This window comes from Melospiza melodia, chromosome 2 (genome assembly GCF_035770615.1).
Source record: "Melospiza melodia melodia isolate bMelMel2 chromosome 2, bMelMel2.pri, whole genome shotgun sequence".
NCBI classification, from domain to species: Eukaryota; Metazoa; Chordata; class Aves; order Passeriformes; family Passerellidae; genus Melospiza; species Melospiza melodia.
Window position 1 is genome coordinate 70420499 of NC_086195.1, and position 288358 is coordinate 70708856.

General features: G+C 43.4%; 4 protein-coding genes across 6 annotated transcripts; 2 read left to right on the forward strand and 2 right to left on the reverse strand.

Annotated features, from left to right (window-relative positions):
* Window positions 1-12125: 12125 nt before the first annotated feature.
* FAM181B (family with sequence similarity 181 member B) lies at window positions 12126-14218 on the forward strand (the record flags this gene model as incomplete). Its single annotated transcript, XM_063150320.1, is given in 2 exon segments — window positions 12126-12357; window positions 12360-14218. Coding segments are annotated over 2 exon segments (1338 nt in total), but the record flags the coding sequence as incomplete, so codon positions are not given.
* A 7579-nt stretch (window positions 14219-21797) lies between these two features.
* On the reverse strand, window positions 21798-140033 carry ME3 (malic enzyme 3). Its single transcript, XM_063148817.1, has 14 exons — window positions 139839-140033; window positions 75901-76034; window positions 74384-74533; window positions 57416-57491; window positions 53611-53772; window positions 50608-50711; window positions 39265-39374; window positions 28073-28170; window positions 26768-26881; window positions 25996-26101; window positions 25275-25417; window positions 23413-23586; window positions 22875-22973; window positions 21798-22062 (listed from the first exon to the last, which is right to left on the reverse strand). Exons 1-14 carry the CDS (start codon window positions 140031-140033, stop codon window positions 21901-21903), a joined length of 1827 nt encoding a protein of 608 aa, XP_063004887.1. The 3' UTR covers window positions 21798-21900.
* Window positions 140034-184886: 44853 nt separating this feature from the next.
* Window positions 184887-193012, forward strand: PRSS23 (serine protease 23). 3 transcript variants are annotated; one of them, XM_063148818.1, is made up of 2 exons: window positions 184887-184985; window positions 189845-193012. In XM_063148818.1, exon 2 carries the CDS (start codon window positions 189858-189860, stop codon window positions 190974-190976), a length of 1119 nt encoding a protein of 372 aa, XP_063004888.1. In that variant the 5' UTR covers window positions 184887-184985; window positions 189845-189857; the 3' UTR covers window positions 190977-193012. The 3 variants fall into 3 exon arrangements, with proteins under 3 accessions (XP_063004888.1, XP_063004890.1, XP_063004889.1); XM_063148820.1 differs by lacking the exon at window positions 184887-184985 and adding an exon at window positions 186739-186839; XM_063148819.1 differs by lacking the exon at window positions 184887-184985 and adding an exon at window positions 189625-189712.
* Window positions 193013-267608: 74596 nt separating this feature from the next.
* On the reverse strand, window positions 267609-273544 carry FZD4 (frizzled class receptor 4). The gene is made up of 2 exons (XM_063148822.1): window positions 273350-273544; window positions 267609-272155 (listed from the first exon to the last, which is right to left on the reverse strand). Exons 1-2 carry the CDS (start codon window positions 273479-273481, stop codon window positions 270827-270829), a joined length of 1461 nt encoding a protein of 486 aa, XP_063004892.1. The 5' UTR covers window positions 273482-273544; the 3' UTR covers window positions 267609-270826.
* Window positions 273545-288358: the final 14814 nt, after the last annotated feature.

Sequence of the window (288358 nt, forward strand, 5' to 3'; positions counted from 1 at the left end):
TTAAGGGGGTGCTTTAGATGTTGACAATGAAGTCTAGTTTTCATGGCCCTTGTTAACCTAAGCTGTGTTTGATCTAGTTCCTCCCTGAAGTATCAGGTGGGGAGAGACTTCTATGTGGGAGATCAGAGAATGCACAGAATTGTGAGGAAGAAGGCTCAAACCCTCTCCAATCTCTCTGGTGCAGCAAACAAGGAGGTGAATTCAGCTGGGTACCAGTTTGGTGGCTGCTGTTCTGGTGCTGGACCATCTCACAGTCAGGTATTGTTTGCAAAGATGGCATAAATTAAATTCCATGGAAAAAAATGAAACTGGATCTCTGGTGTCAGCAGCTCCTCTTATCATTTTTGTAGCCTGTTCACATTCCCTGGCAGATAATTGCCATGACTAACATTTATCTGACACAGCCAATTTTGCCACCAAAATCTGTTTTCTGACCTTAGCTGACTATTCACAAACATGACAACTCCCCCTACAATAGCATAAATGCTCACAAAGCTCTCCTAGAAAATATATCGGTTTTGTGGGCACTACAAAATCAAAACAAGATGTGATGAATGCCAGAGAGCTGGATGGAGGGGCTGAGTTCCTGTTATTTCTCTGTCTTAGTGGTGGTTTCCTTCATGTGATTTGTTTATTCTGCTGCTGTCTGTTGTATCTTCAGACACAGGGAGAATTTCTGCAGTTAGATGGCCATGCTGGAGGATGAGCTGCCTGCCATACTCTTCATGCCAACTTCACTTCTGGGCTTCCTTCCTTTGTGATTTTCTGTATTTCCAAGAGGTCTGTAAGGTAGGAAAAGGTGGTACAAGGGTTTGGCAATGCAGTGAAGGGCTTTGGGTGTTCAATCAGGGCTCAGGTGCGCCTGTCAAGATTGAAAAAGGACCAGTTTATCTTTTAGCAGCAGCTTGGGCTGTTCACCATGGGGCTGTGTGTGATGCTGGCCACAGACAGTGGTGGGAGCTGGGGCTGGGACAGGGAAAAAGGAAGGACCACAGCAGAAAGAAGTGCACAGGTCTGCCTGTGGCTCATTAGCAGGCTTCTAATCTAACAAGATTCTGCTGCCCTGACTAATTCCCTCTGAAAGGGACCCAAGTTTCTGTAGATCTCCACTCAAGTAATGTGCATTGTAAACCCACAGTTTGTCCTCTGGGACACAGACTGGGCAGGATCTCAAGGAGCCCTAGCTGGATAGATGTGGGAACATTTCATCCATGATGATTTTTGGAGCACCTGATAGTTAAGCTGTCTTTCTCAAGAACTAAATTCTGCAAGTGAATCTGCCCAGCCTTTCTAAAATTCTGTTAACTGTTCTTCTGCCCTCTTTCTCCTTCTGATTCTTCCTCCTTGAAGCCCATACTATCCCATGGACCAAAACCATGCTTCTAAGGAAAACCACCTTTAAACAGTGCATCTAGGCCATGAGTTAACTCTGCAGTGGTCCACACATGGTGGTTCCCACCTGGAGATCAGAGATGAAGACTCCAGTCTGCAGAGACGGCTCAAACATGGTATCTACAAAAAATATCACCAGATGTACTGAAAACAGATATACATAACTTCCTCTGGGCAAAATTGAGAGCACAGTATTTGTATTTCCATATCTCCATGTCTGGCTGGTTGTGTGAGGGTGACAGGCTCAGAACTGGCCTGAGTCATTGGCAAAAGGGCCCACCCTGTCTGTGTCTGAGGATGTAGTCTGAATCCTCTCATCCCTAAGGGTTTTCCAGTGGATTCTATTCTTCCTCCTTGTGTTGCCACTAGAAGACTGAATTTCGTCGATATTGGTGAGTCTCCCGATCCAAGCTGAATGATAGCTCCATATTCCCTTTCATATACTTCTTAAAAGTCTCTTTCATAGGCCCACAAGAAATAATTAAAAGTTGTTTGGAAACTAATGTCTTTCCTCACTTCCCTTTTCCTGAGCATCCAGTCACATGGACAAGGCATACTACATCTGGCAACTATTTTTTGTGGTGTCTGTCCATGCTTAGCATGAGGCTAATTATGGATAATTTGATATATTAATAGACTTTCTAAACCGACAAGTGGGAGTAAGGGGGATTAGATGACTTGGAGATTTTTGAGAGAGGTGCTCTGTGTTTTTTCCCTTTCCAGCTTTATTCCCAGTCCAGTTTAAACCTGCAGTGAACAAAAGTAGTTACTGGATGGGAGTATCCCCCTCAAGAAGGATCATGGTGACCTCTGAATTTCTAAAAACCATTTTCAGGACATTTTGGGCAACTGCCTGCACTGGTTTGGCACTTGTAGCTCCAATGGATGTTGGGACAAATCTGGCAGTTCTCCAGATCTGGTTGAGATTAGTTTGATTCGGTTGATAATGGGACCTTTTCATGGTCAGCAGGAAAACAAGGTCAGCAGCATCACTGAAATAGGACAGGGGAGTTACTCTGGAGCTGCCTGTTTCTCCCCATGAATAAGAGATTAGGGGTGAGATCACGCAGGGTCCTCTTTGACAGCCACAATCAATGGCTTCTGAGTATTTCTTGTTTGGTTGTCATGTGGCAATCTGGTGGGCAGGGCCTTGTGCTCCTCATCGAGGTCCTTGCTGAGCTGGATGAGGGCTGTGGCCATGGCTGCGCCCATCCAGGCTGGCACAGCCGGGCTCCTCTTGTGGCTCCATGGGGAGGGGATGACGAGAAACCCTTGCACAGCTCACCAAGGGAGGGTGGGTGTCCGAGGGTGATGTTATGATGCTTGTATCCCTGTTGGTGTGTTCTGTTTGTGCTGGATATCATGTTCTGTGCCTTCAAGACTGGCTCTGAAGAGTGAAAGTTTTGTTTTGGTTTTGTTATCAGCCTCTCCCCCACGGCTGGCGGGACACACAGATAGGGCGGTACATAGTGCTGCTTTTGCTTTTTGCTTTGCTCTTGCTCTTGCTTCTACTTTGCTCCTGCTTTGGTCTTGCTCTTTGCTTCTGCTCATTAGTTAGTTTAGCTAAGCAGTTAGAATTTTTCCCTGGACTGCTTATCCTTTCCCTCTTTTGGACCTACTTGAACCTGCTCCGGACTGGGACCTGGCAACACCAAGAGTTTTGCACCCTGTGGCTGCAGCAGCTGCCCCAGCACTGGAGGGACTCATAACAGAGCGATCATCCCTGAGAGAGACTTTCTGAATTGGTCATCTTTTTCAGAGCGGTGAGAGAGTGGTGTCATCTGGTATTGTTCATTTTCTGTGCTGGGGGGTGCTGTGCCTGTTAAATAAACAGATTCTTTCCATTTCTCCCCAAGAAATCCTTCCTGAACCAGTTGAGACGAAGGGTCATGTGGGTTTCCTTTCTGGAGGGGCCCCCTTTTGGAGGTTCTCTCCCATATTTGCCCTAAACCAGGACAGTGGGAAGCAAAGAAACCCTGCATCCTCCAGCTGGGAACCCTTGAGAGCACAGGGATGGAGACAAGAGCATCAACACACAGAAAGGGCAAGGCTTGAATGTGCTGAGGGAGGCCCCATGGAGGGGGGCATGGAGGATGGTGGATGGGGCATGGAGGATGGCAGCCATGGAGCTGGTGCTGCCAGGCCCCACGTGGCAGCGCCCCCAGCCCATCCCGCCTGGCGCTCCGGGCACGCCGGGCAGGAGCAGCACGTTCCCACCGCCGGGCGCGATATGACGGCGTGCCAAAGGATCTCTGCGAGCTGAACGGGGGGGAATATCCTGGCATAGAATTTAAAATGTGCTCTAACCTTTTCTGCAAACTGAAAGCAAGAAAAATGCTCATAAAACTAGTCTTTGTGCACAGAAAGAAGTCCGTTTTTATACTGTTGCTAAGTTCCTTATTGTTTTCTGGCTGTTTTTTGTGTTTCTGTGGCAGCCTTTTCTGTGGGCCTCTTTCAGTGACTTAGCTATATTGGCCTGCAGATAATTAGATCAGTGCTATCATTTTCACTGTCCTTTTTCCTCTGGAGCAATTTGCATGATAATGGCAGTTTGTGCGACTCTCTCCCTCCATCTCCCTCTCCCTTTTAACCAGACACCATTTCTAAACATGAAATAATTCAGGGAACAATCTGTGAGCGGCTCTGTTAAGAAAAGACTGAAAAATCTGGTTAAGAAAACATTTATGGTAACCAAGAATCCAATATTTATGTCAGTTGTAGGTTTAAAAAAGAGGTCTTTTCTTAACAGCATTTTTGGTCTATATTTTAGTCCATATACAGTATTGGCTGTATGCAAAGCTCCTAACCACAGTATACTCCCACCCTGGGTATATATGTCTTTATTATATGTCTATCTAGACAATTTATAGGAAAATAAAATATTAGAATCTAAACTCCTAATGAAACCTACGACAGGTACCATTTGAAAGGCAGCTGTGCCCCACAAACTTGTTCTGACCCCTCTTGCTGTGAGCAAAGCCTTTTGTCCCGCAGGATATGCCCAAATCTAAGCAGGAGAGCAAACCCACTGAGACCCAGAGCTTGGCCTGGGTGACTGACACTGGTGCTGTGGTGATTTAGGGTCTGGGCTTCCCATGGGACAACATATTGTGGGCCAGGGAAGCTCTTTGTGCAGGAGCAGAATCTGCTGCCGTGCCCAGGTCCTGCACCCCAGTGGCCATCTCAGCCTCCAGGCCGTGCTGCACCACTGAGAACATCATCTTTGCTGTAACAAAGGGGTCTTGGGACCAACTCCTTCTCCTGAAAAATACATAGTGGAAAAAAAATAGAGAGCTAATAAAATTGATCCCGGTGTCTGAAGACTGTGAAATTAATTTGAGACTCTGATTTCCCTGCGGCAGTTCAGACAAGGAACATCAGATGTCCTACACCTGCTAATTTTTCACATGGATCTTCATGTCACCTTGGCAAAAATGTACTCCTGGTCTGGCTTCAGATCTTGGAGGGCCCCTCAGAGCAGCCCAGTGCTGCAGTGGATGGGTAGCAAGGCTGGATATAAAAAAATCAAATTTGCCTGTTGAGTTACGCTTATTAAAGATGATTTGAAATTTCCTAAAAGACAATTTTTGATAGGCAAGACTGGACACAGTTTTGATAGCTTTCTAAGTTAAAAGCAAAACAATTAAAATTTCCACAGTTGTTTTTCTTTTTATGAGAACAAGGTTCTTGTAAAGAAATGGGGTTTAATGAGTTTTCATTTATGTGAGTTAATTAACTAATTATTTTTATTTAAGTACTGGAACATGTTGCTGAACATGAGAAAAAGATTCTTGTAAAGAAATGGGGTTTAACCAATTTTCATTTATGTGAGTTAGTTAACGAATTGTTTTTATTTAAATACTGGAGCATGTTGCTGAACAGTATTTTTACAGATGAACTTGTGCTGCAAATATGTCATAACAATTGTAACACACCAGAAAAAGCTTCCCGGTGGGTAAATATCTGTAAGGATTGGGCTCTCTTTTTGTCTGCCATGGGGTCACACAGAATCCCAGAATGGTTTGGGTTGGAAGGGACCTTGAAAATCTAATTCCAAACCCCTACCATGGGCAGGGACACATTTCACTAGACCAGATTGCTCAGAGCCCCATACAACCGGTCTTAGAACACTTCCAGGCTTGGGACATCCACAGCCTCTCCCGGCAATCTATTCCAGAGCCTCATCACTCTCTCAGGAAAGAATTTCTTTCTTACATCTAACCTAAACCTATCTTCTTTCACTCTAAAGCCATTTCCCTTGTCTTGTCTCTCCAGGCACTTGTGAAAAGCCCCTCTCTGTCTCTCTTGTCGCCTCTTTAGGTACTGGAAGGAGCTTGAAGATTTCCCCAGAGCCTTCTCCTCTGCAGGCTGATCTATCAGCTGAGCTGCACTGAGAGACACAGAGGAGTAGGAAAAGATATGATAACACTGCTGTGGTCAGAGGTACCTGAAAAATCACCTTCAATTCAGAGAGAAGTCACCTCCAAGTCAGCCTGGCTGAAGCATCATTTGAGAGCTGCCCAGAGAGGCAGAGAGCGCTGATCCCAGGCCACGGGGGAGCTGGAAGGACAAGCAGAGTCCAGCTCATTGCTACATGGAGCAAAGATGCCACAAATCATATGGAGATTTTGACATGGGGTTTCCTGGCTCAGGAAAATTGATTATTCCCAAACAGAATCAGGGACAGGGAGTGGCTTACCAGAGTCATGAGAATTGCAGATGCCCAGCAATTGTGAGCGTTAGATCCACCGAGCAGAGTTACTCATCCCCCAATGAAATCCAGTGGAAATGGCTTCACTGGGAATGGGACCAGGTCCTCAGCTCAGAGCATAAATGCTGACAGAGAAGGCTTCTTCCTGCAGCAGTGCTGCCGAGCAGTGTGTGACCATGAGCACAGGCTGCCCAGAGGGTGCCGGGCCCTCCCCTGCCCTCCCTGTGCCGGGGGTGCTGCATGGCCGGGCCCTGAGGGACACCCAGCACCTCTGGGACCAGGGCCCACGCTGACATACACGAAGGCTCTTCTGCAGCCTTTGTAAATCCTCACCCTTTGCATCAGGTAAGGTCTGGGGAGTTCCTGTCCCCCCCAAAGCCACACAGCCCCTTCTCAAAGCCATGTAGCGCCTCCTCAAAGCCTGCCAGGGACCAGGAGATCAAACAAGCTGGCTCCTGCCAAGCAGAAAAAAACATTACAGGGAAGATAGTCTGCAGCAAACAAGACAGTGCTTGACATTACTTGCTGTCTGATAGCATTTCACATTTCATCCAAGCAGCAACCTGCACTACTAGAGAAATAAAGGAAGGAATTTGATCCTAACTCCTGCACATTTACCTTCAGAAATGTCCCTGAGTGAAGATAAAACCCTGAAAATTTAAAGGAATACACAAGAGCTGAGGACAAAACAAATTCTCAATAGTGTGAAAAATGGTTTATTTTCTAATTCATTTTATGTATTTGTAGATGTATCCTCATAGAATATTTCTACCAGTTGCCAAGTGCCAGATTATGCACAGGACTTAATGAAAAACAAAATTACAATTCCAACCTCCAAAACTCTTTCCTGAAGATGCCAGTGGTGTTTTTTGCACAGCACTTGCAGTGGTAAGTCACCAGCACAAGAAGTGGCTTATCAGCCTATTAAATGCACTATTTTTTGATGGTGAAGTTCATGATTTTGCAGTTCTTGTGGGATTTTGATCTACTCCAGGTAATTTATAAGCAAACTTCAAATAATTATAGACAATTTAGGTGGAAGACTGACGTATTTCAGCTAATTTCAGCATTCTTCCTGAATGCTCCATGTTTTCAGAATATGAAAAAATATTAAGCCCATTGAAGGTAGCTTCAGTAAAGAGCTGAAAGCCTGCTGCCATCACTTTATATTTATATACAAGATTTGAACAAAAATCACAACAGTGTGAAGAAGATGAGGGTTTCTTCAATCAGAGAGTTTACATAAGGAAAAAATACCTACAACATTAAATGTGAAAGCAACACAAATTTTTTTAAGCTGGTGCTGAGGTTTCTTTTCAGATGAGCTGCCCCAGGAATTAGATTTGGACATGGTCCCTTCCCCATTGCACGTTTCTTCTGATGTTCTTGTCCTTAAGCTTTCAGTCTACATTCACACAGATAGATTCTCTTTACAACATTTCATATATAAAGTACAGAACACAGGTGAGAAACAGGATTTAAAACTGTCCAGATGAAGGAGACTGAGATGGCTGTGATGGAAGAGCTGATTCACTGCCCCAGGTTTCCACTGGAGTAACCTCACTGAAATAAGGAATTTCACCCCTTCAAAACCAAGAGGGTCAGGCTCAGCTGAATGATGGACTTTTGCATTCATTCAGAAGATTAAATGGAGACTCCCATGTGTGCCTGTTTTTCAGCTGAGTCCTGCACACCTCACATGGGCAAAACACCCCCTGCACTATGAGCAACGTGATGGCAGACCTGGCACTGAAGGACTGGACTGCCCAGCACCACAGAATTTCAGAAAATACTGGCAAACTGGAAATAAAGTGTCTCACTCATGACTTTATGAACTCAGCTCCAGTGTAAGCTTTGCCTATATAAAGTTGATGGGATGAGGGATTTACATACAAATATTAAATTCATGTTAAGGGGACTAAATTTGGCTTAAGTGGAAAATGCCTTTCATCTCTCCTGATTTTATTGAGTATTTTATTGCAATTCTTTCTTTATTAGTGGGAAAGCAAATCAGTGTGTTTTAAAATGGTTCCCACTGTTGTGAGTATAAACTTCCTGAAGATTTTAGCCTGTTTGCAAGACATTGAGTAAAATAAAGATTTTTTTTTTTTTAGGTCAACATTTTCTTCTGGCAGACTGAGCCTGAAGTGCACTTTATTTCCCTTTAATTTAACAGCTCCAGCAGCTTTTCCAGTTAAATCGACTGTTCATTATTGAGCCCATTTATGAAGGGCTGTGCAGTGCAGTTTAATGAATCCCTGGCACAAAGCTCCCTTTCAGTGTAGGGAAAGAATAGCAGCCTATTTAGGTCCTGTAGGGCTGTATGTCAAAGGCTGCCTATAATACTTGTCAGGGAAGGGCAGAAATTCCCACTGATATAAGAATGTGCAAGAAATCAACTTTCACAACCAAGTCGCCGATTAAGGCGCGATCAGGAAATGAGTCTGTAGGTTGGGAGCGGTGACACCTGTTTGGGCAGCCAGATTTTCCCAGAACTCGATAACCATATGGGCCATACAACCAGGAAGGGGGGAAAAAAAGAAAAAAAGAGCCCTCCCTCCCCTGTCTCAGAGATTTCCTTACTTTCACGCTGCCTCCCTGATGCCACGATGAAAGGAAAGTGGGTGCTGTGAATTGTGAGAGCCAGGCTCAGCACTGGATTTGGTTTGCCTTCCCCAGGAGAAGGTTTTGCTGGTGATCATAAAATCATGGAACAGTTTGGGTTCGAAGGAACTGCAAAGATCACCTGGTTCCAACCTCCCTGCAGTGAGTGGGGACATCTTCAACAAGACCAGCTTGCTCAAAGCCTCATCCAGCCTGGCCTTGAACACTTCCAGGGATGGGGAATCAGTCACCTCTCTGGGCAACTTGCACCAGCATTTCACAACTCTCATCATAAGACATTTCTTCCTTATATCAGCCTGAATCTTTTTCCTTTTAGTGATGAGGCACAACATGAGATATTTCTTTCAGGCTGAATCCCAGTGAGATCCTGCCCTGGCATGGCAGAGGATTTACCCTGGGACACTTGGACACTGAGGTGAGCAGCCCCAAGAGCTTTGGAGGGCAGACAGAGCTCCTGCAACTGGCTCCAGCGAGCAGCTGCTCCCCAGAAGTGCTGGCACTGTAACACAGCCCTCGACTATGCAATGCTTCCTTGCTTGTGGAAACTGCTCTCCTTTGTGTCCCGCCTGGGCTGCAAGGGTAACAAATTGTTCTTCTTGTGAAGGGCTCAGTCGTGTGGCCATGAGCTCAATCTGTGGCCAGAGCAAAGCATCAGTGATCAGGGCATGCTCCTACTCCCTTTGATTCTCAGTGATTCTGCCCTGGCTTTCTAAAAAAGCCAAGCTGGATGCCAAGGGCATTACTGTCAGAAGCCTTGGTCAACCCCCAGAGGTGGTTGAGATGCTGCTCCCTATAACAAGCATAGGAAAATGCACAAAGCCAGATAAATTTCCTATGCAAAAGTGAGAAAAAAAAAAAGCAGTATAACCCCTGGAGCCCATTAGTAAGCACTGAGTGCTTTCCTGTGGGATGAAGGTTTGGGATGGTGGAAGCAATTCTGCAGCCACTTCACTCACCCAAATCTGTTAGGGCTAAAGTGCAGGGAAAAGCACATCTGGTCCAAAATTCAAAATTTTGCCTGGGACTGGGGCTATTTTGTGGGTCTAAACCCAGCATTCCTGGACATTAGACCCTGCTAGTGAGCTGAGGTGGATAGCTGGCCCTGAGAGTCACCATGAGTGGACTCAGCATCAGCATCCTGAAAGGGCACAGGCAGAAGACAAGCAGTCTCATACAGCTGCTAGAAAAGAGATGTTTTTCAGAAATAACCAAACTGCTATTTCCTTGAAAAAAAATCAAGTTTCTTTACAAGTTGTTGACATCATGTGGCTTAGCAAATTTCCCTCCAGGCATTGCCCAACTCGGGGTAATCAGCTCTGCCTGAGAGAACACGGAGAATAAGCATGTTTAATGCAATTATGAAGGCTTTCTAAATCTCCAGATCTGGTTGAGAATATGTAAATTCAGCTGCTTAGCACAACTGAATGCAAACTTTCCTTTGCATGCCTGACAATTGTTTTAATACTCTCCAAGTTTTAGGAGGTAATAAAGTCTCCCGCTAAACCGTAGCTGAGCTCTCAAAGCTGTTTAATTGAATGAATTCAGCCTTACAGAAGCGAAGCTGGGGCTTTCAGCTCTTTTTTATCTGAGCCACCGGATATTTATCCACTCTGCATATAATGCCATCCAGACTCATTAACAAACCCTTTAGACAAGCCAGGGAATATTGCTGCTACAATGCTGAGGCGGATGCTAATTTGAGGGCAACTTCATTGCCGCTCTCTTTGAATAATTTCATGTTGCTCACATAAGAAATAATCCCAGACTGTCTGCACCTCCAATGAAGGATAGTGACCCCCGTTTTCTAGACCCTTGTGCAGCTCAAAGTGGCCTCACAGGGGATACAAAACTATCTAGTGGAGCACATGGGGGATGTATATGTTGTTCTTTACATTTTCCCATCAATAAGGGAGCTTGGAGCAGGCTGCAAAGCTTGACAGGGCTTGACAGGGCCTGAGGGTAACAGCTCGGATCGTTAATCCCTGTCAGTTGTATTCCAGCTAAGTCCTTTAAATCCACCTTCTATGTAGACATACTCATTCTGACATGGAGAGATACAGAAACTTCCCAGAGCCCTCTGCCTACCAGGGATCTTTTGCTTCAATCACACAGTTACACTCAGAGCAAGTCCCGAAATAACAGAGACTGGGAGCCTCCAGCTGAGCAGGTTTGGCAAAGGAGACCCAGTCCGGATGGGCCGGCAGCAGAACCCAGGCTGTGCCTGGGACTGTGAGGTTCTGCCTGCCACTGGGACCTTGCTGAGAGCTGCTGGCGACAGATAAAGAAAATCAGCAATCTTGTTTTGTAGAGGATATTGCGCCTTCTTTTCCTCCCACGAAATACATGCTTTCTCCTCTTTTCCCTTTGCAATACTTGCTTTGCATTCAACAAGTGTTTCAAACCGCAGTGAGGTGAATTTGGCTGGTTTTTCCATTTTACCACTAATTACAGTCCAAGGAGCCTGTCTCACTTTCCTTCTGCAGTTTTGCTTTCTGTTTTTTTCCTCCCAATATAAATCTGCTGCATTTCTAATGAACTGATGCAGACCATGAAAACTTTACTTAAATTCCAAATCGGATATGGATCTCCATTCAAATTTGGACATATAAAAGCATTGAACATTAATCTGGAGCTGGGTCGAGGGTTGTTCTGCATCAATATAAGAGTTTTCTGAAGGCAAATTGAAATACCTTTTCCCTATAAAAAAAGACAAGATAGTTCCTTCAGGAGTTGTTAACAGTACTTTAAGTGGCCACTTGACTAACTTTTTTCTTTTCTATGGAAGATTTATACTGCTGCTTCACTAAGTCCATGCAATACCACAAGAGAGGTGGTCTAGTGGAAGGTGTCTGTGCTCACTGTAGGGAAGTTGAACTAGATGATCTTTAAAGTCCCTACCAATCCAAACCATTACATAATTCTGTGACTTTAACTCCCTGCACCCCAGCCATTTGAAATCTCTACTGGATCACAGCTCTGAATTTTCTTAGGACTTGACTAGACAGAGAATACGCCATGCAATGTGCATATCAATGAGCTTGGAAAGAAGCATCCTTTACAAATCAATTTAAGTGTGTGTATCCTGGCAGCTGTCAGAGCGGGAGCATGTCCCGAGCCCTTGCACCCAGAGCCGTGCGAGCGCCGGGCCGGACCCCAGAGCGAGGAACACGATTTGTGCCAGCCGGGTAGCTGCAGGAGCGGGGACACGGCTGATGGGCTCTGAAGGATGCTGCGCACCTGCTCTGGGGTGCCTGCGAGTGTCTGGCCAGGTGATGCCTGTGCACCTGTCCTGGAGAGTGTGTGTGTGTGTGTGTGTGTGTGCGTGTGTGTGCGTGTGTGTGTGTGTGTGTACACCTGTCCCGGGGTGTGTGTGTGTGTGTGTGTACACCTGTCCCGGGGTGTGTACACCTGTCCCGCGGGGCTGTGTCTCCGTCCCAGGGCGGGCGTGTCCCAGTCCCGGGGCGATGCTCGTCCCTCCCCGCCGCTGCCGGTGTTCCCGCCCAGCTCGGTGGGTCGGCGGGTGCAGCCGGCCCGGCCCCCGGGCTCCCGGCGGGGAGGGCCGGGCCAGCCCCGCTCTGATCCCTCCTCCTCCTCCTCCTCCTCCTTCCCCGCCCGCCGCCTTTTCCCCGCTCCGCCGCCGCCGCCCGCCGGGCGCATCCCAGCGGACTCTGTCGGGACTCGGGGCGGCGGCGTTCGCCGCCGGCCATGGCCGTGCCCGCCGCGCTGCTCAGCCCGCACCACCTCCTCTCCTTCTGCTTCCCCGCCGCCGCCGGCGGGCTCCTGGGCTATGCCGACCTGGAGAAGGGCTACGAGGGCGGCGGCGGCGGCGACGCGGGGGACTTTAGAGAAGCCACCCGGGACCTGCTGAGCTTCATCGATTCGGCTTCCAGCAACATCAAGCTGGCGCTGGACCGGCCGGTGAAGTCCCGGCGGAAGGTGAACCACAGGAAGTACCTGCAGAAGCAGATCAAGCGCTGCACCGGCATCATCGCCGCCGCCGCCCCGCCGCCCGCCGCCTGCCCGCCCGCCGCCTGCCCCGCCCGGCCCCCGCCGCGCCGGGAGCCCGCGCCGGGCAGCAGCCTGCAGAGCAAGAGCCTGGCCGCCCTCTTCGGCTCCCTGCAGCGGGGCCGGGGCGCGGCGGGCGGCGCGGAGGCACGGGCGGGCGGCGCGGAGCGGGCGGCGGGCGGCCCGCGGAAGGTGCCGCTGCGGGACCGCAACCTGCCGCCCTCCTTCTTCACGGAGCCCGCGCTGCCCGGGCCCGCCGCCCGCGGGCCGCCCGCCAAGGAGCCGGAGAAGGGCGGCGGGGCCGGCGGCGCCGAGGCCACCGAGTTCCTGGAGCTGCTGTGCCCCGAGTACGGCGCGCTGCTGCCCGAGCACGCCGCCCCCAGCGACGCCTTCGGCGGCCGCCTGCCCGCCGAGCTGGGGCTGGAGCACGGGCTGTACGAGCTGCCGCTGCCCGCCGGGCCGCACCCGCTGCTGGGCGGGCTGCTGTACCCCGAGCCGCCCTGGAGCCCGGCCGCGCCCTGCAGCCCGCCCAGGAAGGCGCCGCCCGAGCCGCTGCGCCCCATCTACCCCGGCGGAGGCGGCGGCGCCGAGCCCGTGCCCGGCAGCGAGGAGCCCGGGGGACACCTGCCCGCGGGGTTCGCCCCCTTCTTCCCCGAGTGCCCGCTGCCCCCGCCGCAGCCGCCCTACGACTACGGCGGCGGGTACCACCGCGGGGCCTACCCCGGCCTCTAGGGCCGCTGGGGCAGCGCGGGGATCCGCACACTGCGCTGCATGCGAGAGCCCCGCAGCCGAAACCGCGGCCACGGCCCCCGCAGGATTCACCCTTGTGCACTGCCAGCCTCCTCCTCCTGCGGTTTGGGCGACGCTGCAAATAAAATGTGAAACTTTGGGTTTCTTCAGGTCTTTTTGTAGCGGCCGGTGCCCCCCTTTCATCCTCCTTCCTTAGGGGCCGGGGCTTGGCTGGCTGTAGGCAGACGCGTTGCTGAACCTGTGGGCGACCTGGGGACAGGGGCTGCGCTCCTCCGAGGCCGCGGGGACCACTCGTCAGTGATTTCAGTCTAATTCTAAAGCTCGTGTCAACACTTGAGGTGCGTTTAACATTTTTCCCAGGCTCACGTTTGTCACAAGTGCTGGCAGGTGTTCAGCTGAGGACACAAAGGCAAGAAAGTGAAGCAAAATTAAAAATGCTGCTACCAAAACTCAGTGTCCTGAAATTTTAACAGCGTCTTGCAGGATCTTGCAAAACGGCAATTTACAGCGATTCATAAGTTAATTGATGGTGTAAGTTCGGGACAAAAATGTACTGTAGCCACTGCGGCCATGTGATTCCTACAGACTGTTGGATTTCTTCCAGGAATGTGTCAAAGCTCAGAAAGCGATGCGGCTCCGTCTCATTGTGCACAGGAGATTATTTGATAATCATTTAAGTTATGTAAAAGAGTCTATGATAGGTCCTATAAAAATAAAGCTACACAATAGATCCGAGATGTGTGGTTGTTACTGCTGTTGGGACGCGGCGTTCAGGGGCTTTCACCGTGCCTCCATCCTCTGTAATGGTTTCTTGGCAGGAGTTAAGACAGGCAGCGGGTTTTGTCTTTTCCAAATCTTTTGAAATTGTGTATTTTATCCACAGCGACCCGTGCTTGTTTGGCCTTCATTTGTGCCGTCTGTTTCTGTAACTTGGTAGAAAGAAAGGAGCAATAATACGCTACAAAGTCAAGGGATGAAAATTGTTACAGTTATGAAAACAGATCAAAATACTCGGAGGTTTCCTATTGAGATGCAAGTTTTCAAAGGCAATCCTGCAGTCTGGCTCCCTGCCAGCCCCAAGTGGATTGTTTGTTTTTTAAACGGGATCCACATAGGGATCAGCCTGGGGTTTTACCCTCGGTGGTGGTGACAAATCCTTGTGCCTTCTGTGTTTTAAAAGATAGTGTGGAAGGTAAAGCAATTTTTTTTTCATTCTTCTACCCAGGTTTAACTTTTCAGAAATTTGGGGTCAGCATGCTGGGAAGTGTGGAGAGGTGAAACAAAATCTTTTGGAGATAAACTGAGATAATTGTTTTGGCAAATGTTTTAATTTTACTTTTATAAGCAAGAGCTGTAACTGCTGCCTCCTCTTTCCTCCCCACAAGCTGCCCAAGTGTCCACAAGCTGTATGGAAGGAACCACCGTGGATGAATGTCCACAACACTCCAGCGTTTGATAGCTGGGTGCTGTTGAGGAAATGCACTTTTCAAGAACAATTTTGCAGCAGTTTATTTCACTCAGCTTCTCCAGAGCGTGTATGAGGATCAATGGGCAGCCTGTCCAGCCGAGGTAGCTACAAATTAGGTTAATCCTGCCCTGCTGTTGGTTTTGATGATGGGACAGTGTTCTGCTCTGTGAGCTCTGTCCTGCCTTCCTCACTTTGGCAAACCTCCCAGCTTGCATTAGGAGCTGCACACTGCCAGCTCCCAGCAGAGCTTGCACCCAACTGCGTCTGACACTACCTGGGCAAGACCGGCTGGGGGTTATTGCGGGTGGAGATATGTTGGATTATTTTTTTGTTTGTTTAGCTCCTACTTCAAGCATGTGAGTTTGCAGTGTGTCTTGATAGCTGCTCAGAATTATTTCAGCTTAATGATGCTGTGCTAATAATCTGAGTGCCCATTTTTCTCCCCTGAGCTAAGATTTGCAAATGATGGGGGAGCTGATAATGCAGTGGTCCCAGGTAAGGAACAAACCCACCTGTTTTAGGATTTATTTATCTCATAAGCTCAGTAGGCAAATGTGTATTAACTGGGCATCTAATCCTGAAGACTTTATAGCCTATCGTGTCAGCTGTCTCACAGGTGTCAGTGAGATTTGCTCAGAAGTCAAAAAGAGGTTTTCAGGCATTGGTTCTGGGATAGACATTGCAAACCTGAATAGTCTGATTGCCCACAGACCTAATCTTCTTATTCCAACCAGCCCTGAAGGGCCACAAATCTGAGCAGCTGGTGGTTTTTGCTCATTTGGTGCTCTGCTGCCTTGTACCTGTGGTGCTCAGAAGCTGAGCATCAATCAGCCTTCTTGGGTTAGGCCTTGTCTAAAGCCAGTGGGAGAAGTAGCTCTGTGGGTGCCAGCAGAGCTGGGCTGATCCAAGGCTGGGCTGGCAGCTCATTCCCAGTGCTGCCAGCTTGGGAGGGTTCTTTGTGGGCTTGCAGGTACTTTGGGTCAGGCTCTGGGAATCAGGCTGACTGAGCAGCAGCTGCACAAGTCTCTTCAGCTTAGCCTCTAACCTGCTATAGTTCCTTAAGGGGGATGCTCAGATTATGGGAGCTTGCACTGAAAGGAAAAAAAAAAGAAATCTAGAAATCAGTGTTTTTCTAAGTATGGCTACATTGCTGCCAGAGGATGATGTACTTGTATCTGAGGAGTACCTGGCATGGTAGTTTGATAAGCCTGGAAAGGAGCTAACAGCAGCTTTTCCCAACACAGACCAAATAAAAACTTCAGTGTAACTCCTGAGGAGCAATGGAGCCCCTCTCCATGCTGTGGAGGTGGTGAGGGCACCTGGACAGCCCAGGGGTTGCCATCTAGTGAGGCTGCATCTCTGATCTCCTTTGTGCATGTGTGGGCTCTTTTTGTTAGGTTGTTTCCCCCACCTAGAACAGTACAGGCACTGAAAACATCACCTGACAGTCTCGCTCAGAAACACCCTTGGGAAATTGTTTTCCCCTCTGAAACACTGAAGATCATCGTCTTAAGCATCTGCAAGAATAAAAGCTTTTGTAATTGAACAAGATACTTTGGTTTTTTTTTGATGCACTTTTATAAGGAGTCTGTTCCTAAGGACTAAAGCTGATTCTTTTAAGCTTTTCTGTCTTAAAAGAAGTGTCTCCCTTTGAAAGGAAATGGGTTCTGTTTGGTTGGATTGAGGTCAGACTACCGTTTTACAAAGCCTGCACGGAGTTCCTCAGATACACTAAACTCCATTTTATTGCTGATGTATTTTACACATATTGCCTGATGTTACTGGAGATTTTGATGGGAAAGCATATGCGTGTTAATAATTTTTTATATATAGTCAAAGATGATAAAGGGGGATGACAAAACCCCTTGCTTCTCATTTTAAATGAGGGAGTCTTAACCTTTCCTTAATGGTGATTTACTGACAAGTAAGTAAGGGTTCACCATGAATAATTACTACTGTGTCTCAGTATTTTGTGACTTAAATAGTCTGGGTCTATTCCAAAGCCACTTTCAGAAAGCAGAAAGATTCCTTTTTTTAAAGTGTTTTGAAACAGGCTCATTAACTATTTCATGGCCTGAGCTTGGGAATGCTCTAGCACAGCCCAGCCATTGATGATGAGTTATTTTTGTTGAGCTTACATGCTTGATCAAAGTGTTAGTGAAAAAGATACAGAAGTTTATTCTAAACTCTTTTTGTCTTCTAACTTTCTAAATAAACTGCTTTTGGCTGCAGTGCAAAAACTGAAGGTCATTCTGCACTTGGCCACAGGAGGAAAAAGGTGGTGGAGCAATTCTGTAGAGATGTGCAAGAAATTCAGATGAGACTGTGAGAGTTTGAGCCTACAAGCCTGACTGTATGACCTGAGAGCTGGGAATGCTTTTAGGATAGCTTTGTGTCAGCCAAAGAGGCTGCTGAACACTTCCTTAAAATCCAGTGGTGTTTGTAACACATCTACAAAACCAGCCCAAAATAGTGAGTGATAACGGGTGCTCTCTCCCCAGTTCTGTGTGGGTAAATACTGCCAGGAGATTGCTGACAGGCAATGCTATGAATGATGAAGGTGTTTTATGATATATTTTTCAATACCTCACTGTAACCCTGATTATCCCCTCCCTTGCTGGCAAAGAACTACTTCACCAGCCTGCAGGTTTTCAGGCTTTAATGCTTTTTGGACCCCCTCCATATGAAATGGAAATAAATAAATGTGCTGTCAAACCTTATCTTTAGGGCTGTTATGATTGTAGTCCACAGACCTGCAGTTGTCCAGAGGTCACAGACTCAATGTCACTGCATTGCTGTCAGTGGAATATATTTTTAATTACTTGAATTGGCCAGTGAGGGATTTGAGGAATAAGCAACATTTCCCAAATGATCCTTCATCTTTCCTTCTCTGAAATGGGGGAATCACATCTTAGTTATACAGTCTGTGTCACCCTCCCAGAGGCAGCAGAACTGCACGATTTACCCTGTGCTCCCTCCAGGGATTCCCCAACAAAGTTGGACATATAAGAAAATGTGGACTGGTCTGCAGTGAACGAGGGAGGATTCAGGATCTGTAGTAAGGGGCTCTAGTGAGCCTGTTAGTGCATGTTTTGTGTGTTAGGATGTCTCCTGGTGGGCATTTTAGACTGCTTCAGCCTTAGCAGCTAATTGTAATTCAATCTCTGGGCTCTGCTGAACATTCTGGCAAATCCTGCTGTGCCAGATGAAGAGGTGGCTGTCTCCATTTCCTGCCCTCTTTGCCATAGGTGCCATCCCTGAGCTACGTGCTGAAGAGAACTGCACCTGTTCTGTTGCTACAGCCTGTGATGAGTGCCCAAGAGCATCCTCCAGGAGGGTCTGGAGTGAAGTGGGGGCAGCTTGGCTTAGCCCAGGAATGGCTGGAGCTCAGCTCAGCCATTTCAGCCACAGCTAAGTGAAGCCAATCTCCTGTCAGACTGAGAGTGAGTTAAACCTAAAACACTGTGTGACAAATCACTTTACTGGTGCCTGTAGATGAGGAGTACAGACTGCTCTCTCTTGGAGAAGTTGGCCATAATTGTTACTAACTTTATTTTTGTTGGGCTTCATGAAATACAGAGCCCACAGTTCCAACACTTTGTACCTCCACTCTGGTGAAAGATCACTGAAGGATTTTTAACTTGATGTTGCCACAATACTCTTCAATCAGAGGAATCCTGCCTGAGAAGCTGCTGGACCAAGGATGCTGTCACAGAAGTGGTGGCCTGGATTTTGTCCCTTTTTTAAATTGCAGAATGTGATACAGGCTTTTCTGTACCACTGGGTAAAGGAGAAATTTATAGGAACTAATCCCCATGTCTCATTTCAATGATGTAGCAGACATGACTCTGTCTTCCAAACCTCATAGCAAAGAGCTTGAGCTTGTGCCAGGTATGCTCAGGACTCTGCTCTGGAGTGACAGACAAACACTCCAGGGTGTCATTGAGAACTGTCCTGGACCCTCCCTTAGTATGACATTCTTATTTCATTCTCTTCCCATCTCTCTTTGATGTGTTCAGCTCCCAAGCTCACCAGAATGGTTTGTTTGGGTATTGAGGCTGAGCACCCTGAAAGGTGATGGAGGTTCATAGTCAGTCTGTGAGATCTCTGGACATCTCAGTGACTTTCCAGACCAATCTGCAGGAGTTACAGATTAAATAACATTTAGTGCTCTGACTGCTGACTGTATGAACACAGCCCTGGGTGACTGTGAGTTGAGCTGGACTCTGGCAGATCCTGTTTCAATAATACCAGCAGTGTTACAGTTCTGTGATCAAATCCCCATCCCATGCCAGCAGTCTCTTCCCTGCCAGTGGTTTGTCAGCTAGATTTGCTAGGTCTGGACTAAACAGCCCTGTTATTCTCAAGGTACAAAAAACAGAGATCAGAGGGGTAAAATTGAGTATGAAGTTTAAATGAGGAGAAATTCCATCCTTCTACCACCATTTTTCATCAGTGGGTAACTAATCATTTTTTTTTGCATAGAAACACCACACAGTAGAACTGGGCTTCAAATAACAGCTATAATTGCTTCTGTGTACTCCAATAATTGCATATAAATCAATTACCACCATTCTAGGTATTTGAACAGCTCGCTCTATGAAGAAAAACCTTTCTTTCCTGTTTAATAGCCAGACCTTTAGCTTCTTTGTTTGTCCACATATCTGGGACAAATGATTCAAGCTCAGTCATTAATTAGTGATTTTATCAAGATTTTCCTTTCAGGATGGAAAGGTCATCACACCCTTGAAGTGCCAGCAGAACAAATGTCTCCCATTTGCACATGAAGTCAGGGCTTGTGAGGAAGAAGCCTCAGAACATGACTTAAAGGGTAGAGGCTTAATTTGGGGTGGCTACTTGTAAAAACATGCCTGATGTTGCTAATACAAATGTGATAGTCAGACATCCTTTTTTTCCTAAAGTCTGTGATTAATTCTTTTTATGGCTTAGATGACCCTTAATGCCTAGTGCCAGCTGACAGAACACCAGGCACAGGGGCTGATGTAAAAACTCAGGCCAGAGAAGGATGGCCCTGACTTCAATATAATTTATTTTTATCGTATTGTCCAGAGCCCCTTGGGCTGTCAGAGCCACACACTGGTTCCTGGATGCTCCTGGAGAAAAGCCAGTGCTACAGCCTGTGGCAACTCCAAGCAATGTGCTGTCTTGGCCAACAGATGGGCCTTGCCAGGGGAAGAAGAACATATTTTACTACAGGACAAATGCTACCTGGCTAATCCAGACCAACTGGAATTATAAATAAGATGAAATTTTGTTAAATGAGAGGAGAGACATGAGTGATGAGGCAAAGAGAAGTGAAGGTTTTTCCTGGCAGAGGTAATTTAGGTATCAGGAAATTGCCAGGCCATCATGTTTGGATGAAACAATAATAGTTTGTGAGCTTGAAATAGGTAATAAATAGGTATTAAATTAATTGCTAAATTATTGTGTGTATTGATATATTTTTCTTGTGTTTATGCTAGTTATATCACCGGTTTCAAATTACCTCCTTTCTCAAAAGAAGGAAAAAAGAACAATTTAAGACTTTTCCTGCTGCTGAGAGAAAAACTGGGAACAGAGAAATCTTAAACGAGCTGCTAGAAATATCCTTGCTTTAAATTAGAAAACAAAACACAGCAGCTAAAGTTCAACACTCTTCAATTTGAGTTTTGCCTACACCTATTTAGCCTCTTTTACTAGTTGATGTTCCTTGTAGGGCAGGCACCCAGCAGCTCCAACTCCACTAAGTACTCCCTCTGCAGGAGACTTTTCCTGTGCAAGACTGGACAAGAAAAGAATATTCACTGCCACTGCTTAAGTCCCTGGTGAATGTAAGGTACTGCCGACGGGACCTTCTCTCCTGGGGAAAAGCTGCACATGGAAGTGCTCTGCAGCCCTCCAGTGGTTCCCTTTAAATCCTACACGGTGGGAACACAGGGCAGGGCAGGCATAGCCTTGCTGCCATAAAAGGCTCCCACCCAACTTGCTGTGCTCCCCCGGGCACACCTTCCCTTCAGTCCCACCTCCCTTCTGCCCCACCAGCACAAGGGAGTGTGTGCTGGAAGAGCTGCCAGCAATCCCTGTGCTCTTTCCCAGTTATGTTCAGGAGCACCCATCCTGCTGAGATAGTATTTGGTGAGGCATGACAATGTCACAAGGCTGGAGGAGACCTCCCTGGAACTTTGTGACACAGAGAGACTCCCAGCGAGCCCTTGGCTGGTGGCAGTGCTTCCTTAGCCGTATCTATCCATCAGGAGCTGTGATGCCTGTATGTGGTTTTGGGGATGTCCTGCTCTCTGGCTTGGCCATCCCCTCTGTGTCCCTTCACTCTTGGGGAGAGGTTCTGTTGTCCCCAAAGGGTTGTGGGAGGTTTTGGGGTTTGTTTCCATGGGGTGTGGCAGATGACAGTGCCAAGCTGTGTGACCCATGCACCAATTTGGGTTGGTTGAGACTCCCCAGCATCAGGGAGTTCAGAAGCAGAAAAGAGCAGTGCTTCCCAAGCATTGCTTCCCAGGGCAATGCACACACTCCCCATTACATCCAGAGAGCCACAGGCAAAGTGTGGCTCTCATGTGAGAGGGATGGCCACGTGCATTTGAGCTTCCTAAGGGCACTCCCAGTAGCAATGGGATTCTGTGCTTCTGAGGTGGCCCAGGTAGCTTGTCCCAAGGCAGCTGAGAGCAGGCAGCATGTTAAGCAATCAGCAATCAGCAGTGCTGACTGACTGGGATGGGCTGCAGCCAGGCTGTCTCTCTCCTTGGAGTACCCACTGCCCACCCTGGACTCCATTTTATTCCCTATTGACATGCTCCCCCAGACAAAAATCAGTGGCAAGTAAAAAACAACTTGGATTAATTTACTTTTATCTTTCTGCAAGCCTGGATTATATCAGCAATGACATGGGCCACAGGAACTGATGGCAGAAATGAGAGAACAATTCTCACAAACATTATATATATTGTGTTTCCATGGCTGTGGGGGGCCACCTGTATTCATCAAAAACAAAAGAATCGTAGTCAGAGCTGTACATGAGCTGTCTCACAAAGGTTTCCTTGTCTGCTGGCTCAGGGTACAAAGAAGCGAGGCCGTGCTTGTAGGCCCAGTCAACAATCTGCAAAAAGATAAACAAAATGAGCTGCTGAAACAATGCTGGCATGTTATGAAGCTGAAACCAACTGCAGTTTGGCCCTGTCTGTGTTTTCTCTCTTTCCTCCTCTCAGAATTGTGCAGTTTTTTGCTTTTTTCTCTTTGTGAGTCAGCTGCACTTCACCCTCAGTTGGGTGAAGGAATGTAAGCTGCCTGCAAGCAGTGGCTGGTAAGAAAAGCACTGCCTGCCCTGGCAGAATGGTTGGGGTGTGCAGGTGAAGGAGGAGAGCAACCCTTTGGCCAGCTCTGCTCACACCTGTAAGCTCTTCAGCCATGCTCTGCATCTATCAGGAGCTCTGAGCAGGCCAAGGAAATTCTCAGTGGGTGTCTCTGAATCACAGATCTGATGTATACAGAGCACCAAACCCATAATTAGACAAGTCCAGATCTGGAATAGTAGTTATGTACTGAAGTCCTTACCAAACATATGAGGAAAGGTTCCAAAATAGCAATTTGGAACCTAAAATCTTTTGGCAATTTGAGTCATGCTTGAATTTGACTCTAAACCTCATTTTTTGAAGTGCTGAAGACTCACAGCTTCAAGCAATAAAGCAGAGCTTTGTGAGCTGTGAGGCACCCAGAATCAGAATGTATTTTTCACATCTGGGTTTTAATGATGGAAGAAATCAAGGCAGCAATTATGGCCAGAATTCCTGAGAATGACTGTTTTAGACTATAGAATGAATTGAATTAAAAAAAAACACAACCAAAAATGATGCCAGGGCAATTCCTTCCCTTCCTACCAGGAAAAGTGGAAATAAGAAAGGAAATACTCACTTTCACAGCAATTTTGAGAGACACTTCTCTGATGTTGTCCAAGGGGGGATAGAGTCTTCCTTCTGCAAGATGCTGCTCTGTCACCTCAGCAGCAATAGTCTAGAAAGAAGAGGACGGTAGTTTTTAGGGATGGTCTCAAGCAAACACCACATTTCCTCACATTACATGGTATGTGGCTGAAACCTCAGCAGCATCAGGGCTGGGACTAGTCCTGAGTGGGAACTCATGACCTGTTCAAACACACATGTGTACACGTTTCATCACAGACTTCAGACTCCACTCTGTGTGCAGAGTGGGCCAGTGCCGTGTTAGGGCAGCAGGTGTGGAGAAGGAGAGGCCTGTCTTGGCTCCTGCACCTCTGCAGGTGTAATGGAAGCATGAGCTTTCCTGAGCCAGGAGAAGGCTGCAGCTTTTTGCTGAGGCTGAGCCATTTCCCCTCCACACATTGTCCTGGGCCGGGTTCTTTAAAACACCTGAAGTAGATACATGTGCCTCTTATCATCCTTTCTACAGTATCAGTGAAATGTCACTTGGAAACCTCTGCTGTGATGAGGAAGATTTCATCGGAGATGTGCCGGACCCCGCTGGCAATGACTCCCAGAGCCACTCCGGGGAAGACGTAGGCGTTGTTTCCTTGGCCAGGGAAGAAGGTCTGTCCATTGGGCAGCGTGACCTTTGGGAATGGACTCCCACTTGCAAATATCCCCCGGCCCTGATCAAAGAGAGAGAAAAAAGCATTCAGGTTCAGAAGAGAAGTCTTAGATTTCTGGTGCTCATCATGACCTGTGCTCAGGGGACACTGGTGACAAAGTTGCCAAAACTCAGTCAGCAGAGGCATCTCCACCACAGCCACGTCCAGCTGACACTTTGGGAGGACCCACACACCCAGAGGCAGGATCAGGGCCTCTGGAAAAGGCTACCATACACTGAACATGCGTTTGTACTGCAAGTGCTCTGATCTTGCTGAGGTCTTTCTACCTCTCTATCAACCTTCTATGGAGTATGAAGAGACTCGTGGGATAAAGGTCTGGGGCTGTGTGATTGCTCTGGCCGTAGGTAGGTGGTGGGGAAGGCAAAGGAAAGCGTGAGACAAGAGTGAGACAAGGGCTCCTCTCTCAAGCCAAGTCAATCCACATGACTGTAATTCTTCAGTGACATTGGGTCTAAGTTGGGTGATGAAATAGTTATATAAACAACTAGGTTGAGGTAACACAGGGGACAGAAACAGGAGAGGATGGGACATCTCAGACATGTGGGTGAAAGAGGCCAGCACTTTCTTTAGAGGGTCACAAAGTAATTCAGGCTGGTTGGGACCCAAATTCTTGCTCATAGGAAGGTCAGCTGTGAAACCAGACCAGGCTGCTCAGGGCTTTCCCCAGTCTGCTCTTGGAAAACTTGCAAGGACAGAGACTGCATGAGCAACCTTGGCCCTGCCCCCTGCTCCACCTCCTGACCCTCCTCACAGCATCAAAGTCTCTTTTACACCTAGCTCAACTGTCTCTTATTTCAATTTATGCAGGCTGTCACTTGTTTGCCAACATGCCCCACTGTAGTGTCCTGGGTCCAGCCAGACCCCGAGCTCCCCGTGCCAAGCTGCGGTACCAGGGTGAGGAACCATGGTGAGGCAGTACCAGGGTGAGGTGGTACCAGGACGAGGTGGTACCAGGGTGAGGTGGTACCAGGGTGAGGTGGTACCAGGGTGAGGTACCATGGTGAGGCAGTACCAGGGTGAGGCAGTACCAGGGTGAGGCAGTACCAGGGTGAGGCGGTACCAGGGTGAGGTGGTACCAGGGTGAGGTGGTACCAGGGTAAGGCAGTACCAGGGTGAAGTGGTACCAGGTTGAGGTGGTACCAGGGTGAGGCGGTACCAGGGTGAGGTACCATGGTGAGGCAGTACCAGGGTGAGGCGGTACCAGGGTGAGGCGGTACCAGGGTGAGGCAGTACCAGGGTAAGGCAGTACCAGGGTGAGGCAGTACCAGGGTGAGGTGGTACCAGGGTGAGGCGGTACCAGGGTGAGGCAGTACCAGGGTAAGGCAGTACCAGGGTGAGGCAGTACCAGGGTGAGGTGGTACCAGGGTGAGGTGGTACCATGGTGAGGCGGTACCAGGGTGAGGTGGTACCAGGGTAAGGCAGTACCAGGGTGAAGTGGTACCAGGTTGAGGTGGTACCATGGTGAGGCGGTACCAGGGTGAGGTGGTACCAGGGTAAGGCAGTACCAGGGTGAGGCAGTACCATGGTGAGGCAGTACCAGGGTGAGGTGGTACCTGGGTGAGGTTATACCAGGGTGAGGTGGTACCAGGGTGAGGCGGTACCAGGGTGAGGTACCAGGTGAGGCGGTACCTGGGTGAGGCAGTACCAGGTGAGGCGGTACCAGGGTGAGGTACAGGGTGAGGCAGTACCTGGGTGATGCGGTAGCACTGCTCCGCTGTGCACTCCGCTTTGCTGGTGGGGTTGCTCAGGGCGAACACGATGGGTCTCTCATTGAAGGCTGCCATGTCCTTCAGCAGCTTCTCGGTGAAAGCGCCTGCAACAGCGGCCACACCTGGAACAGCAACAGCAGAGTGAGTGGTGCCTTCTCACCGTGCGACTTCACAGCATCGCGCTGCTCCCTCTGGGACTGGTGAATGAACTGTGGCAGGGAAACAGCTTCATCTCTGGATGTGCAGTAACAGGCAATGTTACTTTCTCATTTGACAGTGAGAATTAAAGCCTGTCTCAAAATAAAGCCCTCTGCTCCTCCAGGCAGAGTGGGCTCCAGGGTTTTGGCCAGCCTGACTGCAGCGCTCTGACTCCCGAAGAGCTTCCTGAGGTGCCTGTTGTCATCCTCATCCTGCCCAGCCTGACAGGGCCAAGTTTGTTGCTTGACAGCCCCAGATCCTGCCTCCCCCAGCACGTCCCTCTACAGCCCTGTCTGAAAGAATTCTTACAGCTCCAAAAGTGAGGAAGCCTGTGCCCCATAGTTAACACAAAAAGGATATGGAGAACTCAACTGACAAAATGGGGGTGAAAAAAAGCTCACTTTGTTTTGACTAGGAGAACAAAAGGAGACTCTGGAGGAAAGACAGAAAACTTTCCTAAGAATTGAATTGACATGAAAAGGTCGTATTAAATGAACTCCACCTATAACTGCTGTAGGCTTCACTTTCTGCACAACCTCTTCCAGTGAGTCCACGTTGGGGTGGTCCTGGGCAAACATTTCTTTCTCGTGGTTCAGGTGGCTCCTGCCCTGTGAGGAAAAAGGAATCAAACTTTGGTCTGTTGGCAAACGATGGACACATAACATAATAACTCATCTTCAGATAATTTTGTCTCTCAGCCCTCTACCTAAAGCAGATTCCTCATAGCAGGACCTCAGCATCAGCCAGTCAGGCACTGAGCAGTTGGTGTAATGTCACACTGGGCTGGCCTCTGCTCCTCTCACCCACCGAAGCACATTGAGTGTGTGGAGGAAGGACCTGGCTGCTGTTCACTTGTACATAAAGCACAAGTCTCCTCCAGTCTGAGGAGGGACAAGGGCAGAGGCCCTGGGGACACAGGGAGTGCAGAATGGAGCTGGACCAGGCTGGGTCACCAAGCAGGGCAGAATTTTTCTCTGATAATGCCCCATATGATGTGCAAGACTTCCAGCACTGCTTGAGGCCATGGCCAGCAGGGTATCCTTCCACTTTAGAGACCCAGCCTGAAGCATTGCCTTTAGGGCAGCCAGTGCTGCTGGCACACTTGTCAGCATGAGACCTCCTCTGAAAGCAGGAGTGTCAGCAATGCTGACACCAATACAGCTGTAGCCTTCACTTCAGGGCTGAGCAGGGGACCAAGGTATCTGCCTGCTCTGGCCTCTCTAGCTGGCAATGGATGGCAGGTGAGTGGAGCTCAGCTCTGGAGACAAATTCACCTTCACAATCAGTCCCTTGGAGTCCACCATCCAAATTTTTTTGAGGGCATCTTCTCGTGAAACTCCTTCCTTTTCCATGGCCATGAGGATGAGATGACCTATGCCCATTGCAGCCTGGAACACAGTATATAAACACTTAATTGGGATATTGTCATCTTTTGGGGGAAGATTTTGAATGAGAGGTGGATCAGTGCAGTGCTGGGGTTGGATCATCCCCCAGCACTGCACAAAGCAGGGAGACTTTCTGTTGTACAGTGCCAAGGCATGGGGCTGATTTTAGCTTTGTAGGTGCTGCCATAAATCAAAACCCTCACAATCATTCAGCAGAGCAGGTTGCAGGTGAGGCTGAAGAAGCAGAGGTGGTACCTTGACAAGCAAGGGTGTCTCCATAATTAAAACCAGCTGCTGCAGGGGAGGAAGAGAGGCAGACACTTAAAAATGCTGGTGGCAATGCCAGTATGGAGGACCTCAAATCCAAGTGGGAGTGCTGCATCTGAAATACGGCCATGAGGAAAGTCTTCTCCCATTCCTGCCTGGGAAAGCAGTCCTGGATATTCTGTGTGTTTGTGGTCCTCTAGCCATGCCCCTTCTTCCCAGATGGGGACTAACAAGGCAGGAGGGACTTGGTACCACAGAGATGGTGACCAGCACAGACATATCTGGCAGCAGGGGTGGAGAGACAGAGAGAATCTTTGTCTCAGTGAGGGATAGACAAGTAATAACAGACCTTCCCAAAGTCTCACAGGTGGGTGAGAGCTGAGACAGGTCCATGGACTAAACACCTTTAGTCCATGGACCAGGCTTTGGAGGGTTCTTCTCTCTTTGAGCAAGGTGCCATACAGGCGCCCTGGCTTCTGCCATGGAGCACTATGACTGGCTCCAGATAGAAAGGTTGAGTTCTTACAGTTCTTTGAGTCTGAGTCTTTTGGATTCTGCTGCTAAAGAAATTCTGGTTTACCCTAGACATCAACCCTGAGAACTCAAACCAGCCTCCTTCATATTCCTGCCTCATAAGGAACTTCCCTAAAGGTACCTAAAGCCCCACTGACACATGGGCAGCCTCAGAGTATCCACAGAGTCTGGCCCACAGGAGTCGTGGGCCAAAAAATCACTGACAGATTGTTGGTAACTTCCACACAGCAGCAAAATCCACCTGTAGAGCCCAGTCCTGCCCAGTGACAAGGAACCTGCTTCTGTGCTTCAGCCTCATGAAGCCAAGCCTTGCAGGAAGTTTCAAAGGCGACTTTTCTCTCTCTAAATTTGAAGATGGAGCATATTAAGGTATAAGCTCAGGAACATTCCTACCTCTCCAGCTCCCTGGAAAACAAACTTATGGTCAGAGAGCTTGTTCTTTGTGATCCTTAAGGCTGCAATGAGGCCAGCGACTGCAACAGATGCTGTGCCTGAAAGAGAGAAACACCATGAGATGGACATCCTGGCAAATGCACTGTCTGCCCTGCAGAGGTACTGTCAGAAACCTTGTGGTAGGAATCATTCTCTTAGATTCTGTCACTGAAGGATCAGAGCGCCTTCCCTATGCTGAAATATAATATTGACATTCAAATTCTCCTGCAAGGCTGGAGAACACAAATTTTCCTCCATGTAGAGTCAAAGGGACACCAAATCCTAGAATGTCAGAGGAAGTTGATACCTAACTTGCAAGGGTTTAAGATGCACCTGACTTCCCTATGGTCACATAAGACCCCTGTAGCAGAGCAGTGGTTTCAACTTGGGTCCCCTTGCCAAAAAATCCTCTGTGATTATGGAATTACCATCCTCTTCTCCTGTTTACCTTCACAGCCCAGCATCACCATTTTTTTACCTCTCTAACACCCTGGTACCCTGACTCCCAGCCATCACATCCTGCTGCTAAACATTAAGAAATCATTGAGAACAGGATTTGGTCTCAGATTAGTGAGGAACAATGCAGTAAATGGAACAGAGTCCTGCTGTTACAGCCACTGTGATATCTACAGCTTGCCATGCATTAAGGGGGGCAAATGTCCAGACTGAATAACCTGCCTTTACCCCACATAGCTCACACAAATCCATGCAACATTCATCTAATGTCCTGTCCCAGGTGAAAAAATATGGTGGAAATAAATAAGGCACAAACCAATAAGGATTCAGGCACTGGCAGTATCTCAGCTCATCTGGGCAAGCACGATGCAACATTAAAGGGGACCTGGGAGTGAAGGTAGAAGTTTGATAACAGAATATGGAAAGTTGGAAGGACCCTTAAGGATCATAAAGTCGACTAATATTCTTCCTTAACATTTGAAAGAATATCAGTTTGGACATGCCCTGATCTATTCCCAGCTTTTCCCTAGAGTTTTAATCTGTTCCCAGCTCTAGTGGCGGTCTCTCCATTCTCATCTTTAGAAGCTTTGTGAGGAATCAGAGAGACTTGATAGTAACAAGTAATGAGTCTTGTGGGGGTGGTCATGGCTGGGGCAGGCAGTGACCACTTTTAGTCTAATACACCTGATTTCAGCAAATTTCCAGAATTTCCTATTTTGCTGCTCATGTAATCAGCCAGTGGTTCAGGGTTTTAAGTAGCCAGTGCTTCACTGAGGTTCTCTGCAGGGTCCTTAGGGCCTGGGGTGCTGCAAGGCATCAGGAACCAGCAGCTCCTGAGCAGACACGAGCACGAGCAGTGACACCAGCAGATGGAGCTGCCCCCTCTCTGAAGGACCCACAAAACAAATTCAGCTTTACCTGCTCCTTTTCTTTGGTGCAGAAGCCACAGACAAGCTAGGAATCTGCTGGTATATAACTGGGGAATTATTCACACTCTTATAATTTCCTAGCAAGCAGGAAATATAGTGGAAGCACAAGTACTCTGTCAAAGAAGTACTTTTATTGACACAACTTACCTTGTTTAGGGAACCTATATACACTACTCTGACAAAGGAAATCTTTATAGGCCAGACCAGAAGGATTTGTCAGTACAATGTGAAACATTTTGTGATTGCAACTCAGATGAATTTTGCTCTCCAAAAGCTAATAATCATCCTCTCTTAAGAGCTATTCTGGTTTAGCAGAGGTGACAGCAGCCACACTTCTGCAACAGACGTGGTGCCCACACTGGCACAGAATGGCAGCATCACTTCATAGAAGCACAGAGCAGTTTGGGTTGGAAGGGACCTCAAAAACCATCTACTTCCAACTCCCCTGACACAAGCAGGGACATCTTCCACTAGATCAGGTTGTTCCAAGCTCCATCCAACCTGTCCTTGAACACTTCCAGGGATGAGGCATCCATGACTTCATGAGGGCACTGCAAGCATTCACGCCTTAAACACGAAACAGACTAGACTGATGGTTGTTAACTTTGTATGCTTCTTTTTTGCAATGAATCACTTGAGACATGGATGAATTCCCTTCATCAGCTCAGAAAAGCTTTTACCATTACATTTCCAGACCCAGATCATCTGAGCTCAGTCAGTTTAAAAGGGAGTTGATAGGGAGGGAACCAGCCACTGAACACCTTGTTGCTTCAGTATTAACATGTCACACAACTGAAGGAAGTGCACAAAGGATTTCCTCTTGCTCCTCCTGCACTACATCTCTGCCTTCTAATGCTCTCTTTAGAGTAGTGTATTTGCCTGGTGAAATTCCACTGGACTGGGAAAATTACAGAGGAAGATAATGAACGTCCAGGAAATTTAAAAGAACACTGGGTAATTGCCTTGTTTTTAGATTTTGTGTTTTATGGGTGTCACATAACCAGTCCATGCTCATTCTCTGTGTTAGGGTGAGTCTGCAATCAGCAGAACTGCTTGGCTTGCCATGACAGACGCTGAGGATGGGACTCTGAACAAACATGTATGATCCTGCTTATGCTAAAGCAGCCACCTGAACTGGGTCAAACGAAATAAACCCTAGAAGAGCCACTACCACCACATGTTTTTTAGAGAGACAAGGTAACTGAAATACATGTAGGCACTTCTGCTACAGACATCTAATCTGTGCAGGAAGAGATTCTGCTCTGTAAGTCTGAGCTGCAAAGAAATGGGAAGAGACCAGGGTCCCCAGCTGTCAGCAATGCCAAGCTTGTGACATGCAGTAGAGTATGAACATCTGTGTGTACACTCACACATGTTCACACACTACCTCCAAGGCTTACTTTGCACAGAAATCCCCAAATCCCTGTGTGGGCAGGAGAGGGGAACGGATCAAAGTCAAAAACCAGAAGTGAAACCATTACAGTGTGGTGGTGTAAGTGTCAGGTCATAGCATTAGCAGTGATAGATGCCTGGAAAGTATTGAAAAGACTGAAATGTAACTGGAGAAATATCTTGTTTCTCTTGGTCCTGACCCAGGCAGAACTGCTTTATACCCTGCAATTGTCAAGAAGTCTGATGGGACAAATGCTGGTATTTGCAAACCCATTTAAGTGGGAAATGCTCTTGAGAGATTTCAACAGAGGGAGGTACTTGAGGTACTTTTAAAAGGTGTCACTAGCAAGAATTTGACAAGTGGTGTGTATGGAAAGAAAGGGGGCAGACTCAGTCTGCAGAGCAGAGACCTGTGGGACTGGGTGTGCCATTACTCATCCCCTGCACTTGCACTGCAGCTTTGACTAACAGCAGGGCTCTGTTCAGCTCTGCCACTCCTAATCCTCCTCTCTTGTTCCAATGTGTTTCTAATCCCTCCAGTCTCCCAAACTGCATCTCACCCCCATTACTCAAGTAATAAAGTTACTGTACCTTGGCCTTAGCTCAATATATTTATTTGATAATTACAGTTTCTGAGCACAGAACAACGGAGTATCTCTGTGGAGAAGGGTTCACAGCTGGTTCATGTAAAGAACTGGCTAATCATCATGCTTCAGTTCTAAAAGAATCACAAAGTCAGGCTGGGGCAAGGAACTCCTCAGCATGGCAAGAAAAAACCAGCCATCCTTCAACACGTTGGTCTATCTGTTTTCCAAAGAGAATGAGTGCTGCTATTGCAGATAACTCCTTCCTAAGTAATTAGCAAGAGCCAGCTTGGCTGGTCTGTATCTGAGGTGAGATATGGAGGGATACAGAGAGAAGAAAGGAAAGTTCTTGCAAACTGTCCTATCTATCCAAGACTTAAAGTGAGTGTTAAACTTGGAATCACAAAATAGCAGGCAGACCTCGGGACCTCTCTGGGAAGTCCACAGTGAGAGAACCAGTACATTTAGAACTAAGGCACAGTCAGAAACATGGCCATCGCTGCAGGAATCAATTTCTGACACTCAGGCACATTCAGAATATTGTAAAATATTAAGGAAAAACCCTGTGGGGTTGATGTTCCACTTATACTACTGCAAGTGAGAACAAGCCCCAGTAGGTGTCAGTGGAGATACACTGGAGCATAAGCTAAGAAAGGATCTGCTCCCCAGCATCGCATGGGAAAGGCTGCAGCAGAGAGGACCCCATTCCCGGGGACCTGACTCTTCCTCAGAGAGGGGAGAGGGGGCAGAGGGGGGAGCAGCTCTGCACTGGAGTGACAGGAAGCACTGCACGAGTCTCCGGGGAAAGTGCTGCCCAGTGCTGAGGACAAGGCTGTGCCTGGCTGCCAGCAGCCAGTGGCTAAGCAGGGAACATGGGGGAAAGCATGGACCATGGGGGTGCTTGGGGGCAGGAGTCCTCTCATGCTGATGGCTGGCACTGCCCTGTCACCTGTCCTGGAGGCCTGACTGAGCTGAGCATCACCACCATGCTGAGTCCTTCCAATAGCAGCAGCAATGGGAACGTGCAGCCACACCACCGCCAGTTTCTTCACACAACATCTGTATGAGTGATTCCTCCTTCTCCACAGTACACTGGTGGAAAAGATGACCAAATTCAACCTGAGCTTTTATTTTTTGCTCTTGACCTGCCTGCTTACATTTCGCCCTGTCAAAACCATGCCAATATGAGGGCCCGGGGAACAGCAAACTCTAGTTTAACAGCTCCAGCAAAGGGCAGCCAAGGAAATATATCTAAATTTATGGATGAGGAGGAAGCCTAGGGCTTTTCCAAATTCTGGTTCCCATTAACTCCCTGCAGCAGTTCCACCCATTACTGGAAAGCAGAGTGGAGCTTGTCCAGATCCACTCTAAATGCATACTCAAAAGTCAAACACAACAAAGCTGGAGCAGAAAACTGCCACAGTGTTTGCAGCTCAAGGTCTTCCCCTCCATGGCTGTGGGCTGGTGTTACCCTTCCCCAGAGGGTCTCTGTAAGACATTAAGAAAATAAACTTAGAAATGGTGCAGAGTTAGTCAACAAGAAGAGCAGTAAAATGCAAAGCATTGATGCACAGGGATGGAACTTGCTCTCTGAAGGGTGACCCAGAATTGCTGGTGGCATGGAGGAGAGCTGTCTGATGATGGAGAAGCCTAATGAAGCCATCTCTAGGTTCCTGCTTTTAATCTTTCCACTGTAAAGCGCTTGAACTGTACTGTGCATACCCTTAATAATGGGTTCTGACCATGGCAGCAGTGCCCTCCCTCCTGCCTGTAGGGTGCCAGCCTGCACCCACTATGCCCATGCAGGCTGAGCCCCCTCGTGCACCCACATGGCCAGAGGCTGTCAGGCAGCTGCCTGCACTCTGCAAGAATCTATCCCCATCCCCATCACAGCACTGGGCACTGCTGCACACCAACAAGCTGAACCAGGTCAGAGCACAGCCCTTTCTTCCGTCCCTTTTGCCTCCTTAGCCTGGACTTAAAAGATGACAGACAGCTTAACACAGAGGGGACCTGTGCTGTTCTTCACTGCAGAGGAGGACTTGGCAGTGGCATCCAGTGAATGAGATACACAGCAAACAAGAAAAGCAGGAAAAGAAAGGGAAACAAATGCCACAATTCCCAAAAGTGACAGAAGATGAGGGCCTGATCTTTAGAGTGCTGCACGGATAAGCCCAAGAAATTGAGGCCCGTTTACAGCCTGGAGTCCTGGCTTACAGGGTTTGTGTTGCATTCACACACTGTCCTGACCTGCCTTGTGAAGCAGTCAATGTGTGAATGCAACACAAACCCTGTAAGAGCTGGCCTTTACAGCCTCTTCTGCTGCGGAGCACAGCAGGTCCAGAGGGACTGTTAATAGTGCACCTCTGGAGGACTGAGAACACCTCCACATCTATCTCCAGGCTGGGTAAATCCCCAGGGAAAGCGTGCTGCTCAGGAGCTGCCTGGCAAGACATTGCCTGCTTTGTTCCACAGTACGGTCCCGTCCCGCACTCCCTTCCTATTGTGCTTCCCCCTCCTTAGCTTCCTGTGATAATTACCCATGCATTTGCCACGCCAGCTGAAACAACAAAGTAAGATACTGTACCATTTTAATCTGCTGAAATTAGTTACTGCTGAGCCAAGAACTCTCACTTTGCCTGCTTCTCACAGCACATGGAAACGTGCCTGTGAAACAGGCCTCCTTTGCACATGATTGATTTCCAGCTTGCCCAAGTGTTTGAAGCTGCTCAGATTTGTGACACTGGAGTCAGCCTGTTCCCAGCCTCAGCTGAGATCTGGAGCACTGTTGCTTCAGGCCAGGCACTGCTTCCTGAAGTGTCTTGGGAAGGTTATGGAAAGGTTATCTGCTAGGATAATGAGAAAAGGTGGCTGGTGGGTCAAGAGATATTTTGAGGATCATCAGCAGTCACACATCCTACAGCCAAGGGGAATCGTTGCTGTAATGACATGGAAAAGACTCAGAGGTGTTCTGTGAAAGGGGGGACCCTGAGCATTGCCCGCAGGCTACTTCAGATTACAGGCTCTCTGCTTTTGTGCACTGTTCTCTTTGCCCTGCCTGTATGTGTGGAAAACTTTTGAATGACATGATCCAGCACAATTAATTAAATAACACATTAAAGATTTATTCATTTTTTCTGGAATTCTGTCTAAACTTGCAGAACTACTTCTGCTGTTCAGTACTGAGCAAACACCTCAAGAGGCAGCTAAGTTGGTCAGGTATGATTTGCCTTGGGAGAGCCATACTGTTCTCATTCACCTTCATGTTCCTAGGTGTGCTTCCAGAAGACTTGCTTTGTCATCCCCAGACACTGTGGTTAGGCTAGCTGGGCTAAAATTCCTTGGATCTTTCTTTTTGCCTTTCCTGGAGATAGGTGTGACATTTGTCTTTCAGGAATTAGAATCTCCTCAATTACCATAACCTTTCAAAGAGTGACTTTGTAATGCTCTTGGCCACATATCTAAGATGAATTCTTAGATGCATCTCATCAGGTCTCACGGACTTTGTCTCTTGAACAATCCCTGCTAAATAGGCAGAAGTCCATGGAGATGCTGTAATTTTGCATGCCTGAAGTTCTCATCATGGAAATAGAACTCTGGATGTTTTCCTTGATCTGCATGAGGCCTTTGACATAATCTCCCAAAACATCCTTGTAGCCAAACTGGAGAGGTACAGACTGAAAAAGTGGGTGAAAAAGTGGTTGGGCTGGTAGGCTCAAATGTTTGTGGTCTGGTACAAAGAGGCCAATGCTATTTAAGTTCTCATAACAATCTGGATTATAAAACAGAGTGCACGTCCATAAAGTTCATGGATGATTACAAGCTGGGGATAGTGAATGACACAGTGGTGGTATGACAGTCATTCAGGGATCTCAGCAGGCTGGAGAAATGGGCTCAGGGATACCTCGTGAGGGTCAGCAAAGGCAAATGCTAAGTCCTAAAGCTTTGCAGAAGAAAACTTTGGGATCATGATGGACAGCAAGTGGAAGATGAGCCAGCAATAAGCCCTTGTGACACAGAAGGCCAACAGGCTGCTAGACTGTGTCAACAGTAGGTCAAAAAAAGTGATAATTTTTTCTATTTCAGTACTTTTGAGGTCATCCCTAGACAAGCACATCCCATTTGGGGCTTTCAGCACAATGACAAACTGGAGCAAGTCCAGAGGAGGGACACAAATATGACCAGGGTTTACAAAAAGGACTGAGGAGCTTGGGTTTGAAAGGGCTGGAGAAGACTAAGAGGATATCTAATTTCTGTTTACAAGCACTGGTTGGAGTGTTTGTAAAGCGGCCAGATTCTTCTCAGAGCTGTACAAAAAAACGATGAGGGGCAATGAACACAAATTGCATGTTACAAAATTCCAATTAGATATTAGGGAAAAGACACACAGGAAAGATGAGAAAACTTTGGAACAGGTAGTGAAAAGAGATTGGGAAACCTGTATATACTGCGAAGTATTTGGCTGGACAAGGCTCTGAGGAACCTGAAATAATATAAAACTTGGATCTAAGTTTAAAATCACCCTTTATTTGAGTGAGGACTAGCTGATGTCCAGAGGACCCTTCCAAACTAATGCCTTCAATGGCTTTATGTAATTTCTTGTATGAAGCAGGAATCCAGAGATGCCTGCTTCAAGGATTCACCAGACTTGACAACTTTGTGAGACTTTTAAGTTGTCTACTTTCTGTTTAACACTGTGAACAACTAAGTGGAGCAAAGTTAGAGGAGGAAGAGAAAGAGCAGGAGCTAAAGCCTTCTCATGTACCTCTAATCTTCTGTGCTTCAGAGCCTGCCCTTGTATTTTACTGGGAAAAAGGAAGAAGTGACAATCAATTTTCTCCCTCGGAGCTGTAATTGAAGCTGTTGCCCCTTGCATGAACCCAGACAGAGCTGGGAAAGGACTGATGTCATCACCCCCTTAGCGGAAGGAGAAGCACTCCCTCAATAGGAGCTCCCACACACGGGCACTGTGAGCCAGCTCCTGCCTAGACCCCAGGCTGATGGTTTTCAGAATAAGCAATCACCTCGTCCCAGTTGGTGGTACTTGGCAGGCATCCCACCCAGCATCAGCAGGCTGGCTCCAACTGGAAGGGTCTGAGTCACCTTCATTCTCTGGGGTTAGGATGGATTTGGAAATACAGTAATTTGTAGGACAAAAAAAAAAAGTTAAAAAATAGTAGGTATTAATATTTTAAACTGTTTTTCATTTTGTGTAGGCCCTGGGGCAGCAACAGGGAGGCCTAAAGGATCTTAAGGGAAGCAATTTATACCTTTTTTCCTCATCTCACCTGGGTGTGTATGTGTAGGCACACTGCATCCAGAGTCCCACAAACCAATGGTCAATGAGTTTAATACTATAGCTCAGGCCTCATCTACCTTGCACTGCTTGTGCCTAAGATGTGTTTTTAATTCAACATACTTAAAACATTGCCAGCTCAGAAGTTGGAATAATTCAGGTTTCAGAAGGTCTGTTCCTGTCTTGCTTGAGTAAAATTAATCAGGCCTGCATTAAGAAGGTCTTTGTATAATTCTCATTAATCATTTAAACACCACTTACATTGAAGTCTAACACTTTTTTAAGTAGGTGAGTTATGAAAGATCATCACATTAGAAAAGAGAGAGTCTAAGGTAAACCCAAAGAACAGGAGAGTGTAAGTGAGAAAATGCCACTTCCTACCTTTTCCATACCATCTGAGGACACAGAGGGATATATTAGAGTGGGTAAATCAGACTACTCATCCCAGATTCAACTCTTTTATCCCTGACATGATTCCAAGACAGAGTTAACTGAGTAGATCCACGTTACTTCAGCATTCCAAAGGTCCTCAAAACAGATTTCTGACTACAACCCTAGCTTGGATTTCCCTTTTCTTTCTGACAGCTCCATAAAAAAGCCTAAACAGGTGCTTGCTTACTTCGACTCATTGCTTGTTGTGCAAAAGTTCAGCAGGATTTCTTTATTATCTACTACTGAGAAACCAGTGCCAGCAAAATGCTTTATTTGAGAATATAACCATGTTTTATTACAAAGAGGTAAAATCCTACTCTTTCAAAACGCAGGAGTTCAAAGAATTTTTGGGGGACTTGACATCTCCTATGCACTGTGACATGCATCTAACTGGGCAGAATCAGATAAGGTCCATTTTATGACAATACTGTTTTACAGCATCCCCCTGGATTTGGTTTGCTGCTCTGGGGCAGTCATTACCAGGAATTGTCTGAGGTATTCAGCTATGACCTACGGCCAAAAGAAAACAATAAAAAATAGTCTGCTGCTTCCCACTCAGAATATGCAGTTTAGCTTTAATATTCTCTTTTTCTTCTGTTATTGAAGAAACCTTTCAAACTCACCAAGAAACCTTTGCCATTCACTCCAGTTCTGCCAAGAAAACCTACATCCAGGACCCTGATGTGGGATTTGCCACAGCACCTGGTCTCTTTTTGACTGCTGAGTCCCCTTCCACTTTCAGAGAGAGCAACTAATCCAAAAGAAATCTGTACAACATTGGCTTCTTATTATGGCCTTCACCTGCCCATCTTCATAAAAGTCTGAGTGCTCGGTTCCCCCTTTCAATACTTCAATTCAAAAATGTGCCTCCTGGGTTTTCTCTTCCTGTGCTTCTTTCTTCACTGGAAGAGAGAGGGGGTGGCAAGAACACCTGATGAGTCTCCTTGTACAGGAGTATCCCTGTGCCATTCCCTGAAATGCCTTTAGCTTGTGTGCTTCTAAACCCTCTTCATGAAAATGTCTTTGAGGAGGTCCATGCATCCCACTACAACAACCACATTTCCCCAAACCAGGATCTTACTCCTTGTGTCAGATAGGAAGAAGCTGCTATACACATTGCCAAATATTGTTAGATAAGCAGCAGATGCAGAAACAGCACTGGAAAGTTTGCTCACAAAAGAACCAGCATTGTGTGAAAAATAACACTGATGTTTCTTTCAGTCTCTTTCAAGTACAAGTGAGGATGAGCCCAACTGACTGCAAATAATTAAATCAAACATTGGAAATTTCTGCATGTTTCAAGCAGGACTAGACAAAAGAAAAGATGAAGGGACTCAGAGGAGAACTGGTTGTTTGTAGACACTTGGGAAGATCTTGTCCCTGTCAAATGGGCAAACAGCCCTTCCGAAGGTTTAAAGCAAAGTCAGCATCAGACTGGGATGCAGAGTGCATCCCTGTGGGCACTGAGCAATCCTGCTGACTGCTGAGCCTCTCGGGGCCTGGAGACCTGTTTGCTATAACCCCAGCTTTGCTGCTGTCACTTCTCTGTGACACTGGAAGAGTTATGTTAAGCACGCTAGGGGAGAACAGATCTGTTCTCAGATTACTGCAGAGTTAGCATCCACAGAGAGGAAAGAAGCTGTTTACCTTTATTTTTGTGCATGTAGTAAAGAGTTTAACAATAGAGGGAAAATGCCAGGATCAGCTAATCACCACCTGGCTCATGAAAACGGAAAGCCTTGCATAACTGTTGAAACGTCATCATTGTTTTAGCTAAATTATAGAAAATTAATGGAACTCTCTAAGTTACCTGCATAATCTAAAGCATATGATCCATTTTCTCCCTTGAATATTTCTTCAATGAACAGCTAAACTCCTAAAAAACAATGGAGACTCACTTCTCAACTCAGATGGCTGAGCTTTTGTTTATATTTTAAATGCTTCTGTATAAACTCTAAAATTTGTCAGACATCTGACTACTGTATAATAAACAGTCTTGTGATATTAACCACCGCCTCTCATGACAAGGTGAAGGTTAAATTTGATTTTCCTAGCAGTACTCACCCTGAATATCATCATTGAATGTACAGTATCTGTTGCGGTATTTATTGAGGAGACGAAAAGCATTAGCATTGGCAAAATCTTCAAACTGGATCAGACAATTCATGCCATACCTGCAAGTTAAAGGGCAATTTAAAATGGATAAATATATTTATACAACATAGGACAAGATACACACCTGTAACCAAGGCAATGTAGCTAGACACTGTAGTGCAGAAATAAAAGTATCACAACAGAAATGCAGCACAGCAACAGCAAACAGGATCACACCCATCCCAAGGTCCACACACTGAGAAATGTGGAGTCATCAGGACACCAGGATTAAATTGCATTCATAATTCAAGGGGCTTCTTAATATGTGTACTTATATACCTATATGTACATACATCTTTGGACTTTTGGTATGAGAAATTTTCAGTGGTGAATTTGCAGAGGAGCTTCTCAAAGCAAAAGATAACAGCTGCCACACTGCATCACAGCAAATCTGACTGCAAAGGGACAACAGTTAAAGGGACACCACCAGGGGCCCACTTCAACTGAAGGTGGCCAAGAAATGAGAAAAAAATCTGCTTGGAGGATCCCATGGAGTGAGTGTTTCACGGTGGGACTGAGTGGTTCAAGGTGTGATTTCACAGCCACACTTCTGTGCGTTAGAAATGTTTTTCTCCACTGAGTTGTTTAGCAGGAAACCAGCAGGCAATGACAGCTAGTGACCTGTAGAGTGAAAAGGCAGGAAATAATTGCAAACTTTCCATAATTGTCCAGTAATTTCAAGAAGTGTGCAGTTTATAAACTGGGTAATATTCAGACTGGTCCACATGTATACACATTCAGCAAGTTTGTATGACTCTTAAGCTGCATAAAAGCTTTGCAAATAAAATCTAAAAGGGCCATAATTACTTGTTTCTCATACATCAATGTGATAGGGCCGTGAGAGAAACTCAGGGAATGAGTAATGCAACTATTAGTAACCTCTGGGCTGCAGGCAGGTGAAGGAGCTCTAAATAGCTGCACTTTGTTAGACATAGCATCACCTTACATATCTTCTATTCAGATTTTCCTCCTTTGCCACTGAAATCTGAGGTAGAACACCCCCGCTTTAGTGTAGAAACGGATACTGGATAAAACATTCTCCATTTGAGAACTGAGGCTTCTGTCATGAAAAAGCCTTTTCATGGCACTCACAGTGTGGGCGGTCAGACTCTCCTAGAAAGGCCTTGAATTTATTATTATTATTATTTTCCATTTCAATGATATCTGTCAGTAAGGAGACAAGGATAAGCACATGCATTATGCTCCTTTATTTTTCCATCCTGAGAATCTCTCATTTGATAAACCCCTGGTCTCACAAAGGGACAAGTGTTGGCTCTAACACTTGCTTCCCGTTCTCTGTGTTTGCTTTTAGAAAAGGACCACAATGGGGACAGAGCTTTTAGTAGGGCCTGTAGCAACAGTTGGTAACAATTTAAAACTAAAAGAGGGTGAATTCAAACTTCAAACTAGATGTAAGGAAAATATTTTTTATAGCGAGAGTGTTTAAAGACTGACACAGTCAGTGAGAGAGGTGGTGGATGCCCCATCCCTGGTAACATTCAGGGTAAGGGTTAGATGGGGCTCTGAGCAACCTGGTCTGGTTGAAGATCAGCTTACTAATGGATGTTCCTCTTATTCATCATTTGGATGTGTAAGGAAAATACGGCTAAGAGGGAGGTGACACAGCATCCAGAACATCTGCCAAAATCTCACAGCAAATAATTGGCAAATTTTTATGCAACTTCAGTTGCTATAGAAACTATTTATCTAACACCAGTCTTATTTATTGGTATCACAAGGAAGTAACATTACTGACTTGCTTAACAAAAGCAGTGACCTCAGCCAGCATTAATGTACATGTGACCAGCTCTGTGAGCTCCTTCCTCACTTCCCATTTGTGGTCTGCAGCAGGGGACAGTGCACAAGTTACTTCTATTTTCATCTTTGATCTCTTTTTATTAAGCAGAGCACAAAAGAAGAATGGTAGCCCATGAACACTTCATTTCTCTTTCTGCCCCTCAGTATGACAGGACAGTGCTATAGAGCATGCTCCTCTCACTATTTTTTGAAGATGGTTTCTTTTTCACTGCCACACATTTACTGAGCTTTTTGAAGTATGAACTCCATTTTTGAGCTTATGTGGGCCTTTGAATAATGTGAAAACTAAAGTTTTCATTCATAAAGAACACAAATTGGTCATGGTAAGACCCAATGACTGGATGCTTTAAATGAAAGAACCAAGTATTTAGGATTCACAGCTAAAGATGGGAATCTCAGATCATGATCTTTGTCCTCAAGGGCTACTCACCTTACTGAAGTTTTGAGAGAAATTTAAAGAACTTGTGCTACCCAAAGTCACTGAAATTAGAAATCTGCCAGTTGATCTTGCTGCCCTTTTCTAGTGGTACTTTGGCAGCTGCGTGCTGTGCTCCATCCAAGGGTGACCAGAGCAGCTTAAGGATGAACTTAACAAGGAGTTTGAACAAACCAGCTGCTGGGGCCACGTGCAGTAAGATCTTTGTGAGCATCAACATTATGAGTCAGTTCTACTATCCCCTACAGCCAGCATCTCAATATTTGTGTAATTCTTTTCATCCCAAAGGAATTAAGAGCTTTCTACAAAGAATGTTTGGGTTGCACCCAAAAGTAAAATGTAGCCAACTTGGGACTGGAGCACAGAAGTCCTTTAATATGCAACAATGCTAAGAAAAGGTCCAGCTCAGGTAAGAAGGTGGAGAATACTTGGTACAGCAAAGGAAAAGGGTGTCCCGAGAGCTGCTACATGGATTGCAATCCAGCCAATAAAATGCAGTGCAGAATGGGATTTCTTTTACTGCCTTTACATAACTAAAAGGTGGTGTGTAATGCCCAGCTGTGTATTGCCCAGCTGGACAAGTCTGACTGCCCTCTCAGACCATGGAGAGAAAGGGCATATCCAGAGCAACTTCTTTCAACTAGTCTGAGTGAAAAATGGAAGTAGATAACATCTCTGGAGAGGCCTCTTTCTTCAGAGTGTCTATGAAGGCAGACTAAGATGAACAACCTAAATTTAGATATATAACTTTAGACATCTAAATTAGGAGAAGTAATCTAATATTATCTAATATTATCTAATTATCACAGTTGGGAAGATCTCATTGGGAGCATCTTAAATATATATGTCATGCAGCTTAGGTCACTGGCTTATCACCCTTTCACTGCAATACTATGCTGCCCTTCAATGTTTGCAATTTCTTTGTTGATGTCTGCAGAAACCAAGTGGTCCCCTGTCAGCAAGCACAGAAGTACTTGATGAAGTGAATTACACCGGCCAGTTTCCCCCCATCATAGTGTTTTAAAACGAAAACTGATTTTGCAAAATTGTGTTTAATTGGAAACACTGTATTTCCCGCTAAGAAATCAAAATTAATGAATTCCTTCAGAGGAGTAATTTTTAGTGAGGATTTTGTTGAACCTTCTGTTCTGTTTAATATGAGACATCTGATATGAATGCAGTCCCAGTTAGTACTCACATATTTGCTGTCTGCAGGTGCAGGATGCCTTTTAATAGAAAAAGTGTTCATAAAGTGAGTATTTGAACAAGGATTTCTGAAGATCCCTTCCAAGACATCTAAATATTCTTAAATTTGAAGCAAGAATTGCTGCTGGCCCTGCAGAGAGATATTCAAAACTGCTGTGATAGGAAGAGACTCTTGAGGTCAGCCTGCTTGGCTTGTTGTCAGTTCTCATAGATTCTTCCACTGGTCCATGTGACTCATCTCCTAACTTTCAGCTGAGAGCCCTGAAGGAGATTTGGAAGCAGATCAGCAGGTCACATCAGGACTGAATGTTTTCCAGTCCAGGAAAGGCACAGCCAGCTAAGGTTGGCTCTCTCCAGCAATCCCATCCTGACTGTCAATGATTCATCTTCTCTAGAGCATTCTATGATCTTCTTGGCATGGGACATGAGTAGTTAAACAGCCAGGATCTGACTGCCTTTATCTAAAAGGAAAGCTTAAATGTACACTATCTGGATTTCAGACCGACAAGGTACATAGAAACCGAGCAAGTGCCATGGCCAGTGTGGTTTCTCCCATTTCTCAGTTCTTTATCTCCCTTTCAAAAAAGGGAAAGTTGCATTTTTGAATGGTTTTGGGCTCAAAGTGTTGCCATTCCTCTTGAGCACACTGCAGTTTGCATGTTGTGGGATCTCTGCAGTTCTATGTCTCCTTGTGGAACTGGAGCTTTCCCCTCAGCATGAGTCATTCTTACATCTGTAGGCTGTCAAGAAGGATCCTTGGACAGAGGTGTTTTTGAAAAAATTCAGACATGCTGAAACTTGTAACTGGTTGCACTGCAGGAGGCATTATTTAATACTGTCACCATGTCTCCTGTTGGCTGCCAGACCACCATCTGGGGGATTCTGTTCTTTGCCACCTCTGGATTTAATTTACCCATTTTATAGAATTGGAAACAAAAAGATACACTTTGTCCATTCTTGCTCTTCCAAAAATATTCACCAGTCTTTCAGGCAAAGATTATATTGCTGTCTTATTAGTTTGCTTATTTCATGGTTTTGTGCCACAAATAATTATGACCCAAATTCTGGCTCTCATATCTTGCAAAAATCTTCCTGTGAAAATAGCCTCGCTGGGAAATGCTTTATAGAATGATCCCATACACTCATTTTAGTCCAATCTTCAGCCTTTGCCTAGCAAATCTTGTACAAACAGTACTTCCAATAAAACAGTACACTATTGATTAAAATAATAGTACAAACTGTCACCCTAATGAAGGATGACTCTAGATGATGTTAAATACATATAATAAGCCTTTTGTAAAAATTATCACCTGAAAATATGTATTAAGAATTGATCCCTTTTCCTGGGAAACCCACAAACATAGGATTCATGCTTTGTTTATGGCTGTATTGTTGCTCTGGTACTGTTACTCTTCACCTAGATCTACACAGAACCCCACGGCTGTGCCAAAAGAAAAGATGCTCTCAGCAAAGTCTGTATCCCCTGCAGAGAATGGTACACATTTCCCTTGGATGACCACCTGAACAGGTGGAGGAACAAAAATGTGGAACAAAAGACCATGAATCCCAGAAAAGCAGCAATGATTACATTGCTTTTAGATTCATTATTCAAGAGACTTCTCAGTTGCCTAAACAATCTCAATATGCAATTTTCTCTTTCATCCTCTTTTGTATGTACCTCTTTGAGTTCATTCAGACTCATTATAAGCCATGAGGTCAGAGAGGAAAAAATTAATGAGGCAGCAGTTACCATTTGAGAAGCATCTGACCAAAACTGCCCAAGTCAGAACTTCAAGGGTGGCCTGAGGACCTGTGCAGTGCCTTTGCTGACCAGTATCAAAAGGGTTTTTTTTTTTGACAATGAAGAGGGAATATAATACATTCTTACATGCATGCAAAAAAAAAAAAAAAAAAAAAAAAGTATTTGCAAAAAGATCCTGTTCCTTCATGGAAAGAATTGTAAGAAAGAAGTTCCAGTCCTTGTCTGAATTTAAAATTTTACAGCACTGTTTTCAGCCATTCATGATGCAAGGAATCCGCTTTGAGGAGCTGCAACTCCTTTCCTTAGTCTTAGATAAAACCAGGCAGAGAAGAAACAAATTGTCCTTGTCCTTGTCATCTTCCTATTGCTGCTTGAAACACCAGCAACCAAATTCTGATTTCCAAGAAAAATGTAGTTATCTGTAAAGAAGCCCATCATCAGAAAAATATCATGCTTGGCAAGTGCTCAGCATTTAAAATTGGAAAAACAAAGTCCACTCAAGCAAGTCAAACAAGACTAGAACCTGAGTCTCTCTGCGGTCCTGAAGCCAATCTTAGCATTCAATTGTTACTATGATACTTGTCAGGCTTCTCATCAGCCCAGCAGTACTCTGCCACACAATTCCTGGCCACAGGCCACAGTTTGGTCAGGCACCTCCTCAGAGCCAGCTGGGAGCAGCCCTGTAGAGAAGGACCTGGGGATATTGCTGGATGGAGAACTGAATGTTCTCCCATATTCAGAAAGCCAACTGTGTCCTGGGCTGCAGCCAAAGCAATGTGGGCAGCAGGGCAAGGGAGGGGATTCTGTCCCTCCTGAGACCCCACCTGGATCCAGCATCCAGCTCTGGGGACTCCAACACAAGAAGAATGTGGACCTGTTGGAGTGGGTCCAGAGGAGGCTGTGAAGATTATCAAAGGACTGGAGCATCTCTCCTACTGAAGACAGGCTGAGAGAGCTGGGGTTGTTCAGCCTGGAAGAGAGGAGGCTCCAGGGATACCTTGGAGCCAATACAAACTTAGGAACTCTGGGTCCTGGGTTAAGAAATCCCATGCCAGGGAGCTGCATCACAAACCCAATGTGACCCACTGCCTGCCTCACCATCATCTTAGGCTACAGATCATTTCTAACTTTGGGCAGGAGTCTCACTGGGCTTCTGCCAACATAAACATAGGCACCATGCTCTGAGGCACAGAGCCCGCTGTGGATTCAGGGGGTGCTGTGTCAATTAAAGCACCCCTTGAAGCACAAACATATCAGGAAAACCCAGAATTGTACATTTTGGAAACTGGGGGATGTGCTGAAGGATTGCTGTTCTTAGTCATATGCCAGGGCATCTGCTATGAGCTACTGTTAGAAACAGCATAAGGGGCAAAATGAAATTAAGATAGATTACCAAGTTCCTGGGGAAAAGAGAATCTTGAAAGTTCACAGTCAACTTTCATAGTATTCTGTTTAAGGAAAAACCTCCAAACAACTATCTTGCGCATCCAATCTCGTGACATTGAAGCACTAAGACCAGCACTAATGGCTGCTTTGAGCATTCTACTGCTTTTATGCAAAATGACACCATTCTGCTTGCAGTTGGCAAGAGGAAGCACTGCAGCTGGAGCTACAAGGCTTCTCAGGAGCAGGCCAAAAGCAGGAGATGCAACCATATTAGTGCTGCCCCTCAGATGTAGCCTTGAGCTACCCTCTAGCACACAGCAAGGAGCAGAGAGAACCTCACCCTGTACCTTCTGCACAAACAGAGCTTCTCCAGCTGCATCTTACTGAAACTGCTATGGTTCATCTGGCGTACGTGGAAAAGCCCAGATAAAAGCCCAGAGCAGAGGGCTTTGTGACATCTGTAACTAGGTTACCCAAAGGCTTTGAATTCATGGTAACAAAAGCCACAGCGATCCCTAGCAGCACATCTGGAGCTCAGTCATTCTTCAGTAGCAGAAAATCAAGCTAATGAAACCTAAATATTGTTCCTTGACTTAAAATATCATCCAACGTCTTAAAGCAGATTACAGATGCCAGCTGATGATCTTATCTCACATCAAGCCAGGACAGTGCACAGCTGGGGTGGCTCTTCCCATCTTTGTCCCTCATGAATGCTGTCAGAGTCCATCTGGCCATGGTAACTGGGACAGATGGGCAAGGAGAATATCCACCTTGTATTCCGTGAGGGATGGATCTGGTCTACATGATGCCCAGGCACCAGTGATGGTGTGCAGGCCTCCTAACAGACACACAGATGCTAGGGAGTGACTTTGAGTGTTAGCAGTACATGTGAAGGCTTTTTTGAAGCCCATCACTGCCTAGATACTGGTGCCTAGAAAATAAAGTCTAATCTTTCAGGATCAATTAGCCACGTTAACCAGAGCATGTGAAGAAATAAAATGGGGGTGTACCTGTACTGGTGATTTTGTTTTTGGAAAGTGCTGGCGAATTTGTGATCCATGATCCTCAAGAACTGCTGAAACAGAAGTGGGTTCTGATTGTTGAAGAGCACGTAAGACCCGACTTGGTGTGTTTGTGGGTAAAAGTACTGGGAAGGCATTAGGCAAAGAGAAATCAGGTATGCAACATTCACAAGGGAAAAGAAACCCAGCAGAGGTATCTTTCTTTTCCCGTCTGAGAAACTGAACACTTGATCTCCTGATGCCTCCTATGCTCTGCCTTATGACACAGAAAGCTTGTTCCCCTGGTCACTCTGTTAATAAGCACTGATGGGAAAGAAAAGGGGAGTGAAGTTATGACAGGTTAATGAGGCTTCTGTGACACGGTTTGCTGGCGTGGGGAACTGCATCTCGTAGAGTCTCAGGCTGCACATTCCACATCTGCCAGCCAGTGACTGAGGCTAGAGCTCTAAATGGAGGCTGGAGTTCTGGGACAGGTCTGGCCCCTTGGAGCATGATGAAAGCTACACAAGCATAATTTGATCAGATATACAAGCCCCAGAAGCTCTGTGGTTTATTCCGATTATAATCCTTGGAGACTTTAGGTGAATACTTATTTCAGCCTAGAGAGATGTACCAGGTTAAGAGCGAGACTGACTTTTTGCCACAGTAACTGAGCAGATGGAAAACTGAAGCACAGTGCATTTTTCCATGTGAAGCATATTGCTGCTCACTGTGAGAAAACAGCAATTTGTCAGGCTGCTTCATTCAGACACAGGTAGGCTCAATGGGCCAAATTTTGCATGTAGTTGCTTCCCAAGAGGTGCAAAAGGCATAGCTTAGAGCTGTTGTTAAAGAGCTGAGTCATTTTACATGTTTCACATGTTTTAGGTGAAAGAGTAATGAATGGTGGTTTAGGCAGCAGGAAAACACAAACATTTATCCAGCTGTTCCAGAAAAAGCTTTTCTTCCTAAAATTGCCCAGGGTGCCCACACTTTATTTCAAAATATTGGAACTGCTAATTCTGAAGCCTCTGGCACATGCCTTGTTTCACTACTAGGTGGGTACTATGAGACCAGGAGTCCTTTCTATGACTCTGTGGGTCTCCAGCAGCAGAAATTTGACATCTGGTTGATATTATTATTCCATTACAAGATTAAATCTTCACTCGCTTGGCTTTTTTGTGGGCTCCAACACATTCCACTTCAGTGACAAATGTCCCTTGAGCCAGCAGTGCTTTGACAGGGTGGGAGGTACCCCTGCAGAGGGACTGACAAATGGTTTCCATGAGAAGTTTAAGTACCCTCAGGGAGCAGACAGAATTTCTGCATGAATATCAAGATGAAAAGGAAACCCCCAAATTGCAAGGGATTTGTGGCAAAAAACCAAAAGGTTCCTCCCCAAGCAACTGAAATTGCATGTGACATTACAGACTTGTATAAGACATTGCAGCAGCTCAGACTCACAGGTTGCCTCAAAAGTGGAAGCAGGCTACAATAAAGCAGCATGTTCTTGACCTTCTGAACAATTTCTACTTCCTTTTGTAACAGAAGCAAGAGCTCCTACTGGGTTCAATCCACTCATTCCAGTGGAAATTTGAGACCAAATGAACCTGCTTCATATGAGTTTGCCAAACCCAGGCTAATAGCAGGATTATTCACTAGCCCAGAGTGCATAAGGATCACACCCCAACAATGCTTTAAAGTATGCTGGTGGTCAGGATGATAATATAGGGTAATGGCTCCTTTCACTTTAGGATCTCCAAATACTTTACAGATGTGAATGGAGAAGTGCAAAGCAGAATTTCCCAGCCCCACTTTGCTGAGAACTTTCAGGGGCATTACTGTGTTCAAGGAATTCATCCTGGTTAAGGGAAATAGAAAAGCAGGGACAGGGGCCCCAGGAACTTGATTACCAATACTTGGATGAAAGCATTAGACATGACTTCACAGCCTCCCAAGATAAGAGTTCATTGTTTCATGGTCTTCTCCCTTCAATGTGGAGATTAGCTCATGTAAACTAAACACAGGAAAATAACAGCCAATCCTTCCTTTCCAACAGCAAGCACAGAAAAGGCAAATTGTCTTTAGTGGGTGCAATGAGCTTTGCATTTAACACCACAAGCATAAATCTCAGAGCAAAATTTATGATGGCTGAGACCATAATCTGCTTTCTCATTCTATTGTTCCTATCCTATCATCAACACCAACACTGCAATACCCCCATGGTCTTCTGGCCAGAAAAAAAGCAGGATAGAGTTTCCCTGAAGGATTAATTAGTGACTAAAATGAAAATAAACAAAACCCCCACAAATCAACCCTGATGACTCTTAAATTGTTTCTACTTGTCTCTTGTGATTTCCTAGTTGTGTTTTACCAGCTTTCTAGCCTCTAAGAATTTTGTCCCACTAGATAATACACAAAGCACCTAACATAATACTACAATGTAATCAAATGACATTTATCAAATGTCTTTTGTCCTATCAAATAATTTACCTTCTTTATCAAATATAAAGAAGGTTCAGCTGTGACTGGATAGTCCTCTGCATTTCTGTCCCTATTTCCTCCACCACAGCCAGCAGGGCAGTCCCACCATGTGCAAATCCATCCTTGTCAGTGGATGGGCAGATGCTGTGTCAGACACTGCTCATGGTGCCTCCTGCCTCCAGGGAGACAGGGAACTGTGAGGTGGTGACACATGTACCACCTGCTCCCTCCCCTCTGTGCAGGAGCACACACACATACAGCTGCCTGGACACAGAGGGAGGGTCAAACATAGCTCCTTCTCTGGGAAGAGAAGACAGGCAGCAGCTTGGCAATCAGGCAGAGGCTGCAGCCCTCTACTGCTCCTTATCAGTATCATCTGTGGTTTTAGGAAAGGCAAAAAAAGTTTTCCAAATATGAGTCTTTTTCCCTTAACAACTGAGCTCACATTCCTTCTTATGATAATCTCTTTGGATAGTCATGGAGAGTTTAATACATTTTCTTTTATTTTTCAGAGAGAGGTGCACAGGGCTGAGGTGTAGTTCTGCTTTTCCCATATTAAACTTCCTGGTACATCAGAGACCCTCTATCCCAGTTAGTGAGTATGAAGGGAAGTATGCAGCTGGTCTGTCCCACACTTTACAGGACAGTGCTTATAATCCTGGCCTTCTCATTCCACAGACTTAAATGCCAGCAGGAAAATTCCTATTTTTGACAAAGCCATAGGGAGGCAGTCTGCATACTCCACTAAGTGTGAAGGAACATGCCATTTCCATTTAGATGATTTCCTTCACAATGGCAAGAGCTAGAAATTTCCTCTCTAAAGTGTAAACAAACCAAAGTTTAGGTTCTGACTATGCTGAATGAGGCTCATAAATACATGACAGAGGCCAGATCCAGCCCACAGGACATATGTTTGACACCTCCGGCCTATGTGGATAGGAAATGCTTATAAATAGTCAGTCCCAGTTCTCTGGAGACAAATATTTTTGACACAGAGTGTTCAAGCACAAAGAGTCATTTGCAGACCACCCAGGAGACTTGCATTGAAATGACCTTCCTTTGCTTGGATGATCAATTATACTGATGTTTATTTCAGGAGTTGCAACATTTGTTCTGAAATGGAAGCAGCCCGGAGGAGCCATGTATATAACCCCACTTACTTGTTGGTAACTGCCTGCATAAACTCATCCATCAGCTCGTCGTACTGCTTCCCACGAACCCTCTTGTGTTTCAGTCCAATATACAGTGGATCATTCAGGAGAGCCTAGGACACAAAGCAATTCTGTTGACATCTCTTCTGCAGACGGACAGAGATTTATGTCCCAGCCTACCAAAAATTTTTGTCTGATGAAGTCATATTACTTTTACTTACTATGCCAGCTCACACGTCTCCTCCCAAGCAGGAAGTGTTTCTGTAGGAAGCTGTGGCCTATCTTTTAGCATAAATAAAGTCAGAGGGATGCAACAGCTCTTGACTGCCATAGGAAATGGAGCTCTGCATCCCCAGAACATCTCTACCAAAGGCTCTCTGCCAAAGTGCCTACTCTCAGTGAATAAAACTGACCCTGTGTGGGGGTGTTCACTGTGCATTCAGTTCTTAATTTTTCATTGAGGGCAGGACAGCTGTTGACCACTAACAGTGCTTTGTGCAATGAAGACCATCTGATGTAACTTGAAATGATTTGCCATTTAGGCCTTCTGGGTGACAGCACAGACCACAATCACATGGAAGAATGTTCCCAAGCCCTGCACCTGCCTAGCACTCACCTCAATTATCTGGCAGGTATAAAGTCAAGGTATTTTCATACAACAGATTAATTTAGATTTTGGTTCTCAATAGGAACATAAATTCACGCCATTCCTCCAAGGTGTTAAGTCAACATCCACAACTCACCTAAAAAGGATTGGGTCAGCACGGAAATTACAGGACAAACACCGGCAGGAGGCAGGTAGGCCAACACTTCTGAGAGTCACTGCAAAGGAACTCCCCTTCCAATTTCAGGAACCAAACTATCCACATGAGGGGAGGATGACCCATCTCACATTTATTGTCCTGCAGCCATATAGTCCTAAATACTGGCAGGTATGCTATCAGATCTGTTTTTACAGCCACAGCTGTTTTCCCTTCGAAGGAAAGATGAAAGAGGTTTCCCTGTGAGTTTGATACATTAGGGCTCTGCAGGGCCACAAACAGAAAGGAGACCCATTTGCATAACTTCCCTGATTGCTCCTACAGCACTGTGTGCTCTGGGCCCTGTTCACAGAGCACAAAATTCTGCCACAGACAAGGTGAGAAATGCCAGGCTCTGAAAAGAGACTGATTTGCTGAAAGTGTACACAAAGTATTATGTGTACACAAAGATTGTCAGGAGGATAAGTTGGCAACTGATGCTAAAAATATAACACAATGGCTGTATTTACTGAGTTCTACCTGAGGTTCATGTATTAGCAACAGTCACACTTGGGTCACCAGAGTTGATGGGCAGAAATGAACAGGATGAATGCATATGAGAGGTATCTTATTAATGCACTGATAAACAAGTTTACTTGTGGGGCAGGATGCTCCTAGGATGTGCTTAGAGTTCAGTTAATCTGGGTTTATGTGCAAGAGAATGCCATTAAATAAATAAGCAAACAAATTACTTATATGGTGAGGAAATACATTGTTCATATTGCTGGAAAACAGCAGCTTCTATATGTTAACCCCAGATGTGGAAATTGCCATCACAGAGAAGTTCCTAAAGACATAAATTACATCTAATCTTGGGTGGAGGAAAAAGGGTCCAAGACTGATTCTCTAAATCCCTTCTTCTGATGCCATCTGACCCTTGCAGAGGCCTAAAAATCACTGGTGCCAGTTGGGATTTTAGTGCCCACTGTCAGCTGAGACAGAAGCAAGATGGACATGCCCGTCAGATGCTTTTCATGGGAAGAGCACTTTTACCCAGGTCCCTCTGGGAGAAGCTTCAGCTGGGAAGCTCAAAGCACTGGTGGTGTGCAGATCAGCACGGAGGACAAGGAAGAGATGAAGGATCCAAAATAAAGTACAATGCTCTATTGACTGGAGACTGCAGTAAGTGAGAGACTGAGACACAATTCCTGCTTTAGCCTCAGTGGGTCCAAACTCAGAGTTCTCCCTTTTCAGGAAAGACCATGAATCAGGCTGAGATGAGCACACCCTGTATTCCACAAGTCCATTACAGGCTGCTATGCTAAAGGGGTAACATAATCCTGGGGCCAGAGACCAAAGAGGTAATTGAGATTCTCAAATGTCAGTTATGGGCACTGATTTTGCATTCTTTCATTCTTTTCAAGGGTCCAATGTGAGAAGCTTGGGGCAGGACTGAAAGAGGTGTAGAAAATCTAGCTGTCCAGTGCGCATCAGCATGTCTGAAAATGTCAGCATTAATTCGTCTTTATACACAAACTCAAAGCTCTTATACCCCAGATTTTTCATGTCCCTCAAGAAATGTGTGTTTGGTTTGGGGTCATGTGAAGCACAAGTAAATTTTACAAAAATGGACAAGCCAAGGCATCATAAATCGCTATAGGATATTAACTTTAAAAAGACATCCTCACAGATGTCCATTCTGGCATTGCTGAAATGTTTCACTTTGGCCTTTCTGAGCCAGAGTCATAAGGCAAGAATCTGCAAACAGATGGAGTCCTCTTGCTTGGTTATCGTGTGCAGTAACATGTGTAATCTAACAAAACAGTGACATTAATCATTCCCAAACCACTCACCAGGGATTCTCCATTTCTGGAATATAGTCATCTCTACACAGACATGAATATCTGCCTGTTCCCTCACAATTACCAGAGGAACAATCATTCTGGGACCTCCTGTACGAAGCCTGTCAACTCACCTTGCCATGCTGAAAGGTGGAGCTGAGCTTTCAGCTCCAGCTGGTAACTCTGAGATTGAGTCTTTTCACCAGGGGACCATGAGTCTATTTAGTGCTTATTTCAGTTCCCCACAAGGAAAAAAGGTTCTCATGCATCAAACCAGAATTAAACCTTCCCATTTTTCTGCAGTGCTGGTCTAGCCATCCTCTCATTTTGGATGTCTCCAGTCTTGTCTCCACATTTAGGAAACTGGCACCAGTTAAGCACTAATCTTGATTCTTTATTCCCCATGTCAGATTAATGAAAAATTGTCTTACCTCGTTGTCTGTGCCAACGTCCAGCAGGACAGGGAGGCATTGTTGTGGGTTAACTCCACCACAAGCTGTGTACAAAGCGAGCTTTCCAACTGGGATGCCCATGCCATAACTTCCTAGGTCTCCTAAACCAAGAATCCTCTCTCCATCTGTCACCACAATAGCCTAGGAGGATCAAAAGACACTTGTTTGGGGTTACCAAGGCTCTAGAAGCAAAACCACTGTTTCCACACTGATGCCACTTTGCAGATGCACTGTGCAATGGATATTTGCTCCTTGTCCCTGACAGCATGTTAATTAGCTGTCAGCAACAGGAGGCTGCTCATTTTTCGGGGTAGAGAAAGTGTGGTTAACAGGAAGCAGCTCAGAGTGTGGGACAACAGCAGCTCTGCTGGAGAATACTTCAATTCACTGTAACAGAGCCCAAGCAGCATGGCTTTTTGTGCATCCCCAGCTGTACTACAAGAAGTATCACAAATGAGATCTGGCCTTGATTTTTTTCATCTTTGTTTCTGAAAGAATAAAGTGTGCTTAGGTACTGCATCTGTGGAAGAAACGTATTTCAGTGTCCTTTCTTATTCAACATAAACTATACACATATTAGAACTTTTTGCTATTTGTTTTTCCTTTTGAGTCAATGTGAAGTGTCAGCAATGAGAAAGTCTCTTTTTGGGTGGGCTCCATCTGGTTTTGGGTGTGTGCTCACTTCTTTACCACGCCCAGAGGATGCAGTTGGGATTGAAAGGCAGTAATGGGAATAGTGAAAGCAAAAAGCATATGCATTGCTACAGGTTTATCCTGAAATTAAATTGAGTTAATATTCCAACTATGCAGAGAATATTAAAACAAAATTAAGTTCTAATGAATCAAAATATTTCTCTGGAGCACTGATCCCCTTTCATCCAAATAAGTGTTCTCAGGCAAACCTAAAAACCTTTCAATAGCATTTAGATATCCATCAGAGAGAGAAAAATTCTTCAGCCTAGGATGTGCTGCAGCACTCTATAGTTACCATAGCTCCTGAAGGCAACACTGACAAATGAATCAGAACAGAAAATACAGCATGGGAGAAATGTATTGCTATTGGTAAGAGAGGAGGAACTGGATTCGCATTTGTTTGTGGCTCTTTGGATTTGAAAAACACCCCAAAAAAAGAGCACAGTTTCTGTGAGCACCTGATACACAAGGACGTTAAAGTAATGTTTTTATTTGCTCATGTTCATATGATCAGAACTCAATAAATAGGACATTAATCTCTTAATGAGCAGGGCAGATCCTTCTACCTGAAGGTAGGAGGCTACAGGTTTAACAGTTAGGAACCTGTTTTCTATTTTCATCTGTGATACAAATTTTCTTGATGACTCTAGTGAAGTCACTGAATAAAGGTTAGGTGTGCAGTTTATGACAGCCATCTAAATGGTTTCTAAACTCATTTGACATCTGATGGGGAGAGACAGAAACCTCCAGAGATCATCTCTTCTCTCCAGCAGCTGTTTGGGAACAGATGAATTTCTCTTTGAAAAGCTTAGCTCCCTCTTCACTGGCACTGCAGAAGTACTCACAATATGAGACTAGGCAGCTGATATTAACTAAGATGACTCTGGGACTCAGGCTGCACCCAGTTAACCAGTGCAGGTTTGCAGTGCCTTAGTAGCAGGCAGGTGGCCCAGCAGAGTGATCCAAAGTGCTACACTGATCTTCAAGCTGCCAAGTCAATGCAGAGAGGCAAGTGCTGCTGTTGGCATTCCCAGTTTTCTGCACTGATTGCACAAGGTCAGCCTTTACAGGGTGAACTGATACTCTACATTGAGTGAACCAGCAGAAAACACTCCATGGGAAGGATTTTGAGCAGCCCTGTACACCAGCAATCCTGGTGGGGATTCAAGATCCTGAGTGCACTTCAGGGCAGGCATCCCACAGAAAGAGGGAGGAATGAAGGGAGGCAAGGAAGGATGGAAGGCCAGTGCAGTAGCTTGCATGGCAGCACACTTGTCTTGGAATAAAATACATGTTTCTTCACAATCCTCACTTTGAGTGGCTTGAATTCATAGCTGCCATGATGACACCCATCCTGTATGATTGTTTGCATTCTTTTTGCTTTAGCTGGGCCATTGTGAAGAAAAGAGTACAAGATTAAGGAACCAGAGAGAAAATTGTCATGGGAAGGCACTCCTGAGGATGGCCAGCACTTCATCCAATATTTCTTCATGTCAGGATTCATTAGCCATCCTGGAAGAGACACAAAACCCCCACATTCCCATGTAAGTATGACCAGAAATGGTTTCTTCTCACTTGTTCTGCTTCTGGTACTATGGTTCTTTCAAGGCAGCCCAGCTTTGACAGGAGGGTTGAAGGTGGCTCATTAGAGCTTGGCTGAAGCTTTGCTAAGCTAAGCAGAGCAGCAGCACCCGTCCACACCTTCCAGGCAGAGGATTCAGGGTTTGGCCCAGATTTCCCATTTCTACGGTAAGCACTATTGCCATGAAGCCTTAATAAGCCAAATCCGATGAGCAAAATGTGGGCAGCATCTCCAGGTATTTCTGCACTGTCTTTAGTGGGTGGTGTTCAATAGTGGGGGGTGTTCAGCCTTTAAAAACAACCAACAAAACTGGGTCCCTCCAGAGACTTAGGCACAGTCCAGGTGCCTCCCTACTTATCTCAAAATCTTGAGTGTTCCAGTTCAGACATGAAGTCTGTGCACAAAGACGCAGGGAACCTGTGCTGCTGAAATGAGCTGCCTTTGTAGTCTGGCAAACCTGGAAAGTAGATAGTCTGAATCTCTTTCATGGACCATTGCCTCTCCTATGGTCTGTTTTGGGTGCCAGAGGGGCTGTTTCAGCAACAGCCTCTAATCTTCCTGTGCCAGTTTCCCCATCTGCAAAAACATTTCTATTAGCCATAATGAATTCTGCTCACAGTTCTGAGTTGGAAACAAATGGAAATACTGAGTTTGTTGGACAGAACAAGGACAAAATACCTAGCCTGCCTCTCTTCTCCATGGTTCCAAACACTAGTTTGTATGACTGTGATCACTTTTTCTGAAAATATGTTAAATTTCCATTTTTTTCCCCCTTAGAAATGGAAAATGCTTGCAAGATTTTCTCAGCTGCCAAACCTTTGTTCTGGGAAGAAGCAGATGATTGACAGGAAACCAAAACCCAGTCAACAGCCATGGAAATTCCCAGAAAGATGTACTTTCAGACTGATAGAATAAAGTGAGGTGACTGGCAAAACCTGTCTTAAGTGTTGACTTCATTTCATGCCAGGGACTTGCCCAGCCCCGAGCTCTAGTGAAAAACACTTCACAAGAACACTTTTTGGGTGGGGTGTCAGTAATATTTTCAGCTGCTGGATATCAAACATGATTTGCAGGGTTGCCAGAGTTCTTGATGCTGCATGACTCACTGGACTTGGGAAGGAGTCCTACAAGCATGTTAATTACAGAGATACTGTAAAGAGCTTTGGTACAAGTTAGCCACACAATTCTTCAATACACATATCTTACTTTTTCACTAGGGCCCCTATTCTGTACACTTTTATTAATATGCACATTTTTTTTTCACTGACCATGATCCTGCTACCTCTGAAAAAGTCGTTCTTGACTGCATACATACATGATAGAGTCTCTGAAGTCCCAGCTTGACTGGAAATTGAAACTGAAGTTCAGCCTGAAAATTGTCTGAGGAAGAAAAGCATTCTTTGCTTGTCCTTTTATACAGCCAGTTCTGTAAATGATGCCAAGCAGTTCCACTAAATTTTGCACCAAACTGCCTGTAATTTCCCAGTCCACAGAAGACATGCTACATACCTTAACATTTTCTTCAGGCCAAGAGTTTAGCATTGTTGCAATATGGCCTCTGTCATGGATGGTGATAAACAATCCCCTAAGAGAGGAAAAGAAAAGGAAAGAAAGAGAAGAAAAATAAGCCTTTAATAAAACTAGTAACTCCAAGATAAAAGAAAACAGGTGAGCTTGAAAATGGAGGGATGTAAGCTGCTGAGTACAAAACCAGGCAACTCACTGACACAAAAATGAGACCTCCAGAGACTGCTAATAGCAAGGAAAATTCTCATTTTCAAACCAAAAGGCTCAACATCCTTAATGGCAACTTCATTGAGCAGCCACCAGTGTTGAACATTTTACACCTGTGAAACATCTTTGCTTCAAGGAGCAAACTCTGCCTTAGTGCAGAAGAGTCTTCTAGTTAAAACAATTTTGATAAATGCAGTGGAGGCTGATGGTCTTACCATAAGCCTTGTTACTCATTCTTTCCTGAGGAGCTTATAGCTCCTGGCCATCCAGACAGTGAATGCATGAACCTTCTCACCCAGCTCCCAGGGTCAATGATGGGGATGGCTACTGCAGAGCTAGATGTTTTGGGTCATCTCTCTAGTCCACAGAACTCCAAACCAATTGGATCAATATCTGCCATGACATTTGCTTTGATCAAGCCAAACCTGCCCTTGTGACAGTGTTTCTTTTTTCCTCATTAATATCTGATCCCAGATTTTGACATGCACCAAGTGAAAATCATGAAAAATTATGAGAAGTGAAACAGAAAATCAAATGTTTGGGTGTAACTTCAGAGTGAATTGTTTATATAGAAAATAACATAGCTGATTGCAGTAAGGTTAATTACTTCTCAATGCAAAGGTCTTCAGGGTTTAAACAAAAATGTCTTCTTTTTAAATAAAATTAGGATCTGGAAGAGATTGTTTTTGAAACATGTTTTAGATTTGTGGCTTCTTTTTTTTTTTTTGCCTCTCTGCTGTTGTTATCAAAAAGAGTATCTATAGCAGGGATTCTTTCAATACCCAGGACAATATTATTTACATTGACTGATCTCTGCTCTGATACTCTGGGATTTTGCTGAAGTTCCTTTTAGGCTGTACTGACCTCAAAAGAAGCAACCTGTCCTCTATACCTATGTCAGGGAAAATTGCTTACATTGCTCACAGTGCCATCTAATCAGTGCAAATCAAAGGTTCTTACTTGAGGACTCCCCTTGGCAGAAGGATGCAGCCATTTTCCTTGCCTTGTTATCTGCTCACAAAAGCAGGAGTTGTGCCAGCAATTAGTAACAGTTGGAAAAATGGATTTTTGTTGCTTACATCTCTCAACTATTGCTCCGCCCCAGAAAGTTCAGATCCGGTCACGGTTTGAGCTTCTAATGTGAAACATTAGGGAGAAGAAGCTTGAAAACAACTTCCATTGTAAGGCCACATGAGTGATGGATAATCAAACGTAATTGGGCTACTCACTCTGGCAAGGGCTTATCTCACATGACTCTTCTAGGGGACAGATATCTTCCCACAGTCAGCTGTGGGATTCTTAATGAAAATGCCCTTTACTTCGAAAAGAAGAAAAATAAAAGTGCTGAGTTCAACACTGATCAAGTCACAATCACACAGACGGATCAGAAAGGCAAAAAGGAAAATAACATTTCATTTATTCAGTGTGATTCTTTAACACTGTGCCAATAACCAATGAACTAATCACATACACATGGCTTGCCTCAAAGGCAGTATTCACAGATGTCAATCTTCATAAAAAGGGAGTACTGTACTGCTGCCATCTATGTTTAGAAAGCAGTCATTAACTGGGAATTAAAAGTGCAAATTAGTAACATCCCTGTGTATATTTCAGGTTGTGATATGCTGCTAGGAAGAATGCTATTGTTTGAAGGTAACATTTTCCATACATAATGAAGACATCTATTAAGTGTTTAGCTGTGTGCCTCATACATTCGCATCTCTTCAGTACTGAAGGGAGTCCACCAGCTACTTAACCTTTGAAAAACATCTTGAGCTCACAGCAGAAGCTGAACCCAACTGTCTACCCACTGCAGGCCATGCAGCTCAATGGAACTGAGAGCTGTTTCACATGAAAGTGGAGAGGGCAGCTACGCAATGCCCCTTGATTCTGACTCTTGAATTGGGAGGGAAGTGGTCTGGTCTTCAATCCCTGCTCAGGATTTGCCAGCAGAGAGAGTTCAGCTCGGGTTTTCCATTTGATGACTACTTTCACTATGCTCCTTGGGAGTAGGACTCTCACAGCTGCCATCAGACTGCCTTGGCTTAGATAGCCTGGTTGGTGACTGAGAACTAAGCACGGAGAGACAGCCATCCAGAATTTGTGTTTCCTTCCTTAATATTATGTATTCGATGCTAATTGCTCCTTACTTTACTTCAGGCAAAATCACATGGTTTATTTTAGACTGACACCCTAATGGCACTACCAGCTTTGCAAGGGAAACCATCAGGAGGAGCAGAAATGAGGATCCATGGGGAAAAGTGGGGAAAGTGACCTCTCTCAGTGACACATCAGGAAGTGGGCATGTATCTAAGCAAGCCTCGTATTTTACTCATGCTGAATCTGAGAGCCAAGGGCCCAGGTTCAATAAAACACCTACATTTCCAATGCCTCTAGGCACCAGCTGAAGCAAGTCCCTGAATCTGGTTGAGGCTCTGTGGCCTCCCATTAGGTGTTCAAGCATTCAGAAGGGGATCCTGGTAGTAGTGAGTTGGAAATCCCTTTGCAGATGGAATATGCAATGACCAATTCTGACAGGCAGTTGAGCAAATTTATGCTATTTTTGAGACGCAAAGGGAAACAGACGCATCAGACTTCAGAGTCAGGGGTCACAGGTATGTGCTCATTTTGTATGACCCCCCAGGAGAGTTGTGCTCTCCCTCCTGACAGCACCTTACCCACAGAGATGAGCTGGCCAATTAGTTAAATAAACATGCTCCAAACTGGCAGAGGGTTTATCTGTCCAAAAATCCCTTCTGCAAGACAGGCAGAAGGAACAGACAAGCTCCACAAAACCAAACTCGGCAAAAGCTTTGCTGATGAGTGAACAAGGAGGAGTAGCAGCCAGGTTTGTCCCAAGGACACAGAAACACTTTACTATGAGGGTGGTGAGGCACTTGAACAGGTTGCCCAGAGAAACTGTGGACGCACCTTCCCTGGAGGTATTCAAGGCCAGGTTGGATAGCCTCAAGCACGTTGGGCTAGTGGAATGTGTCCCTGTCCATGGCAAGGGGGTGCTCTACATGATCTCTCATCATTTCCAACCCAAACCATTCTATGGTTCCATGATTATAGGAGAGGTAACAGGAGCAAAAGCTTATTTGTGCCTTTGAGAACAGCAAGGTAGAGCTCTGAATACTAAGAGGAACAGAATAGCCTATGTGGACCAGTAAGTAAGAAACATCCAAGGGGCAACAAAATGAATTAACTTAATTTTTCTGTGGAAAAGATGCAGCCTAAGCCTTCTAAAGGAGAAATGAAATCTCAGCAACCTTTAACATCTTTATTCTGCCTTTATCATCATGTCTGCTCCAACTCACTTGGGATTACAGTTGATAAATTGCTTCAGAGAAACAAGAAATGAAGCAGTTTTCCTTTAATCTCCTTGGCACTCAATAACAAGGATTCAATTAAAATGTAAAGCTAAAAATGTAATAATTTTGATCAAGTCACGTAACACGGGCATTCTGTGGGGCAGAGATACAATGTTTTTCCAGACCAGAAAACTCACCTGTGCCCAGGAACCTGCCATTCTACATGGGCTTAGTCATGCATGGGGACAAAATTACAAGAACTAGAGTTTAGTAAAAATTAACTACCTCAGCAATTTCAATCCAGAATGCAGATGCTGTACCATTACTTCTGGTTAAATAGTAACCTTCAGAGAGCTGTTAGCTCCGTGGGGGTAATTAAAAGCAGGGAGTGCTTCAGCCTGCATTCATTAGGGTTTCAGAGCTGCAGTCTCATATTCAGTCCATTAACATCACAGGTTTCACTACAGCTGCCTTTGGTTAAGGTGGAAGTCAGACTAGATTTTATTGTGCCACTGAGCACATCTGTAAGAGTCCAGGAAACTTCAAGGAGGGTTGCAGCTTCTTAATTTGTCACCGAGGCAGTATTTCTGTCTGGATGTCAGCAAGTCCAGTCAAACTGCCTGAACTGGACTGCAAGATCTAAAAAATTGCAGGTCACTGCAGAATCCATCAAAAGCCTTGAGTACATTCACCTACAAGGCCTTTTTTCATCCCTAAGCCAGGGCCATTATTTTTTCTTTTCTGATTTTATCCTGCCTGAGTTCATGACAGTACTCTGGGACTTACAAAGATACACAGTGTACCATGTGAACCATAAGAAGAATCCTGCTCTAAGCCCCAGTACTGGTTGGATCTTGGCCATTCTGAAGGCATTCCGGAAGTCCCACAATGGCAACAATCCCTTAACTACAAGGCACATTATAGAAAAATTCAGAGACAAAGAAATCATGGCACATTTGATACCTAGAGGAAGTGGTACTAGATATTAGTGATGGCTTTTTGGAATAACATTTATTATTTTTTACAAGGACTTGTAGTGATAGGACAAGAGATAATACCTCTTTCAAACTGGAACAGAGCAGGTTTAGATTAGCTATTAGAAAGAAATTGTTTACTGTGAGGATAGAGAGGCACTACAACATGTTGCCCAGAGAGTTTGGGGACTTGCCATCCCTAGAAGTGTTCAAGGCCAGGCTGGATGGAGCTTTGAGCAATCTGACCTAGTGGAAGGTGTCCCTGCCCATGGCAGGGAGGTTGAAACTAGGTAATCAATAAGGCCCCTTTTAACCCAAACCATTCCATGGTTCTATGATTCTTTTAGACATTTGGGAAGGAATTAGTTTTAACAGGTCTCAGATATTAGAAAAAAAGAAATATCCATTAATCCTTTCATTCAGTAAGAAGTTACTTCATCAAAAAGGCTAAGCAGTGTTCCCCTTTCTGACAGTCCTGGTTAGCAATGCTGACTTGGGAGCTATTTCCCATTAGAAACAGCAGTGGAGCCAGCAGTGCTATCTCTAAAGCGCTATTGTTTGTTTACAGAGAATGTTCACTCCCCAAGCACAGAGGGGAGTGAAAAACATTATGCAATCCATCCTCACAGCTCTAAATCTCTCCTCACTTCTCTCCTACCCAGAAGTCTCTCCCTTTCCTAATGGCTTTTCCTTGGCAATTACCAATGCTCCTGTGGCTATGCTGGCAACCCTCCTGGTGTAGTCTTGCCCCACTGCTGCCTCTGACATGAAATTGAACAGAAATCCACTGCAATCAAATGCAATCAATGCCTTTGCTTCATCAAGCTCCATGTAAAATCTCTTTGGCCATTGCTGTGCTCTTCTTCCAATCTTGTCCTGTGCTGTGGGTTTGGGCAGCATTCCTATGACTTCAGTTATCTGTTTACATCTATAAAATTAATGGCCTCTTTACACTTACCATATATGAGTAACATATATGTTACTCAGCAATTATATCCACCAGTATTCACTGGTAAAAAGCCACAGAAGAGCAGAACAAATGATGGCACTGATCACTGATGTCTATACTAGCATGAAGCAAAAGGACATCACTCTTTGATTCACCTGAACTTCCCGTACAGGCTGAGACTAAAGATGCTTGCATATTTATGATCTGTGGAGGAAAAGAGAAACCACCAGAAGGATGTCAAAAGCTCCTAAGTTGACAGGACTTGAAAAACAAAACCCCTCCCACTCAACTATTGCAGCTTCATCCTTCTTCTCCTTGCTCACTCCTCCAATGGACCTCTCTCTGAAGAATAAGATACTCAGTATTTGCACAGTGTGATCCAATATTTACTGACACTGCAATGGTCAGGCTTGCTCAGGGTTTGCAAATTCCACATGCTTCCTGCACAGAGATCAGGCCATCAGCCTTGTTTATTCACAAAAGAGGTGTCTTCTTTAATGGGCTACCAGGCTTTGCCTTATGTAACTCCTTGTTCCTGAGAAGAGGAACTGATGAAGGAAATTGGATTAAAATGGTAGCTAAGGTCCCTAATTCTCTAGATACTTCCAGCCAGCCAAGGGAGGGTCCTTCCAAGGAGTCTGGCTCCCTGTGTGTATGCTGCCATTGCCGTTCAGTGAATTGCAAGACTAAAGGCAGCAAAAATCAAGCTTTGTTTGATTTTCTTTGCATTTATGACCCTCTAGTCTGGTTGCTATGAGGGGAACTTGCTGCACAAGTGAGGAGATGATAAAAACTACCGTGTAAGTTAATGTTAAGAAAATGCACATACTCCCAATACTTATATCAGACAAGCAGGCATCATGAGCAAGTGCTTCTATCTGGATAGGAATGGCTCATTCTTGGAATACTAATAAAGGTTAAGCATCTCCACTTACAACCTGAGGGTGATGAAATTCTACTCACATAAAAGTCCTTGAGTGTTTTAACTTAATTTGGCCTGGTTTTCCCTTACAAGACATAGGAAGTGCATGGGAAATCATTACTTAAAAAAGCTACAAACAAAAGAGATGAGTCAGATCTTTGCCAGCATCCCAGCCTGCACCAGGCTGCCGTTGGACAGTCATGAGAAAGTTGTGAGACAGCAGCCAGAAACCTACAGTGAGCTATAAGGTTGGACAGAACACAGCTCTGACAGGCATGGCACAAGCTGACCTTCTGCAGTGATCACAGCCATTCCTTACACAAAGGCACGATGCTCTCAAAACCTGGAACAAGACTGTCTCAGAGCAACACTGAAATGCACATGTCAAAATTATTTTCACAGTGAAGAAATGAAAAACCAAGTTGGCTTGTCAGGGTGGAGGGCTGCTGACAGCCACTGCACGCCGCTCTGTGCTCTCTGCAGTCTGGCTGAATGATGCCCCAAACCTAGCTGACTGGTGGGTGTTTTGGCTGCCCAAGGCTGCAAAAGGGACACATGCAAGGGAGGGATCAGCTGATGGACTTGGCTTTTGTTGCATACTAACCACAGAAAGCTCTCACTACTTTGCCAGAGGAACAGGCTGCAGGAGCCACTCTGGATTTAAGGCCAGTCTGTGTTAGAGATGAAATAAAATGTGGTTACAGGAAGGGTCTACATTTGGTTTATTTTCACTTTCAAAACTCATCTACAAAACTGACAGATTGAGCAATATGAGCCTTTAGGGACATTTCCACCAACTGCACCCCCACTGTTGACTTTTTTTTTTATTCTGGTCTCTGCCAGAACAGGACAAAAGGCTTCAGAACAACAAAATAAACTTTGAAATTGCTTGGCTGTTTTAGGGAGCTTAAGATTACAAATGCCTGTGGGCTACAGACTTTGGAGAGAAACTTTGTGCTAGCATGCACTGATTTGTCTAAATACAGTACAATTAATCATCAGATCGGACAAAATCTCTGTGATGATTCATTAGCTTTTTTTTTTTTTCAGATTTTTTTATAAAGGCCAGGAAATTTTCATTGTTTTAGGTAATTTTCTTTGTAAATTGTAGGCTGCTGACCAGTACCCTGTGGTAATAATGAAAAAATAATAGAAACCAAGCACAATCAACTATTAGTGAAATCTATACAGAGACTTACAAGGCAATAAATCTATAATTTAAATACAGTAAGAGATTTCATTTCAAATTATCTGCAACATGAATAATTTCATTACTACTATAAATGTCCTTGCTGTTATCACCATATATTTTAGGTAGGAAACCCAAAATTCAGTGTGGAAGCCAGAAGATGCTGGCTTCAAGGTGCAACAATGAAAGATTCACTATCCACACTGGGAAATCTCCATGATCCCAAGAGATTGAGAGCTGCTAAGCTGTAGAAAACTGTCAAAGATCGGGCACAGGGAGATTAAAGTGAGCACATATGAGTGCAAGCTGTAGCTCTCCCCATGCTCTGGCACAGTCCACTCCCTGCCACAGCAGGAAGGTCCAGACCACAGCCTAAATCAAAGCTTTTGGATCCATCTCCTATCTGCCAAATTATTAACACCCACCACTATTTTTAGCAGGGCCTTTTTTCCCAGGAAACAGGCAATTATCCTGTGTCCTCTCATACCTGTTAGCCCATTTCAACAAATTTATCAGAAAGGCAAAGGCCTCCAAGATGTTTGTTCCCATACCCTTTAATGAAAATTACTGTTGAGATAAAGAGAAAAGATAAAGGGGTTCATGCCCTCACCACTCTGGGGAGGGGAACATAGACCTTACAATGACAATTTTCCTGACAGCTGCCCAAAAACACAATTTGCAGCTGCACACAACATGTGCTGCTTCCCACCTAGTGCCTACTTTAGTACCTACTCAGCCCTTGCTAACAAAGCCTTAGAGCTCTCCTGGGCTGCAGGAATAAACAGAAGGCAGAGAAAAGGAGGAAAAAGGTGACTGTAGAGGGAACCAAATGAAAAACCAGAATGGTTATGGGGCAGGATCAAAAAGGTACAGATAGGAAATCAGAGGGGACAGCAAACAAAGCACTGAAAGCTGTGCTCACTGCTCCCTAAGGAAGAGGTGAGGGAATGGGAGGAGCACAAGGTGCTGTGGGGGGCTATGGTGAAGCACAGGTGGATGTGAAAAAAGGATGAAGGGGATGTGGAAAGGAACAGAAGGTTTCACAGATATGAAATGTTAGGGGACAGTGGACAGAAACCAGGAGGAATCCCGGATTTATCAGTTCTGCTAGTCAGGCATCAGCCTAAAGAATGAATATCCATTCCTAGGGGGAAGCTGATGGAGAAAGACCAGCTCAGTACTTGTTGTTATTGGTCATTATGCAGCAATGTGAAAAGGCAAGAGGGTTGGAAGCAGGTCCCCAGTGGATCTCTGCTGTCCACATTCTAGGATTAAGGCACGAGGCAAGCAGACCCATGTTGCTCTTGGCTTGTCATGAGCTGCTTTTCCCTACTGTATTCTCAATACTGGATACTCTGGTTGAACCAGAGAACAGCCAAGTCATAGCATAATTTGGGGATTAAATCCTCCTTGTTTTAAAATTAAAACTTGATAACCCCAAATTTCCCAGTGTCTTTTCCAGCAGTGGTGTTACAATACTGTTTAGGAGGGCCTCCGAGGAGGTCTGTGTGTGTGAGGGTCAGGCTGCTGGAGCCAAGGACTGGGTAAGAGCCAAGCAGGTCTGCAGTATGGGGTCTGACTCTGGCTAATCCCAGATGCCCCTTCTTGCTAATGTGCAGGAGGGAGAGGGAAAGACCAGACTGCCTTCTGTCACCCACAAATAAATTTACAGATGCAGTTTGGTAAAGACCAGGCATTGAAGGTAGGCATAAGTTTCCACCATCCAGGGATTCCACCAACCAGCAAGAGTGGGCATTTCCCAAATTCAGTAACCTTTGCTGCATTTAAGGTCATCATGCTCATGGGGTTTGATATTCTTTGTTCAAAAACAATTTCAAGTGTACGAAAATTTGACTTGGCCCTGATTTTCCTCTGCCTTTTTGGAGTTTCTGTCCTACACCTGACTGTGTGCTGGATCCTGGAAGTATCTCAGTATAACTGGAAGATTATAGGATTACAAAGAGAAACAGGCTGAGATGGTCAATCAGTGCTGTTGCTCAGTTGATTTTGACCAAGGAGCCCTTATCTGTTTCACTGCTAAGCACACAATGTATTCTGTTTTACTTGATAGTGCAGAGGTTAAGGTGGGACCGAAAACCCCTGGGAAGTTAAATTAAGTCCTACCCTGATTATATTTCCTTCCTGCGCTGTGCAAATTCTTCCAGGACCCACACCTTCCCTTTTAAAATACACTGCAGGGAGTCCCAAGAATGATTACAGAATTAGAACAAAGTTTGACAAAGAAAAGAAAGATTATTTTGACAATATTAGAGAAATTAGCTTCCAGATAAATGAAATATAATTGCTTTTAGTGAATCCATCTAATAAAAAAAAATCTAACTTTTGCCATAAATTGCAGCAAATACAGAAAGTAACGGCAGCTTTTATATTAATTCTTCCATAATCAGGTCATAGAATCTTAGGCTCTTGGAACTGTTTGGTCTGAAGGGGACCTTAGAGATAATCTAACCATGGCAAACCATCTAATCACGGCAAACCTCTTGCCGTGGGCAGGGACACCTTTTCCTACACCAGGGTGCTCAGAGCCCCATCCAGTCTGGCCTTGAACACTTTCAGAGACAGGGCATCCACAGCTTCTCTGGGCAACCTATGCCAGTGCCTCATCACCCTCACAGTCAAAAACTTCATGGATCTGACCTAACCCTACCTTCTTTCAGTTTAAAACCACTGCTCCTTATCCTATTACTACATGCACTCGTGCAAGCCCCTCTCCAGCTTTCCTGGAACTGCAGGTGCTGTAAGATGTCCTTCCCTTCTCCAGGCTGAACAAGCCCAGCTCTCTCAGCCTGTCTTCACAGGAGAGCATCTCCAGCCATCTGAGAGTCTTTGTGGCCTTCTCTGGACTCTCTACAACTGGTCCATGTCCTTCTTGTGTTGGGGGCCCCAGGGCTGGACACAGCATCCCAGGTGGGTCTCACCAGAGCAGATAGAGGGGAGAATCATCTCTCTTGCCCTGCTGGCCACTCTGCTTTTGATGCAGCCCAGGACACGGTTGGCCTTCTGAGCACAATCCATGCCTGTTCCACAGCCCAATGGATACTGCTGTGCAAGGTTTTCAGGACAGTCAGCACCATTTCCCCTCAAATTTACATCCTGGTATTCATTATTCTACATAATTCTTCTCCCTCCTCCCTGTCTTTGGCATTTTTTGTTTGAGGTGGGGTTGTTTCTTGTGGCAGCAGCACAGATTTATGCCAGATCAAAGGAGAACACATTCTCTTGTATTTCCTTCACCAGGTCAGCCTCTTTCTTTTGGACAACTCCACCTCTTCCTTCGAGCTTCTCCTGGTAATTTAGGGAATTTCAACAGACTTAGACCTAAATCACCTCTGACAGGAGCGGAAAGCCTGACCTTCATAAATTAACGTGAGATTTGCTGTTAACTTCTGTAGGCGTGACGTTTTCCTCATGCCCATGAAAGTTTATCATGGTTGTTAGAGCCAGTGCATACACATTTTTCTTAAAAATGTGAGGAAAAGAGAGAGAGAGAAAGAGAGAAGACTGGAGACATGGAACAAGGAGCACTGACTGTTTTTCTAATGAAAAGATGGAGCTAAGTCCCTTTTCACTCCCTTTTTCACTCATTGCAATGTAGGAACCGTGTTACAGCCTCACAACACCAAGAGTGTCCATCCCATTCCCCAGCCTGCATGGAACTTCAGAGCAGGACCAATACAGCAGCTCTTCTCTCTGTATGCCCACAAACCAATCTGTGCTTGTCTCCACATTTTGAAAAACACTTCAGTGAAGTGGGAACAGAGAAGGGACAAGGATGGGGTACAGCACACTGAAAAGGCTTGCCTGAAGAAAGTGGGGGGAGAGAGAGCAGTGGGAACCTTTGAATTACTTTGCCAGCTCTCAGAAGTTCCAAACAGGCTGAGCCATTTTCAGCAGCTTTGGGCTCCCTCTGCATGAACTACTTTCTCCTCACCTATTCCCAACATGGCCTTCACCGCCTCATTCAATAATCTTGTCCCTTACCAATGACTGTCTCCCACCCATGTGTCCTGACAGCCTCTTCAGGCCTTCCTGGCTACTCACGGTCTCTGTGAGGGTTTCCACATTCACTCTCTCCCCTTCAGTCAGTCACAAGACCAGTCTTTGGCTGGCTGTGGCAATGTTACCCAAACACACTGTTAAACACATTCCCCTTCTCATGCACTGACTTCAGCTGCCTCTGCAAGAAGGCTGAACCAGGCTGAGGGGCAACAAGAGAAGTTATGATGACTGGTGGTTTTACAAGAAGTAGAGATTGTCTAAAGGGGTTACAAAACAAACTTTCAGGACAATAATCCAAACCCCAGTCTTCCCACTCACTTCTGGTCTCCAATGTTTTATAGAAGAGGGAATGGAGACAATTCTGTGGTTAGGGACATGTCTGTGGGATTACCACTTATGTTCTAATTCCATTTGACTTGGTCTTAAAGTGTCCAAAAATGACAGGTAACTTTCTCTCTTTCCCTCCTTTTCCGTCTGCTGCTCAGACAGCACAACACCACAAAAAATAGTCACTGATCAGAGCCAGACCTGCTGACAAGACAATTCTGTAGATTGACTGATGTTTCATTTACTCATTTTTCATCAGACACACAGATCATTATTCTGTCAGACCTAATTTTCACACCATCTGCATCCTGTTAGCTTTCTCCAGGTTCAGCTTAATCCCAACATGTTTTGCATTGTTCTGCAAGCAGTTCTCAAGGATATTTATGTTTATAGGAAAAAAAAGTGAACTTAGGCAAGTTTTTTCTGTCCCCATAGCCATTCTCCAATGGTAATACAATCACCTTTTCCAGCCCTACTCTCAGGGGATGCCAAAAGCTTTTGAGGAGCAGTTGACAACTTTTTACTTTCAAATACCACTGTGTTTATGAATTAACTACTGTCTTGAGAGACTGTGGTCTCATGCCACTGTAATAAACTACCCCTCACCATCACAGAAGAAATAAACCTCTAATTCCATGCCCTAAACTTCCTCTTAACTATCTTTTTGTGAAGATACTAAAATGATACTTTCAAAGGTACTGTCACAATTAAAAAAAGATCCTCAGGCTTAAAACATACCTTTTAAATAGCATTGCACATGTTCAGTCCTGTGTTCCATAAGGACCCCCACAGTACTCATTAAGTGCATGTTAAAAGAGCAAAAAAATCGAAATACTACTATGCACATTTTTTTGTAGAGGCTTTGTATGCTTACTCTAAAGCAAAAACGACTCTCAAGCACAGTCTGAAAGCTTATAGGGGTGGTAGAAGCATTTTCTAAGGAAATGGTGACTCTGTCTGTTAGCAGGATCAAAGAACCAAGATTCCTCCTTCCTTCCTTCATTTAGTGTCTCAAAGTTGCAAGCCCTGCTCTGTTATATTTCATTGTTTCCTTCTAGCAAACTTCTGATGTGTATGAGGGGTTCCTGAACTTTGAAAAGCAAACACTTCAAGGCACGTCTTCCTTGGATACCCTAGGATAGCCTGTCATTTGCTTGAGGCCAGTTTTGTTATCACTGCTGCTGAATGTAAGCAAACCTGCTCTCCCCACTCCTTGAGCAGCTTGCTTCGGCTTCAGCACAGCAGCACAGCTCCTGTCCAGGTGGAAGTGAATTGGCTGTTTGGATTACTGCCAGCCTGGCCCAAAAAGGACTTGGATCTGCCCAGATTTATCCCTGAAACATCATTACACAGCAGCATGGACATCTGTAGAGGCACTGGAGTGATGGGAGGGAGGAGTGAAGGATGCCAGGGCTGGATTGCAGGAGACAGTCTGCAAAGCTGCACATGTGCAGACATAGGAGCTGAAGCTGTACAACTCTGCAAGAAATCTCCCTTAAGTCTGAATCATCCTTGATCATCCTACACTGCAACAGATATATTCCTTATATGGAATAAGTCTTGCTACCTTGGGACTCTTTATTTTCAGTCTCATCCTTTGGCCTTGACAATGTGCAAACATCTGGGTCCCCTCACCACCTTTACAGAACTTGCGAGTCAAAGAGGACAATGGATTATTGCAACAAAACTGCAACCACAAGACACAAAATGAGGAGGAGCATAACCTGAGAGGTCCCAAAGAAGTGAGCATGTTTGCCTATCTAGTCCTATACTCCTCCTGTTACTGTCCACAGCTGCAGACAGAACCTGTGCTTAGGAAGACTTCTCTCTGGACATGTTACTTTTCTTTTGTGCTTATTTAACATGGTTTGACCATACAAAAGAGATTGTGACAGGCTTCTTAATCATTACTGCAGTGCTATTGCTTAGTACTTTAACCTGTACTTACAAATTACATAATAATTTATATTTCTTATTTCAAAAAATCAAAATACAAAATGAAACTGTACTTTAGCCTGAAGGCTGTAATGCTTATTACATGGCTTTAAATAAACAAATATTGTTAAATCACCAGGGAGCTGGCTGGAAAACAAGATAGGAAAAATGTATTCAAGATAGACACTTTCCAGCAAAAACTGCATAGTTCTTAGGCAACAGTGCCTGAATGTAATTTTTATAAATGTTATGGCTCCACCTCTATTTCAGTCATTTTAAACCTCTGAGGCTTAATCACAGTGAAAGAAGTCTGAGGTCAATGGAAAAAAAATCCTGCCTGAAGGATTTAAAGCAAGTAGTAAAGAGAAAGGCAGTAGGAGTTGGGGAAGGCAGAGAACCTGCTGGGGCATCAGGAGCTATGCCTTCAGGCCCATCAGAAGAAGTGGGGAAAGTGTAGGCATCATAGATAAGCATGAGAACAGCTGAATGCCTAGAAGTATTTTTGTTCCTAGCAGCTCTTTTCTAGTGTTAAATATAGAAAACCTGTTCATTTACACTGCTGGCTGGATAGCTTTTTGAAAGAAAGGAACACCAGGTGTCTTATTCCATTTGGAGCAGATAAATCTGCTAGCAGGGAGTATATGCTGGAGCCCTGACCTGGAAGGAGAACTCTGTCCACTGGCCCCATAAAAGTGCAGGTTAGAGAGATTTACCCTTTAAGGGTTTGTATATAAAGACTAAGAAAGGGAAGAGAGGCCTTGAGTCCTGCAATTACAACAGTATCTGACAAACAAAGCCTGCAGGCATGTTAACATAGATAAACATGCTCTGATGAAGGATTCTGAGAGAAGCCCTGCTGGACATCTTGGGACTGTTTTTAGATGCTGTTGTACAAGAGCTGCTTTGTAAGAAAGTTACATGCACTGTGATCCTTCCAGGCTCAACCTTCTAGTATAAAGCCAAGCACTAATGGGGCTGAGAAAGATCCCAGCATGGGGAAGAAGCTGACTGCATCCAAAGGTTGCTGCTGCTGTGGCCACAGACAGACTGCACAGTAAGCTGTGCTATGTGGGCTTTGCTACGTGGGTATCCATGTTGGAGCACAATGTGGGGTTTTAAAATGGAGATTTTAGCAGAAGTATTGGCCTCCTATCTTGAACTATGTGTCTTGCAGGCCAGCTCCTAAGGTACATAATACGCTCCAGGACAGAAAATATATCCTCCAAGACAGTAAGAGTCAGATTGAAAGAAATAGCACATATATACACTTCCCATTTTAGTCTCATCACTTTACACGATATAACAGCTCTTTTATTTTCACAATAAAAACATTAGTCTACTAAAACAACTTGATTACATCCAAATCTGAAGCTAGGCTGGAATTAATTCTCTATCTTCAGGGAAACAAACTCCCCACCACAGGAAATCCAGTGTACCAAGGACATGGTCGTTTGCTCTTTCCTGAAGAAGCCATAGGCTGGAATCCAGAACAGACCCAGCCCAAATTTAGCAGCAAAACTTTTGGAATATGAGAACAGACATTCCTATCACATTAGTAAAATAATGTGGATTTAAAACATGAGAAAGACAGGAGCTACAGGAAGGGGAATTCTCCAACAGAAACAACTGCAGAAAGAGTTCAGCATGTGGAAAGACATCCCTGCTTTCCTGAAGATAACAATGGATGGAAAATAAAAGAAGCAAAGCTTCCAAATATTGTTTTAACTTACTGCAAGGTAAAGGCAGCCAGGAGGCAAAGACACGTGGGTGTACAGCAGCAATTGCTGCATGAATATTGATTACCTGAGAATCAGCAGCTGCTGCATTAATATTGATTAGCTGAGAACCAGCAGTGTGCCCTTCTCTGCCTGACAGTTCTCACAGCTCCTGGAGACACAATCTGGGCTGTCTTATCTCTGATACCTTTAACTCACGCCCAGAAGAAGTTAGTGTCCTCCCCCCATAAAAAATGCAGATCCTTCTCTGGCTTCCTCATACACACTGAGGAGGAGGAGGGGATAAGATCAAGGCTTGGATAGATGAATGACTTTTCCACAGCCCAGCAGATCCACAAGTTGCACATCAAGGCCCAGAACACAATTACCTGGCGCAGACATGGGCCAAAAAGCAGTCATGAGGAGCAGTTCACATGAAGGAATACACTGGCTTTATTGGGAGTTTTCATCACAAGAGGGAAGCAAGCATGTTTGCCAATATAATCTTATACCTAAAATACTATTAATTATCTTGTCTACACAGCCCTTACCTCTTTGAGGTGTGCCTCAGGGACCCCCCGTGACCTAGAGTCAGTAGAACTTGCCTCAGCTAACCCATCTGTAGCACCACCCTCAGCTGAAACTGGAGTCAAACCTCATGCTTGTGAAATGCTTTGAAAATGATATTATTCCATTCCTTAACTTTGCAAATTTCTATTTCAAAAGCTTAAATGTTCATCTGACTACTGGTACATTTCAAGGACCAAAAAATTTAAAAGCCTACAAAGAAAACTGAACCATACCATTGAATTTTCAGGCTAGGTTAAAATGTACTTCAAAAAGCTAACAAGGGATTTATCTAAGCATTAATCATTAAAAAGAATTATGCAGAATGGGGTCTTCCAACATGGTACAGCGTGCTTAATGTTGCATGAATTTATACAGTGACTGTTGTGAGCAGAGAGGGAGGCACTGATGCAGAGCATCATCTAAGATGATTCTTGTGGGGTAGTTTGTGGAAGTGCACACAAAAGTTCAAAATCAGCACAATGTATCCAAAACCCAACAATTACTCAAACAGCATTGCAGAGGGCACTCGGTGCTCCTGAGACAGCAGATGGGGAGGGGTGCAGCCCTAAGTTCAGCAAGCTGTTTGGGGACTGTACAGCACTGTTTGAGAACAAAACCACTCTGTTCACTGTTTATAGGAAGAAGTCAGGGCTATTCTCGACTCCCCAACTCATCATCAAATGTACACACACGAAGCTGCTGGCTGGTTCACTTTTTGATGAGGGATTGAGTTTTAGATGTTTTGGGCCACCCACATAAAGATGGTGTCCATACAAAAGAAACATTCACATGAAATGAAAAAACTGCAAACGCAGTCTCTTCACTCACCGTGGTCTCCTGAAAGCCAAACCATACTGCTGACAAGCCAGGCCAACTGTTGGGGTGTAAACTATGGGCATGAATTTCTCGATATCAGAAGTCAGCAGTCGATAAAAAAGCTTCTCATTTCTGTCTTGCAACGTCATAAGAATAATGTACCTTTAAAGTAATAAAAACAAGTTACACATCAGTATTTATGGTAGTTCATAGTTTCACAACAAGCAGTCATTGGCTCACTCAGTATGCACTCAGTTCTCCCAAGCCCTGACACTCCTTTGTGCCACATCATGAGCAAGTACTTGGAGTAAAATTTCCCAGAGGGCCTGGTCAGCTCCACCACCCTCAGTGACAGCTTGCAATGACTCACCAGGGCTGGGTGTCACACCCATGCACAACCTTAGAATTTTGAAATTTGCATCAAAAGGCATCACATACAGCTATCAATACAGAATTTTCAAGATTAACATGGACATTTGTGACACAGAAAAGCCAGTGCAATTGGTCTACAGGATAAGAGTCCTACTGCCTCAGTCCTCAGATCAATGGAGGTGAGGTGCAAACCCTACTGTTTGCAGCTGAGAGAGACGGAGGTGCAAACCCTACTGTCCTCACAGCAGGAAGCAAACAGCATTTTCCATCAGTAACCCTGATGAACAATACTGGATACAATGAAAACTCGAAAGATTAGCCAATACAATATTGCTTCTGTTTTTTTTTTTTATTTTTTCCTAACACACTGTCAGGTTTTTTTTCTGTTCTTCCATCCAGTGTTTTAGTGAATGTATTGGGGAGCACACAGAGAGGTACATCAACTACATGTGTTCCCTCTACCTTCAGTGCCCTGCTTCTTTCTTGCAGCCAAAGTACACCAGAATTCTCCAAAACTAGAGTGGTAGAAAAAAGTAACATCAGTGACCTGTTGGAACAGGTCCAGAGGAGAGTCATGAAGATAATCAGAGGGCTGGAGCACCTCTCCTATGAAGACAGGCTGAGAGAGTTGGCATTGTTCAGCCTGGAGAAGGGACAGTGCTGGGGACATCTAGCAACTTCCAGTATCTAAACAGGGCCCAAATAAAAGCTGGAGAAGGACTTTTTACAAGGGCAGGTATTGATAGGACAAGAGGGAACGGCTTCAGACTGAAAGAGGGTAGGTTTAGATTAGATATTAGGAAGAAATTTTTGAGTGTCAGCATGATGAGGCACTGGCACATGTTGCCCAGAGAAGCTGTGGATGTCCCAGCCCCGTCCCAGCCCTGTTCAAGACTAGATTGAATAGGGTGTGAGCAACCTGGTCAAGTGGAAGGTGTCCCTGCCCATGGCAGGGGGTTTGGGCTTACATAATTTTTAAGGTCCCTTTAAACCTGAACTACTCTAAGATTCTGCTGCTGGAGAGTATGGAGAGCTGGAAAAAAGTGACTCAGAGGGAAACATGTACATTGAAGCAGAATCCACAAGTTTTCCTCGAGGCTTTAAAGAACAGAAAAGTAAAGAGGAAAGGGAGAGGAAATAAGATGTTTTTGACATACTTGTCTAGATCATTAGATTGCTTTTCAAAGTTTTTTATCACACGAAGGAGTTGAACATCTTGGCTCAGGAAGCAAGGAGGAATGAGGCCATGAATTCCCAGCTGTAGCCTTTCTTTAAGTGTAAAAGCCATTCCCTGGGAAGAAAAAAGAGAGGCACATTCAAGTGGCATAATATGCACTACCAACTAGGATATCCAAGAAGAAAGCAAGCAACAGTATGCAGCCCCTGTGGGCCTGGAGGCAGTCCTGCCCCACAGGGAGTGTGGGTCCAGACCACCCAGACCTGCAGCTTCTGGATTTGCTGTCCAACACCAGTAATGCTGTAAAGACTCACACTCTTTTGCCATCTGAATTTGGTTTATTTCTATAGTGTTTTTACACATATTTTCAGTGTTTCTTTCACTTCATACTCTTTTTATGATACTTCATTAGCTCATGCCTACTAGTTTCCATGGCCTTCCTGGAAGCACAGTGATCATACTCCTTTACAAATCCCACAACGTGTAGAATCATGGAAGCATTTAGGTTGGAAAAGACTTAAACTTCATCAAGTTCAACTGTTAACCCAGCACTGCCAAGTCCACCTCTAAATTATGTCCATAAGCACATCTACATGTTTTTTAAACACCTTCAGGTATGGTGACTCCACCACTTCCCTGGGCAGCCTGTTCCAATGTTTGACAACACTTCACATGAAGAAATCCTTCCTAGTATCCAATACAAAACCTTCTTGGTGCAATTTGACACTGTCTCCTCTCATCCTATTTATCACTTGTTATCAGGGAAAAGAGACTGACCTGACTACAACCACCTTTAGGTGGTTATAGAGAGCAACAAGGCCCCTATAAAGCCTCCTTTCTCCAGGATAAACACTCCCAGCTTCCTCAGCTGCTCCTCATCAATTTTGTGCTCCAGACCCTTCCCCAGCTCCGTTGCCTGTCTCTGGACACACTCCAGCCCCTCAGTGACTTTTTGGTAGTGAGGGGCCCAGAACTGGACACAGGATTGGAGGTGAGGCCTCACCAGTGTCAAGCACAGGGGACAGTCACCGCCCTGCTCCTGCTGGCCACACCAGTGCTGATCCAGGCCAGGGTGCCATTGGCCTTGCAGGACCCAGCACTTCACTTTGTTGAACTTAATACAATTTGCCTTGGCCCATCAATCTAGCCAGTGCAGATCCCTCTGCACAGCCTTCCTGCCTCCATCAGATCAACACTCCCACACAACCTGCAAGTGGTGCAGATGCTGGCAAAAATGTTTGTAAAACCATCAGCAATACCAAGGAACCCATGCCAGGACAGAGGGAAGGACTGAAACGAATTTTCCTGTTTGCCAGATCCATGCTTTTTACATACATGCTGTGACACTCCTTTAATCAGAAAAATGTGCACTAGCACAAATTAAATGAAAAAAAGTCTTCATATATCTTAGAAAAGTTATTCAGCCTCCAGGATAGCTGAAAACAATCTTTATCTCACAAGCATTCTCATAGGACTTTTCTGCTCTAAAATAAGATAGAGTCAAATATTTTCAAAAATTGCTGTAAGAGCATAGCAGAGAGAAACTGTTCCTCTTCCAGCCAGCAGATGAGGAGTCAGCAGTTGCCTGGGAGGCAGGAGGCCAGGATTCTGCTGCCAAGCCCAGAAACAGCATTGAGCCCTCCATGGTCGTTGTTGAACGTTATACCCAGGACATGTCTGTTTCTGCTGAAATGACTGACATTTCTGACAGAAATTTCCTTCCTGGACAACAGCAACTTTCCCTCAAATGAGTTGCATAGCAGAACTGGTACATTCCCACAAGATAAAGTTTGAGTTTTTGTAAGTCATCATTTCTGAATTAAAAAAGAGGCAATAAGTTCTCATCAGAAAACTTGTAATCATCTGCATTCTCCAGGCTGGAGACTTCTGAAGTACTAGACTAAGATCAACACTGGACATCAGCTCAGCATCAGTATTTGGCTTTACATTGGCAATATTAGACCACAGCAGGGAAAATACAGCTACTGTGAATGTCTAAGTTTATCTACAATGAATGGGTAAAAAAGAATACTATTTCAAACCATTTACTTCCTGTGACCTTTGCACATGGAAGACAGATAATGAGGGACAGAAATATTTGTCAGTAAATACTCTACTTGCTTGTCTAGAGAAAGTCACATCAAAGATTGGCCAATCAAGGTTCAGACCTGCCCCCTGCTCATACCCTAGCACAGAAATGAAGCAAGCAAACACAGTAAACCAGCAGTGGTTACTCTTCAGAAAAGGCAGAAACACAGTATCATAGCCGTTTCTGCATCCAACCACTCAAAATCTTCTTGTGGTAATTTTTCAATAGGAAATAAAGTCCTTTCAGTGATTTTCCACACAATAAAACAGTGAGAAGTTTTAGTATTTCATCAAATGATCACACATCCAACACAAGAAAAACTTTCTGCATTTCAGCTCATTTCTATTCAAAAAGGTACCACGACGCCTTACAGAAACAAGAGCCTGAATGGCCACTACAGTAACCCTTTCTTGTTTTCTGTCTTGGGCTCTGCCTAAATGACATCTCCAACCATTCCACAAGACCAGGAGCAGCTCAAACTTCTCCAACAGCCCAAGCTGTTTAAACACAACCACAGTTGTGCTGTTAATAGTCCCAGGCTAAACATGGCAAGAGCGACTCACAACATCTCTAACTCACTGCCTTTACTGCAGCTCTGCATTTATCTGAATGAGCTATACCAGTATAAGCATCTTCATACTGGAGCAATTGCAGACACGTGTGATGAGGAACCTGCTGCTTCCACAACCAGTTAAATCTCCAAAACACTTTTCAGTACAGAGCTGGTCCATCATCCAGTGCCTCCATGGCAGGGGTGGGAGTGGTACAGAAATTGCCAGCTCTAACATTAAGGTTGCTTTCTGAAGCTTCTGTGAAAGCCCAGGAGTAGGACCCCATGGTGAGGTGGTTATATTCACTGAAACAGCACAGCGTGAAATGAATCTCGAAACACATTCTGCCCCAGATCAAAAGCTCAAATTCACTGAGGTATTGCTATGTTTAAGATTAAAGCTTTTAGAATTGTTTTTTTTTTTTTTTTTTTTAAGCCTGTCTGAAAGCCATATTGTACCTCTCTTTTTCTGGTCTTGAAAGGTCTAATGATTAGATGATGGGCCACAACCTTGCAGAGCTAAAGCCAGGTGCTGCAATTCAATTTTAAATGTATTGGAAATGAGTTGGCATGGAGAGGGCAGATGCTATGTCACTAACCAAAAACAAAGGCAAAAATATCAGCTGCCCACCATGCTTCACGCTACATGGAGGCTAAGTGAGGGGTTTTGTTCTGAACAAGGCTTGCTGCAAATAACCTCAAATGCTTCTGTTTTCTTACTGCTGACAGCACCAAGACTGTTACGTGGCAGGTCCCTCTGTGCAGTTCAATCCTATAAAAGCCACTTACTTTGTAAACTGAAGGGTGAAGCCAGTTCACAGATAATGATTAGTTTTATCACTGCCTGCACTTTATAGCAGTGAGAAGGGGTTGTTTCACTCATGGCTGGATACAAGCAGGGGGAATGCTGGCAAGGCTTGTGTTTATAATTTACTCGTTATAGATCAGCCTTCGGTAAGTGGGAATAAAGACACAAATGACAGTTCCTATGGTATCAGAAAACTACTTTTAATGTAATGGGCGCCTAATCAGGGGCTGAATTACTCTTTACCTAATGTAGAACATCCAGAGTCCAGTTCCTCCAGCTCCTGAGCATTTTTTTTGGAGCAAAGCTTTGGCTTACTGCATCTATCCATATCCCTGTGCTCTAGAGAGCAATGAACAGCCACAGCACAGGGAAGGCTGTGGGACTTCTTGGATGGCCAGTCCAAGGGGTTCATGCAGTTTATACTGTCCCAGGCCATTGCCCTCTGTGACGCTGGGACTCCAGCTGCAGTTCTCAGGAAACCTTTGGGACCACATCCTTCATCCATGCAAGCGAAAGCTGGTTTGGCAGTCTCTGAGCTGAGTAAACAAGTAAACATCCCCAACCCTTTGGCAACAGTCCCTGCAACTGGGAACTTCCTAGTCTGACTAGAGCAGAGTGCTGGAAGGGCACACTGGGGAAATACAGACACACAGGGATCACCACTGCAAGCTGCAAGAACAGGTGCAGTTAATCTACTTCTCCTTTACAACTAGTATGTTAGCAGCCAGGCTAAGAAAGACCTAACAGGGAACTCAACAAGTTTATTCTGTATAGATTTTTTTCCTGTAATGTATTTTCCATATACTCCCATAATGTGTTTTGCACCTGTCCAGTTTTATGGTAGGGATGTACTTTGACTATCTGCAAGCAAAAGTTCCTTCCATAAGGGGTTAGCATCAGAAGCTAAACTAATCCCCACTGAGACTGCACATGGGCTGGGGAGCAGAGAGCAACAGCAGAAAACATCCATTTTCTACAGGGAGAAAGACTTTTCTACAGAGATCAGATCCTACAGTGACCTCCTTAACTCCAACTGACTTGATAAGCTTCCTCACAGTGTTCCTTCTCAGCTACTCCAGCTTCTCTTCCTGGTGTGGATGGACTGACAGGTACTGAACTCCACCCTGGGAAAAGCTGTATTGAAAATATTTGCAAAAAAAAGAGTGAGGGAGGGACATCAGAGTGGCAGTTCTTTGTTTTCTCCTTTTAAGTCTTGTAGCTTCATATTACCTTTTATTTAAATGTATTTTGCTCTTAAGCTTAGGAAAAACCCAAACCTGTGATGCTTTGGGGTATGGGGAAGACACCTCTGAAACCTGGAAAGAAGAATCCCCTCTGTGTCTTCTCAGCAATTACTGCTGGGCAAACCTTTTGTTGACTCTTCTCACACTGCACTCTTCTCCCAGTGCCTTTTCCTCTTTCTGAGTTTGCAGTTACTGGTTGAAAAATCCCTCACTCTCAGCCATCGCCTTTGTCACAAAATGATATAATAGTGGTTTTCTAATCCTTTCATGTTGTTCATCCTTCCTCTTCCACAGGGCCTGGGAACAATATTAAAAATTCCAAGACAAGGGTAATTAAGCAACTCAACTTTGTATTCATTTTAATTCCTGGAGAACCATCTTTAATGAGGTCCTCTAATTCAATTACAATGTAAGTTGTCCCTACTATTAATGAGGTTTTACCAGCGACTCTTTTCTTTTGTGCAAGTAACTTTTTTCACTGGATTACATTTCTATTATTCTTCTCAGTGACTTTTGATTTACACAAATGTACGACTGAGCAGAACTGGAAGATGGCAAAGCCCCTGTGCCAGAGGGACCTGATCCTGCACAGTTTCATCTCACAGAAGTAACCACTTTCCTGGTGAGGACTCTACTGCTGCAAGATGTGCTAGGTTCCCAGGCAAATGCTGCAAAGCTCGCTGTTCTCACGTGTTGCAGGAGGTTTTCTTCAATAAATAAAACTCGTAAGGGAAATGTCTTCAGGGATTTGTTCATTAATCCATAGGAAGAACTGAAGTGCCAAACTCCTCAAGCCCTGCACTGTGATTTCAGACTGCAGTGGTACAGCTCTATTACCAAAGTTAGTTGAGAACTCATTATGATTTCCTGCAGTTTGTCAGCTCCAGGGCAGCAATTCATCCTCCATATCAAAAAAATAAATGAATCTATTTGCTACAGACTTAATGTGTTTTGTCTGCAAGTAAGTTTCTGTTGCATTGAGAAAAGCAGATTTTTAAAAGATGAATGACACAAAATTCCCCAAAGAACAGCTTGTTTGGCACACTTGCTTCTTCCCACAAAAGCAATGTTAAGATCCTCACAAAGTTCTAGCCAAGCTAATGGGAATATTTCTTTGGCTCTGTGGAGAGAAAGATAAGTCTTTTGATTTTGACTAGATTCACAAATGTGTTTATATGTTTACATACAAGCTTCAGTGTCTTTTGGTAAAGGAGAAAAGTTAAATCACTTCAGGGAAAACAAGACTACCATATACAGAAAAATGTGTTGGCATGGGGAAGAAAAATCCCAGAGAAATCCTGAGAAATTATGAAGAGCAATAGAGCAGTGCAGAATCCCAAATGGTGGGGGACACATGGTGCAGGCAAACAAGTGAGTACAAGACCATTCCTGCCTGGATCAACCTAAATTATGAAGCACTTGTTGGTTTCCCTCTCATGTGTAGCAAAATATTGCAGACAAGGGTGGCCTGATGGAGTAAGCACCAATGAGGACATCAAGTTTTGGGCTACTGCCAAGCTGTTGGGCAGAACCCTGAGGGAAACCCCAAATTATCAGTTCCTCACCAAAATATCCCATGTAATCCTGGCACACAGATTCTGGTGGATTGCCCCTCCTAAATCCAAAGCAAAGGAAGACTCTCTGGTACCTCCCCTATTAAATTCCCTAAATAATTCCACATCAGTTTTACACCTACAACTGTCACAGCTTTTCATGCCAATTAGTGAGTGAAACAAGCTAGTCCAGGACAGAAACCTATCATACTCCACAGGCCCATGTCTCAGCTAAGGGGGAAGCTATTATTTCTCTTCATGAGGAAAGGGGGCAGGGTAAAATCAGTTTCTGCAGGCAGTTTGCCAAGCACTAACCCAAATATTTCAGTTACTGTGATGTTGGAGACACTTTTCTCCCAAATATAATGTTGCCACTAGACAGGAAGAATGCAGCACAAATGACAATGCTTGCTTTCCCAAGCCTGTGAAAACCACCCATCATCATCAATTTGAAAGAGCAAGTATGTCTGAGAAGAAAGATCAAGGCAATCCTAAGGTTTAAATGTGATCCAAAACATTAAGAAAATACAGTTTTAAAAGCCAGTTTTACAATGTCTGGAAACTTCTCCCACTGTACATGCAGCTGATCATGTGAGTTGTGGCTGCATACAATTTGTGTCTGGTGCTACTGAGAGCACTAACTTCCTTTTGAAGTCCCTTTTGAGTAAATCACATAAAATGAGACTTTTGCACTTACTGCTTGCACACAAACTGCACCATGCTGTAGGTCTGGAGCGTGGGAGCCGATCTGCAATTTGTATCTCTTTGCTACTGCCACCCCAGCAAATGGGGCTGCTCCAAACATAGGCTGCAGCTGGATTACAGTTCATGGATAATTGCTGATGCTGTATTCTGTTAAACAACACTGAAAAACATTGCTTCAGCCATAAAATTAGCTGTTTCACAAGAAAACAGCTTGGATGGAAGCTGAATCTGAGTGAAAGTAAGAGTAGTTTTGTTACTGACTGTACCGGAGATATTTTCCCTGCTGTAGCATTCCAATGTCCTTGTCACTGTCCTCCTTCACATGCTGCTTCTACCAAAGCTCTGTAGAAAGGAATCATAGCAGCAGCTTCTTGAGCATTACCAGATGCTCTTTGCACATCCTTGTCTAATCCAGGAGAAGCAGGCTTGGCTCCTGAACCAGGATTTTGATAGCTGTGCAAGGAGATCTAACACATGTCAGCTTCAGAACATTTGAGATGTTTACAAAACATTCAGATACCCTCTCAGATAAAGGATTCTAGAGAAATGCAATGCTGTCTTTTAAAAATCAGGAAATCAGGAACAAGAGAAACACACAAGGCTCTAACTAAGAAATTTGCCATCTTAGTAAAACAAACACACTAGAAAAAACACCCTGAGCTCTCATTTAATGATAAAACCACCACTCGAAGGTAGCTAAACATGCAGGTAAACAGAGAGCACCCCACAGGAAATCTATGTGAGCCTCCATTTCCTATTGGAGTAATTTGCACAACTTTTGTTTTTCCCTAGCTGCTTCTGCAGTCCTGCATGGCAAGGTCACTGATGGACTTCAACCCAGGCAGCTTGTGCTTTCAACAGAGAAACCATCCCCCAGTGCAGTGCCCATTGGCACTGGAACACACCAGAGGCATACAGCAATCAAGAGTGTCCAGCTTCCCTTTGGAGATCTTTGTGCAGTCCTCATTTGGAATCTCACCTTAGAATTTAGCTGTGCTCTGTGCCATGCTGGGATTTTTCTTCCCGCTTCTCACCCTTCCAGAGATTCAGCCTTCCAGTAATTCAACCTTCGTCTCTCAAGGCATTAAGCTAGTTGCTTTCTTCTCTTTACTCCAGCATTTCTACAGCTGCATTTCACAAAACCCCTTTATAAGACTGACAGGTAGCTAAAGGTTTATATGCACATACACAAATGTGTGTGTGTGTGTGTGTACATATATACAAACACTTAGCCCCAGTGCATGTTCTTTTCCAATCCAGCTTCCAGCCAGTCCCAAATGATCTCCATGCTGACCTCAGGGGCCTGTCTCTTTGCCAAGCACATGTTTTTCCTAAGCATACATGGGCCCTCTAACTGTCCAAACTACTTTTGGCACCACCAGGAGAGTAGCTGGCCTATCATGACTCGCTAGGACTCATCCCCTTGTCCTCCTTGTCTGAACACTTTACTTCAAATTTTTTATTCCTTTTAATGCATAGAGGAAAAAGGAAGATGCATGAAGTGCTCTCATACATGCAGTCTGACCCTCTGTCTCCAGCTCTCATCACCTCTGTGTGCACTCTCCCTGCTTTGCTTACTGACAACTGGATGTGAGCTGTTGCTAAATCCTGGGCAGCTGAATGCTCAGCACTTGGCACACCTGGCCCTGACACCAAAGCATCTGGGCTGCAATTTCTACAGAAAAGCAATGCAAAAAGATACATCCTTTCTATCAAACTTCCCCTTCAGGACCTCTAAATATTCTTCCAATTATACAGTCCTTTTATTTTGCACTTTCTTTGCTCCTCAAAATTTCAGTCCTATTATTTCCATATGGTGTGAGTACACTATGTCCAAATATTCCAGGTGACAAAATACCACTAATTTCATACCAGTGTTTTAATTTTTATGACTTTCTCAAGACTCAGCTTAACCACTTCAAGTTTCAAAAGCACACACTGCTCTATAAACTATAAATCAAATACCTAATAAAGCTCCTGAGATTTTTTAGAAAGAAAGAAAGTTCAAAAATAAAACTCCCATCCTCCTCTTCCAACTGTTTTTAATCAAGGACAGTATAAAATAAGTTATCCAAATTCAGAATGAAAAAAAAAGAGAATGCAAAATTACTTGGAGATTAAATTTGAAGATTAAACCCCTTTTGATTCCTTGAACTGTCTGACAAACATTTCTGTGGGACAGCAATTGCAGCAAGATGTTATGATATATTTATGTCGGTTTGTAACATGCGTGACCACATGTTGGTCAAGACAGCTGAACTGTTCATTATTGCTAGGAAGCTGTAAATCACCCCTCTGGCAAACCTTCACATGAGTTTTGAAATAAATTGGTTCTGTTCTTGGTCCCATTAGATGCTACAGCTTGAAATGCAAACAATATTATTGTTGGCATGGCTGCTGCCTGTCCACCTCAGCTCATATTACTCCAGCCTGTCCTAGCTCAAACAAGTATTGTCCGAGGCCAAAGCAGCGGCTTCCTTCCTCCAGCAGAACATCCATTCCTCTGTACCCAAAACAATTTGGCTAAATGACACAAAGAAGCAGCGTGACTGCAGTAAGGGTAACAAACAGTCCAGGCTCTTGGAATAAACAAGTGTTATCCCAAAATAATTTGATATATGGGTGATCAGGTAAAGATTATGGTTAAAGCATTGATTTTACTCGTGCACCTCAGTCAGGAGACACCAATCAAACCTCCAAACCTGCTATTCAAAGTGGGGTTTCGACTTAGTAACAGCTGCCTTGCTAAAAAGAAATGGTGCAGTGTGGGGAGTATTGGAGGCAGAGCCAGAGTCTGCAAATACTGGGAACGCTGACATGATTTTTGCTCATGGCCTGCCATGAAAGACCTGTAAGCAGGGCATATCTTTGGGAATAGACCCCTCAAACTCAGGTTTGAGACCAAGGTTTTGGTTCTCCTCTGCCTGGCATCACAGTAATGCAGCAACATCAGAGTAAAGCAAATGTAAAATAACTTTTAACTTCTCAGTGTTTGAAATAAATGAAGGTCTGGATAGCCAGAGCCAAAAAGTTGGATGGAGACCTTATATTGACCTTTAAAAATAAAAAAGGCACTTATAGAAAGGATGAGGACAGACTTTTTAGTAGGGCTTGTTGTAATAGGAGAAGGGTTAGAGGTTTTAAACTGAAAGAGGGTAGGTTTAGATTGGACATAAGGAAGACTTATTTTAGAATAATATTAGTATGTTTTACAAGGGCATGTAGTGATGGACAAGGGGGAATGGCTTTAAAATGAAAGAGGGCAGGTTTAAATAAGATACTAGGGAGAAATTGTTTCTTGTGAGAGTGGTAAGACACTATAAGAGGTTGTCCAGAGAAGCTGTGGATATCCCATCCCTGAAAATGTTCAAGGCCACTTTGAATAGAGATTTGAGTAATCTGGTCTAGTGGGTGACATCCTAACCCATGGGAGGAGATGATCTTTGAGGTCCCCTCCAACTCAATGAGTCTGTGTTCTGGGGAAAATGAGGCTACAATTCACCATCAGCATGATTTTGGCAGTTGTCAATGGCTAGATGGAGTTTTATAATATCCAGCATCTTCCTCCTGGGCCTGAAACTCAGATGTAAGAAGTTATCATACTGTCTGTAAAATCGGAATTAGGGAACACTCCTGAAGTCGTAGGTTACAATTATATTTAGCACTGAACAAAACCCAACAAGTCACACTCTGCTTTGTCACTCCTCACAATAAAAGCATGGTTGTCAGAGTATGTGTCCATATGGAATGTCTTTTGTGTGCTTACAAAAGCTTTGTCTTCTGTCCCATCAGTACACAGAAGTGCTGACTTTTCCATGTCAGTCATTAACCAACATGACTTACTTTTTGGCAGTGTGTCTGACTTGCTGCCACACAGCAGCATCCCTTCCAAACCCAGGAAAAGAGGTTGGCAGTTTTGACTGACTGATCCATCACTGATTTTGATGAACTAAGGATTCTTTTGGAGGGAAGTCCTGAAGCTGAGCAGCTGAACCGTTCTTGAAAATGTGCATACAACTGCATCAGCAGCCTCTCAAGTAAATAAAAGCCATAGGCTGGACAGAAGTCCATGGGCCAGAGAGATGGAATTCCAGCCCTGATGCTGGTGTGGGCAAACAGAGAAATTGATTTTTTGGTGCAGCTTTCTAATAGTATACAATGGTCAGGAGAAAGCCAGTGGGATATTTCAGCCCCCCCAGCAGGGTCAGCACTGCCCCAGGAGCTGCCTCTTTCCAGAGCCCAAGGGGAGTTCCCGGTCACTTGGATGCAAGCATTTCCAAGCTCAAGTGCATTCCCATTCGTAGAGCAGTTTCTACTGTGTTGTTACAACACAGATGTAGAATGCTTCTTCTGTCCTCTCTCTTCTGATTTTCTTTCACAGAAAATGCAAAGAACTTATGTGGCAGAGATGACAACGAATGCCAGATTATCTCGTGGCTGTTGCTATTTCCAGGATGTATCACTCAGAGCTTTCAAGAACATCAGTGAACATTTTGTTTGGGCTGCAGTACTGACACACTTATTGTATTTCCTCTGATGACTTCCTGAAGCAAGGTTTTTGTTTTTTCTAGCTGATAGCAGATGTATGTGTGCCAGAAGCTAAGGAAATGAACACCGTTAGTGCCAAACCTGCAGGATGAACCTGACTGCTGCTTCAGCACACAATTAAAAAAAACTTGCACTAAAAGATGATTATTTTCACAGTTATTAGTAACTTGTTGTTAGTACTTTCATTATAGCATTCTGTGTACAAATAATGTCAGTAATAACCAAAGATAATCCTACAGACAATTGCTACACATTTACTGCTCTAGGCTGTGTTAGGCAACTTGGTACACACTTTATTTAAAGATCACAAAATCACTCCTGCTGGCATACACTGGTGACCTGCTCCCTTTGGGATAGCAGCTGTTGTGAGTTCACAGCCTCCTGTTCAAGTGTACACACTGTATTTCAGCCAACAATGTTAAACCTCTCTTTTTAAAGAAATCAATCTCTCAAGTTGCTTCCAACCTGTACTAAGATTTAGTGGACCAAGCTCTTGAATACAGATTGAATTTTGACTTCGAGCTTGGTCTCTGAACCACTGCAATGTCTGGTGCACTGAGGCAGGGCACACACCACATCCCAAGGCAAACTGTGTGCAAGCTTCATATATGTTGTCAAAGATACCTAGCTCTGGAAGAAGCTTTCAGAGAATGTCAAGAAGATCCTGGGTGGGGCCTTCTGGAAATAACCAAAAGCCTTTCCCTTCAGCAACAACACCCCAAACAATTTGAAACAACCTTTTATTCCTAAAGCCCTATCAACTCAACTCTTCAAAAACACAAAGCACAACAGAGAGCTTAACGACAGATGGAGTCTGGACTCCCCAAGGGAAAGAGGGTGGTGTCTCCATGTCTGAGTCCCAGGATGAAAATCAGTGATATGAAGTCTAAAGGTGAGCAGTTGCTTGTCTAAAGACAAAAGCACTGAGTTAATCGTTCTGCTAGAAAAAAATTAAAAAAAATTAAACTTTAAAAGCAATTAAATTTTTTTTCTGAAAGCCATCACTTCTGTCCAAAGCTTGCACATTTGTTCTGAGCCTAATGCAGGCCTTCACTTGGCAGCAGGCTAGGGTGAGAATGATGAAGCTGACATTTAGGCCTGGCAAAATCAAACCCTGTATGTACTGAAACAGAAAGCAAAGTGGAATAAGGTTCCTTTGTTCCTTAGCCAGAGAGTTTGGCTAAACCCTTAGCCTAGCCCTTCTTCCCAGCTTAAGAGAAACTGGACTCCAGTGGTAAAACCCTGGCTCCACAGCAAAACTCATGGTGAACCCAGAGCAGATCAGATACCATAAGTCTTTGGAATTTTTTTGCTAGACAAAAACGTAAATGTAAACAATGACAATTACTACATTATTATTAAAAAATAAAGCCTCCTTTAAGTGGAAACTGAAGCAATGGCAAGACATACCAAGGTTTAATCATACTAAACCTGCAAGGTCCTGTGAGGAGCAGGGAATAGGACTCAGTGATCCTTACGGGTCACTTCCAGCCAGAGATATTATACAAGTGTGTGATCTTACAGACTTAAGGTTTTTAAGATAAATGTGACTTTTGTAGCAAAATAAATGTTGCATTATTAAGTTACATGTCTAGGAAGAAAATCTCATACTTTTAAATTTATGTAGAATCAACAGAGCCAAATTCAGTATCGGGTACAAATGCCAGTGAAGTGCACTCTTTCAAATATAAATCTTTTAATTTCTGCCATTCTGAAATGCCCTCAACTTAGTGTCTTTGGATTTGAATTTAGCTTGCAGGTACGATATTTTCTCTCTACGATATTTGGGCTAGCCACAAAGGTGGAAAATCAACTTACATTTGATAAAGGATTTTTCATTTACCATTCTTTAGCAAGAAAATTAATCAAAAATAAAATCCATTTAGTCAAAACAAAAATAAAATGAAAACAAAATTTCATTTTCTTCATGAAAACAGAGTTCTACTTTCCAGGTGCCTTTAGATACTTGTCGATGCATATATACACCTACTTGGATTATCAAAGATATGTTAATAAAATATGTCTCTAATCTGCATTCATCTGTGTTCAGACCCCAGAGATTTGATATAGCTCTGTCTAAATACTTCCACAAGTCTGACTGGAAAGATAGTAAGAAACAATATATTCTCAATTGGCTGTATTTTATTTATTTTTTAAACTAGGTTTTCTCATAACATTATCTGTGAGGTTGGGTACACACACACACACACACACACGCACACATAAAAGAAAAAAAGAAGCCATAAAAATTTATTTAAAAGAGATCTTGCCAAATGGTCTTAATATAAAATTACAATAAAGGCATCTGGGAAAGGAAAAGAGAGTACATATAAATGGATCTAGACAAGCTTATCTGGCTGCTCAACTAGAAACAATGTCTTGGGGCTGTCTTCTTACAACAAGAACTTGCTTACACCGTACATGTGCATAAGCATTGCCAGCCAAGGAGAAAGAACATTAAGGAAAATAAAGACAAAATACAAAATTAGGTTTTCTTCTTGTTACAGCCAGTACTTCCCTCCAGATCATTTACTCCAGCAGGATGCTGTTTCTGCACCACAGTGCTGTAACTCATGAGTTGCTTTTGCTACAGGGGCTCATTTTGTTGAGGGGGCTACGTGAATTTTTCTAGATTAGTAGTTTGCTGGACAACCAAGTTCCTCACCTTCTAATTTTGCGACTTTCTCTGCAATTTCTAAGGCTTAGAACATCTCAGTTTATTAAAAGGATGTGCACATGTGTGGTATTGATAATTTTTTAATGAGTCCAGAATCAGTAGGAGGTTAGTGTCCCTAACAAAAGCGCTAAAGGTAGAATGGCATTTTGGGAAAGCTTCTACCAGTTGATTTCTTCTATTTAACCATGAACAAACAAAAAGAAAAAAAAAAGAAATTAAAAGTGAATATACAACACATTTTTCACATGGAGCCATGTAAATGAATCTTTTCTATTGATTTTTTTTTGTTTAGAGAAAGAGAAAACAATGACGCGCAGGTATTAAATCGTACCGAGGAGACAGACATACTCTGTTAGTGTGGTTTTGTCAGCAAACATTTGATTACTTGGAGCTTTCTTTAGAGCCTGGAGCAGAGCCAGGTGGTGACTAGTGGTGGCACTGAAAGAAGAGGAACACGGTGGAAGTCAGCCACCAGAAGGGACCTTTTTTGCTTGTGCTTTGCCAAGTTGCTTGACAACGTGGCTGATGGAAACAGCTTCTTTTCATCAGTTACAATGCGATTCTTTCAGGCTCTTTCTCAGCTCAGCCTCATTGTCAGCCCTGTACACAGTCCAGTGCTGCAATGAAGTCACCATAGAAATGACATGATGAGCATGTACTGACCTCCCAACTGTGTTTCCTGGTCCTGAAATAAATTTGAGCTCAGTTATTACGGCGCCTCTGATTTAATAATTGGCTTTTGGGAGACACTCAAATGCTTCAAATGGAATCTTTTCTTAGGGTCAAATCCTGTCTCTTATTGTAGCCTACGGGAATTCTGCCATTGGACTTTAATGAGACAACAATTTGGCCATTAATCCATGAAAATTTGCTACTCTGGTTCACACTGCCCTCCCATTTAGGACCCTGTTGTTCAATTCGCTCTGAACCAGCTTGTTTTCACTTTCAAGATAATTGTGCAGACTAAAGAGTAATTCAAACAACAAATTCAGCAATAGCAGGCATTAGCTGCATTAACTGTATGGCTGCTGGCTGGACACTGCTAAACCCCACTGCAGCATCCTCCCAAACCTGCTAACAGTCACTAAGTCACTGAATAATAATTTCAACAAAAAGACAATAAAAGCACCATAAACAAGGAGTTTCTATGGTGCACAGCCTAGGAACATGAATATCTTTCACCTCTGAGAGAGAGGAGTCAATTCTTTAGGTCAGGAAGCATCAAGGATCAAATTCTCTCTAGCTGTATATGAAGGCTCACATTACTGGGAGTGTACCTTAGGGCACACCTTCCAATTGCCTCTTGCACACAGGCTGACTCCTGTAAGTTTCTGTCTACCATAACATACTGCATTTTTGTAGTATTGTTTGAGTTGTAGGTTTCTGGTAATCTTCAAGCAAGATACAAATGTTCTTTTAGAAATGTGTGTACAGTGCTGTTCAGCAGCTGCACACTTGTATTCCTAACCACTCCTCACAGACTTGCTTAGAAGCAATTAATGGACTCCTGGGGCTCACAGATTAAACACCAGTGGTACAAAAAATAATGCAGATTTTCAGAGGTGACCAAGATCACAGTAACTACCACTAATTTCAAGTCTGTTAGATAACTTTTCCTCCCTTGGCAATTGCTCATCGTTCTTGTTCACAGCTAATTTCAAGTTATACTCCTGGACTTCATTCCTACAACATTTTGCAGCACCTAGAGAAATGCCTTTATAAATACGATGGCAGATTCTCTGTGTGGAAGAGGGTTGAATAAAAGAATTTCCATTTTTCCATGTCTCTGGTTAATAAAATATAACATTTCTCTCCTGTTGCCTCTCATGGATCCTGTTTAAGTGGTCTGGCACACTCTGAAAATGCACAAGGGCTCCATTATGTCCAGGCAGTAGGTACAGCAGGTTTCACTGGACTGTAACTGATTTGTTTCAGATGAAGGGATGCTGTTAACCACCACTGTGAATATAATTGCTTAGTTGATTTCCACATTCTTGTCATTGTTGGCCTGACTACTGCAAGAACAAGCTGGTGAGGAATTCCCTACTGCTGGTTAAAAAAAGAAAAGCAAAAAAAAGGAAGTCTTCAGGTCAAACCAGGAGTTCATCCAGACATGCCCACACCAGAGGCAATACAAATATGCCTTTTCACCACTTCACTGCTTTTCCTTTGCTCCTTCTTTAGACGAGAATCGACTCCAGAAGGGGAGATTCTCCAGGTGAAGATGGGGAAAGGGACCTGTGCATATGGTCAGAATACAGAGGTGCCACCTCCGAGCTCTGGGATGAACAATATTTGATTCATTCTGTGACACATGGCAGGGGATTCAGAAGCCTTTAGCAGACTTTCAGTGCTGGTTGTTGCCCACAGTCTGTCCTTACACAAAGCACAGTTCAGCTCCTGATGTGCTGCCTCTGTGGCATGTCCTGCGCTATGAAGTTTGTGGGAAAGCCCCCAGATTTCAGCTGAAACCAGAGCTGCTTCCACCAGAGCATAAAGAAAAGACACAGTTGATTTATCACAATGGGTCTTAGCAGTTCTGATTTGGTTCCCTCCCCTCTCACAGGCTCAGACCAGAGTGTTTCCACCATGGAGTCTGGCAGCACCTGCAGCCTCCAAGAAAGACTGATGCCTGCCTGTACCAGCCATTACACATACGTGGGGTCCATGGGTTCTGATCCAAAGGTTGTTGAGCAGCATAGCATTAGGATTGGGAATGTTACAGGGAAGGTATTTGCAAAGGTGTAACTGGAGAAGTCTGGTGCTCCATGGGTCCTGGGTATTCAGGAGACCTTAACATCTCTCTACTGCCAAATCCCGCTACCTTTTTAATCTATGTTCTTTGAATTTTTGTTAACTTCGTCTGTCCCATGGAAAACTCACCTGCACATCTTTCCTCCTCTGACTTACTCTTTTCAAAACACCAGAAATGAAGGACTTCTGTTTTTACAGAGGCTTTTGGACATGCTTTTTCCCTCCATTCTAACATGTAATGTCAAGTGCACACATAATTCTTTGTAGACTGGGACTCCTAAGCCTGCTTTCTTACCATTTACCCTATCACCTTCATCATTATTATCTAAATATGGGGTGTATCATAATATTAATTTCTCAGTAAAACTCCTTGGAAAATAAGGTGGAAGCACTATCATTTATAGCTTTTAGAACATTTCACTTGGTTTAAGTAATTAACCAAGTGAAAAAAAAAAAATCAAACTAAAAAACCACTGTGGTGAGTCACAGCCCTTAACAGAATCAGCCTGGCAGCATTAAGTATTGACAACTATGCTTGCAAGCTTTGCTTACCAGCAGCACAGAGACATAAGCTCAATGCACTACAGGTACCAGGAGGGGACTGTAACTTGCAGATTGACTGAAAGAAAAGCAGCCCATTTCTTTTAAATAAATGCAAAGCTCTTGCTCTGGACTATGAACAAACCCTCAGAAACATTCATATTAGAATAACCCTTGTCATGTATCACAGCCTTAGGGTCCAAAGCACATTATAACAAAAGACACAGGAGATCAAAACAAAGCAATGAAGAAAGGTGGGCTCTGTCCCAAAGAAACGACTGGTACAGAGAGGCAGGAGACAGCAGAGGAGCAGCACTGATTAGCATGATGAGCTCCATCCTCAGCACAAGCCTCGCAGTGCTCTCAGCACGCCTGCTTGCCAAGTCAGTAAGTCAGCTCAAAAATATTTGTTATGTTAAAGTAATCCTCTGTGCAAGTGGTTTTAGTGTAGGATGACATTCGTCTCGGAGGTAAAACACAAAGGCTCTTTGGCTGAATTCTTATTGTGAGTGACACGAAGAAAAACTCCTCGCCATAGGACACCGATTTATTGCCTATGGCCCCATTGAAATGTCTGCATAGAAAATCAGGCTACTCCCATCGAGCTGCATGACACCCAGCTGGGCATGCCGTGCAAATGAGGAGCTCACAGTGCCAGCTCTGGCAGCCACCAGGCCTGCTGAGCACAGACATGGCTAAGCAGGACAATCATCCTATAGCATAACACAGGCAAGGGGTGCTTCCTTGGAGGGACAACACTGAACAGACCCTGTGGATCTATACAGCAGAGTGGAAAAGAGAGCATCTTGTTCTTTATAAAAGCAAGGAAGACTGAGGAAGAGATGCTCCAGATTTCTGTCTTGCTTCACGTAATTGGGAAGCATTACCAGCTGCAGGAGGTATGTAACCAGCATAAATTACTGCATCATTAGGTACCTAATAGGCAACTCTTGCTCTCAGAATTAATTGGGTGAGCCAGGAAGGGCAGAATAAAACTAGACAATGACACTGTATGAGACGTCTTCCCTCTAAAACCATTCAGTAGCAGCATTAGATCATCCCCATCTGAAGGCTGTAAAGAAAAATTTTGGGATGGCACTAAAGCAAAGAGTACAGATGGCTCCTAGCAATATTCCTTCACCAGGGACCTTGTATTGAGCCCTATTACATTCTTTCACATATTTTGTGAATATATCACTGATCCTACAAATCTGACATGTAGTAAATAAGAAGTTAAAAGATGCACAATTTTCCCAATAGCTCACTTCCCATATACATTTTACTGCAAACACAAAGGCATTTCAGCTTTCTGGCACTGCTGCCATGCAAAGTTCACAAGCTGAATTTCATGGTCTGTGTCTGACATACGCAAAATGACTTTTTAGTTTTACTGCATCAAAGGGAAGTTTCTCCAGACTGCAGAAGTGCAGTCAAACATGGATGTTTAGTTTCAGCCTCACAGGAAGGGCTGAGAAGCACACGCAAAGCAAGCTCCTGCCAGCACAGCCCTTCAGGGAGGTCACAGGCTAAAGGTTTACAGCACTTTCCCTAAAACAGGAAAGGAATTAAATAATTGTTTCTATACTGGACAAAAAGTTAAAGAAAGACTCAAAAGGCCAGGCTCAGCAGTAAGCAGATGGAACCCACCAAATACTTCGTGAAGTTCCTTCTCTCCTTGAACTGCCATGGCACCTTTGGGGGACATCTCTGCTAGTGAGACCCAGAGCAGTTGTTTTGGAGGTGGTACGAACAGAGCAAATCCTGCCCAAACAGACTAATACAGCATAGGAAGTCCAGCTTCCAGGTCCAGGCACACAGCAGGGCACAAATGTGTACCTGCAAGATAAGCAATGATTTTGAGAGATGTGGTCCTTAGGGACATGGTTTAGGGACGGACTTGGCACTGCCACTCTAACAGCTGGACTTGATCTTAAAGATCTTTTCCCACTTAAACAATTCTATGATTCTGTATCAGTAGCTTAACTTGGTCAGGTAGAAGTTTTCTGAAAAGTTGGTTGAGTGTTTCAGCTTTGTTGATACTCAAAGGAAGTTCTTTCTAATGTGGAGAAAATGAGAGAAAGCAGAAAATATTACAAAGGAAAGACAGAGGCCAATGTTGCAGGCTGCTTTGAATCAGGAGTCAACATCTCACAATAAATAAGCCATGCAATGAGAATCACCTGTGAACTGCTCTGAGCACAAAGACCAGTTAGATTCATTACAGAAAAGTGGAGAAAGAACAGCAGCACACAGAAAAGCCAGAAACAAAGCAAAAATACTTCAGGTTAATTCATATACAAGATTCTAAAAGCGTACATGAAATGACAGCTGTATGACATTTCAGCATAAGAAAGACCATGCACTGGAGATGTTATGCAAAAAACACTGAGAACATGCAGATACACTGAGTACAGCCTTTGGAGAGACACAGAGTGCCTGCTTACATTGGGATGGAGGCTGATGCAGCTCACAGTGATCCAAAAAGGGAGGGAATGAAATACCAAGTGCACCATCCTCATACACAAGGACGAGCTAATATCCAGATAGCCTTAAGAAAGGTCAGATAAAATTGCATCTGAAATAGGCTAAGTTGTAGTTTGTAGAGAAAGGACTGCAGTTTGGAAAGAGATTTGCATGTGGAGAAATATAAAATGTACATCACACATGGCTGATGATAGTTGCACTTGTAGTTATGGTTAAGGTCAAGGGAAAAGAAAGGAACAAACGGCAGGAGATCTTCCCCCAGGAAGTCTTCTAGTGAGCAGAAAATAAAAATGTGATGAGAGATGTATGAATAGAGGCAAACAGCCACAGATGGCAAAGGACGATGGGACTTCAAGAATACAGATGTCATGGACCTTGTTGAAGCTGGCAGAGACTGGAATAGAAGGAAGGGTGTAAAATATGGTCTTTGAGTTAGTTTTTTTCCTAAGACAAGGAGGTCTTGTCACTAGAAATGTTTCTCCCAGCTGGAATATGCAGTATGTACCATATTGTTATTTAGACTACAGAGAAATGCTGATTTGAACTTTTATCAAAGAAGAAGAAACTTCTACATGACTAGGATGGGTTCTGGTCCTACCCCACTAATTTCTCATTCCCGGTGTCATACCTGTTGCTTCTGAAAAAGAAAAAAAAAGTGAGGCAAAGGATTTCTGACTTTCTTAAATCACAGCTTAGCTGTAAATTTTGAGACAGGGAGAAACTTGCATGAAAAGACAGTAAAACCTCAGAAAGGGGTGAAGTAGAGACAATGGAATGACAATATCTCTGAGTGCACAACTCCTGTCCCATGACAACAGGTTGAACATTTTGATGTGAAAAGCTTATATCAGCTTTAAAAGACCCATAAGGTATGAAGCCTTGCACTTCTTAGAAATTAATACCTAGCCTTCAAAAACCTTGCCAAGGAATCCGCCCTGTCCAAAAGCTCCAGGTCTCTGCATCCACTTTTACATGGAGCCTGCCAAGAGGGCAACGCCACCAGCAGCAGCAGTACTGGGCATGCCCTTGTGGCATCTGGAGGAATGTCTTAAGCTAAGCCAGCAATCTCCTGCAACCAACACCAGAGCTGAAGGCAGCTGTCAAGAGGGAAGATTCCCCACAGCTCGGGATCCTTCTCTATTTTTCTTTTGATTCCTTCTGAATCCTGAGCAGCTCATCAGGGCAATTCTCTGATCGCGAACCAAAACAATTTGAACACTTACAACATGGTGGTTATTGAACATTTCCCCCAATAGCGTGCATCTCTGTTTATAGTGCCCTTGACTAATGCAGGCCCTTCCCAACACTGAACCTATAGGACTGCGTATTTTAACAGAGTATTCACTTTGTATTAAAAAAGCATCCCTTAACTGTAGCCAGATGTCCACTGAACTCTGCAAAAAGCTTTTTCCACCAGTGCCACTTGGTTTACTCTTACATCTGTTGCGTAGCTCAGGAATTAGTAGAATGTAAAACGTTTTATGAATTCCCTCTGCTCTCATTCAGTGTTAATGTATTCAACATGTTTTTATAAAGCCACATGCACGTTTTTTCCATTTCTTCTAATTTACTTGCATAACTTAACTCCCAAAGCTAACCTGGAAAATTCGCAGAAATTGGAGACAAACCCCATCCACCTATATAAAAGCTTGGTCCATTTCTTGTTCCAGAGAGGATCATTTCCAAAGGGCAAAATCTGACCTGATTGAAGTTAAGGGCAAAACTTTGAGGGGAATCATTAAAAGCAAGTTTGTCTCAAAACTACCCCCAGGACTCTTCTCTCACCCCTGTTATTTATGGTTATGACACACCATCCACTCCATATGAACATGTCTGAATCAGTGTTCAGAAGTTTAAAGCTCCTTGGACTGTACTCAAGCTTATACATACCATAATGGCATCATGGAATTATCAGCATCATGGTTTGGTATATTCCTAGACATTTCTTTTCTGTCTGAGACTGAACTTTCCATCTCTATTTTCTCCCCTTTCGTGTCAAGAAGTAAGCATTGGTGTCAGATTTGCCAAATAAATCCCAATTCATCTTGGTCAATTTTTTTGGAAATGAGCGAGGGAAAAATGACAAACTGTAATCACCATCTTATTCTCTATTGTGTGAAACTCAAATTGCTTCATACTCAGCATAAATAGTTTTGTTTTAAAGTAAATTCTGACCTGATTTCAATTTCCTTCTTAGTTGAAAAGGTGGCTGGTTGTTGCAAATACTCCCTATGTTGCCTATGTGGCACAGACGTACCAAGAAAGGTTGAGAAAACCAATGAGCAGGAATTTGCTGGTTTGGATGCTGCATTTCCATCATTCTGATTTCAGGCTGTGCTCACAGTGCCAATATAAATCCACAGAGAGAAGCAGCCTCTGCACATCTTGTGCTTCCAGCTGAACTTGCTACTTTAATGAAAGTGAATTCCTGTGCATGCTGTTCCCCAGCTGAATGCTTCAATGGGCAAATCCAGCTCCTCTCTCCTTGCCAATGTCCTGCTGACATAGCCCACATAATGACACTGCATGTTGGCACAGGGTAGGAAATACATCTGGACGATGTTCTAAGCCCAGTTTTGTAGTCATGAGCTAATTTTTTTTGCCAAATGCTTCTTGCCCCTATTAGTTCTCCTGGGGTGGGGAAAGAAAACATGATTTTTGATTTGCCTGGAGGGGTTACAATCCCCATCAAGTGGTCTTGGGAGAGTATTAATTTCCTTCCCACTCAGTCAAGCTTCCATGAGAATGTCACACAGCCAATACATCCTTTGGGTCTAAGGTCTGCTCAGCTGCAAAGTTATTTTCTTTTAGTTACAGAGAAGAAAAGGGGTTGGAAGGGCTCATAAGGCAAGAGGAGCTACACCGACATCTCTCTGGACAGACCTTCTCTTTAGTCTAAACTATCTCCCATGTTAGATGTTATGTTAAGGCCCCACTTCAGGTATGTGAAGACTGCTGTCCTTTATGGAACAGCTTCTTTCTGACCAAGGGGCCGCCTCTCTCTGGAAGCGCTGTGTGCCAGATGGGGCGTGGCATCCTGCTCAATTGCACAGGCCAAAGGGAGGAGAAGGTTCACTCATACACCTTGCAAAGAACAACCCAATCTATACATAATCATATGGAGATTGGATTTTTTTTCCACAACAGTATGAGACTGTTGTCTTCTGTTAGGTTTGAGATCTGCCATAATCCCCCCAACCCCCCTTTGGTTCCTTTCCTGCAGATGTGCTCCCTGGCTGGATTTCTCCCCTCAGCTTGTGTTTGCACTGTTGATTATTGCAAATCAACCTCACAAATGTATGTTTTTTCATGTAATTCCTGCAGTTCGTGCAAATCCTTTTGAGTTCTAGTTCTGGCATGGATGTGCCCACAGACATTGCATACCTTGTTGTCATCAGCAAATGTAAGGAATAAATACCGTAATTGCCTTGCTTTAAAATCACTGGTAACTCAAACCCTACAATACACAGAAAGCAGTAAAAAGCACAGAAAGTAGAGCCCTCTGTTGTATCACTGCTGGCATCTAAATTTCTAACAGCCAGCTTAAAGGAATGATTTCTCAGTTTTGTGTTCTGCCATGGCAAAGTGCATGGACCATGATGGAAGGTTTTCTGGTCTCAGTGAACTAAGGAAGGAGGAATCACTGCTCCCAGTGCCAACAGCATTCCCATGATCTCAAGCAACAGCTGAGAAATGCAGATTGCTCAGGCCTCCAGAGTCCTTGACAACTTGGAGGGAGCAGAGAGTACAGTGACCAAGCAGGTAACATTACCATGGAATAATTTTACTATATCATTTCTTTATTGTTTACTGTATAATTTCTATCAATACCACACAAAGCACAAGCTGTTCAGGCAAATAGAAAGTAAATACAGTGAGTGCCACTACCAGAAATGCTTGCTGCATCTCATATTTCAGGAGAAAACTCCAGACTGGATGCTTCAAAGAGCAGCAGGTTCCCACCAGAATGAGTTACTTGGCAGCTACAGGCAAGAGAACTTCTATACCATTCTTCTTGGGGGAACAGTGCAGGACTGGAAAAGTCAAAATGGAACAAGCCATTTGTTTAATTTGTATACCATGGTTGCTTTAATAGTGTAACAATCAGGTGGGAAAAATCTCCAAAAGCATGAAATGAAGCAAAAAATGGTTAAAGGAAGTGCAGGTTATGTACATCTTTCTCTCTTTTGTACATCTTTTGTTTCCTGCCTTTGTTCTCTCCTTCCTGTTCCTTTAAGCTTAGGCACAGTTGTTACTACATGACAGTGATGAGCATTCTTGAGTTATCATTCCTTGACACTACCATGTCCTACATCACAGCCCTGTGCACACCATCCAGGCAGCTCACTGCTGTCTGGCACGACTGTCCATCGCCAGACACAGCTCTCAGCTGCGGCTGCAATCAGCTGGGACAGCTCAGGGCTGCAGGCAGAAGCAGCTGCTAGCTCACATCTGCAGCCAGCTGATGGCTGCGTCAGTCAGCTGAAGGACTTGTTCCTCACTGCACACTCCCAGCAATGCCATTCAGAGCCCATGACTTGTACAGTTCCCCTGCAAATCTTCTGCACTGAAATGGAAAGAGATGCAGAGGGCTTGGTGCCAGCTCATCTCTGCACTGAAAAAACCCTTTTATATCAGCTTTATCTGCCCAGTACACAGGCCTTTTATGATCCTGCATCAGCCAACCTACAGACCAAATGCTAGGCACAGTATCATTGCATTCATGACTTGCATTGAGGGAATGAAAACAAAAATTTCCCCATTCCCTAATGTACAGCCAGGAAGGATAAACAACATATTTCAGCCTCAGAAGGTCTCCTCTTCCAGACTTGGACAATAATCTAGAGGCAGTCAAGGAAAACTGGCAGTAACCAAGAAGGCGTCTCCTGCCTCCTATGGGAGCAGAGTAAGTAAGAATGTTAAGCTGTGCTTTCCCATTTCTCCCAGCCTCTCCAAATGCCATATATGAAAGGGAGTAGGAAACAAACAACTTGGTGAAGTGATCCTGCTGCAGTACATCTGTCTTTTCAAAAGCCTGAGTCAGCAAGCTGTGGAGGTTGGAGCACTTGCCTTGGAAGTGAATGAACCCCACAAAAGAGCACGGCAGCAGCGGAGCCTCAGCACGTTGCAGCAAGTTCCCCTCCACCACAGCACCCTGCTGCACTGGCAAAGTCCAGCCTCTGTGTTTCTGAAAAGCTGGACTCTGCAGTGTGGGAATCCATGGGATGGAGGGAAGGCAGGAGGTGCCAGCAGGATGCAGAGCAGCCACAGCAGCACAACCAGAACAGCAATGGTGTCAGACCAGTGACCCAAGTAACCTGCTCAGGAGAGCAGGCTCTGACAACAGCCAGCACCAGCTGTTTGAAAAAGTGGGAAATTATATGCAAAGATAGCAAATGGGCATTTGCTTTGCATCCTGTGTGTTTCCTTTCAAAGGTCTGGGGCTTTTGCCTGAACAGTGTATCTGCACCCACACATGCATTGGCTGAGGTGTTCGTGCACTCAGTTTAAGAGGCTTTGGAAGTAGAAAATAAAGACCTGCATTTGTATTATGATTTGTAATACTTCAAACTTTCAAGTTAATTCAGGAAATAACAGGAAAATCCAGGGAACTACAACACCAAGTCTCTTAAATTTCAACCTTTCTGTGAGTCTCACTTGAAAAAACAGGTGATGCTCTTCACTTCACTGCTTCTTTCCACTTTTCATCCATCTCATAGGGGCTACTGCTGCCCCTTCAGCATCCATCTCAAGCACAGCACAGATTCATCATCCTGGTCTTACTGCCCCAACTCCATCCCTCCAACATGCAAGCAGAGCTCTGCATTAGGCTGTGGCTCAGGCAGAGAGTACTCTACTTCTTCCTGGAGTCCAGATTTCCAACCCAGTACCTTTACAGTCTCATCTCGGGTAACTGTAAATACTATATTAAATGTTAGCTTCAACAGTGTCCAGAATTTTTGATGGGTTTTATAAGCAATTTTCTTCTCCTTGTAACTACACTATCGAAACCGTGGCATGCTGGGAAGAAAAAAAAAGAGAGAAAGGGCAGCCCCCAAAATGTTTAGAAATCTCATGTTTTGATGAAGCACAAAATTATTTTTATTTCACCAAAGCATGGGATATGGGCTAAAACATTTGAATACTTTAGATTTCTGCACACAGGAGAATAGGAAAAAATTAGCAAACAACTCAGGTACCTACTAAACAAAGGACAGAAACAGGTCACAGCAGGTCAAATAGCTAAACCACGCTTTTCAGGCCAAACTGATCTGAATTCAAATCAATGATGTCAAATTCTGTAATTTACAGCTTAGCAGCATCTCCCTCTGGAATGTCAAAATAGCAACTCAATGCATAGTCCAGTGCTTTCACACTTCCTTAATGGAGTTATTCACATGCTGAACAAAGCCTGAAAGGAGCCAGGCTAGGAGGAAAAAAGTATGAATCTCCCTAAATATTCAGTATTTAAAATGCAGGTCAGAGAACACAATTGAGTTTAATTAGAAAACTCAAACGGGACCCTGCATGTTAATGCACTTGCTCACTGCTTGGGTTCATTTCAAAGTGCTCCCACTTGATTGTCCTTGGAGACATTTGTGTTTGTATCTAACAAAGAAGATAAAAAATGACAGGAAATGTTTGTTCTGGGTGTATCTGTGTAAATCTGCTTGCAGCAAAGCTGTTATTGCAGCCCTCCGCTACAGCACTGAGTTCATGAGACAGGAATGGTTGGACACTCGGTGCTGAGTGAACTTTCTTCCCTGGAAAACCCCTTACTAAACTGCATCCGTAGCAAAATGTAGTTTCCAGGGCACTGGAGTTTGACTTTTAGAACTCTGGAAAATATTGTCAAGAATTAGAGCAGTGACACAGAACTGTACAGATCACAACCTGCCTGGAAATAATCAGGTTTTCAATTCCCAGCTGCAGTGCACAGGGATGCTGCTTAAATGCACAGAGGCAATGATGATGAATTTATAAAACAAAACCTCACATGCTTTTATTTAGGGTTATAAATAAAATTGCTTCTTGAAATGACTCAGTTTAATAATAAACCCTTTGTGTGTGAAGCACAGTCCCCACTGAAGCCCATGAGCTGCTCCTGTTGGTGCTACTCAAATATGATTATAGTGAAACAAGTTGGGTAGCATTCCTCTAGATAAATTTTTCAAACCCTTTGAAGTTTAGCCCTTCACTATCTGTTTTTCAGAAGTTATCATATAATATAAATCAGCAATTTTTATTGCTAGATTTAATATATTTTATAGAACCGAAAATAAAGATGTGTTGTGTTTATGTTTCCTTCAGTTTATGGCTTTTGTGGAAAAAAACACAGGGCACAAGTCAGAGCTGAATGAAACACTACAAAATATATGTTTAAGAAACAGTTTAGATTACTTCAGGCCAAGACTGTCCTGAAGGGAGCTACTAGAGGATTATTGCCAGTATCCTTATGAAGGATTGACCTCCTTCCTTGTCCTTCCTAAATACATTATAAGAAGTACATATATAGGTATAAGAAGAAAAGGAAATTAAATACTGACTGGAGACACACAAGGTTTGCAGCAGACCTGAACAAACAGCCCAGTGGGAATGGTCCAAAAAGTCTGAATGTTTTCAGACTACTCCTATCTTTCTGTTGTGTTTGCAGTGCAAAAGTTTTCAATGCTAAACTAGTGCACTGGTTCTCAAATTTACCTGACAGATCTTTCCTTCAGAGAGACCTGTCCTGACTAGAAGATATCACTTCTGTTTTCAAGGTGCAGTAAAGGATGGAGAGCTGGAATCCCAGTGCTGGGGCACACAATGAAGTGAATTGAAATCAAAACAGATTATAAACAGAAGATTAACCTGTGTAGATGCTTGCTACTTCAGCTGAATTAAATGCAACTAATAGCAAGTGGCAGCAAACACACGCATGTAAACTAAAGTTGTTAACATCAAATATAGGATGTAAATCATACTTCTGAAGAAATATTCAAGCCCATTTTAAAGCATTATCCACAGATATAGACATAAAGAAACCCCAATAAAACAAGTCACAGTAATATAATGAGGTGAAGATCTGAAAGAATATCCTGTTCTGTTCTTTAGGACTGGCTCAGGATCAAGAACAATTGTAAAGCTGGAAACTCAACATGGGATTGTCCTGTGTTGTGTGACAGCCACCTGTAAGGTGGCCGGTGTGTGTATGATGAAAAGTCTTGTTTTGTATTGCTTCAGCTGGGAAAAGGCTGACTTAAGTGGTTGCTTACTGAAATAACTCCATATCCAGTTCACACACTTGGTCAAGAGTGGTGGATGCGGCTCATGCTCCTTGGGGTGACCATGTCCATGGGGCAGGGCCAAGGAGTCCATCCACGGTTCAGTGCTCACCACTGTCCTTCCCACAATGTGCACATTATGGAACCAGCCATGGGGATCTTTCTGAATTTTAATCTCAGAGGATCTATATCTTATCCTAGACAAGGTCTGCTGCGGCTACAAGCTGTTCCATGAGGGGCATTCCCCCTCCACACAGACTGAGTGCACTCAAGAACAGTCTCAATCTAAGACCCACTTCCAGCACCTGCAGATGGGACTGGACAAAGGCACAACTCTCCATCCCATCTTCCTGCCCTTATTCTCTCTTGTGGTCATCAACCAATCCCATGCCCACTTGAGGAGTCAGTTTGGACACTGACATCCCAAACAATTCTTCCCAGGAGGGACTAGCAGAGCTGTGGCATCTCTCTAGCTACCCCCGTGTGAAGAGCACACACTGCTCTTCAGAGAAGGAAACTGAAACATGGGACAATTGTTAATCACCTCATTTGAGTCAAACCTGACCCAAATAAACCAGAACCTGCTTTTAAATCCCGTAACTCCTAAATTGTGACTATTTGGCTTGCAGATGCCTGTATCCTTATATTTGGTCTAATGAGAGATGTTCCCCTTCCTGCCCACAGCAAAATACCCTGGATTTCACTCTCCAGCAGTGCAACAGGAATTTGAGGGCTGCATTTTTCCCTTTAAAGGGGAGACAAAAAGCTACCAAGCATCTCTACTCTTTTGAACCTTGCAGACAAACTGAAAAAAAAAATCTCATTACTTGGGACATATTTTACCTCCTGCAAAGGGTGAAACAGGCCAAGTGCAGAGGTAGTTAAAAAAGCAAACCCAGTAACGCTTCCTCCATCCTTGCAAACTCACTGGAGCCTGAAGCATTTGCAGAGATCTCCCACTGCGGGGAGCTACAGACCACAGTGCCCTCAAATCACCCAGAAAGAAATAAAATTAAGGGTCTTTAATACAGCAGGTAGGAACTGGATGTCAGGATTTCCTTCTGGGGAATGTGGAATAATTGTGGAATAATTCTGTGGTACACAGAAAGTCAAAGAGACGAGTACCCAGATGCCAGAACCAGCTGGCAGGTCCCCTTTGGCATGTCCCCATCTAAGCTGCAGGTAGCTGATGCCCTGAAGGAATGTGAGCTTTTCCCTCCTTCAGAAATGCTTCTGGCTCTTTGTGTGCTGCTCCTGACAGAGGAAATCCCTTCCCAACCCCCAGCAGGAGATCACTTTAGGCATGTGCACAGACAGACAGCCTGCTATGCCAGCCAAAATAGGTTTTCTTCAATCCTGCACATTGACATCAGGTCGTGAGCTGATGTCTAAGAAAATTAGTAGAAAAACTCATTGCTGTAAACAGATGGCCCTATTTCACCTAGCAGAGAGCAATGAGAAAAATCAAAGAACTGTCAGATAACCACTTGAATGAAGAGAGACAAAGTAGCACAAAGATTTCAACATGAGCTAAACACAGAAAAGAGAGCTTAAATCTGACAGGAGCTTTTGGGTCCCAGCAAAAACCTTCACACAGAAAGGAGTGACAGTACAACACAGAAAGTCATGGCAAAGTGGCAGCCTGTCCATCAAAAGCAGATGAGAAGATGCTTCTCCCTAAGATAGCTGCAGGGCTGACTTGTATTTGAAGATTTAGCTCAAATACCCACTCACCTACAAGACTCTTGGGTGCACCAACATACTGACCTCCCAAAAGGTCAAATTCTTAATAAGCATCAGAGTGAAGAAAGCACAAGAAACAGCCTGTTTTTCAAATTCCAGGCAGGACAAATGCACCCCATCAGCCACGGAGCAGTGTCTGACAATGCCAAATTCAGCCCTGCTTGGGGCTGGACTTCAGCTGCCAGGCTGAATCTGATCCAAGCAGGTAAAAGACAGTAGTTTTGTATCCCTCACACACTCCCAAACTACTACTATTTTCCCTCCTTTTCGAAAAATTAAGACCTGGTGCAAAGAACACAGGCCAGACAAATGCAAGTTGCTCCATTTGAAATTGCTAAGGTGAGAGGCCTCTCTTTCTGGCAAGGAGACTGAATCAAGATCACTTACAGGGCTGCTTAAGTTGGTTTGTTTGGATTCACAGCAGAGACCACAAAAAGTATTCACAGATACAGCAATGAAGGCATTATGATCCCCACAGCTTTTCAGGCTGAACAAGAAAGTACTTTTCTGCAGCAGGTTATAGAAGTATAAAATCTTTCTTTCCTGTATTTTCACTGTATCTGCTGTGTTTTCACCCCCATAACAGGGGGTAAGTTCTTAAAAGCACAAGACCCGATGATTCAGCAGAAGCATTGGCAATATGCAACACACACAAAATGAGGGTAAATTTCTATTAGTTCCTCCTTTCCATCTGCCTTATGGCCTCTTCTGTCTCTTGCCTACTCCCTGTGCTCATTTAGACTCTCTCATTTACCTCTCTCTCTGCATGTGATTTTGGTAAATTATCTGGAGGCATCAACATTGTGAACTTTTAGGAGCTTCAGTTTATACAAATGAAAGAAAAATGGCCCAACAGCAAATCTGCATTTAAATGTTTGCTTTTTATTTCAGAGAGGTTGAATACCTCAGAAAAAAGTTTATTTTAAATACCTGCAGAGTCTGGTGAACCACAGCATCAAAACACCAGTGCAAAGGCTCCCTCATGCTCTGTGAGCTTAGAGTTTTATTGAGTAGATGTAGCCTAAAATAGGATAGCTGCATTCCTGGCAATAGATGAGGAGCTTTTAAGTAAACAGTCTTAGGGAGAAGTTGATGGAAAGGAGACAACAAACACCCATTTTATAACATGCTGCAGCAATTCATTTCTTTGAACTCTTCCTCTTCTTTCACAGCACTTTGTTGAATTGCCCAGCCTATATTAGACTCACAGAAGATGCAGTACTCATATGCAGGATGCCCCCAAAGGCAGAAAACACTTGTGTAGAAGCACACACTAATTTCCCATTAACTTCAGCAGAACTGAAATCATGCTGACATGAGACCATAGTTTATGTCTCATTCGGGTTCTAATTACTGTAAGTAGTTGTCCTCCCAAAACTGTGTACAGGCACATGCATAGCTGCTGAAGTGGATTCAGGTAGGAAACACATTTAATGTGAAACTCTCCAAGAGTTAGAAAAAATGGTTAGCTAACAGTAATTTTTTCTCTCAATGGTAACATTTTACCAATATAGTTACATAGCCTGTAAATAAAAACCAGAAAAAGAAGACATTAGAGATACATCACCTTTAGATCTTTTGGTGTTAAAGCAGTTAAATTTTCAATGTTTCATACATCAGAGCCCTCCTATAATTTCATATCAAATGTACATGGCCAAAGTGGATGAAAAGCAAAGTGACAACAAATCACAGGCAAAAAACAGCACAGGCAGCAGAATTCTACATTTTAAGGTCCCTTCAGGAACTGTCTTTCTAGAGATTTTGAATGCAACTCTAATGTAAATTTAATATTCACAGTACATGTTGAGCATCTTCATTTACAGCTTGAAAAGGAAACAAACCTTGGAACTGGCAGAACGTAATCTTCTTATGCCTTTAGGAGAGCACGCTCAGGTGCAACAAAACACCTGGAAGCACAGGATTCTGTAACAGCAAAATCCTCCAAATAACACAAAGCAAGAGTGGGCAGGTGGGGGCAGTAATTTAGGACAGGACTGTGTGCCAAATCTGGCATATATTAGGTTATTGTGTGTGAAGCATGAAATGCCTGCAGCAAGCTCCACATGGCAAATCCAATGTGATACGCGTATCTTTAAGCACCCTGGGATTTCTGAATGCTGCAAACAGGGAAAATCAGTTTGAAGTCAGGAAAGATACGGCATCTGAGATTCCCAGGAAAGTGTTAGTCACACAAGGTCAGAAAGCAGAGAGAAGTCCAGTCTAGAAGCAGCATGAGGGATCAGTGTTCTCCCAGATGGAAAAGGAGGAAAAGAAAGAAATTTTCAACATACATTTAATCCAGTCCTAAAGCAGAATTACTACTGAAAAGCCCAAAACAAGAAGCCTGAAAGGACAGGGATAGGAGGAAACACCATCCCATCTACAGAGGGCGAAGTCTCACCCTGAGTGACCACAGAGTACCCACAAGGTCAAGTCAGCTCTTTGGCAGAGCAGCCTCAGGTGGCTGGAAGAGGAACTGGAGTTGGCCCCAGCTGCAGTGGGCCAAGACACTCCTATGAAAAAGAAGGCTGTTGGCTAAATACCTCCTAGAAGGACATTTTCTTATCAGTTTCTTTTTCAGATGTTCAAAGCAGTACAATTGAAGCCTATGATCATGTTTATGAAGATAAAGATCAAACATAATTCCTTGAGTTATGGCTGGTACTGAACAACTTCCCAGTGATCTGAGAGTTTTGGGGAACCTTTGGGAGCAGCAAAGTGAATTAATAAATTCTCTCATAAATAAGCTAATGGGTTCTCTAAAACTGGAGATACTCTTTACACCCTCCTGGAAGCAGCTGATTTAGGGACTGGTGGAACAACAGAAAGGACTTCAGGTCTCTTCAGTGGGTGAGAATCCACTGCCTGAAGGCAAAGAGCAGGAGTGTAAATCAGTCACTGACCCTGAAAACACTGTCTCATTCCATCATTCAGAAATTAATACGGTTAAACTGAATATCCTGGGAATAAATAAGTCATTTGAAGGACACAGTATAGAACAGATAGTTTGGGCATTCATGACTTTGGGTTGATTTTTGAACTTATTAACTGGGCATCTTGCAAAAAAATGCATTTCTTTGACCCCATGTGCAACTCTAAAAGCTAGTATGTGCTTCAGAGACCTAAGTCTACCCAAGAGTCTTTACTTGTACGTTAATTACAGATGCACTGCCCTGGGATGAGACAAACATTTCTCTGCCCAATCTGACCAACCTTCACAGTCTGATGATTACAACATTTCATTTTTTTAGCAATTTTCATGGTCTTCAGACACAAGCATTTGCAATTATTGCATTACCTAGATCAACACATTAATACATAAATTAAAATTACATAGTTAAGCTCACAATCTTGCCTAGCAGCATTTCCTGTTCAGTGATTCGGATCAGCGTGGGCTGATCCTTATTGGAATGCCTGAAACCTTTAATTGTATTGCACGTGAACACAACAGGATTTTATGCACATGGCAGTGATTTTATGTCCACTCTTCTCTGTAATGAAGTCTTTTAAGTGATCCAAAGAGAAAAAGCTACAGCTTTAATACTTTGGCTTATAGGAGTCCCTTTATTGATCAGCATAAACCCCAATACTTCTGCAACAACTCTCATAGCAAATAAATGGTTTGGAAATGAGTGCTGCTCTTCTGGCAACAGTTTAAGGACACAGTTTCCCCTTGAAATGGTGAGTCCAGTTCTCATTAAAAATCTGATTCTGATAGCACTTATCAGCAGTACCTGAAGCAACTCTACTGACGTTAATAACATAACAATGGGGTAAAATCAGGCTAAGTGAAAATAAGGACTCGGGACACAGGCAATAAAAGTTTTGTGTCTGTTTATATTGGACCCAAGCTTGGCCTGGCTGATCTAAGTCTCATGTATTCATGAAAAACAAGTATGTACAATGCAGCAGAAGTACCCAAGTAAAGCTGAAAAACCACCCACTGGAATATTTTTGGCTGCTTCTAATCTTCTAATCTTTTATTTACTCAGTGAATGCTTTTCCCCCCCAATACAGACAAACTCAAAAATTACTTTCCTTTTTCCTTTTTACTCTGGCAACATCCTTCAGAAGACTATGAACAATCTGGGGGCTGTATCATACACCTACATGAAAGAGCAGGAATTTACTGTCCTCACATTCCAATCTAAATGAACCCAGAGCCACTCTCCTCTGGAAGCAAAGCAGCAGGCAACTTTGGCAGTGACTAATGTGGCCACAGTCTTCTTAACAGGAACTATGTTATTACTGGCCAGTTTTCTAGCAGAGGCAAGTAAAGTCAAGTCTCTCTAGACCCATTTCTTTAGGTAAAACTTGTGTCTTACAAAATATTCTCCAAGCAATACTCAGCAATTTGAGTATTGTGACTAATTTGGAGGTCTCATGCTGAAGCACTTCATGTCTGACTTTTAGATACAAGGAGAAGACAAAACTTTATCAATCTCTAGAGATGGCCAGGACTTCAGAAACAAAATGAAACTGGAAAGACTAAAACCAATCAAATTAAATTTATGTCTCGATTTTAGACCTGAGAAGTTAAGGAAAGTGCTAAGAAATACAGATGGAGCTTGTGACATTTCCAGCTCACTATTTTAACTCCTGGGGATTTTCTTTCAAGGGATAACTTCTGAAAATTATACCCTACTTTTCATACATGCTTGAAAAACCAAAATCATCTTTGTCCATCCTTTCCACGCCACTCACAATTTTGGAACCCAAATAAGCCAAATATGGTCAGTTGTTTCTTATCTGAAGCCCTGCTGCCATTCTGGTGACCTTTGGTAGGAGATCCCTTTTTGCAGGGCATTTACAAATGAGATGAGCAGAACAGATCTCAGCAGAGATTCTTCTGGGATGTCACTGGTAACTCCATTCACCCCACGCCTTTGTTTCTTTTCTTTTAATTACAGATATAACCAAGCCAAGAATTTACCCCAAAATGCTCTGTCTGTCTCACCTGTTTTTTCAATAGTTTTCATTATCTCAATGGAGATAATGAATTTGGCCTCTCTGCAATGGAGTGTCCATCATGTCAAGCTGCTCAGTTTTAAACTATGATCATAAAGTGATGCTACAGTCTCTGGTCAGCTTTTTGCTTTTGAGGGTTTGAAGAATTAATACTGGTTTTTCTAGTTCTTTACCTAATTGCTCCATTTTTTGCTTTATATTTTTGTACCTTTATATCTCCTTACGGAGATTAGGATCCTTTTCCTTCTCATCCTTTGGAAATGTTTTTAGCTTTTTAAAAACTGTCTTTCCATCTTTCATAACCTAATTTACTTTGCTGTTCAGCCTGTACCTGCTTCCTTTGACCATTTCCTTTTTTTTTCACTCTTGTTAGAGGATGATAATGTATTAACAATTCTGGTTGGCTATCGTTCAGCAGCCCCTTATCTCCTCTAAGTGTTTAATTCTCTTAAAAACCCATTTTAATGTGCTTTTATCAAATTTCTTCATAAACACACACATACTTAATCTTTCAGAGCTGAGCATAACTGCAGTGGATGTTTGGCCTTTTTATTCTGCAGGGACAGTGAATCTAATGGATGCTGTAGTCACCGGTATGAGCTGCACTTCAAATGCAAAACTTTCAGCCAAGTCTGGCACATTACTTAGTGTCAAATCAAGGCTTTTTCTTTTTTGTTTTTGTGGTGCACCTTGATTAGTTGCTCCAGGAAACAAATACTGACACTGTCTGTCCATTTCACCTCTGGGCAAACCTTAGACAAGATGTGAGGCAACAGCTATGGTGGTAACCAGATCTTCCACATACAAGAGTATTTTCTGCCCTTGTGATCTCTGTGTATGCAGTTAGAGTCATGGTTCTGGTAGAAAGGACAATACTAAGGATCCAATGTCATTCTCTTCTTATTGAAAATGAAATTTCAGCTCAGATTGCACAAAATTCCTAACAATTCCTGCTACCAAATGTGATCTTTAAAGTATTCACAGGTTTTTTTACCTGATCTCAAGTGCTACAAATTCATGTCCAGACTTGCACCTCACTGTGAATTAAGTCCTTCCAGATGGCAGGTGACACTCACACACACTCATTCACACAGTTACATGCTCATACTCACACTCACAAACTGGTGATATCAAAACATTGGAAGTACAATTGTTCTGGTCTCTCTTATTTCCAAAATAAACCTTTGACAGGTTTTACAGGCTTTTAAAGAAGGAGTGGCCTATGTACAAATCTTTTTTTTTTAATTAATAGCAAACAAGGGAAAGAGTATGAAAAATTGTTGCAAAGTATGGATTAATTTTTGTATGGAACTGCTATTTGTAAGGATTTTGTGTCGGTGCCTGTGAGAGGCAGCAGCTATCTGTCTGCCTGGCTTTACATACACACAGCAGATGCTATTCTCAGAATCATTCTCCACATCCCTGTAGCACTATACCAAGCACATGGACTCTCATCTTGAGCAATGGCATAGATATTTCTAGTGGAAAACAAGTCAAGCCCTGGCTTCAAGTTTTAAATGAGCCAGAGACTTTCGTGCATGGAAACAAGCTGTCCAAGTACTTCTTGCCATCCAAGAGTGCATTTAAATAATCTTTTAAGACCACCTGGCAAGAGCAATGTCCTTGCTCTTCTCTGCTTCAGAGATGCTCTATGGATGTGCACGGTTTTTTTAACTTTGAAAGCTCTATGCTGAGGAATAGGGAAGGGGAAATAAACAACAATTCTCTTGGCACAGATTAAAAATAAACACACCTTCTGCCAAAAGTTGTAGTTTAATTTTGGTCTCACTTAAAAAATAATCTTTACAGAACATTAAAATTCTACATTTTGTGTCCCTCAGGCAGCAATAAAGTATCAATTAATGTCAAGTTAAATAAAAAAAAAAACAAACCCATTTGTTTTTAATATCTAGAAATTAATAGCTAGAAATTAAAGTCTTCAACCCCTTAAGCTCTTGGCTTCAACCACAAGGACAGAGCTACTCTTCTTGCTGTCCAGGTCAGCAGTGGAGGCAGAACTCCAAGGACAAAATTTACTCAAGTACCATCTCCCTCAGGAACACGAATGTCACATGGCCACTGATGAATTGAGGCAGAAAGGGACCTCCAGAGATGATCTAGCCCTGCTGAGAGAAAGTCAGCTTGTTCAGGATCATGCCTTCTTACTGCTTTGCAAAAACCAGGTGGGTTTGACAGAGCAAACTATTTTGTGACTGAAGCACAGCACTAACCTAATAATTTAGAATTCAGAAACTTTTCAGAAAAAAAGAGATGGAATCAGTAGAAAAATGAACATGTTTTGGATACCCCTAGTAAACCTAGTTTTGTAGTGTGGGGTTTTGTTTGTTTGTTTTAAAGAAAATGACCAGGAAGAGAGACAAGCAAAGTATTTCCTGTTGCCCAGACCTGGCATGCTGTGCAAGGTGACCTGAACCAGGCATGCCGGACTGTCTCACCCTCCTGGAGCTCTTCACTGACAGTCACTGACAGAGCATCTGCATCCTTGTTCATCTGCCTGAAGGAACCAAAGCCAAATGCCTCTTGATCTTTAATTGCTCCTCTCCCATTCCCTGCTTCTCTCATGACGCAGAGAACAACAGAACAGTGTTTCTCACTATTTGAATTAACCTAATTAGCGCAGTGAGACCCTAGGCCACACATGCTGTACAGATCTAAACAATATAATTACACAAATATTTTCATTTTCAGAATGTTTTTGTTTGTATGTTCCCCTTTTGCCTCAGTTTTCCTCAGATGAATTACTGAAAAAACTCATCTGATTGTGTTCACTGAGTGCCTATAGGACCCTTGGAGAAGGCTGGCTTTTGTTACTCAAATCTTACTTCCTCCTCTCCTGTTCTGTCTTTCAGTTCTTTCCTCCTTCCACATTTTAAACTCCTTTTTCCTTATTCTAGCTTCTTAAATTTGAGCTATTAAAATAAAAAACCCCTGCAATATGGTAACAGGAGAAAGAACAAAAAACAGTAGGTAGGCTTTTATTGTACTTAGTGACAAAAAGTAAAACTTCTTTTAAAAGGCTAAATTAAAAACAAGAGGGTTTTAATATTTCATTTCTATTAGAAAATGGGAAACTTTTAACAAAAGCCTTCTGCAAAAAAATTTGAAAGACACTTTTGTAAGGGAAAAGACTTTTAACAGCAAATAAATGAAACCCCAAAGTAAGCTCTCATCTTAGAACTTTGGGAACAGGCCTTTTAGTAGTGCCTGTAGGGACAGCACAAGGGATAATGGTTTTCTACTAAAAGAGGGTAAATTCAGGCTACTTACAAAAAAGAATTTTTTTGCAATGAAGGTGGAACAGGAATGAGTTGCCCAGAGAGGTGGTAGATGGCCCATCCCTAGAAACATTCAAGGCCAGGCTGGACAGGGCTCTGAGCAACCCTGATCATGGCAGGAGAGTTGGACTAGATGAACTTGAAAGGTTCCCTCCAACCCAAAATATCCAGTATTTCTGTTTGTTCCTATTTACAAGACATCAGGTTGACCCCTTGTCCAGCACTATCAGCCCTACTGGAAAAGCTGATTAATAATTTTCAGCTGATCTCCAACTTCTAATTAGACTTCAGGACAAAAAAGCTCAGTTCCCTGCACTCTACCACAAATCAACAGAGTCCTGCTGAAAGAATTCCAGGTCAAATTCCCTGGATGCAAGTGAGGTGAATTATGGCAACCATAACACAGGCTCCAATAACAGTCTGAAATAAAAAAAAAGCAAAACATCCCAACAGAAAACCCAACCACACTGCTGAACTAATAGCTAGGACAGATGAAACTGCGCAGACCCGCAGGGCTTCCCGCAGTCGCAACTTGGAAGTTGATGCCAGAAGTGCTGCTTAATGTACCTGGGCTACAAAAGCTGACAAAGCTATAAATGATGTGGCCAGGAAAGAATTTTAGAGGCAAAGTTGAGAGGAGTGCTTTAGCAGAGCTGCAGCTCTCCAGAGACATGAGCACTCCTGGCCATGCCAGTCCTCACAGGCCTCTCCAAGGGCACACAGTCATTCTGAGGACAATACAGAAGCTGACTCCACAGCTGCCTTGACTTCCCTCAGGTTTGTCCTCATGTGTCATCTCCAGCAGTGTACTGGCAGAAATCTCCCCACAATTTGGAAGAAAGTGAAAGGGCTTTCCTTTTATCTCCATATTATCTCCATATTTCTCCAATCAGCAAAATTTTTCCTTGGTTCTAGGTTTCAGACTTTCTTTCTTTCACATTCTCTGCAGAACTGAAGCCAGTGTGAGATCCTCAGAGAAACCTCTCAGTGAATGATAGGAGTGCCCAGTAAGATAAAGCAGATGGGATTGAGAGCATAAATGAGTTTTGGGATCTGCTCCTACAGCTTCACAGCACATCCCTAGGGAGTTTCCACTGAGGCTGCAATGATGAACCTGCTGGTTTTGCATTCGCTCTCTTACAAGCTAATAATGAACCCTCAGAGTAGCAGATGACTTCAAAATACGTGGCAATTTCAAGGCCAGCCTGTGACAATATAGATATTTTCTTTAAATTAAAGCCAGATTCAGATCAAATAATTATGTAAAATGGGCAAGGACTGTTTTCTTAAGAAAAAGTGTATTTTAGTGATTTGTTTTTAAAGAAAATCAACACAAAACCCCCTGTTGTAAAGACCCTTATGGCTTAGCTCTACAGCTCTACCACCACAGTGGTGTTCACCCTTTCACAGAGGAATTTGTATTGAAATTCTACCCTATCGATTTATCAAATATGCTTTGAGGCTGTAGAATATGTTCTTATGTGCTGCACTAAGTTACATTGTCAGATTAGAGTAGTAATTTTCATTTCAGAGCTGTACTTTAGATACTGCTTTAGAACTCTAATTTTCTTATGAAATGAGAAACATTACTTTCTATAAATGCACATTTCAAATTCATTTTCTAGCTCGACTCCAACACACTAGGGCTTGTAAAAATCAAGTCTCCACCTGATTTTTAAAGTTTTTCATTCATTCCCCATGAGAATTTTAGTAGCTGGCTGAGAACCAATTACTTTTTAAAATATGTGCTAATTTCTCATAATAATCTTTTGTGGTGTTTATTATTATTTGTTGCTTGTTTGTTATTCTTTCACCTTGGTGAGACTCAAAATGAATCTGCTTCAAATGGAACCAACATTTCCTGACTCGTAGTATTATTCTCTTCCCTGCACACACTGGAAAAAAAACCAAACCAGTGTTGAGATTGAGGAGGTCATAAATATATTAAGCAGAAAACTTGAAAGTAAAGAAGAGAGATCCACTCTGTCTAGTTAGCCCCAGTAATAGTTCCCCAAGACAGAAACTGAATTAGACTGGTACATGTTGTCCTACTTCAGAGCTTTCATCCCACCACCTCAAGGCCTTCTTTAGTAATGCCTTTGTTCCATCAGCACCTCAGGCTCTGAGATTCTCTAGATGTCTCTCTTGAAAAGTTGCTAGAAATCATATTTTTCCTGGAGGGATAAAGAAATCTGTGATTATTCCCAGTCTTTTCTAAAAGAAGGGCAAGAGAACATCAAACAATTCTACCAAACCGCAGGTTCAAAATAAATGAAGTATTTCTTTATACAACTCTCAGTCGTCTTAATCAACTCATTACCTTGGACATTACTTCTTTTAATATGCAGTTTAAAAGCATTTAACAAGCAGGAGGAGAAAAAATATTTTGAAGGTTATTAAATGGAGTTATTTAAGTTTGTAGGTCCCTGAGACAGATGCTGCTGGTGGCAGGAAACACTGTGGCTGCTTGCCTGCCTTCCCCTATTTTTCCCTAAGCATCTCCTGCTGGCCACTCTAGGAACAGGACACTGGCATAAACCATCTGGTCTAATTAAAACCAAATAGACATACCCAAGGACTGAAATTACTATTCTACTTGAATTCCAGAAAAGACAGGATATGAACAGCCATTTGCTTGGCAGAATACAAGGAGCCCCCACATTAGCTGAAGTTGCTCATGGTTTTTTCCATACTATTCTTGCTGTGGGGCTCTCCACACATACCTTTAGCATTGACTGTCCAAACCCAATTCATTGCAGAGCTAAGGCATGTGTCAGGAGATCTTACCACACAGTTTGTGCAAAAACCAAAATTCTGCAACTACCAAGTAGTGGCTTGTAACAATATGCCTTAAAAAGGCAAATGTATATCCTAATAGTTTATAAAGAATTGAAAACAGCATTAAGAACAACTTGAGTAGCTGGACATTGTGGAACTGATTCTTAACACCAACACAAGATTGCACTTTCTGAACAGTAAACTTCACACTGGGGTGGTTATGATTCATGGCTGAAATGGATTTCCTAACAACAGAGAACTGGGAATGAAGCAGGGGAACCTCTGAGAGTTCTTCACTTTCATATTTTTCCTTTCCAAGCTGTGAAACAGAGGAAAACAAATCAGAGGGTGGGTGGAGGGAGAGCAGAATAGAGTCAGCTTGACCAGCCAAACTCTGCTGACAGAGCCAAGTATCATCCAGCATGTTATTGGCCAAAAAGCCTTACACTGCCAAACACTGACTGCACAACTTCTGCAATTGAGGTACATGTAGTTACAGCCACAACAGCCAGGCATAAATGCTGAAATAAACACAAACAAGGTATTGGTAGTACTACAGAAATAGCAGCCCTGACAGAGTGAAACAGACATGAATGGCTTTAGATTAATAGGCTGAAAAGAAAAAAAAAATGCTGGAGTGTTTTGCAATTTGAAATTCTTTGCATGTAACACTGCTGTTAATGCAAGCATATTGAGAAGGAAATTTTACTCTATAAAGAGCAAGATTAAAGAAGCTATTATCAAGAGCAAGATTAAGAAGCTATATCATCCATAGTTGTTTTTTTTCCCCCTGTATGTACACACCTAAATGTAACAAGGTGATTCTCAAACTTCTGCTTGTGGGGCAGCTCTCTGGCTGTGAAAGGCCTTCACAGAAAAGAAGCTGCCTATGATCTGTCACTGGAAATATTAGCACAGCACAAACATCCTTTGGAACAACAGCATAAACCCCATCACACGCTCTCTACTACTAACATGTTCACAGGTACCCAGCTGGCAGTACTTTGAGGATTTATCCCACAGATAAGCAGTCAATAAAAAATCCATGTCTCACAAGTTTGTGAAGTCAGAAACTAAGATGTAGTGCTTCACAAAAAACATTAAATACACTTAAAATATGAATGCATTTCTGAAGTGCTGAAGCATGGCACAGAGAAAGCATGTGCCTGTTGGGAAATTTAGCTAACTAGACTGGAAAAGTACAAAGCCGTGGCTAATTCCAAGTTTTGCACCTGCTAGATAGTGTGTCCTTGGGCCTAACTGTAGTATGGTAACAAATAGTGAGAGAGACATGAGAAAAGAGAGATGTAACCCCCAAGGAATGAGGAAGAGTTAATATTATAATTTAACCAATAGATTGCTTGGCTTACAGAATATTCATAAGCTTATTATTTGCTGTATAAGTGTTTGATGCTTTCTTCAATAAACTGGACCTGTGATGAACCACCTGGTGTCCTGGTCCCCTTCCTACGACAAGTGCCATGCAGCTAGATCCCATCCCTGTACCAGATCTGTCTGAAATATCACACTGACAGATGACAGTGCTTCAGAACTGAGTTTTGCTCAGCACAACAACAGTAGGCTTTTCCTCATATTTAATGAAAGCAAGACCTGCCTGCAAAAAAACACCCCCAATTTTTTTTTTTGCCCTTTTATACAGAAACATGACCTTTATTTGTAGAAAGGAGACTTGACAACACTCTACAAATGAGCAGAATCCCTTCAGGGCTCACAGATGCAGCAAAAGCCAAACATTCACATAGAAGGGTTTGTACCACAACAGTGACGAGGGTCCTTTGAGGGTCTGTGAACTGCTATGGTGGTAAAGCTTTTTGTTCAAGGCATGAACACTGGCTTTTGGGTAGAACGTGTATCACAAGGCCCTGAAGATAATTGCTGCGGCATTTTAAGGTCTTTTAGTCTCTGATGGTCCAATTTGACTGTTTAGTCTTGCTTAAGTTGACTGCTGCTGTAGCGAGGTGAGCAAGACTCTGTCCACATAAAGCATGAAGCAACTAGTCTAAACCACTGATGAAAGGTCAACTGTGAAGCACAATGGAGATAAATAAATTTTGAAGCTCCCTTTGACCTTGGCTCTTTAAGTCCAGAACACCCCTTACCTAATTACTGAACACCATTCATCCCTTGACAGGCATCGTTTTTGGAAGGATGATGAACTAGTCATGAAAAACAAGTCTTGAACCAGTCTTGAAACACAAGTCACCACTTACTCTGGGGTTGATGAAGTACTACTTTTCAGAGGTTCATCAGACTTCTTGCCTTGTATTTGGACCCTCTCCCACACAGGTATTTTTGTGAGAGGCCTTTAAAACGTACATTCCAATCCCTCCAATCTTACAGGTGTTGCAGGTAGGAGAGCATTTCCTTCAACGGCCAAAAAACCCCAAGAGTACTGGCAATCTCCAGAAGTTGTGAGGCTTTAAACAACCCTGTTCCAGAAAACAGACCTTCTAAATGGGCTCTAGTTCTTTATTCCTCTCTAAAACTGCTATTCAATTTAGGTGAGAAGCAACAAGCAGAATACCATAAACTCTTAATGCAAATCAACTAAGAACCCAAGGTTTAAAAGACATTACTAGTAAACAAAATATTTTAAATAATAGTTTGAAAACTAAAAAGATCAATTCTCCTATGTAAAATTATCTGTAGTTGCTTTCTCAGCTTTCATATTAATTATCATAATGAAAAATTAGTCCAAGAGAAAAAGTACCATCCCAGGGGAATGAAAAGCTTTCCAATTAGAAATGCTAGGCAAACACATTAGCCATTCTGCACTAACCACAACCACTGCCATTCTTAGTTTCAGAATTATGAGCCCTTGGAATATGTCCATCATTGCCATTTAGGCTGGCAATGCAATACAGTTGTGGATTAAAAAGTAATGAATAAGCTTTCAGGGTCACAAATTCTTCTTCAAATACTGGAAATTTTTGTTTACTCTAGACCATTTAACCAAGCTATAATTTGTGGGTTTAATGCCTCATGATTCACCAACACCAAGGAAGCCCACAAGAAATATAATTTTCAAAGAATTTCTTAAAAATGTGAGTGGAAAATCCCTGTTTGCTGCACAAGAGGTCTTTGACTCTGCTGTGGACAAGCATAAAAATCCACAAGCAGCTGTCATACAGACCACACTGGAATCACACTGAAAAGGTGCAGGCAGAAAGGTCTGGGCAAGCAGAGCTGCAATGTCCTTTCCCATTGTCTAAGCTTTTAGCCACAACTTGGTAAGTTCCATTAAAGCAAGATGACACCACATACACACACACAAAAGTCATAATTTTCATACCTTATTCCAAAGCAAATAAACAGAAATAACATCACAAGTGAGTTACATCATCAGGAATAGTAAGGCAATGTGAAGTGCTTTGCATATTTTGTATTTTAAGACTAAAATTAGAATTAGAATAAGATTCCGCTTCAATAAGAAATTCTACTTCTATCCAGAAGTTCTTCACATGGGGACTCATGTCTTTAAGTAGAAAGAATGGAACAAAAGAAATGAAATCCTGGAGTCATCACTGATGTGGAAAGACAAAGAAATGCAACAAACCAAACCAAATAAACACAACACCTGTCCCTCAAATTAAAACAACATCATCAATTAAAAGTCTCCCTGGCTAAAAAAATGAAAGACTGTAAACACTAGTTCGTATTTTGAGATTTAAAGAAAACTGATCATAAAAAGGAAATTGTACTGTTGTTACTATATCAAAAGTAGAATTGCACTTGAAGACAAGTGTAGGAGAATAATTAAATACATGTATATAGAAAACTGTCACTGCCAATACTGCATTTTACCTATGAATCCATGATGTTCCCCAGTAACAGTAGATGCAAAACCTCTGTAGCAGTGAGTCTTACTTATAGGCCCAGTGTTTCCTAGACTGGCAGTTTGGAAGCTACCATGGGTCACAGAGCAGACTCAGTTATAAAGACTCACTGTTACACAGATTAAGGCTTTAGTAGTGTGCATGCAGACCCTGCAGCTGGCTTTGGTTGTTTATGCTGTATATACTGAATTTGTTAGTACAGAGACTGCCTACATCTGATGTATGCCATTTGGGGTTTCTAGAGTTTTTACATCAGCAGGAATCCAGTACAACACAAAACCGAAAGCAGACCAATTCACAGAAAGTGTTAACCAACATGTTCCCCTGGGACAGGGATGAACTTGAGCTATAAAGCCTGCATTAAGAAACTGTAATCAGATTATAAATGTGAACATTTAATTATGTCACTGAAACTAGTTCAGATGCCAAAGTAGCCCAAAGTGGTTTTAAATGAGCATCAGGATGTCCTGATCAATTAGTAGTCCAAGGAAGTCTGGTAGTGATCATAAGACTGTTGAGAGCTGGCAGATTACTGGAGGTTGAGAAGGATAATACATCACATTTGATTTTGATTATAGAGGTGAAGCCACAACCTTTCTGGATATCACCCACACAAAAAAACCCCTCCAATCACTTTCAAAAAGCTTATGCCACCATTTCCCCAGGAGCTTATCTGCAATACCCGCCCTTTAAAATAGTACACCTCTTTCAACACCATGATATCACCAAAACATGATGTCTGTCGAAGCACAGTGAAGACAAAGAGGTATTTCTAAGGGAAATGTTAATTTCAATTTTAAATCAGATGTTTTCCTGAAGTCTTTCTAGATGTATCAGACAGCTAAGTAAACTGTGGGCAACTATGCTTACATAAACTGTGGGCAATTATGCTTACATCCAGTGAATGAATTTGTTTCTAGCAAAAAGCATCCGGATTGAAAAAATGGTTTCTCTATTCCTTTCTTGTTAGCTGATCATGTTTCCAGAAGATAAAATCTTGCAAACCCTAAACTTGACTGCAAATTCTCACCACATGTTTAAGTCCACAAAGGCAAGATAGAGACATATGTATCCATTTTACATTTGCTTTCCTGAGACATATTCATAAAGTTAAAAAAATTATCATCTCCTTGACTTCGGGGTGGCACCAGATACCTATCTCTGTGCTGATGTGCTGCAAACTCAGAGAGCTACTGACACAGAATGAGGAGACAAAGTGCACTGTGCTGCAGCTGTATGGTACTTTATACCTATAAACTGCATTATGCATTCCCTTCCCTCCCCACTGTACAGGAGCACAATTTTGTTTTAGTCATTTTGAGAGGATTATTTTTGCTTAAAGATACAGAAAAGTAAACTAACTGGAAACAAATATATGTCATAAAAGATTTCAGAAACAGGAACACCACCTACTTCTACTCTGTCTTTCAAAATGCCAGACTCAAGGCCTGTTTCACTGTTTGCCCATCCTGTTCACCCTCAAAAACTCACCATGGGACACTACCAGGACAATCAGGCTGCCACACCTAAGAAAAGATCTCAAGTACAGTCTGTGCCTTACAGTACACTGAAGAATATCTCCTGTAGGGCAGCAGATCACAGGGAGGCTCCAATATGCCCTCTCTCATCCATTCTTCAGTGACCTGATGCCAACAGATAGGACCACATCTGCTTTTTCCTGAAGAGGTTTGCACAAGAGTTTCCATTTCATGAACAAGATGAAGCCAAGCTGCTTACCAAGACAAATGGACAGATGGAACCAGGATCTGGACTCCTCCAAACTAGCCCAAATAAAGTATAGACACAGGCAAAATACCAGATCACTTTTGTTATTGGTCTTGCTTTTATTATAGGACAGAGATTTTGTTTCTCATCTCCTTATCTTGTATTCCTGATGATAAAATCCCCTTAGGTACGTTAAAATTATTTTCTGACATGTCATATTCAAAATAAGGTTGTATTAAGAGCATGAAACATTTCACACTTTTCTCAAAAGTGTTATAGATTCTCCACAGAATGCAGCTTCAGATTTGAAGTTATGTCTTCCTTTCCAAAGCATTTCTATTCATGATCTATACACAATATTAATAAAAGAAGAGCTCTAAAAGAGACAGCTTTTGCTGTGTAAAAGATTTCATTCAAAGCTGTTACTGCTTCAGAAAAATGTTTTTAGTTGTAAAATACAAAATATGGATTAACACAAAGTAGATAAACACATAATTTGTAGACCACAGGACACACAAACTGAAGCTGATGTTCACCTAACAAATTGGTTACATGACAAAACACATTCAGTCTCTTAATTTCCATGTTTGACATAAGATAAGGATATGCCTTTGAACATTCTCAAAAAGTCACCATATGCTGAGAGGTCAGTGTGGTTTTAGCATGATGTAGATGCTGATGCACTGCAGATGGCAGCAGCAATGCCTCTGCCTGCATGATAATCAGAAGAGAATTTCTGACAACAGCAGGAGTGAATCAGAACTTAGAATAAAAAGGCCAGATTCTGCCAAAAACCATGGTATAGGTACATGCATGTGATTGTTTATGGGGGGAAAAAAAGGGCAGTTTCAGACAAATTTAATGTAAAATTCTACTTTGATAGGCATCCACACTATATTAAGTTGTTCAAATCTTATACTATTAGGAGTATTTTGAATCTATGACAATCTTACTGCTGACTAGAAGTTATGTTAAATGCAAAGAGATTCCCCTGCAGTTGCACATCTTAAAGTCACTTCCTATAACATGCAAATATACAGAATCTATATTACATTATGCTGGCCTCAGTCAAACTTTCTGCATAAAAGCTAACCGGATGCATCTACAAGTCTTTTTCTCTCCAGACATTATAAAGAAGTTCTGCAAAGCCTGAGGTTACCTGAATAACTCAGAGACATTAAAAAATTTGTTTTTCCTAAAAGCCAACAACTTCTAAGCTATGTTTATGTTGGAACAACATTGTTAAGACTCAGCAAGAGGCAAACATTCTGGGTTTATTTTTGTCCTTACTGAAAATCTATGCCTTGGGGTATTGTTTGCACAGACCTAGGCATCCACATTCATATTATTCACCAATCTTTCTACCACTGAATTTTCTCATCAAATCTCAGAATCTGTGCATAATCCTGAACCTACTACCTGGTATAAGTCTTTCCATGTGGATCAAGGAGATAAGATTCCACTTCCTGATTGTAACCAACTGTATCTAAGGATCTGTAAGATCAACCCCCAGACATGTACACAAAGTTGTTGATATGATTTCTTTCCAAGAAATAATTGACTTTTGGCTTGCAAAGTGCCTGGTATATAGAAGAGGGCCCAAGTTTGTCATGACTATGGGTTTTATTTCTTTTAACATATATTTATCATATATTACATTTTTATCACTATGATCTTTGTTACTGCTACTTTGCTTTGCTTTCCCTAGCTTTCCATACACAGGAACAAGAGAGCTGGGACATGGGATTTCTGAACCAGAATAGCAAATGTCTCAGAGTATGTTCTTTCACACCAAGACAAAGTGAACTAAAATTTAATGTCTGACTATTTGGGGAAAATGGTTTAGAGAAGTTTGCTCTCCATGGCTTGCAGGCAGGTCCTGGCTCCAAACACCCTTAATGTGTCTATTTTACCAAGCACTGTTTAATCTTACTGCTGAGTTACTGCATAGCACATGAGGAAGACAGGTCAAACTCCTACACTAGCATTAGAGAATCCAGGATCTAAACCCACTACAATATAAGGGGCTGTCATACCACTTCAGGATTTCTTCTTCCATGAATCCACTACACTTCTGCTCTTCCTTTTTCAAGTTAAAGAAAGTGATTCAGTGAAAAAATGCCATGTAACCTCGGCTGAAGGCAGATGTACACATTCAAAGTGACTGTGTTTTACTTCTCATTTATTTAATACAGCAAATGCCAACTGGAGACATCATAAACTGTCTGAAGCTCATCCTGCAAGTTCATTTCAGTTTTGCAGTTGGTTTTCTACTGCCTGGTACTCAGAAATTCAGATTATTGTCTTGTAGTTTTGCTTCTCCTCCCTCTGAATGAAGAGCAAAGTGCATCACCATTTGTTTACAACCCAGCTGTGCTCCTATAAATCCACTGCTCACATAGGCGTTAGCCAGAAGACACCCACAGTCTTACAGCACTGGGATACTAAATCAAAAACCTATGCCCTAGTTCAGCAAAGCACTTCCTTAAACAATACCAAGCCAGTAAGATTATAACTTCACTGCAAAGGGCTGCAAATACTCATTTGCTTCCCATAAAATTCAGTCTGCTTTGGATCTAGTCCTAGACATTTGCTGGAAGGTGTTATTAAATAAAATGAGAGGAAAGGCAGGCCAATAATATTTTGATTTCTAAGAAATCACTGGTTGTTACATCTGTCTCATCAGATACTTGAGCAGCAGTCACAGGGGGACCACACAGCACACCCACTAACCCACTTTCTGGCCCACTAGCTTTAAAGTGTAATTATTTAGTCTATTTTGGTTCTCTCCTTGAATTACTATTTTAATTATGCAGACAAGGTAATAACCTCAAGTTTACAGGTATTGGTATCTGTAACTTATATACACTGTGACTCGAAGTTTTGAACTGTTATGAAATAAAGCCAGAAATTTTAAGTGAATAAATAAAATAAAAAAAGAAGTGAGCCCTGGTAAACAATTAAAATAACTTCCTATAACAGCTGTGTATTGCCACTCACTTCCTTTGTGCACAGCTTTTGGGAAATATTTCACAAAGTGTTTTTCATTTTATACAACAATGCAATCTGATGCCATGTATGGGATAAAGCAGTTGATAAATCACATGTATTTTTACCAGGCTGTGCTGGAGATTGTTTTTGGTACAGATAATAGATGCTACAATAAGACAACTGAGCAAACAGGTTTGCTGGCTGAATGGTGAGCAAATTCATTCTGAGGGACTCTGTTTACCTACAAATGTCCCATATTACCTTGGGCAAGCTAAATTCAGCTCCCCACTGAAGTAGTCCAAAACCAAATGTAAATTATGACAACATGATGCCCATGACTGCATGATCCTTTATGGAATGCTTATCAGTGATTCAGAAACTGTCCTCCATAACTGATAAGAAATGGGACAGAGTTCAAAAGTGCTTGATGTAATGCAGCAGTGTGTTAGGGCTCCAGTAGTCTGAATGACTCTCATTAATGAGAAGCAGAAAGTGAATGATACATGCCTTGAAAGTCCCAAGAATTAGGAATAAGAAATAAGCCACAAATATTTCTCTCAGTCACATTTTTTCCTTTTCTGTTTTTTTTTTTTTTTTCAAGACCTGATGTTCAAATTCAATAGTTTCTATATTTTGCTAAAATCTGGAAGCCACAGCTGAGGATTATGTGTCTAACCACAGTCTCACTGGACTGAAAAAGTAATCTGTAACTCCATTTTACGCTCAAGTTGGAGAAAATTCTACATAAATGATGCATTCTAGCTAATTAAGATGTTTCTTAATTTTCAGAGCAATAAGCAAGTACCTTTACAACTTCCAGTATACCTTCTTTTCACCTCTCGTTTGTCAGGTTAATTAACAAACATGAATTGAGATGCTCTTCCTAAAGAATGAACTCTGAGATCTATTCTCTCCTGTACAGGTATCTCAAGACATTCCCTCTGTTTCTACCTAGAATTCCTGTTGGGGAAAAACATAAGGATTTTGGCTGTTGCCCTGTGATTTCTGGAAGTCCAGGAGCGTCTGGGAGCTGGCTCAGAGCTTCAGTCTCACATGATGAATTAGTCTGCAAGTGGACAGCAAATCCAATGCATCCCAAATATGATCAGCCTCTGCATGTGCACAGCCTATATGCAGAGGAGATGCTGCATGCCTAGAAGCCCCAGATACCTGCCCCATCTCATCCAGAATGGAGATGGGAATATCTACAATAGGCAAAGTTTGTCCAGATGGTCTAGTAACTATGCCTACCACAGATCTGGAAACTCTCATATACTTGCAGCTCCTCAGCCTCACCTGAGCTTTCTTCTGCCTGGAAGAAAACACAGTGTTTCCCCAGAATAAAGGCTGAAGCCTCTTTTCAAGAGACATAAAGCACTTTCCATACTACAAATCTGAAAGGAAGGAGCCTGACAGTACTTCAAGCTAATTTGGTTCGGGCCCCAACAGGGTTCGCTGCAGTCAGCTCAGAGTTTGAGAAAAATTTTCCAACACTCGGAAAATTAACACCAGTGATGAACTGACCAGGTGACTCTTTTATCAACGAGTTCCTGCCTCCTACAAGCACACTTGATACAGTGCTGCAGTTCAGAGAGTATATTATGGTGGTGCCAATCAGACATTGAGAAAGACCTGAGAATGGCTCTAGCTGCTCACTGTGTCCTAGCAGATCTGTAGCCATCTCCTCTTCCCTGCTCCAACACTGTGCCACATGTAAGATGTTACAGTCATTCTCTGACAATAAAAGAAAAAACAACAAAACCTGAAAAGTTAAAAGCATCTACTTTACTGAATTTTCTGTTTCTCAGGAAATACTAATTGAAAACTTCTTGCTCTGTGTTACAAATTGCAGCACAAATATTATGACTCTGTAAGTCAAACAAGATTAATATCCCTCTTTCCCTGCAGGAAATCCTAATAAATGCTACAGGGGTTTCCAGCTTTGCAGGAAGTGAAACTGCTGGACTCTCATACTCTTTTATATTTGGCTACAGTGGGAAACTCATTTTGCAACTCCATCAAATACCAGTTACATTCCTACAAGGAAAACAGTCCAGCTGCCAGTCAATAGGACATTCGACCTTGCAGAGAAACCTGAAAGGCACTTGTACAAAACAACAAGATCTGGTTACAGTTTCACTGTCACTGCCAATTCCATTAAAGCTTATCTTTAAAATGTAATAAGCTTTTTAAAAGTGGCCAACACTAAACCCATTTTACAGCAGCAGCCAGTCTCGCCGCTGCTTTCCAGCATCTTCCCATCACTTTCTTTCTATTTATATGAGAAATTACTTTGTTATCATATAATTTCAAATACAGTTAACATGCTAAATACAAAACAATTACTGGCCTCTAGGAAGAGTGACTCAGTTTCAGCAAGCTTGAGTCATGCACTCCTGCTTTCATAACCCCACCCCATTACCCTTGACCAATGGGCATTTGGGAGGTCACAGTTCAAAGGCACTTTTGTAAATTTTATTAAGCTATAAGAACCCTGCAGGACAGCTTCAAGCTCTCTAAGGCATCTTACTTAGTGTCCTTGTTTTTCCTCCAGCAGGTCTGTGAAGAAGTCCAGCTCTTCTTGCTTGCATGCCAGAGGACAGCTTCTGGCATTGGAAAGGCATCCCTGAGCGGGTCACTCCAAAGCTCTTATGCAAGATGAATGAGTTTAGACAGACCACACTAAAATAAAGAACGCTAACATGCACTTTTGATTTTTAGGACATGCAACTGTGGGAGTAGCTGGAGCCTACATGGGATTATCTATCAGTAGACATTGGTATTATCAATAAATTCCATTTTTGATTTGAGACTTTGGCTTAAACAATCAGTAAGCACAATTTTTTACACATGCTGTCATTTTAATTGCCATTTATTAACAGAGCAAGATGATGAAATTTAACAATGTACTACCTTTAACCTTCATAGTTTGTAATGAAAATGACCTTGTATCTTGAATGGTGCAGCTGCTTGAATTTCTAAATTCAAAAAAGGCTCAATGTAAAGTTGACTGAAGTCAACAGAAACCCTCCCAACGACTTAAGCCTACGCTGCCCCTTTGAAACCAAAGAGCAATGTTCAGGCAGGGCTCTGCTGTAGCAAGCATTTTTCCTCTAGACAAAAGCCAGGAAAAGCTGCTGGCATCAGCACATGGAGTGAAAGGCACGTTCCACATCTCCTTCGAATAAATACTGCTGCACATCACAACCTGGGCAAGTTACCAAACCTAAGAGGAATCTGCTGCATGTGTGCAATGAGCAACAAGGCACAGTGGTATGTGCACTGAAAATCCTTACAACTTGAGACAGAAAAAATTCTTTTATTTTACCTTTACCTTTGAACATCTATTTCTGTGTTTGAATATAATTTACAAACTCATGAGCCACTAATGGCAGGCCAATTCACTAATCAGTATAAAGTAGTAGAAACTGCAGAATAAGCCTCTATATTAAGACCAGCAGTGAATTCCACTTGGAAAGTTTTCTGTAAAGCTGCCTACCTGGAGCACATGGTCACCTCTATCATTGCTTTTCATGGCTTTCATACATCAAGCCACTGTATCTGCCAGGCATCAGGGGAAAAGAAAAGTTTTCAATTATTCTTCCCAATATCCTCTTCACTTCAAGTATTTTGGGATCCTATCCCACAAAGTGTGTGTCTCTTGTCCAGAGAGCACCTGAACTGCTAAGTTGTTCTAGTACAAGTGCCTTTCACACTTTTGCAACCATTGTACAGCACTTTTCCCTAAAAGAGTCTGAATTCTGCTGGAATTCAGACTTTATGCACGCTCCACTACTGCAAATTACTTCTCTTGCAGGAGATTTGGGTTGTTTTTTTTTTGTTTGTTTGTTTGTTTTTTTTTTGTTTGTTTGTTTTTTGGTTTGTTTTTTTTTTTTTTTTTTTTTTGCTAGATTTAAAAGAGGTTTTGTCATAGAAAAATAAAATCCAAAACAATGGGAGATACAATTTTTAGATTTTTTCCCCCAATAGTTAGATTTAGCCTTTCAACAAACAATTTTTGTTACTTTTCTCATTTGATGGCTAGATCTAGAAGCCTTCATGCAGTACGGGGGAAAGAAGGGACTTGACCCTCCAATAGGGTGATCAAGGAACCTGATTTACAGAGGGAGTTGTTTTATCACAGAAATTAGCTACAGACACAAGTGACAACATTAAAACATAAAATTCCCTGTGAGGTAAGAAATGGCTAAAAGGGAGGTTTTTGGCTTGGGTGGTGGTAGGGCTGTTTGGGTTTTTTTTGTTGGATTTTTCTTTCTTTGTTTATTGGACCAAGTAATCTAGCTGGGGATACAAAATACTAGAGTTGCTAGAAGAAGGGCTATGAACATGAAAACCCCTGGACTTACTTCTCCCCTTTCCCCTCACCTTTAAATCATTAGGCACAATAAAATAGATTATCTCTTGCTCCAGCCTCTGCCCTGCTTAGATCATCTTGATAACAGAAACCCTTAATAATCTGGACACTTCAAAAAATAACAGAATTTGGCAGTTTGATCCATTCTGTCATTTGTAATAATCCTAAATAATGCAAATAATCATAGCTGAAATCACCTGCAGGTTTTGCATCAAACCATTCAAATGAAGATTAGACAGAATTTAATAGTTTCCATAATGAATTTAACCACTAGGCAAAATGACAAATCCATTGGTCCAGTCAAAGAGAAAACATTCAAGACATCTTGTCCAGGAGAAAACAGCAGCACTGTTTTTGAAGTAACCTATTTTTTCCAATATTTAGAAACACAATGAAGTCTTAACTACACGTTTTATGAGACTGAACACAGCTAATCCATAGGGACCTATTATAAAACAGACTTACCATTTTTTAAGCTAGACATCACAATAGAATACTTTAAGGTGTGGAGATAATATTTTTTTTATATAAACAGATAGGTACTGAAAATCTGTTTCAGTTCTATGGGTCCACATGTTGAAAAAGGTTACATATGCAACAGAGAGCTGCAAAGTAGAAAAGGTTGATAGGCAGAAAACTTTTCCATTGGCCTTATTTTCTTTGTCCGAAGCACAGTCTGCTCAGTTACTCTGTCTTAGTTTTGTGTTTGGCAGCTGCAGAACTATAAAAAGCTTTGCCATTTAAAACATTTTTAGAAGAATGATATTGTATTAGGTGACAATACAGAAGTCATTTATCAAAATGTCACATTGTCTGGAGAGACAGACAGCGTCACCCCTGGGCCTCAAAGAGGAGGTTAAAAAATTAAAGACATGCTCATCATCTCCACTAGAGCACATTCTAAACTCAAAGTAGTGAAGTTTGCTGTTGTGCTAAGCCTTCTATTGAAAGAGAGGGAATTTCAGCAGTGTTTATTCTCTCCCAAGCACCAAGGCCTGCCTGACCTGCTTACAACAGCTCTAAAGCTAAGTCTGTCCCAAAAGAATTTATTTGGGTGAGTGCTACAATAGGGTCAAGGTTTGGTAGCAGGTGTGTATTTCAGTGAGAAAAAGATAAAAAAAATAAGTAACAGAGGAAAAGAAAGAGACAAAGCAAAACCCAAACCAATAAAAAAACCTAAAAAACCCCCAGCAAAATAAGATTATCTACAGAAGTGCATGTCATTTAATTAGGAGAGAGGTTAGAGGCAAGGCTCCTCCTGTGCAGGGCAGCATCCAACTTTCAGCTACAGCAGCCATGTGCATTGGCAGCTTTCCTATCAAACTCGAGGCCCAGTCTCTGCCAGGGGCTCAGTGCCAGAAATGCCAGCGTCCTGCCTGCATGGGGGTACGTGGTGGCAGAGGCTTTCTTTGAGAGTGAAGAATGAATAAAACACCTAAAGTACAGGAAAGCTGCCAAAAGGTATGTTTGAACAGTATGTCCCATCAGCCTGGCAAATGAGGCAGGGCAGGAAGGTAGACCAGCATAATTTATACCAAGTCAGAAAAGAAAACTATCCCAAAGCCCTCGAGGGGCATAAATGCTATAAAAAAAATTGTAACTGTCCCATCTTCAGCAAGGGGTAACAAGAGAGCACAGTTATTCGTTAAAGAACAAACTTTCTCATCTCTGAATGAGGGTCAGTAAGAGCACCAAGTGTTCTTCTGGAGGTGGCTTGTGCAGAAGCAAAGAGGAATTCAATTTACATTCTCCTAATCAGCAGAACTTAATACAGTAAAAAAAGAGGCAGTCCAGGAAGTTTTTAGACAACAAAGGACAACTTTTTGTTGCAGCTGGTGAGTGAGCCCACCAGGGGAGGAACTAGGTTAGACCTGCTGTTTGCAAATAGAGATGGGCTGGTGGGAGATGATAGAGACGGGCTGGTGGGAGATGTGGTGGTTGGAGGCTACTTGGGGCACAGTGATCATGAAATTATAGAGTTCTCTATATTTGGTGATATCAGGAGGAACATCAATGAGACTTCTATATTGGACTTCCAGAGGGCAGACTTTGGCCTGTTTAGGAGACTTGTTCAGAGAGTTCCTTGAGAAGCAGCCCTTAAAAACAAAGGAGTCCAGGAAAGGTAGGCATGCTTCAAAACAGAGATCTTGAGGGCACAGGAACAGACTGTCTCTGTGTACCAAAAGACAAGTTGATGAGGCAGATGTCCAGCCTAGATGGGCAAGGTGGTTTTGAAAGAACTTAGGAATAAAAAGAGGATGTGTCATCTTCGGAAGGAGGGTCAGATCTCTCAGGAAGTATTTAAGCGGGTTGCTAGGGCATGTAGGAAAAAATTAGGGAGGCCAAAGCTCAGTTCAAACTTAATTTGGCAACTTTTGTAAAGGAAAATAAAAAATGTTTTTACAAATACATTAATGCTAGAAGGAAGGGTGAGACCAACCTTTGTTCTCTACTGGATGAGGGAGGGAATTTAGCAACTGCAGATGAGGAGAAGGCAGAAGTGCTTAATGCCTTCTTTGCCTCAGTCTTTAGTGGGAAGATGACTTGCCCTCAGGACTGCTGCCTTCCTGGGCTGGTAGATGGTGTCAGGGAGCAGAATGGCCCCCCCATTATCCAGGAGAAGGCAGCTGCTGAGCTGCTTGGATGTTCATAAATCTATGGGCCCAGATGGGATCCATCCCAGGGTGATGAGAGCTGGCAGATGAGCCTGTAAAGCCACTCTCCATCATTTACCAACAGTCTTGGCTCACTGGTGAGATTCCAGATAACTGGAAGCTGGCCAGTGTGACCCCTATTCACAAAAAGGGTAGGAAGGAGGATCCTGGTAACTATAGGCCAGTTAGCCTGGCCTCAGTACCTGTTAAAGTAATGGAGCAGTTTATATTGAGTGTCGTCACGCAGCACTTACATGGTGGCCAGGGTATCAGACCCAGCCAGCAGGGGTTTAGGAGGGGTAGGTCGTGTTTGACCAACCTGGTCTCCTTTTAGGTGACCTGGCTGGTGGATGCAGGAAAGGCTGTGGATGTTGTGTACCTGGACTTCAGCATGGCCTTTGGCACTGCCTGTCACTGCACACTCCTGGAAAAGCTGACAGCCCACGGCTTAGACAGGAGCACTCTGTGCTGGGTTCAGAACTGGCTGCATGGCCGGGCCCAGAGGGTGGTGGTGAACAGTGCTGCATCCATCAGTGCTGGCCAGTCACCAGTGGTGTCCCTCAGGGGTCTGTGCTGGGGCCTGCTCGGTTCAACGTCTTTATTGATTACATGGATGAGGGGATCAAGTCTTTCATTAGTAAATTTGCAGACTACATGGGAGTGTGTGTTGATCTGTTGGAAGGTAGGAGGGCTCTGCAGACCTGGAATGGTTGGATGGATGGGCAGAGTCCAAAAGGATGAAGTTTAATAAATCCAAGTGCCAAGTCCGGCATTTTGGCCACAATAGTCCCCTGCAGCACTACAGGCTGGGGACGGTGTGGCTGGACAGTGCCCAGGCAGAAAGGGACGTGGGGGCACTGGTGACAGCCCGCTGAACATGAGCCAGCAGTGTGCCCTGGAGGCCAAGAAGGCCAAGGGCATCCTGGCTGTGTCAGGAGCAGTGTGGCCAGCAGGAGCAGGGAGGTCATTCTCCCCTGTACTCAGCACTGGTGAGGGCACACCTTGAGTGCTGTGTCCAGCTCTGGGCCCTCAGTTTGGGAAGGACATTGAGACACTTGAGCACATCCAGAGGAGGCAACGAGGCTGGAGAGGGGCTGGGAACACAAACCCTGTGAGGAACGGCTGAGGCAGCTGGGGGTGTTTAGCCTGGAGAAAAGGAGACTCAGGGGTGACCTTATCACTCTCTACAACTCCCTGCAAGGTGGCTGTAGCCTGGTGGGGTTGGTCTCTTTCTCCAGGCAGCAACTGACAGAACCAGAGGACACAGCCTCAAACTGCATCAAGGGAAACAGAGGCTGGATATTAGGAAAAAGTTTTTTACAGAAAGAGTGAGCAGCACAGTCTCTAACATCAGTGACATCATATGTTGTGCTACTTATGAGGGGCAAGGCTTGGAGCGTGCTGAGGTCACTATTCACCCCACACATAATATGCTCAGTCTTCCTGACAACATCTAGAGTGTTTCCAAAGTAATCAACTAGTAGCTTATCCTGTATTTCACTAGATGGAAGGAATAGGAATGTGAACAAGCTGCAATATTCAGCACTAAATCCATTCTAACTGCAACAATATCAATATTCATATTCTTCACCAAAGAGTTTGTGTTACTTAAGTGCAAATTTTATTTAAGTGCCAGAAAAGCTTAGTCCATCCTATGAAACCAGAGCTACATTCATTCTTGGCTCTGCCTTACCAAAACATGCCTGATGTAAAGATTAAGGCTTCTCCAAAAGAAAGGGCATGATAAAAAGAAAGCAACATAAGCATCTGCCAAACTGATGAATTTCCTCAACTAAAAGGCAGTTTTAAAGGTATTTTTACAACATTTTCGGAAAACAGAAAGAAGCATTTTGTTCCAAAACCAATTTATTTTTATTAAAATGTTATACTGAGTGCAAGCATAAACTCAGCACTTATAAAAGCTGCCCAACCAATGCTTCCAAGACCTCTCAATCTCATTTATAAGGGCTGAAGGGAAAACAAGGACCAACACATTACCTGATTAGTACAGCATAGAGGCAGGGTCTGCATCAGCACCCCTTTGACCCTCCCAGCAACAGATATCCTATGCACTTCCAAGCTTCTCCATGGGAAGACCAATCCCAAAGCACTAGCAGCATCTCAAAGGGGAGAGTGACAGTGTTGGCAAGAGGTTATGCAGGCAGACAGGGAGGCAGATGGCTCCTTGGTTTGGCTATGATAAGGGAGACAAACTGGAATCCAAGCTGGGGGAGTAAAGGGACTTTTGCAGGCTGCTTCTAATACCAGAAGCACCAACAGATTTAGTTTGGGCTCAGTCTGCTGACCACACCATAACAACAAGTTATTTGGCATGAAAACATTGGGAAATGTCCTTGCCAAAAGACAGTCTGGCCTCAGAAAAATATGATTGACACTAACACCAAACAAATAAAAATGAAAGTTCACATGCCAGGATAATGGCCAAAACAAATCTAACTGAGCAATCACATTTCCAAAACACACAACATTTGCCAAAATATTTGGCCAAAGCTCACCTTTGTGGAGTTTGTTTCCAATTGAAGTCACGGGGATACGTGCACCTTGGCTTGACTAATGAAGCACAAACATGTAAAGAGCTTCTCTGCTCCAGGCACCATCAAGGCTCATCACAATGCACAGTGATCCAGCTCACTCACATTTCTACTCTAGAGTATTTAGAACCTGATTTGACAAAAGTCATCTCTCAGCTAGTGTTTTACTTGGGTCTAAAGTTGCAGGGTTTGGCTATGCAAGCGTCTTGTTTGTTACCCCTAGAAACTCAACAGCACCATCAGGTCAGTTCATGTACATGAGCATCTTGTCTCCTGCAGCATTCACAAACCTTAAGAAGAGTAAATAACACAGGTTAATAAGATACTGTTCCACTGCACTCTCCCATCTTTTCATCATTTGCAGTTTGGGGACTTTCTAAGCCAGGTGTTTTTTTAAAGTACTTAGCAACCCCCAGTGGATTTTTTCCCCCTAAATTAACTTGTCCAGTCTAAAATTTGCCCCCCAAACCTTGCTCAAATAGTTTTGGGCTCTTGAAAAAATAAGAGGGGAACCTCGAAACTCTGCCCATCTCATACCCTTCCTTTGCAAAACACGAACAGATGGCAAGTTAACAAACACTGGAATGCATACACTTAAAGCCTTATGCATCACTCAGTTGTTATGTATCTATCAGACCTAAAGTTAGCCAACTGAAAACTCCAGCTGCAGGAGAAACTCCAGTTGTAAGAACTCAATCCTGTGGATTTAGAGAGATTCACTGCTTTGAAAACAGAATTCTGCCTTGGTCTGATCTTGCCAACTAATTTCAGACACACTGTTCTTGTGCCCAGTAGTATTTTTTTAAAATCAAATAATTTTACAAATCCACCTAATTTTAGCTCTGTTTCACCACAGCTGCCAAGTGCAGCCGTGTGCAAGGTCACACGATTTGTTTCTCAGCTGCAGTGGCAAATTACTGACACTATTCAAAGAACCCTCGGTTAGCTCAATTCCAATCCCTGCAAAGCTGAAGGACAAACAACCTTTCTGCATTTTAATCATGTATACAGCAGTACATTCAAAAATGCTGCAGAAGCCTACAGCAGTTCTTTACGGTTTGATTCTTACAGATCCAGACCAGTAATTTTGTTTTGTTAGTGTTTTTTGTTTGGGTTTTTTTTTTTTTTTTTTTTTTTTTTTTGTAATTCATCATGACATTCCATGAAAAAAAATGGAGACTATGCATGCACATCAGAGGAGAGTATAATCCAGATGTACTCAGAGACCACAAAGTCAGGTCCCTGCATTGCACTTGCAGGAAAGTTTAATGGATTATCTTAACCCTTCAAGTAGGGCAATATCCTGCCACTCTGAAAACAAACTGTGACCTCCAGTGCTGCATCTGTTTGTGATGGCAGATCTCCAAGCAGGCATGATTTATCTCAAAATTAGAACTTCCAGAAAAATGTCAGAAGTGTCATCAACCTTCTAGTCAGATGTCATGAACAAAGTTACAATCAATTTTGGACACAACAAGATTTTTGAGTCCCTGCAGGTATGTGGTCAAACTGGGAATTGTCCAGCTCAGCCTTTGTTTGTTCAAATACAAAAAAGGCATATGAATTTGACAGAGTCCCTGGACAAACTGGGAATCATAAAAGGCACATGTGAGATGAACAGAACTGCACAAATCTCAAGAACTGACAGCAGTGTCAGAGAGAACACGACATGGACTTGACCACACCAAACACACAGCAGCTCTGATAAACAAGGCAGTGGGTAAGGGAGGCCCCATCTTTCCTCCCAGGGTCTGAGCACTGAATCAGCTTTTCACAAGGCTGAGGTCCCACAGTAGAACAGACTTATTTCTCAGCAACTGCAGTTTTCATTAGATCGCCACAGATCACTCTTACCAGTGCTCTGTGGTTATCTGACATTGTTAACATGTCTAGGCTTTCCAATTTTATGGCATTCCAGATCTGGAAAACAACTTCTTCATGAGGCACGTCATAAAAACACGTGACAAGTTCTTCTTCATCCTTTTGTTATTTCTGAGACTCCTCAGACAAATAACAGCAACTGCTATTGCCTTTTAAAGCTGCAAGTATATCTCACAAGAATGCTGATGTTTCCCAAGTCCTGTCCTTGGATTAAACATGGGACTGTCACACTTCACAACACAAGGAAGAACAGTATTTGAATACCACAGCAGTAAAAAATGTAGTACATGGTAAACAAAGACCAAAGGGAAGAAACAACTACAAATTTATTAAATTCATAACTAGTTTTGGGATTTATTTTTCTTCTTCTTCTCAGGCAGCTTTGGAAACCAGGGAGACTTCTCAGAGGACAGCCTGCTATCACTTTTACTAATATGTAGGATATTACAGAGGACCTGCCAGCAGTGGATTTTGAGTCTGCTTCTTCTTCAAAGCACCTTCAACCTAGTAAGCAAGCAAAGACTCGGATCAATAACCTCAGACTGTAAATCTGTCTGCAGTTCTGCTGAAGGGACAGTGTTCTTCATTGAATAAATACCACACACTTGACAGCTTCAGACTGACAGCTTCAACTTCATCCAAAAGCTATAAAACACCCATGGTACTGAATAAAGCAGTGAAACACTTGCTGCATTAAGTCTCACTTCTGAATATTTTTTTCGGAGGTTCTTGGAGACATGTAAGGACTATTCCATGCAGAGCTGCTTGCAATCAGTTGAAAACTTAGATTAAAGTGAGATCCACTGCAGAAAAACAGCAATAACCCCATGCCTGCATTTAGTTACCAAAGGAGTAAAGAGCAATTGCAATGTGAGGAGAGTACAACAGCTGAAAACATACCTAAATTAGGGATCCCTAATTTTGATTTACACTGCTGCAGCACAGCAGACCAAAGAGTCAACATGCTGACAAGACATGAACTGCCTGAAAAACACCGTTTCAGCTGAACACAGGTAACTCTTCAGAGGCTACAAGGAACTGCTAAGAGCCACAGAGAAATGGAAGCCTGTTTAGAAAAGCCTGGAAGGAGGTCTTGAGTGTTTAGCAATGATGGGTTACCTAGGTGCATACACACGCAGTCCTTATCTCTTACCACAGATGTAAGCCATCTCTGTCTTGACTTGGATGCTCTGCAGATGATTTATCTCAGCGACTGAGAAACGTAACAAACAGCAAACACACAGGCTGGAGACCAGCTGGGAGACTTCTCATGGCCAATTAAACACGGCACACCACAGTACATTTTTCCTCTAACAGGAACAGTTGTCTACCCTTCTCTTCACATGGCCAAAATTCCATTTGAATGTCAAGAAAAATACTTTATTTCACTGGGAAGAGGGAAAACACTCAAGAAAAGCCTCACTTCTGAAAATTACAGAACAGGACATAAAAAATCTACTCTTGCATCAACCAGATTCAACTGTGTGTCATTATTGCATTACATAGAGGAAAGGTCGAAGTATTTTCAGTTCAAATCCATACATGCAAGAAAACAAGAAACATTAGCTATGTCACTCTTTGTAACAACCACGAAGCACCCATCAAAACCTCTTAATGCTGACAAATTACTGTTATTTATGACCTAGTTGGCAGTCCCTTTCTCTTCAGCCTTACACACAGGCACTAATGATTCAAACCAGACTGCCTATGAAGTTGTTGCATATTGAGTAATATCCAGTGTCATCACATGCCTTCGTCCTTAGGGATTCATCTCTGTGGATGCTGAAATGGTACCAGAAGATGCAACTCAATGTACAGTATCCTACACAAAGCAAAAGTGGTCATCCAAAGGGTCTCCAGTCTGGAAGACAACATAGGAAGCTCATGGACTGGATAACTGTGTACCAAGCATACGGCAAATAGTAACAGCCCAATCAATCAAACAATCAATCAATTTCAATACCATGTTCAATACCTGCTCATTTTAGGTAAATAACACACTTGTAGTTATTTCTATTAATATTAGCACAAGAAAGTAGAACCCAGCATAGTTGAGTCTGACATATTTGATCCCAATATTGGCACCCAGATTATTTTTTCCCTTCAAATCACATAAAGTTAAGTTATTGGGTCTCAGTTCACATGCTTTGTAGACTTCGCTAAAAACTTTCTCCAAAAGCATTTTTGAAAAATTCTTCTTATTACAACTGTACTGTTAATGTTTCCACAGTTTTGAGGATAAACACATCTTCAGCCTGGTGAGATGTTGCTTTGGTAGTGGAGCACACAGAGCCATGGATACGCTATGAAAGGAAGAGTGAAAACAAGGACAGCCACACATGCTTGTTTCATCATGAAGGTGTAAACGATCCGTTTCACAGCTACATGCGTAAAACAATATACATGTATATATATATATATATATACATACATACATACACACATATATACATATATATAAAGACCCAGATTTTGGTATTGGACTTTAAAGAGAAATTATATTTGTATTTTCTCCATCTCAATTTTTTGTGCTTTCAGGCAAACAGCTTTAGTTCCCAGGCAAGGGCACTTCTGGCTCTGTGGGTGCCGCCGCGGCAGCAGGACAGCGGCCAGAGGGGAGGGCAGGTGCCCGGCTCCCCAGGAGGCCGCAGTACCGAGCCAGCAGCCGGGCACCCATCACACATCCCGGGCTCCGTTCAGGTCAACCCTTGGCTCCCCCTCCGCAGCATTTCAGCCTTTGGGACCGTCCCCGCTCCCTGGGGACGGTCACGGGTGACGCCGCCAGCCCCAGCAGCCGGGACACCTGCGCTCCGGGCCTTCCCCACGCCCGCCGCCCTCCCCGCGGCCCGGCCGCGCATCGCCCCCGCCCAGGCACGCACCTTGTTGAGGTGGGGGTTCCTGGTGATGTCGTAGCCTCGCCTCTTGATGTTCGGGCCGCGGCCGGGGCCGGCCGGGCCGGTGCACCCTGCCTGGCTGCAGCGGGCCCGGCTGAGGGCGAGCAGCAGCGGCGCCCGGCCGGCCCCCACCATCGGCAGCAGGCGGCGGGCGTAGACCCCGCCGCACACCGGCACCATCGCCGCCGCTCCTGCCGCGGGGAGCCCGGCGGGCTGGGCTGGGCTGGGCGGCCGGCCCGGCCCAGGCGTGCCCTGCCCAGGTGAGCCAGGCGCGGCGCACCCGCCGAAGCGAAAGGAAACCCGGGAAGGAGATCCCGCCGCAACCCCGCGGCGGCCGCCCCTCCTCCGTTACCTGTTAAGGCTCAGCCGGCGCCGGCGGGGAGGGGGAGCCGGGCCGGGCCCGCCCCCACCGGGGACCGCGGCACGTCCGGCCCGGGGGCGGCGGTGGGAGCGGGGCTGCCCGGCCGCGGCGATGCGGGGCTCGCCCCTCTGTGCCCGCACTGCCCCCGAGAGCCGCCATAAAGGGATCGGGGGGGGCTGCAGCCTGGGGACCCTGGACAAGGACACGGGACCTTGGCGGGACTCGGAGCAGGGCCGCGGAGCAAAGCCGCTCGCAGGAGTTGTTAGTGCTGAAGGAGCATCTTCAAAGAACTTGTCAGTCCAGGAGTGTGAACAGCCGTGGTTGCTTAGGCATTTCAAGCTGCATATAATCCGTAAATTCCCTATGTGAAAATTATGTACACCGTATATTGTACATAAAATGTGTTTACTATACATGTGGTTATATAATGTATATAACCTGTATTTATTCGTGTTATAGTTATACATTTGCTGAAGAACGCAGCTCCCTGCACCCCTCGGGATTTTTTTTTATAAATTAACTCTTTTATCCTTGAAAATAGTGAAAATATTATCACCACCACTGCTACCATCACCTCAACCACTTCTGTGGAAAAACCAGTGCTCTGATTACCCCCCAAAACAGTGGAAGTTTCATGTTCAATTTCATCTTAAGATCAACACTGCTTCTGTACCTGCATCTCTCTCATGAAGTTCACATCTGCTTTGCTAGAGGGACACTCTTATCCTTCCATTAGTATTGCTGTCTGCATGTGTATTTTTTAATATGCTTTAATATATTTGTGGATAGATGATACAGTCCATGCAGAAAAGAGCAGACTGCGGAGCAAAAGATGACTAGATGGATATGGTTGTTTTTCCTTGCCCTGCCTCTAGGCACTCAATAGAGTAGACTGTTGCAATTCAATTCCATAACCCTATGATTTCTCCCTAAAGAGCACATGGCTTCACGCATTGTTCTGGGTGTGTTCAGGATATTTACACCCCTGCTGTAGGCAATGGTTATATTCAAACCTCGTACTTGAGGACTGTGTCAACTTCCTAACTACTATGGGGGGAAAAAGACTCCTGGAAGTAGGGTTGTCTGTCTGGTCTTTGGGTCTTTCCCTAAAAAATTGGTCATAAATGGAGACACACTCCCGAGGAGACACACTCCTGAGGAGACCCAGACAGTGGAGAAAAAGAGTATGTGCATCACCGAGGCCAGAATATTATCAGGGAGTTAGTGCATAGAAGACGCACAAGAAGAAATATACCACTATTCTTACTTTGTGTAGCTATTAACTGGAAAAATCCAGAGATTTTGACCTCCTCAGGAACAAATTGCATAAAAGCCAAGTCAATATCATGCCAGCTTGCCAAAGCTTTCTTCCTTCTACCAGTACATCAAGCCCCTGTGTCAGAGCTCCTGGACTCCTCTGGACCTCTGGACACAGGTCCACATCCTTCTGATGTTGGGGGTCCAGAACTGGATGCAGCACTCTGGGTGGGGTCTCATGAGAGTGGAATAAAGGGGAAGAATCCCTTCCCTGACCTGCTGGGCACACTGCTTCTGATGCAGCCCGGGAATGTAGGCAGGGAAGAAATCGTTTGCCTCGGGCTACACAACAGTCAAATGGCAGAGGTAGGAATTCCTAGACAGCCCTTCTACTATGGACAGGCAAAAAGTGAGAACTGGGGGAATAAGGGAAGTGCTGCATCTGTAGTTTCTCATTCCTAAATGGGCTGCAGAAATGGTTGCATATGACTGCTGAGGTTATTGGACAGGGCTATTTTTAACAGGTGCACAGGATTATAAGCATTTTTGGCTCATGCACACACTGCCACAAGAAGCTATATACACATATGTATGCTTTTGACTTTATTGTTACTGTATGCACTCTTTCACACACTTTAATTCTAAAATTCTGAAATTCTAGCTTATGTGTTTTTCAGAGCAGGGATCTATTATAAATTTATAGGTGTAAAATTAATTTTTTTCTCTGCAGCCACAAATTGTCTCCTTACTTTTGTGCGGCCACTGAATAGTCCTTTGCAGGGACTATCTCATCTTTTATCTCCTATTGGCTGACAGTAGCCATCAAACTGACTTTTTCATCTTAGTGAGAAATAAATTACTAATGCTGGGCCTCTGAAATTTACCTGGCACTGCAAAATAAAGCCTGAATCTGATTTAGATTCATTACCTCCAAGCTGCAGAGTGCTTGCTGTCAGATGGACATGAATGTACTTCATCTAATGTGCAAACCTCTCTTGAATGCAAATTGAATAAAAGAGATGGTCACATTCTTGATTAAAAAACTAGAAAGAACATTACAAAAAAAGCTATAAAAGCAATGAAATGCACACTTATATAAATCATTGAGGTCTTTGAATTTTTTTAAGCTATTTTGCAGCAGCAGGAAGGAAACAATGGTTTGCAGAGTGGGATTCCATATACACTCGGGGATTTGAGAGTTGCTGCAGAATGCAATTGAAATTACAAAGCATGTTACAAGACTCAATTTATTCCTCCAGTAATTTAAGAAACCTCTTTGTGCTGTGGCCTTGCATTTAATAGTTTGGCATCTAAGAGAATGCCAATGAAATACTCTTCAAGCTTACCAGAGAATGAATCTCTGACATATAAAGCAGAATTGTATAGTGTCTATTCTTCTATGGCATTATCTTTCCTCTCACGAAATGAATTGACCTGCAGTTATAAACTTTCATTGTAGTGATTTTCAAATCAGATACCTTGAGAATTCCTGGTATTGTGCAGCCATGTGTCCCCTGGTTTATTAGATTTTGCACAGACTATATACTATTCAGACTGTTAATTGAAATTCATTGTGACATGAGAAGCCTAACACAACTGGAGTAATGAGTTTTGGTTGGGACCCCTCTGTACAACAAATAGTGGCTAGAAAAACTGTAAGTGCTGTAGAAGAGTCTGGAGCCAACTGATTCACAGATACAATCACAGTCATGTAGACTTGACCTAAAATTATCAGGTTCCAACTTTAACCTAACACTGCCAAGTGCAGCACTGAACCATGTCTCTACACACTACATCTATATGACTTCCAAATACCTTCAGGGATAGTGAGTGAACCACTTCCCTGGGCAGCATATTCCAGTGCTTGATCACCTTTCAGTGGAGAAATTTTTCCTAGTTTCTAATCTGAGCCTCCTCTGGTGCAATTTGAGGCCATTTCCTCTGGTCTTGTCTCTTGTTGCTTGGTAGATGAGACTGAGCCTCCCTCACTGCAGCCTCCTTACAGGCAGCTGTGGAGAGCAATGAGGTCTCCTCTGAGCCTCCTTTTCTCTGGGCTAAACACCCCCAGCTCCCTCAGCCACTCCTCAGCAGACTTGTGCTCCAGACCCTTCCCCAGCTCAGTTGCTGTTCTCCAGCCATGCCTCAGCCCCTTGATGTCTTTTTGGTAGTGAGGGGCCCAAAACTGAACGCAGAATTTGAGGTGTGGCCTCACCAGTGCCAGGTACAGGGGACAATCACTGCCCTGTTCCTGCTGAGATTTGGAGACACCACAGGGATCATTGTGCCAACCTTCCCCATGTGCAAGAAATTAACTACTTGGTGTTTAATCCACAAGGATTCAAAAAAGTCTGTTTTAGATGCAGCAGCTACAGAACCCTTCTGTTCACCTCTAGTGAACACAAGACCCAGTGTTACAGACGGAATGCCACAGATGGTCCATAAAACAGCAGACCCCTGCAATGGGAGAACAAGCCTCTCTGGTCTCAAAAATCCTTATTACTGCAGCATGTCCAACACAGTGAAGTTCAAAGTTTTTTTAACACATAGGTAGGGTTAATGCCACTGTGCTAACTCCATATTTTCTCATACACATTACAGATGGAGGGACATGCAGAGGATACTTGTTCGTGGTCACATAGTCAGACAGTGATGGAGCTGGGAACAGGATCCATACATCCTGGCTGTCAGTCCCCTGCTTACTCTGTCTTCTATCACTAGGCTGCCTTTGTCACTGTTTACTTCCTTGCTCTCATGTGTTATTCTTCAGCAGTGAGAGACTTCACTGTCATCCAGACAAAAAAAACCTCTGCAGTGATGCCTTAATCAGACTCCTGGGCCTCTTTCTTGGCTTTGGCTAATTTTAAGTGATAATGGTGATGGTTTGGACTTACACCTCTTCAAATGAATAATGAGGATGGAAATAAACATACTTCAGTCAATACTCCCTTCGTCTCCCATACAAATGCTGTCTTTTGGTTGCTATGTTGTTTTACTCCCATCTTACTACTTACATACTAAGCAGTGCAGTAACCCTATAGAGCACATGCATGATTCTCAGTGCCCAAAGGTTTTAAGAGGACAGAACAGCAAAGACAATGCACTGTTAAATGTCTCAATCAATTTACAGTGATATATAAGCATTTAATGTTGATTTATTTTAAAAATAATTTTTTAATATGCATAGGCTTCAAGCTTCCTGCCATAGAAGGTGGCATAGATTTTACAGTTGTCTTCAATAGGACTTAGTAATAGTGCTACAGTCCAGCTATAAATTTTAGCCATATTTTAAATTTAAAAATGGTTCCATATATACAGTGCAAGAGTACATTTTTTCATCTAGCATGATAACACTGTTTTTGAGTAATATCGTACATATCTAAACAGAAGATTCTGAAGTCAAAAAAAGAGGTGATTTTTTTTTTTTTTAGTCTGCTTGTTATTTGCAGGAGCATATCGGACTGACATCCAGCTGGTAATGTGGCACAAGTCTGACCTGGACCATTTCTTTTGCTAGAAAACTTTGAGCAGTTGAGAGATTAAATTGACAATATGGATTCACTAAAATGATGCTGAGTGAAGCTTTGCAGCTTACAAAAAAAAAAAAAAAAAAGGAAAAAAAAGGTGTCCCAATAATCTCTTGTGATATAAAAGGAGTCAAGAGGGTGATCAAAGATTCAGATACATGAACAGGAGCCGATATGCAAGCTACTGAGGGATAAAATTACTGTGTCAGCTGGTTCACCCATGCACATCCTCACTTACTGCTGCTGTGAAGGCAGTTCAGGATGGGTTAACTATAACTGAAAGTGCACTACAGTGATCTGTGTTCCCTTCAGCCTGACTGAGGCAAACACACAGACAGTTAAGGTGTTTCTGAATAGCTCACATTTGCCATGGTATGGAAACATGCACATGTACAGCTGATACGCAACATGTTTAACAATTCACTGCCACTAATATTTTAACAGTCCTCTCTGGCTGTAAAGCAACAAAATATTTATCTTCATACCACAGTTTTGTCAGAGGAGCTTTAACTTTTTAAACTCTTTTATTAGTTTCAGACTAATATAAAGGAAATGTTTTTTTATGATGAGGGTGGTGAAACACATGAACAGATTGCTGAGAAAGGTTGTGGATGCCCCATCTGTAAACATTCAAGGTGTGTTTGGATGTGGCCCTGAGCAGCCTGACCTAGTTGAAGATGTCTCTGATCACTGCAGGACTGTTGCTACTAGATGGCTTTTAAACTGTTCTATCATTTTATAATTCTATTTATTTCAGGTCATGTTCTAACATTCATAAGTGTTCTAGGGCAGTATGAGTCTATGATGAAAGGACAAAGCTGTGTGAGAGGATAGTTTTACTTCATAAATGTATTCATTGGCATCTTTTGCAATGGGATTTTTAAGTGTTTTAATTGTATGTGTGAAAAGGCAAGGTTTAAAAATAGCTGGTTTTGAACATTGCAAAATGAGAAAATAATACCAGTTTGTGCATAAGTGAACATTCTCAAAATGGCTTCAGAGCCAGGTAAACCTGAATATCATTAAAAAAAATGTTGAGAAGAAATCTGCATGCCTACATGCAAAGCATTTCTTCACTCACCTTCTACAACCTTCATTTTTTCAATATCATTCCTAGAAGACAAGGCTTACTAATTTTAGGTGGAGCACTCTCCAAGTGCTATATTTATATAATGCTCTTAATACTCATCCCTATCCCAAAAGGTATATTCCTTAGCAGGCAAGTCTCCAGTAAGAACTGTAGTAAGAGTAAGGACTGGAAGAATTCATCTGTTGAAGATTTCTCGGGCTCTTAGAGAAACTGGGGCTGGTGTGGTACAAGACCCCCTTAGAAATCTGTTTTAACTTGGCTGGCCTCTGTATAATTGTATTAGCCCTGCCATTAACAATCAGGAGCCATCAAGTGAAACTGCAACCATGGCCTGCTGGTGAAATCATCTCATTAGTGCTGTATCCAAAAGCGTGCCTCCTTTAAACTCTTTGAGAGAGGGAGAACACTGGCACAAAATTTCCAAGTGATAACCAGTTCACACAGGGCAGCAGCCTCTCGCTGACCTTGCTGTCCAGTTATGCATGACAGAGCTCTTCAGAGCTCTGTGGATGAAATACAGGGCTGATAAGCAAAGTAAACAGCTGAAAGTGAGAAGTGGCTTGAAAGGTCAGTTACAGAACAGGTACAGATGTACTCAGCTGCCAGCATGCTCTCCTACCTGGAGCAGAGCTCTCAGTCCTGCTGCCATTTAAAAAAATATATGTAAGGTCAGTTTTGCAGAGTCCTGTGCAATCATGAAATAATCTTTTTAAGGAAGTGACAGGCTTCAAATCATGTGGCATAAAAACATGTTATTTACATAAGTAAAGCAGAAATGTTTTCTGGTTTTCTTATTCAAGTGCTCTTCCTTAGCAATATGAAGGTTTTCAAAATTTCTACCTGTTCATCAAGCCTTCAGTTAATTCTCAAACTTCCAAAATAATCTTCCTAAAAGCCTTTGGGTCTGATTTTTGGAGACTTTGAGTCTCTTATGCATCTTAAAATGAATGAGGTCTAACATTTTTAAAGTCAATTGTGCCTATATTTTTGACTGATATAAATCAGCATAGCTTTTTTTGACATTTCTCTTATTTGCACACTAGCAGATAGTGGCCTTGTATCACTGACCTTATCTCTTCATTCCAAACAAACGGCACTTCTCCTGAGTGCTTGTAGTCAGAAGTACCTATTGCAGAGACAGGAAAACCAGAAAGTAGGACATGAACACTTTAATAAAAGTACAGGAAAACTTGCGCTGCTAAAAGTAAATTATATTAGATGGTTCACTGAGAAAAATCTCTCATATACTCTGCTGAGAAGATTTGACAATTTGGGTAATACACTTTATTTCCTGGAACCTGCATGCATGAGACAGCTGTAGAAAGGAATTTTAATCAGTGTGTTCATTTTTTAATCAAAGGCTGCTGCCCATCATGAAAAATAGTGGCCTGCCAAGCTCCAGCTGCAGCCCAGCTTTGCACTGAGGCTGCTGGGAGCTGGGCAGATGTGCTTCTGCTGACTCTGCTCTGAGAAATCAACTTCTGGCAAAGGAGGTGGACAGCAGCTGGCTCTGCTGATGTTGTAAACTTCTGCAGCACAAGTCGCCAGCCCTGCATGTCAGAGAGGGGTGTTGTTGCTTTTTTTTTTTGTTTTGTTGGGGTTTTTTGCCTTTTTTTTTTTTTTTTTTTTTTTTAAGAGGAGGGAGAAGACAGCAATTATAACATTGAACCAGGAAGCAATGAGTTTGGGTTGGGTTTTTTTTTTGCAAATAGACATCCTTTAGGTCACAGTGGGGAATTGTGACATTGCAAAGGGGATGAATGAATTAGTAGGCAAAGTAAGAAGAGTCTCAACTTGTAGCTGTAATATGCAAATGCTGCCAGCACATCCATACAGGCTATTGGATCCATGCAGAAGTCTAGGAGGCTTCCAAAAGCTTTTTAACCCATGGAAAATGACACATGTGAAAGTTAATGCTTTCTGAATCGCCATTTAATACAAGGGGAAAACACAGATCATTGTAATGGTGAACATAATTTATGTCGTAATGAATCTTTAATGGTGAACTAATTTGTGTTGCTTCTAAATTAAGAGGGAAGGATATAGCAAGCCACAGGCCCATCCCTAGGGAGCTCAGACTAACTCTACTAACACCTATTGGCATGTGCAATGCTGATGAATAAGCTCATTCTCCAGAGCTGAGTGGAGACAATCCATCACTGATACAGAGAAATCTGCAAGCAGCAAAGATTGAGCAAGCCATTTATTAGCGAGGAGACACTTCCCAGGAATCACAAAAGGCAATTTGATAGCAAAATAACTTCCTGTCCAAAACTCATATCAAAATCAACATAAAACTCTGTTTCCCAACAACACTACAGACAGCAATGGAAAGAATCTCAGGGGAGAAAGGCAGAGACATTCCAAGTTCAAAGTGCGCACACAAATTATAGATAATCTCTAAAATCTGAAGAGCTATAAAACCCAAACATTTCCACAGGATACATCATGCACCTAGCAGCAGTGTGGGGGTGGACAGGCTATGCAGCAGTGCATATTTCACTGAAATGGAGCTGTGAATGTCAGCATGGGCAGCTCCTAAGGACCCTCTCTTTTTCCACTACAACAGAGTATGTAAGAGTTCAGTGCAGGGAGAAGCTGAGGGTTAATGGGACAGATTCTCAAAACTGAACCTCCAGAATAATAAAGAGGAAACAGATACCATCTTTTTATCACAAGACAACTATCAATTGCACAAGTGTCAAATTGCCAATGCAGTGTAATAAAAATTTGTATAATGCGACAAAAAGAATGAAGAACTTTTGAAGCCCAAAATTATATAAAATGCTCCTCAACCATTAGATGTTGCTTAACTGTTGAAAACAAGAGAGATAGTCTAAGATAGGTGAGCAGAGTCTAATCTTGAGCAAACAGAGAAAGATATCACCAGAGGCCACTTTCTCCCATCCTAAGATCAGCACCTAGGGGGCTGTGAATCACCAGCTGGGAAGTGCCTGACTCCTCTCATCCTAAAGAATGGAGATGCATCTTCAAGCTGCTGTCTAATATTTAAACATGCAAAACAAACCAGGATTAACCCTTAGAATCCACCTGTAATGAGTCCAGCTTGTATGCCTTGTTCAGTACAGTTTATAAACTGTTTATAAACAGTTTATAAACAATTCTTTTTCTCTCACTGAAGCTGGCAGCCTCTGTTACTGTGTATTCACATCAGTATTCCCTGACAAAAGCTATTTTCCTGCAGTGGGAGAAGGGTCTCTGCTGACAGCTAACTCCCAGTTAGGTGCTGTATCTGTAGCAGTGACATGTTGATAACCGAAGGATTAAATCTGGAAAAGTAGGTCTGTGTGTGTGTTGGAAGGAGGGAGGAAGAGAAGATGAAAAACAGAAGCAAAATTGCTTTGGAGTACTAGATGTGCTGGAGCCTCTGGTATGACAGTGTGTGTACCAACAGCCATAACTAAAGTGCAGACATATCCCTGCAGCCTGCCAGGCTTCTCCCCCGTCCCAGCACAGGCAGATACAAGAGACCTTCCCCTTCCCACTCACATTCCCTAAAACCTGCATGCTCACTGACACTTGGCTGTATTTCAGAGCCTGTGTGAGTCACTGAGCAAGGGTTGATTACTCATTGCTGAGCAATAGCTCAGGTATTAGGAGCTCCGGGGTTCATGTGTCGGTGGTCACTGTGGATGTGATGTTAAATGGGGCAGGTTTGCCTGGGAACCCTCCAAGTCATCCCTGGGAACCCTCCGAGTCATCCCTCTTTTCCTTTTATTTATTTATTTAGTTAGTTAGTTTTCAGCAGGGTTCAGGGACAGGGTGTTCCTGCTTTCTGGGTTATTTTGTTACCCAAGGGTGAGGAAGAAGACAAACTGTGCAAGAAAATGGATTTTATTCATTGTGGGAAAGTCAGTGTATACGGGGGAAAAAAAATGTGTTCCACATTCTCTCCACATGATGAATCTAAGATTCATGTGGAGATAAACCAAAAATACCCATGACACAGCTTTGGTTTTTGCATTTCATTTCCACAGGAGATTCCCAGAGTTGTTTGTTTGAAATAAACAACATAAAAGGAGACCCTCTGCCCACTCTGATGTGAAGCAATTAATGGCTGGATCAGCATTTCCACTCTTAATTCTGCTTTTCATATGGTTTGTTTTAAAAATTTGCTCCAGTCATGAACTTACCATGTAATAATACTTGCATTTAGAAAAGTCTTTCATCTGAGCAGTACAAAGTGCTTTGAAAATGTTAGTCAATTAGTATTCACACTAGCATGAGAAATAAAGGCTTTTTTCCCCAAGAGAAACTGAGGCATTTGGAGTGAGGCAACCTGATGACATTTTGTACAGTGATATGACAGAGTATAAAAAACCCAGATTTCTGTTCATGAATTCTGATAATCATTTGAACTCATCACTCTTTTGATGTTCTACTTAAAAACAACCTTTTTCACTTTCATGCTGAAAAGAAATTTTAAACAGTTACTTCACTAAATTTTTTCTACATGGCTAAATGTAGGTTTAGGATATGAGATAATAATAACTAATAGAACATGGCTAGATGTAGGCTTAGGATATGAGGTAGTAATAAATAATAGATTGTAGAAAATATCTTGTATGTATAATCCTCATGAATAATTGTAAGACTTCATTGATGAAACAGAGAAAGTTCTCACACCTGCTGTTGATCTGCAGTCACCTTATGGCGTTGAGCATCAAATATTAACAGAACACTACATCTGCACTGCAGCAGAGCTTGTAACTGATAATGCAGATGGGAAAAGGAACTGTAAATTATACTTACCTGGGACAGAATTTGCCCTTGTTCTCATGATCATTGAGAGTCTGGATGGTGTTAAATCTAGGTAATTTAGGCTACAAATTTACTCTCTAAATTTCCCAAAGTGAGTGTAACAGTTCTTGTCCATTACAAGCTGGGTGTCCATTTCCAAAGGCACTGTAAGCTTCCAAAGACATTTCCCTCTTTCATTGACCTTACACACACACACCATATAGATTCTGAGGTTCTGACTTTTAAAATATTACTTTTTAGCTGGATAGAATTCAGGGTACCACTCGATTGCTTCCATTAGGCAGACTGGATGCGCATTTCCTTATGATGTTCTGCAAAAATTGCAGTGGGATCTACAATGCCTGTCTCTCCTACTGATTTCAGCACTCACTGCAGCATTCAGGACTTGCTTAAGGATCTCTCAGCCCAGTTTATGGAGCTGGTCTTCTCTGTGAGAATATGTAAGTTCACAGCACAATACAGCCAAACTATGTGTGAAAATCCTATTTTTACAGCACAAGAAGCAACTCTAAAAGTACAATTATTTTCTTGCTAATTTTCTTGCTTAGGCAGAACAGCTGCTAAGATGTTCTGCACTGTGGCAGACAAGATTACCCAACCATACCCTGCATGATGTGACACCCAGTCTAAGCCTGTGGGTGCTCTGCGTATTATGGGAATGATCTATAAAGAAATAAGTCAGAAATTACCCTTGTCCTTTACAACCTTGCTCCCTGACTTTGGAAGATTGCAGAAAGTGGTTGTATCATGCAATCAGGAGGAACAGAGGAAAGAAAAGAAATTTTATAGGATCCCACAGGATTACAGAGCTCTATTGAATGCCAAAACAAGTTGTTTCAAGTCATGTAGTTGCAAAAGAGTGAAATATATGAAGGAGGCATAAAATTGATGAAAGGGAGGTGAGATGCCTCTCCTGCCCACCTGCCCACCTGCAAGCTGGAACAGCTTGGCACAAAACGTAGTGGCAGGTGTAGGAAAAGCTGGCAGACAAACTGGAGGAACTGGAGCTGGAGCGGGGCTATTTAATACCTAGTAATCCCCCAAGTCACAGTTTTCACAAAATTAATGTGGACAATGGCACTCTGATATGCTACTTGGCTCGTGACATGCAGTTTGACCTTGATATCCTGTTTTGGAACAAGACAATGCCATTACCCTAGCTGAGAAACAAGAGCCCTGGAAAGAAAACTGCAGTGAGCTGAGGGAGAAGGTAAGTCCTCATTAGTCATGTTAACTCTATTTCTCTTTCTGAGCACATTTTTTCCACCAATAACAACAATTTATCAAATTTCAGTAGTCAAGGACCACCATACCTGCTCCTCTCATGGTCCAATCTGCAATGCAGAGATTAATTACCCATGTTTTACACTTAATTGCATAACTAAGAACAAAAACTATCAGTATATCAGTAAGTTTTCATCCAAACAAATACATTTAACCTTTGTTTTAACCATGACATACGAGGTTGGCAGGGACCAGCTGGTCCATCCTGTTCAAATCCCCTGAAGACTGTAATACCAAAGTCTGCATATAAACTGGTTCCCTGACCTTTACCAGGAGAAAATGTATTTCAGCTTTAACTCTGGAGAGGCAAGGGTAAGGAACTTGTGTGACTGCTAATAAGCTATGCAGCACACGAGGTTCTGGGAGGGTTGCAGAGTCATGCATTACCCTAATGACTCCTCTTAAGAGCTAGTGACAGTCCTGCTCCACAGTGTATTGATCGCCAGAGCAGCTGCCAAACAAAACAGCAGCGACACATCAAATATACATTGAACTTGGCTCTATGTCTCACAGTATCTTGTTCCAGGGTTTGTAACCGAACAACTTGAGGCACAAAATGGCCCTGTTTGCATTTACTGTGTATTCCTTCTGGGGAGCTGTCTGTAACTGTGGTGTCAAAATGCTTCCCATCTTCTGACACATAGTTCTTGCTCCAGTCTCCTGTGATTCCCATTTTTCAGAAGACGACCAGCACCATAACTCAACAGGGTCTATTTAGCATCATGGGAAGTGTGTATCAAAACAGGGGAGTTTCACCTGTGCATCATAGTGGCCTAAGAGCTAAGTCATCTTTCAGTAGGTTCTCAGGTATAATCCTTTTTTGTCCCAAACTGTTACAATACTGAGTGCCATAGTGCCTTCTGATTGCAAGTGCAGTAAATGCAAATAGAAACAATTCTTGTGGGACTAAACAAGGAACTGGGGAAGCTGCATGCAGTAACAAGAGGTGACTCTAAACTGATGCATTGCACCAAGCATCGTGGTAGCAAAGGGACTGATGGAGGGATTGTAAATAGAAGGAACATCCCTGCTGCAGACAGGGCTTCAACTTTCATTTTGTGTGGAACCTTGTTATGTTGCAGCTTCTCTTTTTTCTTTTTTGATTAATCTAGGGCCATTGTTGGTGGTATAAAATCCTTTTAACAGATTTATTAGGGCATGGCCCACTGTGATCAAGGGCAGCACATTCAGTCCCTGTCATTAAACAGTGCTGCCTTTAATCCCCAGAGGTGAGTGATGTTACATACTTTTATGATGTGGCAAATACATATGGCAATGTTCAGCTGTGGGTTATGAGGGAGCGTTTTTACAGGCACAAATGCAAACATATAAAACTGTTCTGAGCAAGGTTCCAATAATTCATGATACATATTTTGGCTCAGCTTGAGGAACATCAGCAAAACCTGCATACAGAAAACAGCAGGCAAGATTAATAAAAAAACTAACAGTTTGTTATGATTTGGTTGAAGAGCCCTTTCAGCTGCTCTTTTCTCATGCCAATAAACATGGGCCATTACCTGCCCATGTACCTTTGTTTAGCTTGCCATGAACCACACCTCAGAAAAGACACTACAAGAAAGCTGTAGAGGAACTTTCCACAGGGGCACGTAGTGATAGGATGAAAGGGAATGGTTTTAAGCTGAGTGAGGGCAGGTTTAGATTAGATATTGGGAGGAAAGTCTTTACTGTGAGGGTGGTGAGGCACTGGCACAGGTAGCCCTGAAAATTGTGGATGTCCCACCCTGGAAGTGTTCAAGGCCAGGCTAGATGGGATTTTGAGCAACCTGGTGAAGTGAAGGGGTCCCAGCCTATGTGTAAAGACTTACAGACTGCAGTTGCCTGTCTCAAACACTGTGAAGGCCACAGAAGGACTCTGCAATGAAATAAGTACAGAAGGGAGCAACAGGATGGCACTAACTCCAGTCCTGGTGGAGGTGAGATCTGGTTAGCACATCCCGGGTAATGCATCTAGACAAAAATTTGCACTGTGGTAAACTTTATAAAGAAGCAACTGCTTGTAGGGATATCACTGGTCAGACAAAAATCACTCCAAGTTATGGGACTGATGGCATCTGTGACCACCAATGACCATCAAAGCCCCCTGAATATACCTGGATTCTGGATTGTAGATTAAGCTGCCATAGAAGGAACTTATGTTCCTTAAGGATAAGCTAGAGGTGGTACTATTGTCTTAGGTGTTATCTCAGACGTAGGGGAAGGTTAACAAAGCTGGGGGAGAAGAATGCATCACTGATAATGGACACAAAAAATGCAGAATTTATGACCCACTTGGAAAACCAACTCAGTTGAAATCAGCTCAGATGGGGTAAAAGGTAGGTCTGGCAGGGGGAGACCATGACCCGCAACTCACAGACCAGCAACCCAAGAAACTGACTGAACTCCAAAAAAGAGAAAGACAGAGCATGTGGACTAATTAGCATTAGAAGTGAGGGAATAATTTAACCAATAGAATAAGAGAACTGTGTAGCCAATGAGCATTAATTCCTTTGTTTGCTAAGCTGTAAAGAGTGAAAAGTTTTGAATGACATTGGGACCTCCACCACCAAGAAATTCAGGGTGAAGAAGGATGAAAAGGACAGGATGCTGCTGGATCCATAGGTTGAGACTGTCTGCTGCTTGATCTCTCTCTCTCTCTCTTTCTTCTTGCTCTTCTATTTCTTTGTTTCTACCTCACATTTATTGCTAAATAAAATTGTATTATTGATTTCCACATATGGTCTTGTTTGCACCTTAATTTGGGCAGAGACAGCTCTCAGTAGCTGGATCACAGCAGGGAGTTTGAAGCTAGATGATCTTTAACAGCCCAATCCAAAACCATTGTATGATTCTATATGGGAAGGATGTTTGTGTAGACACTCAGTGGTCTGTAAGAACCAAGCCCGATCTGGTATTTTATATCCACACCCAGAAGAACTACATTGGAGTCACTTCTCTGTGTCAAAAGTCAGTTTCAAAACACAGCCTTGTTTATAAACTATTTCTTTTTAAGGCTAATTCCAGAACATTAGATGTTTCTGGGTAGTTTTAACTATTATTTTATTTGTCTGATAAGAGTCCTACTTGAATATTTGAGATTTATCCTGGTGAGCACACTAACAGGATATGGTCTCATCATCATCTGATGGGAAGGTTCACTAGCTGTGAACTTACAAAACCTCAGCTATTCTGTGGAAATAGTCCTCTGCACGCCTGATCCCCTGGCGCCGGGGAACAAGCTCCCTGGATCAGAGCACACTGACCATGGAGTATGCTCCAGCGGCTACCGGGATGCTCCAGCAGTTACCGGATGCTCTGTGAACCCACATCCCAATTAACCCCTCAAGAACACGATCACAGGCCTAAACACGAGACATTTAATCTGCAATATACAATAACAGGGACTCTTCAGCACCAGGTAGAGAGTGTTCTTGTCATGTGAGGGATTTTGGATGTTAACAGAGGGTGGGACCAACGGCTTTGCCAGTGAGTGGGTTTTGAGACAAGCTTTTAAGGAAGAGAAGATTCTTGGACTGCTGAAAAGTCCTTGCTTTTCAGACTGAAAGCCTGAAAAGCAAGGACTTTTTTTCCCTCCTAATAACAAAGTTGAAACCACAGTCTGCCATCCTGAGTCCCTGGGATACTGGAGGGAGATGATGAGTGATTAGAAACAGCTGAAATACTGTTTTAAACATCTATTAATTAATCCTGCAACAATCCCACTGTCTTCAGAACTTCCTTCAACAGGAAATTTTTTTGCTTATTATTATATTCATTTCAAGAACTTGTTTTGAAATTAATCTGTCAGACTGCCCTGAGTGATGCTGTACCTACCAAATAACCCTGCAAACGTGAAGAGCCACCACAGAGCGTTAAACAGCTCACTCCACCTATAGGAAACAGCCTGTAGTGCATAAACATCGCCCGGGGCAGGATCACATCTGCGTTCCCACTGCCAGGTATCCAGCTTGGCAGGACACCAACGCTGAGCTTCTAAAACCAAACCTGTGGCAGCAGCAGGAGGCTGTCACGGGCTCGCTCCCACAGCCAGGTTTAGTCGTCTTCCAAAGCTGGGGCTGGGAAGTTGGTGCGTCATTTGGCGCCTTTGAAGAGGAGCCAACAAGGAGAATTTTCCTGCAGGGAGAGTCTGCACCTCAGGATATGTGTGTATGGATCCCATCAGCACTACTGCACAGCTGGGACACCCAGATATTGTAGGGCTGAAAACCCCAGCAATTCCAGACCCTCACCTGCAACAAAAAAGAGGCAGGAACACACATGAAATAGGTGTTAATTGTGTTGTTCTTGCTCTGCAAGACACTGACTCATTCCTTCCATTTTGACAGGCTATATCCAGATAAACAACTCAATGATGGCTGGGGCTGCCCGCAATCCTGGCAGAGCGACAGCAAGAGAGATCACACCTGTTTTTATGGGTGTAAAAAGGCCAACATCGAGAAACAGTCAAGATGGAAGAAGGCCTTTATTGTTAACTCAGCAAAGCTGTTTGAGAACTGGGCACATGCTATTCTGTCCTTTCCACCTTTTCTCCTGGATTACTTTGTCACTGGGACAGGCTCTAATCCCTCCAACACGAAGAGAAAAACATGGGGGCAGTGTAAGTAACCTGGCCTTGCATCTGGGAGTTCTGCTTGCACTGAGCTTGCTTTGCTCTTGAGTGTGTTAGCTCTGTGTGTTTCATCTGGAAAAGCCAGAGGATTTCTCTGACACAAAACTCACACGGGAATAATTTCCTAAAGCTGAGCCACAACCTCATAATGGATCTCTACACAAAGAGGGGAAGAGTGCTGGGAAGAAATGCTGGGATCAGGAATGGTGACTGCATTGGAAACTGCAATGGTAACTAATGGAAGATGCAGCTGATTACAAGAGAAGGGAAGAGAGTCCCAAGAAGCTTAAAAGAGTGAACCTCATGTATCAAAACACGTTGCTGCTGTCCTGCTCTGAGGATAACTCAAATGCCTGAGATAGACTGGCAATTAAGTGTGGTGTGGTCCTCTGAAAGCTTATAGGGTATAAAGCAGCACGTGGGAGAAGGATGCTGTCCTTTCCCATTACACAGTGATTTTTCCATGGCCATGTAGGAAGCTGTGGCAGAGCTGGGCCTTGGACATGGTCTGAGGAGCCCCAGCAGCCACAGCCACCCCTGTTTGCTGGCTGCCGATGCTGCACTTTTCCCATTGACTGAACGAGGCCTGAACGTCACAAGTGTCCAAAAGTGCAGAAGCATTAAACTGGTATTATCTCACAGAGAGAAACAAAAAGAAGCACAAACATAGAATCGTGTAAATCCATGGGATTATGAACATATATAAGAAAATAAAAATAGCCCAAAAACCTGAACATACTCAGTCCCAGTTCCCACTGGAACGTGCCGCAGTTCCTTTACCTGCAGGGAAGGGATGGGAGAACAAATTCCAAATGCCAGATGTTTTATTGCATAATGTGTTACTGGAAAATGGAATAAGGATTAATATAGAGATCAGTGGTGAATAATACAGAATAAGTAATAACAAAATTCACTCTCACACAAGAAGCACAATATTATCCATAGGAACCAGAGGAAACTCCATCCCTTGTCAAAGTTTCAACTAGACTTGACAGAGTACACCTATCAGGAATATGCATGGGAAAATGATAAGTCAATACATTTAAACTGGACCAGTTAACATCTCTCAAAAAAATCATACTATAGAAAATGCTGGTTTAATACATTCAGTTCACAAATGGGCCAGTTTTGTTCTTGGTAAGATAACTTGGCAGGAGCCAACTGCCTTATTTATGCACTTGAAGGTTTTCCTGTGTTAGATAAGAATTAAGAAAATATCTTTTTTTAGCTCATTGAAGAAAAAAAAATTAATAGTGACTGCTCCGCTTCCTCCAAAGACTAGAAGTCATTGTAAAACAGGCCTATGATGAACCTCTTGGTGTAAATCTACCCACACTTGCCCAGGCCACCAACTCCTACTAGTATGTGGTGAAATTTTAAGTAACTACAGCTTGAAGGGAACATCTGTTCTGAGAGACTTCAGGGTAAAGGGACCAGCAGGTACTGAGACTGCATTTTAACAGATTATTTCCTGAGTTCCTATGCCACCTACTTCTAAACAGCAAGGTCCACGGCACGCTTTAAAACCCTAAGATATGATTTACACACAGGCAAACAGCTTGGTGCACCATAGGCCACCTTTTTTCAGAACTGCTGAAAGTCATTGGTTATTTTCCTTACCTCTACTTTTCTCCATGCCTTGCTCCTTTTTACTGGTTCCTGACTCCAACATCACTATTTGAATACATCATGAAACCACACACTGAGCATGAGACTATTTCTAGAGGATTGCTTGTGATACCGGTTGAGAAAGGGTACGGCAACAACAGGATGGTGACCACATGCCTGGAAGAAGGCATAGAGAGGGAAAAAAAAAGGCAGGTAAAGGTACAGAAAGTAAATTTCGACATATTGTCCTGATGAATGCAGTAGAAACACCTTAAAGAGGAGTAAGGCATTGGAAGTGCTGATACAGGGAGCCAGCGCAAGCAAGTGGACAAAGACCAGTCAATGGAGATAGATCTAGCCTGGCAAAGAGAAGGAAAAGGGAAGGACAGACTTAGATAATGGTCGTACTAAGGGCTTTATCATCTGCACAGAGGCTGAAGTTCATGGTTTCATGCTGTAGAACAGCACTGAGGCATTGAACCTTGGGGTTTGGGAGGGAAAATGGGGTTGCCATTTCAGGCATCCAAACCAGAGTGCAGGAATGCAACAAGAGGGCCTGTGCTACTACATCTTGATGAATCACTGCCCACCAGCTGTACACACCAACATAAAGCAACTTCACCTTTCATATCTGCCAGCCAAAATGTGTGAACCAACCCTAAGATGAAGGTGGATCCCTTCCAAGGCACTGTGAGAGGAGTTTCAGCAAATGCATGTGGATTGTTACCTAGACAGGCTTAAAACAAACCTGAGGTGCATATTATGGGACAGATGGCAAAGTCACAGTATTCACATTGCTTTTATTCAGATAGCCATATAAATTACCATAGTTTTGGCCACTGATAGTCTGCAGTCAGTGGTTTCCCCATATATTTCATGGACTTCCTTATAAGACACACTGAAAAATTGTTATTTTTCCTTTCTTGGATCTTGTATTAAAAAGAAGTAAGAATTTTATTAAACTGCCCTGGGAAAAGAGAGAGGGCTGAATTTCATACCAATAGCTACAGGTTTTTTTTTAATCCAAGCCCAGATGACAAGGCACCCTTCCTGTATTATAAAACACTCCGTGTAAATAAATCACAAGGCTCTCAGGTGGAGGAGGAGTTAGGGACTGCTAACCTTTCCCTTTAGGGTCTGTGCACTGAGTAGTTTAGGAACCTCCCTTTTTTTCTGTGCTGCAGGCAGATGTTTGAGTTCAGCTAAGCCATTCCAGCAGATATTTCCCAACATTCATGAGCCTTATGGATACCCTCCATCCCAAGCAAGCAGTCATTGGCATTGCTGGTGTATGGTGAGATCACTCACCCACTCTGTTAGCAAGGAACTAGCAAAAGTGTAGGGGACAAAGCCAAGAAAGCAGCAAAGTGTCACTAGGCCTTTTTTTAACATTTTCATTCAGTTCATTATGTAAAGATCATCATTGCATTGTTCCTCAGTTTAGGGAAGCACCAAAGCTGCAGGATGTCCAGTAGTAATCTTTCTCATGGCTAAATAAAACTTTGTGTTCACATGGCACTTTCTGGTGTGAAAAAGGCTCTATATTTCTTCTGTCTATCTAAGGAGTTTGATCCTTACATATTCAAAAAGCAGTGGGTTCCAGTTCAAACTGGGCTGCTGATAAAAAAGTAAATGTGGCCAAATGCAATAGAGGCCACGTAAACATTGCACACACAAGCACACTCACAGATATGTGGGAAATGTACATGTAAGTAGTGTATCTGAGGCATATGTATGCTTAAGTAGTGGCTCTGTGTGCCCTGAATACTGTACACTTGAATGAACTTTCCCTCAGAGCAAAGGTGTAGTTTTCCATCTTGCACTCATAATTTTTTCCCCATAAAAATTTTAATGATTTAAGTCCCACAAGCCCAAGAGCTCCAGATGCATATTTTAGTTGTTTGTCATAAGAACTATCCAAGATAAAAAATGACCACCCTTTTAGCCAGAATGAGTTTGCACAATGATTAATGTTAAAGTGAAGTAGAAGAGTTTTTCACTGTAATGAAATAAGTTCTAGTAAAAGTGTCATTTGTGAAACTTTAAAGCCAGCAGTGGAAAAATAAGATTTTTTTTTGTCATCTGAAATTCTTTAAAAGGAAATAGGTCTCTAGAAGGTTAACTCTTGTTCCCATCAAAGGCAGCAATAACCTTCCAATTGATTTCAGTGGTGCTTAAATTTTAGACAGAGATACATCTTTTAGTTCTTTGGAGTCTTGAATTATCACCATCCTACTCTTTTGGGAAGAACTGTGTACCACCATATTAAGCACACTCTCCTGCAAGGGTGAACAAATAAAAGTCACAGAAGTTTTTCCTAAGCCATCCTTATAGATGAGTGAAACAAAGCACTGATTTTCCAGAGAGCTGCACAACTCACTGCTCACCTGCCTGGAACTGCTGCTGAATCAAGGCAAGGCATGGACCCACCTGTCTGGCTTCCTCTTTCTTCTACTGGGTGCATCCATCCACTTTGTTGGGGCCTGGATTTGCATGCAACCCAAAGAGAAACCCAACAGAATTCCATGGATGGATGGAAATGGATGCATGTTTCAATGCAAACTGGATTTGCACTGATTTCAGGAGGCAAAATTCACTGGCATCTCCTGAGGAACAGGATTTGGGTGCATGTCTTAGGACCTTTTCTTCCAAACATACCTATCTCTACCTCTTGGTGAAAAGTGCTTGCAGAGCCACATGCCAGAGGGAGCAGACTGCTTCAAGTCAGATGTGCTTAATGGAACATCCACTTCTCATCTCTATATAAGACAGTGTCATCTATTTCCCAATTCTTTTTCAAACTGTTTATTTTTCCCTCTGGGTTAATGATTTTCCCATAAGCAATACTCTTTGTTTCTGGAATTACTTGGGTGATGCCCACTCAATTGCCCTCTGCCCTTTTCACCTTGGGGTGGACTCAGATATGGAGAGTGATTTACCTGAAAGGGAAAGTTCCTGCAGTCTTCAGCTGAATATTTACTTATGCCTTTTTTGGTGTGCCTCGTCCTCAGTCCTCGGAGACATCAATATCAATTCCCAGTGACTCTGCAGACACTCCCCTCCTCAAGGAGGGTTACTCAATACTCTTTTGGACACATTTTCTGCTACTTAACTTGACTGCAAATATTTTTGTATTTGTGTTACTAAGGTCAACAGAGACCTTGTCGACAATTTCCTTCTGTTCTTAGAAATGTATGTGCAAGTGTGGTTAGGATGCAGACATTTCAAGCTGGGTTCAGAGTCGACTGCAAGAGCAGGCTGAGGAGCCTTGTGGCACTCCAAGAGGTGTTCCCTGCCTCTGTGAGAATTCCTGTGTGCTGCCAATTTGAAGAGTGCTGTTCAGGGTGGCAGCTGGCCGAGGCAATCCCAACCCTCCAATTTGGGAACTTGTGTAAAAGCACCTCAGGTTAGAAGGTTTTTGTGTTTGTCTTGAAGATGACTGATCAGATTGAAGCCAAGCTGTTTTGAACAAGCCTTGAACATGCCCACAGGGATGGGAGGTATTTGGGAGGGACATGCTAAGCCTTCTTGGTACATGTTCAGGTTGCTGATAACATTTGAAAAGTGTGACAAAACCCTCATTGCACAGCATGTACTTTGACACAGCACCAAGTCCTTGGTGGAAATGTTGTCTTCCCCTAAAGGTGATTGGGCTCCTATGTACATATAATGAGATTTCTTCAAAAGCTACCCAGTGATGCTTTGCCCAGTGTGCTTAACTGGTCCATGGAGCTTGTTATTTAAAAGTCCCACTGGCTACAGCTGTAGTACTAAATGCAAGACTAGTGACTGCTGCCTGGCATGAAGCCAGAGGCATGTTATGATTCATACCCAACTGGCTGAACTCTTTTACCCCTAAAAACAGGGTGGCCACACCCAGCCTACCTTTTGGGAATGGTCCCAAGAATGTGCTGTTCTCTACACTCTGCTAACAGGTATCGATTTTCTGCTGGCTGATGCTAATCCATGCCAAGGGGACATGAAACAACATAGACAAGCATGGAGCAGTGTCAGAAGTGGTGTCGTGGCCCTGTTTAATTTAGAGGTCTAGACACAGCCATTAATACCAAGAGTTTAGCAGGACTCTTGAAAGGGACAATGCATTTATATGGCCAGTGAGAATAGCCAAAGGAATGGGAAAAATATTTCAAAAGCCAAAAAAAAAAAAAACAAACCAACAAAAATCAGATTTTTGGAACTGAAGTTCTTCTGGGATCATATTACACAGAGTTTCTGGTATCCTCCCTAGCAGCATCTGCAGGGTTTTGGGAAGAGGATGCTGGACATAATAGCCCTCTGTCCACTCTGCTGTGTCCATCCTGGTGCTAACTGCCACACACTGTTACATTTGTGGTAAAATCTATGGGGAAAATGTGAAAATACCTCTCATGCCCTCTGATTTCCTTGGCTCACTCTCTGATATGAGCAGGGAAAAGTCTGGAGCTGGAAGTTGACAGCTGGCTTCTGCCCAGGGCTCCATTGAGATTAGGGGCCCTGAGTGCACTGGCCCTGCTGAGTGAAGCTGTTCTGCCCCACTCCTGGGATGGCACATTGAAACAAAATGTGCATTTAGTTTGTAAGGCAGTTTTGCTGCCTAATATCTTTATACTTGTGGGAAGTACACAAAGTACACAAGTACATCTTAGCTGTGTCTGTCATGATTTTTGCAGTCAGTTCTGCAACTGATCCCCCACTTAAGTTTTTCTCTTGTTTTCTTATTTAAACCTATCTAAACAAAGATGTTTCATCTCCCCCATGCACACATACCACAGCTTGCCTCCTGTATCCCTTCTCTTACCTCCAGGTTTCAACTTGATATCTTCTTCCAAACATGGCTGTGGTGTGATGAGCTGGGGAGTTTTGACTTCCAGCTGAGGTTCCTTTTGGGAAGGTCCATGAGAAGCAGTAACTGTAGAAGAGGAGGCTGAAGCTGCTGTGCAGAAATGACACCAGGGGCAAACCCAGTCACTCATTCTTATAGCAGCAAGCCCACATGATTTCCCTGGCTGGAAATACCAATAGATTCTGGGGAGTTCAGAATAGATACAAACATCATCTGCACCCTCTTTCCTGAGGGCAGAATCTGGGACACAAATAAAGCCATTATAGGAAAAAAATAAAGTGATATCTGAGTGAACAACCAGTGTTGGCAACTGAGCTGTAGTGCCAGTAGTTCTGTAGCAAGATCCCAAGGGAATTGCATGCACAGATCAGTTGGCATGGCCATGGTACAGGCACAATGCTTCTTAGTGTGGGAGTGAAGACATGGATTGTGTAGTCCCCATGAGAGACCCTGAGCCAAAATGACTCATGTCACACCATTTCCTCCAGGTGAGTGGCACTGTCTCTGATGGGTGATAGCTGGTCTGCAGATATTTCATGTGAAGTGTCCTGTCACAAAGGGGACAGACAAGGGTGATACAGAGACTCCATCATCAGGAGGCATGAAAAGATACTTTATTGTTAGAAATCTACAGTTCTTATAGAAACAATGGTGGATCTAAGACCTAATTGGCCCTTAGAATCTTCTCTCACCTATTGGTCAAGAAGGGACAACTCCTTCCTGTAAACATTGACAAACAGAGGTTGCCTGCCAGGTGCAGAGATTGAGATAAGAATTGTTTTAATTCTTTCTCTGAGCTTTCTCACAGCTTCTCACAGCTTCCCAGGAAAATCCGGGGACACCTATGTCTCCCTCTGTTCAGAGGATATGTGATTACCACAGTGTCCATTTACATTGAAGAAATATTATCCTGGATAATATATCTGTATGCCCCTTTCATTACAAAGGCAGGTTTCAGGTATGAGGTGAAATGTAAAGCCACATCCTGTATCTCATCTTGACTACAAATTCCCACCCAAAAAGGGTTTGGAAATACAGAATCAGACCCAGGCAAAATCTAAAAGCAGTTTGTCCCTGCTCTTTCTCGTGGGTGATATTCCATCCATTACTGAGGCTTAGCACAAAGCGTAGCCAGCACTTAAACCCTCAGCAGGATGTTAAGTGGTGTCTAGGCTTTGTGCTGGGTCTCTGCACTAGCATGAATTTTTACCAGTGAGGAGAAGGATTGCTTTGTCCATACTGAAAAGTACACAGCCAGCCTTCTCTGTAGTATGCCATTTAATTTAGTTTTGATTTAATCCTTTGCATAGAGGGGATGCTGATTGCCCCAAAAGAATAAAAGCTGCCACTCTGAGGCATGTGCCTTTGGCTGGCCATGTGATCCAAACAGTTGCATTAAATCAAATCAAAGCACTTCAAGGGCCAAATATAGTGCAGTTTTTCTTACTTGGATGTAAAGTTTTACTTATTTGTTTAATATTTTAAGACAAATTAGAAGCAGTATTCTAAATGCTGAGCATTAAGGACACTAGCCTCATACATGCAAGTACTCCCACACTTCTTACTTTATATGATTTTCCACTAGCAGCTGCTTTTTGGATGCTGGGACATCAGATATGGCCATGTTTTCTTTGCATCACAGGTTTCTAGTGAACAACTCAAGGATTTCAGCTATAAAATAGCTATCAAGTAAAGAGAGGAGCTGAAAAGCTCTGAAAAAGCAAAATATAAAAACAAAGTTTTGGTTCAGTGGCTTGGTAAATATTCCAGGAACTACTCTTCTTTCTGTGGTATTAGGGAGGAAATCCTCCCTCCTTTTCCTTGTCTCCTTGTGGAGGCTGATGTATCTGGTCCTCATTAGGGGGTGGTTATAGCAGTGGGATCAAACGAGCTCAGACTGTAGTTGTGAGGCACTGCAGTCTCCTGGGTCAGGCAGGGGGCTGTGGCTCAGACATCCTGGCCTGCATTCCTGGGTTTGACTCACACTCAGGCTATGGAAAGGTACCCAGAGTCCTTTGAACCTGTCTATCAGGTACACACAGCACACTCCAGCTGTGTGCAGAGCCTGGGAGATGTATGAGCTTCTCTTGAGTTCCTCTGAACTATTTAGCTTATATAGACTTACCTTGGCAACTCAGCTGTTGGTCTGTCTCTATCTCCTCACAAGTAGGATTGTCACATGGCTACAGGATGGGAAGAGTCAGCCCATCCCTCACACAGCAGTGTTGTCCTAGCACATCTCAGCAAACTCCAGAAATTTATATCCTACATCTAAGGGTGCAGCTCCACTAAGAAATTAAAGAAGCCAGGGAATGCTGCAGGGTGCAGGATTTTAAGTCCAGCTGTACTGTCAGAAGGGCCCTTGACACTGGTGTAGTGGAGGGCACTGGCCATGTTCAGACAGTGCCCTGTCACCACCTGGGGACCTGCCATGACCCAACACAGACACCTTGGTGAGGAGAGCAGGAAGATTTACTTCCTGCAGTTGTATTGGGCAGTTTGGGCTCAGACCCAGAGCTTGGACACATTTAACTTCCTAATACAGACCAAGTCTAGGGCCTGGAAAGATACAGACTCTTCCAGAGTTTGAGTCAGCCCAGCCAGGATCTGAATCACTCCTGAAGGTGTCTGTCTGTCTGTCTGTCTGTCTGTCTGTCTGTCTCTCTGCAGTGGAAGACTTGGGTGTTATCTTCTTCAGTAGCGGTCTCAGCTGTAGGTGTACAGCCAGGGCAGAGGAATGTGGCCAAGCCAAAATGTGTTGGATTAGACCTGAGTAGTGTATTTTCCTTTGTACTTTGCCAGATGATAAATTAATTAATTGATTGATATTGGTTTTATTACCCACATCCTGGTATCACTAATAAATAATGGCCATAATTAAAACATTCAGAGCTTTGAAAGCTGAAATGTTGGTTTTGGAATGGATGGTATTGGAATACCAGAATTTGGTATCTGTATCCACCCAGCATCACAAACTCCTTTATAAATTGTAATTCATTCCAATAAAATTCTAAGATGACTCTGAGTAGTGGTGTGTGTCCCTGCTCCATGAATGTGCAGACTGAGGTACAGAGAGGTGAAAGCATGGTTTGTCCTTTCTTTCCCCCATACATCTATTCATAGATGAAGCTGGAAGTGCAGCCCCTGGGACTCGGTTCCTACTCTTCCAAACCTGCCAGCCAAGGAAGTGTCTTGCTTTGTTTTAATGAAGCTCTGTTTGCCATTTCATTTTACAGACTGTTAGCCCAGAAGAATGGGAAGTGGATACCCTGATGGACAACAGGAAGCCTTTGTAATTTGTCAAACTACAATTAATAGCTGGCAAGCTCAAGATCAGCTCTCTGTCAGTAAATACCATTTGGGCCAGAGTCACTTAGAGATTTCTGTCCTTGTGCCTCCAAGTTGACAAGGTCAGCTGCAGCTCAGGCTGGAATCTGAATGCCCAAGTGCAGAAGCAATCCTGATCCTGGAGAGCCCTCTTAGAAACGATATTCCAGGCCTCCAAGATCATGAGTCTTTTACATCTGGTCAGAATAAAAGCAGAGAGATAGTAAGAAAAGGCCAAGGTCTGATTTGTGTTTTTTAATGGAGTTTTGTCCTCAAGCTCTTCTCTGAGGTGAATTTTCTTGCCAGACATTATCAGCTTCAGTGGTTTGGCTCAGATTTTTGCTCTAGATTCTTTTGTCCTGTTGACTTTTGGATCAACTCTGCACTGGCTCTGTTTTGAAGATTGCTTTACCCATATTAATGTTTAACTTACACAAGTATTAAATCATAAGTTTAGCATGGAAATGTTTTAGTCTCTGGGCAGTTCCTTTCCTTGCTGATTTCACACTGTACATAAGTACAGCTTCACTTGGCAGGATTTCTTCTGTTTGGTGCTGGTCTCATGACACTCCGTTATTACTGTGGCCTTAATTCAGAGGAAAACAATAAAAAAAAACCCTCACTATGATGTTGTAGGCATTATTGTGGGTTCCTGTGAGTCAGAATGGCCCAAAGTAGGGGCCTTGGGTGAAGCCTGAAACTAATTTATTTCACATTATATCCATGAGTGTCCACAGTTAGGGCTGGGAACTTGGTGGTGAATCTGGAGGCTGTATGAGGAAGAAAAATGTCTCTTACTGTTGTCATATACCATTACAGCTCATCATGGCAGTCATGGTTCAATTACTAGATACAGCTAACAATGGAAACAGGAGAGAAAAAGAGATAGAAAATGCATCAGGACAGCTATCCTCATAAAGACTGTCTAAACTTTCCATGGTGACACTATTTTGGGCAGACTTTCCAGGGAACACACAGACAACAGTTGTTGTGGCTCCCACTGCCCTGAGTTGCCTGCAAGATCTCACAGAACCACAGATTATGCTGAGTTGGAAGGGACCCACAAGAATCATCGAGTCCAACTCTTAACCCTGCACAGAACATCCCCAAGAGTCACACCATGGGCCTGAGAGCATTGTCCAAACACTTCTTGAACTCTGTCAGGCTTGGGGCTGCAAACACTTCCCTGTGGAGCCTGTTCCAGTGCCCAAACACCCTCTGGGTGAAGAACCTTTTCCTAATATCCAACATAAACCTGCCCTGACACAGCTTCAGGCCATTCCCTTGGGTTCTGTCACTGTCACCAGAGAGAGATCAGTGCCTGCCCCTCCTCTTCCCCTCACGAGGAAATTGCAGGCTGCAATGAGGTCTCTCCTCAGTCTCTTCTTCTCCAGGCTGAACAGACCAAGTGCCCTCAGCTGCTTCTCCTGTGGCTTCTCCTCAAGGCTCTTCACCATCTTTGTGGTCCTTTTTTGGACACTCTCTAATGGCTTAATGACTTTCTCAAATTGTGCTACCCGAAACTTGCACAGGACTTGAGGTGCACAGGACTTGAGGTGAGGCTACACCAGTGTAGAGCAGAGTGAGACAATCACCTCCCTCAATCTCAAAGAAAATCTTCCAAAGGCTTAATATCCTGAACAGCATAGGCCTACAGCTTTTGGGATGTTACTTTGTTCCTGTTTCTGTCAGTACCAGCCTTTGTAGAAGATTAATATATAGCAGAGTCAAAAAACATCTTGTCGATGTTTGAGAGTCATGGCAGAACAGTGAAAATAAGAGCTAAGACCTCTCCAAATGGCCTCAGTTCTCATTTCATCTATGTTTGCTTGGCTGGTTGTTTTTTTGTGGGATAGGTTTTTAGAAAAATATTCACTCATTTCATCCCTATGTCCAGCACACTCATCAACCAATGACTGTCTTTGCTCCTGCAGGTGAGGGTGTCATCAACTCACATTGCTTCAACTCCCTCTCCTCCTGTCTCCAAATGTCTCCACTAGGACACATTTTGAAGGAAATGCTGTTGGGCTCAGTGACAGAAAGGTGAAGCAGCCTAGGAGTGAAAAGAGGAGCTCCACACATTAATCTCAGGTTACCATCTTGCTTTTCTATCTCCTTCTAAGGCCCCAGCAGACAGCTCTGCCTTTGCAGAAAGCCATCCTCCCTAGCACGTGAGTGAGCTCTACAGACCCTTCTACACTCTCTGTACAGCACATCCCACCTGCCCATTCACATCCATGGCAGTCTAATGTGCACATAAAGCACATCAAAGCACAGACAACTCAGGCTGCTGACCACCTCCTGAGGCACAAACACAGTGCAAATGCCTAATGCCTACCTTGTTCAGATGAGCTGGGGGACAATCCAAGGGCCCAGAGCTGTGGTTCCCCTCTTGGCATTCTCCAGAGGAGTGAGCAAGCTGCTCGTGGCCTGATGGTGCCAGAGTTCTGGGTTCACCAAGTCCCCTGCCTCGTGTTTTAGGTTCTGGGTGGATATGCTTGTGGTTTCCAAAAAGCTTACAATTTATTGTGTGACATTCTCACAGCATTCTATAAGTGTAATACTGAAAGCATGCTCTGCTTAGCACTGGAATACTCCCAGCTAGGTTGGTGCTGGGCAGAGCAGATGCTCAGACAGTGCTGGTGTTGCTGCTAAGGTCAGAGAGTGATGGATTATTGTCCTACTGCTGCTGGCAAAGCATTGTGGATAAGCACAGCGTACTTAGACTGGAATTTGTCTAAGGCTCAGAACTGAACAGCTTTGTCTTACAAAAATATTTCAGGGTCTTCAGGGAGCATGGGTGGTTTGGTCTTCAGATTTATGTCCCCTGTTCTCCTGGCAGTACGTGGGCCATCATACACAGCAGGATGTTTGCCTGCTGCTTAGTGCAATAAAAGTCACTGCCTGTGATGGCTGGGAGGATCTTTTGGAGCCTGTCTGCTCCTTCCTGACTTCTCCTGCTGCTGCTCACCAGAGAGATCCCAGCCAAAGGGTAACTCTGGCATCTCTGCCCTGTTTCATAAAACAGATACCAACAGTATGAGTAAGGCAGGATCCCATGTGACTGTGTAACCACTGCTTTCCATGGGAAGATATTTCTCACATTAGAAAGCCCAGTGAGTGGGAGGGGAGAAATCTATAGCAGTGGTTTGGCTTGTGACTCTGGAAAAGATATGTGATGCAAGCTAAACTACTGGCCCCTCTCACCTTCCCTTGGCATGGGAAAAGTTTTCTTTCTAACTCTGAACTACCAATGACAGTGCAAATGGTTATCTACTAGAAGGTGTTGTAGTTCTGAGTTTCTCGCTGTGTTTTGCATTTTATTAGATGCAAAAACTCAAAAACTTTGGCTTTGTTGTTGTGGCTATAAATAAAAAAGCTGATCAGAATCATTCCTCCAACAGGGTTGCCCAGAAAATGAGTAGGAAGTTCACTCAGTGAAGTGAAAGGGGTGGTAAGTGTAGCTGTGTACACTGTTCCTCACTCCAAACAGCTCATTGAGACAGCTTGCCAACCTCTCTCATCAATGTTAATGTATTCCATTTTCCTCTCCATGACATGTGAAGTTCAAATTTATCCGAGCAGCAAGCAGAGACAGAATGTCTATTGACTGATTTTGGCTGGAAGTACATTTTCTGATTTCCAACCAAATTTTTCATGGAAGTTCAGATTATTTTATGAAACAACCATGTCTTCCTGCTTTTATGAGAATACAGCTGGATTCTGCAGAACAGGTGTGAGCTCCTGTCCCTCATGTTTTAGTCTGCATTAAAATAAGGGATTAATTAAAAGTGATTAGATCTATCTGAAACCTCAAGTTTCCATTCCACATGAAATGCCAACATTTTAAGGTCAGTTCTATTATGGTGAGAACAAAGAATACTATTATGACTTTAGCTTTGGGGAGTATTAATATAATGTCATATAGAACAAAATATGTTTGGAGACAACAAGTTGTTGTGAGATAAAAAAAAATCAGTCAAAGAAGTCAATCCAAAATACCATCAAAGTCAGTACTGTTACAGAGGAAGTTTTGAATATAGATGAATCAGGAAAAAATCATGTCCGAATATTTTCAGGCAGTCGTAGATGCTTTAATTATAGCTGCATTATCAGTAGGTAGATTAAATAAATGTACAGCTCTTCTCCTGGAGAAATCCAGGCAAAATGTTTTTTCATTTGCTCCTATTCAGTGTCAGCAGTCTAGTGAGAGACACAGCTAATATAAATATACATAGACACGCAGACACATATACATATATATACACATACATACATATATGTGTATATATGTATATATATATATATATGCTTGGTACAATCCAGCAGATGGGTGGATAGGAACTTTCCACAGTGACACATTTCCAGGGACAGTGCAAAATGACTTTCAATAAGGAAGTCTGCTTTGAGGAGACCTCAGCACTGATACCTGTGACAGAGGAATAAGCTGTCCTTTTGCAGTGAGAATTTACTTACCTGGGGGGTGCTGTGGAGGCGGCTGCTCTCCTCATTAGCACTGTCCACTGCTCCTCCTCAGCCCTGGATGACACAAGCTGTGTATCTGTGTCTCCTCTTGCTGTTAGCCAAGTATTTATGTCCTGCCTTATGTTGCAGCACGTCCACAGAGACACACACATAGGGCATGGGACTAGCTGAGTCGCCAGGTTTTGGATCACCTGTTTGCACCAGAGGGATATTTTCAGGCTGCCTGACCCAGAAAAGATAATGTGTCCCCGAGCCATGGGGCACGAGCAATGCTGACATTTTAGAATGGTTGGCACAAATCCCTGCCTGACCACTGGCTTCTTGTCCTTGAGACATTCAAGTTCACATGAGATTTTGATTTGATTCCTGTATCCCAGTACCTCTTCTTTGCCTCCCAAGGTTCCAGCTGCTCACTGCATTGCACTGAACCCCTACACACTGTCAAATTGCACCTCTCAGCTGCAGGTAACTTGGTCCAAATTCCCTTATGGCCCTGTTGTGCATTCTTCCTATTTTGTACAGCTTCTTTTCTCCATACAAAGATCTGGATCCTACAGTGGGAAGATCAGAGATGGAAAAAATAAATTATCAGCACAGTTACCCATACATAGCTTGCTTCATAATTTTCTTATTGCCATTGCCTTTCTTCTGCTGGCAGACAGGAGCAGTGTCCAGTTCCACAACTCCACAGAGTATTTGAAATTGTTCGTGTTCAGCTTCTCAGAGAAATCTCTCATGGAAAAATTGTCTTCTGACCACAGAGTAATCACTAAGTGAAAAATGCTTTGCCAATCTGCAGTCATTCCCAGTTCAGCACCAAAGGAGCTCTTCCTTGGAAATCACTGGAAAACATAAATGCAGAATTAAGGTGGCACCTATCTTCCATTCCAGTCTCCTAGCTTCCAGAAGGCTATTTGTGACAGGGTCTAGCAGGCTTGGCATCCAAATCATGAGGAGGCTGTAGGAGCTATCCAGAGCAGTTAACTGTGAAACTATGCACTTCCTATCCACTGCACTGAAACCACAATCTAATAAAACAATTAACTGCTTTTATCCTTGAATGTAAGTTTTCATCTGCTGTAAATTAATATAATTGAACAGGCAAAGTGGTTGGTTAGAGTAGTTTCTGAAATGCTTTAAGAAAAACGTTGAATATGAGCTTTCAAAGTTTTACAAGGCATGTCTCTATGCTATGGCTCTGATTGCAGTGTTCCCTCAAATAATGTTTTGCAAAGCTGCTTTCAACATGAGTTGTTTTTCCAGGTTACTATTTGCTGTGACAACAGAAAATGCTACTGCCTGCAGCTGGGCATGGGAATGATTGCAGGACTCTGGGCAGCAGGGGCAAAGCTCCCTCTTCTGATGGCACCAGAGCTGAGGCCAGAAGGCCCAAGGAGACACGAAGGAAGGACTGGGAGAGAAAAATGCCACCAGGCATTTCAAGAAAAGTCAAGTAAGGGTAAAGCAACTTGGAGATGTCAGTACAGGTGTAACTTCAGCTGTTTATCCCACAGCTCTCTCTCAGTACCTTCTATCCCAGTCCCTCCCTCCATGAGATCCACAGCTTTAAATTCTTGTTGTGACTGCACCCTAACAGACTTCTGGGCTTCTAATATTTTGAAGTACTAAAATGTCTACTTCTAGATCAGAAAGCCTGTCCTACTTCTGCTCTTAGCATTTATTGCTGTTTCTTAGGTTGCCCTGTTTTCCTCTGGAAACCCAATGCTTGCAAGAAACAACTGAATGTGAGATTACAAAATGAGAACTAAATCCTGATCAGTATTCCCAGACACAAGTGATTTTTCAACAGAGGATGTCAGAATGTCTTCTTGACAGTGTCTTCATAATTCCAGTTTTATCATTAATTCTGACAAGAGACCAAGAGGGAAAGATGTTTCCTAGCAGAATGCAGTGGGGATAAACTGTGACAAGAGAAAATGGGCAATGTAGGCTGGGCTCCTGAAGAGGGATCTGTGACGCTAAGGAATAATCCTCCAAGGAAAATGCAACAAGGGGAATTGTAGAGAAATTTACTTTGTAAAGGACCTCTGGAGATACCTAGTCATCCTGCACAATAGAGCTCTCCTTGACAATGAGCACAGCCTTCTTCCATCTTCTTTGTACTTCCTGAAGAGTGAGATGCATGTCACAGCTCCACCTGGGAACATCTCTGCACTCTAGCCATGCAAACATCCCAGCACACCTCTGTAGCTGCAGTGATGGCAGAGTTCCACAGCTGCACAGTCCTCCAGTTCCTCCTGTTTGTTTCCCAGGTGGTGCATTAGTGTTCAGGAACTCCCCAGGATGTCCTCTGCTTCTGGGGAACATAAGGGCCTCCCCAGTGCCCTGCTTCCTCTGTGATTGCATCTCCATCCACAGATGAACCCACTTTAAAGTCTTCCTCAGTGGGTTAGAAAAGAGCCAGAGGAACTTTTTCATAGAGCCAGACGATGGCACATGGAGCTTTCTCCTTTTGTCAGGCATTCCAATCAGGTCCAAGGCAGCAGAAGCCAGAGTTACTGCCAGCTGGCAGTTTGGAGACACAGGCTTGTAATATTAATTAATCTTCCAACAGCACCACTTTTAAACATATTTATCAATCATCTCAGCAGAAAGGCCAGAAACTGAGTGAGTGAGGAAGGCCTGGGGGTCCCCTTGCCGCAGCACAGGACACTAAAGGAGCAGAGTGCTGGTGCACTAGGGGTACACCACTGATCTCCAGGGAAACCACAGAGCTTGCTTCCTAAACTCAGAGTCTCTCTTCAATTCCCACACCTCATGATCTCTGTCAATCCATGACATTAATTAACCACCATACGGAAACAAACAGATCCTCAGACAAATTTCCAAGAGAGAAACAGTTTAACCTCAAAAGCTGTTGTTTTCCAGCTCCATACTTCTTTTGCTTTCTGTTACTCAAACACTTCCAAGAAATAAGTAAATCAGTTCCAAAAATTTATTGTTATCTTCTCAAGCACATTAGAGACAAAAGTTCTTTCCTTCACTGAATTACACAGGGGTTGTACTACAGAACTGACAGTCTCCTGAAACTGCTATGAGGAATATGGAAAGTGGAAGAATATGAAATTCAAAAGCAAGTTAAGTTCTAATGTTAGGAATGTAGCTGAGAAGCCCAATTACCTACTGAAAGGAAGTTCTGGGATGCTGACTCTATTTTAGGTTGTGCCAGTTACAGAGTATGCAAAATTAGACAGATAGACTAATTAGACTATCTAGACTATAGATATTTTTTCCTATCATGATTGCAAATAGGGTAAGAAAACATCTTTTTTCTTTAAGTTCTATAATGTATAGCACAGTGCAGTTCCAAACAGAGTTAAGACTTGTGGATTCCAGAGGAATACAAATAATATATGAACCAACATAATACAATATTGTTCCTAATCAGACAGAGCTCCCATTTATTTATTCCAGTGAGAACATTGCCCGCAGGATCAGGTTGACATGTCCTAACCAGGGCTCAGTCAGCTGTCAGCTTTCCCCGGCGAGTGGAGTACAGGGGATTCGACTTCACCTCACCCTCCTTCTGCCACTCCTCTGCCCTCACAGCAGAAGCACCATATTCACATTCAGAACAGCACACTGGTTTCATTCTGGCCAGGCCTGGCATGTCCCGTCTTTGTCAGCGCCTGCTCTGCCTCAGTGCCGTCTTTTATTGTCAGCCTAATAAGTGCATAAAGGCTGAGGGGATCCTGTGAGCAGGCTCGCAGCAATCAGCCTCCAGGAGCTTGTTTGCCTGGCCAGACAGGCTGGGTAAACAATTAGCTCCAGCTCCAACATTCAGGTCCTGCAGAAGAATTGGATGCTTGGCACTGGCCGCTCTCCATGACATTCAAAATTTGGCTTTTCTCCAGTCAAATATTTAAACATTCACAACCGTTTGTCCGGACCCAAAGCCTCGGTTAGGAATTTCTGCTCCATTCTAATTTTGTAACTGGAGATTTGGAGATTATTTACTGGGAACTTTGAAAAAAAAATGTACTTAGCTTTACAGCAAGGGTAAAAGAGAGTTTGTTTGAAAGTCATATAATGGAACAGGTCAGCACTACCAGCATATACTACTAACACTCTAAGCAGTGTACACTTGGGCAAAGTATAACTTGGAGTGTTGCTGTCACAGACCCTTCAGTGTTCATTGCTGGTAGCAAACAGCTGGCTTTTAGTGAAACATAATAGAGAATTTGTTATTTTAAAACTGCCTTTCCATTTATAATCATGCCTGTTGCAGTACAATGGTGAATTGTATCCTTATTCCTTCATGCTGGCAATGCAGGAAATATTTAAACAAGTGCTTGTGAGGTATTTATTTTCAAATACATTAATGATGTGTCTCCACATCAGTAAAGTTAGTGCACCCTGAGTTATGCATGCAGGTATTACCTTTTGTATCAGGACTTTATGCTTATTATAATCCATGCCTTTTCTAGTTTCAGATTGATAGAGTAAAAGATACACACTCTTATCTATCTCCTGCACATCACAAACTCTTATATTTTACCCTAATTAATTTTATCCAACCAATTTTTACCACATCTCTTCAACGCAAGTAAGGAATTTGAGTAATTCTCAAGGAAATTAACATTCTGAATGCCAGAAATCTGTCAAGCCAGCTTTGACATGGTAATAAATAAACAAAATATGCTTAACAACAACGAAAATTTGCAGGAAAATATTTTTGATTAGATGTTGGAAGAAAGCGAGAAACAAAGGTTGCTTGTTTTCCTGGCAGGTCGGACATGAGCCGGCAGTGTGCGCTTGCTGCCTGGAAAGCCAAACGTACCCTGGGCTGCACCAGGAGCAGCGCGGCCAGCAGGTCAAGGCAGTGATGCCACCCCTCTGCTTTGCCCTCATGGGACTCCACCTGCAGTGCTGCATCCAGCTCTGGGCTCCTCAGCACCAGAAAGACATGGGCCTGTTAGAGAGACACAGAAATTACTAGGGGGAAGGAACACCTCTCCTATGAGTAAAGGCTGACAGAAATGGGGTTGTTTAGCCTAGAGAAGAGAAGGCTCTGGGATGACCTTACTGTGACCTTCCAGTGCCTGAAAGGGGCCTGCAAGAAAGCTGAGGAGGGACTTTTTACAAGGGTGTGTAGTGACAGGACAAGGGCAATGGCTTTAAAAATGGAAGAGAGAAGGTTTAGATTAGATATAAGGAAGAGATTCTTTATTGTGAGGGCACAAGTCACTGGCACAGCTTGTCCAGAGAAATTGTGGATGGCCCATCCCTGGAAGTGTTGAAGGCCAGGTTGGATGTAGCAACCTGGTGTAGTGGAAGGTGTCCCTGCTCATGGCGGAGGGATTGGAACTAGATGATTTTAAAGAATCCTTCCAGCTCAAACTATTTTGTGATTCTATTATTGCTTTGTCTTTGAGAGCAGAATCAAGCCACTCTTGCACATAATCACTGAAATTGGTATTAATTGTTTTCTTCAGCCACCTACACACAAAATGCTTAGAAAAAACCCAGAGCATATAGGAAAGATCACTGTAGAAGTCTTAACCTGTGAGGCTGTACATGTTCTGTACAAGAAGTCACAACCTGTTCAAAGGCAGAGGATGGTCCTTGCTGAATATTCTGCAAGAGAGGTGGGAATTGGACTTAAAAGGGAAATCTAAGGCTCAGCTTCGTTATATGGGCTTCAAATCAAGAGAGAGGCATATAGACTTCTCTGGGATCAGACTGAGGCATTAAGCTGGTAGAAAAAGAGCAGAAAGTAGAGCAAAAGCACTCATTAGCACAAATTTAAAACACCATGAAAGGAATCAGCAAAGGAACCAGAAGACTTGCACGGAAGAAAATATCTAATTTACTTAAGTTAATACTCAGTCTGCAAAATAGGCAGAAAGAATTTTCCTGGCCACTAATAAACATCAATTTGACCCAACAGATATTACCAAATTTAGTGGCAGGATTTCTGTGACTAGACAGTTTAAAACACTCGCTATAACTCAAACAGCAAGGAGTGACCCCAAAACAGCAGAAACTGTACATCAATAAAGGGCATCAGCTCTTGCTGTCATTGGTGAGGGAAACCATTGAACTCAAATGTTTTTGAACTACAGGATAAGCACCTACTTAAAACATCCCTCTGCACTGTATAGAGACAGTGACTTTGGCTGAATGATCTATTCTGGATTTCTCACAGTAACAGTGGGACTATCTCAAATTACCCACAGCAGTTACCTAGATTGAAAATCAGCACAGAAAATATATGTTAGCCTTGCCGGGTAACAAAGGCATAGTTCCAAGAACTAAATACTGTTGTTCACAGCCATTTCTAAAATTAGAAATTTTAAAATCAGGAGTTCCCAGAAAACTTTCAAGATCTCTTGACCATTACTGTCAATTTTCAATTAGTCCTAAAACAGATGAAAAACTGTAGAAGTCTGGCAGAAAGTGAGGGTGATATAAGTAGTTAAATAAGATATGGAATGACCCAGAAAACTGTGGGCTTTTTTTACTTGATTTCAATCTCAGATCACATAATTAGATTGACAATACACTTCACAAATGATCAAAGTAATATAATTAAGATTTATGGAAACAGATTTTGTCAAAGTATAATTCAGCTTTTGATGCAAGTGCAGGTTTTAGAACAAGAGTATGTGTGTGCGTGTATATATATATATATATATATACTGATATATACAGTGTATATATAGGACGCCATAGTACACTAGGACTTTTAGGGCCTTTGACCTTAACATAACTTGCTAAACAGCTGAAATATAAATAGAAATAACTAGACAATGATGAACTAAAGGCTGTAATGTACACCTACACTGTGATAATTTTTAGCTCAAGACTGACTGTTCTGCAAAATATCTTTCTGGCTCAAACAAGATTAGCAGCCAGGGGCAGAGAACTCCATGGGTAATGCAGGAAGTCAGGCTGGATCTGAGTGCTTCATCCCAGCTGTAAAACCCTATTTGTGTGGGTAACTTGACTATTAAGTGAAACACCAAAGTGTTTTGCATCACCTAAGGTGCTGCTGGACAGGGTCTTTCCTCATTGCCCAGGTTGTACTACTCCAATCAGTAGTTATATGGGATCTTCCTGCTAACAGACTATGGTGAGGGCAGTTTAATGACCTTTATTTCTCCTGAGAGCAGCTAAACTGCCATTCCAGGTGTATCTGTGTGGATGTCTTTGTTGGGTGTGCTGCTCACTCCTCTTCTGTCCCAGTAAGTCTCCTGCCAAAGTGGCCATGCAATATTGCCATGGAGTTCTTCAGTATGCCTCTCAGACTTACTGTCTTAGGCTATTGATAAATTCAGGTAGATACCTGTACTATGCTTGTCTTATTTTGTATTTTCAATGAGAATTAGAAAGCAATATGAAATTCTAAATTATATTTACAGGTTTGATGCATGACTCAGCTCCTGGTGCAAACCTGGTCCCAAGTCTCAGGTTTGTAGTGTCTGTATCTTTATCTGATTTGTCTTGTGGGAGGCTGTATACATGTAATTAAAAACTAAATATTTCCACCTAAAACTCTCCCCTTGGTTCCAAAGGGGACCCAGGTTAAATGAAAGATCATAGGCTGGGTACATATATTTGACATTTTGGAGACAGAGAGGAAATATTAATGGACCACCAGTAAGTACCTGGTTCATTGTATGGAGCTGCACAGGGTTATTTTTATATATTCATCTTTGATCTTTGAAATGCACTCAAAGGCAAACTGTGTCACAAATAAGTTATAAGACTTGCTATAAGTATTTCCCATGGGATATGTCTCTGCAAGACATATCATCAAATGGTTTGCCTATCTTCCAGGCTTTGATCTGTAGATTGTAGTAATTAGTGCTGGGAAAGATCTCTTGGATTGCCTAAACTGCTACATGCTATTCAGCATAGTTTCCCCTTCCTGATGTTTTGCCTCACACAGTTTATATATCCAAGGGGCAGGGGGCAGAAATCCCCTGGGACACTATTTCACAACCAATTTGCACAGTCAGCGATTTTTCTGGTGAGGTTCAGCCCAAATACATCTTTTCTAATCTCATTGCATTAAACTCTTGTCATTATACTCCTTAGTGTCACATGAAATAATTCCTCCTTAGGGTCCTATATATCCTGCACTGCAAGTGCAGACTGTTAGATTCATCCTATCATAAACCATGCAAGTTTTCTTTATTCACCTTTAATGTACTTCTTTTCTTTCTTATTTGCCTCCAATCTGTCTGTCTCATGTGGAGCTAGGAAGCCAGACCTAAATACAGTCCTGCACCTGCAGTCACAGGTGAGAAGGATAAAATTGCAGTTAGTACCTTTCAAATGAAAGATGCCATCTGTCCCACAGGAAAGAAAAGGATCATAGGTTAGTGAAACAGTTTACCTCTTTGGGAGAAAAATCATCATTCTCCTTGTAGCTGGATACAACAGATTTGGAAAACAGCCCAAGTTTCTCTTTACAAGATGTGAACAAGAGCCACCCAAGAGCAATTCTCTGGTGAGGAGCATGTCCACCCCACACAAGCTGTCTAGGCTGCCTCTATTGATGCCCAGGAGAAAATCATTCCAGACTGTAATTCCATAATAACATCAGCATCTATCATGGGTGGGCTGGATTGCATTCTCTCCTCAGCTTAAAGACAGCCTTCCCTAGGCTATTGGCATAATCTTTAGATGGCTAAAACTAGCCAAGGCTGATCTTGCTTGCTTGTTCCCAAGCTAATCATAACTGACCTCTCCTGGTTCTACTATGATTGCTCTTAAGTTTTCACAACAGAAGCCCCTCATAGACAGCCCCATGTGCTGGCTTTGGTGGCTAAACTGCCGTCCTGTGTGCCTTGGGCCCTCATGTTCATTTCCCTTAAAAGCACTGATCCATGGGACATTATGTTGACTCACAGAAATTCTACCAGCAAATGCTTATTTGACCAAGAAATTGAGACAGAACCATTCAAAAAAATAGTCCCAGTCCCTGGTTAGTTCTCCTTTTTCTTTGCCTCCCTAAGATGGGGAGATAGACTGGATTTTGTTGTCCCCACAGGGCCTACATCCATTGCAGGATGATCTTCACAAGAACACACCTTGTTTAGACCATAGCTAAAACATGGTCTGAAATATGATGAGGTCCTTCAGAGTCACACTGCTAACTTCAAGGTGCCTTCATGCTGCTGCAAGATGACCAGGCACCAAAATTAGTATGAGCTTAAGCATCTCACTGGAAATGCCACCAAATCTGTCTGCACAATGGGATAGGAAAGGCTCTTCCCAGCTCTGAAGGTTGGGCTCTCACTCACTGTTTTGCCAGGAATATTGAATATGGGATTCTCTTAGAACAAGCTGGGCATGAGGTATTATCTTCAACAGAGCTGAAAAAATTGTCTACTAATATCCTCAATGACCATGTGATTATACAGTAGCTTCATGGTCACACACAGCACTTAGAAAATTTTCACCTCACTATTCTTAAATGAGCACTTAGTGGATTCAAAGCCACCAGACAGAGCAGTGGCACCATGGCAGAATCTGAACCCAGCAGACAGACACAGGCTGGCATGGAAACAAAAACAGTAGTAATGAATTCAATCCAATTTTGCACAACACTAAAGATCCCGTTTTTCAGAAAATTCCTGAAGTCCTCAGAGAGAGCAGTTGCAGTGGATGTTTTATTTTCAAGGTGTCATTTTGGAATTACTTCACTGTAGTGATATGCTGTTTATTCAAATGGTGAAGATGCAGAGTCTTAAAAGAATCTCAGTCTTGCTGGAGCAAATCCAGATGCCTGTTTTGTTTCAACAAGTTTTCACTATCATTAAATTAAAGAGGTACTGTTAGTTTAAATATCACTCATCAGAAATGTTTTCAGTAACATGAATAGTAGGAATTCTCAATAGTTAAGAGTGTATATTATATATATAGCTGTGAATTGTGAAACAAACTGAATTCAAAATATTAATTCTCTTTGTCTTCTTTCTATGCACCTCATAGTTTGAACAAAAACTATCTACATAATATGATGTACTTAAAGAATCCCATGTCATGTCTGACAGATATGGATAATCCCATTAAGCCTTTAAGTTGAAAATTCTGGTGGGGGGAAAACAGCTACAAAATCATTCCTAAACCTAGTGTATTTTCAGTCCAATGTTACCTCTTGTGTTTCCCATATAGTAGTAGATTAGTTTTTCAATAGATTTAGAAACTTTCAGTAAAGGTTGAGTTTTCTCAGGCAAGGCCTTTTATTTGCAGTTGTATCTGCAGGTGCAGCAGAAACCTTCCCCTGTCTGAGTGAATTGCAACTAGATGCTCAAATATCCCTATCCATCCAGGAAGAAGATGGACACACTGAGTGGGCTTCACTTCATGTAACTGTAGGCACCAAAAAGTTAGATCTAACTTCTCATGCTAGACAGCAGAATAAATGAGCTCTTTAAAGGAAAGATTGTCTGGCCTAACTTACATCCTATTTAGCATGTGATTGTTTGCCCTCTGGGGTAGCCCCTTAAGACCCACAAAAGGAACCTAGAGTGGTCATGACTAGCTTTTCATTGTCTTTATCATTAGTGGAGTCCCTGCAAGGCCAGGGCCCTCCTCCATGCTGCTCCACAATGTCACTTGCTGATGACAAGAATTTTGCCAACACAGGAAGGATATTGTATACATTCAGCTGTCAGTTTTCCCACTTGGCAATCTTTTCCATAAACTAAGCAACTCAGATTCCCAGTCCTGACGTGCTTCCTTTCAGAGCTGACAGTAAAAGCATTTAGCTTCTGGGAACTAGGAATAAGTACCTTCCCCACCACCCTTGCATCCACAGTCTTGAAAAACCTGAGGAAGAGTTCCTTCTCTCCTAATGGTTTTCATCTTGTGGTGCAGCTCATTTGAGGTGAATGTCTGTCCCTCCCCTTCCCATCAGCACAGCACCCAGTCATGGGAGAGTCACCACTGTAATTGTCATCAAAACACTTCATTGAGATAGGATATGCTCTCACACTTGTTGCACAGATTTGGGGACTGTGGCACCAGAGCCTTCCTGAAATACTGAGCTGAAGTAGGGGTGGGGATGAGAGAAGTACTTTCTTCTCCAGAGTCCAAGTCTGCATCATTCCTGCCTTCAAAATAGACTGTTTTTAAAGGGGTAGAGAGTGTCCTCACCTTTAACTTTCTCTGACAGTTAAACAGTATTTCAGGAATCAGGGCATCCGTGAAGATGGGTCTGTGTCTCAGGGAAAGCAGAGGGAGCTGGCTGGAGAGCTGCAGTGGGGAACTCCAAGGACTTTTCTTCTGCATTGCATCAGCAGTGAGCAATGGGGAGACTGATTTGAGCCAACTGTGGGTTGTCATTCTTCCTTCCAGACTCAGTGGCCTCTGAAATCACTTCATTGTCTGCAGCGGAATCTGGCACAGGACCGTAATGCCAGGTTACTTCACTTCCCTGCAGAATAAAAGATTTCTTCAACCATGAGAAATTATCTCCTGACAGTGCAATTCATTAGGGCTCCCACCTGTAGACTGTTTCATTTTCAGCTTACTCACAGGGTGCTGAAAAGTCAGTGTGTGTGTTATCACTTGACAATATAGTACAGCTAATACCTCTTCACCCTTATGTATATTGTCACTGCTCTTTGCCTCAACAATGGCTCACAGAAACACTCAGATCTTGGACTTCACTCTCTTTAAAAAAAACCAAAAACTTGTACAGCCCAATTTTACCAGAGCTCTTGGTTCTTAAGAGTTATACACATAGGGGAAAAAGAAATCTATCATTTTTTCCCCTCTTTTGAATTAGAAAGTTAAACCAGAAAATTTTGTCTATAGATGCTCAATAGAATAGGACAGTAGTTCATTATTTCTAAAGACAAGCCAGACAAACTGTCTTTTCTGAGCTTATGGTTTAATGTATACACTAAAACTAATAGAAATCAGAAGTTTTTATGACAACAGAATGTCGACTAACTAAATTTCAAACTAAACATTCTTCTCCACTCCTTTTGTCATGACAGTTTCACCCAACACTTTCTTTAAGGTTTCATTCTCAGGAGGGGGTCTGTAGACACCAAGCCTTGTTGTTCTTATTCATCCACCTGTGTTGTACATAGAGACACACTTCATGGAATCACATCATCACAGGATGGTTTGGGTTGGAAGTGATCTCAGAGATCTCCTGGTGACAAACACCCTGCCACAGGCAAGGACAATGTCCACTGCTGCTGCTTCAGGCATGGAAGATTTGCAGTCCTGTATTGTATCATGGATAGCCCAGGGCACCCCAAACCCCTACAACTAAGTGAGGTGAGTCCCACATCTTAGCATCTCTGTATCTCTGTCCCCCTGTCTGCTGTAAAAACTTCTATCAGCATCATATCCTCTAGGATAGTGTCTATTTGAATTTGGGTCTGGAAGGCCCTGGAGCACGTATGGCAGCTGTGACACAAGAGACTGCATGTCCATGGGAAGCCAGAACCGACCTGGACCCCTGCTGCAGCCCTGAGACCCACCATAACCAAACCTCACAACATTTCCACTCCTACAAGGCATGGGCTAGCCCTTCCATCATGCAAATCAGCAGATGTGTGTGTATAGGACAAAGATTCTGAGCCTGCACACCTTGTCAGATGTGCTAGACAGAGTCACATCAGGAAGAGGTCTGTGGTCAGTATGGCACTGCAGACAGAGCCTGACTTGTCTGCTGCCTCGTCTGCTCATACTCCAGGGATCTGCCGCACTTGCATGGTCATTCCCTCATGGCCCAAGAGCAGCTGCACTGGTGTCACCAGCCCTTCTCCAACACCAGTTGTATTCTCTAGCTGTCTGAGTAGCTACTTTTTTTTTAATTATTTAGTACGTGCTTTTTTCATTCCTTTGGTAAATTCTTTCTGTAGACCCAGATGGGGATGGTGCTAGGGCCAAGCAAATGCAGATTAGAAAAATCATGTCTGAGAATGTAAAATCCTGTCATATTTTGGCTCTTCACAGATTGCCATGGGTGAGGCATAGGTTTTGCGTTGCTTCAGGCTCTTCTCATCCTTTGTAAGGGCAGCAGTGTCTTGAAAAGCTCAGCTGAAGATTGTAAATAAATTGACTCCTATGAAATTTCTAGTTCCTTTATAGAATAATGGTGATCAACTGGGAACTTTGAAAAAACTTTTTCTTGGGTGACTTTTTCTTGTGGAGTTAAAACATTTCAGTATTTTTGCCTTCTTGGCTCCGGTTTCCTCTTTTCTTGCCAGATATCATTATAAAGCTTCAAGAAAGATGAGTAATTAAAACCCATGCAAACAATGTGTCAGACAATTAAATTTAAATGTCCGCCTGATGAGGCAACACGGGTGAGTGACCGCAAAGCTCCTGGAGCTGATGCCCTGCGGAGGCAGGAAATCCGAGGGAGCTCAAGAGTTACCAGGAACCCGCTGAAAAGGGACTTGAGGACCCAGACACGGGGGACAAAGAACCTGTTGCCCTTGGGGCTGCAGAAGCGCCACGGGCTGCACCCCAAAACCCCAAAACCTCGCACCGAGACGGCAGCCCCTGAGCCGCCCGTCGTGCCAGAACAAGGCTGGGGAAAAGCCACTATGTTTTTCCTCGGGAAATACATGGAAAGAGCAGCAAGAGATTAAAGGGGGGTGACGCCGCACTGGGGCGGGGGCCCAGCGGACGGAGGGACGGCTCGAGCAGGGCAGGGGCGCCGGGGCCCCGGCGTGCCGACGGCAGCGCTGCGGGGCGGGGCGGGGCGGGGCGGGCTCCAGCGGCGGGCTCCAGCGGCGGATCCACCTGCGGGAGGCGCCGCTCCGCCCCGCCCCGGCCCGCCCCGCTCCGAGCGCGCCGCCGAGGGCCGGCACCCGGCGGGAGGGAGGGAAGGGAGGCGCTCCCGAGCCCCGCGGAGGCGGCGGGAGAGATGGGACCGGCTCCGGCCCCGCCACCTGCCTGAGCCGCTCCCGGAGCCGCCGCCGCTGCTGCGGGGAGCCGGTAGGTAGCGGGCCCCGGCGGCGGGGAGGGCGCCGCGGGGTGCGGGTCGCCCCGGGGGACAAAGGGGCGGCGGGAGGATGGTGAGCGCCGGGCTCGCCCTGCGCTGCCCCGGGCACTGCCTCACCTGCCCGGCCGGGCGGGCGGGACTCCGGGCGGGGGCAGCGCCTGTCCCGGCCCGCGGCGAGCGCTCCCTCCGCGCTGGGCTTAATGTTTAACCCCGCTCGCATCCACCGGAGCGCACCGGGCACCGCCTCCCCGGCGGCGCCGGCCACAAAAGGGCGAGCGCGGCCGCTGCCCGCCGGTCCCCGCTGCGGGTCCGCCGCCGGGGACCAACTCCGAAAGCACGGCGGCTGAGGAGGGAACAGCTGGGGGGAAAGTCGCCTTCGCTGCCTTTTCGTGCTTTGGAGGCGTCTGAAGGTAGCGCTCCGCTGCGGTGCTGTACTTGGGCTCGTCGCTGTGTTTGAGTACATCGGTATTTTTGGGGTGGCCTTTTAAGACGTACGTGACACGAGCTGTTCAGTGAAGCGGCTGCTGGAGCCTGGGGAAGCTGTTTTTTGCAAGGTCCGAGGGGTTGGTGCGGTCCCACCGGGACCCAGCTTGTGCAGCCGCCCCGTCACTCAGGTGGTTTGGGAGCCCTGGGGATGCAGGTCCTTCCCACAGCTTCACCCCGTTATGCAGACACCGTCACCGTCTGCTCGTAATGCAGATTGCTCTTGTGCCGTGATACCGAAGCTGCCTGACATGCAGGGAAAGAGAAAGCAGAAAAAAAGGAGGGTGAAAGGAGGCAGTTCTAGGAGTCGGACTAAATGGAAACACGTCCTATGCTCCCTTTTCTCCGCGTGTGCTTGTCACTGGCACACGTGCCAAAAGAGCCGCTGTGCCTGGTGTGAGTGCTAATGGACACACCCGTGGCCTGACAGTATCAAAGTTAGCTTCAGGCTTTCCAAGGCATCTCTTCCTAGAGCCCTCAGTCTAGCAGGTAAGGCAGTGTAACCCTCGCACCACCCTCAGCATCCCAGGCAGGCTAATAAAGTTGTTAGATTTTAATGGCAGGAAGGCTTCTGTAGTTATTAAAGTGCAACTCCATTATTTTTGCTGTGTTTTAACAAGTTCTGTGACCAGGAAAAGCAGCAGAGGTATTTTGGCACTGCACTGACAGTGATTTAGTTCTCCTTTATGATTTGGTTCGAGGCAGATTTTTCTCTCTCACTGTCTTGGTGTTCTCTCTTGATTTCTTTTTTTTTTTTTTTTTTTGGTATGTTAATCTTTCTGGCTTCCAGCGCTGTGGAAAAACTTTCTTCATTTCAAAATGTAATGGAGACTGGTTCATGGTCTTTCATACTAGATGATCCATGATTTATTGTTATTTAACCATCTACTACAAGAACCACCCCTGAAGTAGCAAACTCTTGCAGAAAAATTAATTGCTTATTAGAAAATTATTCATGTCCATCCTGAACAAGGCAGTTTTCTTTACCAGCAGCATCTGTCTTGGGGCGTGAATGCCCACAGCAAGCAGGAAAATGTGTCTGTAAAGAGTTTCAGCAGCACGGAGAGCCCCGGGGTAGCTGTCACTGTTTCCATTCTCTAAACAATTTTAATGCCATTAGCGAGTGTGATTATGTACAAACCGCTTCTAGGGGGTTCCTAGGCTGGATGTCAGAGCAGGGCTTTGTGCTGAGTCAAAGGGTGGATTGAGTTTATGACACAGTTTAAATAGAAACAGAAGAGCAGAGCTACAGTAGAGCAGCACGTCGTAATTCATTCAGCACCGCTCTGTGATCGCCGTGCAGGGAAGTGCTCACTCCTCACCAGTCTGCTCAGTCTGAGAGCATCTCCCAGGGTCACCCATGAGTAAGTAGCTGAGGACAGAGAGTTTTTTAACCCTGGGGTTTTTTGCAGCCGTCTGATTGTGTTTCAAATGAGAAGAGAAAGTAAAAGGAAAGAAGAGCATTACTGGAGAGTCTCTGTGTAAATGTAGACTGCTTTTTCAATTAATTTATTTTTTAAGAGGAAGGATCTACACAGAAAGAGGTACTGTGGGCTAATTTGCATCCTGTGATAAGTAAGACATATTTATTCTATTGCTGCCCAGATCTGATTTAGTACCAGTTATGTCTCCAGATGGAATTTAACTATGACAACTTCAGTAGATGAGCACTGTTTAGCTTCTACATAAACTCACAACTGTATTTTATTGTCAGGTTTAAATAACATCTTAAATAATAGAAGCGTTCTGTAACTGGTGAAAAGGCTTTTTTATCCCCTAGAGCTGCAATGTGATCACAGCACAGAAGCAGCAGTGGAGGGGGGTGGGAGGCTTGGTCAGAGACGTGAAGTGGAGTAAGTACCACTTTACACAGCACAGACACAAGTACATCTTCTGAAGCCTTTTTTCTGGGACCATCTCCTGTCTTGCTCTCCTCATAGGGCGGCTGCCCTCTGCTGTCTGAAGCTGCCCTTCCGTGCGCTGGCAGTGCTGGGCTGGGGATGGTGGGGAGATAAGGCAGGGCAGGTTGCAGGGCGAGGTAATCTCTCTCCTCAGCCCAGATGATAATCTCGGAGGAAGCAGAGGAGCTGTTTGGCACACAATCCCTCCATCGGGTCGCCGTGCTGACAGGCACGAGGGAATCTGGCTGCTTGTGCAAATAACAACTGACAGGATGCTTCTGGTTTTCCCCTGCCAGCTAAACAAACCAGCCGAGGGCCAGCAGAGGCTCAGTTAGCATGGGTGGGTTTTAGCTCCAAGAAGTGGCATGGGTGGTGCCATTTAGAGAGATGCTATCTGTCAAGAAGTCTGAGGGCAGCGAGGGCAAACTGCCTAGAAATACGTGCTCTTACTGATGGGATCATACCTAATGCACATTTAACTGTGGTTTAGTCTGCCCTCAGCTTCTGACTGTGAAACCAGTGAGCACTGCTGCATGCAGCCCTCACTGACACAAGCGGGACAGCTAGCAGTTGACTCATATCAGTGTATATTGTCTTTGTGGGGATGGAGCAGTGTCATTTGTCCCTGTTACCTTCTTTTTTTTTTTTTCTGTCTTCCTAATCACTGTCCTACAACAATAGATGTGATAATACAGCAGGTGTTCCCTGTGCCATCCTTACAGCATTTGGAAGTCTTTCATTTCATAGCTTGCAAAATGCAGCCACATCCTATACTAAAATTTGCTGTGGAAGGAGTCAGAGGAGTGTTTGGTTTTCCTTGAATACCAAATATTTTCTGATTTTGAGACATAACATGATGCAATTCTGATTAATGTTTATAATGGCTTTTATTTGCCAGCATGAGTCATCAGTTAGGTATAATGCATCATATTTGGTGGAGACTAACCTAGGAAAAAAGTATGTTCCTTTAAAGATGTTCTGTTTGTTAATGAAAAAATTGCCAACAGAATGTGTGGTCACTTCTGAAAGAGTCCTGAAAGAGTCCACCTGCGTCTGTGGGTTTCAGTAGTGTCAGTTCTGTTCATCTACATCTGTTTTTGGACTTTTAAGTCTTTTGATATCTTGCATGAGTCAATTGATATTTTAAACATTGTGTGCTTTAATGATAGCCTCTGTTCCCAAAGAGGATGGTACCAAAATTCTAAGAATCTGGGCCCAATATTTGAGTTGAACACCGCTGGACATCAGCAGCCTGTAGCTTTCAAAGTTTTGTTTGATGCAGTTTAGGGATGGAGTATTTCTACACAAAGCACTGGAGAGAAGGATTTTTCTTTTTTATTCTTAGATATCTGTGGTCATTTCCTGTGTGATTTGCTTTGGTTTACTCGTTTGAGGCATTTCAGGAATGATCCTGCAGTTGTGATCAGTGTAACCTCAGCAGGGTTTTAAATATGTGTAAGCTCAACATAATGGTGAACTTTCCTTTGAATAATCTTTGTGTGAGGGAGATCCTGCCTGCCTTCTCGCCCAGGGCACAGTGCCTCCTGCAGCGATTCAGCTGTATGGCTAATTTTCAAATAAACTGAAGTTGGGCATTTTTTTGACACAGTTGTAGTGCACGCTGTTCTCTGCAGTCCCAGGCACTCCGCCTGCGGTTCATAAACACATTTACAGCCACATTTGCCTCCCTGTGCTCAGAGGGGGTTGGTTTGCATTTCTAATTAATTGAGTTTATAAAGCAATAAGCCGGTGTGTTAACTGAAAATTCCCTCAAGAATTGTAATCTTCCTTCATTAGCTGCCTGTGTGTAATCATGTCACCCTTTCTCGTGTAAGCCTCGGGGAGGGCCAGTGCCACTTGGTGCAGAGCCTTTGTCTGCTGTGAGCTGCAGGGGGAAGTGAGTCTCCTCTGTGGTTGTGTTCTGCAGCACAGCCCCTGTCAGGTCACCTTCTTTGTCCCTCCCCACCTGTCCCTGCCATCAGCCTGGTGTCTCTGGCTGGGACAGCAAATGGTGTGAAGGGATTTAAAGGACATCTTTCAGCAAAGTCAGAGAGCAGGGGAGAGCTTTCAGAGAGTGTTCTAGTCTAGCTGAAGACAGACACATTTACTTTTTGCAGGAGCTCTGTTTACTGGATGAATGGATTTAAACAGAATCTGAATTTTCTTTAAACTGTGTGAAGACAAGTACTATAACTTCCCACTGATGTCAGCTGGGAGTTGTTGGCTCAGCACACCTGAGGGTTAAATGTCCTGTATTTCAGTGTTAACCTGGGACACTTGTTTTGAGACTCCGGCTAAGGCATTAGTTTGGCGCTGAGAAATCTGAGCTACTTGATGTAAGTTAACTCCATTCAAATTGTTTGACCCTTATTACATCTATACTGGGTTAGCAAGCCACTACTTAGCAAGGTAGGATAATCTTGCAACGGGTTTGGGTGAATAACTGTATTTGCTTTTGCCTTCCACAGACCGACGTTCAGAATGGCAGCCTTGTCCACTTTAATCCTCCTTTTGTGTGCTGCTAAAGATGTGATGCCTTCCAGTCCTCACTGGAAGCCAACTTGGCCGTCTTACAGAGTTCCCGTTATCCTGCCGCAGTCTACCCTGAACTTGGACAGGCCCCAGTTTGATGCTGAAGCCAGACTGGAAGTGGTATCTCCGTGTGGCCCAGCATGCCACAAAAGCTCTCCGCTGCCGACGTACGAGGAGGTGAAGAACTACCTGTCCTACGAAACCTTGTACGCCAACGGCAGCCTCACGGAAACCGAGGTGGGCATCTACATCCTGAGCAGCGACGGCGACGGCTCCCGAGGCAGAGCTCGAACTAAGAGGCAGATCTATGGCTATGACAGCAGGTTTAGCATTTTTGGGAAGGACTTCTTGTTGAATTACCCGTTCTCCACGTCAGTGAAGCTCTCTACGGGTTGCACGGGGACGCTGGTGGCCGAAAAGCACGTTCTTACTGCCGCTCATTGTATCCATGATGGAAAGAGTTACGTCAAGGGAGCTCAGAAACTGCGGGTGGGGTTCCTAAAGCCCAAACAGAAAGATGGCAGCAAGGGGTCCAATATCACCAACTCGGCAATGCCTGAGAAAATGAAATTCCAGTGGATCCGCGTGAAACGGACACATGTCCCCAAAGGATGGATCAAAGGCAATGCCAATGACATCGGCATGGATTATGACTATGCCCTGCTGGAGCTGAAGAAGCCACATAAGAGAAAGTTTATGAAGATAGGTGTGAGCCCACCAGCAAGACACTTACCTGGAGGGAGGATTCACTTCTCTGGCTACGACAATGACCGTCCAGGAAACCTGGTTTACCGTTTCTGCGATGTCAAAGACGAAACGTACGACCTGCTGTACCAGCAGTGCGATGCCCAGCCGGGTGCCAGTGGATCTGGGGTGTATGTGAGGATGTGGAAGAGGCAGAATCACAAATGGGAGCGTAAAATTATTGGTATATTTTCAGGCCATCAGTGGGTGGACATGAATGGCACCCCGCAGGATTTCAATGTAGCTGTTCGCATCACACCGCTCAAATACGCACAGATCTGTTACTGGATCAAAGGCAACTACCTTGACTGCAGGGAAGGATAAAGACAATGAAACTCCATGAAAGCACTTAATGACTGGTTTTAGTTACTCATCTGAGGAAAGGCTAGACTTTGTGCTGCAAATGCATGTGATCACGTAACATCAAGAGGTTATATGTAGCTTTTCAAGCCAGCCCCCTTGTTCTTGGGACAGGGACTGGCTGGTGCTATCATTACAGCCTGAAACTGGGGAGAAAGGAACGTCTGCTGGGTGGGGAAGGAGCAGGTGGACTTGCTGAATTTGCAGCTGAGCAACTGAAGATTAATTAGGGGCGGATCAGTAAACAGTATGAAAACAGAACCGTCTCCAAAGAATCTTGTAAAAGGGACGCTGTTGACTATCTCATGCCTACAATGTTTGTTTTAATAAATCCTAGGATTAGTAGAAATGCTTTGATCTGAACTTTTAAAAGAAAATATTTCTATGCTGTTGGGGGCTGAAGAGGGGCATTTAATGGTGTTTGCAACCCAAACATTACAGCTTTGTGTTCCTGCATGAGAAAAGGGAGTGTGAAAAGGGCAAGGCATGCGCCGTGGGAGATGAATGCCACACAAATAGCGTGAAGGGTAAATAACCACATAACACTTCTAACTTCCTTTCAGCCTGAGGGATTTGAGACTTTATTAGTTACACAGTTAAAAAAATGCTTTTTGAGCAGACAGACCTTGATGTTGTAATGATTTGACTGTGAAGATGATGTTGGTTATATGATCAGTGCCGTTACATCCTGCTTTGAGAAACACTAATTGCACGTGGGATTAAATCCATGTAGGAGCTGGGACCTATGAAGGAGCAGGATCCCTATGAATATACTAGAAAGCATGTGGGGAAAGGGGCTTTTCTGTTTATGACCTACTTGGGCCTTTTAAGGAAAATCTCATGTCAGCAATTCAGATTTTCAGAGGGGAAGCCTGTCTTCAGTCTTGCTATCTATCTGAATTGCTGCCTGCAGAGCAGGTAAAGGAGAGAGCTGGACAAGGGTTCTACTGAGTTTTCCCCGTTTGTTGAAGATCCTTGCTGTTCTACCTAATAGTACACCACATAGAGGGACCCTAGACTTAAAAGTGTCTCTCAGCCATATCCCATTGACAGTGTAATTTGGGCATCTTGACTAATGTTTCTTGTGGCTTGGGAAAAGGAATATTCCTCCCCACCTAGCTGTTGAGTTACAAATAATTCTTAGCAAATGCACAGTTCAGGATTTCTGCAGCTGGAATAGAACCACTATATAGGATGCAGCCTGGGTTTGCTATTAAGTGATCCTCTGCTGTCTCTTACAGTGATAAGTGATATTTTTACTGTAGAAGAATTAGAGTTGAAAACAAGAACTGTCTTTTTGGGGTAAAACCAGTGCCGCCAAATATTGTAGCTCAGCAAACAGCATTTGGAAATCAGCATGGTCTGTGCAGCCAGCCTTTCTTAGGTGGATTGTGCCACTGTATTTCAGTGACATGGTTGAGGACATGCTGCCATGCCAGGATGATTTTTTTAAAGTAGGAGGATAGAGACCGGCTCCTGTTCCTCTTCCATCCATCCCTCACTGACTCCTGAAGCTTCCCAAGCTGCCCATGGTGCTTGGTGTTGTGGGGCAAATGCACGTCCCTGGTGAGAAATATCAAAGCTGGGAAGGAGTGAATCCAAGCAGAGCTTCCCTGTGCTATACCAATACAAGGAAAATGTTAATTCAGCTAAGCCTTTTTTTACACTCTACTAATTACTACGGCATTTGTAAACATTTGCCTGATGGTGCTTTATCTTTGTGGTGGCTTTGGCTCTAGTTCTGACAAACATTTATGCTGGAGCTGCCTATGATTATTATTTTTATAGAAGCAGTGTACAAAAATGTGGACTCTCATGTGGGTTTTTGGTGCACTCAGATACAAGCAGTTACTAATGCTTTGAAATATGAATAATCACCATATGTATCTGATGGTCTTTTTCTGACTTTTTGTTTTAATTTCCTTTACTCTGTGGATGTTATCTGGAGCACTTTTGTTTGAATGTATCACAGTGAATAAAGAAAAGTTATGGAATTTCAATGCAGACATTCTTGTATTTGTGCTGTATTGGGTTGCACTTTCAATCTCATTTCAGCTGCTTATTTGTAAAGACATTCAGATACAGATTTATTAAAATCCTCAGTGCTGTTTATTTTCCTTCAATTTTCTTCTGCTCTTACCTGTTGGAAGTTTTTGTTTTGGTGTATTGTTTTTGGGGTTTTGGTAGACTTAATTACTTCATACTTTAACACATTTGGATGCTAAAATGATCAATCTTAGCTTTTGTATGACTCTTACAATTCCAAAGCCAGTCATGAGCTCTGATTAGTTAGAGCTGAAAATAACCTATTAGACTGAAAAGCCACATTGTTTTTATGAACTTCAGGGTAAATAAACTATGGAGGAATGTGAACCAGTCAGTAGAAGGTCAAAATTGAGGTCAGTCCATCTTCTTTTTCTTTTAGTTGATGCAGTATAAAAAAAAGTTCCTTTGAGGCCAACAGTGAGACTCAGAGTTTTTAGAGAAACACTGGATGCAGAAAGTTTTTCTTTTTGAAATTGCTGTTCATACAAGTTTCCTGACCTTTAACAATGCGCACTACGTCATGTGGGCTTGAGAACATCAGTCCTGATTTATTGGATGTATTTCCCATCCACTGATCCTGTGTTCTCAACTGCTTTCTCAGATTGTAGGCTAAGAACTTTTCACAGAATCACAAAGCCATTTAGGCTGGAAAAGATCTTTAAGATCTTCAAGGCCAACTGTAAACCTAACATGACCAGGTCCACCACTAAGCCATGTCCTGAAGTGCCACATTTACGTCTTTTAAAAACCGCTAGGGGTGGTGACTCCACCACTTCCCTGGGCCGCCTGTTCCAATGCTTGACAACCCTTCTGGTGGAGAAAGTTTTCCTAATATTCAGTCTGAACCTCCATTGGCACAACTTGAGGCCATTTCCTCTAGGGTGATGTGAGCAAGGTGGATTTTTTGTTTTTTTCTAAGAATGCGTGCAGCAAGTTCAGTGTGATCAGGAGTGGGAGAGTCTCTTCCCACTGCACACCCTGTGCAAACATTCCAGTTTTAGAAAGAAAAGGAAATCTCAGATAACACAGGCAGAGTTGTGGTGCTGAACTTCAGCACTGTGCCCACCCGAGTTGGTGGTAATTTTGCCAGTGTAATCATGTGCAGCAAGGCTGGGCATGCTAGACAGGTTTGAAAATTACATCCTGAGGATATTTGCTTTGATGCTGCAAAGTAGACTCTTTTAAAACCAGAACTTTAAAATTATGAGAAAGATAGCCATGCAGCCAAAATAAGGCTCATCAAGAAAACACAAGTAACTAATTTATATACAGGCATGGCACTTGAAATTTCATTGTCCAGCCAATGACTGCCTGTGACCTGCAGGACTGAATGAAGTGCCTCATTATTCTTGTATATGAAGGCAAGACAGTAGATGGACATAGAGGCACTGTTTTGACTGTGATTGAAAAGGATTAAAGTCTGCTCCTGCATCTGTAAGAGGTTGACTTATGAAAAATTTTACTTCATTTGCTATAAATCCCTCAGAGAACAGTGCTGGTGATGGAAAGTGAGGTCTCGAGAGAACACAGACCCTGCCGAGCTCTTCCCCAGCACACACTGAACTTAGCCTACCAAAGACTGCAGAATATCATCAAGTTTCCTTTTCAGAGAAAAAGTATTTTCCTTGCATCTGTAATTGTTTTGCAACTGAATTCCCAGGCCTGCCTGGTTAGAGGGCAGCCCTCATCTTAAAGTTGCAGGCTGAACCCCGAGCTAGTATAATACATGCTTGAAATTCTTTTCCGTGTTTCCACTTAATCTGCCATTTGTTAGCAGGTTTTGGTAGCCTGCCAACTCAATATGCACAGGCCTTGGGAAGAGAAGCTTTCAGCGAGTGCATAAAGTATGTTGGGTGGGTAAAAACTTCTTTGCTTTTCTGGAAGAAAGAGGAAGCACGGATAGAGAAGAGTAGCAGAGAGTGAAAGGGCAGTGTGATTTGTGTCACAGGGCGAGGATTCCTAGAGCATCAGTTTTGTGGATGTGCATGTGTGTAGGGTTTTTATAAATAATACTGTTACTTTCCATTCCTTGTTCTCCCAGGTGGAGAAGAAAAACTTAGGAGCTGAAGTAAGTTAGGTCTCTTCAAAGGAGCACCTTAGTGCCAGCTGTGAAGCCGTGTGCAGCACAGATGAGAAGTTTAGGCTGTGACTTGTCTAATAGATACATAAAAGAAGAGTGACAGTGACAGAAGCATTAGGAACCTGATCTCCTCCTCCCAGGAGATGTTCTTTCCTGTCTTACATGGTGACCATAAGGTTGCACGTGCTTTGTGCCTGCTGGCAAAGGTAGTGTGGGCTTTTACAGGTGAATGGTATGCAAGGGAAGAGAAGTACCTCAGCATGCTCCAGATGCTATTATCAACACTGGTTATTCCCAGGATAAAATTATCAGCGATGCTTTGGGTGTGGATTTATTTTTAACTAAATGGGCCTAGGCTGAGCCATGAAGCAGGCTTATACTCTTTGGTTTTTATTGAAAGATCTCTAATAGTAATTAAGTGTTGTGGCTCAAGGAGGAGATGGTGAATGTTCCTCTGCAAACTTTTCATGGACAATGGTTTGTTTTATTTTACAATAAATTCCGTTTAGAAGATTTGTGCATAAGCAGATGCAAGAAGTTAAACACTTCTATTAGTCTCAGCAAATAATAATGATTTAAATGGCACATGTAATATGTAATATCTGAGATATCTTTAATAACCTTTGCTTGTTTGCACTCATTTCAGTCTTGGAAATCACCAATTATGCTGATTTGGTGAGAAGAGTGTATTTTCCTAGCAAGTGTGCCCAAGTTGAAAACAAAAAACTCAAGAAATTCTGGCTTGTGATGAGAGTATGAAGATTGTAAGTTCGTATTGGAGTGACAGCAGTAATAAGATACAACAACTTCCTGTGACAGCTTTTTGCCACATTATCATAGATTTGGTGATTTTCCACAGGTTGCATACATGAAGAAGTTAATTTAATGATGATTAAAGTGCTGGTTGACATAAAGTTGAACATGTGTCTGCAGCGCCCTGGCAGCCAGGAGGGCTGAGTGTGTCCTGGGGGCATCAGGCACAGCATGGCCAGCTGGGCAAGGGAGGGAATTGTCCTGCTCTGCTCTGCACTAGGATGGCCTCACCTCAAGTGCTGGGGGCAGTTTTGGGTGCCACAATAGAAAAAGACATTAAAGTAGAGAGAGTGTCCAAAGGAGGACAGTGAGGGCCTTGGGGAGAAGCCATATGAGGACTGGCTGGGGTCACTTGGTTTGTTTAGCCTGGAGGAGACTGAGGAGAGACCTCATTGCAGTCTGCAACTTGTGAGGGGAAGAGGAGAGGCAGGCACTGATCTCCTCTCTGGTGACCAGTGGCAGGACCCAAGGGAATGGCCTGAAGCTGTGTTAGGGGAGGTTTAGGTTGGATATCAGGAAAAGGCTCTTCCCCCAGAGGGTGCTTGGGCGCTGGAACAGGCTCTCCAGACCAGTATCCACAGCCCCGAGCCTGACAGAGTTCAATAAGTGTTTGAACAATGCTCCCAGGCACATGGTGTGGTTCTTGGTGTGTTCTGTGCAGGGCCAGGAGTTGATGATCCTTGTGAATCCCTTGCAACTCAGCAAATGCTATTATTCTGTGATTTTTTGCCTTTTTGCCTCACCTTTGAGGCCAGATATATTTACTGCTATGGACAGGTCAGAAGAACAGAAAAATGTTCACATTTGCAAAAGTTTGGTAAAGGCTTGTCTGACGTAAAGTCCTGTTTCTGAAGTTGAGGAAGGGCAAAGTGAATTGGAATTGTTCAGCCTGGAAAAGAGAAGGCTTTTGGGTGACCTTATTGTGGCCTTCCAGTATATGAAGGGAGCCTACAAGAAAGATGGAGAGAGACTACAAGACAGGGCAAGGGGGGATGGCTTCAAACTGAAAGAGAATGGGTTTAGATATTAGGAAAAGAGTCTTTACTGTGGGGGTGGTGATAAACTAGAACAAGTTGCCCAGAGAAGCTGTGGATATCTCATCCCTGGAAGAGTTCAAGGCCAGGCTGGATGGGGCTCTGAGCAACCTGGGCTAGTGGAAGGTGTCCCTGCCCATGGCAGAGGGTGGGAACCATGTGGTCTTTAAAGTCCCTTTCAACCCAAACCATTCTATGATTCTGTATTTGTCATTATACAGAAAGGAGTAGGTTTAAATGGGATAGTTTTGATGAGTTCAAATCTGAGCTAGCAGGAAAATGGTTTTTTTTATCTGTTTCCCCAGATTTTCTATCCTTTTTCTGTTCCTGCCTATCCTTGGAAAATAAATTTCCTGCGGTGGAAAAGAATGGACATCCTTAGAAGTGAGGGGATCAGGTGCACTTAAGAGAGCCTGTTCAACTGGTGTGTTTGCGCTTTCCTGCTGCAAAGAGGGAGCTGCCCCACAGCTTGGCTGCTCTGCCTTTTCTGGGACAGACAGGTCATACTTGCTTTCGTCTTGGCCAAAAATTTGCACCTGGGTCAGAGTCCTTTCTAATAAAAACTCTTTTGAAATCAGGATGTTTCAAGAAAGTCTTTTCTATTAGTAGAGTTCATAGAAACCAAACATATTTTCCTAATGAATTTCCAATCATACCCTGCTACAGGTAATTTTTCCTGCTGTGTTCTGGTCCCCATGAGAATGAAGATGATACCCCTACATGGAAGATGATATTATGTCTTATCCACAGCATTCAACAAAATTCTCCTGTCCAAAAGTCATGTTTTTCTTGAATCAGTTGCAGAGGTTTTGTGACTCTGACTGGAGCATACAGGGGCTGGTTTCATTGTTGGTGGGGCAAGGAGGACATGAGAAGATCTCCACTGCAGCAAAGGGTCAGCCAGCCGTGGGACTGGAACCCACACAAACAGGTGGGGCCACAGGGTTTTCTGGCCTCTGCTGTCTCACAAAAGCTGCACTCAGCAAAGAAGCGTGGGGTGGAAGAAAATGTCACCCTGGGCTTTGTCCTGTACCCACCCAGTCAGCTATTGTGCTGGCTGGGAGCAGAGTCGGGCACAGAGGGATCTGCCACACGGCCTAAATGTCACCAGGCGTGTGGGAGCACTTCTCTCCAGCCAGCCCTTCTGAGGGAGCATTGTGGGCAATGAAAGGGCAGGAAAGACTTCTGCAGAAAGTGTGGGTGGCAGAAAAGCAACCCTTCATGCTGGGAACACATCAGATGTGTGAAAAAACTCTGAAACGTCTTCTCCCCGAAGTAAAGAGCTAGGCTGAGTGATCCCTGCAGGTGGAAGGAGGGCAGCTTTGCTCAGCAGTTCCCCTCCCCATGCCCAGAGGTGTCCCTGGCAACAGCTGAGCAGGAGAGGGATTGCCACACTCTCACCTTTGTGGATGAGATACTCAATACCTGCCATCTGCCTCCAGTGGGAAGCAATTATTTAACAGGAAGAACAATAAAAATTGAGAGAAGAACCTGACAGAAGCTGTCTTCAGTACAGCTCAAATAGGTACCAATTAAATAACTGTGTACAAACAGGTACACAGTTGTTTTTTCTAAGTAACAGTGGCCACTGCTGCTGTTGCCAGCACTAAAAACCTGAACTGCACGGGCTGGACTCAAGCTGGTGGCTACTGTGGAGACATCTGCTTTAGAAATTCCCATTTCCCAGGCTTCACCATAAAAACAGACTTTCTGTCTCCCTGTTTCCACCAGACCTCACTCAGAAAACACAATCCCCTTTTAAGTACATGATCTTAAGCTTTGTCTAATGAAATGTCTTTAGGGTATTTCTCAGTAATCGGCTCCCTGAGTTCCTCCTGTGAGACATTCTGCTGCTCTTCCCAGCTTTGTGTCATCAGCAAATTTCATTAATGTGATCCTCCTTCTCAGGCAAGTGTTGCTGGTGAATATATTTAGTTCAGACTGCCTAAGAGTGATGCTTGAGAAGCTGTGCTTGTAACCTCTCTCTACCCTGTCACTTCCCCTTTCAGCACATTTTGTCTCTACTTCAGCCAGTTTTTTGTTGATAATTCCCTGTATGGCACCATTTTAATTGCTTTGCTGAAATCTAGTTAGATGAGGTCCACCAAAACCAATTATTATAAATTAAATTATTGCTTGAACAATGCTAAGAATCTGCAATGAATTATGTGCAATATAGATGGCCTGTTTCATCATCCTCACTTTAATTTTCATGAGAAAGAACTCACATGAACTAAGATTACAGTTTTGGGGCATAGATTTAGTGTAATGCTATCAAAATAACTGGAGGTCGTATGGGACAAAATTTCAAAATTATCTAGGTTTCAAGCCCATGAAAAAGTTGTACACACTCATTTTTCTTGAACTCTAATGCAGAATATGTATTGGTTCTCTTTCTTCATAGAGCTGATTGTCTAAAAAACCACACATACAGCCTAAGGACAAAAGAGGGTTTTTTTAATTCCATTGATGCCTTATTTGCATTGTTACTAATCTAAGCAGATGCAAGATCTTTAGCATCACCATGATGATAAAACAGCTCATTCTTTTGATGTCAGATAAAATACAATTTTCATGTGATTATGAAGCCAAGAATCATAAAATCTGTTGTCATGATATCTTCCCCTACAGTTGAAAGGGCTGTGAGACATCTGGAAATGGAAGAATCTTTTCCTTTGCTTCCATAAAAAAACAGTGTTGCCCTCTTTTTCCTCTCAGTTTTGATTCTTGCAATCTGGAAAGATTACAAAAGCAGCCTGTAAAGTCAGTTTATGGAAGGCTTTAGTAGAAATCCTCAGTTTGGGGTATGAAATGTTTTGTTTATTTGAGGGGAAGAGCGGAATCAGGAATCAAAGTTAGGATTATGTCAGGCCCTGTGTTACACAATCCCTTACTGTTCAGAGCTGCTGCTGATGAGAGGGTCACAGCTCCCTGCATCACCACCTTGCCTCTGCCACAGCCTCCGAGGGCTCTCCAGCACACAGGGGTGACCCAGAACGAGCCAGAGGCTGCCAGGATCCCTGTTTACCCCACAACAGGGCCATGTGCAGTCCTGGCTTCTTGGCACTGGGATTTGTGTTTTCCATACCATCATAAGTGCAACAGCCAGAGTCATCTGAAAAAAATCCTGTTTGATCACTCATAGGTTTGCCTAAGGTACTTCCATAGCAAATATTTGGTTTGGGATTTGTTTTGCTCACGTCTGTTTCCAGCTGCTCCCACATTCCCATAATAATGCTTTTTCTTGAGATACATTAAGAATTGCAGCTTAGGACCTACGTGCAGGGGACTTATTGTTACAGTGATACCAAGCACTGGCACCTTCCCTTAGTCACTTACATTCAAATGCATTATTTTTTACAGGAATCCTGCTGCTGAGGGATAAGCCACAGGAAACCATATGCTCAGCAACACACAGTTGCTTCTGTGAAAGATCTGTAATTTGAAGGTGAAATGGGAACAGGCTGCAGGATTTAATGAACTATTTCACACAAACTCTCTGAATTAATGCATATGGTGGCTTCAGGTCTCACAACTTTTCACAGGAGACCGAGTGACATTGCTACTATAGTTTTTAATAAGTATGGAATTCAAAGTCTGCAAATTCTGAGTTCTGCACATATTTTTGCTGCTTAGTGCATGATATGTGCCTGCTAAATATTCTTACTAAGGCGGGACATGGTATGTTACAAGGCATGCTGAAGAGAAAGCATGGCTTGCTTTGATCTTGGGGGCTCTTGCATGACTTGCCCCTGAAGGTTTACATTTGCTCTTCATATCCTATATGCAGTTTGTTTGGCTCTCAGTAAAAATGACAGGCAGAATTAATAACAGGTCTAATATCTCATCGGGAGATGCATTCCAAAAATTTCTATCTACACAGTGAGTGTTTGAAAGCCTATATGGGATCCTTGTCAATAAAATTCTTCTGCTTCACTCAAAGAGGAACTTTTCATTAGTCTGTGAAAATGCTTTCCTCATTACAAAGCCTTACTTTTATGAATCCAGAAGGACATTGAAGGTAACTGATAATTTCTGAAGAATAGCCCTTTCACACTACTACAGCCCGAGCTTGTCTTTTGTTTCTTAAAAAATATTTAAAAAATATTCTTTGTGAAAGGGATGAAGCTATGTTATAATGTTCTGGGACACACTGGAGAAAGCTCATGGCAGTGTTTAATTAAGAAGATTTATCAATGTATGTGAACCTTGACCTAAAGCTGCACGGGCCAAGAGAACGCTCACATTTCTGAACTTTGTAAGAGTCCAGAGATTGCAAATTTGGACTGTTCTGCAGGGATCTATCTGGTACCCACACTGTCAGCAGCACACATAGAGCATTGTTTTATATATACACAGACACTCCATCACTTGAGCAGAAACTGCATCACTGGGTGGTTGGGCATTTTGAGGAGGGGGCAGCTCTGTGACCAGGGACAGGAGTTATCTTTGTCCTTATGCTTCTCAGACACTTCCTGACAACAAAGGAATGGTGAAACTTAGGACTCTGAGATTCCAATCTCTGCCCTAATGAACAGAAATTCCTCTGCATATTTTCTACCAAGTTTTATCTTGTCTGCTGCACTCCCCATTCTTCCTCATCACTACCATCTGGTGCTGGAGACATTCCACTTTGTGTTGTCTAAACTGGTTATCAGAGAGTTAATGAGTACCTGGATAATACAGAAGGGAGACATGCTCCGTCCTTCCTGCACATCCTGTTACTCAGTGGGATTTCCCCCTCTCCTTGGCTTTATTTGTGATGCAGTAAAAATAGATCAGCAGAGTTCCATGCAGTATTGCGAGCAGGGTTTACTTTTAATCAAGCTATGTGGTCTTTTTACAAAATCAGTGACAAAGCTGCTATTAAATACCTTTGAAGTTCTTCATAGCCTCCAAGCTCAAATGCTTCAGCAAAACAGATCCATTAAAGCTTTTAGGTAAAAGATAAAGAAGGTGAGTAATAGGAGCTTGGAAACAAAGGTGGCTCTGTTTCCTCTGGACTGTTGAACAACTCTTCAAATACCAATGGGCATGAGCAAGCCCAGCCTAGGAAGGAAGATAAGAGCATGTTTGGATGCCATCCATTCTCAAGATGAGAGCAACACTCTCACAAACAAAATCATAATTTTGTGTCAAAACAAAGTGTCAAGGCCAGGACTGGCTGTATATCAGAAATGGAATTATCTACCAGCTGCTGTGTGGTCTGAGCACCAGCAAGTTGAAAATGACCTTGATCTCTTAAACTGCATGGGAAAGTCTTATGGGATCCAACTTCTGGAGATGATAGGTGAGATTCAGCCCTTTTTCTTCACTGGTGGCTGTCTAAACATCTAGAGCTTTTCACAGTAAGGTTAAAATCAAGAGGTATCTATGAAAGTGCTAGACCACGAGGCAGGTAAGAACTGGCCTCTGCCTGGAGACAGCCTGGGGAGGAGCTCTTCTATAAATCAATAAAAGTCCATCCAGACAGAAAGAATAAAGCATTCGAGATTAAAATTGTGAGGTCATGGTTCACAGGTTTGCTGTGGATGTGCCACACCAGAACTCTTCTCCACCCCAGAACTATTTCAGTGGGAAATACCCCTCCCCTTCCCATGTGAAGCACTAACCAAAGTTACTTCTGGGAGCTCCTTGGAGAAGAGAGTGAATGCAAGGCCTTTGTCTTAGGCTCACTCACTGGGCTTCTCAGTCTAGGCCCCATCTCCACCACAGCCAGTTACCTGTTTACTGGATTTTTCTCCTCTTTCTGAGCTCATCCCTTCACCTGAGCTAGTTATTATCATCAGTGATCTCAGCTGGCTCCTCATTACTCCACAAAGATAGAAGAGTAGGATATCCTGGCCACACATTCCCTTCTTCAGTCTCCGTGTCACCTCTGTATTGACTAAAAATCTGCATCCTTCAGTATCCATACCAAACCAGATGCCCCAAGTCACAGTCTCATATGGAAATTTAGATCCTTCTCAACTTCTCTGTCACTTCTTCTTCCTAATGCAAAGTTTCCAGCTGCTCTGTAATCGTATCCCTTCGCCTACTCCTATTTTAAACAATTCCATGCTGAATTAAAATGCTTCTTTCTCAGTGCTCCTGGGAGCCTGGGTCACCCAGAGTGGTGCAGATCCCAGCCCTTGGTTCTGGCACTAGCCAGTGCTCTTCATCATTGGGAAAGTCAATGTTTGTCCCTGGTGTCCTCAGCTGAAGCAGTCAGCAATAGAGGGGTGGTGGGTTGGAAGCCTGTGCAGTCTGGTTAACAGCATGCTGGTTAGCATCACTCTCTTGTGGGTGCAAATGGTGTGAGCACACAGGGTGAAAATGAAAGGTTTGAGCATGTGCAGTAATCTCTTCATAATAATTTCTTCATCTCTTCAGAGGTGGCACTTATTTGCACAGGAGAAGCCTCTGCAGAGTAAACACAGGGTTGGGTTTTTCCTGAACACATAGAGGTTGCTCAGATTGGGGCCAACTTTTAGAAAACTGTTAAGAGAGATATAACTGCTGCAAACACATTTCAATACCCCAAATGTTGCCTTTTCTTTTTAACCTGTACAACAATCTCTTTCATCTCCTCATTTCACTACAGAAATGAGTTTAGTTTCCAAGAATATGTCAGCAGGAGGCTGAACATCAGGAACATCACCATCTTACAGCTTCAGTTTGCCAGGATCTTAGGACCTTTAACAGGATCTTCTGAAAGAAAGTTGCAGGAAATCTCAATAACTGGCAGAGTCAATGAGCTCTGAGACTTGCAGTGGAGAGCAAAACGGAGCTACAGAGCAGAATATTTAAGACAGGACCTCGAGTTTTAGAGCTGCTTAAAGTCTTCTGAAGGCAATGCCAGGATAAGGTGCCCATGGAGTTAGAAGAGTAAAGAAGGAGGAGTGTTAAGGCAGCAAAAAGGGTGTGAAAGACGGACTGGAAATCTGTTTGCTCATGATGGGAATTGTGGCTCAGTTCCAGGTAGGAGTGGATGGAAAACCCTCTTCTACTTCCCTAGTGAAGACAAATTTCTCTGCTACAAGAGGGCAAAAAAAAAATGACATGGAGGAAAAGAGACATAGATGAAGGGAAGAGAAAGGCAAAATGTTTTTGTGGGTTTTTTTTCCCTCAAAAAGTATGATGTTTTAGTTGATTTTAAGGAGAAATTTACTGAACAAAATTATTAACTGAATAATATCACTACAAATAAATCCTATAGGCCATTTTCACCCCATTATACAACTTCATCTAACTTACAGTAAATGATGACAACTCAAACAGCTGTAGAGCTTTCTGACAAGATTCATATGTAAATATCTGAAGCAAAATAATCAGGACAGATGTGATTTTAGGCAGATTTGGTATGTTGCAAATTTGAGGCAGAGTTATGATTAAGTTTTAAATGATAGACAATTTGGGTATCAGCAAGAATTCTAATGCAGAGGAAACACTGAGATTCAGTCTTTGGGGGATATTTATGTTCTGTTGAAGAGAACTCAAACCATATTGGCTTATTTGGAAAATTTAGTTGTAACTGAAATAGAAGCTAAAACCAAACCATTTCTCTTTTTATACTGGACCCAGAAGGAAGGTAATGGCTGGAATTCAGACCTAGATTTACTTCCCCTGTCTGTGTAACCATGAACAGATTTAGAAGACATTTCAACATCAAACTCCAATGAAATAAAGAGAATTAGTCTGGGCTTTCATTCCTCTGGATGCAATTTGGGCTGAGTAAATGCAGATGTCTATGATGTGATAAACACTTCTTCACAGTCAATAGAGAGGAGAAGTAATTTCGTAGGTCACGATTTGTTTCCGTGAAGTTCATGTTTAAAATAGGTCAGATGAATCACTGAATAATGTTGTTTCTGTCTTTTGTCTCTAAAAGGAGCTGAGGGCTCTTAGCTCAGCTACAGGAGCATGGACCCTTCCTGTTTTGGAAAGGTAGCTGACAGCTAAAACTGTTAAATTTGGAAGGTGCTTAGACACTGGTCTAGGAACGTCAAAGTGCTATAGATAGATTTGAAATGTCAGCCTGGAACACACTTTGTTTCCTCTCAAAATTCAAAGGGATTCCACTCAGATGTGATTTCCACAGCACATTGTTAGGACTTCCCATTTCTGAGAATTGTTTTGGTTTTCTGGGATCCAATGGAAGCCATTGATGTGAGGGAGGATTGGGAATTCCTCAAAGGAAAGTGCAAGCCCCAGTCACCAAGCAGACCTGTGATAGGCCCCTGCACAGTCACCCCTTTTCTTTTGCCATTTGACTTACTGTGCCACAGGCCAAACACATTTTAAAAACTCTAGCTGAATGTGAATGAAATAAGGCTCCTGCTTCTCTGCTGGCCCTCATGGCATGTCTGGAAGAAAGGTGTTGGCTCACTCAGGGACTCTCTGAGCTGCGACAAACTACACAGAGTCCTTGGTTATGCATTTCTATTCCTTCCTGCTCCCTCACAGTTTCTCTGGAGCCTCTTCTCTGGGTTGGGACACTGTCCTTGCCCCCTGTCTACTCTCCTTACCATCTGGAGTCGCTCACTTCCCTTAAGGCAGTGAATAATTTTCCACACACCTGCTCTGGTCACTGAAAATATGATGTGAACTGGAGCAAGCAGACCAGAGCCGTCTTCACAAGTACATTTAACGATTTTGTCCTGTAAGCAGGGGATTTCTTTTTCCATTGCCTTTGTTGATCCCGGTTCCTTCCTCAACATGTGCTCTGATGGCAGCTCCCAAGCCTTTTCCCTCTTTGAAGACACTGACTTTTTGTGCTGTCCTTTATCCAGTGGTTTGGGGAATTCTAAAAGTTGTAGAATTTCTATGTTGGGCAAACTGCACAATGTGCCAGCAGGCCTGACAGTGTCTTTGACTCACACTGTTGGTGGATTTTTCTGCTGGTGTTTTTTTTTTCAACACAAGTCTTACAAGAGTATTATAGATCTCTCCTGCTATCATGTCCTTAGCAGCACTCTACCATCAGAGACAGTAATGGCAGAAAATATTTATTTCACCATCTTGTTCATCCCTCTGCTATTGCACAATTATTCCCTGGGGAGCACTTCAGGATCTCATCCAAGAAGTTTTTATGTTTAGCTTCAATCTCATAAGCAGCTCTGCGAGCATGATAGTGCAAGGCTCATTGTCAGCCTTTCAGCCATTTCAAAAATTAATTTGCCAAAAGTACAAATAAAAGGTTATTTTATTTCCCTTCCAGGCAGTCAGACCCATAAACCATTTGAAACATCAAAGCCAAACTGCATTTCTTCTGGCTCTAACTTCATTAGCCAGAAAGCATCTGCAACTGGAAATGAATCTGCAGCTGTGTTGATGGTTTGCAATCCAGAATTAAAAATCACTTCACTTTCTCATAACTCTGTTAGAACTCTATAGCAGGCAAGAAGGGAAGGGAAAATATATTGTAATAATTATGGGTAATAATTTTAGAAGAGTGATCTTTATTGAGTAATGTTTGTATGTATCAATATTTCAAGGAACTCAATTTTTAACAGTCCCTTTAGGTAAGATATGAATCATAGTTAATTCAGATCAAGTTAGATTATATGTACTTACTTCATTAGTGGTAAGAGAGAGCAGGGACAGGTGATCAGCATAGGTCAGTAATGCAGCAGACAGATTTCTTCTCTTGAGCTACCATGGGATAAGAAACAACTTTTTATAGTCTGTGCCTCTGTGACACTTCTCTGAGGAAACACCATTTACTGGTTTCTGGGCTTTGCCTTATAATTGATGCAGATGATAAGAGGCACCTTTGGGCTATAGGCAGACCCCAAATCCTCATTTTGTTGAATACAGGGAAAATGCATAACGCAGAGTCCCACCCTATCCTTGGAGTATAAGACATTCTATGGGATAGTCACTCACACTCAGTCACTGGGCTAGTATGAGGATTAGTTCATGCTTCTTGAATGTGTTTTCAAGAGCTTCAAATGTGCAGTGACAAAGCTCACATGGCCAGAAATAGTCAAAACTACTGCAGGTGAAATGTGTTTCTCAGACCCTTAAGACAGATCAACCCAGAGATAAATAAATGCCATGTGGAGGCTTTTCCATGGCTTTGATCAAAGAACAGGGGGTTTTATTGCTTTATTAAAACCCACAGGTCTCTTATTCCCCTCATCCACCCATCATCACACATAGTTCAGCTGAAAAGGCACAGAGCTTGGAAGGCCAGATTTCCTACTTTCCCTTTTCCCATCACTTGCACCCAGGGCTTGCTGCCATGGGCTCGGCCTTGCTCAGAGGGTTTTTAGCTGGGAAAGTCCCTTGCTAAGGCTCAGCTTCTGGAGCATGATTGGCATGATGAAGAAGGGCAGGGCTGAGCATTTGTACCAAGGCTGGAAGCATTAGGCTCTGTGGTGGGATTGCACAGGGAAGTTCACAATCCCATGGGCATGTTTGCTGTCAGGCACATGGTGGAGGCAGTCTGGATCCTTGGGATACCTGTGCAGAATTTGGTGTTGCTGGCCCAGGCTTTGCAGGGTGGCAGAGGGACAGGAGGACCCAGATGGGGAGTGGGACTGCTCTCTCAGTGGTGGAGCTCAGGCTGTGGGCTGCAGGCACTCCTGCCCACCTGCGAGCAGTGCTCAGTGCTGCTCAGGTCCTGATCATGCACCACAACACTGAAAAACAATTTTGTTTTAAAAGAGTCTGTGCCCCTTGGAATGTACTCCCTCCTTCTGGGCTGAGCATTTGCAAAATGTTACTTAATAGAGCCATAATATGAAATCCCAGCTCCAGACGCATGCGGCTCGTGGTCCAAAAATAATCAAAATCTGAGGCTGGAACCACATGCCAGTTTTGCAACTGGCTCTGTGACAGCACTTGAACTATAACCACAGAATCAATCAGCTCAGCTCTTTGGGAGGTTGAAATCCAGGCCAGATTTTGAAGTCTGGGACCTCTCTTCAGTAATTCACAGCATACAAAAAGAAATTCCATAATAAGCCTGGTTTAGCTTCCCTAAAACCTTTGGGTCAACAAAGAAGCACTTCCACATGTTCAGGTCTATTGGGTCCCTCTGCTCTCTTTATGATGAAATCTTTGCACAAGCGTGAAGTGTGACAAGTCACTATTTTTCAAACTTTTTGCATGGATTTTAAGCTAGCTCCCCTTCTTTTGTCTGAAGAGGGATGGGTCCAAAGGAGGGGGGTTTGGGTGGGCAGAGAGGCAGCTCTATACACCGACTGCAGTGGCAGCAGTGCAGTGAGTGACATTTCTTTTCTGATCTCCTTGACGAGCTGTTTCATTCTGGGTTTGTTTTTGCAGCAGTGGATCTCTCCCCTTGCCTGGGACTTCTGGGACCTTTGTCCTGCAAATATTTCAGAACCATAAAAAGCTTGAAAAACAAGAGTGACTGCAGGATATTAAATGCTTGTTGCTTTTAAATAAGCAGATGGTACTTTTACCAAATGCTATCACTTTGGCCATATTTTTCTTGTGCTGTCATTTTTTGATGGCTTGTTTTTACTGTAGGAAAGGTCTGTGAAGCAGCTGCCAGCAAAGCGATGGTAACTGGATAGCATCTGTACATTTGAAAACTTGTTAAATGATATGTGAGGGAAGTCTATTAAAGCATGTTTGTCAGGAGTTCAAAGTTATTTCATGCAGGGAATTGTTCTGTTGCAGCCTACATCTGCCTTTTTTTATTAAAACACAGAGTTAAATTATTGTTAAAAGGAGCGCTGGAAATGTTATTGGAACAAATATCACGAGCTGTCACGAGTGATGTGGTGGCTGTGCAGTGAGGCACGGACCTGCCTGAGCTGTACATCCCAGCTCTTGGGGAACAGCCTCCTTTGAAGCTGCATCTCAGAGCTGTGTCAGCTCACAAAGTGAAGCAGCAATGAACATTTATATCTGCGTGGGATAAAAGTGATGAGAAGGACCAGCTTTTAGAGGTCAAAAAGGCTCCATGTGGAAACACAAAGGATGCCATGTGAAATGTTTCATCAGAAATATTCTTAGCAACCACCAGTTTTCAGCACCACGTGTTTTGTTGCCTGGAGGTAAGAGCTGGGAAGTCCTTCTGCAGCTCTTTTGAGAGGTCATAAATCTTCCTGATGGGAAGAACAACTACTAAGAGTTTCCCATCCATCTTTTGATTGCCACTAGCCCTTTCTCAAAAATTTTATGCTTTATCAAAATATAAGTAATCTTTAATTAGCTTTGCTATTTAGATACACTTTCAGGTGATGATCTACCTGCACATCACACCAAGAGAGTATCAATTTGAGCTACACATATATTTTGTAGACAATAGCATGCTGAGACTGACAGCATGCCCGAGAAATTGGCTGTTACAATCATGCCTAATTGCTGGATACCTTAGACCTTAAGTGATATATCCAGATTTCCCAAATCTGAACCTGAGATTGATAAGAATGTCCATGTCCTTTTGTCTAAGATGAGCTAAAAGAAACCATGGAAGTGTTCGGTTGTGTGTATATGAAGCCGGTTTTAGGGTTTTTAAAATTTTATTTTACTTTTTAAAATTTTTTCTATACCATACAATTTAACATGACATAACACTCTACTTTTAGCCTAATTATATCTATGTTCTCGCTTGACGGCTTTCTTCAGAACTTAAAACTGGGTGGAGTATTGAGTTGGTTGGCCTGGGAACTAAGTCCCTGTTTATGCAGAGAACACCAGGTGCCTTTGAGGTGTGCTTGTGGATCTCCTGTCCTGCTCTGACTGCAGGGAGGAGCCCTGTGCCTGCTGCCTTGCTCACAGGAAAGCTGCCCACTTGCCAAGGCTGGGAAGGCCAGTGAAGCAGAGTATGGAAAGCACCTTGGGATGACTGCAGGAGCCATCATTAGCTACTCATGGGATCCTCATGTGTGGGCCATGAATGATACTGAAGTGGCTGCTCAGGAGCAGCAGGACACGGAGCCAGAGACAGGAGTGGAGACAAGGCTGCTTACAGCATGGGGGCAGGGAGGGCAGGCTGGTCAGGGCAATCAGGGCTGTGACTGGTCTCAGAGCCCTGGCCCTGCTCTGTGCAAGCTCACCCATTATCCAGAGGGGCTGACCCTGCCCTGCAGGAGGGCTCTGCCCTGGGTGCTGTCACATAAATCCCCCTGTGACCTTCACACCTGCTCTGCTCCTGTGACTTCTAGCCCTGTCATCTTCGCCTGAACTCTCAAAAGCCCTGAGCCAGCGTCCTCGAAAGTCATTTGGATTCTTTCCATTGGCTTCAGTTTTGTTGGAGCCAGCCAGATACTGGGAGGGCTTTTCCTGGTCTCCCAGCACTGCTGATGAGCGTGCTGCTTTTTTCACCCACAAGAAAGGCCACAAATCAGTGGAGAGATTCAGGTCAGGTGGCAGCCAGCAAAGTTTGCTTGCAAATGGCTGGAGGCACTTCAATTATTAGAAATTAAAACCTCACCATGTAGGGATGGAAACAATTCTGTCTGCAAGTGCAATAGGGTCTGTTAGCCAGAAAATACTGCTCTGCTTTTGATTAATTCTTATTCTTTAATTAATCCTCTTGGTTTGTTATCCTTCTTGGAACTTTTCTGGAATAAAAAAAAATGACAACTCTAGGCAATCCAGTATGTTTTTGCCTGGCTCAACCTGCACATGTTTGTATTTGGCTTTCCCTGGCTGCAGGGAGAGCAGTAAAAGCCGTGCCTCAAGTCATCAAAGTACTGCCTGCATGCCAGGGACTGCCCTGGGCTGGCCATGCCCCAAGGGAAATGCTCTGCCTTATGGGAATGATCCACATGCTTTGGGCTTCCCACGAGGAACAGGCTGACCTGTGGCTGGACTGGAGCTGCACCCCATACTCATAACGGAGAGGGTTTGGGTTTCTGGAGCGCCAGTTCCCTTTTCTGCTGGGGTCCTTGGCTCCCCTCTCTATCCTTGAGCTCAATAAGTAAAAGGGACGGGTTTTCTTTAACAGGAAAAAGCCACTTGGCTCTATTTGTCATTCTTCATTAACCTTATCTCAGTCCCTCTTTATCCTCCTTTCTCCTGTGTTGCCTGGTCAATGTAGTTCTTAATACTTCCTCCCCTGATAAAGATGTCTTGTTCAAAGTGTATTTATATCACCAGTTCCAACTGCCTTACATGGCAATGCGACCCTTTGTCATCGGCATGGTTGCTGTTTTCTCAGGCTCGGGCCGGGGGGCAGGGTTATAAAAGTGCCCTGTACATATGGTGAGGCCCATCCCTTCCCAGGAAACATCTCCAGGCTTCAGCCTTGCCTCAGCAGATCATGCCTGTGGGATCACATGAGGGCGGGGAGGCTGGGCGGCCTGAGGGGAAAGCAATGCCCAGAGCTCAGCTCTCCAGCCCCGGCTCCTCAGCAAGCTGGACCCCAGGGATGGCAATGCAAAAAGCAGAGCTGAGGAGACCTGACTACCAGTTGCTCCACCCAATACTGATATCTTCTTCCATTTTGCCTGGTTGTGCTCCGTTGAACACCCTTGTCACAGTGTTTGGTGTCCTTTGCCGTGATGGTGACACCGAGTGCTCTGGCTGTTTTCAATTACTGGGACGGCCTTGCTTAAGTGTCACACTTGCAACATCACTGCAGGCTCTTGCTGGACTGCAGCAGGAGCCTCACCCTCTGTCAGCATTCCTCACCCTTTCAGACATTTAACTCTGAGAACTTTGGGATTTATTTTCCTTCTCTTCCTGTCCTTTGTTATAGAGATTAGATATGGCAGGGAGCTTTGTCAACATAAGCACTTGATTTCCAGTGTCACCCTGCAGAGATTTAAAGCACCACCTAACAAGAGCATGTGGCCAGACTTATGGTAGAATTTTCTCTGGAAAATAGATTGTGAAAATTGAGAAATAAAAATCAAGGAGAAAGAAAGGAAAAAGGAACAAAACCTGAAGAATTTTAAAAATATTTGGAAGCTCAGGTCAGTTCTAATACGGGCCAGGGGAGTCTACAAGGAGGTAGGACACAAGTTTTGTATGTTTGGTTTCTGAGATTGGCTTTCATGGAAACAGCAGGATACAAAATAGTTTTGGTCAGGAATCTCAACACCTGTCCCACCAGCTCAGTGCAAGGTAGATAGTCCAGGCTGTCAGTGTTAGTCCTGACTCCATATTCCCCTGACTGAAGTTCCAGCTTGGGTTTCAAGCCTGTTACTTGCAGATACAAGGCATGGTAAGGTGAACCTTGCAGCTTGAGGATGTGTTGTGTGTTGTCCCTGTGGGCAGAAACTTCTGTCATTTTGCTTTGGGGCAGGGTGCTCATCTCGGGTTTGATTCAAGGGTACTTTGAGAACCTCAGGTTCCTTTCTGTGAAGAAACAGATGTGCAAGGGCAGGAGTGTGGTGTTCATTGAGGAGCAACCTCTGGATGGGGTTGTGGCTGCTGAGCCACAGCTGGTTTAGGCATGGCTTGAGACATCTTGAGTGCAGTTACACAGATGGCCCATATTTTAACATCTGCTGTGGGATTCAGTTGCATGCTAAAACACGAGTGTCAGTGTGTACGTGAGGCCTAAGTGTCCATACTCCTTTTATACTCAATAGAAATCCAGGTAATGCACACCTTGGAGCTTGCTGTATAACTTGGTGTTCCCTGGGTCACCTGGTAGTTAGTCAGCTGAGTAATTTCCAGACTCTGTTCACTGTAACTTTATTGGAGGCACCATCCATGTTTACTGTAATGAGAGCATAGTCCCTAGTTGACATACAGACACCTACAAATGGTGCTTGAACCCCACTCCAGTTTCTTTTGTAGTGCACACCTCTACTGCCAGTTAAATTTTAGGAAATTTTGTAGATGTCAAAATTTATTATTGAGATTATTTTTTACCAAATCCCCCAAGAACAAAATTATCTTCTAGGCACCTGAGTTCAAGAGGTGTTATTATTCTTGACCACTGTTGTTATTCTCAGATTTCACCCTCAGTTAGGTTTGTCTGGTTCTGGATATGGAATAGAAACCTAATACCAAAACATTTCTCCAAGCTTTGCTGGCTTCTCTGTGAATACCGTAATGTGTGACTCATGCTCTTTGGCAAGGATAAGAAGCTGGATTTAAAATATGGTTTTGTACATCTTTTTATTTCCAAATAAAACCTGATGGAAAAATAGTATTTATCCCTGCACTTTATGTGTTAACTGATACAGTGACTTGGTTGCAGTAAAAAACTTTCATTTGCTATATCCAAAAAAACCCTCAATATTTTTACCAAGCATTTTTGAGTCTGAAAAATCTGCCTAGGTTTCTTGTTACAGCAACCTTTTCTGATTAGCCCTGGCAGGAGAATACTTCTCTGCTGTCCTGGTGTCTCAAAACCAGGTTTGTGCCACCTGAGAGGGCGTTTGGGGTGCATCTCACCAGCGACTGGCAGGAGCCATAAAGCTTCTGACCTTTAAACACCAAAGCAAAATCTGAAATCTCTGCGTGTAAATATTCACAACTGTAAATCTCAGGCTGTGTTTTTAACCTTGTCTTTAATTAGACACCGGGGTAATATCAGAGCAGAAATAACCCGGTGTGTCAGCGACGCCCGCAGCAGCAGACGCAGATGCCGTTTGGCAGCCCGGCTTCCTCCAGCACTCACATTCCTTCTGTGTGCACTCACCTTCCCTGCTGGTGCACAGCTCTTCACCCAGGGCTCCAGGCTGGGATAGGGAAAATTTCTGAAAGAAATTCATGAGGAAAAATGCAGCTTGGTAAAGCTGGAGCCAGCAGAATCAGAAAGAAAAGGAGATGAATGTTTCATCTATACAAAATATTTTATAAACCCATGTCAGACAATGTTGTGTGGCTCATACTCCAGAAAACGGGATCTGATTGTTGCTTTTCACACCTGTGCCGTTGCCATCTAAGTCAGGGCCTGCAAGTGACCTTAGAGATGTCACTTAAACACTCTCTCAGTTCTTTCAAACTACAGAATTATCCTTCCTTCTGCTCCTTGCTTTTCCTTCTAGGTTACACCAGCCAGGTAGAGGGACAGCACCTCAGCACTCTGATAACCTGGTCACACAGCTTTTGGCTCAAAGCTGGCTTCCATCTCACCTGCCCTGAGCCCTGGCAAGGGAGTTCACGTCTGCCCAAGCTCTCCCAGGCAGATTTATCCGCAGTGACCTGGCCTGAAGACTGGAAGTCATCAGTCTGTCACACTGTGCAGGCTAATTTGTCCTTCTTTGCTAGAGGAAAATGGTGTGTGAAAAGAAGGCTTTTTGTCCAGCTTTACTGAGCACGACATTCACCTATGAAATACTTCACTCTCTTCAACATTAATGTCCTTGCTATTATGGGGATTGCATTCTGCTATAAGGACTTTGAACAGTGCTTATCTCGGGGGAATGCTAATCTGAACTACTCTGTACAGGTGCTACTCTGAGAGTGACAATTATAATACAAAGTTTTGCAAAGAACAGTAACTTAAAAGCCCTTGCTTTCCACATTTAATGTCATTTTTCATTCCCTAGTGTTTAGGGATGTTCAGTTTTTTTTTTTTTTCTAGTGGCTGGTTTTAGCTTTACTAGGATGTTCAGTATGTGACATTTTCCCAGAGGAAGGGCTCTTTAAATCAGTGCAAACAGTGACTGCTCTGAAGGGAAATATAAAGCCTTTCTCATTTGCCTCCAGATGGGGAATATTCATCAAAAGTAAACTGAAAATATTTTAATCCAGACATGACCTTGCAGCTGAGACAAAAACAACAATTGTTTGCAGTGACAGGGGCTGAGTCACCTTTTGAGAGGACTGATCTGGACAGGAAGGGTTTGCCTAATTTCCTAAAGGTGCTCAGAGAGTCAATTAGTCGAAAAACCTCTAATAGCCAGGCTCCAGTCAAGAGAAAAAAAAAGCTTCATTTTTTTGTCTTGAGCTTTATCCCAGCTTTTTGTTATCCCCCAAAGCAGGAGCAATATCTCAGGAAAGAAACATGGGCTTCACCACTGCTACCAGGAGCTCCCTCTGTGCTCATGGAGACTTGAAGCCTGGGGAAAGCAAGTTGAGTTGGACTTGCATTGTCTTTACATTCAGGTTCAGACACGGAATCACAGTGAGTAAGTGGGAGGTACGGAACACTGAGACCTCATCCACAGGGAAACCAGGGAATTTCTTAGCTTGCCAGAGAACATATAATCACAGAACCATAGAAAGATCATCTAGTCTCAAGCCCCTGCCATGGGCAGGGACACCTTCTGCTAGACCAGGTTGCTCCAATCCCCATCCAGCCTGGCCTTGAACACGGCCAGGACTGGGACATCCATTACTTCTTTAGGCTACATAATCCAGTGCCTCACCACCCTCTGAGTAAGGCATTTCTGACTAACTAATTTAAAGATGAAATAAGATGCTTTTAGATGCCGCTGTCCTGTGAGTTCTGAGGATTCCAAGCTTTTCAGGACAGGAATAGTAGGATTGGTGCCAGATCAGTATCCAAGTGAGCGCTCTACAACTTTTCACCTTTTTGCTTGAAATCATCCAAGCCATTGCTGCCTGCAAAATGATTTGCAGTGATGCTCAGAGGTGCTTGTAAAGCATGTTTATGCTCACTGACCCTGGACTTGCTGTCTCAAGCACTCTCACACTGATATGAAGGTGAGGTGCAACCAGGAGTATTTCCCAGACAGGCTCCAGGCAGAAGCCATGGTTTCAGCTGTCCCCTCACTGCTGAAGAAAAACAATTGGAACACCCCAGTGCTGGGGCCCTGCTGCAGCACTGCTCCCTCATGGTGCCCTGAGGCACCCCAGAAGGCAGAGGAAGCCCTCAGAAATGGCATACTAGTCTTAGGAGAGGCCACAGCCAACAAAGATTTATTTTTTATGCCAATAGAGAAGTCCTTATGCTCCTGATGAAGTATTAAATCTTTCCAGTTAGTTTTGCTATGCTTACTCTCTGAGAAGTCAACTTCCACACACAGCAAAAGAAGCAATAAAGCTAAAAACTACAGCCTGAAAAGCTTCTGAAGATGTTTGAATAGGTTATTTGCTGGTGATGGGGGAGGCACTGCAGTCCCAGCCGTGGAAAGAAAAGAAGCATCAGCAAATAACCACATCATGGTTCATAAATGAATTTTTCACACATAGACCAAAGCAAGGCAAAGAAGAAACCACCACTTTGAAAATGGGAAAGGAGAATGGAAATGGAAAGGAAGAAAAATGCGGAAAAATGGGAATGAAGAGGAAAATGGAAAATTCTCACAATATTTGGGAGAATTAGAGGTGCTGAGCCCGCTGAACACACAGCCAGGAATGAGCAAACATTTATTGTTTCATATCTGGGCAAGTGGTGTGTAGCTACTATTCTTTTGAGCCCAAAATGTCAGTTTAAGCTAGGGAGTCTGAATGAAAGCAGGATGAGGATTAGGATTGAGGTGGAGTTTTGTTCAACTGAAAGCATGCAAAGCTTGGGGATTTTGCATATGGTGGCTATTAAGTGACTTTGGAAACATGGAAATGTGTCTGGCCCTTACTTATACAACAGATTGAATTCCTGTGAGTGCACAGGATCTCACCAACTGACTTGGCTGACTAAAATAGACTTGCCCTGTTCTTCTCCTTGAGAGCACTGCAGGGACAACACAGGCAGAAGTGGGTTTCTGGTTTATGCACTAGAAACACTTCTTTTTTTATTTTTTGTGAGTACAAATATTATTGGTGGTGGAAAAGTGAGAGAAACTTAAACACAATTTTCAGATTCAGGTTCAGTTTGTAGACTGCAAGAAGAATGGGGTGAAATCCTGAACCCACTAAGTTATGCTACTGGGTTCAGTGAAACCATCCTTGACTTTTTGTGAAAGTGGCTCTCGTGCTTCAAAGACAATCAAGGCAAAGATAACCCTGGCTTATTCCTGTCAGTAGCTGTTTAAAGGACAACTGACTTTTCAGATGGAAATTTGTGACTCATTCGGGTTTAAAACAATAAGAATTCATTGAGCAGAAAAAAAAGATTCTCTTGGTCTCAAATGTTGAAAAGTATAGAGACCAGAATATATCAGATATATGGATAAGGCAGGCTGGAAAGCCTTCTCTTAGGTATTCCCTTCCCCTTCTCCTTCTCCTTCTCCTTCTCCTTCTCCTTCTCCTTCCCCTTCCCCTTCCCCTTCCCCTTCCCCTTCCCCTTCCCCTTCCCCTTTCCTCACAGGGATCACAGATGAGAATAACCTCATCCAGCGAGGCTGTCTGTACATCATTCCATAAGAAAGGCCCAAAGGGTTGGTTATGTTCTTCAGTATCCTGGCTCCAAGGTTTTTTAAAACTTGGTGTTGTGATGCCATGTGGAACTAATAAATTTCCTTTTATTTACAAGAATCTCATCTTGGACTGTATTTTGACTTTGATTATATTAGAAATGACTCTTTTCAAAGACCCATCTCCATGTGACTCCTGCTTCCATGGCAGCCTGCAGCAGTGTTGTGGCTGTCCTGGCTTCCACACAAGCTGCTTTGACTTGGCCCCAGTTTGCGTTGCTTCAATTCAGCCCAGTGCTATCCCACACTGGTTTCACTGCTAAATATTAAATATTCCTTATGTCATTTGTGGCTTCATGAGGATTTTTGTTTTCCAGTGATAAAGGGGACAAGGGAATGGTGGGGGATAAAGGGGAGGGAGTGTTTACTGGCAGCTGAATGCCTTCCCAGACTTGTCTTGGCTTTCCCTCACACACACTTTGATTTTGCTAACATTGTCCCTCTAGAAACATGTTGCTTTTTGGAAGCTGATTTGCCCGTATAGAGCAACACAGATCTCTGTCAGAATGTCTGTGGAGCTGAAAGACATCTCTTTTTTGGGATGTTTGTTTCACACTCTTGTACCATATGCAATTTGCTGGTGAGGGTTAGGCTGTGTAGAGCAAAAGGAATTGCTATAAAACATATGGTTATTGTCAGAGTCCCACAGAACTACGTGAAAGATGCTCTAGACTGCATGTAATGGCATTATTTCCCAGTACTGCTGACACTGGTCCAATCTTGGTATTTTGCTTTGTTTTTTCCCACTCTTGCAGAAGGGGTGAACACTTGCCCTGAGAGTGAGTGCATGCACTGGGAGGAGGAGGAGGTAAAGGCTACGAAGGCAGCAGGGATGAAGCACTGTGTGACTCCAAGAAAGAGTGGTCCCTGCCTTCACTCCAATTTGAGTTTCCAATTAATTGCAATACTTTATGTAAGAGGGCAGGAAAGAAGAAAAGTGGCTTGGATCCACATTCTCTCCCCATTGCTTTGTGTCCCAGACTCCTGCTGAATACAACGTGGCTGGCATCAAGAACTGTGACCTTCAAGGCTGCTAACAGAAAACCTGGTGTCTTATCTGATGGAGACATGGAGAGGAAGGGCTAATATTTGGATTTCTACTAACAGTAGTAATGCTTCAAAAGACTCGCCTTTCACCTAGACTACAAGTGACAGCAGACTAAAGGTGACTGGCAGACAGCATAGAGAACCACTTGACATTTTAATTCTTAGTGTTTGTCTTTCTATTAAGAAAATATTTTTAAAATAAACACTTTAGATTTGAAAGAGACCCTTTTGATATGATTAAAACAAGCCTCGTAGACCTGACGTGCTCGTTTCCTGTCACAGGACTGAGGCTACCTGCTGTCAGCCCAGATGTTTTCTCCAGGCCAGCAGCACAGGATGAACTTGTCAGCAGCCTCTTGTTGCACAGATCAGGGGAGCAGGGTGCCTGACAGCTGGGGCCCAGTTAGCTGCCTCCAAAGCTGGCAGTGTGCTGGGCAGAGGACATTGCACAGAAGCTCATCAGCCTTGCTCATGGCAGGGTTTCTCAGTGAAGCAATTGCACTGATGCCAAGGTCGTGTCTGCACTGCTCTGCACCCCATGGATGTACAGGCTCAGTGGATGCTAAATCACATTCCCCTGCAGTAATTCATTGCACCAAAATCTGCACAGTCAGGTAGGACTAACAGGGCCTCCACGGTGAGGGAACCACCACTGGGAATGGCCTGGCAATGGACACTCCTGGGATATGCTTGAAAGAAATGAAAAGAGGAACGGGATGAAAGAGCAACACCTTAGATATTATAGAATCACAGAACAGTTTGGGTTGGAAGGGAGCCTTGGAGATCATCTTGTTCCAACCCCTGGCTGTGGCCAGCGTCACTTTCCACTAGCCCAGGTTGCTCAGGGCCCCACCCAGCCTGGCTTCGGGATATGAACAGATCAGAAGTACCCCATGAAAAAACTGTTTCTCAGATAGGCTTAAACCAGCACTAACAGCACAGAAAGCCGAAACTTGCAAAGCAAATGTATGTCGAAAGTAACTGTCCTGCTTTCACCCCTGCTAATGAACAGAGCAGCCATTTCCTGCAGTAGCTGAAGTGATTTTCAAGGATAACCTAGGCAGGCATTTCATGCTAATCTAATCTGTGAGCGAGGGCTATCAGACACTGACAGCCCCGTTTGCCAAATTCAGGCTGACTAATGCTTCCCTGACCTTGGCTCCTGTTACCATATGAATCCGCACAGTGCAGGAGAATTGGCAGCGTGACAGCAAGACAGGCACTTCATCTTCAAGGCATTTTATTTAGCATTCCTGTGAAAAGTGGGGGTATTAAGATGCCTGGTTTACAGAAAGGGTAGAGGTGACAAAGGACTGTGCCCTGGGCTGGGGGCCGCCTGCTTTTGGGGCTGGAATTCCAGCTCAGGAATGTCCTAAAATGAAACCCTCTCTGCATCTCCGTCTTGTGGTCACAGAAATGACAGCCTCGTCCTTTTCTAATATTGCAATGCCCTTTTTTCCCCCCTCTTATTGGAAAATAATCTCATCAAGGCAGGAATCACCTTCATTTAATGTCTTCTCACAGCTTCTGTGAAGCTTTAGTCAGGAATTGTGTCAAAGCACATAGCTGGGATTAACTCCTTGGGCTCCTTTATCCTAGTATAAAGCAGAATTTGGATTGAGAACTCCAGCAGGGTGGAGTGCTTTTTCTTAAATTTCTTTTAGGAACTGTTCAAGGCTCTAGAACACCCAGGAGAAGCAATTAAAAGAAAAAAATCAAAAGGCCTAAAAATGGTATTTTAAATCCAGGATATTTTCACAACGGCCTGTTAGCACTGTGATCCTTTGCCTGCTTTCTGGGGCAGAGGGAGGCAAGAATTTGATTTCTTCTTTTTTGGTAAAGGAATAGTACACACTGTTTCCCTCTGCTGAAAACAGTTTTAGCGTGAATTAGACAAAAAGATCTCAGAAGCAGACTTCATGTTGAACCAGAGATTTCTCCTGTATTCCAGATAGAGAGGTGTCACCGTGTTGTTGTTTTTCTCTTTGGCAGGGGGGCCAGGATCCATCGGGAGCAGCTGCTGCTGCTGCTGCGTGTCAGAGGCAGCCTCATCAAAAACTCTTCCTGAGTGGAAGCAGTTGGGTTTGCTTCCAAGGCTTCCTCCCTGGGCCTCCCAGAAACCAGGCTGGCCCTGGCTTAGCTTTCTTTCTAACAAGTGAACCAGTGAGAGAAAAATAAAAGCCGAGGTGTAAACAGAGTCTTTTCTTTTCCTCATATGATCCTGCAAAGCACTGAGTATTTTGACCCCGCTCTAATAAAACACTCCCTTAATGCCATGCACAGAGCAATTCCTTAGAGTTCACTGAGTATTCACTTAAGATTATGCAGATTTGGGTCAGTACTTCGCTGAATTCAGCCCAGGCCCCTGACCAGCAGCTGTGGGGAGCAGCTTGTCTGTCCCGGGGAGCACAGGCGGCTCTTCTCAGCCGTGGTATAACCATTTATAGCTCCGGTTGGGCTTGATGCATTCATGGAACTCCCTCTGGTGGATGCCTTTCTGGGACTTTTTCGTCCATGGAGCTCCTTTGCTGAGGCCTTTTTCCTATGAACAGATTGTTAGCGGGAAAGGAAGTGTTACATTTTTTGTTTTACAAACTAGGATTAAGGGGTTAGATTTCCCTGTAAACCACTGAGGCTATTCAGCACTGAACTCCAAGTTTTTTTTGTAAACTTCCCCTCAGTTTTCCTCCACCCTTTGTGATGCTCAACACTACTGTCACATTGGTATAAAAATACTAACCACTAATCAGGCCCATGTTTTTCTGGGCTGAGCAGGTATGGGTCCTGGTCTGCTCCCAGCCATGGCTTCTTTTCTGAAGGTTACTGGCAAATACAGAAGCAAATCCCAGGGAAAGGGAGCAGTGCCCATGACTCTTGATGTCCAGGGTAGTACCCTAACCACTAAATTGTTTCTGTTCCTCCTCTGGTTGACTCAAGTTAAACTATTTGCCCAGTGGAGGAAAGAGTAGAAACTGCAGCCAGAGCTGCAGGCTGGTAGTGGTGGACTTGGTGGGATTTGCTGGTGTGGCTTCCCTCAAGCTGTGCTGATGCTGTGCTGATGCTGGGCAGATATGCAGAGGCCCTTTTGAGGGCGTTAGAGCTGCTCTGAGGTGCTCATATAGATCTTTGGCAGAGGAAAAAAATGCAGACTGATTATGTGTCAAAGTGAACCCTTCCTTTCTGTAAAACCAGGATACCACGGGTGTCTAAAATGGAAGCTACCAGCCCAAAGAGGTCGATCATAAGAAGAATCAAAGTTATGCATTTGCTGTCTTTATTTAGTCACAAACAGTTAAGGTGGGAGAAAAGGATTAAATGAAAACAAAATACAAACCACAAACCACAGAATATTGTCTATATATATATCTTCAGAAATGTTCTGTTGTTTTCACTGCTGCAGTAGTGCATTTCATTGATCAGTGGTCTAACTTGAAGATGTACTGTTTAGATACCTGACCTGAAAATTAATCCATATTGATTTAAGAGGTGAGTTATTCTATATCTCAGCAACTTCAAAATCTTTCATTTGGCTTCTTTATTACAAGATGACTTGGTGAATGTGGAGATCTGTAGTTTCAAGTAGCAGAGTTCTGAGGACCTACATTAGACACATTTAACTGAAATTTTTCTTTAATGTGTGAAGAATTTCCTTTTATTTAACAAGAAAATTTAGAGAATATTGTATAAATTCCATATGAAGGTTTTTTTTATATCCTTGTATAGTTTGTATTCCAATTCTATTATGTTCCCTACAACATTTAGGGAACAATCTTTTCTGTCAGACAGAATTGAAGTAACCCAGAAGTGGCAACAGTAAAAAGAGTTATGCACTGGGTCATGAGTAATGGGAAGGTCATGGAACATATGGACTAGATGGGAGGAGATTAAAAAGAAAATTAAGGCAGGTGAATAAAGAGAATGAATGGTCTACATTCTTAGTTGTGGCCATGATGGGGGCTTAGGACCCATCATGGAATGGGTCCTCATCATCATCATCCTCATCATCATCTCTTCAATGGAAGAGATTGAGAATGTATTTAGCAATGGCTGGAGGAGCCAAGCTCTGTGGAAGAGAGAGGAGGAAATGGGAACACTGGGTATTGAACAACTGGGGTTACCTCTGCATGGCCTTGAAGTGAACAATAATACACCATGAGCAGGATTTCTGATCCCCTAGGTATTTTCATGACTTCCCATCCTTTTCCCCCATATCCCTTTTGCTATCACTAATATGAGTTCAGTTTATAACATTATTATCTCACGCTGCAGCTTTTCAGCAAAAAAAAATCACCTTATTACTGGAAAGAAAATATATCCAAGAAAAACAGTTGGGATGCAGAGCTCTGTCAGAGCTAGCATGTGAGCCACTGGACTGGAACTTAGTAAACCTGCTCAGTGAAATGCTAGGAACTACAATTCAGAGGAAAGTAATGCATTAAAAGAAATGTTGGCACACATGAATGCAAGTGATCATTTTTCTCCTGATTTAAGTTTGAAGATTTTCTAGGCAGCTGAATTTTGAAACAAAGAAAAGGCCTAACTGGTTATTGAGTACACTGCTATTTTATGTATTTTGCAGCTCAGTAGATTTGCCAATGACAGTCTTTCATCTGATGGAAATTGTCTCTTGTAACACAGATACCCAAAAATACTGAAAGAGGCAAAGAAAATATACAGCTTGGACTTGGAAAAAAACCCATATCAGCTTTAATCACAAATAGTGCTGATCCATTGCAGGTGAAATTTGGCTATGAATAATGGATTTCATTTCCACAGTGATATCCTGGTCTGTGTGCAGAGCTGCACTGCTTTCTGCTGGCCCTTTTCCAGAATAAAAGTGGTCCTGGCTCTTTTCTTCCTTGTTGTTGAATTAGGAGCCCTAGATGCCCAAGGGACAAAGATCAGATCCAAAACCTGCCTGGCATGCATTGCTGGCAACTCCACTCACCAAAAAAATGTGGATTGGCTCATAGGCAGATTTGCAAGAATAAGAGTTTCTCTTTCAAATTTTCCTCACAGGCATTTCAAATATTCCATGTTCAAGCTTTTTTTTTTTTTTTTTTTTTTTTTTTTTTTTTTTTTTTTTTTTTCCTGTATAAACAAAGATCAGAATGGTTTGGGGTTTGTTTTAAAGATGAGAGAAGACATAAAAGAAACTTCTGCTGGAGAGGTAACTTTGTGAGAGGGAAAATACAGCTGTAGTTTGCCTCAGTGAATGTGCCAGTGGTAAACAACACAGCTCTCAAAGACTTGATGCAGGCAGGTCTCAAACACGGCACCACTGGGATGTTTGTGAGTATTTATCCATACTTCTTTTGCTTTGCATGCTGGAGGAAAAACCCACTGTTCCGAAAAAAAAAAAAAAATCTTTTCAGCTCTTCCCTGTCCATCCTAAACCAAGATGACCCAAAAAGAGACATTCCACTGGCATTTTATTCTGAACTTCATTTTCTCATCTGGTCCTGGGAATGACAAAGATATCTGCTGTCAGAAAGGTTCAGATTCATTTCCTCTATTTTATTCAGATGTGGGATTTCCCCCCCATAGTTAGCATGGTTCAAACATGGTACACTCAATGATTAGGACATGAGTGGGAAAATATCACTTGCATGGCCAGAATTATAACATCTGAGAGGGTTTTTTAAACAGTCAGTATAGTTGTGGCTCTGAGAGGTGCCCAGTAGCATCTTGGTTACATGGCAAAAATGAAATGGTTCAATGGCAAAGAAAAAGCAACACATGGACTTGAAAGCTCTGTTAGTAACAGAAATGCGAGCACTAGTTGGCTCTGAGTTTAACATCAGAAGATCAATTTAGGATTAGAGGCCAGAAGATCTCTAGATCACCTGTTTTGACCTTCGATACAATGCAAGCCGTAGTGTATGAAGTGTATGGATTTCTGTGTATGGAGAGCAAAGTCTTGCCTTTAGAGTGCCAAAAGTGTGTCCAGTTTGTCATTACAATTTCAAATGATTCCTAAGGTCCTTGAGTCTTTCTGTCTCTCAAGGTGAGAAGCATGGTAGCAGTGGCAGAACTCTGGAACCCCAAATCCATTTTTGACTGTTAAAGCAGAGGAGTATCAACAAAAATGCAGCCAATCAGATAATAACAGAAAACATTAAAAATACAAAGGAATGCCAAGTGCTACTGAAAGTGTTGTCTATAGTAGCATTTCATCAGAAAATTTCAGAAGAAGATTCACTATTCCTAGAAAAATCAATCAAAGATACAGAGAGTGCAATGTGACAAAACACTGATGTTGGACGAGGGTGTGTTTCTTGTTATTAATCTCTGAATAGCCTGTCTCCTCTACATTCTGGGACTCCTTCTTGCAGATTCTTCTTGTCACAGCTCAGTAGATCCTCTGATGAGCTGAGATTAGCCTTTTTCTTCAAACCTGCTGGGATCAAGTCTTCTGTCTGGTGCTACTTGGGCATTTTGGCAGCATCCAGAGCAGAGGTACCTCAGGAAGCACAAGTAAGCGCTCGCCGATACCAGAATGGTGACCATGATAACCGCTGCAGCACTGAGAGCTGGGGACACCATTGCTTCCTCCTGCTGTGGGGAAGGGAGGCAATGCTATGTCTCACCTGGTGATGACAGAGCAGTCACAAATCAGAAATTGTGTCAGGAACTGAACAAAGCCCAAAACATTGCTGGTACTTGAAAAAAAAAAAAAGCACGAAGTAGGACACACTAGCGTTTATCTCAGTTAACTTTAGACATTTTCAGTGCATGTGGGAACACCTGAGCTAGTATTTCTCAACTTGCTTGCAAGGAAAAGCAAGAAGTATGCTTTTTGAGGGCACAATTAATTTGCCCTATTAATATTTGTTAATATTTAACATGAGATAAAGTGCCTCTGCAGACAGTCTAAAGGAAGTTAGGGGATGACTAGATTGAAAGTAGATGGTTGTATTTAGTCAAATGATGCTCACACCTGATGTCTTTCATTCTTGGGAAAATAAAACATAAACCAGCTATTGAATCTGATTCTGTGGAAATATTCTTATGGATGGTGCAAGAAAGAAAAAAAAATATTATTGCAGTGAATATAAGGATAGGCAGCTATAATAGTTGAATTGTGAGGCCTTGAAAATAGTTTTGGTGGAGTCCTCTTCCTGAGATAAGTTTGACACGCTTTGACCTCAATTTATCTTAATCAGTTAATTGGGGCTGTCCATGACAGTGAAAATGACCCTTACCCTGGGGTTAGATACTTGTTCTATGCATACTCTGGACACCCAAGATTGGGTGATCCACTCCAGACAAGTGATATTATTTAACTGGATTTTTGTCCATGATCAATCCACAAATGTTTTGTTTTTTTTCTGAGAATGCTGCTCAAAGTCAGGTCAAGTATCTGGCAGCACCAACCATGTCACTCTTTTCCACTCTTACCCAAATCAGTGCCAGGCACCTTATCCTTCAGAGCTCTCTGGTACTGTCCCCCGCTGTGGGCCTCAGTCAGGAGTGTGCTGAGCATGTTAAGCACATATGTGCTCTCCCTGAAATCCTGTGCTTGGTTAATAATATGACCAGATTGCTTTAAAATCTGTGTCTGAGCCTACATTCTGTTTACCTTCCCAATCCCTGGTTTATTGACATTTCTGTGTCATTCACCCCTACTTTACAGACAAATCTCACACTGGCATGAATTTTTTAAATTATCTGATCACTGTCACAAAGAAAGCCTGTGCTTGATGCAGCATGTTTGCCCCTCTTTCTAAGCAGTGAAATGTCTGATTTTTGCTCAGGAAGCCATACACACTCTCTCAGCAGAGGTGGGATGATTATGCCAGACCTGACTGCAGAATCCTACTCTCAAAGTAAGAGCAGAAACAAGACACACACTGCATTTTTCCTGTTTGTTTTTAGCCTGGAGCTTGTTTCCTTTCCTTTGGAGCAGATGATTATTTACATATATATCTATATAATATATATATTGCATTCTGCATACCTATATCTCTCTGTTGACTCTATTAGCAAAAAGAATATCAAGCTGTTATATTTTCCATATGGAATTTCATGTAAATTCAAAAGAGCACACTGTGCTTTCTAAAGGAGGTATCTTTATGTTCATTTCCATGGGGAATCTACCAAAATGAGGAAACAGGAGCTTTAAATAGTATTCTCCTTTGAAATCTGCATTAAAATCATCATTTTAATCTAAAACTTGTTTTTAAAAAGGGGCTAGATTTTCCGATTCTTTTTCTTGTGAGTAGAGCAGTGATTATGATTAAAATTTTTCGAGCCTGAAATATGCTGTAGGGTTTATGGGTGTTTCTCTTCTAAGACTTCTTTCTTCAGGGCTCAGGCTACTTTAAATGGGAGGTCTGGAAGTGCAGCCACTACTCCTACTGTGCCCATATCCCACTGATTTTAAGATCATACTAATTAGAGGTTCACCCCTGTTATGATGCCAGACAAAACATTCCCCAGCAAAGCCAGGCTGTGAGAATGCCAGCTTTGGGTTTTGCTACAATTGGCATGTTTCTAACTAGGTAAATTTATGTTAATTTCACCATTTCTTTGTCCTTTTCAAGTGTTTTGTTTTTCCTTGCCCTTTTGTCTGGCCTTGTACATGGGCTGTAAGCTCTGCTGTATGAGCACTCATTAAATGGGAGCCCAGTGCCTCAGAACAAGGAAGAAAGGGGCTGCTTCTTGCTCCTCAGCACAAACAAGCAGCAGCACAAACAACAAGATCAGCCCTCCCATTCAAGTGCCAGGAAAACAAGGTCGGTGCAAAACGTGAAGAGCTGCCAAAGACCCCGGGCAGTAACACAAGGGTGGGAGGCATCTGTGAGTGCCACCAAGAGGGCTTTGCCCCCTGTTGTGCCATGCTCAGCTGCTCCCAATATGAGCTAATTTTTCACCTAATTTGTCTGTTTGCTTCTGCATTTCATCTCAGTAGTGACAAATGCACGGCAGCACCTCTGGAAGAGGGAACACAAGGGCACCATGGTTGATGGTATCCATCTGGGCTGCCTTGCACACCAGCTCTCTCCTTCAGTGCAGAAATGACACATTATCAGCACACCAGCCCTCTCCTTCAGTGCAGAAATGACACATTATCAGCACACCAGCCCTTCCCACACAGGGCCAGGGCAGCCAGGCCCTCTGCAAAGGCAGAACTGAGGGCTGTGCAGGCACCTTTCTCTGCAGGATTGACTTTTCTCATTCAGTTGTAATGGCAGAGGGACTGCCAGCTCAGCCACAATGCTGGGTCCACTCTTCCTTGTCAGCCTGATGGGGAGCAAGAGTCCACAGGAGAGGGAATGACATCTCTGCACTTCGGGCTTCTCTTTGCACCAAGCTCCAGCTATGTGTCCTCAAGACCCTCATAGCTCTGCTCTGACTGGCCAGCTCTTGTCTCTCTTCAGGTTTCCTATGATAAAGCCAGCTTTATCCTGTATTTGTTTGTATTTCCCATGATCCTATTTACAGGTTTTTTTCTCAGCTCTAAACTTACAATCATTCTCTGGAATTCCTCTTGAAGACCTAATTCTCTCTTCTTCTGGAAGAAATCAGCCGGTTCAATTCTGGATGGAATGGAGGGCAGTTCTACTTCATTTATTGTATTTAAAATTTGGGAGTCCACAAATGTCCTGATTTTCCCATCTTTTAATATAGCTGAATAAAACCAAGCAGCTCTCACACCTTTGGAAAAACAGGCTGCTCATATTTGTTGAATGGTGTGTACTTTGACTATCTCCTTCTCACCTACTCAAAATATGCTTAAAAATTTTTCAGGACAAAACTGCCTTAATATATTTGATGTGTTGCCATGCAAGGGTACGTGCATACAGAAATTTATGTGACTTTTGCTATTTTTTCCTTTTATGCAAACAATGCACTAAAGTAGTCTTCCCCGTGAATACATGGAGTGTTTTGGAAAGAAGCTGAGATCAGCATTTGAAAGCATTTCTATAAAATGTCACTGTGAATACTGTCTGCTGTGGGTGGGATCAAAATATTTCCAAATCTGAGTGTGGTAGAATCTCACTCTGATTGAGTTTAAGTGCTTTTCATCTTAAAAGATGTTGCTTCTACCAGGACCAATTGATTTGAATGGCCCAAGTCCAGAAAATCTGAGTACTTGGCTGTTTGCAAATCAGAAGGGATCACCTTATGCAGGTGTGCTGCTGTGGAACACAGCTGCAGGGTGGGCAAACAGTCTGGGCACCTCAGGATTTTATCTCTTCTAGTGGCTGAAAGTACTGGTCTGACCTGTGATTTGGATCTTCCTGACCACAAGGAATTGGAAGTTTGCATGTTGGCTAAGTGAGAACTGGGTCTTGTTGCTGGGACTTTGCTGAAATGGGGTAGCAAACTGAATTCCTACCATAGCTCTAGGGAAAAGATTCTGGGATAAACTAGTGATGAATCACTGCTTAAATTCTGAGTCACTGACACTAGTAACCTGCTTTTACTGAGACATAAAAAAAGCTGATGTTACCCATGAAGTAACATTCAGTAATAAAGAAAGACAGCCCACAGTCCAGAGCTCACCAGCCCTTCTTTCACTCCCTGTAGGTGCCAGACAATGTGAATAAGATGTGGAGTCCAGGCAAAGACTGTGCAAATTCATCCTGCAGCACAAAATACACCATCTGCCCTACACCATGCAAGTGCCAGCTGCTGCTGGTTTATTGGATAAAATGAGATGTAGGCCCCAACTTTGCAAGTATCTTTGTCAGATAATTCAGTTGGCTTCATCATTTCAGAATTTCATATCCTCAACAGTTTTCATAGTTCTTTGTATTGTTAATTTGGGAAAGGGTAAAAGAAGGAGAAATGGGACTAGATACTATGAAAACACAGGTCTGGAAAACAGATCAGACTCATTTTGGAGATGTGTGTCTGGCTTTCAGATTGATTCATTCAAATGATTCCCAAATGATGGGAACCATTTCACATGTTGAGAAAACTAGGGAAGGACGGCAATTCATATATAAGAGATTGTTTGAATATACACACAAAGATACAGTATCTGTATACATTTATGTGTGTGCTTATATGAGGAATGCAGATTTTGTAGTATTTTTTCTCTTTGAGGACAAATGTACCACGACTATTGAATATTTTTGTTTGGAAGCCTTCTTATGCACAAAGACTACACAGAAACTCCTAGTCCACTGTAGAAGCAAAACCAAAGGCAACCCATTAGCCATTGTTCAAATTAAAGAACAAAATTGAACAAATTTGCTCAAAAATTCAAGAACTCAACCCACAAGAAGTTTGGCTTTCAGCTGAGGTCGGGTTGTTGCTGCTCCCTTCCTCTTAGCTTTGTTTTTCCTTTGGGACTGCAGCTCTTTGAGGCAGACCCAAGCACACCAGCTGAGTTCATGCCAGCCCTCTCCATGTGCTGATACAGGGCTGGCACAGGCTGGAGCTCTGGACGAGTACCAAGGAATGTACAAGTGACATAGATCACACAACTGTGTGCTGTGCTGGGCTCAGGGATCATTCTTTGAGGATGGGCAGATGTCTTTAGACCTGGACTGTCACTTTCTTGAGTCTTACCATAAACAAAGTTCCGATTTATCTTCCTGATCAAAGAGGTAGGTGTTGCAGCTCTCTGCTCTTCCTCAGACTGGAAGAGGGAAAAGAAATGAAACCCTGGGAGCTGCCAAATGTCTGCAAGGTGTTGCTGTAGTGCAGGACTGAACTAGCTGACTTGTATGCCCAGAGGACTGGGTTGTGTGCCAAGTGCAATCTGACAACCACATTTTGTACAAATCATGTGATTTTTCATGACTAGGAAGTGGGCTTCAGGAGATCTTTAGGAATACACAAGGTCAAAATTCCTTTGGTGCTCATACAAGCTACAGAATGTTCTTTACTCAGATGTGATAACGTGAAGATGAGGAATTGTCTCCCCCCTTGAATGCTGCAAAGGTATATGGCCCTGGAAGGTACATGCTGAGGTCATGTGGCTCCCTGTAAGCAATTCTGTGTGCCTCTGAGCCCTTTCCCACACACAGGGCCTTTTAGTCTCCCATTTCCTCACACAAGGTGGATTGTATGCTTAGGCATTTCTGGCTGGTAACCAGGCACTGTAATCCTTTCTGTCTCAAAGCTGTATGCCAAGAACATCTCACTAGATCAGGCAATTAGCAGTAAAGTCTCCAGCTGCCCTCAAAAGTCTCTCTCTGCAATTTTCTCTCTCCAGCCCTGAAATTCACCCTGCAGCTCATCAGAGCCAAACACAGCCATTCTTCTGTTCATCTAATCTTTTTTAGAGGCATGGAACCCCTTCTTGGCCAGGGCAAAGGGCTGTCCTCAGTCACTGATGATTTGACAATGTCTGTGATCTATGAGAGTGTGCTTGAGAAGGAAAATACAATAACTTCAGGTAGCAGCTTGCCTAGAGCTGCCTCATCCCACCTGGCTGGCAGAAGGTGGCTCTCTATCTCCACTGGGTGTGAGGAATTCAGTACAGATAAAGGCAGAAAAATAAAGATTTTTTTTTTTGTCCCAGATGTGAATCAGCTGGACCTGGACAAATAAACTCAGCAAGGAGGAAATCAGGAAATGTCACCAAGTTACAGGGGAAACAAAGGGAATTAATGTGCTTGAGAAGAAGAACCAAGTTCTGTTTGTGGAACCAAGATGTGTGCTCAGGGCCCATGTGCCATCAGGCTGGTGGTACTAAGGGTAAGGAAATACAAAGGTGTTTAGCTGCACTGTGCCACAATTGGTGATTGATATCTAAGCACAGTACTGCAGAAGTCATTGCTCCAATTAGCACTGAAAGGCAAAGGTAGAGCCCTCACCCAGAATATCTTGCCTTTGACTTAAGAGGGTAAACCATTAAGTTTTCATGAAAGTTGTTAAACATCTTATCCCAACTTATTTTTTCTGTTAGAGTTTTTATTGTGCATTTTTACATTAGAGCCTGGTACCACATTGGTTTGCAGATAGTGCTGTAAAAGGCAGACCCTCCACAGCTGCTACAGAAGGAACAGGAAAAATAGCAGCCCTCCCATGTATCTAGCTGAAGTGGAATTTAACCTTAACACTGAATAAGTTTCCCCAGCTCTATACCCATGAGAAGCACTATTGCATTTTAATGGCTGGTAGGCAAACAGCAAAGATGCCAGGACAAACACTGGGCAGCAGCAGAGAATTTTTTGCCCTTTCTCTTCAGCCATCTGTGACACAAGAGTTCTCAATCCTTTGGAGCTTGTCCAGGATATTCAGAAACCTAGAAACACAGCCTAATACTTTATTTTTCAAACCTGAACCAAGGAGAATGTGAAAATCTCAGAAAATGGCTGTGTTTTTGACTAAATCTCCATAATTTCCTGTCCTGAATGATGACCTTCACAACCGAAGAATATAACTAGATGTATCTTTAAATCAAAACTAACTCCCATTAAATATCTCTTTAACTCCATATTATTAACTGGAGGAATGGATCTGGCTTCTTTGAAGAAAAAAAAAAAAAAGAAAAAAAGAAAAATAGTCCGTCCGAAGAAGAACTGGATTAAAAAATGGACCATCCAAATGCATCTTGTTTACTTAAGATATTAATCTAAGAATTGAAAAGGGAAGATGGATTTCTGTAAATTAAATGTTAATTTGGTGTAGGGGGTTGTTGCAGCACAGCAGATGTCTTTGAAGCGTGTGACTTCACTGCTTTTTGCCTTTTGGCTTCTTCTTCATCTCTGAGGCCACATTTACTTATAATAGGATTACTTATGCTCAGACAAGCTGCAGTTGTAGAATAATACCATTTTGAGAGGTAAGCACCAAGAAAATTTGCCAGCCTCAGAAGACCAAGCAGCACCAGGAGAGCTCTGCAGGGTCCTTCATAAGCTTTCCTTCATAATTCTTCCTTTCCTTCATAAGCTGTGTGTAAGCCCAAACCTGTGGACACAGAAAGCCAGGACTGTTTTTTCCAGCTTGTATGGCCCCACATGCCAGCTAAGAGCATTGAACACAAACAGAGGAATCCTTCCAGCAGTAGCTTGCTGCAATCTGCAGTGAGAGAGTGAAATGTATGGCTACACAGGTGAGAAGCAGTAGTCAATCATTAGATTGTTTATAGCAGCCTTGCAGCCCTTCTTGCACCTTCCAGCAGCTAAAGGGGATACAAGAGAGACAGAGAGGGACTTTCCACAAGGATGTGTAGTGTCAGGACAGGAGAAAATGCTTCAACCTGAAGGAAAGTAGGTTTAGATTTGATATTAGGAGAAAAATCTTCATTGTGAGTGTAGTGAGGCACTGGCACAGGCTGCCCAGCTGTGGATGCCCCATCCCTGGCAGTGTTCAAGCCCAGGTTGGATGGGGCTTGGAGCAACCTGGTTGAGTGGAAGGTGTCCCTGCCCATGGCAGTGGAGTTAGAACTGGATGATATTTAAGATCCTTTCCAACACAAACTATTCTATGCTTCTATAATTGATTCTATGGCAACCAGAATGCGTTAGATAACTACTAGATTTGACACTATTTCCTTTTTCCTTTCCTTTCCTTTCCTTTCCTTTCCTTTCCTTTCCTTTCCTTTCCTTTCCTTTCCTTTCCTTTCCTTTCCTTTCCTTTCCTTTCCTTTCCTTTCCTTTCCTTTCCTTTCCTTTCCTTTCCTTTCCTTTCCTTTCCTTTCCTTTCCTTTCCTTTCCTTTCCTTTCCTTTCCTTTCCTTTCCTTTCCTTTCCTTTCCTTTCCTTTCCTTTCCTTTCCTTTTGTTCTTATCTCCAGGAATGAAGAATTGCCTCAAGAAGAAATTTTGCAGTACATAAACTTCTCAAAGATGCTTTTCACGCCTTCTCTTTCCTTTCAGCATTACTTTCCCTCTTAAACCCTGTAAGCAAGTTGCTATTCATTTACAGAGCCACACACCATATATTGAAAAATGAGCAGATGCCACAACATTAATTTCCATGGAAGTATTCAAACCTCAGGCCTGTTTTCAGCTGGTCTGCTTTTCAAATTACCAAACCTTTCCAATTTACCACTCCATACAATAATCTTTCTGCTTAGCCTAGCACATCAGCCTTTCTAAGGGGAGAGGCAGGTGTCCTCTATCTCTGACAAGTGGACAAAATTCATTTAACTTGAGAAAATCAGTGACTTTGAACATCAGTTCTATTAAAGCAGCAACAGCGACCAAAGGAACAAACAGCCATCTGAACAGGCTTCATCTGATCCTTTTCAGACTTCATCTGTTCCCCTCCTGACTTCTGAAGCATAAGGTACATGCTGAATGAATCACTGAGCTTATCCTGATGGCAAGCAGAGGGATAAATGTACTTTGTCACGTGGGAGTCACTTCATGCTGGGATGGGTGTTTCTGACACAACTGAGGCAAGTGCAATAAGGTCAGTCTGGATGACTAGCGCAGAAATAAACATTTCAGGCAGGGCTGCCTGAAATTAAGTGAGAAAAATTCCAACCTTACTAATACAGAGGCACATGAGCTAAAAGGTGATTTTATATCCATCCTTACTAATACAGAGGCACATGAGCTAAAAGGTGATTTTATAACAGTCATCATTGAGTGGTGATTCAATGGTTTGGAAAGCACCTTTAAAGGCCATCTAGCCCAATGCCTCTGCTATGAGCAGGAACGTCTTCAAAAAGAACAGGTTGTTCAGAGCACCATAAATTCCTGGGACAGAAACAAGACACACTCTGTGTTTAGAGTTATAGCAGAATTTCAAAGATGCAATGGAAGAAAAGATGAAGAGGTGCTTTAATGTGGGCTGCTCATGAAAGGGACAAATAAAAGGACACCCAGGCATGCTGTGACTGACAGCATCAGTTGCCTTTGGCTCTTTTGTCAAGCAGGTGGTCATAAGGGCTGCACATTGAACTGTAGATGTAAAACTAATGCATTTAACTGTGTCACTTTTCCACCAGTCCCCTCTGCAGAGTAGCCCAGAGTACTTATTTATTGCATATTATCTCCTCTGCACTCTTAACTGAAGAGGATATTGTTACCTCTGTGTGCCTCAATACCCAAATAGAGGGTTTGAAGCCCCGATGGCTGTTTTCTGCTATTTTTCTCTTTCCTTTCAAAGGTAAAATTCTGCAGAGCCTATTCACTTCATTTCAATGAAGACTCTGCTTCTGGTTCACATTTGAAACTCTTGTGAAGGAAAGAAATGCCATGCAACAGGAAAGGTAATGATCTCATACTAGAAGACTCAGATGGAGTCTAAGAAGGGGTACAAGTTGTGCAGCCCCTTTTAAATGCAGTATAAACCATCAATGATTTTTAGAATTGCATGGATTTGTATTGCAGCTTTGCTGCAGCCCTGACCCAGTGAGCAGTCCAGGTTAACACCCTGCTCATGTGGGCTGCAACTGAGCAGCACAAAGGCAGTAATGAACTGCCAGAAATAGGGAGTAAATTAAACATTAATGACACAATAATGGTTATGTTACAAATATTTTTGAAATCTAGCCACATATAAAGTAATCTAATGGCAGTGCTAGGGGACATAGAAACTAGCTATGTATGTATTACACGGACAGAATATGTAATTTTAAATTTCAGAGGGACCATGTGCGATGAGGTAAGACTATGAGTAATAAGATGAAGTTATGCATAGAAAACTTTACAATTAATTACAGGAGAAATTAATTAACTCTGCCGAGGGAGTTGAGAGTCATAGGTTCCCAAAGGAAGCAGGAAAGTCACAATTTATATGTCCTCTAAGACCAACGCATTATATATTCTAGACAGTGGTTGTTTGAGACCAGTCCCCTACTGGTTTCTGGATTACAGTAGATACCTAATAGAATATTTTAATCAACTCACCTTTCCATGAGCCTATTCATCTAAAGGCTCAGATTGTCTGGCATACCTGCATGCATAAAGAAACATGGAGCTGCCTAGTGGGATTCTTAAAAGCACCTTTGAGTAAAGATCTTATGTCCTATCTGCCTTGTCTTTGGAGTGTAATCTCTAGAGCAACAGTGGAGAGTGTATGAGCGCCATTAAACCAAACTCCCAATGAATAAAATTACCCTGCTCCAAACATTGTTCGGGAAATGGCAAACAAGACACTGTGTTGGTGCATCCCCCATCCCTTCTCAGGGATCTGTGATCCCGAGAAGTGATCCCAGGGATTCCTGCTGGGCCCTGGCCTTGTGCAAGGAGCTGGGCGGTGAAGAGTCCCTTGATCATAGCAGGTACTGCAGATACCTGGCTGAATGAAGGACAAGAACAGGAATAATCAGCCATCCCTGACAGCCCTGGAGCACTCCCACCTGATTCACAGTCTCCAGTACCATTGGCATTGCTAAACCCTTCTGCACCCTTACTCTTTGCACCCTTGCCTTTTTCCACCCCTGATTGCTGTGTGACTCCGAACTGATTCTGATCTCATTTTCCTTTGTACTCTTCATCCATGCAGTCAGAACTAGAGGGAGCCTTGCCATTGAAATATCTTTAAAATGTCTTAAGCCATACTTCCACAAGTTTATGTTAAAACCTGCTTTTGCTAATACCTTTGATGGTGATTCTTTAAGTGGCCTAAACCACTCATTTGCAACAAATTGTCATGGTCAGAAGGATCCTAAATCAGGATTTGTGACAGATACAATACTTCAGATATAACTTTGGAATTTCTGGTATTTCTGACGATTCATTGCTGTCATATACAATAGTGAATAGAAAATTTCAACAGAAATTTAAAAGACTGTTTTCCACCTTTTCACCTCTCAAGTATGTGGGATAAACAAGTAGGCAGTTAATGCTTTGGAGGTATCTCTGGGCATCATATCTTTGATGGTGAATGATGGAACAGACAGTATTTTCCACTGAATTTAGATATTTATAATTATTTGGATAACATTATTATTCAATTTTTTTTTTTCATGACCAGAGAAAGCTGTCATCCTGATTCTATTAACATAATCCAGCTAGATCCTGGTTTATTTTTCAGGGGAGCCATTTAGGTTGCTAACAATTAATTTTAATTCTCAGATGACTGAGAATAAAAATTACAAACCAAGACACTCAAGAATATGTCCTCCTCCAATCAGATTTTTGTAGAGTTCTATATTATTTCAATTTAGGATATGAGGGTTATGGTATTTCAGTCTTCTAACATATAAAATAGTGGAATAACTCCTGAAGGAGTGCAAAATGCTGCTTATGTTCTGATCTCAATTCTAATTAGGAAAACAAATAAAACATAGGGATAGGTATGATGTCCTTAGCTGGTATAAATCAACTTGATTTTACTGAGCACAGTGGAATTACACTGCTTTACGTCAGCTGAGGCTCTAACACAAGTTTGCAGGATGATTAGCCTTCCTCAAATACTCCAAAGTTTCTGCAGATTGCAGTTCTATATGTAAGCCCTCCCTTCAGCACCTGCCAGAAAGGTTAACAAATAGATTCATCATGCAATAGCTCTGATGCTTCTTTTTCCTAAAACATAAAACATCTGGTGCAATATGTCATTCCTAACATCTGTCAGCCATATTTACTAAATGCTAAACAAAGATACACTTTTTTCCAGTGACCTATTTTTCTAACTATTTCCTTGCACATGCCTCTTCTAAACTATTCTTTCCGGGTCTTGTCCCAGACAGAAAGTAAAATTTGCCAAAGAGGGTTAAAGCCACGACAAGTGAGGAACAACCCCAGAAGCACCCATGCCAATGAAGGTGGGGTCCCACCATCCCCCAAACAATGAAGCAAAGGGTCCCTTTGCTGCTACAAGAAATTGGTGGAAGCAAAATTTCTGAGCAGTGCTATTGTCAGAGTGAGCACTTCTAGAAACATCTGTGGCTGTGCTGCTTGTGTAATGACCATTTCGATTGTGGCTGTCCCCTGTCTGGAGTTTGCACGGGCTGTGTGCTCATCTCACTGTCCTGGGTTCAGCTGGGGTAGAGCTGATCTTCCTCCTAGCTCCTGGCACAGCTCTGTGGTTTGGGTTCGGGGTGAGAATCTAAATCTGATGACTCTGATGAAGCAGAGATTCCCAGTAATTACTTTTTGGAGGTTAGGCATGATAAATAAACAGTGAGGAAGGCTGAGGGTGATCAGAGGCTTTGCAGTTATCTCAAGTTAATCTGTGTAAGGTCATTTGTTGTAAATTTGCTTGTTCAGCTGCAGTCTCTAATGCTGTCTCATATCTGTCTAGTTATGTTTCTTCCCAGCCAAGAAAGTCATCTGCTAGAGCATGGTTTCTTTTATTTACTCAGATAATTTTTCCCCTAGCCTAGTATTTAGTTTATTTTATAATTTCTTTACCCAAAATTAGGTTTTTCCTCCCTCCCTCAAAAGCAAGCTGAAGAGGTTAATAAACCTACATCTGAGTCTGAATGATTTTTCTTAAAATATTAAAGGAACATAGAAGATAATTTTATGTAATTAATCTGCTGTATTTTACAAAAAAACCCTTCTATCTGTCCATAGTTTTAAAAAGTTTAATAGTTTAAAAAATTCTGAATTTACTTCTGAATCTACAGTGGTCATCAAAATAACCATCAGACATGTCTCTGTGATGAAATCAAGATATACTGCTGCAATACTTCTTCATTCTAAGTGTCCACTCAGAAGACATCCTTGAAAAGCCAGGAGAACACAGGGACAGGAGTACCAGCTAGGCAGTGTGGCTGACCAAGTGCTCAGTGCTTGAGCCTAAATTCTGGTTCTCCATTGTTTAGGAATGTTGGGGTACCTTTATATTCCACAAACTTCTGATATGACCTCAGACATGGCACTGAGGAAAATGCAGTACCAAGACTCTCACAGGGCAGTTCTTTCATTGCAAGGAGTGTTGTGGGTTACAAATCACACATAAAATGTTGTGATAGCTGAGATGGGCTATACACAGGGATCAAAGACTTTTACACTCTCAGCTCTCTTACCAAAGTCTGATTTGCATGAGCCAGGCCAACTAAGATATTTTGATTTCAAAATATTTTGATTTCAAAATACCTTGGAAAATCAAAAAATATGGTTTCAAAGCAATGACAGCTTCTTGTTTCTAAGATGCCCTTCAGCAGATGGATGTCAGAAACCCTTCCATTTTTAAGATGATAGCACCCAGCTTGAGCTGCAAGAAGAAAGCATCCTGGCTTCTGCACAAAAGCATCCTGGCCTGGATCAGCACTGGTGTGGCCAGCAGGAGCAGGGCAGGGATTGTCCCCTGTACTGGGCACTGGTGAGGCCTCACCTCTGATCCTGTGTCCACTTCTGGGCCCCTCACTGCAAAAAGGACATTGAGGGGCAGGAGAGTGTCCAGAGAAGAGAAATGGAGCTGGGGAAGGGTCTGGAGCACAAGTCTGGTTTATGTGTAACCTGTGAAAAGGGGAGAACCAACGAGAGGCATTGAGCCTTTGCCAAAAAACACACGAGCATTTCCAAAACAAATGTCCAAATTCAAACTGACTTGCTGTCACCAAAGTTTCTCTTCCAGGCTGCTCCAGCAGAAAAGTCTTTAATTTGTGAAAAACAGAAATAGAGAGAGAAAGAGGGAGGGAGGGAGGGAGGGAGGGAGGGAGGAAGGAAGGAAGGAAGGAAGGAAGGAAGGAAGGAAGGAAGGAAGGAAGGAAGGAAGGAAGGAAGGAAGGAAGGAAGGAAGGAAGGAAGGAAGGAAGGAAGGAAGGAAGGAAGGAAGGAAGGAAGGAAGGAAGGAAGGAAGGAAGGAAGGAAGGAAGGAAGGAAGGAAGGAAGGAAGGAAGGAAGGAAGGAAGGAAGGAAGGAAGGAAGGAAGGAAGGAAGGAAGGAAGGACTGTCATCGCCAGCCCCCAGGGGGAGGGCAGCAGCAGGTCCTCGCTGGCCATCCAGCTCCCAAGGAGCGGGGAGAGTTGTTTGTTCCACCTGTTCCCTGCACTCCCTGGTTCTTTTGTGACAGTCACATCCCTCTTCTTCCCGTGCTCCAGGCTCCGCGGGGCTGTGAGCTCTTTTAGAGCTCTAAAGACGGAGAGCAGCTGTGCTGATGGAGGTAAGTGAGTGCTCCCTGCAAAGACAGTGTCAGGAGAGGTGAGACAGGCTGTAATAGCACGGGAAGGATGAAAGAGCACTGCATTAATTCCTGGGGGGTCTCCAAAAGCTGATGGGTGGGTAAATCTTTGCAAGAGCAAGATATGTCTCCACAAGGACATCTGTGAAGGGGTTCAGGAATGAAGACCTTGTATTAATACATGACTCTAGTTCTTTGATTTTCACTGAGTTTCATAAAGATGGAAGGACACCCAAGCTCTAAAAGCAGGATTTATCAGCTTTCTGAGCAGCAGCCATTTTAAAAAAAAGGAGCTTAATTCCTTGAGAAATTACATTAAAGAAACCATCACTTGTAGGGAGGGAAGAAACCAGTGGACAGCTGGATCTGAGACATGATAACCACCATCAAATGAAAAACCAGAAAGGATTCTACACATGTGAATTTAATAAGGCAAACCTTCTTAAGGGGTCTTAATGTCGCCCATGTTGCAGACCTTTCTTTCATCATCTCAAATTTAATAGCATGTAATGAACTGGGATGTCATGAATTCCTAACATCTATTTATGATCACATCCTCAGAAGTCCACCACTGCTTTTCTCATGGACAATTTTTTCTTCCAGACAGAGCACCATAAGCAGTTATAAGCCACTGTCAGCGAAAGTGGAGGAAAAAAAAAAAAAATACAGAAATGTCATAGCAAAGTAACCTGACATTTCCAAAGAGCTTTGCAGGCGCTTTCAATCCAAGCCAAGAAATCACTGGGGGCAGAGAATTACAAACAGCTCCTTGCAGCCGGTTCATGTGCAGATGTTTAAGAGCTAACACCCCCACCGCAGCAGGGAAGGCGCAGCCCAGGCCTGCAGACACACCCAAGTCCCTCCCGGATGTCCCTAGGAAGCCAAGGCTGTGCGGATTTGGCGGAAGGGGCCCAGGAGGTGTTTCCCTGCCGCCGAGGGGGATCCCCGCGGCTCCGCGTCCCTCCCGGCCCGCCGCTGGCCGTGGTGCTGAACCTTCGCCCGCCGGGATGCGCTGCGAGCCCAGGGATGCCCTGCCCTGCCCTGCCGCCGAGCTGCTGACTGCTCACCAGCAAGAGTGAGAACACCTTTCCTAGTGCTTTCCGTTTCTTTTCCCTCTCCTTTTCATCCCTGTGCTTCCTATTTCTCTATTTTTTTTTCTATTTTCCAGTAAGACACAGGAACAAATTGTCCAGGGAAGATGTGGATGCCCCATCCCTGAAGGATTTAAGACCAGATTGGATAGGATTTTAATCTGCCTGGTCTAGAGTAAGGTGTCCCTGCCCATGACAAGGGTGTTGGGACCAGATGATCTTTCAGGTCCCTTCCAACCCAAGCTGTTTGGTTCTCTTCCAACATTTTCAGCCTGGCATGTGGCTTGTCTACCCAGCCCACCTTTCTGGTAATGAGGGCACAGATTTTATTTCAAGAACTAAAAAAGAAAGAAAATTATGGAATTAATGTCTCTAATCACATGACATTAGGTCCATTAAAAAGCCTCACTGATGAGACACACTGACAGAAATGTTCAGTTTAAGTTACTGCAGCCATGCTTCAGAGTCTCCAGAGTGGCCTCCTAAGTGAAATAAATTGCCTCACTCACTATGGAAACTGACATTTTGTCAGATCTTTGCTTGTGTACCAAGTTCATAACAGGAAGGACTTGAACTCAAAATGTTCCAATCGTACTTTGTTCATCTAAGTGACTCAATGTTGGAGCAAGATTGTAGAGAAAGGTCATATATATTTTATGGATTTCCCTAGTGCTGGAGCATTTTTAACTTCCAAGATGACACAGCTGGGACTGAGGATGAGGAAAGAATGGTGTTGTCTACCTTGGTTTCATCAAGACTTAGGACACAGTCACAACATCCTTCTTTTCAGGCTGGGCTCTCAAGGTCAGACTCGGTGGATTACTGTCTGGGGCTGAATAACCAGCTGGGCTGGCAGGTTCAAAGAGTCTCAGGGAAGGGTTTGCTTGTACTCATCCTGGAAGCTGGTTACAAGTGAATGTAGCCACGTCTTTGTCCTGGGATGTATCTTTTTCAAAATCCCTATCAGTGACCTGGAAGAAAAGGCAGTACCTCCCCAGCAGGTGCACTAAGCCAGGAGAGGATCAGGGGAAGAGCAGTTGGCATGCTTGGGAACAGGGCTGTCATTCAGAAAGTCTTGGACAGGCTGGAGACATGGGTCAACAGGTACCCTATGAAACTGAACAAAGATGTAAAGTCCCGCCCCAAAGAAGGAAGAACTCATCACAGGCTGGACATTGACTGGGGAACAACAAGAACACAAATGTAAGTTAGTGATGTGCCCTGGCAGGAATGAAAACAAACAAGAATTTGTACTCTACTAACAGGAGTGTAGCTAGAAGACACTGGAGGGAAAGGAGTTATTATTCCTTTCTACCAATCACTTGTTAGACCACACATGGAATATTGTGATGCGACCAGTTTTTGGGTCCCCAGTAAAAGAAAGAGTGATGAACTTGGGGAAGTCAGCGGGAGGACCACCAAAATTGTCAGGGGCATGGAGCACATGTTGTGTGAGGAGGGCAGATGAAAGCAGGTTTGATCAGACCAGAGAAGAGTAGTTTTATGGGGTACCTAATAGCAGCCTTTCCATATCTGTGAGGAGGTTGTCAGGAAGACAGAACCAAACTATTCGCAGTGATTCATTATGGGAGGGCAAGGGACACTGGACATCAGATGAAGAAAGAGAGGGATGGTCTTTTAAGAATGGTATGGTAAATATTTGGGTTAGGGTACCCTGATGTTTGGCACTTTTGTTAACTAGGGTATGGAATTCTCTTAGTATTGTAAATCAATATTTCAGCCCAAACAAAGTGTTGCTTATAATATTATAATATCCAAGAGGCAGCACTGAAACATGCAACTTCCTTTCTTTTTTCAACAAATAACAAACAAAAGGAAAAGCAGTGACTTCAAGAAAAAATGTCTTTCTATGAGTTTTGACAATTTGGGCAATGAAATGTCAAATTGTTTTTGTTTCTGGAACATGATAATTTGAAAAATTATACTTTACCAGGCTGGATACGCTGTGCAAAATTGACAACATGCTCACAACATTAACTTCACTGAAGACTTTGCCATATGCATTTGATTTCAACCTATTGATTGGTTTCTGATCAGCACTCAGATTTATTTTCCAGCAGTATAGAAATAAATTCTCAGTACACAGTTGGAATTTCCGATGACCTTTTGGTGTTATTTTTGCGCCAGAGATTTGACTGTGTGAAGTACTCAACATTCTGGCCCTAGTTGAGCAAAACACATAAGTACCTTTTTGACTTCAGCCTCAGACTCCTATGCTTTTCTAGATCAGGGCCAAAGGGGCACTGTGCTGAAAATCCATCCCCAAGGTATGCTTTACACAGCTAAAGAAACCCAATGCAGCCTTTTCAGTGGCCCTTTTCACTTCCATTTTTGAAGTAATTTTTGAATAAATAAGTGAACAAATAAAATGCTCCATCCCTCTCCAGCTATATGGCAAAGGCATTATGTGAAGCTTTCTCTGTATGAACATACTCAAAGCCTTGTACTAATAAAGGGATACACAGTCTAGTGATAGTGATGTTACTGGGAGTGTGACACTGAACTTTTGCAGCAGTATCTCATCCCAAGGAGCAACATAATTTTATGTGTTGTTAGCAACTCTTTAGTTTTAATTCAGGCTTTTATGATATACTTCAGCGTTGTAATTTTGTAAGAAAAAACTACAAGAGATCTTTTTTGATCAGCTTGGTTCACAACTTCATTAAAAGACAAGTTTCTAGTAGATTTCCTCCTCCACATATACCTAAGTATACAAATTAAAACTGTCACCTGTAGCCTGTGTGCATAAATACCTCACTTCTGTGCAAAGCAGATATATGTTGTGGAATTGCAAAGAGCAGGAGTACAAATGCTTCCTGAAAGCACACAGCCGTTCCTGCAGCCCTTGAACAAGGCAGACTCACTCCGGAGCCAGGAGAATGATGCACGGGCTGCTGTTTGTTCCTCTATTTACAGCTGAGAGCCACTAGATGTCCCCTTGCTGCCAGCCCTGCAGCGACAGCCACCGCTGGGATGCTGCTACAGAGCCTCTCCGAGCAGTTACATCCCTTGCACGGAAAAACACTTCATTACTGCCTGGAGAAAGCTCCAGAGAGACTTCCAGGGGCTGTACAGGAAAGATGGGTACAGATGATGTAGCAGACCCTGATGCAAGAGGACTAGGAGTAATGGTTTTAAGCTGAAAGAGGGTGGATTGATTTGATCTAGATATACAGGAGAACATTTTTATATTGAGGGTTGTGCCTAGATTGGTGGTGAATGCTCCATCCCTGGACACATTCAAGGTCAGATTGGTCAAGGCTCTGAGTAACCTGATCTAAGGTGATGTGCCTGCCCATGGCAAGGGGGTTTGGCTAGACAACCTGTAGAGGTGTCTCTGCCAACCCAAAGTATTCCATGATTCTGCGACCATTTTTGCTTTGCTGACAAAAGTGACAAGTTTTAGAAAAGCTGTGATTGTAGTATGTGCTGAACACTCGTGCAGAGCTATTGGAGGTTTTCAGCTTTTCTTCCATTCCTTCTACTTCCCCTTCCTGCTCACTGTTATCTCCTCAGGGACAGGAGAAATTAGTGGATGAAAGTTCTGATATTTGGCTCTACACCAGCAGAGGATTGGTCAAGCTCAAATCCTTGAAGAATTCATTCTCTCTGAACATCACAAAATCATAGAATGGCTTGTGTTGGAAGGTATCTTAAAGATCATCTAGTTCTAAACCTCCTGCCATGGGCAGGGCCAGTTTCCACTGGACCTGGTTGCTCAGAGCCTCATCCAACCTAGACTTCAACAATTCCAGGGATGGGGCAACCACAACCTCTCTGGGCAACCTGTGCCAGTGCCTCACCACCCCCAGAGTAAAGAATTTTTTCTAATATTTAATCTAACATTTTCATGTTGACTGTCATGTCGTGTCTTTGTACCTGCAAAGCTGTTTGGTGTCTTTTGCAAGCTGGAACTTAAATCAGAGCTAGACCAAGCCTGCCAAGGGGTTTAAATGGCCTTATCACTACATAAGTTCACAGTCTGTACAGAAAAGAAATTCATCAATGCAAATTTATAAAAGCAACTTGCTACACATTGAATGTGAGGGCACAGACACGTGGTCTGAACAGCTCCTAAGTACATCTTAAGAGAGGACAAGAGAGTTGCTTGTGCCCAGCCAGAGCGTTTGTGTTTATAGAGAATAATGTTTTTTCTTATTTACCACTACAAAACCTTATCTGATCAAGTACATTGGAGATCCAAATATTGACAAGTACAGATGAAATCTTAGCTAATAACTGCTCTGAGGACACTAGCCTGAATGATTCATAAATCGCATTTAGATTCTTTCACCACGTGCCTGAAAAAGTGAGCTAGGAAAGAAGTTTCCTTCTAGCTTGTCTAAACTGCCACGGACATTCCCTTTTTCCCTAATCAGTGATTGCATGTTAGATAAAGCTTGTCACTTTGCCAACCCACTTAGAAAGGTCTTGGACAGGAAATGGAGCCAGCGAGGGACAGAAGTTCATGAGAAAGAGTTTCCAACATTTTTCCATCTGACAGGAAACTACAGTTACTGCAAAGGTTTCTTGACGTATTCACTCCAAAACATGGGTCAATAGTCAGACATTCAGCTCATGACTCAGGCATGAAAAATGTAAAACATCTGGCTCAAATCTGTGCCATGAACAGAGAGATTCATGACTTTAAGCTAAAGGCTCATTGGATTCAACTTTAGAGACAATTCATTTTATTTGAAGAACAACTGTGTAGGAACATTCTCCAATATTCCAGTTGTTAGGACTGAACCAGTGAAATGCCTTTCTTTCATCAACAGCAAATGGAGTAATCATAGAATATAGCACTATTCTGAATTATCCAAAAATGTTAAATGGTCTTTATTTTTGCAATTTTTAAGTAAGTCTGAAATGTTGATTGTGCAGACAAATTGGTAATATTCAAACTAGACCTCAGAAGATAATCACGGAAATCCTTAGAGATGGATACAGATCTGGCACAATAAAACCACATCCATCTTGCTAATACTTGACTAATCCATAGCATAGCAAGGCATGCTCACATCTGCCTGCATGAGTCTGTGCAGACATGTCCACAAATTCCAGCTTCATGCCTAATTCCCTCACTTGCCATCAAGGGTGATGCAGGAACACGTTGCTGCCACCGTTCCTCACCATCACTCAGACACCAACAAAGGAATGCAATGGAGCAACTTCATTGGCTCCTTGTGTTCAAGGCTGATTCACAGCCACAGAACTGTGATTCTGAGGCATCTGGAGGAACAGCTGGGAAAAGTGCCTACAAAATCTGCCTGCTTGTGGTCAGTCTCTATCTCCATTTTTCTTTTGTGGCCATGCAGAATAGGAAAAGATGTCTGCAGTGGGGACTGGAGGTGCATAATTATGCATTCTATGCATAATCAAACAGCTTTTTAATAATAAATTCTCAATTACTGGAAGAAGCATTCATGAAGTGTCTCCAGGTAGTGAATTTTAGGCCATTACTGAAGACATCTTGTGAGCCTTTTTTTATATAGCATGGTTTTGTTTGGAAGTCCAAAGTCTTTAGCATATCACTTCAAATCCATTTCCCATTGTTTCTGCTTCTGAATAAACCCCTTTTCACAGGGGACCTCTTCCATGGCTTTCCAAGTTCTGGGGTTAGTAATGCCTTTCTTATATTACCTTTTATTTCCTTAAAAACTGGGAGCAGTGCTGAAGTCTGGGGTCACAGAAGGGGTCACGCAGTACCAGGCTCTGTGCTGGTTAGAGGGCAGCGCAAACGCAAACAATAAATAGGACAAACTCAGGAAGTGCCTTTAAATGTGTATTTTGTTCAGGATGAAAATATTCCCATGGGAACTAGTGCATCAGCTGCTTCCAGCCTGACAGGGAAAAAATTTGGATGGGAACAGGTGGAATTCTTCCCAGTGTGTGAGTCATTTTTTCTCTGGCTTCCCTTACACTTTGATAGAGATCCTAATGCAACACACACCATTTTTTCTAGTTCTTTGTTTTGCTCAAAACCCAATCAAATGGACAATATGCAGGATGACTAAGCTGATGAACAGAACTGTGTTTTTCAAGGTTGTTGATTTTGGCTGGAAATCTTGGTTTTGTCTATTTGCTCTAATAAAATACAGATGGATAACTTGGGCTGCAGATAACCTTTTGTCTTCCAGAAAAAAAAAAAAAAAAAGGATTATTTTATACTTCTGTGGATCACGAGTGCTCTTCCTACAGATGGGGAGAAGGAGAAAGTAAAAACTATATTATTCAGTAACTTTGAGTAGTCAAAATTTGATAAAAACTTCAAAATCAGATTACAGTCTGAATTCATGAAACAGCAGGAATGTCTGGTTTTTCATCTCAAGTGAATTACAGGCCCTGGAGAGGCAAAAAAATCCTGATGGAGAAATATATTAAATAAGATTACATTTATCATTCTCCTTTGATGTGCCCACCACTGGTCCCCTAATATTGTTTCTGCCACTGCACAGAATCTGGGAATAGTATAGGTGCTACAGCACAGAACAGATGAAATGTAATCAAAAATATCCAACACACCAAGACAGCCTGAATGCTAGAGCCAAGAGTCTCTCTGCTGTTGACTAGCTTGGGGTTAGCCCTGTTAGAAGCTTGCTTCTTTATTGATTCTTCATATGTGTTTTTTTCCTTCTTGAGACATCTTGTACTCTAGTATTTCTGAGATAAACAGAAGGGGGAGACCTGCACCATGCAGCTTCTTATGCTTGTGGCTTCTGCATCTCTCTCCTGCTGGCTGCCCCTGAAATGTAATAGAGCAAAAGCCCTGAACCTTCCTATTAAATTAATTTTCTCTAAGGTTTTAAGGGAAGTTGAAGATGAATGGTGAAAGCTCAGGGTGCTACAATGTGAGGTTTTTTCATTAAGTGGAGCAGGAGGAGCAGACAGCATTGGTAACTAACTCACCCCATACTCTCCAAGAGCAGAAATCATCTTCCCATGAGGAAGAATTTCTCATCTGAGGTTTGTGTCACCTGCTGCACAGTGCCTTGAGGTTTTTGTGCCAGTCAAGGTTTCCCTCTGCTTCCAAAAGTGTTGATATAATCAATGCAGCATTTCATAGGCTGCCAGGTGCTCTTGAAGGCTATCCCAAATTTACAGCTGGCCCCATATCTGCCCACAAAGTGTAGCAAGGATCCTCAGTGACAGTCAGAACCTCCAGCTCATTTCCATAGAAAATATATGGATTATGAGCTTTATTTAAAATGCAGTAGAAGAAAGGGTTTTGCAACTTATAAAAATGTTCACAGTTTCAGCAGCCTCAGGATGAAACCCTATCAAATCTTCAAAGGTATGATAGGGATAAATAAAAGCAGCTTCCACAGAAAGCCTTGATTTTCTTGCATCTTGTACTGCGCATGTGGGAAGCTTTTCTTCTTTATTTGAAAAACACATGGGTAAAATCTGTATTTATGTGTAAAAAATAAGTCTCCTTCCCAACACAGCTGAAATTGCAGTTGTGGGGATGCTGATACCTAAACCCAGGGCTGTTTTGGCAAAGAATGTCATCTGTGGATACAAATGTTTTTGTTGAATTTTTTTTTCCAGAATAAGTGTATAAATCAGATAAATCTGTAGTGAAATTCTCCTGAAATTTTTTTAGAGATTACATTTTTTCCCCATGTTCTTCTGTGTTAATATCTTTCTTTCAACGGCATTGGCTTCTTCTAAAGGCACAAAGACAGAAAACTGTTTACCATACCAAATGCTGCATGTTTTTCTCTCACACAATGGTATTATAAAGGCTGGCATGGGAGGGGCTTGCTCTGAGACAGTGCATCTTGGTCTGGGTTGTTTGGTCCTTGTGGCTATAGTGCAGCTTTCTCAGGGACACTGGAAAACCCCACAGATAAGGAGGCAATATGGCTAAATGAATAAAAACCATAGTTATAGTGGAAGGAAGACACAAGCCCTGTCCAAGGCTCCTATTTCACATTTCTGTGACACCAGTTGTCTAGCACTGCAGCCTGAACTGCCAGGAAAGAAGTTTTCTCTCCAGTCTTCTCTATGGTCATGGGTGCCACAGAGCAACTCTGTCCTTCGGAAAACAGAAAGATTACGCACCCGCAGGTGTTGAGGTGTGGTGCAAAACCTCTGCTGTTGCCTGCCTTGCTCTCACCTGACTCTATCCTTCAGCTCTGGCTTTGGATATCTCATTAAATAGGTCTTCTCACTTGAGAAGCTCCCAAGAAAGACATTAATCCAAAGCCTTGAGGTCTTATTCCTTTGGCAAGGCTGGTCCCATCCCAGCAGTCCTAGCAATGCAAGTTGACCATGATCTGCTCAGCTGCTTTTCTCTGACAAGCAATAAACATTCAAGCATTTTTTAAATTCTAATCCTCATTCTCACAGGGAATGAGGCCAACTCACATCATGTCAGGCTGTGAGGCAGACTCTCCAGAAATTTACACCCTCACATCCAGAGATTCTAGACAAACACGACACAGTTTCAGCTTTGAAAGATGCTCACAGACCACATGTTGAAGGCAATTTTGCTTTTCATACATTGTGGGCATTATTAATTGAGGCAGCATTTAATTTTTTCTGCTTTTGAGATTGTGGGTGGATGTTGGTAGTGGCAATTAGTGCCTGGTATTTTGGTATTCTGGCATGTTTGCTTTTGTGGGAGGTGGATGGGAGTTAGTTGCATTTTACAGAGTTTGCTGCAGAATTGAGGGGCAAAATAGGATTGAGGGAAATGGTATGCCAATCTCTTCTGCTGAATTAACTCTGTTATGTAAGAGTGCCATTAACGGGAAATGTGTGTTTCAAGACTCCTAGACGACTTTGGGGTTTACAATCATAATTAACATCTATCTGGTTCTTTAGAGTTATTTTTGAAGATTTTTTCCTCAAAGGCGACCGTGTAACCTGTATAATTCCAATGGTTTGGCTTTTCCATCTACAGAAACTGAAATCTCTTATTTGATGAAACATTGGCAAGGCTTGGCAGATGCTTGGGCATCCTCTGGGCATGAAACAGTATTCTGCTGGGCTTTCAGTGTGACTGGGAGCTATGGAGATATGGAAGCTTGCATTTCACATTATTTACTTCCAGCCAATATATTTTGTAGCAGTATTTGAACATGGTAGTAAAAAATTTTGATTCAGTATCCCAACTATATTCTCATCCTCTAAATTCTGATGAACTAAAATGACTTTTTAGTTAATAATCTCCCATCAGGGATAAAACTAACATCTGAAGTTTGTAACGACAAATGAGAGGGAGATCATCATAATAATCATTAACCTTGGGACTGGGATATTTTCCTTGGACTGAATTGAATGACCTAAATATAAACTCTCTTAAAAAAACCAAAATCCAAAAAAACCCTGCTAAATAAAAGTCTGACTTTGAGAGAATTGAGAGAATTGACGTTCTTCACATCCCAGATAAGTGGTTGTATACAATCTGTTGTTCTGGGTCAATTACCAATCGGTTTGGAGTAGTGATCCCATGCTGAAGTTGAGTAGAAATTTATAAAATATTTGAGAGATTTTTGGGATTTGATAGCAGACATGCAAAAAACGTTCATACCAGCAGGTTTTTCCAGTCCTCAGATTATAACCACGATCATAACTGGGTAATTGCTGAGTTGAGGTCTGTCCCTGTGTGCTGCCTGAAAAAGAAATTAAAAAAAAAATATTTAAAAAAAAAGTTTGCTTTACTCATGGATAGGATTTTGCAGACTGCAAATAGTACAGGAACTTGAGATCAGCAATGATAAAAGCTCATTAAGGGACTGGCTGCCCACACTGGAGTACAACTCCCTGAGGAGAGCTTGAGCTCTCCTCAGGGAGTTGTATGTTGTATTTTTCATTGTGTTTTCTTAATGTGAGGACCAGCTGCCTTTCAATGGCATCACAAATTTCTAAAGATGTAATGCTATCCTGGTTAAGCTACATTGTCATAAAATTAATAAACACAGTCTGCATGTAAAATACATTTCTTCCCAAATGTTTCGTTGAGTTTCCTTGTAGACAGGTACGTTTAGCATCATCAGTGGCCACACTTCTGCTTTTTAAATCATTTCCTAAAGCTTTGTCCCACATAAACAAGTAAAATGGACTGTATGACTCATAAGTGAAAGAAACACATGTATGTTTATGTAGCAAAGTTCAACAGACTTCAATTTTAGCTGTCAAGTAGTTGATATAGAAAGCAGCCCTACCCCAGAAGGCTTCCTGCTGCAAGTTTAATTGCAGACTTCTGACAATTTGTTCCCTGAGTGGAGAACAGCAAGTCCTGCTCATTTCTCCTATCCCTTTAATGCTGACATCTGTGCATTTCTCGTGTGAAGTCATCCAAACAGATTTGCAAACTCTCTTGTTTCCACACAAAGATAGTGCCCTGGGATCCTGGCTCCTACATGAGGCAAACACCCACCAGCGCTTTCCAAGTCAGAGAAGCTTGCAATGCTCTCTATCAGATCGCTGACACTCTTGGTGGCCCCAGCTGAGACCTCACCAGGTTCTTTACAAGCAGAAAAAGAAAGACAGCCTGTCAGATAAAAGGGTGGTGGAAAGGAGGAATAATGCTCAGAGGTCCAGTGAGATTAAATGACTGGCTGATGGTCACCCCTCACCAGCACTGTGAATACCACACAAACTGGTGTTCCATTCTGTGATTAAGGCAGCAAATCTCCTCTTGCAGTCAACCAAAACTCTTGGCAAAATGTCATAAATGCAAACACAAATTATTGAAGTTGAATGCATCCTGTGCTTGCATCGTGAAATGACAGCCTGCATTCTTCTTTTGTTCCCCAGTCCCTGTCCTTGTATGCCAAATCACAGTGAACCACAGCAGTAAGCCCATTTAGTGACTCTTGAGTGAAAATAAAAATCATTAAGTTGTCATCAGAAATGATGTATGTAATTAGAAGACAGAAAATCTGCTAGGCTGCCTGAAGGCTTATGCCAGGATGCAGCCCACTGTGTGCTCCCTGTGCTGACTTCAGTTTTCTGAACATGGTCTGATAATTGAGTGGGCTCAGGACCTCCCTCTGAAATGACAGGAGGATGGGAACCAGTGATGCTCAGGCGTGTCAAGCCTATCTGCTATTGTCATCGTGATTCCTATGGTGCCAAGTCTGTCTGATGTTGGACAATGGAGGCTAAATTCACCCATGATGTAACTCTGCCAAAGGCCAACACAGTTCTGCCACTGGAGGGATTAATCCCTCCTAAATCTTTTCCAGAGCGTTGGATGTGGTGCAGCTGATGTGTTAATGACTCCTGACATGTGCTGCAGGACTGTTTTTGCAGAGCAGCTCACAGGGAATCTCTCACACAGCTCAATTGCTATTAATTTACATTGCTGGAGGTGGTGTGCATTTCCCACATGTCATCTTGAAAACAGACCCCCAGAAAAAGCTTTACTAATGAAGCAGATCACAATTGGAAGCAGCTGATCCACACAGCCTCACAGCGAGGGTAATCCCAGCTCCAGCACTAGGAAAGTAAACAGAGGGGCTGGCTGAATGCAGGCATGTGGATGGTGCTAGAAGAGAGCAGGAGACCTGCAGGCTGCTTGGTAGCAAGGAAGAGAAAGCTTCAGGGATGGAGTAGATGAGCTCCTCCTTCCTCATGGACACAGCCTAGCTGTATAAAACCTCCAGCATAACCTGGCTGAACACTTGATTATATAAACCTCATCTAGAAATCCTTTTAGGGACCATATCTCTGAAATGCTGGGTTTATGATCTGGGTGGAAATTACAGTGTGTAAAGCATTTGTCACTTTTCCTTTTGTGGGGAAGCAGAGTGCTGTTCTTTAACTCCAGCCAGCAGCTCAGCCCTACATGGTTGCTTGCCCATCCTCCCCTGGTGGGATGGGGAAGAGAATTGGAAGAGTAAAAGCAGGAAAACTCCTGGGTTGAGATAAAGATAGTTTAATAGGCAAAGAAAAGGCAAAACAAAAATTCATTCACCACTTCCCATGGGCAGGCAGCTGTTCAGTTATTCCCAGGACAGCAAGGCTCCATCACATGTGACTTGGGAAGAAAAATGTCTTAACTCTGAATGTGCCACACTTTCTCCTTCTCCCCCAGCTTTATCTGCCTAACATGATGTCACAGGGTCTGGGTTATCCCTTTGGTCCGTCAGGCTCAGCTCTCTTGGCTGCGGTCCCTCCCAGCTCCTGGTGCAACCCAGTCCTCTGGCAGGTGGGGTGGGTGAGGAACAGAAAAGGCCTTGGCTCTGTGTAGGTCCCTCTGAGCAGTAGCTGAAACATCCCTGAATTATCAACACTATTTCCAGCACTAATCCAAACCATAGCCCCATACTAGCTAGAAAAAACTATCCCAGCCCAAACCAACACACAGTGCATAAACATGAAGGGGGGAGGCCTCTTTTTGGAAATACACCACAGGAAGGGAATGAGTTTAAGGCTTAATAACACCACTGCAGGACGTGTGTGAAACTTGTGACCAGAAGAACCCACTACAACACCCACTAATGATGTGAAAGAAATAATAATTTTCTGGGCCCATGTGCACAGACTATACTGGGACATCTGGGCAATGTAGACCCTGTTTATGAGACGGTTTGCCTTGTGAATACAATTTTTCAAGTCAATCTGAAAAGTCAGTCCTGCACCTTCAATTCCCTCCCCTCGTTGTGCTGTGCTGAGCCAGACCACGGCTCTGGTGGCACCCAAAATTCTCCCACCTTCGGGGTCCTCCATGCAGGCAGGGTACAGCCCGGGCTCTGCGTCCTCCCCGGGGTTTTTATCAGCGCTGTGTGGTTTCCCGCAGCTGCCGAGAGCCGGGCATCCCGGCTGCTTCCCGGGCTGGGCGACAGGGCGGCTTCTGCGGGACAGCCGTGACACCTAGCGGTGGCACACGGGGCCACCAGCCGTGACGCCTAGCGGTGGCACACGGGGTAACCAGCCGTGACACCTAGCGGTGGCACACGGGGCCACCAGCCGTGACACCTAGCGGTGGCACACGGGGTAACCAGCCGTGACACCTAGCGGTGACACACGGGGACACCAGCCGTGACACCTAGCGGTGACACACACACAGTCACTAGCCGTGACACCTAGAGGTGACACACAGGGACACCAGCCGTGACACCTAGCGGTGACACACAGGGACACCAGCCGTGACACCTAGCGGTGGCACACGCGGTCACCAGCCGTGACACCTAGCAGTGACACACACAGTCACTAGCCGTGATACCAGCGGTGACACACAGGGACACCAGCCGTGACACCTAGAGGTGACACACAGGGACACCAGCCGTGACACCTAGCGGTGACACACAGGGACATCAGCCGTGATACCAGCGGTGACACACACGGGGTCACCAGCCGTGACACCTAGCGGTGACACACACAGTCACTAGCCGTGATACCAGCGGTGACACACACGGGGATCCTCCGAGACCATGGCGCTGCTCCTCAGGTTCCACCAGGTACAAATAAAGGGTGTCAGCTTTCTGTAACAGCACCAGCGGGAGCACCAGAACACGTTTTGGAAGGAACTCCGCATATTTAAGGAGGTTTTGCTCTGCTCAGACTCCCTGCCAGCCTCTCGAGGGATCCCGTTTCCCGGTGTCACCCTCCTGATTCACACTCCTGCAGTCCCTGTGAGCCAGCCCCTCTGCAGAGGGTGTGGCAGCCACACAGAAACCCTTCTGCACACCTTGGAACCGGTTCACATGCTGGACAGAAAAAACTAAGGGACTTAGACACAGCAGGGCTGGGAAGTGAAACATTAAACTTCTAGTCAGCAGGAATCCAGAGAGAATTCCAAGACCCTGTTTTAGGTCAAATGCTGCAGTCATCTCCACTTCTGGAACTCATAGAATATTTTGGGTTGAGAGGGATCTTAAAGATCATATAGCTCCACTCACCTTTTCATGGGCAGGCACAGTTTCCACTTCACCATGTTGCTTCCAGCCTCATCCAGCCTTGAACATTTCCAGGGATGGGGCATCCACAGCTTCTCTGGACAACCTGTGCCAGTGTCTCACTACACTCTGAGTAAAGAACTTCTTCCTGATATCTAATCTAAACCTCTCTTTAGTTTGACAGCTGGCTGAAGAGCTGCACATGAGCCATGGATAGAGAGACAGGACATTCTCTCTGGGCTGTCATGTTTCTTACCATAGACCTATTTGGGTCACAACAACCCCAGGCAGTGCTACTGGCTTTGGGCAGAGTGTCTGGAAAGCTTCCCGGTGGAAAAGGACCTGGGGCTGCTGGTCAACAGCAGCTGAACATGAGCCAGCAGTGCTCAGGTGGCCAAGAAGGCCGATGGCACCTTGGCCTGGATCAGCACTGGTGTGGCCAGCAGGAGCAGGGCAGGGACTGTTCCCCCTGTACTGGGCACTGGTGAGGCCACAGCTCCAATCCTGCGCTCAGTTCTGGGCCCCTCACTGCAAGAAGGACATTGAGGGGCTGGGGAGTGTCCAGAGAAGGGAAAGGGAGCTGGGGAGGAGTCTGGAGCACAAGTCTGGTGAGGAGTGGCTGAGGGAGCTGGGGGGAGTTTAGCCTGGAGAAAAGGAGGGAGAGGGAGGATCCTATCACTCTCTCCAGTCCCTGAAAGGAGGTTGCACCCAGGTCAATCTCTTCTCCCAGGTAACAGGAGATAGGACAAGCAGAATTGATCTCGGGTTGTTCTATGAAGGTTTTAGATTGCATATGAGGAAAAATATCTTCACTGCAAGAGTTTCAAGCACTGGAAAAGTGTGCCCAGGGAGGTGGTGGAGTCACCATTCCTGGAGTTATTTGGAAAGTGTAAATGTGATGCCTGGAGAGATGGTTTAATAACCTGGCAGTGCTGGTTGGGCATGATGATCTTAAAGATCTTCTCCAAATTGAATGATTCTAAGATTCTGATTCTACATGGGGCACATTCCCAAAATTGCATGCCCATGACCTACACTGTTCCATCCACACAAGCTACTCCCCACTTCACACTTCTACGTAAAATGAAAATGGAAATTCAAAATTTATGTCCAGAACCTTTCCAAAGCAACTTGCTGTACTGAAAGTAAGAAGTGAATGCTGATGTAACAAAGAGCAAGGAGATCTATATGAGATACCAGAAAATCTGGGAAGTCTAAAGCACAGCAGAACTGTGGGTGAGCTGTGCATGCCACGAGGGACACTCAGAGCTCTGCAAGTGTGGGGTAAATCATTTACAGCCAATGGCAGCGTGATGAAGATGCTGCAGGGAGAAAGAGACCAGTTAGGCCATGGGGAATGATTGACTACAGGTGGAGGTCACAAATCTTTGCCAATATACAGCAGTTAATGTTGTGAAAGATTTACAAGGCCTGAGTAGGCATAGGAAGAGTGCTGATGAGGCAAATTTTGAATCGGTACAAAAGTTGACAGCCATGTATTGGCAGGGGATGAGCAAGCCTGGCAGATCCTCAGTAGCAAAGAAGAGAAGGGAGTGACACCTCTGGAAGCCCCAGCTGGGAAGTTCTGTGGAAGTCTTCATGTCATAGATTGTCTCAAGTTTGAATAACTTGTAAAGCACCTCCTTTTGTGTCTCTGTGTAGAGTGGCCCTGCTAAGGAGGTGCCTCAGAACCTTCTCCCAAAAGACCCAGAAATTGCATAATGTAACATAGTTAAACAGTATGAGAGCAAAAGGGAGTAAGAGCAGCTTGGGAACAAACTTTCATAGGGGCACTGTGAAAATGCCAGAAAAAAGAAGAAAAGGCTGAGGCTATACAAGCTGAGGCACAATTCACACCACTGAGAGCAAACCGCAGATATAAAGAGATGGCTGTGAGCACGGCAGCTTGCTGAAGTGCACCATGTGCAGCTGACATGTCAGACCCCTTATCAAAGGCCTCTTATCAGCCCAGAGCCAAGGCAGGGGGTGCATTTGTGCTGCTGGAACAGAACAGGTAGAGAAAGACACCTCCCCATCAGGTGGTCCCAGCTGTCTTGGGGTCTCTCGCTGGTCAGAGTGACCCCAGGAAAAGTTAAAAAGTCTCTTTTCCCAGCCCGGTGGTCAAAGAAGGAGTCACAGCTCTTCATTTCTCGGTCTCCGGGTTGTTTATTGTATCTTATCCATAAAATATTTTCTCCTGTCCAACTGAGATCCACTCAACAAGACAGTCAGAGGCACTCTGCCTGCCCCTGGGGCAGTGTTATGTCTTTATAGTAAAAATTACATATACAATGTTTACAATTACTTTCCAATACCTATCACCTATGTTAGACAGTGAGCTTCTACTCTAAACCAATCTAAAAGTGCCAACATCACAGCAGAAGATGGAGGCCAAGAAGAAGAAGGAGAAAGGCTGGACATGCTCAGATCCCTCCATCTTGCCCCCTGAACCCCCATTCTAAACACCCCAAAAATCTATTTTTCACCCTGTGATAAATTCACTGTCATGCTACTTAAACTGTCGTGGCTTGCAGATCTTCATCTAAGGCTGGTAACTTGCTCCACAGGTCATAATCAAAACCACAGGGGTTTTGAGCTCTGTGCCAGGGTCTCTGGACCCCTGGCAGGGATCTTGGCCGTCCAGGACAGCCAGAGGGATGTCCTGGGCTCCAGCTGTCAGGGGAGTGGATGCAGGTTTTAGAGAGGAGCACAATTTTGCCTTTGGCTGACCAAAGGCAAATCCCCCCACCTTGGGTGGAGGATTAGCATCACAAATCTACAAAAATGCTCCTCCCTTTGAGTTAAACCAGGAGAAAATAGTACTAAAACTGCCCTGAAACAACAGATATCAAAGATGCCTGTTCTTTAGTTACCATTTTCTTTCAGCAGTGTTGAGAGGAATAAAATCTTCCCTCAACAGTTTTTGTGATAATTTTTAAGACTTAGAAGTGTCCTTTCCACATCAGAACTTACACCTAAATATTTTTACTTCTAAGCAAAGAGTGTCTGGAGCTGAATGCCAAGAATACAGAAAACAGAGAGGATGAGAGGGTGGCATCTCTGAGCAGTCTCTCTCTGCTTGCAACTCAATTTGCATACCCTGAAACTAGGTGAAATTCCAAGCATTCTTATTTTATTGGACAAATTCTTTCCTCCTTCCAAGTGTTCAGGCCTGTGCCTTGGGATAAGGCTGTCCTTTCACTCCTGAGGGGCAACCTCTTCAGTTGTTTCAACAGAAAAGCTTCCTACACAATCCATCAAACAGAACATTTACAGCATTTAATAAAAGTCTGAGCACCCTAGGAATTGGAGAAATGCACCTCTTGGTCCCCTCTATAAAGGGGACAGGACAAGGTTGCTGTGTTTCTGCCTGTAGAACAACACTTCTTATGCACAGCTAAACTGAAAGCAGAATAGGCTCATTATTCCTCATTCTTGGATTAATGTAAAGATAAAAGGATCATGATGGATGCTAACTGGAACAAAAGGTTTGATCGTGTTTTCGGCTTTCAGAACCCCACAGATTTTTAAGACATGATTCAGGCTGCTGCTGAGAGCAGACTTGTGTTCCTATACCTCCTCTTGCAGGCATGGTGGAGGTTACACATGGGATTGAAGCAGTCTGTGTCCACCAAAGGAAAGGGGCTGCTCAGGAATGAGAAGCTCCTCTAGAATTTGCAGCTCTTGCACTCTGATTTGGTGAGCGTGCTCTCTATCAGCAGGGTAGGAGGAAAATTGATCTGGAAATAAAGAGAATTAAATAAGTTCATGACTGGAAAATTCAGTTTTCCAGGTGGAAATGGAAGATTTCTCCTGCAGGTAGAGCTGCAGACTTGTCTTCGCCAGCTGTTACAGGCTCACAGAATGGTTGAGGCTGGAAGAAATCTCTGGATGTCATATCATCCAAACCCCCTGCCCAAGCAGGGCCATCTAGACCCAGTTGCCCAGGACCATGTCCCACTGGATTTTGACTCTCTCCAAGTATGAAGAGTCCACAGAACTTATGGGCAATCTCTTCTGGTCTTTGGTCATTGGTTTGTTCAGAGCAAGAAAAAATTAAAAAATCCTTGTGTTTCCTGACATTCAAGTGACACTTCCAGTGTTTCAGTTTATGTCCTGGATCCTCTAGTCCTGGAACTAGGCACCACTGGGAAGAACCTGGGTCCATCCATCCCCTTTGCACCTTCCCTCCAGGTATTTATCTGCAGTGATGAGATTCCCCCTGAGCCTTCTCATCTCCAGGCTGAACAGTCCTAGCACACCCAACTTTTCCTTACAGGAGAGGTGCTCCAGATTTTTGCATCATTTTTGTCGCTTTTTTCTCATTCCCAGTGCAGGGATCTACTGGAGACAGTGGTGGTTGATGGCATGGGACTGCTCTGGCTCTGCTGCTGAATGGTGAGAACAGACTTACAGGGATTGTTTTCTCCAGATTGGTGCTCCCAGACAGAGAAAAAGAATCATTCCTTTCCCTTGCACTGCAAGTGTCTCGATGAATGAGTAATGGCAGCTTAGTAGGCAGTGAGGGCTGTCCAGCCCACATGCTGGTTTCTCACGTTTCAGTCAGTTTTTTTCACCTTTCTGCCAAGTAAAAATAACATATTTCCCAGAGACTTTGAGTCTGGTGATGTGGAAAGAACCACCTGTTTAAAAAACACCAGGGAAGTTTTCCTGCTAATTTGTCAAAGGCAGAATTTCAATCTATCGTTGTGGAAAAAGGACCCCTGAGAACCAAGTTTTGCTGGGGCCCTTAACATGTGGCAAAAGTTACAGGAGCATTCAGGAAAGTGTTGTGGTTTATTATTAATGAGTGTAGCAGCTCACTGAGAGCCCTGCTAAGGTCAGAGATGTTTTTGTCTCTTACTCCAAGGGAGTGATATCGGGGATTACAGAGAGATAAAGCTTTCCCTGGCTCTGGGACATGTCTGGCGGAAAGATCCATCTCAGACTGGGCAGGCTGGTGTTATTTAGCTGTGGAGGGTGCAGCAGCTGCACAAACCTGGTTGGAAGGCTTTTGCTGCTCTGGGATACCCTTCTCCATCCATGAGGAGGTGGCCCAGCAGGCAGAAACCCGGGATGATGGACCTGTGTGTGGGCCGTGCCTGGCAGGACCATGCAGGAATGTGGGGAGAAAATGCTGCTACCACAGCAGGGATACCCTCAGTCCCATGGACAGCTCCCTGTCACCAGCTGGGCCTCAGCAGCCCCCTCACATCACATTCTGGGAGATTCCAACCCACAGCCTTCCCTAAGCAGTGAACAGGGCAAAAGTCCTGCCCCCCAAAGGAGCTCAGAGCCTCCTACTTAATTTAGTGGGAGAAGAACAAGTGTCCTATTTTTTCTCAACAAAAGAAGTGGAGAATAGGAATGGCTGAGTTCCGTGGTAGATCTCTAGAATATCCAAAGTCTGGGAAGCATTCTGCTGGTCTTCAGGATCCAAACATGAGTTTTCAGGCCTTGCTATTGGAAAATACCTTCTGTTTAGAAACATCACCTAAAAGTCCAGCTCTGGCACTGGTGGGACATCGGTGGGGTATCAGGTCTCAGCCATTTTCTTGTACTGGTGGTGTGACATCCCTGTGTGCTGGCAGACCTCAGGCAGTGCTGCTCAGCCACAGTTCTCACTGGCACAAAAGCAAGCAGGTCCCTATCCCTGCAGAATAAGGTTCCTCTACAGCTTTTGCAGCTAGAGGTTTGGTGTCTTTGAAGAGAATATGGCAATTCTGCACAGAGTTATTGTTAGGAGAACTTTAAATTAAAACAAAAATGTACATGAATACATATATGTATACATAATATAAATAATACATATGTACCCTGCACTTGCTACTTACCAACTTATTGTGCCTGTCCTCAGAAACAGAGGTTTCTATTTCCAGCTATTTTTCATGATGCACCAAGAGGGTCTTCCCTGTACTATCTTAACCTCATAATCACTGTGCAAAAAACAAATGCAAAGAAAATTTCATGGCATATATAAAGTTAACACTAAAAATAACATAAACACAAAAATTGCAGATGCCAGATGCTGGATATCTGGAACATTCTGCTTATTTAAACAAATAAAAGTGATGTTTCATTGCTTAGTCCAATGCATGCTTTTTTAAAATTTCTTTTTATCAACTCCAAAATCTGTTATGAATGTTTCATGCATATTTCCAATGACACACTAACTGTTGTTTGAATAAACAAAGTGCATTTTCCTTCATCCCTGGCTGTTCCATTGACTTTGTCTGGAATGCCAATGAGGAATTTTTGTTTGCAAAACTAGTCACAGAAAGATAGCGATGTGAATTCTGTCCAGCAGTGTTTGCACAAGCACCGGCAGCAGAACTAGCATGAATACTCTTGGGAATTTGTTTCTGCAAGGTTAATGTCAGAAATGATTTATTGAGGCCTTCCTCCTGCTCGCCAGTCTGGCATCAAGTGAGTAAACACACCCCCCCTCCATGGTTTCAGAGTACTCGGAGACTGATCACTGAGCAAACACTTCATTTCAGAGTCAATGCTTTGGGAGTAATCAATCAAATTGTATTTATTGCTACAAAATTTAGATTGAAATACTTTGGATCAAAAGTCAAAATCAGAAGATTCTGAATATAAATTGAAGGGAAATCCACTTTTTCCTGCTGATGCACTAAAGTTGTTCAGCAAAGCTATTGTGATAGTTGATCCAGTTAAAGCTATATTTATATTATGTAGAATAATTAAGAAAAAAACCCAATCCAGTTGGTTTTGGTTTTCTTTTGTGAAATGACAGAAATTAGTATTTCTGTCCTCATTTCAATTTCAAGAAAAAATAGGATTTGTGTGGTTTTGCCACACACTTGTGCTATGCAAATGCCTCTTCCAAAGTTTTTACCATTAAATGTTGATCCTGAGAGCGAGCAACGTCTTTTTCTTCTTTCTTTCTTTCTTTCTTTCTTTCTTTCTTTCTTTCTTTCTTTCTTTCTTTCTTTCTTTCTTTCTTTCTTTCTTTCTTTCTTTCTTTCTTTCTTTCTTTCTTTCTTTCTTTCTTTCTTTCTTTCTTTCTTTCTTTCTTTCTTTCTTTCTTTCTTTCTTTCTTTCTTTCTTTCTTTCTTTCTTTCTTTCATTCTTTCTCTCTCTCTCTCTCTCTCTCTCTCTCTTTCTCTCTTTCTCTCTTTCTCTCTTTCTCTCTTTCTTCCCTCTCTTCTTCTTACCAAGTGTACACAGAAAGGGACTCTTCCTTTCCAACATAAGTGGTAACTATAGAAATCTGGATTCACAGGGTCCTACTGATTGCAGGCAGAGCTCCCAGAACCAAGGCAGCCCTCAGAGAATTTAATTTATATATTCTAGTCACAGCCAATACCACTTCCCCTCACTCTCAGAAGGTTTTAGGCTGTTTAAAGTATCAAAGAGGAACCTGAGATAGAGGCTTGAAACTGGCAATACATCTACATCAGTATCAGATTAAGATGTAATGCTAATTTTGCCCTTTTCAAATGCCAGTTTTAAGTGTTCTTGTTAACGTGATAACATCTTATAACATTAAGTCATAAAAATGGGTAATGGTGTTAGGCTTATAGTTGGACTCGATGATCTTAAGGATCTCTTCCAATCCAAATGGTTTCACGATTCTCTGATGAGCTCTGCTCAGACATTCACTTGGCAAACAGCTGCATCCCTTGAAAGTCTTTTGCTCTTGTTTCTTTGCTCTGCTGGCAGCTACTGACCCTTCAGCTCTGCCAAGACCTGGGTGCAGCCCCCTCTGCTTTGAGCAGTGGTCCCCAGACCAGTTTGAGCACCCCACACCCTGGCTGTGTCCTGTGCTGTCCCTTTGCTGGCCGCCCTGTGGAATGCTGAGCAGCCACGGCAGGGACAGACACCTGCCCACACTCTGGGCCACCTGGGGGCCCTCCTTCTATGCTTTTCTTCTCTCTCGTATTTTCCTCCTGCCTCTGCCCAACAGGGCTCAGGCCCAGTTTGCTTTCGAACCCTTGAGAAAGGAGATGTCTAAGGGCTGTCTCTGTGTGTGTCTGCTTCAGATAAAAAACACTCCTAGCCAAATTTGTCTGTAGATTCAAAAAGGAGCTAGAGAACCTAGATGGAGAAAGAATTTTTGCAGTATTTTCTTTTTAAAGGCAAATTCTTTACTTCCCCTCGTGGAACAATTCTCATTCCTTCCTTAAGTGGGAGATGATGAGCCAATGGGGGCAACAGGGAATGGGATGCAAAGTGCCAGGTTTCATTTTTACTGTGAATCTATTCACATGTAGTTTCTTCTCCTGCTCACCCTACTCTGTGTGCCTCTTTGGACCAACAGATTCTCAGACTTAGTCTTACTTCTGTCCCCTGGAGGCTAGTTAGGTTCTTCTACACATCTTTTAAACTCCAGTCACTCCAGGGATGGTGACTCCACTACGACCGTGGGAAGCTTCTTTCAGGGCTTGACAATGAGGAAATAAACACATTTTTCCTAATAAACAATCTAAACCTCCACAGGTGCAATTTAAGGCCACTTTCTCTTGTCTTATCACTCATGTCCCAAAATATCCACGGCAGCTGCTGAATGTTCCTCTCTCTCTTAGCTCAGCATGGCCAATCCCTCTGCTCCGTAGCAGATTTGGAAAGGGACTGCAAACTCCTGGTGGGAGCCCAGGATGAGGATGGATCCACTGGGCTGCAGAGAACAGCTACTGGAACGGCCACCCGAAAAAAGAGCTGGTGGCTGTGTCTCTCAGAACAAAAATAAGTAAAATAAGAATAAAGAATAAGAATAAGAATAAGAATAAGAATAAGAATAAGAATAAGAATAAGAATAAGAATAAGAATAAGAATAAGAATAAGAATAAGAATAAGAATAAGAATAAAGAATAAGTAAAATAAGAAAAAATCAAAATACGTAAAATAAGAATTTTACTTATTCTACTTACAGCCAGAATAAGTAAAAAGCAGCAGACGGGGAAGAAGGGATGAGGCAGGCCCTGTGCAGTGTCCCGGCGCATCCCGAAGGTGGCAGGGCTGTGGCAGAAGCAGACGCTGCTCTCTGGAGGGAGGGACTTCGAGAGCTCTCAAAAGCGAAACCCAGCTCATCCCACGACAAAACGATGGCCGGCTCTGCTGCCGCTGACGGGATGAATTACTGGGTCTCAGAAAAAGGTCTGCCCCTTTCCCTGCTTTGGTTATAAAAGCATTCTCTGGGGAGGTATGGATGGCTCCTCATTTCTTTTGGCTCTGCTCAGGCCACAGCTGTAGCAACATGATTGTTTTGTGAGTGGAATGGTATTATTTTTTGTCATAACTTTCATATGCTAGGGCCTCTTCAGCTGATTTTTTTGGTGTTTTGTATATATATATATATATATATATATATATATATATATATATATATATATATATATATATGCATGTGTACTCTCTCCTGCTCTGAGAAGCCTCTTCCCCATCTCCAGGCCTCTCCTGCAGCCCTCCTTTTGAGAGGCACATTTGTGCTGTGGGTCTCCTGCGTGTGACTCTGCAAATGCCTTATGCTTTCTTCCTGGGGCTGACAGCCCTTCCCACCACTGCCAAATGGCAGCAGAGAGAAGCAGGCTGTCAGCCCAGGTTGGAGGCTTTCTTTTCTGCTGTGATCCCCACAGGTCTTTTTCTTATAAACATAACTAGTGTGAGGCCAAGGAAGAGATTGCGTTAAGTCTTTCAAATAAACTTTTTGGACTTTATGTGCTGCTGGCTTCTGCCAAGAGCAGCTTTCCTTATCACAGCGCGGGACAGATGTCCCACTGGCATTTTTGCCATGCTGCTTTACCAGGTCTGGTTTTTTTCTCCATAAGCACTGCTATCAACCCTCCTGTAACCATGCCAGCCTTGAGCCCAGGGCTGAACAAGGAGAGATTTATAGAACCATAGAATCATAGAATGGTTTGAGTTGGAGGCATCTTGAAGACCATCTTGTTCCAACCCCCTGCCATGGGCTGGGACACCTTCCAGGTTGGTCCAAGATCCATCCAGCCTGGCCTTGCACAGTACCAGGAATGGGGCATCCACAACTCCTCTGGGCAACTTGTTCCAGGGGCTCACCACCCACAACAATAAAGAATTCCTCCCTAATATCTGATCTAACACCTTTCAATTTATTAAACAGAGGGTGAGCTTTTGATTTTCTCAGCTGATGCACTTGGTGCAAACCATAATGCATAGCCCAGAGCTGTAGAATGTGCTGCTGGACAAAGCCTTCACCATCAGCAGCTGGGGTACCTGCCCTGCTTTTTGACACGAGTGGAGGGCAGGGCTGGGAGAGGCTTCAAGCAGCTGGGGCCAGGGTGCAGCTGCCACTAGATGTCAGCCATTCCTTGCTGCAAGGCAGAAGACCTTCGAATGCAAGAAAAATCCCTGAAAAACCAAATTTCTGCTTTTCCATGGCACTCTGCTTATCATCCCTTACCAAGTACTTGAGTGAGAGTGCCCCTGAGCTGCTTAGGAAGAAAACACTTCATCCATTAAAACATTTACTGTCAGGCTGTTTCTCTGCATAGTAATATTTTAAAATTTAATATTGTAGAAACCAAAGCAGTCTGCTGAATGATTTGCATCTATTTTGCAGGATGGATGTTTTTCGCTTCCTTGGAGTAAGCTTAGGAAATGAAAGAACCAGACAGGAAACTAGCTAAATGCTGATGGAAATATAAGATGAAGATATTTTTATTGCCATTGTATTGACAAGCCATGGGAAATTGTTTGGGGTTTTTGTTTTGGTTATGTTTAATGTTTTAAGCCTTTGGTTTTAAAATGGACAATATTTAGGTAAAGTATCCATTTTCTGAGCCCTCCAAGTGGATCTAATTAATAACCACTTTCCCTTCTGGATGGGAACACAACATCAAAATCCAAGTTACAAAGTACAGTAAGCTTGCCAGTGCAATATTTGTCTTTGGCATTTAACCTGTTTTCTCTGGTGTTATACCTAACATCTGGCACACAGGGTGTACCTGTTCCCTGAAAAAATGGGGAAAAGAAAACAATAGTTTCTTGGTGATGCCTTAGCATGTGAGTCCTCATTTGCTGCTGCTCCCCTCTAAGCCACATCTGTGCTCTCCCAGCCCTGTGGTGACTGTTTGGTAGGCTGTTCCCAGAGCATAAAACAAAACATCTGGTTGCTAACAACACAAAGCTGTTACAACAGCTGGAGTCTGCCAGGATGTGCAGACTCTTGTCAGAAATCATTTCCCAGCTGCAGGAAATAGTGATATGGGATCTATTGCACCAGCCAGCATCAGCTGAGAGCTGGCTGACCTGCACCCATGCTCTCACCCATTCCTCTTGGTGAGGGGCAGCAGGATGGCACAGCCCTGCTCCAGCCGGGACCGTGCTCTGTCTCATTTCTCTTGCAGCCAGCACTGGCTTTGCAAGCACTCAGAGCTGCTTTGCTCTCTACACAAGCTACACCAGCATCTGGCAGTCCAGTTAAGCCATCCTAGGTTGAGAAAGAGGCAAACTCCTGGCCTATATTATGAGCCAATTAGTCCAAGCATGCTGTAAAGGGCACTATGGAGCATCAGCAACACAGCTGCTGCGGGGCTGTGTGCTGGGGCATTCACCTGTAGGTGAGCAGTTCACATCTGGACTCAGTCATCCCAGTTAAAGAATCAGGGAGTCACCAACAGCCCCACTGAAGGCTTTGCTGTTTTACTTGAGGCTGGGGAAGCTAGAAGGGCTCAGGCAGTTGTCACTTTGCTCTCTCCTGTTCCTACAACCTTGCAGGCAGACACAGCTCTGGCTTGATGGGGAAGATGGTGCAAGAGGGCTTGGGAAGCAGCTCCTCAAAATGATGTTTGTATCATACCACAAGTAGTTGCACTGGCAAAGTGAAGGAGAAACTGAAATGTGGCACCAATGTGGGAATGAATGGCTGAGGATGCAGGAGGTGTGGTGGAAACCACCACTGAAGCCAGGGACTTGGTGATACCATGGTTTCACATTACTGGAGCTTAGGCTGCTCCTGATTGCTGGCAGCACAACACTGGCCTCGTTCTCTACAAACTCTCTAACATCTACTTTCTTAAAAGACATCTTAAAAAAGAAATAGACAAAACCAACCAAGTAAAAAATCCCTAGCCTAAATACCAAAACAACCACAAAAAGTCCTCATAAATGTTAATTTTTTGTGAGCATTGCATACAAATACATACTTCCCTCAACAGGCAAACCTGAGTGGATTTGTCATCTCTGTGGCTTGAGGAGCTTGCTCACGATTCAGAGCCACTGCAGCAACCCACTGTCACTTCATGGGTGATGCTCTGAGGGATCTGTGTGAAGGCAAGCACCCATGACAGAGAACAGAGCAGCCAACGTCCTCTTGAACGCCACACCTGAGGTGTTCAGGTGGTATGAGCAACAGGGAGATCCGGCTCCTTCCCCCAGAAGCTCTTTGATGTTTGTAACAGTTAACTGTAGCTTTATTAAAGACTCATTAGGATAAGTTTGAGAGATCACATTAATCACCAGCCTGAGAACATTACAATGATGAGCTGCCAAAGGCATGAGCAAATCACTCATAATTACCAGTTTTAGATGCTGCTCTTCAAAACTTGATTAGCTACAGATACACAGGTGATAGTTGCTACTCTTTTTTATAGCACGTCCTCACTATTATCCACTCTAGTCTGATTTAGGTTCTTATTAGAATAACATTCTGCTAATTAAATAATCTCACACACAGATTGTTTCATGATGAAGACAATTAAGTGGGTTTAAATAATTAATATTGCATACTGTTCTGTCAGTGTCAAAAGAAACTGGTGAGGGATGCACACAAAAGGCAACTCCTTGCTATCCCCATCCATCACAACTGTGAACAGAAATGACAAACAGTAAAGAAAAGGAGAGCATTAATAAGCCTAAATTTTTAGAAAAACATGTAGACATTCAATTGAATCTTTCCTCTGAAGGGTTGAAATCCCTGAAATCACCTATAGGAATGAACTCATTTCAAGCAGGTTGCTAAGATTAGGATTTTCCCCTTCCATACACTGAACAGACCAGTGGTGATGCTGCCCTCCTCCACCATACACTCTGGGTCTGAGCTCTCCTGCTTCGGATGTATGTATTCCACAACACCTGGAAGAAAAGGAGCCTTATAGGAGGCGCTGCTCTTCTCTGGAGCCACATCACAGCAGTGCTAGAGCAGCAGCAGGCCGTGTTTCTGCCTTCCCTTGCAGCTGGGCTTTGGGGACGTGCTCCCACAACACCAAAGCTCCAGCTGCAGCCCCAGCCAGCACCCAGGACCTGCCTGCCGTCTTTGAAAGGGTTTCTGTCCACCCCATGAGCAGAAACATACTTTCACCATTGCCCAACCGTGTCTTGTTCTCAGTTATTAGATCCAAACCATGCTGGATTAACCCATTCAAAGCATCCTCTCACCACAGCATGAGCATTTCAGTCCTTCTTCCTTCAGGGCAAAAAAGCACTTCCAACAATTCTGAAGCTTATTTAAGAAACAAACTCACCAAAAATGTGAAGGCTGCCAGGAATTATTTCGTTATCCACAGAGGTTAAAGTTTTATTTTGATATAAAAATTAAATAGCAAAGTTGTTTTGGTTTTTTTACAGTGATAAATTAGAAATTTACAGTACATACATTGAAGTAGATATATTTTCTGTACACCCCAAAATAATCAGTGTCTATTTCCTTAAAATTCAGAGAAAGGAGCTAAGTTGTCTGTTCAATGTAAGAGCTAAGCTTGTACCTCTCTGGCAGACGCTTGTGAACGCTGCAGTGCCAAGAGCACAGGCTGAGGGGGGAGATGGGAGCAGGGGCCGTGCAGTGGAAGGAAACGCCTGCAACGTCTGTGCTTGTATAACCACAGCAACTGCACTTCCGAGACAGGATTAGTCACACCCCTTATGGCTTTAAGCTCCCAACAATGCTGAAATGAGAGAACTGTGGAGCTGCTGATACCCGCTCTGCTTGGCAAGTGCCAGGTTTTAGGCTGTCTGCTGTGTCCTCCCGCTTGCACAGCCCTGACATGGAGCCAGGTAAATGCATGGGGGTGAATACATCAATGGAATGGTCTGATTGATGCAACCACTAATTTCACTTTGGGGCAGTACAGCGTTCCCCCATCTGCTGGGGAAAGATGTGTCCTCAGGAACAGCAGCTGGTGCCTCCCCCCAGCCCACCTCTTTCCCACAGCATTTGAATCGCTCACATGCTTTAATGGAATATCCCTCCAGGTCCCTCCTAGGGCCACACAGTGCCATCCTCATCCAGCTCACTGTGTCTCACATCACCAGGAGCACCCCTCTGTCAACAGTTCACAGTGTCACAGGCAGAGATGCAAGGATTTCATAAAAAGGCACTATTTAACTTTCACTTCTGTGTACATAGCAAGGTTAAAAACGCCATTTATTGAATCAGTCTACTCAAACATGGGTCTTATTGTCCAGGAGAGTATCCAAAGCCTTTCAGACTGAAGCACACCTTGAGTGAACGCGACACCTTGGCACGGCCAAATAGTAGGTTACAAAAAAGGGTCATACTGCATCCTTGCTCCTTGGAAGCCAGCATCCAGCTGCTGACTTTACATTCCTCACTGTGCCAGCAGAAAGACTGCATGATGGAGAAGCTCCGCCATCTGAAGATCTCACACTTGCAAAACTCCTCGTCCACAAAGGAATAACCAGATCCAAACACAACACTAACAGCAAGAGACTTCATGGAGAGGGTGAAAAGGCCCAGCTGGAATGTGGTGTTGGCCAAGACAGTGCTTGTGTGCCTTGAACAGAATGTGTCAAGTTGTCACTTGTTCTGCTGGAGAGGGAGCCCAACCGCAAAGACTGCCATTAGGGTTTGTTTGGGGTCTGGATTTTGTTTGTAAAAGAAAAAAAAGTTCTCTAGCACATGTTTTGACACTGACATTGAAACAATACATGCTTCTGGGATGGATTAGCACTCACTTCCAGAGCTGGAGTGAACTGTGGTTTGGGAAGCACATGGGCACCTGTGTGGAAAGCAAGTATTTTAATAAAGCAGCATCTGTTCTCAGCTGCCCTGGAAGATCATGGGAGCTGGGGCACCAGGGCGATGCTTTGCAGCTGATCAGGTTCCACACAAACAAAGGAAGCAAAAGCTTGGGGCACATAGATAAAATCAAATGTGTTTCAAAAAGATAGAGCATCATAACAGTGTTCTCTAAATGCTTCTAGGATATTTGTATTTGCATCACCTTTCTCACAAGCCCCTGACACTACATTCAGCTCCCCACAGGCTGATGCCTCCTCATATAAAATAATAAGAAATGTAATGGTTTCTTTCAAACATTATTCACCAAGAAGTTGGATTTCTTGTGTCCCTTTACAAAAACTGGAAAGGTCTTTGTTGCTCCTGAGGACTGAATGCCTGCTCACATTCTGTGTGTAAATATACATTAAAAACTGTCTCCATAGCTGTCAGTGAGCAATTGAAGCATCGTTGTGAGGCAGTCAGCTGTACTGCAATGTCATGGGCTGAGAATGTTCTTTTAATTGCAACTGACACACATAATTATACAACTGATCTGTGTGAACACGAGGTTGCCAAGCAATTTAACATTTTGCTTCTCCCCAGACTGGCGTCTACAGAGGAGATACCATCACACTGAATGAAATACATTAAGACTTAATTGCTTCATGCAATGAGTCTCCAGAGTCAAGTACGTTTGCTTGGAGAAACATGGCATTGTCTGAAGGTACCTTCAACTAATTTTTCTCTTTTCTGAAGGAAGGATCACTACAGAGTTAAGACTTTTTTTAAAGCTAATAAATGCAGTAGAATAAAGTGGTCTGCTAGAAATAGCAGGAGCACCTGAAGGTGCAGGAATGGAGGAAATGGATAATGATAATAGATGCAGAAGACCATACACAGTATCCCACCTTGAGCTGATTCCTCTACTTCTGAGGACAGCCATGAGTAAAACTTTTAGATTTTATAAATATTGATAGAACCACAGAATAACTGAGGTGGGAAAAAACACAGGGAGGTTCAAATTCCCACAAGGCAGAATCAACTCTCCATTCAGACCAGGTTATAAATGGCAAAAAGAATGAGTCAAAATTATTATTAGGCCATTAGATGACTCAAAAGTCATCCTCACTAATGCCTCACTAAATCCTACTCATCACGGGTAAGACCTGGAAAGTCCATTTACTATTTGTTTCAGGACATGATCCCTGACTGAATTGTGCAGTGTATTGGAACACCAGAATTCCCCAGGGCATAAAGACAGAATCCTCATCAAGCACTTCCTTCTCAATGCTGAACTCACAAAGAAGACATCTGACTGAGGTCCTGCTCCATCTTCTGGTAACTTGGTAACTGGATCCTAATTAAGCCCAGAATTTGGCCCTGGACTGCCTGTCCTCCATCAGCTGTAAGGGAATGAAAGGAAAACATCGTCTCACAGCTATGGGCTACAGCACCTCCATTTCTAAAGAGTTCAAGACTTAAAAAAGGAAGATAACATGTTTGGCTATTTCACAGCTTTTATAGCCTCCCTGGGCTCTCCTATTTTGGGCAGCATGGTTTATGGCTATTGTATCTGCAGCATGATCCTTTTGCTGTTTATTCTTTAAGGCTTTTTTTTTTTCCTCCCATCCCCAGACAGGTTGTGCAACGATCCCCTACTCTATTCCCAACATTTACACAGCAATGTTTGCACATGATCAGTCCTTCACAGGAGAGCAGTCAGAGCAGTGGGATGCTGTCCTTTTCTCATACCACGGTCTCGTTCCCTTTGCCGGGTTTCACCCAACCGTCCGCTCTCTTCTCCCGTTTCATTTTCCCTGAGTTCACCAGTCTGTTGGAGCACTTCTGCCACGTGTGCAGAGTTTTGGCTGACCAGATCCACATACCTGATGTAATACCCACCAGAAGGGACATGAAAATTTTGAGCATCTCCACTGCCATATTGGAATCATCTGCCGAATAGCGGAAAATGGCCCAGTTGGAGATTTCGTAGAAATAACATGCAATGACACACGTTGCTGGGACGGTGTACAACACTGAAAAGACCCCGATTTTGACCATCAGTCTTTCCAGTTTGTCAGTTTTAGTTCCATCTTTCTGGAGATTAGACCTGATTTTAAATAAGGCCACGAGTCCCGCTGCAATGAATAAAGTCCCGATGACCAGGTAGGTAAAAAGCGGAGCCACAACAAAGCCTGTCAGCGCATCCAGGTTCTGGTTCCCAACATAGCAGAGGCCGGTGAGCTCGTCTGCATCCACAAGTCTCATAATCAAAATGACAATGGTCTTCACCGCCGGGATGGCCCAGGCTGCGATGTGGAAGTAGGAGCTGTGCATCTCGATTGCTTCGTGGCCCCACTTGAGTCCCGCAGCCAGAAACCACGTCAGTGTCAGAATAACCCACCAGATGGAGCTAGCCATCCCGAAAAAGTACATCAGCAAGAAAATTATCGCACATCCTGTGTTCTTAAGACCTTCTTGGATAAGAACAGGTTCTGCTGCCTCTTCAAAATCACAGGATATCCTTTCCCGGCCCACAGTTAGCCTCACAATATAAGCAATGCTATAAATATTGTAGCACATGCTCAAAAATATGATTGGCCGCTCCGGGTAGGAAAATCTGGATGAATCAATCAGGAAGGTCAGGACTGTGAAGGCAGTCGAGATGAAGCAAAGACTGGCCCATATGGCCATCCAGATATCTGTGAATTCCTTGGCTGACCTGCTGTACAGACCAGCGTCGTAGCCGCACTTCAGGACGCAGCTCAAACTTCTCTTCACCCAAATGTACTGATCTGAGTTAGATCCCATGCCGTGGCACTCTTCTCCAGGCTGCAAGGAGGTCTTGCTGTGAAGGGGAACCTCTTCGTCTCCTGGGCCCTCCATGCACATGTGGTTGTGATCATTCTGGGGTGGGAATTTGCTGCAGTTTAGGGCGTCTGGCCAGAAGAACCCAAATTCTTTTAAAACAGGTTCACATCTTCTTTTGACAGAGAGGCACATGCCTCCACAGGGACCTATGGGGATGTTAATCTTCTCTGTGCACATCGGCACATAAACTGAACACAGGAAGAACTGGAAGAGAGAAACAGAAATCACAAGTGTGTTGAGGGAAAATGAAACAGGCTGCAATATAAAAAGTTTTCTTTTTTTTCCTTTTTAGCAGTAATATTTGGTCCCTTGCCTTAAAAAAAAACCAGGAAGAAGCGTAAAACAAATCAACCGAGAACAATAAAAACAAAAGAGAGAAAAAACCCAACAATGTTGTCTTTTTTCAGTTCAAATGTGGTCCAAAGCCAAAGTTTGAAAATTTTACTCCCTAGATTAGCTCCATGTAAATCTGGCCCATCAGTTCCAATGAAGCAAGTGGGATTTAGCCAGATTTAAACCTCGAGGGTACAATTTAAGAAAGCAGAAAACCAAATTAAAGGGGTTTAAACAAATACATATATTTGTTCTGAGCATTGCCTGGATATTTCAGCTAAGAAACAAATAGGAGGAAAAAAGCATTTATTGAAATACTTCCGTTCACGATCCTCCCAGAAAAATGGCTTTTATTTTACAATAAGTTCACGTATGCATTTACGACAGTAATAAAATATTGTAGTTTTCTCGTCTTTTGAATAATAGTAATTCGGCGACGCGACACCGTGAGAGGAGTTGCGTGCTGACACGGGAACTCTGCCCCGAGAAACAAGCTGGGTTTTGTTTGAGGAAATCCATGCCCGTGGGGAGGACAGGGATCCTGCCATTCGCCTGGGAAAGAAACTTTGGCGGTGGAGCTGCCGGCGGGGTCCCGAGCTGCCCCAGCTCCCCGCGGCCAGCCCCGCTCGTTCCGCACGGAATCGGGCGCGGCACCTGGGGCACGGCCGGGACGGAGGGCAGCGGCCGGGAGAGCTCCGGGAGCCGCCGCAGCCTCCGCCAGCGGCCGGGAGGGGAGCACCGCGCTGCGGCGGGCGCTCCTCGCCGCGGGCAGCCGGGACACCGCCGGGACACCGCCGGGACACCGCCGGGACACCGCCGGGACACCGCCGGGACACCGCCGGGACACCGCACCTCCGCCCAGCGTGAGCCGCGCTCCCTTCCCAGCCAGCCAGGAGCGTCACAGCGAGGCGGCGCGACTTTCCCGATGGGTTAGTACTGATCCGAGCAGGAGGGGACGAGGATGGGGTGCTGCGGGACAGCAGCCGGCCCGGGCACCGCACGGCTCCGCCGTGTGTCGTCCCCACCTCGCCCACGCACCCAGGTCCCCGCGGAGCCCCGACGCACCTGGAGCTGGCTGGAGCAGCCGTACTGGATGAGCGGGGTGAAGGTGGTGAGCTGCAGCTCCGCGTCCGCCTGCAGCTCGTGCCCCACCAGGTTGGGCATCTTGGTGACATTGTAGCCCAGGTTCTGGCACATGGCGATGCGGATGGCGTCGCAGCGCCGCTCCTCCTCGTCGCCGAAGCCCCGCGCCCCGCCGAGCAGCCCGGCCAGCAGCACGGCCAGCAGCACGGCCAGCAGCCGGGCGCGGCCGGCCGCCCCCCCGCCATGGCCCCCCGCCATGGCCCGCAGCGGCCCCGGCCCCGGCCGCGCCGTGCCGCACGGGCCGGCTCCAACGGGGCGGGCCGGGGGCGGCTCCGCTATTAAACAGCCGCGCCGAGAAACGGCCCAGGGGAGGGACGCGCCTCACGGGCCGGCCCTCACGGCGCCACCGCCCCCGCCGCGGGAGCCCGCCCCGCGCAGCGCCCTCAGCGCCTCCGTGCTGAGCAGGGCAGGGCAGGGCAGGGCAGGGCAGGGCAGGACAGGAGTGCTACCTGCGCCTCAGCCGGGCACCCGGGAGTTCCCCTCCGCTCCCGGGGGAGCCCCGACCCTCACCCCAAGCCCGAGGAGCGCACTTCCGCAGGCTCCATCTCAGCGCTCCGCGCAGGGTCCCTTGTCCTTGGTGACCCACTACCTGCATTCCCCTCAGAAACCCCCAGGGATAAGTCCGTGTCTCGTCCCCCCACAGCAGGTCCCCCCTCCTGTCCCGTGTGGCCAGTGCCCCTGGGAGACATCGTCACTATCCCCTGAGTTCCCACCGTGAGTGTAGGTCCCAGGGGCTCCCCAAGTTCGGCTCCGCAGGGCTAGGGGAGACTGAGCTCCGTGCCGCAATCTTCCCCTCACTTCTGGCCTTTTTTCCAGCCCTAAGTGCTCAGCTCTTCTACTGTGTAGTTAAAAATATCCGGGGTGGCTTTCTAAGCTGCTGTTTTGTCTTCTCGATGGGTTAAACTGCACCACTAGGTCACATCTGGGCTGTAGCATTGTTTGTTTTTTCACTGGGGCCATGAAACGTGTAGGGCACTGCTAGGTACCTCCTGGCATTTGTATAAATCCCTGTAAAATAAGTAAGTGTGGATGAAACATTTGTGAATTTGGGAGGAAAGGGCTGGATGATTAAGCAGACCTTTAATATGTCAGCAGGAGTAGGGATTAAGAGTAGAGAAACAAGACTCACACTTAAATTCCCTTGATATTATTTACACCTGTAATAAAATCTAGTTGAGCTGGTTGTGCCTTTAGCAAAAATATGTCATCTATTAATGAATTCTTTGTAAAGCACTTTGAAAATATTTGTAAAGCCCTGGTTAAGCAACCTCCTCCTGTGTGCACGCAGCAGGTGGCATGTGCATGTGCTCCTGAGGGGATCTGTCACAGGCAGCCAGGCCTAAGAGCCCCTCGGGGCCTTTGCTGCTCCCCATCATTCCCCAGCTCCATTGGTCAACAAGACTGCGACTAATGGCACAAACCTCCCCTCAGCTATTGCTCCTTACCAAGCACAGGACTGTAAATCACAGCAAAACCCATGCTATAAAGTGCTCTGTGCTTGCTCACTGCAGGTTTCCCCTCTGAGGCTCTGTCCCCAGTGGGGTTTTTTTTTACCTCAGAGAGGGGGGAAACTGTGTGTGAGCTGACCTGAGACATTGCAGGGACTGATGGACATTAATGTGCTTTCCTCTAGCAAGATGGTGCTTTAACTGAGGTTTTGTGAGCGTAGGTATTTACAGAGCTCTCATTGCTGTAACACTTTACATCTAGCTTGAATAAACAGTGTCTCTAAACTCACAAGATCCTTGTGAGGCAGACAAGTAATATTATCTTAACTTTTCAAACACAGAGGCAGACAGTGCTCCAGTCCCAAGGTCAGTCAAGGAGCCTGCAATGGAGTCAGCAACTCAACCACATCATACAAAGCCCATATTTACCTGCAGGCATTGGTGTCTGCACCCGGCAGTGCTCAGCTGCTAATCTGGGTGGGTGATAATGCTGTGAACACACACGGTGTGCTGCACATGTCCACCAGGCTGTTGCCAGCACTGCCAAGTTTACTTTCCCTAGCACACAAGTGCAGGGAATGGGTGATGGGTGCTCCCCATGCAGTCAAACACATCAAAGTAAGAGGCAGGCTTTCATGGGAGAAGGTTTTGGTTGGAGTTTATTTTTTTCCCAAATTATCTAGGAAAGAAGGCTAGAGCGAGAATCATAGTGACCTTAAAAACTATGCATCTTTGTCCCAGTATATGAAACCCCTTTTCATCTGCCATCTCCTGCTGCAGTTAGGTGCTGAAGCAGAATTTGCTGCTGCTAGAATAAGGCCTTTACCTAATTCCTATGAAATAAACCACCTACTGCATATTCAGAAATTACAAAGCAAAACCCTTGGACCGTGAACCTAGTCCCTGGACTAAGTAAAACTCCAGTGGACACAAGTACCTTTGTAGAAAAAGAACTTCTCACCCCAAAAAAAGCTCCTACCACTATTGCCTCTTCTTTGAGAATACAAAATAAATATTTGAAAGTGCTACAACGCTGTGTTTGCTTTGGAAAGTCTTTTAGATAATGGGAATTAGTTTTGAAAACAAGAGTGCTGTGAGAAGCAGTGGCTAATCATATGAGAGGCTGGAGTTGGAAAAAATGGTAATTAACCTGCTTTGAACCTTATGCTTATAACAGTGATTCAATGTCACCATGATAAGCATGTAGATATCATTATTTTTAAACAGATCAGAATAGGAAAACTTCTGGATAGAACTAGTGGATTTATAGATTCTTGGATTACTGGGCAGTGTGAGACACTGGCCTGAATCTGGCACAGAAAAAGCTGTATTCCTTCCTCAATTATTAATTGCCTGACTTGCAGCATATTTTTTTATAAATTTGATTTTGAGAGTTCTTTAGTTAAAAGATCAGCAGGCTCCCTTCCAATTATTATTTGTTGTCACTGCCAATAATTACATTTGGTTTCTAGTCTGAGTTATCTCCAGCTTCCAGCCACTGACTTTTGTTCTACCTTTACTGGACAGGTTGAGAAGTCATTATTGAGACTAACCCTGTAGGTTATGTCAGGCTGTGATTAAGTTACCCTTTGTCCTTTTTTAATAACCAAAATAGATTGAATTTCCTGAGTTTCTTATTGTAAGGTGTTTTCCCCAATTCTTTAATCATACTTTTGATTTTAAAGGAGCAAGATTTTACCCTGCTGTTTAAATACCACTTTCAGCCCAAACCATCCTTTACAGTACAAATAGATATGTCTGAATTAGTAGTTGAAACACCCTTGGTCCCTTTAGAGTCAGCTAAAGTCAGGATAGACAGACACTTGCAGAAGGCAGCTTACATAATAGGAATGACATTAATACAAAATCCTACTTATTATTGTCTTGGTTTTAGTACTTCCCCCCTACATTTGTATGTATATTTTTTTGCATATTTATTAAAGCCATGGGTGAATTTTTACACTATGAAAATAAATAATGCCTACCAGGACCTCTGAGTCTTCCACTGATTTGTAGGGCATCAAGGAAGGTTCATAACTCTTTCCTGAACATTTTCAATGCATCAATATTTGCCTGAACTCTAGTGGTAGAACATTCAGTTCTCAGCTCAGCTTTCCCACTGGAGGGATACCGATGTCAAAAGCTCAGTCCTACAAGATGACCTTGCTTACTCCTCCAAGGACATGATCTCTTCCCCTGCATTGCAAGGAGAGCCAGGACCAAGGCCTTGCAGGCAGATTGGAGAAAGCTTGGGCATCTATTTGGTTTTCTAAAAAAAAAAAAAAGTGGATACCACATTAGCATGGGATTATTTTAACCAAACATAGATGTCAGCTTTTAGTCAGATGAATTTCATTCTAGAAATGCCTCTCTCTCTCAGTTGACTGCAAAAGGAATGTAGGATGACCAGCTCAGAGGTGAAAGCTCTCAAAGAGGTGTCTAGTGCTGCATGAGAACAGTCCCTGCCTCCCAGCCAGTCTCCTGGGAACTGATGACAGAGAATACTGATATCACCTTCCAGAAAGTTATTTTAAAGATCTTGTATACATGTCAAATAAACATATAAGAATTTTAAAATGTATAGCTTCTAGAGCAGTTTTGGGATACTGAAATTTTAAGAATGACTTAATTACTGTTAGTTATGTCTATGATACTATTAGTTATCTCTATGAGATGAGATATCTATTTTTTCAATATACAACAAAGATGACTGTTGAACCTGGCTGTTACCTGTTTTGTTTACTGACAATTCCACAACTTCTATCAAGTAACAGAATTCTACCATTAATGATCTTTTAGTCTCAATTTATATAAAACAATATTGTCTTTGAACATCTGTCCATTTTTTTTGTTTTGCATATTTTATCACATACTTGTCATTCCTTTTGGATTTATATTCATTCAAATCAGTGTTTCCTTCATACTCTTTGACATTTATGCTTTTATTAAACTTAATTAGCTTTATAATGTTAAAATATTATTAAAGAATTAAAAGAAGAATTTCCATCTGAATTCCAGCTGCATTTTTTTAGTCAGGACCTTCTTTCTCAAAATCCATCTAAATCAATCACCTACTTTATTCAATGATGTCTTTGCAAGCACCTAGCAATAATTTTAAAATAGTTTCCTAACTGCCATTCACAAGCTCAAAATAAGTTTTCTCCCTTACTTCTGTGCTTCATGAGGCTGACTCTTTTAAAGCAGGAAATACATATATTCCCCTCTTTGCACTTATCCATTATCATCATCATTTCAATTGTCCAGTAACAATCAGAAAGAAGTGGTATCATCATGATACTTCCAGTGAACATGGCTCTATCAGAAAACATGGCTATCTGAGGAGAAACCCCAGTGCAGCCAGTTGAATATGTATTTATGCATATGTGTATATATATAGATATGCAAATATATTTACACATACAAATATCTGGGGATTTATATATAAAGTATTCATAGAAACATTACAGAAACATTAAAGTTGGAGAAGATCATTAAGTGCAAGCATTAACCCAGCACTGCCAAGCTAAAACCACCACTAAACCACATCCTTAAGTGCCACATTTACATGTTTTTTGAACACTTCCAGGAATGGTGATTCCATCACTTCCTTGAGCAGCCTGTTCCAGTACTTGATCACCTCTTCAGTAAAGCAATTTTTCCTGATATCTAATCTAAGCCTCCCCTGGTGCAACTGGAGGCCATTTCCTCTTGTTCTGTTGTTCACTGGGAGAAGAGACTGCCCCCCACGTGGCTTCAGGTAATTGTGGAGAGCAGATATAATACAGGTGACACTGGTGCACAAGGTGGTGAACATTGGGGCACTCGTATTCAATGGTGTGGAATCAACCAACACTGATGTCAGTGAGGCAGGACTTGTCTCAGACTTTAAAATAAAATGTGTATTGTGTGCATATTTACCTGCCATAGCGCACTGCAGAATCCTTCTGGGCCTGACCCAATGGGATTTGGCTCCTGATAGTCTCAGGATACTCTGTTTAAATTTCTACCCTTGGTGTCTCCATGTGAGCCAGCTCTCTGTGCAGAGGGAGACCCAGACAATATCAGCAGTGTGTCTAGAGCACAAGTCTCCTGACAGGCTGGGAATCTCTGCTTTCATGCAGTTATGGCTGTAAGTTCTTTAAAGTACTTTGGTGAAGCTAAGCTGTGACACAGATCCCATATCTAGATTCAGCTGTGTAATTCCTTGCATGCCAATTTGGGTCAATAGTTGCTCCATGACCCTTAAAAGTCAATATTTGGTTTGCACAGAGACCTCAGAATTTGGTTTTATAGCATTGTAAACAGGAAATTTCAGTGCTACTTAATATGCATAATTTTGAGAAATCCTTTGCATTTAGATAGCATCAAAACATTCAACAATACAAGAGGATTTCTCAGATGATGGGTGGGGTTAGAAATCCAGGTGGCACAGAGGTATCACACACAATGTCCCATGGGAAACAGGAAAAAAAAGCTGTCCATAAATCTCATAGGATGAAAGGTGCCTATATAAAGGCCACTTAGGTCACTTCATCTATGTGTTAGTATTCTTTTTTTTTTTTATTTTCACACAGGTATTTCTCTTTCTAACTTTAAGAATAACTTCAGTTAAAAAAAAAAACAAAACTAAACAGTTTTCCAAAAGCCTATTTCTTCATATAATTCAGACTGATATACTTCTCTAACCAGATTAGCAGAACAGGCAAGGAGCTGTGAGGCAAAGTCACTCTCATGATCTAGTGAGGCAGAAACATTTTCACAATGAGTTTTTCATAGTTTATCCACATTTATTAAATTTTGTGCTAAAATACAAATCCCACCCAAAAAACCCTGCCCTCTTCCCTTGCCTGATTTTGACAAACTTCTCAGGAAAGCACTGCTGCAGAGATACAGCATGACCAATTTCAAGGACATCTCTTCCCTTTAGGAAAATTAGTAGACTTTTTGCCATGGTGAAGGCAAAAATCAGCACGAACTTTGGAAATTTTTGTCTCTCAGAATGACTTTCAGTTTAAACTATTGGTCACCATTACTTCTATAATGCTCAGAAACTCACATTTTGGCTTGAAAATGTTGACCTTATCCACATTGACCTCAGCCCAAATGATTATTTTTTTCTGGAAATTGATGAACAGTTTACTTAGAACATTTTTCAGAGATCCCTTTTTTAAAAATGCTCAGATAAGTCCAAAACATCTTGGGTTTGTAGCTTCAGATTTGGTATGTGCAGGGTACAATCCTGAAGGAGGAATGCACTTTTTGTAGTGTTTGAAGAAATTTCATTTCACAATAGCAAAGTAGCCTGAAAACTTTAGAAATAATAGACTGATTGCTCATGTAGTGTGGTAGATTTAGCCGTGATAGAAAATGACAGACTGAGTTCTCCCTCCCTGAGAGGTCATGAGTCTTGCTTTATAAATAAGGCTTAGTTTCCTTTTTGCAGAGTCATCTTTCCCACTAAACCTTTCTGCATCCTGTTTTGCTTTAATTCTATGGCAGCATCAGGGGTTATTTCCTGTGTGTTTGCTGTCCATAAGCAACATTGAACTTGGTTTTTGGTGTCATTTTGCACATTCTGTGAAGCAAATTTCAGTGGACCTGACTTAAGAAGGACACTTTCTTCTTCATGTGGGACGTTGAGATAACTTACTTCTCTTAACTCACCCAGGTTGCACTCAGCCCTGGTCTTCACATCCAGCTGTGACCAACATCACAAAAACATGCTTATGAACACAGGGGGACAGATTTTTTTAAAATCATCCTATAGTACTTTCTCCTCAAATGTATTAACCAAAAAGTAAACAAAAAAATTTCAAATATTTAAATTAGTTTACTTATTACCAAATAAGTCAATATCAAGCTTTTGAGCCTGGATATTAATGAATTAATCCATTATATTTTTTATCTTTGGAAATTATATCAGGCTGAGATATAAATCCCTCAAAATCAAAGCTGAGATGGTAGGTTTACTGTTATGCTTCAGCTGGTTTGCACTGCTCCAGTGGTACCATGACAAGCTGGTTTAATCAATCTGTTATTGCAGGCTGAAAGCTGTTCTATGTCATTGGAGCAGCACAGAGCTGTCAGGCGTGTGATGAATCTGGCCACAAATCTTAAAAGGTACTATTTTTCCCCATTAAAAAGGCTATGTGAGCTGATATGCTGTGTTTAGTTACATAACAGCGAGTATTGACTTGCAGGGCACGGCTGGGGAAAAAACCCTTCTTTGTATTGTGTTAGGCAGGCAGTGGGGTCATTCTCCTGGGAAAGAAACTCGACATCTGCCAAGAGGTGAAGTTTGCTGCGTGCGTGTTGCTTTGGTGGTGCCTGTGAATGCACAAAGGGGGAGCTGGACACGGGAGGGAAAGCTGTCCCGGTGAGGATACGGGCTGCTGGCAGCGCTCTCTGGAGCCCGTCACGCACCGGTAACGTGGCTTCAAGTTATACACACCACTGCCTCCAGGTCCTTATGGAATCATAGAGAACTCTAAAATAAGCAACCGTGCTTGAGTCTTCCAGTTCTAGCTGGACTGCCCACTTTACAGTGGCACTATTCTTCGCTTTGTGGGCCATTTAAAACACAGTTACTGAGTGCTAATTATTTCCACATTCCTGTCTCCACTGCAATTCTTTTATTTTTTTCTAACTTTCAAAAGATTTTTAATTTATTTTTGCCTTTTTTTCTCTTTAAATGATTACAGAATGCATTCAGCTTGGGAGCTGTGTAATTATTTCATTTAAGGAGATGAGTTTTTGTTAATATATTTATACACCCAGCATGCACATAATTGCAAAAGATATTTACTTTATTCTGCTTTCTATTCCAGGACAGATTATTCCCCTTTCTCACAAAGACAGACCTGCTCTTCCATTAACCATTTGTATGTGACATTCATAGGTTTTCTTTTTCTTTACCCATTCCTATACCCTTAAAGCAGTGCTGCATTCACAGGAAGACAAACATATAAATGTCATACCAGACAGTGAGAAGGACTGGTTAGGCAAGTCTTTGGCAAACAGGTTTCCTAATTTCTATCCAAGCTGGCAAATTAATCATATGGATTACTGTTACACAAACCAATGGACTTCCAAATTAGTCTGAGCATAAATAATGCCATTCTGTCTTGTGTAGAAGGCTTTGCTGCCATTCCACATTTGCCTTGTGTTCCTTGCATGCATACAGGTGCTTACGTGGAGTGCAACCCACCTTACACCTTGGACCTATGTTCTCTTCTTCTGACTCCCTGGCAGGGAAGGGTAGGTCCAGATACTAATTGTTAGAAAACTAACAAAATAAAATAAATAGTGCTGTGATGACAAGGAGGGGTGGTGTGACCACGAAAGGAAACAGATCAGCTTAGTTTGGCTTCAACCGTGAGGGAACCGCACCCTTATTCTTTTATGCTGTGCTGATCACGGTGGTATTTTTGCACTGTACTGAGGTTTTGTTATCAATGGAACTAGTGCTGAATTTTATTTTCATTATTACTGGATCTGGAATTTGAGTATGTACTGATCTTTCATTCTTGGCCAGTGTAATTTCTATTTGGAGGCTGACAATTCATCTATTTCCCCACAGACTCATACATTAACTTAGAAAATAGTGAGAGTTTATGTGAATTCCATTTTTCTCAGGCATTTTTATTCCTGGGAGAGACTTCCATGGGCCAAATTACCATGAAAACTATATTACCATGATATTTCATTTCCTTACAGTAAAAGTTCATATCTTTTAGTACTGTTGACACTGTACACACATCCTTGGGGAATTATGACTAATATAAAAAGAAAACTCCTAAAAATGTGCATAAAAAACACAAAAAAGGTGCCATCTAACCTAAATATTCCCCAAGCAAAACTAGAACAAATTATTTCTCAAATACGAAAGCTTTAAACCACAACTGGGCATCGTGCTGTATTGAGAGGCAAGGTTATTATTCAATTTTTGACATAAAACCACTTCAGGTATATGAAGAAGTTTGTTGAAAAGGACATCAACACACAAACAAACCCCTTTGCTCTCATCATATGGGGCAAAGCAGTGAAGAACCGGGTGCCAAATTTAGACAAAAGCCACTCTTTCAGTGCAGCTGGTTCCTGAGGCTGGGCTGGAGTGACTCCTCCGTGTTTTAATCCTGGAGGAAAGGCTCGCAAAGGCTCTCTCTGCCACCATGCCAAGATGACTGCAGTGGAAGGGAACCACTGCTGAGGCCAGTGACCCTCACTGTCCTGTCCTAAACCTGCCTCTCCTTCCTGTGCACCTGATCTAGGAATGTAATTTTGATACATTTTGAGGGTGCTAGGTTTGTCTCCATTGAATACCAAGTGGGCAAGACAGACAGAAGGTAATTGAGAGTCCAGTTCAGATCTAAGGGGGCTGCACTGGAGATACTTCACTCTCCCTTGACTACCAAAGGAGCTCAGGATGTGTATCTAATTCCTTAGCTCTTCCAGGCAGCTGGGAAAAGGGAGGAGGAACTAACATAAGCTCAAATTAAATAGGGGAATGAGGATTAAGGAAGAATTTATACAAGAACTCTTGGGCAACAGTGCATGACTGTGGAATAAATATTCTTCAGCCTGACTAAAGGATCATTTTAACATCTTTATTGTAAGGCTCACACATAAAATGTAAAAACATGCCCCTCCAGGCTTTGAATGATGAAAGGATGAACTGGGTCCTAAGAACATGATTTCCGTAAGTAAATAGCCAGCATTTCCAGAGATCATTTGTTAAGCAGACACAAGGGAAAAGAAGATTTCAAAAATCCCTTTTTCAACTTTTTCCTTCTAGAAAGTTGTATTGGCAAGAGATGGATTTACTTTCTCCAGCTAAACCAAATTTGATGTAGACTGTTAAATGGCATTTGTTTTGTGACAATGAGCTTCTGGTGAGCCTGTAAACTCATAGATCTCTTTTTCTGGATCATCAGTAATTATAACTCCTTCATACACTGGTAAAAGCTGCATACCCTTTTAAACTGGGCTATTTAGCTAACTTAAAATTTCACTTCATCATCTGAAAATATGCCTTTCTGTTCTATTTTTACATTTTTCTCCCTAAACAGAGGTGGATGCAGTTCAGTGGGTGTGGGAGTGTCAGGAGGAGGTACAATTTCTTGCATGCATTGTGATTTCCCATGTGAAGTTTGCTTAAGTTCTTCTATGAGGGAACTTACTTGAACTATATCATTTGGGTTAATCCTTTTTTTGGCACTGTGACAGAATTTGGACATTTTGGACATCAGGTCATTAACCACCCTTACTACTTGCCTTTTAGGGGCAGCATGCTCTCCCAGCCAGGGTTGTATCGATTCCCTCCTGGGCTTTTGACCGAAGAGACCTGTATAAAACATTAACATTTCATTTCTTGTCCAAAAAAAGAGCCAAGTAAATTCTTCTATTTTCTATAAATAGGATAAAGAAGGAAGGTGCTTTTCTGGGTGGGAGGGGAATGTAAAATGATACCATGTCTGACCAGTTACCTCATCTCTATGCATACACACATGCACGCTGAGCTCTAGCCAATGCCGTGAGCTTTCTGCTCTCTATCTTCAGAGTGCTAAAAACCACTATAAAAATATCAAGAGAAGCCTTCCAAGAGTGACATATATCAGGCTGCAAAATCACTTCTCCCAGGGAGTGATGAAAGCCCTATGAACAATAGTATTATGAACAATAGTAATTAGATATTATGAACAATAGTAATTATTAACACACGATGTGCACAAATCTGGACTTTAAAGGTTCTGCAAGACACGCCTTCAAGATGCCACTGCCACGCAGAAGCATGGATGGAGTTTTGGGCCTAGGGCCCAGAGAGCAAACCTCTTCTTAATAAAGAATTTACAGTCAAGTTCATCTCTTCTAGCTGTGTCCACAGATACTATATAGCCCCTACAGCATTTCCTTACAATGAGAAAAAACACTGGAAAATACTGTCTGGAAGACAATATAGGTAGGGCCAAAGAAATTACCTATTACTTTTACTTTACAAGGGGATTTTTTTTCAGAGACACAAAGTTAGGTGTTCAACCTTCACTGAAATCCAATGAAACGTGAAGATCTAACTCCACAGGGTTTTTGAAATACTGACCCCAAGGTGTTAGGTCCTTCTCCTGGCCATGCCAGGGTTAGCATGCAGGAAGTCTCTGCAGGAGATGTCTGTGAAGGAGATCAGAGCTCAACCACAAAACAGTGACAAAATCATTTGGTGCACACAGAGCTGTTCTCAGTGATGAGTATTTAACTTCATTATTTCTGTGTTTATTGCATTTTTCCCCCTTGTGTTGTTTCTGCTTTATCTGCAGTTTTTATTTTTATTTGTATTTTATTATAATTTACTTCGTTAGTTCTCAGTCTATTTACAGAGAACAAAAGAATGTAAAACAGTAGAATAATAGTGTTTATTTTCACAAGTTTGGACTGATCAAATAACTCATAAGTCCCAAAGTGGAACCATGCTTGAGGTAGGTTAGGTCATCTCAAGTGTGGGGAAACAAACAGAAATATCCTATTCTTTGCTATTGTTTGTTGTATTTATGCCACTTGAGAATTTTAACAATACCACATATATAAAACATTTGTTCTTGCTTTCTGCATTATTCAGAGTTTTCTCAAGGCTCTTTGGTGCTTTTTTTCCTGTGATGTTGCTATGCTTTAGTGACTTTCTCAACTAATTGAGCAGTAAGTTAGAAAGGGCTTCTAGGAATGAGCCAGAGGTGCTGAAAAGAAGGCTTTGTCCTTTGAATGCTTCTATGTTTAAAAAATGCTGAGAGTTTTAACTAGTTTGCTTCAACTTATTCCCTTGATTCTTGTTCATATGCACTGACAAACCTTGGTCTAGCAGAGAGGAACCAACCAACCAAGAGTCTGATGTTGCAGTCCCATCAAATCCACAATTGTTTTTTACACTTGCTTTGATTTTTGACAGGAGGTCCAAATGTGGATGTCTAAAGCTACATCTGCCCACCTAAACACAATACTTCAAAATCTCATAGCAATCATGGGTGTGCTGTTTCTTTGATTTGCAATTTAAAGCACTTTCGAGACAACTGGCAGCAAAGTTGGAAAAAAAGGCAAAGGGAGTGGCTTGCCTCAAAGAGCCTCCTCTGAGCCCCTCCCTCTGCTCGCAGCTTTGGATATCCACAGTCCTGCTGAAGGACAGTGTAGTTCATTAACCCAGGATAACATAAAATCACTGCCTATTTAAAAATATAAACCTGAAAAATGAAGTAGTTCAGCAGCTTCTGCTTAGGCTGTTGAATTCTACTGCTGTGACATCCAAGTGCTGGCAGCACGAGTGATCGGAGTCCTGAGGCTATTTCAGCATGAGCATTTGACAACTACATAGCTGAAATTTACTGTTCATTATTCTTCTGGAAAAAAGAAAATCAGGCTTAAATTGAAAGTCTTTTCAAAAGTGCTGAGTTCTTAGAAGCTATCATTAATTTTTGAAGGAGCTGTTGGGTGCTCAATTGCTTTAGAATAATTACTTTTCTGTCTGTGGCCTCAGCAGCCCAACTTGATGGACAGAGAGTTTTATTACAGAAGCTTTAACCACACTAGAAACTCCAAAAGAAAAAAAAGACACCCTCTGAGTATTTTCTTAAGGTCATGACTGAAAAATGCTTGTGTTGGAAGAATAAATAAAATCTTAATAATGACCTCACAAAAGTTGGGAATGGCAAACAAAAGGTTTTGTTTGAGGATGTCATCATTCACTCCTGTCTCCTTTTTCTCTCCTATTTTCTGAAAGATCCTTGGCATTGACACTGCTGAAGAACAGCCCACCACTCACTGCTGCTCCTGCAGGCAAATGACAATGACTGGCTGGTATGTGTCCTACTTAGGGCCAGACCTCTCTGTAACATATTGATCTCAGATATCATTCAAAAGGCCCCCAAAATGTGCCAGAGAGTGGAATCAGCCATCAGGCGTCACAGAGAATAGAGGTGCAGAACTCTACTTCAGTTCTTGGAGTTCTTTAGGAGTGGAGACCCATCTGATGCTGCCCCTGAGCTCCCTGTGTGCAGCAGCCCAGAATCCCAGCTCCTCCCACCCTTCCCACTCATGCTCTTGGAAAGGTGATTATCACCTGCATGTTTGAAGGCTGCTGCCCCCACCTGGCAGGCAGAAATGAAGGACGTCGAAGCCATGTAGGACTTGCTCAATTGACTGCTCAGTTTGGGGAAGAGCAAGGTAAGAGGATGGGAGAGGAAGGACATGAACTCCAGACACAGCACTGTGACTGTAGAGCACAGGCAGCCATACCTTTTGATAGCAGCAGAAAAGATTTAGGTCTGTTTGGGTGGTGTAAAGCTGTGTTGTAGTTGTTCCAGTCAAACAAAGGTAGGGGACTAGACAAGGGAGTTTCAAGCACAGGAGCATGCTGAGGTACCAGCATGATGCAGGACTGATTTTTGCATTCTTTCCAGAGCTATAGAAAGCACTCTCCTGGAGAGCAGGAGAGCAGAGAAGCAGCAGCAGGGTCACAGTTGCTGTTTTGGGCTGCTCTTGGGATGATGTGTCCACGTGCACTGCCTCTCATTCCTTCTGTAGTGAAAGCAGTGGCTTAATTTAGCCTTTAATGACCAATTCTGTCACCTGATTTAGAAAGGAGAAATCACTGTCTCCAGGAACAGCAACACCATAGGCTAAATACAGTGGAAGTACAATTCAACTGATGCCAGTAGCATGAAAATGGCTCAGTGTGTCATCTCTTGGTTTGGCCCACAGAGTCTGTGTGGTGAATGTTATGATTTTGTTTTCTTAGTTTAATCCTCGGTACCTCTGTAAGAAAGACTGCAACATTTAGATCTGGAAAAAAATCTGTATTTGTATAAACATGGGGATATTATTGTGTATATTAAAGTGTTCACAGGGTATTATCCCACAGTCCATCCCATATTTAGCTTGGACATTACTACATCTTGGAAAATGGGAAAACTTCCAGATAATTCCTTTACCTCGAAATATCAGCAAACATAAGGGTATTTTGAGCTTATCCCCTGCTAAAAAATGAACAAGTAGCATTCATGGTTGCAAGCCAGAAGAGAATCTCTCTTCAAATAATGCAAAACGGGTCAAGTTAAAAGCACAAATAGTTTCAGGCACAAGGGTGAAAAGTAGTTTTTAAAGGGCCCTTTTTTTTCTTGGAAGAAAGTAAATCCACTCAATTAATGGGCATTCAGTCCCATTCAATACAGCCATTTCATGTATTAGTGATGTACGTTACAAGCTTGTGGCTTGTTTCTAAAGAAATATAATAATATAATATATTATTATATTAATGTACCCACCATTTCTCCTGGATTTTGAGAAAAAATGGAGATTGGAGTAATATCTCCATGTTTCTATGCAGTTTACTGAGGGAAGTAGATATCTGCATGTACACATTGTCACCACTGACCTGAGGAGAAGAATGAATTTAATCCCCAGCTTTTTTAGCAGCAGAATACTTTTCAGCCTGGATTTCATAAAC

What these genes read in the sequence shown, in the direction of transcription:
- FZD4 (XM_063148822.1), bottom strand. Translation starts at nt 273,481, where the DNA reads ATGTGCCAGAACCTGGGCTACAATGTCACCAAGATGCCCAACCTGGTG. An exon ending in GCTGCTCCAGCCAGCTCCAG is followed by an intron (nt 272,156 to 273,349) that starts GTGCGTCGGGGC and finishes TCTCTCTTCCAG; the next exon opens with TTCTTCCTGTGTTCAGTTTA.
- ME3 (XM_063148817.1), bottom strand. Translation starts at nt 140,033, where the DNA reads ATGGTGCCGGTGTGCGGCGGGGTCTACGCCCGCCGCCTGCTGCCGATG. An exon ending in GGAACCCCCACCTCAACAAG is followed by an intron (nt 76,035 to 139,838) that starts GTGCGTGCCTGG and finishes TTTTCTTCCCAG; the next exon opens with GGAATGGCTTTTACACTTAA. An exon ending in CCAAGGGACTGATTGTGAAG is followed by an intron (nt 26,102 to 26,767) that starts GTGAATTTGTCT and finishes TTTTCCTCACAG; the next exon opens with GGCAGGAGCCACCTGAACCA.
- PRSS23 (XM_063148818.1), top strand. Translation starts at nt 189,858, where the DNA reads ATGGCAGCCTTGTCCACTTTAATCCTCCTTTTGTGTGCTGCTAAAGAT.